This window comes from Fistularia commersonii, chromosome 8, assembly GCF_037954325.1.
Source record: "Fistularia commersonii isolate RoL2024-O1a breed Wild chromosome 8, RoL_Fcom_v1.0, whole genome shotgun sequence".
NCBI lineage: Eukaryota > Metazoa > Chordata > Actinopteri > Syngnathiformes > Fistulariidae > Fistularia > Fistularia commersonii.
In genome coordinates, this window is record NC_141291.1 from 1,857,605 (window position 1) to 2,145,962 (window position 288,358).

At 41.2% G+C, this 288,358-nt stretch overlaps 1 protein-coding gene across 1 annotated transcript; it reads left to right on the forward strand.

The window, feature by feature from the left end:
• The first annotated feature begins 26,129 nt into the window (after nucleotides 1–26,129).
• On the forward strand, nucleotides 26,130–207,381 carry LOC147231582 (cadherin-18). The gene is made up of 12 exons (XM_086150469.1): nucleotides 26,130–26,252; nucleotides 65,749–66,244; nucleotides 88,161–88,455; nucleotides 103,036–103,155; nucleotides 136,007–136,174; nucleotides 137,450–137,637; nucleotides 142,726–142,979; nucleotides 156,356–156,492; nucleotides 168,138–168,259; nucleotides 175,908–176,025; nucleotides 196,191–196,442; nucleotides 206,542–207,381. The coding sequence occupies exons 2-12, from the start codon at nucleotides 66,014–66,016 to the stop codon at nucleotides 207,045–207,047; spliced, it is 2,391 nt and encodes a 796-aa protein (XP_086006595.1). The 5' UTR covers nucleotides 26,130–26,252; nucleotides 65,749–66,013; the 3' UTR covers nucleotides 207,048–207,381.
• The last annotated feature ends 80,977 nt before the right edge of the window (nucleotides 207,382–288,358 follow it).

A 288,358-nucleotide genomic window follows, 5' to 3' on the forward strand; every position in this document is an offset into this window, starting at 1 on the left:
AAGAACACTGGGCTTTGCCAAAGCAAAAGAGGCCGTATTAAGATGGTTATAAAAAAAAAAAGATCATAAGATGATGAAAATATGACCAATCAGACCCAAAGAACTGAAGTATGTGTTGAAAATCCTCTATATAAAGGGAATCTCTTCTTATGTCTGTATTGCTTAAGTCCTAACGTGGGGATTATCCAGGTATTACCAGACGGCCTCGGTGGAAGAAACCCACGTGGTCTCACACACACACACACACACACACACACACACATTCACCCTGCGTGTTGCTTTTCACACAACAATCCCGCCGCTCCCCATGAGGGAATTTAACCAGGAGAGCCACCGGCGGCAGCGTTAAACCCCGGAAACCATCTCCGTGCAGGACTTTTCTTGCGCACTATCAGACATCGTCGCCTCTCACGAGGCCGAAGGCGGCGAATTCAAAAGGCCGACGGGAGATTCCCATCCGGATTGTTCTGAAGAACGACCCGATAGAGGTGCCGGTTTCTTCTCCGCGGGCCTCGGAATGTGAATTTTGGTTTCGGCGGCAGGATTTACTGCAGGGTTTGGCGGTCCTTTGCACAGGACGAGTGAATGGATGAATGAATACTATTCGTCGGGCTCACATGCATATCAGGAGGAAAGGCGGCCGGTATGCTCATGAAATCTCCCGAAGGCAAACTTGGCAGATTTGCAGCTCGGGTGGCACCGGATCAAGATGTAGAAGGCATTTCGGAAGTTATTTCTTCCCTTGCTGAATCTCCTTCTCAGGTGCAAAAGTCTGACAATCTCTGAAAATGTCCGTTTTTCTTTATTTTTTTTTAGCCCGTCCAGTTTACAAGACCGAGATTTATTGGAATTGCTGTTTGAAGAGATATTCCCCCAAAAGGTCAGGGTTCGACCTCGTAAACCCCCCGCATCGATCGGACGGTATTAAATGTTCACGGCCCTCTCGGGGGAATCGTTACGCTTTGATTTATCACATATCGGAGCGGAAATGTAAATGTTTGGAGCGGTAAACCCATAAATACGCGTCTGGTCAAGAGGCTCATCCCGACAGGACTTTTGCCACGATTCCTCGGCGTGCCAGCTGGAGGCCAAATTTAGGAGCAGACGCCGGCATGCTTGACCTCTGCCGGGAAGACACACAAGTTGGATTACCTGACGACGGGCTCCTGATTCGGTAATCCCAAATCTGTCCCACAAAGATTAGCGAGGAGTAAATCGACCACACGCTAGGCTGAGAAGTGACACGCCTAAACTGCCGCCTGCTGTCGCGCTGTCAACTCCCAAACACCTAACACGGGCCTTTAAGTGCTTCCTTTTTATCTGGGGCTGGAGAGCAAATGGCTCTTAGTAAATAGAAACTGGAGCCAATGGCTATGAAATATTAATCAAGCTATTTCCAGCTCCCCAAAGCATTGCTCTCATTAGATAATACATTTATCTATTTATTCATTTCCCCCTAAAAGCAGGGGAGGGAAGAACTTGTTTGTTGAGGTTCGTCAAAATAAAACCGCCGCAGACAAAATGTCCAGATCTCAGGTTCTGCCGGTTCATCGGTTCGATCTAAGATTTGCCGGCAAGCCCGGCGTTCAGGGCTCATTCCTGCTCATATTTGAAGAGGAAAATGAAAGAGAGACAAGTGTAGAACAGGTCACTATTGTAGACCACAAAGTAGCAGAGATTAGTAAAAGTGAAGTGAGGAAGGCATTGGAGAGGATGAAGAGGGGAAAGGCAGTTGGTCCTGATGATATACCTGTGGAGGTGTGGAAGTGTCTGACTAGTTTATTCAACAGGATCTTAGAGAGTGAGAAGATCCCTGAGGAACGGAGCTGAAGGTGTGATGGTGCCCATTTTTAAGAATAAAGGGGATGTGCAGAATTGTGGCAACTCTAGAGGGATAAAGTTAAAGAGACATACAATGAAGTTGTGGCAAATAGTAGTGGAAACTAGAGTGAGAGCAGAAGTCAGCATTTGTGAACAGCAGTACGGCTTCATGCCTAGAAAGAGTACCACGGATGCAGTTTTGGCTTTGAGAATGCTAATAGAAAAGTACAGAGAAGGCCAGAGGGAGCTGCATTGGGTTTTTGTAGACCTAGAAAAAGCATATGACAGGGTGCCAAGAGAGGAGCTCTGGTATTATATGAGGAAGTCTGGAGTGGCAAAGAAGTATGTTAGACTGGTGCAGGACATGTATGCTCGCTGTGAGACAGTGGTACGGTGTGCTAGAGGGGTAACAGAGAAGTTCAAGGTGGAGGTGGGACTCCATCAGGGATCAGCTCTGAGCCCCTTCTTGTTTGCAGTGGTGATGAACAGGCTGACAGATGAGGTTAGACAGGAATCCCAATGGACCATGATGTTTGCGGATGACATCGTGATCTGTAGTGAGAGCAGAGAACACCTAGAGCAAAATCTAGAGAGGTGGAGGTATGCTCTGGAAAGGACACTTGATGCTTTGCAGACTCTTTCGACAAGAACTCCATACAATCGCTCAGTCTCATCAGTTACTGCACTGCTTCACTTTGACACTTTTCTTATTATTTATTCTTGTATAGTAGTAAAGGTTATGCTTTACAGTATGCTTTTACACATCAGACGTTATTTATTTTATTTATTTTTTACTTGTGTTTTTAGCTCGCTTGTCACTGTCCTGTCCTTGTATATCTTGCTGCTGCAGCCAAACAGTTTCCGAAAAAAGGGATCATTTAAGTACATCTCTTACATCTGAATTACAATTCAGATGTAATTGTAGTTCTTTTTTTTATCTATATATATAAATGTATATTCAAAAGACATGCATTAATTATTGACGCTTAAGCAATTGTTTCTTTATCATTTTTTATGTAGTAAAGGAAAACAATCTAAGCCCGGAGTTATGCTTGCTTGGAAAAAAAGAGAGTTATTATATTATCTGATTTTGTGTTTTTTTAGCAGTTAGTCAGAAATTCCAGCTGCATAATTATGAAAAAAAGAAAAAAAAAAAAAATACAGAGATACCAGAATAAGGAAAATAAGCCAGGATAGAAAATGAATAAGGGACGCCGATATCCGCTTAAAACGATAATGAAATTAAGTGATTTTAGTAAGAGACTGAAACAAACACGCTATCGTTACGCATCTATTTATTTGTCGTCTTCTTCCCACATACGACCGGCCGAACAGGGGGTCAAACGACAGCTTGGGATTGTACATGTATTTGGCCGAGTGCACGTCGGCGCTAAAGTACATAATGAGTTGGCCTTCTGAGGAACACACTGTGTGTGAGATGAGAAGGCGGAGAAAGGACCGGCATACACAACAAGGCGCCTGGAACGCTCGCAAACAATCTTGCTTCGCGGTGGGAGTGCACGCTGTTGTTTCCAAGATTACCGGGTCTTGCGCTCGGAGGGAAAGATAGCGCCACAGCTAAGATAGCTCGCTATGATGCTACAAGTAGCGTCGCTTTCCAAAGGACCCTCTGTTTTTTCTGTGTTGGTAGAACTTAACGTGGACATGGACCAGTGGTTGCTACCTGGAGTCTCCAGGTGGAGTCTTCAGGTTCTCCCAGTGTCTACGTTGGGTTCCTCAGGGTTCTCCGGGTTCCTCCTGCAGTCCAAACCCATGCAGGAGGTTCACATACATGTGAATGAGAGGGCGAATGGCTTTGTGTCTCCACATGACTTGTGAATATTTATATGTCTCTGTGATTGACAGGTCCAGGGTTGAACCCCCGCCTCTCGGCCAATGACAAAATCTCGCATAAGTGACATATACATTTTGAATTAAATTAAATCAATATTCAAAAAATTTCACTTCCTTCAGCCTCAACAGAGATGATCAATATTATTAATATCATCATTATTATTGTTGATGAGATGAGATGATGAGAACAACTTTATTTATCCCGAAGGAAACTGTTGTGCCAGAGTTTCAAGTAAAAACATAATAGATAATAGTAGAAAGGACTTTTACGCCTGTTTTACTTGTTTTACTGTTATTATTATTATTATTATTATTATTATTATTATTATTATTATTATTATTATTATTATTATATTGTTATTCTTTTTATGGTCGTTACTATTATTATTATTATTATTATTATTATTATTATTATTATTATTATTATTATTGTTGTTTTACCATTATTATTAGTATATTATCACTATCATTATTATTAACATTTTTTACAATTATTAATCAATGAATAAAAAATTTAAATGCATGACCTCACACTATATTCTACTTTTTTCCAGCTTCAACAACAACAATCAATATTCTTATTATTATCATCATTATTATTGTTGTTTTACCATTCTTTCTATATTATTATTATTGTTGTTGTTTATCAATCTCAATCTTAATTGACACTTCAATGTAAATATTGCAATATTTCCCATTGAATAATCAGGAAGCTGCTTCTATAATACTAGTCTTAAATTGTTTGCTCAGATATTTTAAAGTTTCCCGTCCGTCCTGCGTCCCCTGCTGGTCTCGGGTCGTTTTCAACGTGTCGTTCCCGCCGTCTCCGACAATCAAAGCGCCGCCGGCTGCTTCTGCAGAGCCGCGCTTTGCACGTGAACGACATTCGACAGTATTGATTTCCACGGAATAGCTTTGTCCGGACCCTCGGCTGCTCTCAACCTCAGATATCTTCATTCGTCAGGAAAGGAGACCAAACTCAGCCTTCGCCTCTTGTTTTGTACCCGAACGTCTTTTGATCGTCCGATTCCGAAACCGACTCGGCTCTTCATCGAATTCCGAGTAAAAATTCGTTTTTTCCAACGAGGCAAAGCGAGGCAGGCGCTGCCGAACCGCGACATCTGCAATAAAAGCTGTTGTTTTTTTTCTAATTGGTCCCCTGAACGTTTCGCTCTTCATGCACAATTGAAGACGCCCCCCGCCCCCTGCAAAACTGCTAAAAGCATCGGAGCACTTATTTATCCAGGGAATATGTTTTTTTTCTTTTGTAAGAGCATCCATTTTTGTAGCAGTTTTAGAGAAAAATATATGCTTTTTGACTCTTTTAACAACACACTCTTTTTTTTTTTTTTTGCATTGTTTTTTATATCATAGCTTCCCCCCTCGTGTCAAAATAACGATTTGTGTAGCATCGCATCTGGACACTCGCTGCCGGAAAGCCAAACCTTTTGACCCGTGACTTTAACAATGATCGCCTATAAATCGTTGTTTTTTTTTTTTTTTTTTATGAGCGCTGGAAGTTTCAGAGATATAAGGCGACGTTTATGGGGTCGTAGACGCCGCCGCGTAAAACAGGGCTGTCGCGCAATGTGTGTTTCAATCTGGAAACTTCAATTGGAATCGACGCGCGTTTTGTAAACAATTGGTATTATTACCCTCTAATAAAACCGAAGCTTCACGCGATACCGCATTATTGCCGCAATTACGACGGACGATTGGAAACACGGAAAATAGCAAATGGAAAACATGAGGGACTGATAAGAAATGTACTCGTTTGAAATCATAAACAGCCGCAGGTGCTTCTGTTAATGAACTCATAGAGATGTGATTAAGAGTCAAAGTGCTTAGATTGAGGGGGAAATAGTGGCGTTTAAATGTTTAATTTATGAACGTTCGCCGATATCCGCGTCAAAAACAACCCGGACGACGGAAGAATGGTGAAAAATTGCAAACTCGAGGCCTCGTTATAAAACTTCACCCGCGTTAACTTTGCTTATGACATTTGGGATGATTTGACGAATGACGTTCTCATGAAGAAAATAAGATTTTTAGTGAATTTGAAACAGGAAGATGCATCTATATTCACAACTATCGCACTTATTATATTGACTGAATGTAAATTTGTTGAATTACAGTCGATTTTTCATATTCAGTGAGTTATAAGTCATAATAGTCTTTGTATATGTTTGTCCAAATCTGTTCCATTGTACACAAACTCGCACAGGATTGAATTATTGCCTGGTTTCTTCTTGATTTATGAGTTGGATTGTCGTTTCACTGATTTAATTCACTTCACGGACGTGCAAAGCTTCTGGAAGAGCTCTTTTTTTTTTTTTTTTTTTTTCCGAGAAAACAAGCGAACGACGATGGCGGCCCGTTTTCTTCCCCGATCCGCTCGGCAAGGTGGAGCCGTCCGTCACCGCAGCCGATCGCCGGCGGGTTGATTGATCACGTCACTTTGTTTAAGCGCATAAATTGAGTTTTAATCCATCAGCTTGACATTTATTATCTTTTTTTTTTTTTTTTTAATCTGATCATATATATTTTTTTTCTTGCAAAATCATCAAGTGCCACTGCAAATCTGAGCCGGATTGCATGTTGATTTCTTTATCTATTTTTTTTTTGTTCCTATTTTGTATGTTTTACGGTTTGACGAAATAGCCCTTTTAAAGGAAACCCACCTGGAAGGACAAATAGGCATAAATATACATACAAATAAATACATAAAGAATTTTTATTTCTTTAAAAAGCAACTTATAAAAAAAAAAATTACCCAGAATTTCCTCTTTGACCCGTCTAATGCGGCTCCCTGTGGCCTTTGAAAATAATTAAGCGAGTATTTAATTAAAATGCATTTTATTTTAGTTTGTTCATTTTTAAAATGGCATTTTACATTCAAATACTAAGCCAATCTTGTAACATCTAAATAAAACTTGTTAAAATATTTTTGTCGCTCTTAATAAGAGACTAGACAACTAAAATAATGTTTTTTAGGAAGTCCTAAAACGCCTTTTTCAGAGCTCAAAATGTTTAGTTGCTTGCAGAAATGACATTTTGTTTTCTCTCCAGTTGTTCAATGACTTAAAAAAATTATTTTATTTGTACATATTTTGTTTTTTAAAGCGAAAAAAAAAAAAAAGTTTTATGCATGGTAATTCATCTTTTTTTTAAATTTTATTTATTTATTTTTTTATTCACGTTTTCTTTCTTCTGGGAGAAATTTTCCTGTGGTAAAGGTTACCGACCCCTGTAGCAGCCGATGTAGGTTGATTGCAAATGGAGGTTGCTTATGTTAACTTTAGCTTTGCGCTAGCATTTGGCTCAGTATGGTATATAAACGCTAAAGATGCTGCTGTTTGGTGCAGTTTCCAGTCCAAAGGAAACAAAGTGACTGATGCTAGGCTACAAGGCTTTCAAAGTGACAACAAGAGAAAGAAGGAGTAGAAAATCGCTTTTGGACGTACACAACTTTCTGAGGCTCCGCGATCGCGTTCTCGCCGGATGCGTTTGACGCATTTAGTCGAGCTAAGCTGCTGAAAGAGCTCACAGCGCTGCTAGTTTTCAACGGACACTGAAGCCGAACACAGCGCCAACACTTTTCTTTCACAAGCGGACAAAAGGTCATCGGGACGCGAGTGAAGATACGCCACTGGACGTTCTCCTGCGAGGATGTCGGCCGCTGCAGAAGGAGCGTCTGCTGACCAAAGGAGTCGCCGGGTCAGTCGGCACCGCGGTCAATAAGCTACCGTGAAAAGGCGATGACAGAAAGTGGAGCTACCGAGAACAGACGCGCTCGCTGTTAGCGTAGCACCGCAGCAACGTCATCTCTTCATATCTTCGCTTGCTTTGGTTCTGAAGCTCATTTGGACGTCTGTCTTCAGCGCTCTCCTCCTCGCTCTCGTCTCAAACCGGAATTATTGCACGGGTGAAATGTTTTGGTACCGAATGGGAGCGATCCAAAGGTCGACCTTGTGACATCACCACCCGGACGACGTCGCGACGTAAACAACAATGGCGGCCTACGTGATATACAAACAAAGATATGTTAACACTTTTATAGCCGGTGCAAATATTGATCAGACAAGACAACAAGGTCTCGGCAGCCGAGGATTCCGCCAATATTTATGCATCATCATTCGTTCAATATCCACGCCTCTTCCCCTTCCAAGGGCAAATCCCGCAATTGTGCCTCAACCCATCAGGCACATAACGCTTATATTGTTCATTCATTCACCAACTTTTGTCCCAGCTGTGCTCCCCCTGGACCGCTCACAGATCCATCACAGGGTCACATACAGAGACAAAAATTCTGGCATAAAATTAATTTACATGTCACAAACCACGCTAGCTGGATGCTACATCGTATATTATATTCCAATCACAGGGTGAAATAAAACAAAGGTACATTCAGGAAAATGCCGGGTCTTTAGTTTCTGCCGGAGTCCTTGGAGACTCCGGCAGTGTCCCAGATCTTTCTGGGTTGTACAAAGAGTGAGCTTCTTGGCTCACAGAGTGGGGAAATGTTCAGAGGGCGCTGCTGCCGGACAAAGGCGTCTCAATCGACATTGTGAACCCGCCAAGCTCTGCTCGTTTTCCTCTGCGCCTGGCGCTCCCTTCCAACCGGCGTTCGAGTCAAAGAACGATCGGTAAATGCGGAAGAGCCCGATCGTCCCGACGGATTGCTGAGAATGTTGCGAGGCTTTTACGAGATCCCGAACCCCGAGCCGTTCCGGGAGGCGTGGTTTGCGCCTTGCACGGTACATTGTGCGCGAGTGTCCTTGTGGAACTACACTGCGAGAGGAAAAATGCCAACGGTTTACCCCTAGCTGCGTCCCGTGTTCACCAATCGGAGGCTCTGTCACTTCGATCGCTGGCTTCGACAGCTGTATTTGGTCTATAACCATCACTTAGGTGTCCTGGAACGACGAAAGGGAAGACGCACCGATCCGCAGGGGCGAATCAATCCGACAACGCCGGAACGCAATTAAGCTACTTCATCATGAGATAAAAAACTTTTCAGCAACACCTCAAAAAAACATCATTTCCCTGGATCGGAAACAAATGTAGATTCCGGTAAAATGTCCGGAGGGCTGGCGATCAGGTGAGTCACCGCCTTCGTCGTAATCATCGACTCGGAGGTGTAGTTCAGTCCAGACTCTGCGGTAGGAACTCTCCTTGACTGGTGCCATCAAATATTTACGCGGGCCTATCGGCCGTGCAGATGGCAACTCCTGCGCACATGGAGTGAAGCACTAATATGTGTTTCCTGGATGACTGTCCAGCTGCCGGCGCTCCGAAGCACCATCTCCCCTTGGCAACTGGACTTTGACAGCAGCCCCTTCCACAAAAGGACTTTTTTGCAGTTCCTAGATCCTTTTCAGGGATATGGGTGTTTTGTTGTGCATTCAGACAGCAGAAGAAGCGAAGGGACCTTCAGCTCCTGGGACCATTGTGGCTCCTACTCCGAAGCAGGGTCTTTTTTGTGGTTCCATAGGAACTCCCGTAATTTCCGGACTATTGAGGGCATCTAAATATAAGCCGCATTGGTGAGCCAAACGCTATCTCGGGCTTCCTCCTGCGCACTAAAACCGTTAAAGTCGTCTTCTTCGTCATTGGAGTTGAACGGACTCAGAATTTCCGTGTCATTTCATCGGTCCGATGTGACGAGGATGAATGTTTTAGCGGCACGAAGCTTGTAAGCCCCCCCCCAAAAAAAAAGTAAAATCAATTTAAATCCAAGTGAAAAAAGTTTCGGGTTATCGTCCGGAAATTACGATGTATGCCAAAGGTGCTAGGTGGCACTCCAAAGCAATCACAAGATACTTCTTGTGGACTACTTGTGTACTTCTTGTGGACTACTTGTGGACTTCCTGTGGACTACTTGTGGACTACTTGTGGACTACTTATGGACTACTTGTGGACTTCTTGTGTACTACTTGTGGACTACTTGTGGACTTCTTGTGGACTACTTATGGACTACTTGTGGACTTCTTGTGTACTACTTGTGGACTACTTGTGGACTTCTTGTGGACTACTTGTGGACTTCTTGTGGACTATTTGTGGACTACTTGTGGACTACTTGTGAACTACTTGTGGACTACTTGTGGACTACTCATGGACTACTTGTGGACTTCTTGTGGACTACTTGTGGACTTCTTGTGAACTACTTGTGGACTACTTGTGGACTACTTATGGACTACTTGTGGACTTCTTGTGGACTACTTGTGGACTACTTGTGAACTACTTGTGAACTACTTGTGGACTACTTGTGGACTACTTGTGGACTTCTCTTGGGACAAAATGGACAGAAGCAGCAAGAACTGGAGCAACAAAGAGGTCCAAAATCTTCTGTCCTACTGCGCCTTTGAGGGGTTTCCAGGGCTCGCAGAGGAGCATCCACATTACGTCCAGAATATGTGCAGAGTTAGCTAACGGCTAACGGGGCTCTTGTGTCTAAAAACACTCCAAGTCTTACAGTCCATGGTTATTTTTCCCGCTATGCAGAACATGAACGCTGTGGAAGCTTCACTTTTCATGTCGTCCACATTATCTTCATCCTCTTCTTCTTCATAGAGGTTTGTTTTTGTTGCTTTTGCACGAGAAGAGTTGCTACCATGGTCCCCTACCACCAGTGAGAAGGGAAGACTTCAGGTTTTCTCAGATCAGGGTACCTCCTGGAGTGAAACTGCAGCTGGACGGTTTTCAGAAAAGTCCGTCTGAAAGCAACAAATGATCCAACCCGCCGTTTTTAGGCCTTACTTGGACAGACATACATTCGTCAGTGCATTTTTGCTGAATCTCCGCCAACCTGGAAGCGGTGTCGGATGTTCGCTGCTTATTACATCAGATGTGACCATTATCGCCTGCCAGTCTCGCACCTTCCCGGCTATTCTTTTGGATGATTCAGAGCCTTGCAGTCCGTGTGCCTGGATTGATATTAAAGTTCTGACAAGAATTTAATCTGGAGCCGCAGAACTTCGGTAAGCCGGTATCGATCACATCAATGATTCAACGGGAAAATTACTCACACAAGCGGCCATCTACTGAGACCCATAAACAAACTTATTGTTATTTGAATTTAGGGAGCTAACTGATCTTTATTAGGAGCTGCAGTCGGTAAAAACAACAATTACTTTGACCAAGTTGTGGATTCGATAAGCTGAGAGAAACCGATGATTAGGGGGGAAACTTGTGTTCTGTACTTTTTGAGAGGTTGCGGGTAAAAGGTTCAACCCTATTCACTGTGCAAGGTAATGTGAGTTTTCTGTTTTTTTTTTTTAATTCATCAAAAAATAAAGTTTTAAGATAATCCAATTAACTTGAATATGGAAAAAGGATCTTACAAAGGCAGTTTTTAGATTACCATTAATATGATTATCCTGTGATTAGCTTCTGTTGCTCTGACAAGAACATCGCTACCGTTGGACGGCGGGTTTATAACAAATGTCCTCCCAAAGGTGCCAGAAAGAAGCTCCGTGGAGGTTCGCAAGAAAGAACCCTTATTCTTTATCATCCAAACATCCCTCGACGTCAAAAAAGATACAAAGATGAATATCTGCAGGTCCGGGTGGCCTCGTACTGCTTATCTTTCTGCGCCATGTGGGCCGGATGTGCATCAAGACGGTGGCACAAAGTCACTGAACGGAGCAAAACAAGATCAGAAAATCGTCCCAAAGGAGAAAACGGGGTGAAAGCGGCACGACTGGAACATACGATGTTCTCGGGTCGAAGGTACTCGTAAAAACGGCAGATAAAAAAAACACAGTTACCGTAAAGTCGAGCGTATAAAGTGGTGCTTTTTTTCACGCGCTTTTGCGGCTTTTACGACGATGCGGATAATTTATGGATCTTTATCGGGTGATTACGGTAGCTTCCTTCCGTCGACGCCGTCGCAGCGGACAAAAGAAACCGTTTCGGCGCTCGCATTTTACGATCATCCATCGGCCGATTTGCATTTTTGCTTTTTCCGACACGACCACATCGTGAAAAAGACGCTCGAAAATGCATTTGATATGGATTTCGAGTCAAAAGCGATCGGTCTGGTTGTCCAAGAAGGAACGTTTGCTTTTTTTATCCGGCTCCTCAAACTGCTTTCTTTGAATATTTGAGCATTTTATACAACATAATATAATATTAAGTATTTCATATCAATTTTGAATTTATAAACTCCTTACTTTTTTCCTTTTGTTGAATTTTGCACGGATGATCAGCCGCAGGGAATCTTCAAATCTTTGCACTCAAGACCTTGAAACATTTTATAGCCTTGACTTTGACACTTTATAGTTTTATTTGTATTTCTTACCCCCCCCCCTTTTTTTTTTACTGTTTATACAATTCCCGACTATTATTTATTATTGTTATGTTCTACTTGAAACTCTGGCACAACAATTTCCTTCAGGATAAATAAAGTTGTTCTTATTCTTATACAAAATAATGTCGATACATTTATATGATCATTAATGATTTAAAAGTTGAAATAAAATGGCAAAAAATGTATATATCGAAATTGCAGTGTTCATTTTTGTTCAATTTACATGAGTTGGCCCGTGCATGAAAATTAAATAAGAAATGGCCCGCAAGACAAAATAATTGCCCACCCCTGCGCTAGAGGAAGACCAAAGAGAAGATTGATGGATATCACTGTCATTTATTGAGTTAAGTTTTCCAAAAAATCCTTTCCTGAAACATCAATATCTCATGTTTCCACAGGGACACCTGCGGCTTATAGACAAGTGCGGCTTATTTATACACATTTTCTTTTTTCTTTCAAAAATAAGTAGGTGCGGCCGCTATAGAAGTGCGCTCTTTAGTAAAGAATTAACGGTAAATCAACACATTCTGCAGAGACCCCTCTCAGGATTGGGCCCCGGACACAGGAAGGGAAGCAAGGCACGGGGGCAGAACTTGTACTCTTTTGCTGTAGGAGCTCCTGTCAATGTCATCGGGGAGCATCAATTAGCCTCTTGTTTCTGCTCCATTGTGTGCTTGAATATTATTTGTATAAGTGAATAAGTAAGGATAAATCACGATCACTAAAGCGATATCACCAGGATAATTGAGAATCATTACTGTCCATTTCCTGAAATGATGAATCAGCCCCAATTTTTTTTTTTTTTTTTTTTCTTTCATGATCCTACACAAGCGGCCGCACGACTCAAATTTCACCAAACATTATTAGGCAGAGGTGACGAATGAGACGGCGGCATACTTTCGCAGTCATTTTCCAGTGTTGGCAGAAGCGGCTTGGCTGCCTTGCCAGTCAGATCATCGGACCAATAAAGCTGATGAGTCACGGTGGCGGGCCGGGTGAAAAAAAAAAAAGGATTTTGTGATATATGAGTCGGGAAACGAGCAGAGCGGCGATATGAAAAATCAAACAATGCTCGGTCGCAACTTATTGAAGTTAGGCTACCTGCCTGGACACCGTGAGTTGCTATTGGCTGTGGAGGCCCCTGAAGGGCACAGGGTACAGAGATGATCCTACAAGGTCTCTGGTTGGTGGAATAGAAAACCACCGCTACTACTACTACTACTACTACTACTACTACTACTACTACTACTACTACTACTTCTTCTTCTTCTTCTTCTTCTCCTTTGGGCTTTTCCCTTCAGGGGTCTCCACCGCCAATCAACCTTCTCCATCTAACCCTATTCTCTGGATCCTCCTTTCTCACTATGTCCATAAATCTTCTCTTTGCACTTCCTCTAGACCTCCAATTCCAGTTTCCATCTAACAGTATAGTCCCTCTCCCTCCTCTATCCATGATCGAACCATCTCAGTCTGGCTTCTCTGACCTTTTCTCCAAAATGTCTAACATGTGCCGTCCCTCTGATGGACTCGTTCCTGATCGTATCCATCCTGGTCACTCCCAAAGAGAACCTCAACATGTTCATCTCTGATCCCTCCAGCTTCCTGTCTTCTCCTCAATGCCACCGTCTCCAAACCATACAGCATCTCTGGTCTCACCACCTTCTCCTTCACCTTGCATTTCATTCTAGCTGATGTTCTTCTATCTCTTCATACCCCTGACACTTTTCTCCAACCATTCCAACCTGCTTGGACCCGTCTCTTCACCTCTTCTCCACACTCTCCTACGCTCTGGACTGTCGACCCCAAGCACCTGAAATCCTCCAGCTTCTTGATCTCCACTCCCTGTAGCCTCACTGTTCCCCCCCGAGTTCCTCTCATTCACACACATATATTCTGTCTTGCTGCAACTAACTTTCATTCCTCTCCTTTCCAGAGCATACCTCCACCTCTCTAGATTTTCCTCTACTTGTTGTCTGCTCTCACTACAGATCACGATGTCATCCGCAAACATCATGGTCCATGGAGATTCCCGTCTAACCTCATCTGTCAGCCTGTCCATCACCCCTGCAAACAAGAAGGAGCTCAGAGCTGATCCCTGATGGAGTCCCACCTCCACCTCGCACTTCTCTGTTACCCCTCCAGCACACCATACCACTGTCTAACAGCTAGCATACATGTCCTGCACCAGTCTAACATCCTTCTCCGAGTTCCTCTCTTGGCACCCTGTCATATGCTTTTTCCAATTTTCTAAAGTGCAGCTCCCTCTTACCTTCTCTGAACTCTGATAATCGGCATTGTCAAAGCAAATACTCCACCTGCAGTACTCTAAAAAACGCTGCCGGCCTTCTGACAATCGTCACTGACATCCTGGGCACACAGCACAGATGTTTTCTTGAATGCATGAATGGATATATTCGAACCAGATTTTTCACATTCATTCATCATTCAAATTCATCATTTGTACAGCGTATCCTGCACGCTGGACTCATCTCCAGCAGGTCACAGAGCTGCATCTCCAGGTCTAGATATTAAATACGCCAACATTCATGGTCTCACTCGCAAGTTGTCGATTAACAGACGATGATTTACTCACTCTGTCAGATTTCTGCGATGTAGGGCAAGGGTGGGCAATAAATTTGGCTGGCAGGTCAAATTTCTTATATAATTTTTATGCGCGGGCCAACTAGGCATCACGTATATCGAACAAAATGAAAACTGCAATTTGAATATTTACATTTTTTTGGGGCATTTTATTTCAACTTTTAAATCCTTCATGGTCATATGAATATACCGACATCATTTTGTAAGGATTCAATTATACAAAATTAAACAAAAGGAAAAAATAAGGAGTTTCTAAAGTCAATATTTATTGAAAATACTTGAAATTACTGAAATGCCGTAAAATGCCCAGGTCTGATGTTGGGTCTCCATCGAACCTCCTGGATTTTTTTTGGAACATGGGAAGAACCCCGAAGAACCCGACTTCTCGTCATCTTCCGACGCACTTGGCGCTCCCTGGTTCAGCAAAACATGACGAGAAAGGGATTTTTGACGCAAAGGAACGAACATGTCTGGAGTCTCTGCGACGGCCGCACAACATTATATTGCGACAAAAAAAAAGCATACAAGTCACCGTGGAGGCCAGAGCCGAGCACAGCAGTGCACCGGCTTTAACCCGGACTGGTCGGAAGTCAATCACTGGGCCGCCCGCTGAGACGTGCAGCCATTCACCCCCGGCCTTCGCAACTGAGGACAATTTACAGTCTTCAACCCACCTACCCCGTGTTGTTTGTCAGAGGGAGGAGGTCGGAGAACCTGATGAGATCCCACACGGGAGGCGGGGAAGAGGCTGGGATGAGATCCAGCACCCCTGAGTTCAGCACCAGGGGGAAGATCATGAAAGAATGAATGCTGATATTGTGATTCCCCTTCAGAAACAGGGAATGGGCTAGTGCTTTTTTTTTGTTTTTTGTTTTTTTTTTGTCCATACCTGCCAAAGTCTATCAGACAAAATTATCCTTGGGGATCCAAAAAAAAAAAAAAAAAAAGATGAATTGATTCAAGTTGAAATTGACTTCAATTAACTCTGATCCCAAAATTTGATTTAACAACAATAATAACAATAATAATCATCATCATGATCATACAAATAATATGATGATGCAGATAAATAACATGAATACGATGATAAATGATGAAAATAATGGTAATAATAATAATAATAATAATGTGATGATGATGATGATGATGATTAATGATTAATACTACAACTACTACTACTACTACTAATAATAATAATAATAATAATTATAATTGTTATTATTATTATTTAAATATGGTGATGAATTATTAATACCATTAATAATAATAATAATAATAGGGTTAGGGTTAGGATTAGGGCACAGGGTTAAGGTTAGGGTTAGGGTTAGGGTTCATAAATAGTAATAATAATAAAAATAATATGATGACGATGATGATGATGATGATGATGAATGACAAATAATAATAATAATAATAATGATGATAATAATAATAATAATAATATGATGATGATGATGATAATAACAATAATAATAATAATAAATTACAGAATTTATATTATTGGATATTTTCATATTTTCTTTTCACAAAGCCAAGTGCTGCCCCCCCTCCCTTTCCTCCTGGCACTCAAAAGATGGACTTTTTGTTTTGTTATCTGTTATCACTGCTTCCACCTCCTGAGATTTCCATTTATACAATGTTTTATGTCACTCTGACCCTCGCAAACCTCTCATCTTGTGTCTGAGTCGGATGTAAATAAGCAGCGAATGTAAACCTCTCCTCGTGCAACGTGGATTCGCTCCAGACGTCTCCTCCTCCCTCTGCGCCAAGCCTTTGTTCGCCTCGTGAATTTACCTTTAACGACAGCATCCAAAGTGGAACGGAGTGATTTCCTTCCCGTCACTTTTAAGACGAAAACATGCCGAATTATATACATGGAAAAAAAAAGCTTTTCTTTTTAGCAATAGCTGTGTTCTTTTTAAAAGAAATTATGCTCAAATCGCACCATCTGCGCCGCTTTCACGAGGAACGGCAGCCGCCATTGTGCAAGGAGGTACAATTGTTAGAATATTGCTTCATGATTGTAATGCACTACGTTTACATGCATTCATTGTATTTACTGTTTATTTTGATTTTAGATGCTCACGTCGGGCCAGAACTTCTTTGTCTACACATTCGACTGGACGCGTCTCAGCTGATATCTGGAGAAACTGAAAGATCTTCATGGGGTGACATTCATTCTGGCCCGGGATATTTTGTAAGCGAATTCTCCTGACTTTTAAATAAACCATTCCTGGCATTTGTGACGTTTTTACATGAATGATAATCTGAACACACCGGGACAACAAAGTCCAGTCCCCACAAAAACAGACACAATATCAGCCTTCGCCAGCAGGACGTTTGATGCATTTTAACTAAGAAACAATGCCTTTTCAGAATCGACCGCGAAAATCAACAATCGTTTTCCTCGGCGGCGGCGGTTTTTGTTCGGCCGGATGACGCCATTCGGAGCTTTGTGGATTTTGAATGCGAGGAAGCCGTGTGACCTTGATGCTCGTCTGCATGAGTTGCTGAGGGCGACTAAAAAGCTCCCGCCATATTTGTAGTTTTTAAAACCATCCGTGTTGTGATGTCACGGCCTCCCGCCGTGAGAAACAGAGCCGTCATTGGAAATCGTCAAACAGGTTTACGACCTGTGTTACTGTTCGTTGGCCTTTTTCCCGCTGCGTTACCTTTTTTTTTTTTTCCCCTCCCGAGGCTTTACCGTAACTCGTCCAAGGCCGTCTGCTTTTAATTTGAAACCATTTCTGCATCAGGTTCACCTACTGGATTTTTTTTTTTTTTTTAACAGTTTCCCTCCGAACTTCTCCCCCTGTGATGTGGACCTGCACTTATGAGCAGAATTAAATATATTTAATTCATATATTTCTTTTAATTACATTTAAGGGGGGAAAAAAAAACAAAAAACTCTCAAGCTTAAGTTAATGAGCTCACAACGTGAATGCATGAAAATAGTAACTGCAACCTGGGTGTATCTTAACCCGTAAGGCACATCAAGCGTCCTTGGTTATGATATCATTCATTCATCCACTCATTACTGCTCTCAGGATTATATGTCGGCTTTTGTTAAGAGACATATACTGGTTTGCACGACCACAAAGTGTACATATAAAAAGGCGCAGTCTCAGTTATGTGTCCCATTACTGTATTTAACACACATATAAGGCGCGCCTGATTATAAGGCGCAGGTTTTATATACAATCCACGCCCACACTTCCCCCTTTAACATTCTCATGGTGTCCTCTACTACGTCCGCCTTACATCAACAACACACACGTCGTTCATTTTCAGCTTGTATTTGGTTTCGTGCACAAGAACGTTCACACGTCCGGGCTGCGTTGGCCCCGTCCGACCCGGCCGGGTCTCCGTTTCAAAGCAGAGTTGAGGGAATAAAATGGAAGTGAGAAGGAAACGCATTTGTAAGCCGAGCAGCGTCCAACCGAAGGCGAAAGGAAAATCTACTCCTATGAATAAAAGATTTCAATGTATGTTTTTGCACGATTATTTGTTTGTTTTTTTTTAAGATCCGGCCGCGCATGAGGGTTTGTGATGTGTGAGAAAAATCGCCAAACGGGACGACTATCGGTTTTTACAATCCACAAAAAAAAAAAAAAAAAAAAAACCTGCCTCGGTGCCACGCCGGTCTCTGAGCGGCCATGAATTCCAACCGTCGCGTCCCACGCTGGTGTTTTACATCCCTCTTCAATATACAGAGAACATCCAGCGTGCTGTTTTGTTTTTTTTTGAAGCGGTCTGCCAGAGTCGGCAGGAAGAAGAACCAGACCCGGATGATGGATGGAGTGAGGAGAGGGAGGGATGTAGGGATGGAGGACGGGGAGGGAGGATGCTGAGGAGTCGCTGACGTCTGGTTCCCTGCCTCCCCATGTTGCTTCCCTGACGTCGCTCACCTCCACGTCTGCAACTCATCTGTCTCGTAAGCAGGCGTACTTTAGTTTATAGACCCCCCCCTCCATCCCTCCATCCTCCATCCTTCCATCCCCCCATCCATGACGCATCACCAGTCTCCCTCTTGACGTCTCCTCTGCAGCCTAATTGATGGGTGAACACTAACAAGTTGCCCTCCCCACATCTCCTCAGTTTGGTTCCTGAAGGGCTTCTCCACCCCGCCTCCTTCTCCCTCTCCCTCTCTCATGCCGCCCATCTCTTCATCCTGAGCCTTTTGCCACTCTCTTCATTATTCATTGGGTTTCCCTTTGGATCCAGAGAGAGCTGGAGTGTGGTCGGCCCTGCAGGAGGACCTGACGGCCGGGCCCTTTGGCTAACGGGGCTAACGGGGCTAACGGGGCTAACGGGGCTAACGAAGATAGCGGGCATAATAAAAGAGAGAGAAAGAAGTGCGGAATAATCAAAATACAAAACCATCCTGATTCGAAATAAGGGCATCCCCTTATTTATCCTGTTTTCTAATGTCACATGGGCTATTTAAAGTTTAGAGTGAACGCCTCTGTTTCACGCTAACGAACCGTGCGAAATTACGACGATTTCAAAGCGGCGAAACATCAGCAATGTGACCCGAAGCGGGGCTGGCCTGGAGATGCTAAAGCGGCTAAAGCGTTTTGTTTTTAGCATTCTCTGTGCTGTTGTTGGTTTTGGGCACGTGAACGTTCTCTGCGGGGGTTTGAGGGACATGGGAATTATCCTGGGCAGCCGTTTCTGCGAAATACAACGAATCCGACAAGACCGGCGCAAACCTACTGTGTATGGATGCATGTATGCTTTTACTTATTTCTTTATTTATGTGTATTTATTTTTTTCACTTTTTTTTTTTTAATTTAACGTACTTATTCATTCACATATTCTTTACCCATTTGAAATAATTTACTTATTCATCTATTCATTTATCCATTTATTTTTGTATTTATATATCTTTTTTTTATCCATTTATTTACTCCTTTTCTTTAATTTTTTATCAATTTTAATCCAACTATTCATCTATCCATTTATTTATTTCTTTGTTTATTTATATAGTCATTAATTCATTCATTTTAATCTAATCTATTAATTCAATCATTTATTTTTTTAACTATTTCAATCTCATTAACGTATTTATTTACCTGATTATTTATTTATTTATTTATTTATTTATTTTTGATTTAATAATAATTATTTTATAAATATGCAGTTAAGGTGCAGATTTTTTACATACTACCATTTTTTTTTTTTTTTTCTCAGCCCAACTTAAAATGATTTTAATGTTTCAAAAAGGCAAAACAAAAATCACTTTGCTTTTCCTACTCTTCCTAAATGAACCTCCCCCCTCTCAACATTATCTAATATCATGTGCATCCCAGGGCTAAAGTCAAAAGGCACATTTAGTTTTCCCTCCTTTTCCACTGTGAAAGATATGGGCATATTTTTTTTTTTTTTTTTTTTCCGGAAAGTAATATATATCTTCCAGCCTGCAGTGAAAGTGAGGTTAAGGCATGAGATGGTGTAACTTGTCCCCGCTATTGTCGCTATCATCCCTGGTTGGATTATATCCGGACCCCAAACATTATGGAAGAACCCCCGGGGGCCCAAATATAAACGCCAGCCTGCCGGTGTCACCTCGCGCGACGGTATTCGAGAGGGGGAGGCGTTTTATAGGCCCGTATATGCTTGTAAACGCGGCTTTATTATTATTATTTATTTTTTTCCGGAGGACATCCAGCAACCTTTCAAAGTACCGTCTTTTGCGGGACACTTTGGTGCATTGCTCGTGCACGACAAGGCCACAGCCGGCGGATGATGCGCGGCGTTTTTTTCTGCAGATAGCGGTCAGGCGGCTGTGGGTTTTGTACAGTTTGGGGTTTTATTTTATCATCCCAAGGTTTTCTTTTTCTTTAGGTTTTAAGGTATTTGTCAATTTCGTTTTCATGTAAAGTTGCGCCACATACTCCTGTCGGGTGATAAGAAAGATAATATTCGCCCGGTATTCATTCATTCATGCAGTCATTCATTATGCTGCTTATTTTTATCCTGGTTGTCATTCTCTTATCTGTTTCTATCCTTGTTATTGTCGTCGTCCTTTTAAAAGACTCTTCTATTTATATTCACATTCATATTTATTGATATTGATATTGGTATTGTTGCGCTGCTCTGATGATTTTCCCCAAAGGGGATCAATAAAGTGTTATCTATCTTATCTTATTTTATCTTAACTTAACTTATGCTACCCTACTTATCTCATCTCATATTTTCTTATCTTATCTTATCTCATCTTATCTTATCTTATCTTACCTTATCTTAACTCATCTTATGTTATCTTAATTTATGCTGTCTTACCTTATCTTAACTTACATTATGTTATGTTATGTTATGTTATGTGAACTTATCTTAACTTATGCTATCTTATCTTATCTTAACTTATGTTATGTTATGTTATGTTATCTTAACTTATGTTATGTTATGATACCTTAACTTATATTATGTTATGTTACGTTATGCCATGTTATGCTATGTTATCTTATCTTATCTTATCTTATCTTATCTTATCTTATCTTATCTTATCTTTATTTATGTTATCTTATCTTTCTTTATCTTAACTCATCTTATCTTATCTTCTCTTATCTTATCTTAACTTATGTCATGTTATGTTATGTTATGTTATGTTATGTTATGCTAGGCTAAGCTAGGCTAGGCTATGCTATCTTATCTTATCTTATCTTATCTTATCTTATCTATACCAGTTATCCTGCATGTGTTTTGGGACAATCACTATCACATCAAGTAAAGACATGCAGCCATTCACCCTCTCACACACACACATGTTCACTCTGTCATTGACAAATAAATGTCAGTGAAACCAGACAAGTGAAAACCTGATCTAATTAAGAAAAAGTGGTTTTGAGAGAACATACATTTTTCTCCACCTTCCGACTTTTTTTTTGGAATGTAGACATCTTCTATTCTTAACTCATTATTTCCTGAAATGGTGTTTAAAAAAAAAAAAAAAAAAGTTGCATGGAATTGATCGTTCCTTTAAAATGAGCCCTCGGCCGTGGGCCCCGTGCTGCCAACAATTTGAGAATTGGCGCATAATTGCTAGGTGGTGGCATATAATGGAAATGAAAAAAGAAAAGAAAAATCGATGAGGATCATTTTCATGTCAGGCAGGAATAAAAGGGAGCGATCTGGACATTGTCAAGCAATGGTCACCATTCACTGTTGCCATGACGATTGAGGAGGCGGGTGTGGGTTCAAACTTAGCGGCGGGGACAAAACTCACGATGGTTCCTGGACGTTTGGGTACTAGACCAGTTAACTAGGTAGTCGGCAGCACTCATTTCACAGCAGGGGCCCGTCGAGGCTCCTGGTTGCTAACTCAGTTAGCCTAAATTAGCATTTTAGTGGACGATGTCGGTCTTGTCTGGGAATCGAATGCACATCGGATCGGCCTTATTTCAGTCTCAGACGTTGCCGTCTCTCGCTAATATTTTTGAAGTTCAATCCAGACAGATTTATTCAAGAGCACAGCGAAGACCCTGTTGTTTTTCGCTTGTTTTTTGCTCCTGGCCTCACCACCTGAGGTGAGGCCAGGAGAGGTAGGGTGGATGCGGTGGAGCAGCGGAGATGTCCACTAGTTCTTTTGTAGCTAAGCTTGATTTTATGAAATATATATGTATGCAAAACAATGAAAAGGAGAGACAGTGCTCGTCAGAGAGCAAGGCAGTGGTCAGGGAAAAGTTCGGTACAAAATGTGACTTCATAAAAATGTTCCCCTCCTTACTCCATATAAGCAGTATGTCTTCTTCTAGCTGTGTCTAAGCTTGCGCTCTTCTGGACGGAGACCTCAGATGTTCTCCCAGGTTGGGGATCTCCTCCAGGTGACCTACTGCAAATGGGGCCACTTTTGCCTTCACTCCTCTCACCTTCTCCTGACTCTTCCTTGAGGCCCTGGAGCGACTTAAGCTTCTCATGATCTTTCTCTCTAATATGTTGTTTGGGATCACCACATCCAACATCTCGGCTGTCTTCTGCTGCTCGTCCACCACCACTGGTGCAAACACCAGTTTGTCCGTCAGGGACTTGAAGTCCCGCAGGATGTCAACTCAGTCCTTCTGGATCACCTTTGGATCCTTAGACCTCCAGACCATACAGTGCACAGATGTTCCTGTGCACAATGCTAGGTTACTTAGTTAGGCTACCCTGCTTTCCCTGGGCTATTCACTCAGCAGCTCATCATTGGCATCATCTTGATGTTCTCCCAAAGAGTGTTTCCACCCGAATAGTGGCTCGGACACTCACTAGCACAGCAGAGTACCGCCTCAAAGTGCTGGACTTGGGGTGAAACCCGTCCATGCCTTGTGAGGAGCTTCCCAGTCTTGATGTCGATGGCTTCCATTCTTCTAGTGGTCAGAATGTGATGCCAGCGGGTTATCCGATCACTACCAGGGGTGGGTCGCCATTAAGCTAACTTTCCAGTACCTGCCTCACTCTGTGACAGTATCTGACTGAGACCGTGGACCTCTGTGGTGCCTCCTCACGGTTACCAGATTGTTGTACCTGCCCTGAACATGTGCTTTGTTCCCCTCAGTAGTGATCGTCTTCCGTCTTCTGCTCACCAATGACATCCAGATGCCATGGCTGAATATCCTAGTGAGGTGATCCAGCAGGCTAATGCTACATTCAGTCTTGGCATACAACTTGAGGTCTTCAACTTAGAGAAGGTGGTTTACTGGTGTTCATATATGTGTATGAATGGTCTTCAGTAAGTCAGAGGCAGCTTTGGTGATTCCTAGTCTTGATTTATGTGATCTTGACTACAAAACAAGACTTAATTATCTGTAGGTGTAAATGAGGGAGTCTCTGCTTATAAGGACCGAACTATGAAAGCTCCAAGGTGTTTCCCGGACCCTTCTCAAAATCACAGCTTTCCTTGAGCTCCGACAAAAGCATTTTCTTTTCCTTTAGGCTGCTCCGTCCTGGGCTCACCACAGCAGGTCAACCTCTTCCCTCACATCAACTAGCTTCACGGCCTCTTTCACAACATCCATAAATGTTCTCCTTGGTCTTCCTCCGAACCTCCTGTCTGGCAGCTCCAAACCCAGCATCCTCCTACCGATGTATTCACAGTCCGTCTCTGACCTTCTCTCCCTCCGATGGACTCCCCGATTGTCACATCAGTGAGAACCTCAACATCATCTCTGCTTCCTCCAGCTCTCCTTCCTGTCTCTCACTTCATTGAGCTCCGACTCAATCACCGTCTTGTATGCAGGATAAACGACAGACTTAGCTTACTTCCAAATAGTGACTGATGACTTCTTCTTCTTCTTCTTCTTCTTCTTCTTCTTCTTCTTCTTCTTCTTCTTCTTCTTCTTCTTCTTCTTCTTTTCCCTTCAGGGGTCACCACAGCGACTCAACCTCCTCCATCTAACCCTATTCTCTGTATCTCACGCCAACTCCCCTCATATCCTCTCTCACTACGTCCCTCGATCTTCTCTTTGGTCCTCTAGACCTCCAACTCCAGCATCTGTCCACTATCCCTCTTCTGTCCATGACCCAAACATCCCAGTCCGGCTTCTCTGATCTGACTTTCTCTCCAAAACATCTACCACGTGCCGTCCCTCTGATGGACTCATTCCTGATCCTATCCGTCCTGGTCACTCCCAAAGAGAACCTCAACATCTTCATCTCTGTGACCTCCAGCTCTGCTTCCTGTCTTCTCTTCGTGGCCACGGTCTCCAAACCAACAGCCTGGTTGGTCTAAACACTGTCTCCTCCACCTTTCCTTTCAGTCTTCTGTCTTTTTGAACCCCTGTCACTTTTCTCCACGTACTCCAACCTGCTTAACCTTGTTTCTTACCTCTTTTCCAGACTCTACCACCCTCCAGACTCTTGAAGTATTTAGGTACCCTGAGGTACCCTTAGGTCCCATTTGCCTATTTGGTTTCGGCACAAGTTTTCCGTCGGATGCCCTTCCTGACGCAACTCTCTGCATGCATCCGACAGCAAGCGATTAATGACGATACAACGTTTTCCCAACAAACAAAACAATAACTGTTCCACAGATAATTGCGAGCCGAAGGCGTTCCCAGAGGTTCTATCAAGGTATTATCAGCGGTCATCCTCCAGGAGGCGCTGTGTGTCTCCATCTGAGGGGACGATCGGGCGGTGGAGTCGGGGTTACTGGCAGTCGTGTTCAAGGGGCGACTCGAGCAGAAGACGAGGTGCTACCCTCCAATCTGAAAGCTCGATTCCCGGCTTCTACGGTAGGCATACCGAAGCCTCCTCGGACAAGAACCCTAAGTTGCCCCGATGGCGTGGCTGCGAGGGTGAACGCTGGGCGCAAGTAGAGACGTTTCACCGTTCGATGGCCGAAACGGGATTTAATTTGTGGTTGTAAAGTGGTGACAGGGTGAGGGATCTTAGGAGACGCCTTCATCCGTTCACGGCGTTATTAAAGACACAAAATACACCTGAAGGCCGTTTTCCCGACGCGGGACCTTTTAACTTTAAGCTACACGTTTCCTCCCTCTTAGCGGAGGCCAGGTGGGTAAATTAAACTATAAATCTTCACACTGTGCCTCCCGAACGTCGCCGCCGACCTCCCCGGCCGTTTTTTTTTTTTTTTTTTTCCCGCGTCGACGGTACGATTAATATTCCTCGGAACAGCCCGACTCTTCCCTGCGAATTCCAACCGCGGCGCGGAAGGATAATTAATGTCATCAGGCACATGAAGAAAACCGGCGTATTTCAATATATTCATATCAATATTTTATGAATCCGATAGCCATTCCGCGCACACGTTAACCCGAACCTCCATAACATCGGTGAGATAATTGCACCGGCGGTGACGGCGTACCTGCAAACACAAGTCTGCGAACCGTCAAGACGGTAAATAACGTTAATTATTATAATTCCTCGCCGCGCGTTCCCATGTGGACGTCCCGACGGCGCCACGGCGGATAAGTTTAAATCGTATCGGATAATTAAACGCCGCAATTTTTTTTTTTTTTTGAAGCTCGGGCAAACAAGCTTTTATTTTCTTCCGCTTCTTGCGGTCGACCGAGGCCTCCTGGGACGGTCGTGGAAAGTGTGTGTGAGTGTGTGTGAGTGTGTGTGTGAGAGAAAATTAGAAAGGGATAACGTATCGTTTCCCGATCACTATCTTATATAATCACGTGTTAACAGAGAAAGAGATGAGCAGATGAGGAGAAGCAGATAAAGGAGAGAGAGGTAAAGGGATTCACTGGGGGGGGCGGGAGAAGCGTTTGATTGACGTGCGAACCGACCAATCGGCGCGCTTCTCCCGTCCTGAGCCGCCACAGTAGCCGGGCAGGATTGGAGGATACTCCCCGGCTGGGTAGACGCGCACATGCACGCGCACATGCACGGACTCCCCGATCTTGCACACACACACACACGCACGGAAAGAGAGAGAGGAGAGAGAGCGAGTGAGAGGGAGCGCGTCGGCCATCCGCAAGCCGCCGCAGACGCGCTCCGTCCGGGAGAGGATGACAGCGGCTGCGGGCTGGAGGAGGGGACGGCGGTGGAGGCGGAGGAGGGGGGGGACGGCCGGCCGGACAGCGGGGGGGAAGGAGCCGGTGAACGCAGGAAGGATCCAAGTTGGAGTCGTGCTTCTTCTTCTTCAAAAAAAAAAAAAAGAAAAAAAAGCAGCAAGAAAAAATATATAGTGATTATAAAATCACCCGCCGGCGGAGAGGTAAGGATGGGGTGGTGGGGAAGGGGGGGGGGGGGGGGGGTGCATAAGTTTTTATTTTTATTTTTTTTATGCATGTCTCCCTGCGTGTTTACGCCGCGCAAGTTTTCACGCATGCGTTCATCACTGGGGAATAACTGTTATTGAAGAATTAGCAAGAAAAAAAAAAAGAAAAAAAAAGAGAGAGCGTGAGAGAAATCCCGATGCGTTGGAGTGTGTGTGTGTGTGTGTGTGTGTTGGAGTGTGCGCATTTTTTGTGCAAAAAAAAATCCCCCCCCCCCCCCCCCCCCCCCACACACACACCTCCACCTCTCCTCCGTCGTTAAATCGTGCACGATTTGCAAGCGCGCACACTTTCTGTCAATTCTTCATCATTTTTAGTGCGCAGTTGCATCCAGACCCCTCCGTCCTCCCGGGATGTTGTTGCACGGAAAAAAAAATAAAATAAAATAAAAGACACGGCGAGAGTTGTGGTTTTCCCCCCACGCCACGCCACGCCACGCAACGCCACGCCACGCCACGCCAGTGTGGCCGCTGAAATTTACGCGCACTGCAGGAGACGGGAGTCCACTCATGCACTCACCGCAGCCTCTCCACAGGTCGAGGCTCGTCCCCCTACATCCCAAAAACCCCCTTTGAAAAAAAATAAAAATAAAAATGACATATATATGCGCGAATGGATGCCCGGTGGTGTGCGTGTGTGTGTGCGTGTTCGTGTGCGCGCCGAGCCAAGCGTCAGATGCTCAGCTGTCGCTGTTAATGTTGCATTGATTGGCTTTGAGTGTGGAGCGGGGAGGCTCTTCGGGACGAGTTGCATCCACGCAAAGGACCCGCAAAATATCCAAGGGAGCGGGAAACACCTGCTTTCATATGCGTGAACCATTTCTATTAATATTAAAAAAAAAAAAAAAAAAAAAAAAAAAAAAAAGTACATGTTGGGATTGATTGATTGAGTGTTCTGGAGCCACTCTGGTAGGGATGCAGTGAAACCCGTATTGTGTGTGTGTGTGTGTGTGTGTGTGTGTGTGATGGATAGCAGGAAATAGTGATATATATATTTTTTTGAACCGAATGCATTTTTAAAAGACGCATCTGCATCTCGGTTCTGGAGCCGGTGCGGCTCCGGGGCCTCGGCCTCCCATCTCAAGTTGAAAGATGGCGTGTCACCTCTTCATCGGGATGCAGGGAAATTTTCTGGAATCTTTTCTGATTCTGGCAATTTTTGTTGTTGTTTTTTTTTTTTTTTTTTTTTTTTTTTTCCCCTCTGTTTGGTTTGATTGCAACACAAGTAAAACCATAAATAACATTTTCCTGAAAACAATCCGGCTCTCCTCATATATCTACAAACATTGCGTCCTGCAATAATCAATTCCGGAACCAGAGGTTGCTTTCGGCATCGCATGCAATATTAAGATGTGTTTCTCGCTGATGCGATATGGAAACGCGTCGCAGGTCACGCGGAAAACGCCGGAGAAATTTACTGCCGAGCGGCTGCGAAACAGCAGATTCTCTCAGGAAAAGGGGGGAAGATCAGGAAGAACCCTAATCCCATCAGATCAGAGAATCCACAATGTAACTGCACACCGTCATTCGACGAACGTGACCTCCGAGAGAAGGGATGCTAACGCTAGCAGGCCGCCCCCCCCTTGCGTTTACTTTGCCTTATTGATCGTAGTCCGACCGCTGGGTGATTTCCAGCCATACATTATCCTTCATTTGATCGCTGAAATAGACAAGGTGTTGCTGACCGCATGCAATTATGGCTCGTATTGGTCGGGAGTATTTATTTCCGTGTGCCGCGAACTGTTCGGATGCTAATTGTCGGAAATGTTGCGTGGCTAGCGTTCCCGTTCAGGGCTGGATCCCACGGTGGCCCGCGTGCTAACGATGCTATCCCGCTGCGCTCGCTGTCGGTCTAAAAGGATCCGGTGCGATTCATCGATCGAATCGACGGCTGATTTATCGCGCCTGCGGAGCTAATTCACGCTAACAAACCACGGGAACTACCAAGACGGCAAAATGCACGCGAATACCCTGGAATTCCTGCTTTGGCGACACGTGAGAAAAATAAAAACCCCGTGCCGTGTCACGGGAAGTGAAGTGTCATCAGTTATGTCGTCATCAATCACTCCCGACCCCCCCCTTCGCTTGCAGCACGGGAACCATTTTAAACATGATGCTTCCCTCGGAAGGACGGCACGTCGCGCTAACATCGGCAAACACAGACGGATTTCCGGGCCGGACGTTCGTAAAAAAAACAGGAAGTTAATCTTATAAAAGCCAAACGCATGCGGCGGTCTTATTTGATTAGAACCCGTTGAAGTAGCAACGCGCAGCAATTTTAGCCCGAATCAACAAGCTACAGCTAATTAGCGGGAGGTTAAGAGAGAGAAAGGGATGGATGGGCGGAAGTCGGGAGGAGAAAACAAATGTGTGACCTTTACCCGCGGGGGTAACGCAAGACGCAAGCGTGTGTTCGGATGCCGATGGTCGCCGAGATAACATTAGCACGCCGCGTCAGGAGGATGTAGCGCCGCGACCCTTTCGCTGTCAGACGGAGAGCTCAGGGTGTACATGTATCATTACCTGCGGTTGCAGCTCGGCAAACAACACAATGATGCCTTAAGGTCAGCGGGTGTGAAGCGACAGTTATACCGTAGATGGATCGCAGTTTGTTGGGTGACGGATAATGAGGTGGCGGTTATTTGTGTATTTGCTGCACGCCCCTCCCCTCCAGACATACGGGTCAGCGATAACATGTATAAAAAGTCAAGAATGAGAAGCTAATGTATGTTATCTGGTCTTGAATAATCTCCGCGCATGTTTTTTTCCCGCATCAGTGGACATTTCACGTTCTTGTGAAAGTCAGAGAACGCCGATGCATTTTGGTTAAATGCATCGCGACGTGTTATCACAGAGTATGTTGTCAGATGTCGTCCTATTCGATGGCGATGCAGAAATGGGCGTAAGCCGCGGAAACCGGATTTACGAGACAGAAAAAAAAAAAAGGGTCTGCCACTATATTAATAAATACAGCCAGCAGCCGTCACGTAATGACCGCCGAGGGGTGAAGTGATTAACGTTTATGTTCTTGTTACAAAGGCCCTGTCAATCGGTGAGATATGTTGTGAGGAACTCAGCATTTGTCCTTGCTTTGAAAGGAAGACGAGATAATATAAGAGATGTGACTAACTGACAGAGGGGAAGCTGTAATGTCTTGTCAGCTGGTATCGAGCTCCTTCCAAGCAAGAGGCTCTTGCGGTGTGTCTGCGATGGTCAGCAGCTACCAAAGGTAGCCTAACAGTGCTGTTTGCTCAATACTACAGAAGTGCAGTAGCTCAAATTACTTAAGCAAAATAACGCTAGCTCCAGCAAAGAAGGTTTTGGTTCGCAAAGTATTATGGTCTGAGTCAGGCGAGCGTCAGAACCGGATCAACGGGGCAATAGAAGAAGGTAGCCTGGTCCGATGGATAGGGATCACCTTGTGAACGGCGGTGTGCTACTCGGGGGTGCGATTGTTTGGGCGATGTTCTACGAGGTGACCTTTGGACGGACCGCCTGCCGAGGCGTTCGACGAGCGCCCCGGTCCATCGAAACGTCGCCGTTGATTGTCTGGGTCTTTTTCCAGGGGACTGCAAAGTGTGAAGGAACTTCGAGGCGTCGGCTCGACCGACAAACCTGGCACCGCAATCCGATTGAGCTTGTTTGGAAAGTGCCGAACAAACAAGTCCAATCCACGGAAATCTCACCTCGCAACTTACAGGATTTAAAGGATCAGCTTGTAACTTCTGGAAGCGCCGTGTCGGAGGTTGAGTGGACTGCGTGGCTCGGTCAAGTAGTACAAATAGTATCGGGCGTGGTCAGCGCTTCTGGCCCTCAGCAAGAAGGTATCCGGTTCGAATCCAACAGGAGTCTTTTCCGTGTGGAGTTTGCATGTTGGCAACGTGTCCCTGTGAGTTTCCTCCATTCCCGGGTTCGTTCACTGGAGACTCAGGACACGTTCATCCCTACATGCGGCCCTGTGATCGGTGAACCCGGCCTCCCGGCCAATGACGGCTGAGATAGGCTCGGCGAGCTCAGTTACCCGCTGTGCGCTATAATCGGTAGGGATAGTGGATGAATGAGTATTTGAAATCCTCTGCAAAGTGTATCGCTGAACCCTCTTGAGAACGAGCTCAAACATCTCCCATCGACCCGACCTCGGGAACTCACAACTTCGGCGCAATACCGCTTCTTTAAACATTTCTCACAAGTAAACTTTGCGATCGCGAGGGGAAGTCAGTCCACATCAGATGTTCTCGCCACCAGTACCTGACGAGGAACTTCGACCTGCCCTACCAAGATGGCAGGAAGTGTCTGGGAGGCTTTGGCCCTGAGCGCCATGGGCACAACATCCAGATCTCCAAGCTGTCGGGAGGTCAGAAGGCCGGAGTCCTTGGCTCCTAGCATGTATCGTTTTTTTCCGGAATGACCTCATAGCCAGTATTAAAAAGGTCAGCAATGCAATCGATGACCAAAAGGCTCTCAGCTGCATCTACCTGCAACATATAGAGCAGGAAAACAGTGCCAAAGAAGAAAGCAAACACAACGACCCCTCGGGACGTAGCAATATAAATACGGTATCTTCTTCTTCTTCTTCTTCTTCTTCTTCTTCTTTCGGCTTTTCCCTTCAGGGGTCGCCACAGCGAATCAACTTTCTCCATCTAAGACCTGCTGCCTGGCAGCTCCACCTTCCTCAACCCTCTACCCAGATCTTCACCATGGTTTGGATATGAGCAGAAGAGTCCAAATCATCTCAGTCATCACTTTGTCTCAGTCATACATGTCCTGCACCCCTGTGACAAATTCTTCCTTAGCTTTTGGCTTTTCCCTTCAGGGGTCTCCACAGCGAATCAACTTTCTCCATCTAACCCTATTCTCCATATCCTCCTCTCTCACACCAACGACCTTCATATCCTCTCTCACTACGTCCATAAATCTTCTCTTCGGTCTTCCTCGAGACCTCTTGCCTGGCAGCTCCAATTCCAGCATCCGTCTACCAATAGATAGAAATACGGTATAAACGTGCAAAAACTAGCAGCGAACAACGGCAATACTTGAGGTAGCAGCCGACTCGGAGTGAGTCGATGTGAGGGAGGGGGAAACGAACCCTCGGGATGGAACACCGTCTCCGACCAAGTCGGGTCCCTGGAGGACTCCGGATCCTATTCCTTGCGAACTAGACAGCGAAACATACCGGAGGTTCCCGTTCCAGCGGTCATCCAGCAGAGTTGATTCGCGCTTTTATGCAAACCTCGGAAAAGCGAATGCAGAAATTACTTTTAAATAACGCAAGTGTCAGTCGTGCCATTTGAATCCGTTCGATTAATCTCCGGTGCCGGGAGGGAAAGCAATCCTCCCCGGCCTTTAACGCCGCGCAACGACGGCGTGCAACGGAGAGATAAATGATGCGTGAAAATTCGTCATCAGATGTCTTATCAGCCAGACAGGTCTGATGGGAGAGTATTTCTACACACAAGGAGGGTGATTAAATGTGCCGGAATGATTGTTGTGAAAATCCAGGGCTGATTTGGGGAAATTAATTGTCAGCTGATCAGAATAACACATTATTAACAGAGAGGTCTCTCCGGAGGCTTCCGTCGGCGGAGACGTTAATCAGGCGGCATCGGGAGCGACCGGGATTTGTCGATCATTTATATTTTTACCCCCGGACTGAGGGATTACTCCAATTATGCCTGACCGGGACGTAATCCGAGCACTCCGAAATGCGAGTAATAGGACGCGGGGATCTATACGTGGAGTCGGAGGCTTCGCCGATATCCATCTCGGCGGGTCGACCCTCGGAAGCTCACCCGGACCCGAAGGACACGGGATACTCTTCGGAGGACCGGGACACACACACACACACTTATCGGACAGACGGATTGAGCGAGGGGTTCGGGAGGTATTTAAGTCAATGAGGAAAAAGCAGTTTGTCAGAAGCCGAGTCGGCTGACAACTCCACTTATCAGACACTTACAACGCCGCCGTTTTTGGCGGGCGGGTGAAGACCCGGACTAATTGGGCCCTCGTGACTGTCACTGTTAGCACATCTAGCTAGGAAGGACTCGTGACCTCAGTGCCCCTGAAGATGTAAATAACTCCGCAGGTGTGAAATGCCGGGGACTTAAAATCCCCCATTACAAACAAATCTGTGAGATTGTTTGAAAGAAAAGCTCCATTGGTCTTAAAAAGACAGTAAAGGCAGAGGAGATACAACGCTGACGTTCCTTCTTCCACTCCAGACGACGAGCGAATTAATCTGCCCTCGAAACTCACTTTTCTGTTCGTCTAGACGGTATTAGATACAGGAGGAAGTTTCGGAGCTCGAGCAGAAAGGCTGCCTTCATAAAGTTTTAGAAACCACACAGATGGATCGGTAGATAGAACACAAGACAGTAGAAGTTCTCAAAACCTCAAGCATTCAAATGTGTATTGACTGAACCGAAATTGGAAATGTCCACATTTGTGCATTCATGTAGTTTCCGCACCGACTGTCCTGCTGCCGGGGGGTTTCCTAGCTGTCATTGGACCAGAAGCAGGGCGTACGAGCATCCGCCTTCTCATCCGCGCGTCCGGATGTGTTGAATTAACCCGCCGCATGTTTTTGGATCGGTGGAGGAAACTGGCAAAAGGTTCGACTCCACACACTCACTGTTGGAATCAAACCAGGGAACTTCTTGCTTCGAGGCGGTACGGTGTTGTATCATTGTATTCTTGTGGATGTGGACGTTGATTGATGAATACAGTGTTAAGGGTCATGTATGCTAAGGTACCGTTCCAAACGTACCACCTATGCATGCTTGATGTTACCATGAGTGCAAAACAAGGAGTCCACTAGAGGGCAGAAGAGAGTGTAGGGTCTATTTTGGAGTTCCCTGCCAGGCAATTACAAACATGGCGACGGTGAAGGAGGCGGTGAATTCTCCTCCCTGGTTATGCCAATGCCACGTTATCGTCTTCTTCTTCTTCTTGTCTGGTTCTTGGAGCATACTGTGCAGCACTGCCTGCCCGTGACCTCCACTGGTACTGCTAAAATTTGTTGCATTAGGCTACGTGTCTGCAAGCTCCCCAAAAAATCGTACAGAACTACCCAGGAAAGGACAAATAGAAGGCTCCGTCCATAAGTGGCGTTAACGTTGAGCATACATGAGCCTTTATTTGTCCAAAGCGTCTTCACCCACGTTCATTTCCAAAGGCTCGATTCTGCTCAGCCAGAGCTGGGAAAGAACGACCTTCTAGAGTTTGAACATCGGAACTGCTCTTGACCCAACCTACAAATATACCGACGTAACGGTCACGTACGCACTCGAACTCGGCGCCGGTTTCTAAAAATGATCGTTCTCCCATCACCTTGGACGGAAACGCATCCAAAGTAACCCACAGACAGAACGTAAGGACCGCCCACCCCTTCCCTTCCCTTCTTGCCGTCCACTTTGCTGCTTCATTGAAGTCGCTCTGAAGTTAATTGAAGAAGATTAATGAAAAGGCAGCAGCGTCGCTCCAAATTAGACGTACATCAACTGCTGTGGCAGAGGGTTTGATTCCAGGGTTTAAAAGTCTCCTCCAGGGTAACGGCACGGTACTGTTTGCCTCTGGAGACCAAAAACTCTGATCAATCAATATTATTGACAAAGAATTTGATCTACTACCCAAATCTAGGGAATATATATGCAGAGAATACGCTGTGCAGAGAGTGAGCGGGTGGATGAATGCATGGTTGAAGGGAAAAAGAAACATTGTGCCTATCTATGTTTAACATAAGTGTCAAAAAAAGGTTAAACACACTCCTGTATTCCAAGGTTTTTAAAAATATCTGCTCTTTTTTCGCTCCCGCATCAGGGACCTGGCAGCTCCGCAACTTTTAAAACAGTCTTGTATCTAGTTAACCTCAATCCAGAACAAAAGAGGAAGCTCCTTTTTACCTCATTGTTTCGGGTACATTAAGTACATCGTGAGAAAATGTTCTTCGCCGCTGCTGCCGGGATTTTGTTATTCATTCAATAATAAAATTGTCGAGCTGATACTATCGCCGGACGAGAATGACATTTCCTTTGTTGGACGGGTCGACCGGGAGTCATTTATTTACTCAGACGGTCCTTGAACATCGGTATTCCGGCCGAGAGAAGGGCACTCCGCTATTCAGTTGCAGGGAGAAGATAGCCGGACTGCAAATTAACATACAAACAAACCCCCTTCCCCTTCCAAAAAAAAAAAAAAATAGGAAGTGGATGATTTGGTCATCATGCTTCTGTCAAAGGTTCCTCAGTAGATCTTGTTATCTGGAATATAAATAACTCGCTTCATGACTCGTGTGATGAGGAGCGCAGCCACTCATCTAGTCATCTCTTGTTTGGGCTACCGCAACTCCCTCCTTGTCGGTACCCCAGCGGTGACCATCAGGCTTCTGGAGCTTATCCAGAAAGCGGCAGCTCGCCTGGTGTTCGATCGTCCCAAATTCTCCAACACAACTCCCCTTCTTATGTCCCTACACCGGCTCCTGACAGCCGCCAGCATCAAGTTCAAGACCCTGGTGTTCGCCTACCGGCGGTGAACGGGACAGTCCCGTCTCGGTCGAGCTACATGTCCAAACCCGTCCCCTCCGATACGCCACCTTTTGGTGACCGTCCATCCCATCACGCCGAGCCCCAGGTTGCCGATCCAACCGGTCTCGGCTCTTCTTGGTCTCGGCTCCTCGGTGGAGGAACGAACCCCCGAAAAAGGTCGGAACGGCGGGGTCACTGCCCATCTTTCGCCGTGAGCTGAAAACATACCTCTTCACCAAGCACTACCCTACTAATGGCACTTAGCCTCCAACCCCCCAAAAAACACTAAATGACATGAATGTATGTATGTACATGGTTCTGAGATGGATATTTGGTAGATTGGTCACTTCTGACTTCCGACTACAGTGATCCCTCGCTATAACGCGGTTTACTTTTCACGGTTTCGCTACTTCACGGATTTTCATTGTGCATTGTGTTCTGCATTCTGATTGGCTAAAAAGTCACTCCGCTTCTTCTCTACCTGTGCGTCAATAACGTTGCAGTTTAATATGTACACGTACGTAAAACAGCTTGCCGAATTTACATGTCGTACGTGCAAATTCTCTCGCGATTTCGAGTTTCTCTAAAACCCATAATGTTGACAAAACGCTCTGGAGCGACAAAAGGGCCCAAAAGGCAGCGGAAGATGCTATCTATGGCAGATAAAGTTAAACTTCTGGACATGCTAAGGGAAGCTAAAAGCTATGCGGCTGTAGGTCGGCATTACGGAATGAATGAATCTCCCGTTCGTTCCATAAAGAAGGAAGAAAAAACATAAGGACGACAGCAGCGATGTATAATAGAGTATTTAATTGCATAATGATTTTGAAAAGAAATATTTTTGCCTATCATGGGTTCTTTTTGGAACGTAACCCCCGCCAAAAACAAGGGTTTACTGGACTGGTATTTCGGATCTTCGGTGAATGAATTGCACTTTTTGTAAGTCGCTTTGGATAAAAGCGACTTACAAATGATTGTAATGTAATATAATGTAATGTAGAAGAAGGTTCGTGCTGGGAGAGATTCTGCCGTGGCGTCATTCAGCCATTTATTTATTCATTTATCATTTATTCATCCTTTCATTTTCCGCTGATCGTTCGGAAACATTCGACCTCTCGTTCATGTCATGAAGACGTTCAACAATTCACCCTCTCATTTGTATGACAATGTAGAGACAAATAGAGACATAAAATAAACTTTCTTGATCCCCATTCTTTTGTCCCAGCAGTGTAACAGTTATACGCCAATAAATATGACTATAAATATAAGAATGATAAGAATAAGAACAACTTTATTTATCCCGAAGGAAATTGCTGTGCCAGAGTTTCAAGTAAAACATGGCAATAATAATAGTAGGAAATTGTATAAACAGTAAAAAAAAAAGGGGGGGAGAGTGTCAAGTCAAGGCTATATATATATGTATTATGAGATGAGAACAACTTTATTTATCCAAATTCAATTAACTTAATAGTTAACTTAATAGTTACTTAATAGTTACTAAAGCAAATAGAGAGACAATTAGAAGACAAAGCAAAATACATCCACGTATAAATAGACAGCAGAGAAAAACAAGAGTGAATCGAATGGGGGAAAAAAAAAAAAAAATGACAGTGAGGGTGAAAATAGACAAACGAAATAAACGACAACACGGACAGAGCGACGATAGCAATGACAAGAATAAAATAGATAAACGTGACACGTGAACGGGTGCGGTAGCGAGTATGCAGGTGTGTGAATCCAAGGATTCACTCGTCCTTTGTGGAGATAAACGCCGTTTACCTTCTCATTCACGCATCTGGACAATGTTTGGCCTCCGACGGACCTCCTGCATGTGTTTGCACGGCGGGAGGAACCCGGAAAAAACGCCGCGCAAAAAGACCTCTCGTCGGTATCCGACCGTCTCGCTGTTGTTAGCCTGATGCTAGCTCCCCTAGCATGCAGCGCCCGGAATTGGATCTTGTCGCGATCTGGTTATTTCTGGTTCTTCTTCTAAACGGCGTCCGCTCAGGCGGCGCTTTCACACCGTGCGGTTCCAGAGCGCGTTCCACTCCATCGCGTTCACCCATCCAAACACACACACACACACACACACACACACAGAGTCCGACGCTGCCGTGTAAGGCGCTAGCAGCATTTTATTTTCCTAGCGTCATTAATAATATCACCTATATGTTTGTTGATTTTCAAACAAAGGGACAAGATGGCGTCTTGTTTTCTTTCGTCAGCGCTCTCCCTTTCTTTTATTTCTTCAGCTCCTCCACATCTGCGCAGATCATTAACCCTGTGATAAATCATGTTTCAGACTCCCGCTGTAAAATTAGACTCAACGTGTCAGACGGACGTTCCTGCACAGGTCAACGCCGCCGCTCATTAGGTGTTTATAGTTCCAACAAAAAAAAAATACTTCCGATTGCTTTGTTTTCTTTTCTGTTATTTCCGGCTCCTATCAAAGCGCGAAAACGCGCCACTTGTTCATCCTAAAGACACGTTTTTAAAAATGATGTTAAAGATACACAACCATTCGCTCGGGTGGGGAAAACAAAACTCCCGCCAATCCAAAACAAAACAGGATTTTTTTTTTTTTTAAGCACTAATAAAACTAAGCATCGCAAAAATAATATTCCGCATCGATCGCGTGGACACGGATATGCGGCGCTCTCATATTCGTAGAAATAGATAAGGGCTCTATTTTTATGCTTGGAGAGCAGATCTATGTGCAGCGCTGAGACTCGGCTCTCCGTCTCCCTCAGCCGGATTCGATAATCGTGTGGGAACCTCCGAGTACAGTGTTCTCTCGCTCTCCCGCTTTCCCCTTTGATGGCGAGACGTCTCTATTTCGGCGCCATTATTGCGCACTTTTCATCGCGGCCCGAGATAATGGCTTGCTTTGAGAAAACTCAAATCGTATACGGCGTTTTTTTTTTTTTTTTTTTTTATAGTGCGGTGCACTATAGCCTTATAGTACGGTGCGCCTTATGGTCGTGAAAATACAGTAGTTCTGTTTTACATGTGAATCCATATTGTACGTATTTGTTTCTTTTTTTGCTCGACATTATTACCGTAATTTCCCGACTACTCAAAATATGAGCTAACGTCTGGAACAAATTCATGTCTAAAGGGAGCATCAACTGGTGACCGTCGTGTGATTTCTTTCTTCATAATTTGATCCCTTCATACTACCGTAATTTCCGGACGATAAGCCGCGACTTTTTTCAGTATATGGACTTTTTTGGGTGGGGGACGCTAACGAGCTTCACGCCGTGAAACATGAGCATACATGTCCCAAAGAGAACAGCGTAATTTCCGGACTATTGAGCGCACCTCAATATTAGCCGCACCGGCTAGCCGGTCGCTATCTCGGGCCTCCTCCTGCGCACTAAAACCGTCAAAGTCGTCTTCCTCGGTGTCGGAGTTGAACGGACTCAGAATTTACTACTACTGCGCTACCTGCTTTTGCATCTCTTCCTTAGTATGTACATTATCAATAACCTTTCAGCCGTTGCAATGTTAGTTATCATCTGAAAACTAGCAGACGCATTGCTTGACAACTACTGCAACCTAAATCATGCATGTTTGACAACCTTTGAAACAGACATAACCGCTTACGTATGAAACATGAGCATACATGTCCCAAAGAGAACAGCGCAACCCCTCCCGCAGAGTTGTATCTAAGCAGTACCGTAATTTCCGGACTATTGAGCGCACCTCAATATAAGCCACTATCTCGGGTTTCCTCCTGCGCATTAAAACCGTCAAAGTCGTCTTCTTCAGTGTCGGAGTTGAACGGACTCAGAATTTCCCGGTCATTTCATCGATCCGATGTGACGAGGATAAACGTTTTAGCGGCGTGAAGCTCGTTAGCGTCCACCACCCAAAAAAGTCCATATACTGAAAAAAGTCGCGGCTTATCGTCCGGAAATTACGGTAGTATGAAGGGATCAAAATATGAAGAAAGAAATCACACGACGGTCACCAGTTGATGCTCCCTTTAGACATGAATTTGTTCCAGACGTTAGTTCATATTTTGAGTTTTCCACATCGAATTAATTTCACACACATATATTCTGTCTTTTTGCGACAAAACTTCACTCCCCTCCTTTCCAGATCACAAAAAAAAAAAAAAAATGCTCAAATCGTATACGGCGTTTTTTTTTTTTTTTGTTTGTTTGTTTTTTGATCAGTGTTTAAGATGTCGGTCTTAAACGTCAACGAGAACGTCGTGGTTTTTTGGCAGATGTCGGAAGGTTTTCAAAAAAAAAAAACGCGATCTTTAACATTTGGCTCATACAAACACTTGTTTTGTTTTTTTGTGTCTTCGACACAAACATCCAAAAACAAATACACGCCTCGGTGTTTAATGTAGATGGAAATACACCTCGAGGACGACGCTACCGCAAAACATTAACAAATAAAGAGGGAACCATTTGATAGCCAATAGCCTGCATGCATTTTTAATGCACAATTAGGAAGGGCTTGGATTGCTATCGCACATTAGCCGCTGTCTGCTCGGAGGCGCTCTGTTGAGCCGCATTTTGTAATAACAGTACATTTTGTAATAAACGTCCAAAATGTAATAACTTTTTCATTTCATTTTGTAATAAAGCCGCATTTGGTAATAAACTGCCCCAACGCATTCTGTAATAAAGTTTGCCGCATTATGTAATAAGTTATTACATATTGAGAAGATTATTACAAAATGCACTTGCAACTTTTTTTATTTTCTAGGAAATGTAATAACATGGTGCATTATGTAATAACAATTCTAAAGCATAAGTTTGTTAATTGTATTTTATTTTACTTAAAAGTATTTGTAAAAGCTAGGCCTATTATTAGTATCACTGTATTAGCCTAGTAGCAGTACTTAGCAATTACTATCAGTACACTATTCAAAGGTTGCATTAACAGAGAATATTCTATAAATTCCATGTTATTACATTTCCTAGAGAATAAAAAACTTGCAAGTGCATTTTGTAATACTCTTCTCAAAATGTAATAACTTATTACATAATGTGGCAAAATTCATTACAAAATGCGTTGGGGCGGTTTATTACAAAATGCGGCTTTATTACCAAAATGAAATGAAAAAGTTATTACATTTTGGACGTTTATTACAAAATGCACCGTTATCACAAAATGCGGCTCAACTCGTTCTCTTATTCAAATAGCTCCTAAGGACGAGCTGTCATTATGTAATCCCCCAAACGTCTTCGCTTTGAGGGTTTCCCATCGCGTGTCCCCCCCACTTCAAGCCATCGGAGGGGGGGCCACATTCACGCCTCTCCAAGTCGAGTTGTATTTCTTTTCCACCTGGGCGCCACCCTCCATTTAAATGTTAACTCTCAGCTGGAGGCGTGCTAATACCACTTCCATCTCCATAATTCATGGGGGAAAAAAAAAAAAAAAAAAGAATCGTTAGCGACGTAGCATCTTGCAGGATGACCAGACGAAAAAAAAAAAAAAAAAAACGGGACGCTATTGTGATTAAGAAGTTTCTGGAGCAGCCATCATTATATGATATCCAGCCTTGAATAGATATTGAAGCCCCACTTCCTCCCCCCGCTACATATTTAATTCTCCAAAGTCTAAAAGAGAATCCTCAGCAAATTCATCCCGTCTGTAATTCGGTGGAATGTAATGGTTTTCTGTGGAAGCGCTGAGAGACATTACATGTACCGCCTCCCAAGAAGCCATTTACTCTCCAAAAAAGGGGGGTTGGTGGGCTTGAGTGGACTGAAGATGTAGTTTTTTTGTTTTTTTTTTCCACTGAAAGCCTCCACTGACGTTCTTCGTGAAGAACAAATATCTCAGTGAGGTTGGAGTTAAAATAGAAGCAATTATCTTTTTAGCGTCATTTGCTACATTTTGATTAATATAGTACTCATGTCCATGGTGCATATTTTATACATACTTTCTTTTGATTTAAATTGTTATCTTACTTTGTAGCTAATGGTTGTCTATCATTGGAATATTGTTATCATTATTATTACAACAAATTTAATTTTGTTTTATTGCAATTATTGCAATTATTATTATTATTAGTAGTCGTAGTAGTAGGAGTAGTAGTCATAGCAGAAATATTAGTACTAGTATATTCTGATTTCTCTTTTTTATAATTATTGCAATTATTATCAATATAATTATTAATGTTAACACATTATTTATATTATATAAATGGAGTTATTGAAATTATTGTAGTGATAATTCTTGCTATTATTGTCATTATTTTATTATTATTATTGCTGTTGCAAATATAATCATCACAGAAATTATAATTATTATTATTATCGCAACTCTCATAACATTATTGTTAATGTTATTATATCATTGATATTATTTAATTGTAGTTATTGAAATAATTATAGTTATAATTATTGCTATTACTATTATTCTTTTATTATTATCATTGCTAATATAATCATCACAAAAATTATAATAATAATTATGATTGCAACTCTTATCAATATTATTGATAATGTTATTATATTATTAATATTATTTACATGTATTTATTGAAATTATTATAGTTATAATTCTTGCTATTACTATTATTATTATAACAACAATTATTATTGTGATTATTATTATTATTTATTATTATCATCACCATATGCACTGGAAGATCAATACTTAAATGTTTAAGGGGGAATGAAAAGCCAAAGATGATACAATAAACAAAGATAATTAACAAACCGGGTTCTCTGGTTTCCAAAAGCCTTCAGTCGGTTTGCTAAATCGTCCAGAAGTGTGAATGAGTTGCAGAAAAGTGTTTTCTGCATGTCGGTGACCCGCCACCTCTCGCCCAATGACATGAAAAGCAGTAAAGATAATAAATAAATGAAGGAATCCCTAAATAATGTGCGACGCTCGCAGGTCCACCCATTTATAATCGGCGGCGCCGAAATTGAAATGAAACTCGTGACGACAGATTGTTTCCCAGTTTCGAGGCCTTGTTTGCCTCCGGTTTAAAAACATCTCTTTGTCATATTTTTTTTGTAATAGAATCTTTGTGTCGTCACGGAAAAGAGACGATCAAAACACTGCTTTCTGCTGAAAAGAAAAGGTTTCCGTCCGCCGTTTGAGAGCCCGAGAGCCTAAATTTCTTTTCCTGCTGCAAAATAATTCTTTAGTTCTTCAGCGTTTCATTTCTAAAGAATAAGGAAGATCTTTTTCAGCATGAAAAACCCTGGACCTGCAGTCAGTAGAGGCATACAAACAATTCCCTTCTCATTCAGAATAAGAAGACTTATTTTTTTAGTTTAAAGCAGCACAGAATAAAGTGGAGAAGACTCAGAATATATCTAAAAATAAAGAATAAAATAATGAAAAATAAAAATGGTAAAGATAAAAAAAATAAAAATAAAAAGTAAATAAATAAAAGGTAAAAAATTTTAAAAAAATATATGTAACGTATATTCCTGTGTATTTATAAGTACATTTATATTATTACATGTAATATTTATGTGTTTAAAATAAGATTCCCATGTCACAGCCGTAAAGAGATAATAGAGAAAATTGTAGGAGCTGCTGTAAGAGACTGTTGAGAAAAAAATAAAATAAAATAAATGAAATAAAATAAAAAAGAAAAAAAAAATATACAAATACTTTATTTAACATGACGCACGTCTGTTCCTTCCAATTAAAAAGACCATGTGATGTTCAGGAATTTCTCCGAAAATTAGAATATTGTGATAAAGTTCTTTATCTTCTGTAATGCAATTACAGAAAAAAAAAAAAAAAAAAAAAAAAAAAAAAAAAGTCCTACATTCTGGATTCATTACAAATCAATTGAAATATTGCAAGCCTTTTATTATTTTAATATTGCTGATTATGGCTTACATCTTAAGAAAACTCAAAAATCCTATCTCAAAGTATTAGAATATCATGAAAAAAGTAATTTTTGTTTTTATCACAATATTCTAATTGCAATTAAAAAAAACAAGAAAATGACTTTTTTCATGATATTCTAATATTTTGAGATAGGATTTTTGAGTTTTCTTAAGATGTAAGCCATTATCAGCAATATTAAAATAATAAAAGGCTTGCAATATTTCAGTTGATTTGTAATGAATCCAGAATGTATGACATTATTGTTTTTGTAATTGCATTACAGAAGATAAAGAACTTTATCACAATATTCTAATTTTCTAAGACAGTCCTGTAATTCCATCATGGCCATTAAGTCGGTTGTTGTCATGATGGAGGAAAACATAAATAAATGTTTTAAATGTCTGAAAGTAAAGCAGAAGAGCAATAAACCCTACATGTCACTTTCACACCAGGTTGTTTTCCTTCATCATGAATGTTTATGTTTAGTCTCTCGATGGTGGAGAAGTTTGTTTTCCTTCCCGACTGGAAAGGAACATCTTGTATCTCCACCTGGAGATGCCGCCTCTGGTTCTAGCGTGCGTTGATTGCGACTTAACCGCCTCAGGATGTTTGTATTTGTGATGTCTGGATTGCAATTTAGAAGCTTGAACACAATTTTGCGTAATAAAACAAACAAAAAAAAATCGAATGCATAAATAACAAATGAAGAGGAAATCCCTTTGGATCCCTTTCATTGTTATTGTCATTGTTGAAGGGCCGAACCAATGATAACTTATAATTATTTCCGATCAAGATTAATTATGAAATACATCAAGGGGGCCGTCCTATTAACGACCAAAATAAGAAATTTCCCATTTTTCATGGAAAACCCTACTCTTTTTTTTTTTTTTAATAATCAGACAATATAGGATCTGTATTTTTATTTTTTTTTAAAAAGTAGTTCATGATTTATATATATATATATATATATATATATATATATATATATATATATATATATATATATATTTTTTTTTTTTTTTTTTTTTTCAAATAGTAGATTTATTCAACGGGCTAGATTGGACCACCTGGTGGGCTGATAACGGCCCGCGGGACGTACGTTTGACATTCTCATCTCACTTCACAAACACTAAACAGGTGATTAGCAATATGCTAAAGATATGAAATAGAGCACTATTTATTAGTGTTATACCCATCTTACTGCTGCAGAGTTCAACAAACACCCTTTCATAAACTGTCCGTCCCAGAACCCCTTACTTTTTCTGCTGATTTTTATGGGATTTGGCGAAAGTTGCCTTGAAAGCTACATTTCTAGGAGTGCAAAGCTTTAGCAGAACACACTTGCTAGTTTTGCGATTTTGCTACCAAAAGTCTAGTGATCACCTAGTGATGATCCTTGCCCATAAAAAACTTCCTTTTTTGGGCATGAGCTAACATGTGGAGGAGCAAACTGGCTAGCATCAATCATCTCAGCTCATGCAGCTACGTCGTAGATGTAAATGCCTCTTTATCTAAAGAAAAAAAACAACAACGCCACTGTTTTCTAAATTAAAGCAACACTTGCATGACATGAACGGGATACATGTTTTGCCCTCACGCTGGCCGGGGAAGGACGCCGTAACTACATTCATGACTACATTTTCCGAAAGAAAAAACGCGCGCATCCTTCCCGCCGTATGCTTGTTAGCTTTAGCGCGCCCGTGGCCTGTAGCCCAAAACGTCAGACGGCGTGCCAGAGTGACAAACAGCTCCCCGGTGCGTCAAAATGAATCTCTCCGCGGCTCAGAGAGTCAAAAAGAGGCCACGCCGGGAACCAAATTTTACGCTTGGCATCCGTCGGATTCTCGAAACCGCTGTTTTCTTCGAGTTCATCAGTCAAAAGCTGAGACGCGGACGCCGTTTGGCGAACACCTCCACGCGAGCCGGCGCTTTACATCACGGCGACATGCCAGCTAACTATTCTTAAATCGGCGATTGGTTGGATTGAAAGTGTTAGCATGCTACGTTTGTATTCATTATCTTTGGATTGGTGATTTTTTTACCTTTTTTTTTTGAGATTCTCTCCGTCCGTCATGCGTCGGGTGAAAGATTCCTAAACAGGAACTTCCAATCGCCGCTTCCAGTCAACGTTCCGAGTCGTCCAGGAGTCGTTTTACGGTTGTATTTGTCGCATTGACAAACATTTCGTGCAGTTTGACGCTCTCGGCGACACAAAAGCCGCTCTCACGCCCGACAAACTTTTTTGTTGAGCCTTTCCGGTAGCGAGGCTGTTTTTTGTTGTGCATTCAGACGGCGTGACACATTTTGGCTCCGTCTCTTTTCACATTTCCATAGCAATTTCTTTTCTTTTAGAAAAAAAAAAAAAAAAAAGGTGAAAGAAGGTCCATCAGACCTGAACACCAGACAAGGGTTAGAAGTCCAGAGTACAATTTAATGGACCGTATCGGTCACCATCTTCAGGTTGTGTCTTGGCAAAGCACATCAGAATCAGAAAAAAAAAAAAAAAAAAGATTTGTCCCAGAGAGGCAATTGGGGGAATCATTTTGGGAAATAATCTTCCTTTCCTTTGGGCTTTTCCCTTCAGGGGTCTCCACAGCGAATTACGCCTTCTCCATCTGACCCTGTTCTCTGGTCCAGATGACCTTCTAACTGCTGACAGCAGCCGGAAGCTCTAGTTTCACCCATGATGGGTCAAATGCTGGAAAAGATTTTCCCCTCGAGGGATTAATTCTTCTCTTTTTCCTTTGCGCTTTTACCTTCTCCATCTAATCCGAGTCTCTGGGTCCATCAATCTTCTCTTTGGTCTTCCTCTAGACCTCCAATTCCAGCTTCCGCCCACCAATATATTCATTGTCCGTCCTCCTTACATAAGCTGACCCTCTCTGACCTTCTCTCCAGAACATCTACCATGTGCCGTCCCTCTGATGGACTCATTCCTCCCAAAGAGAACCTCAACATCTTCATCTCCGGGACCTCCAGCTCTGCTTCCTGTGTTTTGGTCTTTGTCACTGTTTGTAGGCCACACAGCATCATCTTGGCAAACCACGTCCATCCCTGAAACTGTTGGTTTCCTGGTGTCCCACTGATGGTCCCATCTCTAGTGTAGCTGCATCCAGGTATGATTAGATGCTTTCAAGCAGCAGGAGCTTCTCTGCAGATCCTAGAACCTTGGACCTCAACTCCTGGAGCTACTCCTACTCTGAGGCAGGGTCTTCTTACGGCTCCATAGGAACGCCCATGACATCGGTGCTCGCTGGAACTCACAAGCCTTACTAGAACCTTCTTGCGGAGAGCGGAGCGCCATTTTTAAAAAGATCTTGGGACAAAATGATCAGAAGAAGCGAGAAATGACCAAGAGATCCGAGTTCTTCTTCCCTGCTACGTCTCAGAGGGGCTTCCAGAGGAACATCAGCATTAGCTTACGGGGTTTCTTCACACGGATGCTGTGGTAGCTTCCACCTCTATGTGGTCTTCTTCTTCTTCTTCTTCTTTTTCTTCTTCTTCTTCTTCTTCTTCTTCTTCTTCTTCTTCTTCCTCTTCTTCTTCTTCTTCTTCCTCTTCTTCTTCTTCTTCTTCTTCTTCTTCTTCTTCTTCTTCTTCTTCTTCTTCTTCTTCTTCTTCTTCTTCTTCTTCTACTCCTTCTTCTTCTTCTTCTTCCTCTTCTTCTTCTTCTTCTTCTTCCTCTTCTATTTCTTCTTCTTCTTCTTCTTCTTCTTCTTCTTCTTCTTCTTCTTCTTCCTCTTCTTCTTCTTCTTCCTCTTCTGTTTCTTTATCCTCTTCTTCTTCTTCTTCTTCTTCTTCTTCTTCTTCCTCTTCTTCTTCTTCTTCTTCTTCTTCTTCTTCTTCCTCTTCTTCTTCTTCTTCTTCCTCTTCTGTTTCTTTATCCTCTTCTTCTTCTTCTTCTTCTTCTTCTTCTTCTATTTCTTCTTCTTCTTCTTCTTCTTCATCTTCTTCCTCTTCTATTTCTTCTATTTCTTCTTCTATTTCTTCTTCTTCTTCTTCTTCTTCTTCTTCTTCTTCTTCTTCTTCTTCCTCTTCTATTTCTTTTCCTCTTCTATTTCTTCTTCTTCTATGTCTTCTTCTTCTTCCTCCTCCTCTTCTTCTTCTTCTTCTTCTCCAGGTGCAGGTGTTCACCACACCGCTCCCTGTCCGAAGCTCCAGAAACTGTATCTGGATCCTTCTTGAAACCGTTTTAGTCCCAAAGCAGGCTAACATGGCCTCCGCATGCTAACAACAGTGGTAGCAGAAAGTAGCCAAAAGTTCATTACTGTCAGTTTCAAAACAACTTGTCATTCTATATCCCAGCCCGACGTGACAAACTACATTATCCACGGCCGACATACGGACAGATATTTTCCCCCCAAAATCAATTTCTCGATGCACCGCGGTGCAATAATCAGCCTCGGCGGAGCTACGATAATTAGCATATAACGAGTCAAAATCAAAAGAAACCCCGGCGGTGATGGTGAGAAATGAATTATTGAAAAATAATCATTTCCATTCAGAGTGGGTAAAGTTGTGGTTGTATTTACCTTTTTTTTTTTTTTTTTTTTTTTTAATAATAGATTCATTTATATTCATGGTCCTGATAATGGAATATAATGATAATAAAAAAAGAACAATAATATTAAAAAAAAAAAAAGGGACAAAGCTGACCGTTGCAAATGTACTCTCAGCTCTCAGCAGCCGGAACAAATCACAGGGGTGACCTTCACCCACGCCGAAATTGCCTCCAAAACACTCGCGATGCGGGAGGCGGCGCGGCGAGCGGCCGAAATAACCCTTAAATCCCCAGAACTTCATCCTCCCGTCGGGGACGCGACGGCAGGCGGAAATGCTAATGCGAATAGCCTCGGACGGCGAGCACAGAGGCCTCGCTCTGCTCGCGGAAACCACCTGCTCGGCGTGTTTTAGCACGTGCGAAGCGGCGACGCCTGCCAAAGCCTGAATTCAGCCTTTCTGACTCAGACACAGAGGGAGCTCAGTGCTGCAGGCGATATGAATATATTTGCGTGCAGGAGGCGCCGCTGTGGCTTCTCCCCTGCAACTTCAACAACTTCAAACATCAAGTAGCGACGCACTCCGGAGGAGGAAAGCTTGCGGTCCATCGCTGGATTGATCGATTTGATTATTATTTGTTTTTTTGTTTTTTTTTTTTGCGCCGTCGGAAGACGCGCTCTGCTTTTTTTTTTGGCAGGTCCTGATCCGACAAAGGCCGAGCCGAGAGCGATATTGCGATGAGTTTAACACGATGTCCGCTTGGGATAATTAAGATAAACTTTATTGATACCCTGAGGATCAAAGCAGCGCAACGTAAAATAAAATAAGGTTGTGTTCAAATTTCAAGACATGCTTTACGATCGGGTAAGCGACTTCGTACGATGATGTGAGGATCGGTTTGTCGAATTCGGCAAACGTCTCCGTGCAGCTTCGGAAAGACGTCCCTTAGTTTCGCCGGTGCTCGACTAGAATTGCTCAACTTTGGCATTGCAAATCACGCAATTAAAGCGCACATAGAAGTCTTAGATTTTCTTTAAATCTGCGGCGCCCTACAGTGCAGTGCACCTTGTGTGTGTTGTTGTTGTAAGGCGGACGTAGTAGAGAACGCCATGTGAATGTTAAAGGGGGAAGTGTAGGAGTTGATTGTATGTAAAGGACGAGTTTGTGCATTATGGAGAACATTGTTGTTTTAAAAACCCTGAAAACATCGCCGAAAAGCACATTCAGCCCTGCCACATCACTAACATGGTCGAGGTGCCGCTCACTTTCGACATGCCGGTGAGTCACACTGTGGATACGCACAACGGGGTACGAAAAGTCTTCTTGGAGACCACGGTTTCACTAAGAGTGGAAGGCAGCGCCGGGCGAGTTACTCCACAATTTGCGAATGGATTGTAGATGCTCGGGCTAACTTGTCTGCTAGCACTGTTGTTCCAGCTTTCGCAAAAGACGGCATCATTTCAAAGTGACTCTGACAGTGAAGAAAGTGAACCTGGCATGTTTGATGGAGATTTAGCGCAGCTGTTAAAATCAGAAACAGAGGATGAGGACTTCCATGGGTTCGATTGATGATGATTACCGGTAAAAAAATGTGAATACCAAACTCACTTTAGCTCCAGCTCTATTTTGAAATAAGCAAACTTGTATGCTTGTGTGTGTGTTGTTGTTGTAAGGCGGACGTAGTAGAGGACATTAAAGGGGGAAGTGTGGGTGAGGATTGTATACAAAACCCGCGCCTTATAATCAGGCGCGCCTTATATGAGTGTTAAATACAGAAATGGCACACACAACTGAGACTGCGCCTTTTAGTACGGTGCGCCTTCTGGTCGTGAAAATACAGTAGTTCTGTTTTACATGTGAATCCATATTGTACGTATTTGTTTCTTTTTTTGCTCGACATAATTACTGTAAATTCCAGGCTATTGAGCGCACCTCAATATCAGCCGCACCGGCTAGCCGGTCGCTATCTCGGTCTTCCTCCTGCGCACTAAAACCGTCAAAGTCGTCTTCCTCGGTGTCGGAGTTGAACGGACTCAGTATTTCCCGCTCATTTCATCGGTCCGATGTGACGAGGATAAACGTTTTAGCGGCGTGAAGCTCGTTAGCGTCCCCCACCCAAAAAAGTCCATATACTGAAAAAAGAGCTTCAAAATCCCTGCAGAATTCCGAACCCTTGATACTGACTCACCGAACCCCTGGGGTTCAATCGAACTTCTGCTCCACACCTTCTTCCAACCTCAGCGTCCTTCTACCCAGATCTTCACCAACCATCCAAACCCTCTCATTCTGACTCTTACTTGCAGAACATCTAACACGAGCCCTCCTTCTGATCTTCTCCATCCTCCTCACTCCCAAAGAGAAGCCTCCACATCTTCACCTCTGGTTCTCTAAACATCTGAGCTTATTTTAAAATTTAAAAAAAGAAGAAAAAGGCAAATTGGACCAATCTAAAATGCAGAGAAATCACACTTGAAATTGGGTCTCTTTCACACACACATATACAGGACCCAAACAACTGTAACAAGATACGAACCCAAAAATAAAGAGTAAACTAATAACACATCAGATGACAGGAGCGTGACGGCAGGCGGGGAGCTGATTGGACGGACGCCCGGGGAACATGGAGTGCAGAAAGGGAATAATAACTGAAAGTATAACAAGCTGAAAGCCTAACGGGGGAGGAGAATCTCCAAAAGAAAGCAGGACGGGGACTCCAAAACACTCACACTGCTAAAAAAATGAAAATAAAAAATAATGGCAAACCAGGAGAAGGTCGACAATAAACGAAACACGGTGCTGGAGTTCTCGAAAATCGAAAACAAAACAAACCGATATAAAAAAAAAAAAAAAGTTTTAGGGAAAAGACATGAATGGTCCAAACCTGTCAACATGATGGCATTTTTATATTTATTCATTTTATTACACCAGTAAAACTTATATATATATATATATATATATATATATATTTGCTGCTTCTCCGGTACTCAAAGTATTAAAACATATTTAAAAATATTTGTAACAATGTGAATTCATAATTAATATAGATATATATATTTGCTGCTTCTCCGGCACTCAGGGTATTAAAAAATATTTAAAAATATTTGTAACAATGTGAATTCATAATTAATTTATATTAAATAAACACAAATTAATCATTGAAATTAAAATAAATAATATTGATACGAATAAATGAAGGAAACCATTGTGGCCAGTGCTCCCTTTATATATGAATTTGTTCCAGACGTTGGTTCATATTTTGAGTTTTCCACATCGAATTAATTTCACACACATATATTCTGTCTTTCTGCGACAAACCTTCACTCCCCTCCTTTCCAGATCACACCTCCACCTTTCTAGATGTTCCTCAATCTATTCCCCGCTCTCACTTTACATCACAATGTCATCTGCAAACAATCTTCACTGATTTAATCCAAACCCTGCTATCAACATGATGCAACCGTATACTTTCCCTCCGGCAGCTCGGTCGGTAAACAAGTGACTCTACTCATTTCCGGCAGACAAACCTCGCGCTGAAAGCGATTCCCGGAGCTGCAGCCGTTGATCGCAGCGTCTCACCGCCGTCGCTGGCGTCGCGCCGATGCTATCCGGACGCGGGGATAGCATCGCCGGAGGACGGCGATGACGATGATGATAATGCTAGTTGAAAAAAAAATAAATAAAGAAAAAAAAACACCCTCCGCCCTCCCGCGGTGGCCGGCAGATGGGCGCTGTCTGCTCCATCCAGGCTCGCCCGCCGCACGCCGAGCGCTCAAGAATTCACCCATTAAACACGCAGCAGATGGGGGCATTTTCCGTCTTCCACCCGGCACTCATTAGGCAGCCAAACAACATATAGCCGAGCTGACAAGCGCAGGCGTGTTTTTTCCTAATTTGACACCCAGACAGAAAAAAAAAAAAAAAGTCCTCCTTCACGGACCTCGTTAAGGTGGTTTTTTTACTCGAAATGTAAACACGGTGTGACAAAAGCGGCGTTGGTTCCCCCGCCGTCGTCCCGGCGACCTTTGACCCGCAGAGTTAGGCGAGGAGGAGGGTGAGATTTGTGTTTGCGGTGATCAAGGAGGACAGATGGCGTCGGGAGGGTGGCGCGCTGGAACGACGGGTTCCCATTGGCCGACGACCCTCCGGACGGTACCGCCGCGACCCTTGTTAGCTTCAAGACCGATCAGCGTTTAGCAGCGTGCTGTGCCTTGATATGAATGACTGGTAACTGCGGGGCGGGTTGAGCTTTTTTTCGGTATATTATTTGGACTTTTTAGCAAAGGACAGAAAACAGACTTGTTTTTTAATATATTAATATCTGTAGGTTTGTTTGTAGCTTCGGTCATGTTCAAGGATTCCATGATCCGGTTCGAGCCATAAAAAGAAAAGCAAAGAGTGAAAAAAATAAGCAAAATGCGAACTTGGAAAAGAGTAGGAGTGATGATTTAGTAAGTTAGCCTTAGCTGGAGTTAGCCTTGTTAGCATGAATGTATGTCTGCATATATTACCGTCATATCCGGACTATTGAGCACACATGAATATCAGCCACACCGGCTAAAATTAGCTAAATGAATATATGTACATATATAGGCCACATATTATTAGGAGATTTTAGCAAAGGCCAGAAAACAGATCTTTTTTTTAATATATTAATATCTGTAGATTTGTTTGTAGCTTTGGTCATGGTCAAGGATTTCATGTTCCGGTTCGAGCCATAAAAAGGAAAGCAAAGAGCAAGTGAAAAATAAGCATAATACAAACTTGGAAACGAGTAGGAGTGATGATTTAGTAAGTTAGCCTTAGCTGGAGTTAGCCTTGTTAGCATGAATGTCTGTTTGCATGTATTACCGTCATTTACGGACTATTGAGCACACATGAATATCAGCCACACCGGCTAAAATTAGCTAAATGAATATATGTACATATATAGGCCACATATTATTAGGAGATTTTAGCAAAGGACAGAAAACTGACCTTTTCTTATTTAATAATAATATCTGCCAGCTTGTTTGTAGTTTCGGTCATGTTCAAGGAACTTTTTCTGTCACACCAGCGCACCTCACCGTATGTAGTACCAGATGTGTACCCAGATCAAGCCATAAAAAGAAAAATTAGCATAGGACTGTCTCAGAAAATTAGAATATTGTGATAAAGTTCTTTATCTTCTGTAATGCATTACAAAAACAAAAATGTCATGCATTCTGGATTCATTACAAATCAACTGAAATATTGCTAGCCTTTTATTATTTTAATATCTTAAGAAAACTCCAAAATCCTATCTCAAAATATTAGAATATCATGAAAAAGTATTTTTTTTTTTTTTTTTAATTGCATTACAGAAGATAAAGAACTTTATTACAATAGTCTAATTTTCTGAGACAGTCCTATAGAAGAGCAAAATGTGAATATGTAAACAAGAGCAACAATTTAGTGAGGCTGAAGTTAGCCCTGTTAGCATGAAAGTATGTCTGCATATAGAACTGTTAATTTCCAGACTATTGGGCGCACCTGAATATAAGCCGCACCGGCTAAAAACAACTAAATAAACATTTGTACAAATATAGGTCACAGTTTAAAATCCGCAGGCGTCCACATGAGATATTTACACAGAAATATTTTATCTGGGCTCAAAGGCGAGGAAGGCTTTAAGGGGTGACGCTTTTTTTCAGTATATTATTAGGACTTTTCATGTACAATCAAAGCCATGCAAAGTAAAACAAACAAAAGAGCAAAAGAAAAGAAAAACAAGCTAAATGTGTTCATGTAAACAAGTAAGAGCGTTAATCTAGCAGGGCTAAAGTTTGCATTAAATGTATATGTAAAGCAAGGAGGTAGTTTGTATTATTGTTGCACCTATGATAGTGAGATATTCTGGATTTCTCCACATTTTGACGCAATTTTTCATCTCCGTTTCGAAGAAAGAAGCTAAGAGAGTTGATTCTCAGTCCTGAGTGTTGGGTTACCTGGAGAGCCAGGCACTGGTCCATAGATGATGGCCATCCTGTGGTCGCGTTTGGCTACCTCGGCCGGCGTGATCTTCTCAGTTGGTTTCCGCTGGTCCCGAAATGTCATCCTGGACAAATGGAATCACCTGGAAATGACGAGAGGGTGAACATACGTCAATGTATCTTCATCTACGAGCAACATCTCCGTCATCCGCCTCCAAAATGGACATAAATGAGTAAAGTGCACAAATGTAGGTCAGAGTTGTTCTTCACGCCGAACTGGTCTGGAATTGCCTCAGCTGGTGGAAGCCTCCAGCTAATCTGACTCTCAGAATGTTCTCGACTCGTTCTGATGGATGCCTTCTTGATCACCAGAAGAGCAGATTAGTACTTTGACCCTTTACCAATGAGTCTTCTCCTCCTTGGGGCTGCCGCCTTCAGGGAGCCAATCATCTTCCTCCATCTAACCCCATTCACAGCGTCCTCTTCTCTCGCACCATCTGACCTCCTGTCCTCTTTCCCCTCCCTTTCCTTTCCGCAAGACCTCCTCCAAACTCTGCATCCATCACCCCAGATCTTCACCATCCCTTCTCTGTCCATGTCCAAACCATCTTCATCTCTGCTACCTCCAGCCACTCTCTCCAAACATGGACTTCTTCACCTCCTCTCCACCTTCTCCGTAGCTGTGGAACATTGTCCCAACTTAGAGTCCTTCACCTTCTTCTTCTCTGGTCCCTGTAGCCTCAGACCCTTACAGATAACGGTCTATTGTTGATCATCTTCATTCAGGTCGGCATCAGTTAATCCCGGCGTGTGTGTGTGTGTGTGTGTGTGTGTGTGTGTGTGTGGGATGACAGGAGATAAAAATCAGTCTGAATCACCGGCACCTTCTTTCAACCTTCTCTGATTTGGATGAACCTCAAGGGTCCACCTAAAATTCGGAGGATTGTCCCACCTGTGAGGCCGATCAGGCTAATCTGCTCGAGTTCGAATCATCACAAAGACGTTTTTGTTGGTTTTATTTTTCTCTCTCCGAGCTGATACGGATCAATCGAATCTGTAATTGTCTGTGTCACAAACACTAAGTCTACTGTTCGACGGGAGTTGAAGGCTTCATGTTTCATCAAATGTAGCTCTGGGGTTCGCAGTAGAAATCGACATTGGGCTCTCATTAGCTGCCATCGTACTCTAGGAACGTTTTGTAGCTCCGAGAACCTTTTGAGGAACCCCGGAGAAACCAGGGGCTGTGGACCTCAGTTCCTAGAACCATTTTAGTGCCTTTTCCAAGGTGGGGTCTATTTACGGTTCCATAGGAACTCATGAGATGAAGTCGGTTGTTGGAAGCCACGTCCACTACCAGACACTTCCTGTGACTGTGAAGCACCGCTTTTGGAACCCACTGTCGTCACTGGTCAGATGTTTTCGTGGACAGAAGCTCAGAGGAATTTCAGGGGCTCGGAGAGGACAGCAACCATGAGGGGGAACCATTTTTGCTTCTGCTCCATGGTAGGGTTTCTTTCCGGTTCCATAGGAACTCGGTAGGTGATCGGTAGAAACAAGCTACTTCTTGCGGTACGCCAGTTTTAAGGACTCCCATGGTTAGTGATCAGCTGTTTGTTTGGTGACAAATTGAACAGAACCAGCGAGAAAGAGTAGATGAAGAGGTCAAAGCTCTTCTGTCTTGCTAGGCCTCTTGCTGCACCTCCTCCTTCTTCTTTTCCTCTTTTTGGGCTTTTCCCTTCAGGGGTCGCCAAACCAAATCAACCTTCTCCAAATAACCCTATTCTCTGTATTCTCCTCTCTCACACAAACTACCTTCATATCCTCTCTCACTACGTCCATCAATCTTCTCTTTGGTCTTCCTCTAGACCTCCTGCCTGGCATCTCCACCTTCCTCAACCCTCTACCCAGATCTTCACCATGGTTTGGATATGAGCAGAAGAGTCCAAATCATCTCAGTCATCACTGTGTCTTAGTCATACATGTCCTGCACCCCTGTGACAAATTCTTCCTTAGTTTTTGGCTTTTCTCTTCAGGGGTCTCCACAGCAAATCCACTTTCTCCATCAAACCCTGTTCTCTGTATCCTCCTCTCTCACGACATCCATAAATCTTTTCTTTGGTCCTCCTCTAGAGCTCCAATTCCAGCATCTGTCTACCAATATACTCACTATCCCTCCTCTGTCCATGACCCAACCATCTCAGTCTGGCTTCTCTGACCCTTTCTCTAAAACCTCCAACATGTGCCGTCCCTCTGATGGACTCATTCCTGATCCTGGTCGCAACATCTGCATCTCTGCGACCTCCAACTCTGCTCACTGTGTTTTGGTCATTGTCACTGTTTCTAGACCATCGTTTTGTCAAACCACATCTATTCCTGAAATTGTTTGTCAGACATCCCTGATCTCCTACTGATGGCTTCCTTTCTTGTTTAGCTTGCATCCTGGTGGGATTAGCCACTTTCACACTGCAGCAGCTTCTCTGCCGATCCTGGACCCTTTTCTGGAATTAGGCCTGTTGTTTTTTTGTGCATTCAGAGGAGCTATGGGCCCTGGACCTCAACTCCTGGAGCTTTTTTAGTTCCTACACCGTAGCAGGATCTTCTTACGGCTCCATGATGTGGATGAGGGGTGGAACTCATAAGCTACATTCCTTACTAGATACCTCTTGGATATGGAGTGCCATTAAAAAAAAAAAAAACAAACAAACAACCTGGTCACTGGTCAGATGTTCTTTTGGGACAAAATGAACAGAAGAAGTGAAAAATGGAGCGACCAAGAGGTCCGAGCTCTTCTTCCCTGCTACGTCTCAGAGGGGTTTCAAGGACTCGCAGAGGGACATCTAATATTTTTGCCCAAATAAGTACGGAGTTAGCTGACAACTAATAACTGTGATTATCCATGAACCCTGTATCAGCTTCCACCTCCACGTTCATGCCTCTGCTTCATCTTGGGTGGTCACTGCCTGAAGGGATGCCAAACTAAAAGGTCCTGGCGGAGGCTACTTCCTGAAGCCAAATTCGAGCCGTACGGGTCACTTTCTGTCCGAAAAAGCCTTTTTTCACCGCTGCTCTGAATCCATATGATATGAATACAACAGTCACATGGTGAGTTCAGTCCAGTTCCCGTCTCGGTTGACTGACCCTGACTCCGATCACATCCGAGGGGCTGGATTAGCCTACGATACGGCGCTAGCATTTCCGATCAGTCGGTACAGCGGGCTCTGAATGTAGCCCGTACGTCTGCTTGTTTCTGTTCCCGCCTCTGCGGCGAGGTGAAAAGTCAAGCGTCTTTCGGCGGCGGCCTCGGTTGACGTGCCCCGACCCGTCCGCCGTCTCCGCTATCTGTTGTTCTACATCGATTCGAAGCCGACGCTGTGAAAATTGAACGCGGAGGGCGAGCGCTCGGCGAGGGGGGGGGGCCGAGAACATCAACCATCAGAAACAAATGGCGGGGAGCCCGTTCTGCCTCCCCGCGGGAACGAATTAAGGTATATCTCGGTTGCATTCTCGCTATCTCGGACACTCGCCGTCTTCATTTTGGTTTATCTCGCCGGCTCTTAAGTGCCTCACCTCCCGCCATGTCGTCCGCCGGATGCACTCGGGCTTATTTAATTTGAGTTGGTTATATGACCAGTTGATTCCACGCCGATTTAATTTCCAGGTTTCCATGAATAAAACAGGAGATGGAGAATCGAGGCGCGTTACCTCCGGCCGCCGCGGCCACATCGATAAGAATAGATATAGTCAATCATTTGTTTATCATCTGTACCGCTTTTCCCAGCTGTCATTGGGCGAGAAGCAGGTTCACCTCGCCAGCCAATCACATACAAGCTTTCATTCACAAGTCATATTAAGACAAAACAGATATTTTTCTATCGTTGCGTGAATTTATGTCTGCAGATATTACTGTAATTTCTGGATGATTGAGCGCACCTGAATGTACAGGACTGTTCCAGAAAATTAGAATATTGCGATAAAGTTCATTATCTTCTGTAATGCAATTACAAAAACAATAATGTCCTACGTTCTGGATTCATTACAAATCCACTGAAATATTGCAAGTCTTTTATTACTTTAATATTGCTGATTATGGCTTACATCTTAGGAAAACTCAAAAGTCCTATCTCAAAATATTAGAATATCGTGAAAAAGTAATTTTGTTTTTTTCATTGCATTACGGAAGATAAGGAACTTTATTACAATATTCTAATTTTCTGAGACAGTCCTGTAGAAAAGCAAAAAAAAAAGAGAAGAAAAAAAAAAGCAAAATGTGAACATGTGAACAAGAGCGACAATTTAGTAAGGCTGAAGTTAGCCTGTTAGCATGAAAGTATGTCTGCATATATAACTGTTAATTTCCCGACTATTGGGCGCACCTGAATATAAGGCTTCTTCTGTAATGCAATTAGAAAAACAAAAATACTTTTCATGATATTCTAATATTTTGAGATATAATTTTGGAGTTTTCTTAAGATGTAAGCCCTAAAAAATGTGTCAAAATGTGGAGAAATCCAGAATATCTCACTATCATAGGTGCAACAATAATACAAACTACCTCCTTGCTTTAAATATAAATTTAATGCAAACTGCAGCCCTGCTAGATTAACGCTCTTACTTGTTTACATGAACACATTTTGCTTGTTTTTCTTTTCTTTTGCTCTTTTGTTTGTTTCACTTTGCATGGGTTTGATTGTACATGAAAAGTCCTAATAATATACTGAAAAAGGGCTTCACCCCTTAAAGCCTTCCTCCCCTTTGAGCCCAGATAAAATATTTCTGTGTAAATATCTCATGTGGACGCCTGCGGCTTATAAACTGTGACCTATATTTGTACAAATATTGATTTTGTTATTTTTAGCCAGTGCGGCTTATATTCAGGTGCGCCCAATAGTCTGGAAATTAACAGTTATATATGCAGACATACTTTCATGCTAACAGGGCTAACTACAGCCTTACTAAAGTGTCGCTGTTGTTTACATGTTTATATTTTACTCTTGTTTTTCTTGTTTTGTTTTTGTTTTTGCTCTTCTATAGGACTGTCTCAGAAAATTAGAATATTGTGAAAAAAACAAAAATTACTTTTTCATGATATTCTAATATTTTGAGATAGGATTTTTGAGTTTTCTTAAGATGTAAGCCATAATAAGCAATATTAAAATAATAAAAGGCTTGCAATATTTCAGTTGATTTGTAATGAATCCAGAATGTAGGACATTTTTGTTTCTGTAATTGCATTACAGAAGATAAAGAACTTTATCACAATATTCTAACTCAGGGGCCAGGAACCTTTTTGACTGGGAGAGCCAAATATTTCTTAATATATTTCATTGAGAGCCATATAGTGTTTTTAATGTATAATAAATTAAATATGTATTACTTTTAATGCGACTTCGGGTCCTGCATGGATTTGTTCGAAGTGTCGCTTTATATTTGACCGTTTCATCCATGCAATTTTTCCACTGCATACCGCAGATCCAAATTTAAATTCCTTTGTCCACAAAGCCTGGAATGTACGCTAATCACTTTTTTTTTCCTTTTCACCATATTTTCTGTTACAAGGATAAACTAGTTGGCTACCTGATGAAATTGATTTCTTCACCTTTACAATGACCCGGTCAAGCTCGGAAGCCATTGGTTCCCGACCCGACTGACGGGTGACCGATGAAATTTAAATCTGATTTGTGTTTACTTTAAAATGATAGTATATATCACAAGTACTTTAAAATCAGTTCCAAATTGTTTTTGTTTTCAACTCAAAATTACAGGAAGAGCCATATATGGCTCGCGAGCCATGGGTTCCTGACCGCTGATCTAACTAGACATACAAGTGTTGCCCCTCTTATTCACATGTTATTTAGGCACATTCAGTCATTCACTGCTCATACAGACATACAAACCACCCTGCCATTCACTCATCTGTGCATTTTAGGGTCTCCAATTGACCTCCTGCATGTTTTTGGGAGGAAACCCAGGGACCCTCTTGCTGTGATGCTGCAGAGCTAACTCCTGTGCCGCATAAATATGAAGAGATAAAGCAAAGCTATTGAGGGTGCCATCATAGAGCTAATTAGGAGCACGCTGCTGCAGAGCAATAAAGCTCAAATCTCAAAAAGTGGATTTTAATGGAAGCTGCCGAGCTGGCGGAGAGTTTGGATGATCCTGTTTCGGTTGCGACTTTGGGACCAACCAGGCAAAAAGGTCACAGATGGATCCAACCGAGTTCCAGACGGTTAAATGGAGAACCTGAGACAGCGGTGCATCTCATTATTTTGAGCTATAAACTCGTGAAATATATCAACATATTTGACATTTTTCTTAGTTTGTTTATATTTTAGTGTCTCTTGATGAGCGACTGGTGCCCGGATTTGTGTCTAGATTTTAGATAAAAAAAAAAACATATCCTAATCCGCGACGTAGGGTCGTCTGGGTTGGAGCTTCCCATCAACCGATCAAGGTTCGACGATCTGTTCACTCACCCACATCTGAACAATCACGTTCTCTCCCAACTCCCCGAAATTTGCAAAAATATGAAAATGAGTATCTTCAATTTTGCCGTTTTAAGGAGTCACTGATTCACAAAAAACATATTTTCAAATGTGACGGGGGCAAACATCGTCCTCAACATTTTCTTGTCTAAATTGTCTTGTCCTGGCAACTGGACTTGATTTTGATGACATTTCACCCCCTCATCTGAGAGGCTTCTTCAGATCTAATGGGGCGTTTCCAAATATACCTGGTAGGGTTTAGCATTAGCATTAGCATAACAAGCACCCTTACACCTATTTTCGGCAGATCAACTCCTCCATTTACACAACAAGCCAGCTGAAGCTCAACCTGCCCAAAACCCAAGCAGTTACCCCGGCAGTTACCAGACCAAAAAAGAAGATCGATATAAGGATATGAGGTCAGTTGGTGCGAGAGAGGAGGAAAGGGTGATGGAGAGGGTTGATGGTGATCCCTGAAGGGAAGAGCCGAAAGGAAAAGAAAACGACACTACGGTAGTTCCAAGTTGCGTCCAAAGTTGCTGGAGCAGCCTTGTATAACACAAACGTTATGATTTACTGTTTCTGGATAGCCTCTGCAGTAAGCATACCGTCAAAACCCTCGGAGCCACTCATGGGCACCACATTCAGAAACGGACGGCACGAGTTAAGTACCTTCATCATCGTCGAGAGGCGGGGAGGGTTCAACGCACAGAGTCAGACACCAATGAGTTCACCGCTTCCCGACGTACCGATCCGTTATTTTGAATCCTCGTAATTCGACCGATTTGCTGATTATCACGGACACAAAATGACTCAATGTGCTTCGAGCAAACAGAAACCGCGGCTTCCTCAGATCACCGTTTGAGAGAAGTTGTGCAGGGGAGGGGATACGAGCGTAGTGCTACCTAGGCAGATGAGAATCTCGTCCCAGATTACACATGTTCAGCATGCGGCGGGGTATTTATCCGCCGCCGCGTTAATCCGAGTTGACGTGGAACAGACTCTGCCCTGCCTCCGCCGGTGGAGCTGGCAGTCGGTATTACCCGTTACAACCACAGCGCTTAGTTAACATCGCCAACTCGGGTTCAGCTTCTGTTCTGTAGCGACACGTGAACCGCGAGGAGGATTATCTCCCGCTCCCGAGCTCCATCTTAATCCCCCCCCCTCCCCGCACGGAATAAAATATTTACGTTTGTGGAAAAATAATTCCGCGATTATCCGTCAAAAAGTACGGCGGCGGTCACGAGTTGCGTTAATGCTCCGTTTCACTTTTATTACGGCGTCACACGGATAGTTAGATCCGGAGCGCGGCAACCTTTGAAGTCTCTCAACTCATATATCCTATTAAATATCAAATACATGTTTGTCCCTTTTCATAAACCCGAAGCTGCTATTCTTTTATGACGCCTTATTTGACTGCATTCAGCGCCGCTTTGCAGGGGCCGGGGTGTCAAGGGTGTGGAAGCTTGATAAACCTGAGTGCGCTTTTTTTGGAATTGACACACTTCCCGTACGCGTCTTACATCGTCTCGCGCCAGGTTATAAATATTTGTTCCGTTATTGTGAAGGAAACGGAGGCGACGCTTTGTCTTTTTTTTTTTTTCCACCCCCAACAAACTGGAAAGTCTTGTTGTTTCGAGCGGAAAAAAAAAAACAAAAAAAAAAACAAACATGAACCCAAGCAGTTTCAGGAACTTCCAAGACCTTTTCTACCCTGAGACAGCAGCCTCTCGCACACTTTCTGCAGTACCTTAACCTTTTCAGGAACTAGGATTTTTTTTTTTTATTTTTTTTTTATGTGTGTGTGTGTGTGTGTGTGTGTGTGTGTGTGTGTTGGACAGCAAACATCAGGTGGAACCATTTTACCTCCTTCTCCGAGGTCTTTTTACGGCTCCACAGGAACTCATGATGTACATGATTGGTAGAACTCATCAGTCCCGTCCATTACTTGTTACTTCCTGCAATCGGTCAATTTCAAAAACTACTTTTCACTGATTGGTTGTCTGGATTGACCAGAAGCAGCTAGAAATGGTCGACAAAGAGGTTCATGTTCTTCTGGTCTGCGTGTCAGAGAAGCTTCCAGGGCTTGCAGAGGAACATCTACATTTCCCCCAAAAGAAGCTTGTCGTTAGCTCGTGGCTAACGGGGAGGAGATAAAAACACTCCAACCATCTGATAATCCATGGTTATTATTCCACGCATGCTCTGGTAGCTTCCACCTCCAAGTTTTCCATGTCTTCCTTCTTCTTCTTCTTCTTCTTCTTCTTCTTCTTCTTCTTCTTCTTCTTCTTCTTCTTCTTCTTCTTCTTCTTCTTCTTCTTCTTCTTCTTCTTCTTCTTCTTCTTCTTCTTCTTCTTTGGTTTGTTTTGGGTGCGGAGCTGAAGGTGCCGGACTAAAAGGCTCCCCCTGGAGGAAGCTACTTCCTGGAACCTAATTCCAGCTAGTGGACTTTTCCGTCTAAAAAGCAGCTAATTATACAAATCTGCAAGCTAGAAAGGCGAGGTAGCCGCTGGTGGGAAATCCAGAAAACAACAAAGTCCAAAGATGGATGAGGTTTACCAAGAAACAAACCAAGTTGCCAAATTTCTAACAGTTGTTGGGTGAATAGTCGGGTTTGAAACAAAACAGGTTCTCAAACTACCTACAAAAAGTTGAGTCAGAGTCACGATTTTTTTTTTTTTTCGTTTTTTGTTATTCCAGTTGGCGTCGCAGAAAAGCCCCTTTCATGCAAAAATGATTTTTGGCAGTGATGACGGAACGCATACTAAGTGTGTTCGTCTGTGTTCAAACAGGTATAATTGCTGAGAATTATCCCTTCGGTGATTCCGATCGCTAATATTTACTCGCGAGCTGATAAAACAGCGTCACCGAACCACGCCGAACCTCGCGACGATGACCAAACGATGGTGGTATAATCAAATGTATTCACAAGACGCTGTCGCGGGTCGATGCAGTTTTAGTCGGATGTTGTTTGTTTGCATTTAAAATCAGGAGAAGAAAATGAAAAAAATGTCGATAAAGATATTCAACTTGTTATGCAACAGGACGACCAGGGCTGGAAGCTGATTGGACGAAAAAAAAGCGGGACTCTTAATTATAAGAAACAGGGGACGGTGATAAAAAAATGAGGTAAAAAAAAAAAAAAAAAAAAGAGTGGAAAGCGAGAATCTGCGATGACCAGGAATAGAAAACTTTTGAAACCAACCGCACAGAACAAAGTAAAGCATGTTAAAAATAAAAAAAAAGTACTTCCCAGAAGAATCCGAGGCCAACCGGCGTTATTAAACCGAGCATTAAATTGATGAGCTCCGCCGCCGCCGACCTCTTTGCCGGGTATGAAAGGGAAAGTGACGAACGGTAATTGCTAATTCGGTGCGGCATCAAAAGGCATGGCTAACACAATGGAAGACGGGGATATTCGAGCCCAAAACAAAAATGAAAAAAAAAAAAAAAATTTAATAAGTGCAGAAAATAGTAAAAAAAAAAAAAAAATTCTTTACATTCTAACTTTTAATTTTTATATGTTTTAATAAAAAAAAAATAGAAATAAAAAAATGAAATAACCCTTATCACATGAACGTGACTGCACAGTCAGTGATCCACCAATAAACAGCCACCTAAATATTTGGATTTTTATCAGCTTCAAAACAGCCTGCCAGTTTAAGCTATCCTTTTATTTTAAAATGCAAATGATGGTTGTCAGCTGGAAGCTTTAGTCATTTCAGCGACGTCAGTCAACCAACAAAGACCGTGAGGTCCGTCCCTCTCCTCGAACGTCACGCCGACATGTTTTTAAACAGCCGCGTTTGTTGATCTAAGCTAACATGGCACGAAATCATGTAATGTAACAAAACATAATGTAGCGTAGCTTAGCTTATCACAGCATTACATTCCAAACACGACAGCTGTTGGAGCGGCAGTGAACACACACCTCTTATCCGAGTTGAATTTGCCGTCCAGAAACATGAAGGCAGCCCGTGTGAGACGCTTCATCGTCCAGACCCGAACGGTTGTGCAACTGTATTTGACGTCGAAATGAACAAGCGAATCGCCGCGTGTCGCTATTTGACATGTGCAAGAAGGAGTGAATGGTTGTTAGTTTTTATATGTTACAAGAATAAAAGAGTGAATGGTTATTTATATATGTAAATGAATGACAGTGAATGTTTACACTGCGTGCAAATGAATGAGTGAATTGTTGTTTAGCGCTAAATGATGTACGAACGAAGGAGCTAATGGTTGCTAATGGTGTCTAAACATTGCATAGGAATAACACAGTGATCTAGATTGCATGTAAATGAATGAGTGAATTGTGCAAAAGATTGTGTACATATGAATGACAAAGTGAATGATTGTGTATTTATACGACACGTAAATGAATGAGTGAATTGTCATTTATCGCTGTATGACGTAGGAATGAATGGTTGCATGTCTAAACATGAACGAGGCAACGAATGTTAGCATTCGGTTTGCAAATGAACGAGTGAATTGTTGCATGAGAGGATGAATTGTTGGTTTCTTTACGTGAAGAAACCGCCCCTCGTCCAATCACGGCCGGGATGGACTCCGGCAGCACCCCAATCTCAAAACAAGTGGTGTAGATAATGAATGAATGAATGAATGAATGAATGAATGAATGAATGAAAGTTCAAATATAACCCGTTCAACTTTTAATGAAGGCAGGCGCCATGATAAAATAAATATCAGCCGTCGCGCTGCAGAGTTCACATCCTTTGATTATCAAACTTGCATGAACGCAGTTATTTTTCCGTACGTTTCAGGCCCGCCCACCTGCCTGATTGATGATGTTTTACAGCTTATGTAAGCCGCTAGCTTTGGGGTCACGGCTTCGTGCTTCGGCGGTACTTAAATAATACATATAAATACATATATATATGGATTTTGTTTAAAATGCATGAGAATCAGCTGTTATCTAAAATAATAAAAAGCCTCTTTAATGACGGTTGCGCATTGGAAAGACGCGGCGCGTTTTCTCCCCTGAGGGGAAAAGCCGAAACTTCGTTTAACATTCTCCCGACACAACGGTGTTTACATTTCATGGAAACTGCCTTCAATTCACTCTTTTGATTATGGAAGTAAAGAAAAAAAAAAAAAAAAAAAAAAAAAAGCAAGGAAAAAAAGCGTTACCTTCTGTTTTTTTCTAACCTCATAATTTCCAGAGGAAAAGCTAAAAGTTAGCGCAGCCGTCTGTCCTTAGCCGTAGGATTATATACAGCTGCAAAAAAATAAAGGGAACACTTAAACAACACATTTTAACTCAATCACACTTGCGTGAAATCAAACTGTCCACTTAGGAAGAAACGCTGATTCATTTGGACTTGTTTTAAGGAGTTGGATCAGCCTGTCGTGTGTTTTTCCACTTTAATTTTAGATTAGATGAGATTCAACTTTATCGTCATGACACCCGTGAGGATACAGAATAACGAAATGCATAAGCAGAAGCAGAAACGCATATGAATGTGCCGTATTTACACATAAATGCAGTATTAAAGAATAAATACATTTTTTTATTTTATTTTTATTTTATTTTATTTTTTTTTAACGGCCAGGGCAAGTAGAGTTGGATAAGATATGAGCAGATTATTTACAGCTAGTGGAACTAAAGTGGATAATTCTGAGTGCGACTCCAAAAGGGTTAACAAATTGGATTTCCATTGATCATCATTTTAGTGTGATTTTATTGTCAACACATTCAACTACGTCAAGAGCAAAGTATTTAATAAGAATATTTCATTCATTCAGACGTAGGATATGTTATTTAAATGTTCCCTTTATTTCTTGGAGCAGTGTATCGGATTCAAAAAGCTCAAATTCTGTTTTTTTTTAATCAAGCGGACTCGTCTTTGGATTCACGGAGACGGATCACGATGCCGACCTCACCGGCTCGCGTCGGGAAAAAACCAAAAAAAAAGGTCCGCGACCTTACAGGCGCCGAGGACGTTTCCGGCGACGCCACACGGACGGGCGGCGTTTCCGTTTGTTTTATCGCGGTTTTGCAGTTTGAAGTGCGCGTCCTCATCTGCGAGGATTTGCCAGACACAATTTAATTGGAGGGAATTAGCGGACATTTAGCTTCTAATATCCATCAAATTAATCTGCTACTCTGTGTCTCTGTTTCCTCCCCGACTCTCCCTAGGAAATGCAGAATGGCTTCCAGGATTAACCTCTAGTTCTTAGAAGAGCTACCCGGAAGTTCACGTCCATCTCACGGCTTGCATAATGTAAATGTATCTTCCTCCTTTTTGAATTAAACCTCTGGCTCCAGCCATGAACCTTAGAGGATTTACCAGGACCGCTGTTATTTAGCTCGGATAAGGATTCCCGGGATTTTCTTTTTTTTCGGAGCTGCGGGAGGACCTCGCCGCCACCTTGGAGCCGGAGGATATCTAACAGACGCCACCATGAGGATACCTACCACCTCCTGTCTTTGTCCCTTTCTGGTTTGCCTCTGCTTCATCCAGAGGTGCTACGGGGCCGGACATCACCTCCCGGCGAAGACGCCGGCCAAAAACCAGACCAAACTCGCCAACGGGGAGACGGAGGTGCACCATAGACCTAAGCGGGGCTGGATCTGGAACCAATTCTTTGTTTTAGAAGAACACATGGGACCAGAAGCTCAGTATGTGGGGAAGGTAAGACTCGTTTCCCAAAAAAAAAAAAAAAAAAAAAAAAAAAACGGAAATCCTACAAGGTTTTGGTTGATTGGTAGAAGACGTTAGCGTCGTCGGACGACCGTATCGCTGACGTCGAGCGCTTCTTATTCTTCTTTTTATTCATTTAAATCTTCCATGGGTTGTTTTGTGAAGGTGTGCTTCTTTTTTACGTGACGTCTGAAGTGAACGCTTCCATGTCCGAAGAAGGAGGTTCGATTCTCTGCGATGAATGAAGATAACGGATAATTTGCCGATAACGGATTAAATCCGAGCGGCGGCTCGAACTGAAATATTCGATTTTTGGGGGCCTCTTTGGGTCCGGATTTGATCTCTTTGCAAAAGAAGACGATCGGCGGCGCCTTTTTTTTTTTAGATTTTGAAAGCGCCGACGATGACGACGGCCCTCGCGGTTTGCAAACGCGGCGGTGGGTGTTGTCCTTGCGCGCTCGCCGAGGGTACGCCGCGGCGTGATTGCGGCGGCTCAGCGAGGACTTCTGCTCGCTTCCACAATAAGCCACGGGGAGCTGGTTAAGTCCTCTGCTTGCAGATTGCCCGCCCTTATCTCTTGAAATGTGAAAATGTGTTTCTCCGCCGCAATGATCATTATTCTAGGCACTCAGGCACAGACTAATCCCTTCAACTGCACTTTTGAGAGAAGGCAGAACGCTCTTCTGACTGCACATATGTCTGTATTTCAACAATAGTATGTTTTGAAGCGGGGGGGGGGGGGGTTGATATGCTCGGTGACGGGGAAGAAAAAAAAAAGCTAATATTTTCACTCGAAACCTCCTTTCGCCGGATAGAAAACGCCTCGATCGGAACTGTCCTTGCCAGACCCGAACAGCAGGAAAGCGGGAAAAAAAACGCGATTTGCCGAATGTGTCTTGTGAATATAATATGAGTCGGATATCATGCAGTGCTAACCAGAGCCGGCGCTAAACACTGTGGAGCCCCGGGGCCAGATTTTTTACACATACGGCAAAATGGAATAGCTTTTTTTTTTTTTTTTTTTTTTTTTGGCTTTGCCTTCAATTTATAAATCGTCACCTAAATCAGATAAAAAAAAAAATAAATGCAAATAATAGCCTAAATAAAATGGAGGGGGGTTATTTGGTATCATCATTTGTCGAAATGTTATTTGGGCTTTGCTTTACTTGTTCATTTTAAAATTAATAGGAGTTTTTTTTATGTTGGAATTCTGTTCCTACGGCGCAACGGTTTTCGCCGTAAGCTGGGGACTCGCATTTAGTGCAGACGTCACTTATCCTCGTATTGCGTATCGTGACAACATTTTTAGCTCGCTAGCTTATCCCCGTCCAAATTTCCCTACGACAGAAAGATGGAATAAGACGTTTTTAAAAACTTAAAACGACGTAAACCACCAAGACGTCGTAAACAGAGGACTTGCTTTGTCTATAATGCAACTGAATTTATTTCCCGATTTTGCGGCGCCCCCGTCGAGGCCGCGACGCCCTTAGCATTAGCCCACGTAGCCTAAAGAGCCAGCAGGCATGGATGCTAACTAACACAAACTTACGTTGCGTCCTCAATATTTAACAATATTTCATATTTACCGCTAGTTAATGTGCCCATAGCATCAAGTTACAACCTCAACCGCACATTCATCGGCGGCAGATGTGAAGTCTGCCTCCTGTTTAGCTGATTGCTAAAACTTCAAGGGTGTTGGCGTTCAGTGTGTGTGTGTGTGTGTGTGTGTGTGTGTGTGATTTATTATTTTCTTTCTCTGCGGTGAGTACCGCTGATTAGAGCGAAGCAACACAAACGGCTAATCCTGAGTGATAATGAAGCACCCGGCAAAAAAAAAAAAAAAAAAAAAAAAAAAAAAACATTATTAAGGGATCAATTTGACATACGTGTCGTGGAGGGACGAGGTCTCCAGATGGCGAGTCGAATTAATAGATAAATAAATAAATAAATAAAAATTAATTATGTGGGTCGAGACTGGCGCTCAGTGTCCCTAATGTGGCCGCGAGACGAAATGACCCTTAATTAGACAAAGACAGGAGAGGAGGCAGAGGAAGATTAATGAATTTAGCAGATACTGCAGCAGACCCTCCTCCGCCCTCCCTATCCGTTGCTTAATTATAAAATCCGGTCGTTAGCGAGCGGAAAATAAACATTTCTTGACGCCGCTTTCCTTGCCGTAAAAAACAAAAAAAAAAAAGGAAAATAAATAAATCGAAATAGGAGGCGGATTTCCGGTGTGAGCGGGTGAATTCGGAAAAAAAAATATATATATATTTAAAGCGGCGTATAAATCGAGCGCGCGGTGGATGTGAATTCTGCGAAAAAAAAAGTGAAAAAAAAATAAACGTTCAAGGTCGAGCTCAACGTAAACACTTGCGCGGTCTTTACCAATACCTTCACATAATAGGGCCGCCGGGGCGAAAAAAAAAATAAAAATCAAACAGCCGAACTGTCAAGAACATTTTTAATCCCCGCGGGGCATCCCATAATCCCCAGTGACACCTTTCAGGGGGGGCCTGACGCATTCTGGAAATGACAGCTCCGTGCGTGACTGAGACATGGATGCCTGGTCGGGGGATTCGGCTTGTCCAGATACGGGTCCCGGAGACAAGCCGGCGCCGCGGGCCGGGGACGCCGTCGTCTCGGTGTCAGCTGGGCGTGACGCCTCGGAGAGCGACGGCCGGCGGCGCTAGAACTTTTGAGTTGTTCGGAATTGCAAATGAACGCTTTAGCGGGACGTGAGAGGAGGTAGAGGGTTGAGGAGGGAAGGAAGCCGTTGAATTGTACGCTAAGGGATTAGCATAGCGGAATTCATGCTTTCATTCATACATTCGTCGGTTGCTCTGTCTTTCCGTTTGTTCGTGCAAACGTTAATTCATTCGTCCGACCGCCCACCCATTCATTCATTCATTCATTCATTCATTCATTCATTCAACCACCAACACCTTCATACATTTGACTATTCAACCATCCACCCATTCATTCATCTATTCTTCCAACCACCCACTCATTCATGCATTTGACCATTCATTCATTCATCCATTCATTCATTCATCCATTCTCCAACCAACCATTCATTCAACCAACCATTCATTCATGCATTTCACCATTCACTCATTAATTCATTAATTCATTCATTCATCCAACTACACACACATTCATACATTTGACTATTCAACCATCCATCCAAACACTTATTCGTGCATTCAACCATCCGCTCATTTATTCATTCAACCATTCATTCACTAGTCTGCTCATCCAACCATTCATTTACCCATTCATTCATTTGTCAACCCACCCATTCATCCATGTGGTTGACCATTCATTCATTCATTCATTCATTCATTCATTCATCCATCCATCATCCATCCATCTAAACACTCATTCGTGCATTTGACCATCCAGTCATTTATTCATTCAACCATTAATTGACTCATCCGTCCATCCAGCTATTCATTCATTCATTCATTCATTCATTCAACCACCAACACATTCTTACATTTGACTAATCAACCAGTCATCCATCCATCCATCCATCCATCCATCCATCCATCCATCCATCCATCCATCCAAACACTCATTTGTGCATTCGACCATCCATTCATTCAACCGTTCATTCATCCATTCTTTCATTTTTCCATCCACCCCCTCATCCATGCATTTGATCATATCATCCATCCATCCATCCATCCATTCATTCATTCATTCATTCATTCATTCATTCATTCATTCATCCAACCACCAACACATAATTACATTTGACTATTTGACCATCCAACCATTCATTCATGATTTCGTCCATCCACTCATTTATTCACTCACTCATCCACCCATCCGTTCATTCATTCATTCGTCCAACCACCCACACATTCTTACATTTGAATATCTATCCATCCATCCATCCATCCATCCATCCACTTATTCCATAATTCATCCATTTGCCATTTTGTCCATCTGTTCTTTTGTTCATCCATCCACCCTCCTCGCACCCAAACACTCACCGATGCATCCGTCCATTCATTCACTCATTCACTCATTCATTCGTTCATTATTCATACAGCTTATTGGAGGTTTGCCCTGAAACCAACCACATTTAGAGTCGTCCAACCCTTCACCCTCTCATCCCAACATCCGCGCCATCTGGAAATGTTGTCGACGTCCTCCGTGTTTCCGTGCTGGCGGAGGAACCCCGAGGAACCCCGAGGAACCCCGAGGAACCCCACACAGACTCCACACGGAAAGGCCTCCTACGGGAATCCGAGCGCCGCCGCGCCGCCGCCGCCCACGTCGCAGAAATGACGGAAATAGGGTTCCTTCGGTGCGGACGGGGAAGAACACACATTGTCTCAGAACACAATGTGTTCATTTGCGGAGCAAAGACGAGCCTCGTACGAAGGAGCGGCATGTTTTATTCATGCTGCTAAAAAAAGCTCGATGCTGTGACAGAATTGGGGGAGTGTCTTGTTGTCTGAACACTAATAGCTCAAGTGCGAAAGGGGAACATGTGCTTTCTATGGGCTTCTCACAAGACTGGAAAGATCGGACGCCTTTTTACGATGTTCGTAAAAAGGCGAATCCGCGCTTCTCCCCACCGTATGACTGAATGAATATTTGCAGAGATCCTGTAGTTGCATTTGAATGGAGTCCAAGCTTGGGGATTTTATATGTATTGATAAAAAAAAAAAAAAAAAAAAAGTTAAATATTGAATAGATTTTGTTTGGATTCAGTCAAATTATAGATTTCTCTTAAATGAGGAGGTTCTCGGTCATGAATTCTTGTCCAAAATCTCCTGGGACTTGTTTTTTTTTTTTTACTTGTCGACTTGCAAATAACCTGTGGGTAGTTTCCCAAAATAACTTCCTGGTTTTTGGGCGAGTCTAGGTTATCATGGCTTGTTGTGTAAATGGAAGATAAAAGATAAAGATAAAATTTATTGACCCCCGATTCTGTTGGGTGAAATTCTTCTGTCACTGTAGCTGTTATAAGTGTCAATTAAATATGAATATAAATATAAATTAAGGACATTCACAAATAAATAAACAGCAGAGAGAAAAGAGCAGCAACAACATCAAGGATAACAGAATACGAAAAAAAAAAGGGACAGTGAAAGTAGACAAACTAAACTAAACGAGAATATAAACAATGACAAGAGCAATGACAAAAATAAAATCAACTAAAAAAATATGCAAAAAGTTGCGTGCCGTCCAAACTGCTGTGTCTAAATAAGGGGTCCACAAACTTTTTCCTGTGAAGGCAAAATAATTTTTCCCTTCTCTGACGGGAGGCCGGGCCAGTTTGGAACAAAAAGTGTGCCGATCGCAGAGGTGTCTAAACATTTATTGTTTTCCAGAAAGCCACGCATGACCAAAAATTAACCCTTTCTGGGATCTTGACAGGAAAAAAAAAAAAAATCAGAAAAAATCAGAAAATAAATAGTAAGATTTAACACCATTCATGAAATAGATAAATAAAAAAAAAAATTATAATCCTTTTTGGGTTTTTCACAGGAAAAAGACCAAAAAAAAAAAAAAAAAAAAATCAGAATATTAATAATAAGATTTAACACCATTTATGAAATAAAAAAAAATAAAAAAATAAAAAATAATAATCCTTTTCGGGTTTTTCACAGAAAAAAAGACCCCCCAAAAAATCTGAAAAAAAAACAGAAAATTAATAATAAGATTTAACACCATTTATGAAATAAATATTAACCAAGTAACCCTTTTCTGTTTTTTTTTTTTAATAGAAAAAAAGACCAAAAAAAAAAAGAGAAAAAAACAGAAAATAAATAATAAGATTTAACACTATTTATGAAATAAATAATAACCTAATAACCCTTAACTGGTTTTTCACAGAAAAAAAAGACCAAAAAAATTAGAAAAAAAATCAGAAAATAAATAATAAAATTAGACACCATTTATGAAATAAACAATAACCAAATAACCCTTTTACTGGTTTTTCAAAGAAAAAAAAAAGACCAAAGAATATTAATTTTCTTGTAGACACAACTGTTTGCAGCTCTCTCATAAATAATTCACTGTGAAAACTAGAAAGCAAGCAGGCTATGAAACCAAACTGATACCAACACGACACATTTCACTACCCGTACGGTTATAGAACGGATTTTATCCCAGTAGATTTCATTATGATTATATTTGTATTATTATTTGCATTATGATTATAAAACCATAATGCAAATAATAATAGACCGCTGGTCTAAAGTGTTCAAAGAGGTGATCTGCAGAAGCTTGTTCTTTGTTGAGCTTTAGCTTTTCACATTCCAATTCAGGAAATCCCGCATAATTGCTCTTTTGTTCCAACGAGTAACATCCTTATCGGCACAACAACCCTCCTCACAACCAGCCTCTGCAAATCAACTCTTCCATTGACACAACAATCCACCATAACCTCGACCCGCCCACAACCGCGGCAGGTATATTGGAAAATTCCCAACAGGTCATTAGAAGTGAAGAAATCCCTCTGTTCATATTATATTTATTATATAAATGCAGAGCAATTTGTTACAGACAATTAGCAGTATGGTGCAGAATTTTGTAATTTTTTTTTTTTTGAAAAATATTTTTTTACATTTTTTTTTTCTTTTTTCTTTTTTTTTTCAGTTGTTATTATTTATTTATTCTTATTTATTTTCTTAATTTATATTTATCTTTTAACTTTAGTCTTGACGTTCACAAGTTTCCAACCTTGACGCTGCTCCCCCATGTGACCCTCAATTGCCCCTCGGGGGATAAAATAAAGTTTTTCTGATTCTCATCTTGATGCCGAGGCGCTAAAACGCCTTCGAGTGAATAAATTTTAAGTCCGGTTGCCAAGACGGCCACATGGCGCCCTCCGTGGCGGACGTGTTTTCTCGCTCCGCAGCAACATAATGGCTGTTTTTCAATTTCTTGCACCTGTAAAGTCGACTTCCCACTTAAACCGCACTCATTCTCGCACCTGCATCTTTTGAGTTTCACACCAAACTGCACTCAAATGTCTTTTTAAACTGCCGCTGTACATATTCATATTTATAATAATGTTTAAAGTCTTTTTATCGATGCGTATCCAAATGCACTGCGGACAGAAAACCAGGAATTCCCTGCGCAAGGAAACGTGTTTTTATTCCGCACATTTGACAATAAACGGTTTGATTTCGACAAGAATTCCTCTTTAATGACCCCGCAGTGGAAAATGGTACATTCCGCTTTTCTGGGATCCTTTTTTTTAATGTTGTTGGAGGGGGGACGAAGGGATGGTTCGGCCCGGCTTGGATAACCGAGCTCTCGAATCAACTGAACTTTGTTTATTTTATCTCTTTAAATGATTCTGATGTATTTTTCGGCGCATCGCGGAGCCGAAAGAGCCGATACAACGGCGGCCAGAGCCGGTTCAGATAACGACCCGTGACTCAAACATATTCCAAAAATGCCGTCTGACATTTTCTATCCGAAATTGCCCCATAGGTTTTCAGACGAGTTGAAAATCAGGTGACTGTAAAGGTCATAGCATTTAAGTCCCATCGTTTTCCTTCTCATCAAACCATCCGGTGACCTCTACGTTCAAACAGAACATCGCTATTTTTGCTTTTTTTCTTTCCTTTATTTATAATTTCGCTCAAACGTTAAGCAGACATGGACGAATTGCCCATTTTTACCAGATGACACAAAGCTAATTCTTTGAGCTAATTCTTTTCCGGATGACAAGCTGCTACTTTTTTCACGTAAACAACGATGCGGCTAATATATGGACTTTTTTGGGTGGGGGACGCTAACGAGCTTTACGCCGCTAAAACATTTATCCTCGTCACATCGGGCCCATGAAATGACTGGAAAATTCTGGGTCCGTTCAACTCCGACACCGAAGAAGACGACTTTGACGGTTTTGTTGCGCAGGAGGAACCCCGAGATAGCGACCGGCTAGCTCAGGGGTCGGCAACTCGCCGCTCTTTCATCTTTACACTGCGGCTCCGAGTGTCTTGGGAAAATAAATGATAAATATTTAATTGAAGTGTATTTAATTCCTTTTTTTAACTTTTAGTTCTAAGTCGGAAGATTATTGTGATCTTGAAATATTAAATGAAATTATATTCATTATTTTTCCTCGCTCAAAATAACGTCATACTCGCGGAAGCCGGAAGTCCTGATTTGTAGATCTTGCGCGCAGAAGTTCAGGAGCAGAAGTCCCACAAACCAGGTAAAATAAATATTTATGAAGATATTTTGCAAATATTTATTTTTTTACTGTTTACTGACACAGTGATTTTTTTTCCCGATTTATTTCTAAAATTCAGGTCAAGGCTCCACTAAACCCTCTGAAAGCTCAAAATGAGTTCATTACATAAATAAAATTTAATTTTCTCCGTAATACTTTGTGAATTTCAGAAGCAACACACTTGTTTATACAAAGTGTAAAGGTAATAAAAAGCAATATATACAGTGGTACCTTTATTTTAGACGTCAAAAAGTAATTGCGGCTCCCAGTGTTTTCTTTCCCGAGGAAACCGGGTCCAAATGGCCGACCCCTGAACTAGCCGGTGCGGCTTATATTGAGGTGCGCCCAATAGTCCAGAAATGACGGTAGTTATTATTTTCCAGGATGTACTGATGAAAAGAAACAAAAAAAAAAAAAAAAAAAAAACAACTATTGTGTCCAGACTCGTGTCGGTCGCTCTGGAAATGCATCACTTCCAAAGTTGCGTTCCTCCGTTCGCGCAAACGTCGTTCCCGAGCGTTTCGTCCATTCAAATCTCCCGACTTTTCTTCCGGAGGCTCTTAATCATCTAATTTCTGTACATCGAGGCATCGTCCGTCCCGCCGGGAGGACGATGATTCATCCCCGTTTCTCTCGGCAGATGTCGAGATAGAGGGCAACCGCTCGGGCCCGGCTGATTGATTCGTATCTCCGGCTGTGTCTTCCGCAAAGCCGTCTCCGCTCCGTCTTGACGGATGATCGCTATTGCCGAGCTTCATCACCGGGGTTTACGGTGACCGAAACAAATCAATCCGAGAGAACGGAGGGGGGTCGAGGTGCAGTTGATTGGGAGGGAACGGGCCAAAATGCGGTGATAATCAAACAATCAAGCACGCCCACGTAAAAAGTGATTAAGTCCTCTCGAGTGGAGTGCTAGAAGCGGATTTAATCAAAAATGAATCCACTCCCTTCGCTAATTACGAAACACCGAGTCGAGGCGCTAATCACCAGCTAGCCTCCTCATCCCTCCCCTCCTCGTCCACGCATCAGCAAGGGGTCGATGCAATAACCCTTCCACTCTCGCCGCCGCAGGTGTTTGTTGTTTTTTTTTTTTTTTTTTTCCATTGAATAATTCTTGAAATGTCAACGTGCGGGAGCTTTTACGTCGACGGATGTCACAAATAATAGATGTTCAAATAAAAGTACACAACACAGATAAGCGGGGGTTGGAGATAGAACGCATGTCGCCCGGCGCTGTTTTTAAAAGATAGTGGGGTTTATAAGCTGCATGTGGACGCGTAGCCTAATTTATGATCCTTCCTCGTCCTCGGATTTAATCCATGGATTGCATTTTGACATTTGAATCAAACGTGCAGATCAAGTTTAGTAAATAAATGGACATAAATGCAAATCAACCGTAGGAAAACACACAACCTGCCTAATCTTTTGTGTCACATGAAGGCTTTCACGAAGAACACTTCGAGAAATTCAGTTCTAAGAACGGTCCTGCTCGAATTTGGATCCAGGAAGTAGCCTAGCCCAACTTTCTTGTCTTGGCAACTGGACTTGAATTTCTACACTTGAATATGTTTCAGCCTCTCATCCCCAACTCCCAGGGACTTGGGCGGCTCTAGGTTATGGTGGCTTGTGCTAATGGAAGACTTGATCGGCAGAATGCTATGCTAACATGCTAAGTATGCTAACCCTAACCCAACGCAATACCAAGACGCATTTGCAAAGACAGACCGGATCCATCTGGACGCTCCCAATAATCACAAAAGACCCACCGCCAGGAGCAGCCCCCGCTAACGTCATGCTAATAAGGTGTCGTAGTTGGAACAAAGGAGCAACTTAATGGGATGACCTGGATTGGAATGTGAAAAGGTAAAGCTAAACAAAAGAGCGAAACCTGTTGGATCACAAGAGCTTAAACTCATGTGGACGCGGGTCTTTCCTGGTTGTTTGGAGGGTGCAGAAGATCCTGGTCCGCGTGTGCAAATCCATCTTGGTATTGCTTTATATGTCGTACTTAGCATAGCAACCACCCCTGGACCTAGTTTCTGCCGATCAACTGGGGCGAGGGGCCGAAATGTATTCAAGTGAAGAAATTCAAGACCGAGAAGGTCCGCAGACCTTTTTAGGTTTTAAATTGTGACAGGCAGAGAGGGACCTCGGTCGGGGCCGGTGTTAGCCGTGAACTCCAGGCTAGTTTTTATCTTCTCCCTGCTCTGCTTGTGAAAAAGCCCAACTCCGCACTTTTTCTTGCCCAAAAAGTGGACATTGAACTCTGGGAGCCCCCTTTGAGATGTAGCAGTCTAGAAGAGCCCGTAAAAGTATCTGGACTAAGCAAGTCACATGAGTTCCGACAGAACCGTAAAAATAAAAATGCTCAATAAGACGCGCAGATGAGCGAGTGAAGCGAAACCGTTCGGTTTCGACGGTCTTCGAGTGACACGATCGCAATCGTTTTCCATCCATTGATTCATTTGCGGCGCGTAATGAGCCCCTAATCAGGGGGAAAGAATTAATTCAAATCAATTCAGTTCGGATTATTTCACATTTGACGATTACCTGTCCCCTCCCCTCCCCCCTCATCCCAGAACTGGTGATTAATGGCTTTTCACTTCTCGTTAGCGCCGGCAGACGCGCCGGGCGACCGGAGGGTGGGAATGGAAACCGACATCTCCCATTGGCTACGTCCGAGTGCCGTTGCGTCGGTGGAAGCGTCGGACGCACGACTTCACACGACGCCGGGTGAAAAAATGTGGACGGTTTCCTTCGGTTCTTCAGGAACGACGTTGAGAGCGACTCTTTGCCACGGGATGTTAATTAAACCAACAAATACACCTAAGCTGGTCGTGACTTTTAAAGACCAAACACGTGGGATGTTGATAAGAGAACGTCTCCCAGGTGTTCCTGCGGGGAAAACATCGAATTATACGTTTTTTTTTCCTAGAGATTGGAGTGTTTTCATCAGTGATTTCAGAACCCGAGGCGCGGCTGATCTCTTTAAAGCCCTCAGAAATGCTTTGCCGGCTGCCGTTCCCGCCGCGGCGCGCCAGTCATCTATTCCTCTGGACTTTATTAAAGCCAGCTAGAGACGGCCAGATAAACACAATCCCTTGTTTTGATGCCCCCGCGAAAGAAACGGATATGCCGGGAGCCTCTGCACCGAGCTCACAAAACAACAAGGCCACGCCGGGGTCGTGGTTTCACATTCCCCGTGACGTTTTCACCCGAGGTATCGGTGTTCTGGGCGCGACTCTGCTGCACGAAGTACACAGAGTAGCGCTAGCTCGCGTTCGGATGTCACGATTTGTGTAAAATACAGTGGAACCTTGATTTACACGGGCGCCTACGTTTTTAGTTTTCCGAGAAACGAGCCGTCGCCCGGTGGATTTTATCGCTTTGTTATTGGAGCCCGGATCTGAATCAGGAGCGGGAAGAAGGTTTCGGCAACGCCGCGAGGTGTGTGCGTCGTGAACTCGTCCGGGAAGAGACGGAGAAGTTGTTGTCGGAAAGATACGGCAGTGACGTGCAGTCTGGGGAGGCGGGAGAGGACCTGCCTGCCTCACTTGCCAGTAAATGGTGCGATTTGCATTATAAAAACATATTTAATTTACCTTTACTAGTTTTAAACTATTTTTATTCAAAATCCCTGGATTTTCAAATTTACCGTTCGAATACTGAGAAGAGACGTGCGGTGAGGCAGTGGACTGTCGAGCCTCAACGCAGATCGCGCAATGATGGCTGACTGCTTGCATGCTGTGCACTAACACCGTATTGCTATCACTGTACGTCGCTAATAAAACCTTTAAACACAATTACTCTATAAACTAAAATTCCAATTTCAACAACTGTATGTGCGTTGATGTTTTTTTTTTTAGCTCTAAGAGATCATAAACTACCTGCCAAGAGCCACCAAGTGAGGCACGCAGTTCTGCTGCCTCATGCTAGGGGGCGCTTGTGATTCTTCTTGCGACTCCTCGGCTGCAGAATAGAGTGACGGTAAAGATCAGGGGTGCCCGCACTTTTTCACCCTGTGAGCTACTTTTCAAATGACCACGTAGAAATGATCTACCTCCACTGAAAATGCTGAATATATGTTTATTGATATATCTACTGAGTATACTTAACACAATACATGTTTGTGGATCTTGCATACCTGCATGAAGCCTTATGGCACACGACAACAGGGTACTTTTTTGGTAAATACCTTATTGTGATTGTGTTAGCAGCATAGTTGAAGTTAGCGGTGAGAAAAATGACTGCTGGGATTTTAGTTCCTTCACCTTTCTCCTTGTCGGCTTACTTTTGGGACGGAAGTCAGTGCTGTGGTTTTTATGAACAATCCGAAAATGCCGCTTCACATTTCCCCTTTAGATGAACGCACAAAAAAAGTCCACCTCCCATTCCTTACAGAAGTGATAAGTTTTAGCCCTTTTACTCGGTCCAGCTCCCGCACTCATTTTTATACCCATAATTTAGAAGACATAAATTGGAGGCTAACTCGCTAGCTTGCTAGAACGCGCCGTTATGTGCACATGTGCAGTGACGCCCGCGTCAGAGAAGGTCAGATTGGACCGACCGACTGCAAGTCAAGTGGTAAATTTCAGCGTGATGATAAGAGAGTCTTTGAAAGACGATCTGCGACGGTTTTGATGGTTTTAAAAAGAGGAGCCGCTTCACTCCGTCGCTAAATGAAGTTTAGCATTAAGGTGTAGCCAAGTGTGCAGGTTACGTATAGCAGCATAGCGTAGCATAAGTGTGTCACCAGTAAATTAAGCGATAGAGCGCCAAATGAAAAAATGAAAAACCCCAACCTCCTCCGCCGGCATCATCTTTAATCCATCTTAAAGGTTAGAATTAATAAAACTAATGTATTTCTTTGCATTCTTTTATTTTGTACTATTATATATATATATATATATATTTAGATAAATGATTTGCTTTTCAGTGCATTTTTCTTACTTAAAGACATGTAAGAAAGCCGGGGGTCCAGAACAGATTAAAAACGTTTAAATTCCTTTTACTGTGGAAATCGAGTCATGAGGTCAATTCAACTCCTGTATTATATATTTATATATTATGTTTTTGAAGAAGTGAAACCGTCTTTCGCTGGTCCTTCAAACCACCCGCATAGATTTACAGGTCATGAATTCTCATCAGGAGGTTTCTGGAAATACCGTACGTTTGTTGAGATTAACCAAAGGGACAAACTGTAGCCGAAACATTCGTCTATTTCGTTATTCTAAGGTGAGATATTACGTTAATATTCCACTTGACCTAAATGGCTTGGTTCCCGGTGAAAGCAAGAACTTGAAAAAAAGTGAAAGGAGAATCTCTCCACGAGGGGAAGGTCATCAGACGTAGAATCCACACGAGACAGAACTTGAGGCAAAGTAAATAATATCTAAATTGAAAGAAAAGGAGCGCCGGCGAGCGTCGGGGGAATCACTAATCAAAGATTTTCTACAAGCAAGACGCCGGGGTGTTCTCCAGTGTCTCGGAAGGGCTTCTCCGGGTTCTCCGGATTCCTCCCCCTGTCAGAAGAACTCTATACTTGTATGCTCCTGTATGACCTGAGCGGGAGGGTGTTATGGTTGTACGCGTCTGGAAACAAAAGGAAAACGGAATCGAGAGCAAACTCTTGGAGGACCAGGATAATCTGGATTGTCCACAGCCTCCCGGACTGGACGACGCGCCTCTTGGATGTTCTGCTGCGTCATCTGCTCGGCGTCCGATGCTAATTTCCCGATGGTTGGTTGGAAAGCAAAGCACAATGACGGAAACATAGATAACCCTCGCTTTCCTTTCGTCCCAGCGGGATTATTGCTAAAAACTCGGGTTCAGTATTATCTAATCCCGATGAAACCCTTTGTTTTGCGATGAACACTACTGTTGCACTTTGTCCAAATCGTTAACCTGAGCGAAGGCAAGGTCATATTAATGAGCTGGAGCCGAAGCGGCGTTTCCTGGAGTTGTGAAAAACAAGCGGAGGAGCTGCTCTGACTCCTGGCCGGGCCTGGGTGGCGTCCGGTGGAGTCCCATCCCTGGACCTGCTTCAGACGCCGACTTTAACACGAGTACCATCTAGAAGTTGATTAAGAAGCTGATTCAGGAGGTTCTTTGGCTCCTTATCTAATTACAAGCTTAGTGCAGAAAGGCCAGCGGGGATGGAAGGGGGGTCGGACACACAATCAACACCTGCCTCCTAATTAGTCCCGTATTTGCCGGATCAGGATTTGATTAGAGGTGACCTGTGACCGACGCTGTTCGACTTGATGAGCAAGACGTGTTGGTGACTTGACTCAAGTCTAACTTTCATGATTTTGATGTGGAAATCTTCCTGTCTTGGTAGCTGGACTTGTATGTCTTCACTTGAAGGTGTTTCAGCCTTCAGCCCAGAGTATTCTTCAGTTCTTACGACCTGTGGGGAGTTTCAAAATATAACTACCAGGGTTTTGGTCGGGTCTGGGTTACGGTGGCTCGTAAATGATGGATGGGCAGAAACTCGGTTGTTATGCAAATGTGAGTGTCGTTGGTTGGAACAAAAGAGTAACTTAGTGGGATGGCCTGGATTGGAATGTGAAAAGGTAAAGCTATGGAGTGAAATCTGTTGGATCACATGAACTGGGGCTCATGTGGACTTTACCGGGGGCGGCTTCTGGTGTTGGATCTTTCCTGGTTGTTCAGAGGGTGCAGAAGGTCCTGGTCCATCCTGGTATTGATCCATGTAGATCCATGTAGATGGGCCTCGTCCATGTGTGCAAATCCGTCTTAGACATAGTTTCTGCCGATCATCTCTTCCATTTACAGAACAGGTCACCTAGACCCGCCCAAAAACCCCTGACGGGAAACTCCCCATAGGTCATTAGAACTGATGAAGCCTCTTGTATGAGGGGCTGAAACGTCTTCAAGTGAAGAAATACAAGTCCAGTTTCCAAGAAAAGAAGATTTCGACAAGGATTCGATGACGGAGAACCTCCACTGACATAGAGGCGTGCATGTTTCACTCAGAATCAGAAAAAAAAAAAAAAAAAAAAACAACTTCATTTGTCCCTAAGGGACAATTGGGGGGCGACTGCATTAACTCGGGTGGCTGACAAAGTCTTTGTTTTGGTTACCATATTGTAAGCCCATCGGAGAAGAACTTGTACTGCTACGGGAGGAGAAGATTTCAGCAATAATTCACCATGACCTGGATGACTGAGAACCTCCACAAACAAAACAGATCCATTCATTCATTCACTCCTTCATTTTGCTGCTTGTTCCGGACCCCAACATCACACATCACATAGACTCTTCACCCTCTCATTCGCACATCTGGGCAAGTTGGGGTCTCCAGTGACGACCCCAGCATGGAGGAATCTGGAGACACTGGAGAAGAGACCCGGGAAGAACATGGAGACTCCACATTGAAAGTCACCCCGGGGGAACTTCACCACCTTCTTGCAGAAGCTGAGCATGCTAAGGGGGAATGCAATCCGGCGCAAAGTGCTTTGAAACCGCGAAATGATGCAAGAGCTGTACAAGTCCATTCAGCCTTAGCCTCAAACAAAAAGATAAACACTATTCACCACATGGGTGTTTATCTGTTTATCTTTCCGTCTCCGAAGAACTGAGTACGCCTTGTTTTTGATTAAACGGAGATGTGATTCCTGCCTCTCACGAACCGAGGTGAATCCGCACACGAGCATACAAGTCAGCGCCACCCGAGAAGACACGGGAACGCGTCGCTCTGTGATCTCGAGCTGTGATATTTCACGCTGGGGGGAAAAAATGAATAAAGAAATAAATACATTTAAAGAGAAAACAAAAATCTCTAGTTTATGTATTAGCAAAATGACTGCAGAGGCGCTATTGTTAAATCTATTTATTAAAAAAAAAAGATATAAAAAAACTTCCAGGCTGGCTGTTCAACTGCCATGAAAGTCTTAATCCTCTTGGTATCAATTACGGCTGAACGAGTGACTCGGTTTCCGCCCTCGCTCCCGACTCCGACTCCCAGTGAGAAATAGGCAGCCATTTTATTCCATCGCTAACAATCTTGTTAGGGTCCCCCCCCCCCAAAAAAAAAAAAAAAAAAAAAAAAATGTAATCTCTGCGGATACGTGTATTCAGCTATGCTCAGTTAAGAGTGGAGTCTGAGAGTGGGTACATTGAGCGGGGTGATATCTGTGTTGGACGTCCGCCGGGGATCCGCCGGCCGCCGACCACCGCCGCTCCTCACTATCTTTGTCACCGAGACGTGTCTCTCAAGTCCAAATTTTCCCTTCGCGTTGAATAATATGTACGGGTTTTAACCTCCAGCGGGTCTCCGTTCGGAACTCTCTTTTTTCCAGGGAGGTACTGGGATGGGTAATTAGGAGGCACACTGTGCCAAGACTATGTAGGCTCAGTAATTATTTAAGCGGGCAGCACGGCGGCGCAGCTGGTTAGCGCTTCCACTTCGCTGCTAGAAGTCTGATTCTGATGGTTGGAGGCGGGGTTCCTAGTGGAGGAGCGTGTTCTCCTCTAGGTTCTCCTGGTTCCTCCTGGTTCTCCGGGTTCCTCCCACAACATGTCCAGATGTGTGAATGAATGAGCCAGAAGGGAGGATGAGGGCGAGTGGTTGTTTGGATCAGTGGGATCTTTGAATGACACCTCAGAGTGACCTCTGACACACATTCACAACCTTAGAAGACATGATGAGGAATGAATGGATGGATGGATGGATGGATGGATGGATGGATGGATGGATGGATGGATGGATGAATGGATGGATGGATGGATGGATGGATGGATGGATGGATGAGTGAATGAGCGAATGAATGAAGGTAAAACAAATCAATTAATTGATGGATGATTGAATTAAAATGGATGGATGGATGAATGGATGAATGAATAGATGGACGGATGGATGAATCCATGAATGGATGAGGATGGATGGATGGATGATGGATTGGATACTAAATAATAGAATGAAGGGTAGATGATAGATGGATGGATGAATGGATGATGGATGGATGAATGGATGGATGGATAAACGAAGGAATAAATGCATGAATGGGTGGATGAATTCAATAATTAACTGAGGAATTCATAAGCAATAATTTGTTTATTGATTGATGGATAGCTGAATGGATGGATGGATGGATGGATGAATGAATGAATGAATGAATGAATGAATGGATGAATAACTGTGAAAGAAAGGATGGATGATGAATTAATGAATGGGTAGATAAATGTATGCATATATGGATGGATGAATAGATGAACAGATGGATGGTTGAATCCATGAATGGATGAGGATGGATTGGAGAATAAATAATAGAATTAAGGATAGATGATGGATGGATGGATGGATGGATGGATGGATGGATGGATGGATGGATGGATGGATGGATAATGGATCGAAGAATAAATAATAGAATTAAGGGTCGATGGATGATGGATGAATGAATGGATGGATGGATGAATAAATGAATCTAGGAGTGAACAAACAGCTACTATTGTACTTATTGATGTATAGCTGAATAAATGAATGAATGGATGGATGAATGAATGATAAACTGTGAAAGAAAGGATGGATGGATGAAAGGATGAACAGATGGACAGTTGAATCCATGAATGGATGAGGATGGATTGGAGAATAAATGATAGAATTAAGGATAGATGATGGATGGATGGATGGATGGATGGATGGATGGATGGATCAGTGAATTAATGAATCTAGGAATGAACAAACAACTATTAATGTACTTATTGATGTAAAGCTAAATGAATGAATGAATAACAGTGAAAGAAAGGATGGATGGACGAATGAATGAATGAGTAGATAAATGTATGAATACATGGATGGATGAATAGATGAAAAGATGGATTGTCAATCCATGAATGGATGTGGACGGATAGATGGATGGATGAATGTTTGGATGGATGGATGATGCATTGGACACTAAATAATAGAATTAAGGGTAGATGATAGATGGATAAATGAATGGATGGATGGATCAACGAAGGAATAAATCCATGAATGGGTGGATTAAATAAATAATTAACTGAGAAATGAATAAGCAATAATTTGTTTATTGATCGATGGATAGCTGAATGAATGGATGGATGGATGGATGGATGAATGGATGAATCTAGGAATGAACAAACAGCTATTATAGCACTTATTGATGTATAGCTGAATGAATGAATGAATGAATGAATGAATGAATGAATGAATAACTGTGAAAGAAAGGATGGATGGATGAATTAATGAATGGGTAGATGAATGTATGCATATATGGATGGATAAATGGATGAACGGATGGATGGTTGAATCCATGAATGGATGAGGATGGATAGATGGATAGATAGATGGATGGATGGATGGATGATGGGTTGGAGAATAAATGATAGAATTAAGGGTAGATGATGGATGGATGGATGGATGGATGGATGGAATGGTGGATAAACAAAGGAGAAAATGCATGGATTGGTGGATGAATTCATTAATTAACTAAGGAATTAATAAACAATAGTTTGTTCATTGATTGATGGGTAGCTGAATGAATGAATGAATGAATGAATGAATGAATGAATGAATGAATGGATGGATAAACAATGGAAAAATGCATAGATGGGTGGATGAATTAAATAATTAACTGAGGAATTAATCAAGAAAAATTTGTTTATTGATGGATAGATGGATGAATGCGTGAATTCATGGACGGGTGGATGAATGGATGGATAGACAGATGGATGGATAGATTAATGAACCAATGTTTATTCATTGACAAATAGCTGAATGAATGGGTGTGTGAATGAATGAATGAATGAATGAATGAATGAATGAATGAATGAATGAATGATGTTCAATGGATGATTGCTTTTTTTCGAACGGATCAACGAATGAAATATCGGACGGATGGATGGATTAAAAGCTGAACCGAAGAACGAATGAATGAATGACGGACGGACGGATCGGGCGGTCGATAGATGAACGGTTTGTCGGATGGATAAATGAATGAATGAACAAACGGACGGCGGCTTATATAATCTTCCACCGCTCATCCTGAAGGCAAAGGAAAGAGACGGAGGAGCCGCTGGAGTGGGACGGTGGAACGAAGGGAATAAAAACGGCGAAGGCGAGGCGGCGGAAGCGGCGGTGGGGGAAATGAAAAAGCGAAGAGGAGGAGGAGTGATGAAAGAAACCCAAAGTCAGGACGGCGGGAGTCCCTGCAAGGGAGATTCGTGGATGAGGAAAGAGTTGAACACATGAATTACCCGGCGAGTAAGAGCAAGATATCTCAGGCAGGCGCTAAATGGTTAATGTTCGGGGTCGGGCGGCCGTCAATCAAAGTTGGATACCCGTCCGTTTCGGCTACCGTTGGTCGGTTCGCGGAATTCCCGACGCCTGACCGCCGAATCCTGAGCGGTTCTTAACCGGTGGCCGGTGGAAGGCAGGTGCTCGGGCGGAAGGAGGCGGGGAAATTATCACCCGCCAGGGTAAAAGTGCGAGCCTCGGAAGTACCGCGGCGTGATTATAAAGTAATACAATTCATTTAGAACGTCGGGAGTGGGGCGACCTTGAGGAATCGGCGGGTCGGGACGCGTCTCGGGCGCGAGATGTAACAGACGACTCGCTAATGGAGGAGCTCCGGAATTGGAATCATTTAGCACATGATGGTTTTGACAAGAGAATAGATACTAATACAGGGGGAGCATACATCATTCCTCTGACGGCCCATCTGCGATTTTGAGAATGTACCGGGAAGGGAACTTTCAGGGAGTGATCATTATCCAGTCTGGCTGAAGATAAGTATTTCTAAAACCGCGGCGAGGAAATGGATTTTTTGAAAAGGCAAAGTGTGAGAAATTACCGGACGGAAGGGACAGATGTCTAATTACTGAAAATGGCCCGACAATACGATGGTGGGGCGGCGATCCACGATATCCAAAAGCAAATGGTAAGACAAGCGGTGCCATGTCACAAAAAAAACGGGATAAGAATTGACGCAAAATGTGAACCGTCCATTTAAACCGGCATTAAAAACTTCGTCGGTTTGAACATTCGGCTCAATTCGAGCTAGCGCTGGCGCTACTTAGGCGGCCGGGATACAGAAGGTGTACCGTGATGCAACTGGACACGGCGCTTGGGTAAGAGAGGGGGGAGTGATGAAGAGAATGGGAGGAGACAGGGGACAATGGAGCGATCCGCCGCTGAGTAATGGATAAAAGAACACCTTTACAAATAAAGGGAAAAAAAAAAAAAGGGGATGAATTAATGGGAAGGTCCGCAGGGGAAATAATTTACCCGGAGCAGGAAGGGGGAATAAGACACAAGTAAGAGGACTTGGAGATACCGGAGGGGAAAGGGATTGTCTGATGGAGTTGGATGTTTCTTTTGCCGCGGGAAGGCGGGGAAATACTCGGAGGCTGAAAGGTTTTTGGGGGGGGGGGGGGGTTCTTTGAGCGGCGTGAGTAGGACACGGCTCGGTGAAGCTCCAAGATGGTGGGAACAAAAGCATACCCGTAGGGACGAGCCGGATACCTCTTTGCAGAACCGGAGCATCGGGTGAGATCGGGACATGGAAGTGGTGGTGAAGCGGATCCGAGGACGGTAAACCCTGCGGCACCTCAGCGGAGATGAAGATCATAGAAGGAGCAGTTCAGATCAGAAAGGGAACATCTGACCCCCTCGAGAAGTACTTGGTTCGCATCAAAACGGTATTCTGAGTAAACTCGGTACGGCTTCTTCAGTTCTGAAAAAGCCTCTCGTATGAGCGGCTGAAACATCTTCGAGTAAAGAATTCAAGTCCAGTTGCGAGATTTCGACAAGAATTCCACATGACTTGTATGCCCGAGAACCTCCACGGATATGTTGTTGCACAATTTGGGATGACCGATAGGCCTCACCCCTTTGTTTAGCTCTACCTTTGCACCACATTGCTCTTTTATTCCAATGAACAACACCCTCATTAGCATAGCAACCCCCCTTTCACCTAGCTTCTGCAGATCAACTCCATTTACACCACAAGCCACAATAACCTCGACCCGCCCGAAACACCTGGCGGTTGTATTCGGAAACTCCCAATTGGTTACTAGAACTGAAGAAGCCTCTCGGATGAGGAGCTGAAACGTCTTCAAGTGAAGAAATTTAAGTCCGGTTGCCAAGTTAAGAACATTTTGACAAGAATTCTCCACGACCTGGATGACCGAGAACCTCCACAGACAAGTAGGGGATCATTCGACCAAATGTGGACATTCAGCATTTCTGATCGGACGATGACATTAGACGAAATTACGATGACGTGACGGCTCAGCGGTTAGACCTTCTGCTTCACAGCGAGAAGGTCTTTGGTTGGCGTCTCCATGGTTTCTCCTACAGTCCAAAAGCATACAGGAAGTTCACTGGAGACACTGAATTGTCCAGGAGTGAATGATTGTACGCCTCTACAGAGTGATGCTGGATCAATGAATATCAGAATGAAGGTTTTTGCAATCAACCGATATCGACTAAGAAACAAACAAAAAAAAATAGTATAAAAATGTATTTTCTGATACCTACTTTGTTGATTTCTAAATTATCCGAGCTTTCTCCTTATCAGCAGTAAAACCGGAACTGAAGCGTCGTGATTATGAACCATATTTGTATTTTTTTTCCCGGTAAATATGTCGGAAAACATTGAATTTCAGCGACCGTCCGTTCGCCGTTTCACCCCCTTCCGCCTTCTCTTGCAGCTTCACTCCAACTCGGACAAAGGCGACGGCTCCGTCAGGTACATTCTGAGCGGGGAAGGAGCCGGGACCATATTTCTCATCGACGAGGTGACGGGAGACATTCACGCCACCAAGAGCCTGGACCGCGAGAGGAAAACGCATTACGTCCTGCACGCACAAGCCTTGGACCGAAACACCGAGGAGGCCCTGGAACCAAAGTCAGAATTCATCATCAAAGTGCAAGACATCAATGACAACGCGCCCAAATTTCCAGATGGACCCTTTGTAGCGTCGGTGCCTGAAATGTCTGAAGTGGGTGAGTAAACCTGCAAAATGACCCGGATCCTCAAAGGATCGCTTTCTACCTTCTGCAGCCGCCGAAGCCGGGGAGATCTGATCGTTCTGTTGCTTTTAGAAAATAACAAGAGTACATTCAGTACTCGTTTTTACCGGTCATCCCGCGCTCGGGGTGGCGGAGGTGGACGGTCGACCGCCGCGCCACGTAAAAAAAAAAACAAAAACCACCGTCTTGTAAAGAAACATCTGAACATTCACACGTCCTACAGAGACGTACCGTAAATTCCCGACCGTAAGCCGTTACTGTTTGATATGAAGTGATGCGATAGATGATGCATGAATAAAATAAAACAAAATAAAATAATAAATAAATAAATAAATAAATAAATAAATACATCAAATAAAATAAAATAAAATAAAATAAAATAAAATAAAATAAAATAAAATAATAAATACATAAATACATACATACATAAATACATAAAATACAATAAAATAAAGTAAAAATAAATAAAATAAAATAAAAATAAAATAAAATAAAATAAAATAAAATAAAATAAAATAAAAATAAAATAAAATAAAATAAAATAAAATAAAATAAAATAAAATAAAATAATTAATTCCAATAATACTGTCATTTCCAGACTATAAGCCGCTACTTTTTGATATGACGTGATGTGAATCATAGAGTGAATTGTTGGGCTTCTCTATATGTAGCCTCTTGTTCAACAAGGAACTGGTCCAGGGGTGCAGATGATGAATGGATGAATAAAATAAATTCAAATAAAATCACATTACATTGCAGTTATACCAAAATGTCCAGAATATAAGTCACTACTTTTTGATATAATGTGATGTGAATGATTGAGTGAATTGTTGAGCATCTTTATATGTGGCCTTTTTTTTAAGAGGAACTGGTCCAGGGGTACAGATGATGCATGAATAAAATAAAATAAAATAAAATAAAATAAAATAAAATAAAATTAAATAAATAAATAAATAAATAAATAAATAAATAAATAAAATAAAATAAAATAAAATAAAATAAAATAAAATTAAATTAAATAATTTCTTTCAATAATACTGTAATTTTCAGACTATAAGCCGCTACTTTTTGATGTGACGTGATGTGAATGATAGAGTGAGTGGTTTGGTATCTCCATATGTGGCCTTTTGTCCAACGAGGAACTGGTCAAGGGTTATAGATGATGAAGATAAGAATAAAATAAAAACAAAATTGAATTCCAATAATACCGTCATTTCACGAGTAGAAGCCGATACTTTTTTCACACGCTTTGAACTCTGCGGCTTAAACAACAATGCGGCTACTTTATGGATATTTTTGGCTTAATGAGCTCCACAACGTCAAAACATTTAATCTCGTCACATCGGACCGATAAAATGATCGTGAAATTCTGAGGCCGTTCAATTCCGATACCGAAGAAGACGACTTTAACGGTTTTATCACGCATGAGGAAAACGAGATAGCGATCAGCTGGAGGACGATAAAGCTGGGATAGAAAATGGATGGATGGACTTTACTTATTGTTATTTATGTTAAAAAAAAAAAAAAAAAAGCATTTCCAGTACGTATTTGTGGATGTTACCGATTTATATTTAAAAAAAAAAAAAAAGTGAATGTGAAAATATCTCATGTTCCAAGGTGGACACCTGCAGCTTAGAGACAAGCGCAGCATTTTTATGCACACATATATTTATTTTGTTATATTTAGCCGGTGCAGCTAATAATCAGGCGCGCTCAATAGTCTGGAATTTACTGTAGTTCATTTTCTCAGTCACATGACCTTTCACTGGCTCCTGTGCTCGCCCGGGCGATTTAAGGTTTGCAATTAACCCGTGAATTTGATTTGAGACTTGGCGCGGAAAGGCCAGCCGACCTTCTCGCCGTGAGTCAGAAGGTCCGACCGCGGCGCCGCCTTCCTCGCCGCCTCGCATGTGATCGTTAGCGGACGCAGCGCGTCTTTTGTTTTCTCCTGGAGGTGAGGGTTTCCCAGCCGGCCGGGACTTTGTAAAGCAACAACACTCGCCGCTATCAAGGCTACGGAATCCTCCACATCACCGAGGAATGAAAGAAACATCAATTCGGAGGCAGTTGCTCCTCATATGCCTAGCGATGAATTTTTAATTTTTTTTTTTTTTTTTTTGTATTTTACTATTCTGTTTTTAGCTCCCGTGAACAAACGCTACCCTTCTTGTGTTCTGGTGGGTTCTGCCTCGCAGCGCCGCAGCTCAAAAGCAAAGATCTCAGATGTTGAACCGCGGTTCTTTTAAAGCATGTGCTGAAACGCAGGTCAACCGTCTGCAAAGCAGCGTTCACAGCTGTATGTTCTTCAATAGGTAGAAGTACTTCTTTTTATTTTTCTGAAGGCAGGGAAAACTCGAAGGGGAGACCTACGGCGTCAGCGGTTTCTTGGAACAATGACGGTATTTTTTGGACCATAAGTCGCAAGAGCCAAAAATGTCCAATGAAGAAGAAAAACACTTATATAAGTCACACAGGACTATAAGTTGCATTTTTGTTTTGATAAATTCAGAAACCAACAGCAGATACTTCACTTTGAAAGACAAGTTGCGGTGTAATGGGCCCAACGATGGCGAGTCGCTGTTTAAACCTTTTTTTTTTTAGAATAATTAGAACGATGAAGTGACAGCGGCTTCACTTCACCTTCTCCGTCTCCGTGCTAGCTCATCCCAAAAGTAGGAAATCACTAAAACTCCTATATTTCCTCTAAACAAATACAGCAGAGTCGCTACCATAGTAACTGAGAAGACTGAGGTGGTTTGGCATCTGCAGCTCCTCAAGACCTTCTACCAGTCGATGGTAGCCAGTTGATGGCAGCCAGTCAATGGTAGCCAGTCGATGGTAGCTAGTTGATGGCAGCCAGTCGATGGTAGCCACTCGATGGTAGCCAGTCGATGGTAGCTAGTTGATGGCAGCCAGTCGATTATGGCCAGTTGATGGTAGCCACTTGATGGTAGCCAGTTGATGGTAGCCAGTCGATGGTAGCCACTTGATGGTAGCCAGTCGATGGTAGCCAGTTGATGGTAGCCACTTGATGGTAGCCAGTCGATGGTAGCCAGTCGATGGTAGCCAGTCGATGGTAGCCAGTTGATGGCAGCCAGTCGATGGTAGCCACTTGATGGTAGCCAGTTGATGGTAGCCACTTGATGGTAGCCAGTTGATGGTAGCCACTTGATGGTAGCCAGTTGATGGCAGCCAGTCAATTGTAGCCACTTGATGGTAGCCAGTCGATGGTAGCCTCATGCGCCAGTGAGGTCAACAGGAACACCAGATAGTGAGGAAAGCCTGCTCGGTGTTGCGACTCAACCTGGACCATCTTGAATCGGTCGTGGTCGGGAAGGTGAAGGACAAACGGAAAGCTACCCCGGACAATCCTTCCCGCCCCCTGCACCACGAGCTGCAGCCGATGGGCGGCTCCTTCGGCCGGCGCTTCATCGAAACCCGAAGTTTCAGACGCTTTTTTATTGTGTCCGCGGCCGTCAGACTGTAGAACAGCTCACACTCTGACCTGCCTGAGGTGCATCTGTGCTGCTTCCACAATCTCACCACCTCTCCCATCCACATGCCGTGCACTAACTCTGCTGTCTTTCTTATCCTTGTTGGTCCCGGCCGGCACACATCCTGCCTATTTGTGTTTATTTAATTTATTCATTGCTATTCTCACTCTATTTATATTCTCGTTTAGTTCTGGTTGTGTATTTTTCACCCCCACTGTTCCTTTATGTTGTCCATTATTATCCCCGATGCTGTTGTTATTGATGCTGTCTATTTATTCGTGGACGTCTTGCTATCTTCTTGTTTCTACAGGACTGTGTCTGAAAATTAGAATATTGTGATAAAGTTCTTTATCTTCTGTAATGCAATTACAAAAACAAAAATGTCATGCATTCTGGATTCATTACAAATCAACTGAAATATTGCAAGCCTTTTATTATTTTAATATTGCTGATTATGGCTTACATCTTAAGAAAACTCAAAAATCCTATCTCAAAATATTAGACTATTTTCCCACATTTTTTGGGACTGCCCTAAACTGATGAAATTCTGGGAAGAGGTAAAAAAAACAAATAAGTGAGGTTCTAAAATTAAACAGACCAATTGATCCACAGCAATTTATTATGGGTACAGCATCAACAAGCGATTTAAGGAAAAAACAGGTGTTTTCGCTTAGAGTTCTTCTATTAATTGCACATAAAATTATCAAGTAAACTGGCTCAAACCCCACCCACCCACCTACTGGACCAGTGGCGTCAGAGGCTTAAGGATGGAAACTGCATGGAACGCATAACAGCAAACTTACGACTTCAGACAGACCTATATCTTGACAAATGGGTACCCATTAAAAAATATTTTGAGAGTTGAAGATATTATCTATTTGACTGAGTTAGATGTTTTTTTTTTTTTTTTTTTTTTTAATTTTATTTTTCACGTGCTAGTGAGGAAATAAGTGACCTATAAAGAATATAGTATAATGTGTATCTTGTTATGAGATTTTGTAAGAATGTGTGTGACTCTGTTAAGGAACCTGTTCTAATAAATGTTCAAAAAAAAAATTAGAATATCATGAAAAAGTTTTTTTTTTTTTTTATTACATTACAGAAGTTGAATAACTTTATCACAATATTCTAATTTTCTTTTATATTTAAATTCATATATTTTTTTACTTTTTTTAATTTATTTTTTTTATTTTTTTGACATTATAACTGCTATAACTGCTGTGACAAAGGAATTTCCCCTATAGGGATGAATAAAATTTGTCTTATCTTATCTTATCTTATCTTATCTTATCTTATCTTATCTTATCTTATCTTATCTTAATAGAATAGAGAAGAACAGGCTGAGTAGGTGTCTTGCATGTTCATATATAACATATTAAACGTTATTTAGATAACTAGCATAAACAACATAGCATAAGAAGTTTACCACACTTTCAATTTCACTCCAAATCACTAAATCCATTGAATTCTTCATCCTCAGAGTCTCTTCTGAGCAACTCCACCATCTCTGAAGGTACAAGGCTGTTTTTTGGGACACGGTTGTCGGTGCTCTGATAGAGATGGTCGCGTTGCATGAAGAGGTAACTCCAGGAAGGTCCTCCCGTAAAGTCATTTCCATTCATCGCCTTGGCAACCGCCTGGGCGTGGAGACGTGACTGCACCGTTGACAAGCCTCTTCCAGCAGCCTCTTGTGCAGGAACACATTTGTGAACTTCCTCTAGCTGTGGCCAGCTAGCTTTTAGCTCGGGATTAGCATTTTTTGGGTTCTGCATTGCAATTGGAGTCCCTCACCAGTTTCCTTCCTTCTTCTTTAAAAGTTGATGTTTAAATGTTTGGCGATACAGGAGTAATCGGAGTTACAGATACTGGCACACGAACCTAGAGTGCACTCTCCTATAACAAACTCATATATTTTAATATAAAAATTGCAGGATTGGCCGAACCGTGAAAAAAAGTGCGACGTTTATTCCGAAAATTATGCATAAATCCCAAATTTAATATCCAAATCCCGATGGATCTGTGGACGCTCCTAAAACAGACGCTTCCGGTTGATATCCCGGTGTGATTCGTCGGGTCGGATAAGCGCCTCTGCGATGTCGGGATGCAATAAGTAAGTCATAAAAGCGTTCAAAGTAAATCAATTATTCACCATCAGTAACTGCAATCTGGCGGACGCAGAAGGGGAAGAACAAATGGTGGCGACACCAATCCATGCTGAGCTCCGCCCGTCTCAACATCTCTGACACCGAGGTCCTGCATGACACGGATCACAGATGGCGTCTTCGCCACCTTTTAACAGCAGAATTCCCAAAAGTCACCATGAAAGAAAAAAAAAAAAGTTTGGCTGCAACGTCAGTAATAAGTGAGATCTTGCTCGGTTAACATCGGGATATCTACCGTATTTTCACGACCATAAGGCACACGTATAAAAAGGCGCAGTCTCAGTTCTGTGTCCCATTACTGTATTTAACACACATATAAGGCGCGCCTGATTATAAGGCGCACCTGATTATAAGGCGCAGGTTTTATATACAATCCACGCCCACATTTACCCCTTTAACGTTCTCATGGTGTCCTCTTCTACGTCCGCCTTACAACAACACACACACACAAGCATACAAGTGTATTTAAAAACAGAGCGGGAGCAAAACTGAGTTTGGTATTCACATTTTTTTACCGGTAATAGTCATCAATTGAACCCATGGAAGTCCTCATCCTCTGTTACTGATTTGAACAGAAATGATGCCGGCTTTTGCGAAAGCTTGAACAACAGTGCTAGCGGACACGTTAGCCCGAGCATCTACAATCCATTTGCAAATTGTGGCGTAAGTCGCCCGGCGCTGCCTTCCACTCTTAGTTAAACTCTGGTCTCCAAGAAGACTTTTCGCACCCCGTTGTGCGTATCGCTACCGTGCTGGTCCTCTTCTTCTCCACAGTGACTCACCGGGATGTCGAAAGTGAGCGGCACCTCGTTCATGTTGGTGACGTGGCTGGGCCGGATGTGTTTGTTCGAGATGTTTTCAGGGTTGTTAAAATGTTCTGCATAACGCACATACCCGTTCTTTTACATACAATCAACTTCCACACTCCCCCCTATAACGTTCTCATGGTGTTCTTTACTACACATACAGGGCACACTGCACATTTTGAAGGAAATCTAAGACTTTTATGTGCGTCTTACAGTCGTGAAAATAAGATACATGGAGTTGAAGTCGTTACCATGAAGTTTGGACAGTCCAGGCCGGGCTAAGTCCTTCTAACTAGTTAAACATTGATAACCACAATGCATTTTAATGAGTCTCCTTCATGCACGTCCATGCTTTACTCATTCATACTTCGTTTTGTTTGTAGCCAAAGTAGAAACTATGCCTGTCTCTGCAACAGTACCAAAACAATGCAACCTTTCATGACTTTTGTTATTTTTTGTTTGTTATTGTTATTTATGTATTTTATAAATTGTGTTACCTACTTTGATAACAACAACAACAATAATAATGATAATAATAATAATAATGGTAATAATGATAAAATGTAATTATTATCATTTATAATGTAGAATATCTATATCTATATAATATGCAATATATGATACAATATAATAAAATAATATACAATACATTTTATAATAATAAACTTATATAATAATTATAATACAAATAATACTGCTACTTTTATTCGTACTACTACTACTAATAATAATAATAATAATAATTATTATTATCACTATTAGTATTATTATTATGACAACAATGATGATGATTATTATATTGTTATTATTAGCCTGATTATTGTGATTATAATTATTATTATTATGGTTATTATTAGTAGCGTCATTACCATTATTTTTTATTATTGCCATTATTTCCTGGTGATGTGTTTTTGTTTTTTTTGTTTTTTTTTTCCACTTCATAGCAGAAAGATCCTTGGTAATGTTTGGTGTTTCTGTTCTGTGTGGAGTCTCCATGTTTTCTGCACTGGGTTCCTCCAGGGTCTCCAGGTTCCTCCAACAGTCCAGAAACATGCAGGAGTTTCATAGGAGACGCTTTATTTGCCAGACGTGTGAATAAGAGGGTGAATATTTGGATATTCTGAATGGCAAGTCAATATTCCTGTGTAGACCTTAAAACACTTTACAGCCTTGACTTTGACACTTTATAGTTTTATTTTTATTTCTCATTCTTCCCCCCTTTTTTTTTTACTGTTTATACAATTTCCTACAATTATTTATTATTGTTATGTTTTACTCAAAACTCTGGCACAACAATTTCCTTCGGGATAAATAAAGTTATTCTTATTCTTATTCTTATTCTTATTCTTATTCTTATTCTTATTCTTATTGATTGGGATTCTCGGTTTTGTAACTTCTTACTCCAAGCTCAGAAAGCAGAAAATCTTTGGAGGTCTAAGAGAATTTTATTTTTTTTGTTTTAATTTTGGTTGCTGATCTCAGAAATGGCATTGAATAAACGATCAGTGCCATTTTTTGGGATGATATTGCATACAGGGCCATGCGGGTTCACACCTGCACACCCAAGGACGCCGTTCACAACGTGCTAACCGGGCCATCAAAAACAACAAGGGGTTTGGAACTGAACCCCAAAACATCCACCCCGAAGTCAAACCGATATTCTGTTTATGTAATCCGACGGAAAACACAGTGCCGTTTGCGAGTCTATTTGTTGCATTCAGCGTCATATTGGAAAAGCACTGCTTTTAATAAGCAACACGTCCCGGCTCGGTGGATGAGTACTGGTTATTTCCCCGCCAAAAAAAAAAAAAAAATTAATCTGTACTCAGTCGGTTAGTCATCATGCGAGATGGCAATCCGGCCGCCGTGGACTCATCTGTATGTTGACATTGTTAATTAGTTGGAACAATACCGTTCATTTTTTAAAAGTTTGGCCCGCAAACTCCGTCCCTGATTGCACAAGGGCAATCAATCGGCGCTGATGACCCGAGGGAGGAAATTAAGGGACCGCGGGGGGGAGAAATAATTAGCCCCTTTCCTCGGCCTCTCGTACGTGCGCGTCCATTAAAGTAATTCCTCTTCGGTTTTGGCATCCGCAGGGTCAAATCGCCTGTAACAATCAACTGTCCTCACACTCGGCAGCGCTAATCCCCCAGCGTTTGTCAATACTGGTGCTCCCAAGCGCAGGAAGGAGGCTTTCTGGGAGTGTGGCAACTAATTGGTGGTGAAGTTCTTCTATTTTATTTTTTATTTTTTTGTCATCTATATTGATTTCCCGGGTACAAGACTGGTAGTTCTGGATTTTTTTTTTTTTTATTTTTTTCATACTGGGTCGTGGTCGTCATTTATAAATCATAGTGCTGAAGCGCCGAAAAAAAAAAAAAAATTGCAGTTTATTTGTAATTTTTTTTTTTTGCCATCTATATTGATTTCCCAGGTACAAGACTGGTAGTTCTGGATTTTTTTTTTCTTTTTTTTTTTTTTTTTTTCATACCGGGTCGTGGTCGTCACTTATAAATCATAGTGCTGAAGCGCCGAAAAAAAAAAAAAAAAAAATGCAGTTTATTTGTAATTATTTTTTTGCCATCTATATTGATTTCCCGGGTACAAGACTGGTAGTTCTGGATTTTTTTAAATTTTTTTGATTTTTTTTTTTTCATACCGGGTCGTGGTCGTCACTTATAAATCATAGTGCTGAAGCGCCGAAAAAAAAATAAAAAATTGCAGTTTATTTGTTTGTTTTTTTGTTTTTGTTTTTTTACATCCGGCTAAGCTAGCCTTTCCGGCTAGGAGTAGGACACGTTTCGGTCCGTTTCCAGTGCCGTAACGTATGAGCGAGCCTTGCCGGCCTATCAGCCGCAGAGCTACATGAAGATATCAGTCGCAGTTGACGGAGCCGTAAATACATCTCTGACCACATGTCACTTCCAGGAAGTGCAGAGAAAGATAACGACAAGCTGTTGATATTCGAATAAGGAACATTTGTAATTTTACACCATTCAATCTGTTTTCCCTTGTAATATTCTGTTTCAGCAAGTGTCGTTCTCCCGTGCAGAGCGGAGATGTTGAGGAGGATCAGGAATGATGTTCGATGGGACAGCTAGATGTTTCGGAGATACGGCCAGACTGAGATGATGAAGATCTGGGTTGAAGGATGTTGATGTTGGAAGCGCCAGATGGGGTTAGGAAGTGGATGGACAGAAAGTGGCTTGTTTTGAGAGAGAAGGATACAAAAGGAGTTAAGATAAGATTTTTTTGATCACCGTAGGGGGAAATTCCTTTGTCACAGCAGCGTAACAAAAATAAAAACGTAAAATAAATATGAATATAAATAGACGGCATTAATGACAACGCCAGCAACATCAGGGATTATAATGGACAACATAAAGGAACAGTAAAGGGTGAAAAATACACAACCGGAATGAAACGACAATATAAATAGAGTGAAAATAGCAATGAAGGAAATAAATAGACAAAAATAGGGAGGGTGTGTGCGGGCTGGGACCGACAAGGATAAGAAAAGAAGCAGTTTTTGGGTAAGATGTGAATGGGTGAGGTTGTGGAAGCACCTCGGGTTGCTGTTCAGTCCGATGGCCGCGGACACGAAAGACGGTTCGATGGAAGAAACGATTGGCCGAGGTGATCTTTGAACGGGAGCCGCCCCAAACGAAAAGGTGAAGATTCGTATTTTACTATTTCATCCAGTGGTGCTGAGGTGAAACGACTATTACATTACAATCCAGACATTTGGCAGACGCTTTTATCCAAAGCGACTTACAAAAAATGCAGTTCAGTCGCCGAAGATCCGATGTACCGATAGTCGGAAGTCAGAAGTGACAACGCAACCAAATAACCGTCACTGAATCGTATACATCCATGCATTCTGTTCATTTTTTTTTTTTTTTTTTGGGCAAGATGGCTGGCGGGAGGACGCTGGCGCGTTTGGCTGCCGCTTCCCGCTATCCAACCAATCAACCAAACCAAAGACAAAGGCTCACCTGGACAATCTCCAGCAAGCTACCAAACTAGCTTGCCGACCTGAGCAGGCTGGCTGGCTAGCTAGCCGGCCAGCCTCTCAAAACTCCGTATCCCGATGGCGCCTAGCAAGACGGCATTTCCATCGGCCAAAATCTTCTCGCTCCTCCTGCTCCACCATCTCTCCCTCCACCAAAAATCCATCTCCGACATCCGACACTTGCCTCCTCACAGCAGCACGACACTCAGCTGCACACCGGCGAAGCTCCTCCAGCTCGTCCCTGGACTGGCGCTCATCGCCACACTCTGCAATTATGGACTTCTTCCCAATAATTCTGTGTATGTTCTGTTCCTTCTGTTTTTTACTTGTGTAGCGTCTTTGAGTGTCATGAAAAGCGCTGTACAAATCCCATGTATTAATATTATTATTATTATATTATTATCGTTAGTGTTTTTTTTTTTGTTTGTCCAGGGGGGTTGGAGGCTAAGTGCGATTAGCAGGGTAGTGCTAATGTAGGTAGTATGTAGAATGGTACCCTGCAAGGTAGTGAAAGTGGACTTTCACCTCAAGGTGACTCCGCCGTTCTGACCTTTTTTGGGAGTTCGTTCCACCACCGATGAGCCGAGACCGAGAAGAGCCGAGACCGGTTGGATCGGCGACCGGGGGCTCGGAGTGATGGGATGGACGGTCGCCAAAAGGTGGCGTATCGGAGGGGACGGGAAGGGACATGTAGCTTGACCATACCCTGGAGACAAGACGGGACTGTCCAGTTCACCGCCCGGTAGGCGAACACCGGGGTCTTGATCTTGATGTTTGGCGGCTACCGGGAGCCAGTGAAGGGACATAAGAAGAGGAGTTGTGTGGGAGAATTTGGGACTTTCTGAAGAAGCTCCAGAGGCCTGATGGTCACCGCTGGGACACCGGCAAGGAGGGAGTTGCGGTAGTTCTCCGGGTTCTTCTTACGGTCCAAACACATAGAGGGGGTTCGTTGGAGACCTTGGATTGTCCGGAGGTGTGAATGAGAGACTGACCCTGTGAACCTCGCCTCTCGTCCAAGCAATAAAGATAATGAATGAATGAATGAATGATTCACCCGAGCTGAGAGCTTCGTCGCTCTCCATAAGTCTGATCCTGTGCGTCCTCGGAGAGCCTTTACTTCCCGCATTTAATGGACTCAGACGGTGGAATAATCACGAGCCCGCCGGTTGGAATCCACTTTCATTGGCCAACCTTGGACTCTCTTAAGGCGGCATTATGTTTTGTGGTCACGGCGAAGACTCCGCCGAGGTCGCTAAAGATCGACAGATTTAAGACGGAGCGGATCGATCAAACGGAAGAGAGCAGAGCGGCCGTTTCACAAAGAAACAGCGGCGGTGTAGTTTGTCGTTCCTCCTTTGGTTGCGCCGTAAAAGTTACCGGCCGTGAGAAATCGGGACGTGAATGGATTTTTTTTACCAGCGGACGCAGGGAGGGCGAGCAGTCGAGACGACGTGGAACTGCCGTGCAGCGCGACGAAACCGAACCGAAAAGCGCGGATCGATTAAGGTCGGCGTGCCGTCGATGCGAAAGGCGGCTGCTCTTGGGAAGCATCCGAAATCTGAAAACTGGAAGACGGTTAGCCGACCCTTTCCCGGTTCTGGGTCACTGCTCTTGCGGTGGGAGGCCGACTAGAGAGTTAGCATTTACATTTTTTTTTCCATGTTTTTAGCCTACATTTTCTGGATTTTCTTTTTTTTTTTTTTAAATACAGTGATCCCTCGCTATAACGCGGTTTACTTTTCACGGTTTCGCTACTTCACGGATTTGCATGGTGCATTGTGTTCTGCATTCTGATTGGCTAAAAAAGTCACTCCGCTTCTTCTCTACCTGTGCGTCAATAACGTCGCAGTTTAATATGTACACGTACGTAAAACAGCTTGCCGAATTTACATGACGTACGTGCAAATTCTCTTGCAAATTTCCAGTTTCTCTAAAACCCATCATGTTGACAAAACGCTCTGGAGCGACAAAAGGGCCCAAAAGGCAGCGGAAGATGCTATCCATGGCAGATAAAGTTAAACTTCTGGACATGCTAAGGGAAGCTAAAAGCTATGCGGCTGTAGGTCGGCATTACGGAATAAATGAATCTTCCGTTAGTTCCATAAAGAAGGAAGAAAAAAACATATGGACGACAGCGGCGATGTATAATAGAGTATTTAATTGCATAATAATTTTTAAAAGAAATAAAGGTTTCTACTTCACGGATTTTGCCTATCAGGGGTTCTTTTTGGAACGTAACCCCCGCCAAAACAAGGGTTTACTGAACACCCTCCTTTACCTCATCTTCTCCTCATCTTGGGCGTCTCCCCTTCCACCTCTCTGTGGACGTTCTTCTTCGACATGCTAACAAAAGGCAAACCAAAACAAAAACTTTATCAACGCAGCCCCCCCGATTGCCCCTCTGATTCTAACTGGATGTGTGAGTGAAACATGTATGTCTCTACGTATGCGGAATTCTTGGCAAAATCTTCTTGTCGTGGCAACTGGACTTCACTTGAAGATGTTTCACTCGTCCCTGAGGTTTCTTCAGTTCTTATGACCTGTGAGGAGTTTCCCAATAGAACTGCCAGGGTTTTGGGTGAGTTAAGGTTATGGCGGCTCGTTGCGTCAGTGGAAGAGTTGATCCGCAGAAGCTAGGTGTTATGACGCTAACAGAGTTATCGTTTATTGGAACGAAAGAGCGACTTAGCGGGGTGACCTGGATCGCAATGTGCAGAAGATAAAACTAAACAAAAGAGTGAAAGCGGTTGGATCCCATGAAATGAGGCTCATGTGGACGTTAGCGGAGGCTGGTTCTGGTGGTGGATCTTTCCTGGTAGTTTGGAGGGTGCAGAAGGTCCTGGTCCGTCTCGATATTGATCATAGTACGGCGTTTTATGTTCGTGAGGTTGTGTCTGAGGTCCCTCGTCTGTTTAGAAAAGGTCTTTCTGTTTCGACAGGTCCAGCATATCTGAACCAAATGATAAGACCTTATGTTCCCGGCAGAGAGCTGCGTTCCTCTAATACAAACCTACTAGCAGTACCTTTTGCTCGCTCTAAGCGATCTCAGGCCAAACTGTTCTCAGTTCTACTACCTCAGTGGTGGAACAAACTTCCGGAAGCAACAAGACGTGCATCATCTCGCTCAACCTTCAAGAAACAGGGAAAAACTTTTATCTTTCAGGACTTTTTACTGCGCTGATGCCCCAGATCAGGTTAGGCGGCAAGTTAGGCTATGCAGTGTGTGTGTGTGTGTGTGTACGTTTGTGTACGTCTTTGTCAAAAAAAAAAAAAACAACTCACTAACCCAAGCTTACTGTTCTGTATATTTCCTGTGCATCTTGTATTTGCAAGTGTTATTTGCAGTCCTTATGTTCTCTATTGTAAGTCGCTTTGGATAAAAGCATCTGCCAAATGTAATGTAATGTAATGTAATAACATGTAATGTAATGTAATGTAATGACAAAGATCGTTTCCTCGAACCGTCAGTCGTCTCTGGCCAGAATACAAACATCGCTGTTTTCAAACCTCAGTTTATGTGATCCAACAGGTTTCGCTCCTCTGTTTAGCTTTAGACAATCCCGCTAAGTTGCTCTTTCGTTCCAACGAACGACACCTCATTAGCATTGCAACCCCCTTAAATCGTCTGCAGATCAACTCTTCCGTTTACAAAACAAGTTAGCATAAAAACCTAGCAGTTCTGTTGGGGAAACTCCTCCCAGGTCATCAGGAAAGGACTGGCTGAAACGTCTTCATGTCAAAGCCGGTCGCCACAACGAGAAGATTTCGCCAAGAATACGCGTCTCTATCGCACATGTGAATGAGCGAGTGAACGGCGAACCGGGACGTTCACCCAATCACAGTTCAGACAGACTCCAGAATAAACGGTGCAGAAAAAAAATGGACAAATGAATTGAATCCGTTTCTTTTCGCACTCCGATATGAAACGGCCTGCAGCGCTTTGCAATTGTAAATGTCACCGTTGAACCCCCGCGGCTGTAGATGTACAGTAATTATCCCGTATGAGGCTTATTTTTTTTTGAAAAGTGACGTTTTTTTTTTCCCCCGGAAGTCATTTTAATGCGTTCCTTTCGCAGGGACGTCCGTGTTGCAAGTCACGGCCACGGACGCCGACGATCCCACCTACGGAAACAGCGCGAGGATCGTCTACAGCATCCTCCAAGGACAGCCATACTTCTCTGTTGACCCCAAAACAGGTAAGGATGAACGACACATCGACTTCTTCTTTTCGGTCCCGCTCTGTTATCGCGGCACGTCTGACGTCGTAAAAGAAAAAGGGGAAGCGAAGCAGCCGCGGAGGAGTTATGGACGCTTCCGATGTGCGGCGTGTTGTTTAGCACGCAACCCCCGGCTTTTTGCGAGCCATAACTAACTCCTCTGGGGTCACGTTAGAAGGCATACGTCCTAAAAAAGACAATAGTTTCTGGCAACCTGAAAGGGTGGGGAAGCCACAAAAGGCCTTGTTTCCATATCCATCTTTTTTTTTTTTTGTTCTGAGAGGCTTCTACTGAAAACTATAAAATGTTAATGAGGCCTCCGCAGTGCAAGACATATAACTTTTATATGATGTGAAAAATGTATCGTTGCGAGTGGGTGCTCATCTGTTTGTTCCCCCGTCTCACAAAGTGAACTTCTAAGTGTCTGGATGTGTACATGTTTGCATCTGAAGTTCTCGGCGCGCTTGTCTTCTCGCAGCTGCCGCTGTCAGATAACGCAAACAACAAACCGTTTGTATGAATTGATTCATCGCCGTCTCCAACAACCGCCGGCCCCTCCGAGACTCGCCGCCCGTGTAAAAACACGGCTTCTTTGCTGAATGAGCAAATGAATTCGCTGAATATTTCGGAGTTTTCCCTCCTCCTCCCTTTTTTTCCCCCGACCTCCGGGGGGGGAAGGGTGGTGGAACGCGGCGGCGGCGGCGGCAGCGGCGGCGGGGATTGATGGGGCAATTTCACAGCGGCGCACCGAGTCGCAGGCGATGGAGACATCCGAAAGAAAAGCGGGGACGTCTCCGCTAAGCTACGTCGCGTGTTTATTTCTTTACTTTTGAATTCAAACGGTCGCGATTGCATATTTAAACCCGCGTCATTCACTCGTCCCGCGGAGCTGACTCCGCATCCTGTCCGCGTTGTAATTCGGTGAATTGAAGGTCCGGCTTGCAGAGCGCCATCGCAGACACGCATATTAATCCATCAGAGCCGGTTGTCTTTGGCCACCGGCGATCCGCCGCTGAAACGAGGGCGCGCGACTCCAGCGGTCAGAGGAAACCACGGGCGGTCGTTTTTTTCGGCATCCCAGATGCACCGAAAAAAACCGACGCCTTCAAACCCCAGAGGCAGGGATTTCGCAGAGGGAAGCTCAAAGCATACCGCGTCGCAAATTCACCTGACGCGCCATATTCGCGCCATTCAGGACACTGTTTATACCCTAACAAGACAAGAGCACATTTTATTTACTGCTAGTATGTGTTTTAGCTTCTTTATAACTTTTATTGTGTATTTTTTGCATCTTGTGTGACTGTTAAGTTGACTGTAATCTTTACTTAAGTTGGTACAGCTGTTGTTGTTTGTTTGGCAATCAGCGAGGCCACACCCTATAGCAGGGGTGGGCAAACTTTTTGGCTCGGGGGCCGCATTGACTTTTAAAAATTGTCAGACGGGCCGGGTCACCACAAGATACGGTATATATTAAAAAAAAAAAAAAAAAAAAAAACACATTTGTTTATAGTACATATCACACTTGTCTGACATTTGCTTTGAAAATAAAACCAGCTTGGTTTTGAAGGCTCTGATATTTTCATGCACAAACTGTTTTCTCCCTTGTAGCTTCACTAGCTCATTCATGTATGTCAGTAAAGGCTAAATCACAAAGCCAATCTGTGTCATTCAGCTCAGGAAAATTCCTAAGTGTTCTCAAGTAGCTCAGAAAATGAAATAACCTCCTGTTTGAGCTCCCACATTCATTGATCCAATCATTCAATCGTTCACATCAAGGATAAATTCTTTACCAATCTTTGGCGGGCCGGATTAAAAAGACCAACGGCCCGGATTTGGCCCGCGGGCCGTAGTTTGCCCACCACTGCCCGATAGCCTTGTCCAACTTTCCGATATAAAGAAGTCTTAACAGCGTCAGCTCGTGTTTGACTTCCTCGTGTAAAGACGGACGAATGTACCTGTGCAACTCCACCGAAGCAACTACTTCGATAAGGCACATACTTGTTTTACTTCTGACCTACGCTAACAATGTGTTTCCAGAAAATACATGTAATCTACAAGAGGCGCAGGCCTTATTGCTGCAACTACCAATGCAGAAACATATCTAACCTCCGGTCACTGCAACCTCACACCACTGTGAACTGCTATTCTAAAGCCATTTTCTAGCTTAAGAAGAAAAAAAAAAACGTTGATGGAACTGGATATTTAAGGATTGATCAACTTGTTTTGCATGTAGCGTACCCTCGCTACTTCGCGGTTCGGCTTTCGTGCCCTCGCTACTTCGCAGATTTTTTTTTTTTTTTTGTCATTTGATTCTTGTGATTTATTGGTCTTTAATGTTTTTTTTTTTGTGATGAAATAGCCATATTCTAGCCTAAGAAGAAAAAAAAAATGTCGAGGGAACTGGATATTTAAGGATTGATCAACTTGTTTTACATGCAGTGTAACCTCTCGCTACTTCGCGGTTTGGCTCTCACGCCCTCGCTACTTCGATTTTTATTTATTTTTGTAAATTGATTCTTGTGATTTATTGGTCTTTAATATTTTGGGGTTTTTTTTCCAGTATTTGATGCTTTTTTTTATGATAAAATAGACATATTCTACCCTAAGAAGAAAAAAAATGTAAAAAAAAAAAAATAGTAAAATTAAAGAAAAATTAATTTCATAAAATAGATAAAATATAAGATCTTCTTTGTGACACACCCAGCATCGCAAATTCTCGCTCCACACATTGTAACCATGCGAGATCTCGTATAAACGGAATAACAACACGCCCTACGATGCCTCCCAAACGCCCAGCATCGAACCAAGAGTCTGGTAGAGACCTCAAGCGTAGCATGAAGTCTCAACTACTGCCGAAAAGATAAAACCTCTCGATATGTTACTTCATCACGCGTGACGCGTTGGGAACGTCGCGCAGAAGATCCGTGTTGAGGCGTCAAAGAAGTTGTTATCAATCGGGAGTCTTTTTTTTCTGCAAAGCGAAGCTCATCGGACTCGTCTCTGCTCGGTTCCAACGATTGACGGAGGTCGATCTCCGCGGCGTCTGACTGCGACAGGAAAAAAATGAAGCGTGCATACCGAATGGATTTGTGGAAACTCTCCGTCTCAAAAGAATTGCATCAGTTTATTTGTGCAAAATTCCTTAAAAGTGAAGATAAGATGAAAGAAAAACAACAATTCCAGAAGATTCGGCCTTCGGTTTGGAAACAAAAGGAGCTCAAATACAAAGCTTCTCCGGAAGTCCGTCTCCCGGTATGTTTTTTTTTTTTTTTTTCTTCTTCCACGTTCGGCTCGTGTTTCTGCTTCGCCTCCAGTTATTTTGCAAATGTTACAAGCAGCTCCGTCGCCATCTGTCTCGATGAAATAAAGCCAGGGTTTGGACCAATTATGGCACCATTTTACAAGCTCCCAGTCACAGCTATGAACAACAGCTATTGATACAAGTGATTAGTAACTGGAACCTGAAGGGAGCCGGTATCTGGCTTTTGCTAACAATGATGTAGTTTCTCCCCTTAGGATTTGGATCACGCCACCAAATTGTACACTTTCTGTGTTTCGAGTCAACGTTTCGTTGTGTTTTTCTTCGGCGTGCATCTAAACTCACTAGAGAAGGTAAGATCGGACCTCTCTGAGGGCACTTTAGGGGCAGGCGAGGTGGACAAAGCTGCTTCCACTTCATTAACTCAACGTCTTGAGGGTTCTGATGGGAACGCACAAATCCCACCAACCGGAATCCCCAAGGATTTGCGCGTTGGTTGAGGGCAACAATCAGATCGTGGCCTTAAAATTTGTCCGCGAAGATGCGGGGCGGAATCACAAACATTCGACGCGTCGATGCTATTTAGCCGTTTGCGTCTGGTTGACCTACTGGTTTGACACAAAGTTGGAGCAGGAGAACCATAAGGAAAAAATGGATTCCTATATCAGTTGAGAGACAAACCCAACAGCATTTTTTTGCTAACTTGTTTAGAAATGCCGCGGAAGAACACGCCTTTGACCGTTGCGTCCTTTTGGGTGCTTTGTTTACGTCCGACCTCTCACTTTTGTGTTTGTCACAAAGCTCCAAAACACAAGGCGAACTCATCAGATGTTGGCGCGAAGAAAAGTAAGGAAACTATGGCATTCATAGTGAAATTAGATGTTATCAAAAAGGCAAAAAAGGAGAAATGTCTATTTTGTACAGTTTTATATTTGTATTGTCTTTCCAGGACTACAGATGGAAATTAGCTAAGAGCTACAATCTGGTACAAACATCTCTGCCTCTGTGCTTAATGTAATTGTACACTGTCCTAATAAACTTCTAAACAAACAAACAAACAAATGTAGCAAACATCGGCTGCGCGTTGAACTTAAATCGTACCACGGTTGCGACTTTTACCAAGAGTAAAGTTCACATCCTTGAACGCCTGAAAGGATCAGCGCCCAGGAAATCAACTGAAGTATCTAAAGCTAGCCAAGGTTGGCTTATGTGCTTACGGCTCGGAACAGTAAACAGAACGTTAAGGTACAAGGTGAAACTACTAGCAGGGATTTTGGGATCATTTCTTTTTGCACTATAATGATGATCTTCCTTTCATTTTCTTACGGCCTTGTCTAGTTCTGTGACGAATATGTGCTCCTTTAGGGTGAACTAGGGGATGGAAGTTGAGATTCACCTTCGTCGTAACTCCAGGACCCCTTTGTTTATCCCATTTTAAAGAACGAGGAGCTGTAGGTGTCAGGGTTGGCCCGCGGCAGGTTTGCGCTCGGCAGGTGCTGGCGTACATCGACAAGAGAAGAAACCTGATCGGGAACAGTCGGAGGAACGCTGAAGAGGAACTCTAGGTGGGTAAAGGAAGCCCCGTCGGGGGCCGGCGGCTAGGCGGAAGGCGCTAACACAAGATCCCCAGGTTACAACGAATGTTTCCACCAAGGCAGTCGTCATTTTACTTCATTTTTTTCCCCTCCTAAACTCTCGAGTTTTGCAAAAACAGGGAGCGCCCGGCTTGTCCTGGCTCTCGGCAATCAGTGAGGGCTTAAAAGCATCTCACGCTAGCGCCTTCCAGCTAGCCGCCAGCCCAAACCGGGCTTCCCTTTTCCCACCTAGAGTTCCTCTGACTCTTCGCGACCAGGTTTCTTCCCTCATCGGTGTACGCCGGCGCCTCTTGCCTACCCGCCTATCGGTGTATGCTAGTTCCTTTTGCCCAGCCTCCGAACTCCAACCAGGCTTCTCCCCTGTTGATGTATGCTAGCGCTTGCCAGCTAGCTCCTTGCCCTGCGTCCCCCTATCCGGTCTGCAAGCATCTGTTCACCCGGCCAAAGTAAACTTGTTGTTCGAACCTTGTCCATTTTGGTGCAGAGTCCTGAGTCTTCATACGGGTCTTCTTCTTCTTCTTCTTCTTCTTCTTCTTCTTCTTCTTCTTCTTCTTCTTCTTCTTCTTCTTCTTCTTCTTCTTCTTCTTCTTCTTTCGGCTTTTCCCGTCAGGTGTCGCCACAGCGAGTCAACTTTCTCCATCTAACCTTATTCTCTGTATCCTCCCCTCTCACACCAACTACCTTCATATCCTTGAGTCTACATACGGGTACTTCCTCCAAATCCGAAACAGTAAGACTGATCTCTAGCTGAAGACCAGACGGTATTTCTTAGACCGGTACAACTATTTAAATGTTTGTTTTTTTTGATTCTCGCCAAATCTAGTAACACGTATGCTTTTCCGAAACTCGCCCTTTCAACATTTCAGCTTAGCTGCATCCTGCCCCATTTCCACTCTTGTCGAGATTTTCCAACAATAGCCGCGGATCCTTGTCCTTTCAGGAAGACCTTGAACCTCTTACCGGCTGCAGGTGTTGTAACTAATACCCTGCCGTCCTTGTGCAGCTGCTTTCCTATTTGGCCAAAAAAATCCCCCCAGACTTGGGAACGAGAGACCGGCGTAACCTCGGTGGGCGTCCCTGAATGCAAATCACAAAAAGAGTGAACGTTATCATGACACCTGAGGAAACCCCGGGTTTATGGCGGGGAGTTGTCAAGGGCTCTAAAACAATCCAAGAAAAAAAAAAAAAAAAATCTGCTGTTGTTCTGCTGCCACCAATGCTAAATCAATGATATTTGCATTTTAATGTTTCCAGATTTTTTTTGCAAATATTCACTATTGCGCAAGGCGGACTTCATTTCATGGTTTGCAAATCTCAAAAGTGCAAGCCGGCAGTTTTACTCCCTGGAAAAAAAAAAAAAAAAAGTATCTCAGCAAAGGAACGTCTTCGATGGCGGCTTCATTTATCCTTTTTATGGGAGGGTCATAACTCCCGTCCATCACGATATGCATTTTTTTACTAATACCTGCAGGAAGATCAAGGTTGCTCCTCTGTAGATGAGCAACCTTCCCCCAACACACACACACACACACACACACACACACTTCCTGAGATGCCTCGATCACACCTCTAATCTTTACTTGCAAAGGCTCTAAATAGGCTAATGTCTCTGCTGATCTGGGATTTCAGAGTTTATTGAAGGCGCTGACACAGATCAGAGCTGTTCCCGGATCAGGTTTTGGTCCGAAACCGGATCGGTCGTGACGCCGGACCGGGTTCTTAATCGGGGTTCTCGTCTGTCAAAAGAACAAAACAAAAAAGCTGCACGGCTCCTGAACAGATAACAAATCCCGATTTATTCCCTTTTATAGATCGCTTTTGACACTTTTCAGCTACTTATAATATTTATTGACTTTTTTTTTTTTTTTTTTCCCAATACGAGCAACCGGAGGAGGCTTCCCAGGCCTCTCGCTCGACAGCTGCAGAATAAGGAAGTGATGTTTACGTGGCTGTGAGTGATGCGGTCTGTCAGGGGGGTTAAGCTGAGTTATGGAGAAAACTATTGCAGCATCCGGAGTCTGGCTAATGCCTTCACGCCGTCTCTTTATCATTTCCATCTGAAAGCGATTGCAGGGGTATCGTATAGATACGTTTTTTTTTTTTTTTTTCTTCACCTCGTCTTTGCCGGTTACCGGGGTGATGAGTTTTTTCAGTCAACCATAAAGCGGGTGCGGATTTAAAGTTCAGATTTCAGAACTCAAGAGTTGAGGAGGGAAAAAAAAAAAAAAAAAGAAATAAAATGACGGATGCCTCGGTGGAAATATGGTGATGTGGGAGGAAGGAAGGTGAGAGGAATCAGTCGGACGTCTCTGAATGAAATATTAAGGAGGATAAGGATAAAGGGTATAGATTTTGAATAATAACAATAATAACATTAATAAAAATATGACAATTATTATTATTATTAGTAGTAGTGGTAGTAGTAGTAGTAGAAGTAGTCGTAGTAGTATTATTATTATTAGTAATATTAATAGTATTATAAAGGTTATGATTATTAAGTTATGAAAAATAATATTTCGATTATTATTATTATTATCATTATCATTATTATCAATACTGTTATTATTGTTGTTATTGTTACCATCATCATCATCATTAACATCATCACCATCATCATCCTACCAATAATAATAATAATAATAATAATAATAATAATGATAACACTTACAAAAGGCATGTGGCCGCAGTCTCTGTCATAAAATTATAAAAGCTATTTTATATTTTATCACAAGATTTAACTAAAGTTGGCAGCGAGGGCCGTTGGACAAGTGGAAATTGGAGTCTTTTTTCACCGAAATACAAAACAATATGCCAGGAGACTGTTTCAAGGCATTTCAAGTCATTTAGAATTTCATTTAGAACATTTAATGAATAACATTTAGTGAAATATATGTAATGTTTCAAATGAATGTGGATATTATGAATCTGATTTTTTTTTTTTTTTTTTTTCCAGACAGAGTTTATTTAGGTGGTATTCAAATTTGAAAGTTGGTAATGCAGCCTCAGGTTGGAAATCTGGAAATGGCAGAGAAGTATGCAAACTGGAGCAGGACATGTATGCCCGTTGTGAGACACTGGTACGGTGTGCTGTAGCTGTAATAGAGAAGTTCAAGGTGGAGGTGGGACTCCATCGGGGATCAACTCTGAGCCCCTTCTTGTTCGCAATGGTGATGGACAGGGTGACAAATGAGGTTAGACATGGAATCCCCATGGACCATGATGTTTGCAGATGACATTGTCATCTGCAGTGAGAGCAGAGGAAACAGGTTGAGGAAAATTTAGAGAGGTGGAGATATGTGCTGGAAAGGAAAGGAAAGAAAGTTAGTCGCAGCAAGACAGAATATATGTGTGTGAATGAGAAGGACCCAGGTGGAACGGTGAGGCTACAGGGAGTGGAGATCAAGAAGATGGAGGATTTCTGGTACTTAGGGTCAACGGTCCAGAGCAACGGAGTGTGGAAAAGAGGTGAAGAGACGGGTCCAAGCTGGTTGGAATGGTTGGAGAACAGTTTCAGGGGTACGGAGAGATAGAAGAACATCAGCCAGAATGAAAGGAAAGGTGTACAAGACAGTGGTGAGACCAGCGATGATGTTTGGACTAGAAACTGTTCCAATGACCAAAAGACAGCAGGCAGAACTAGAGGTTGCAGAGATGAAGATGTTGAGGTTCTCTTTGGGAGTGACCAGGATGGAGAGGATCAGGAATGAGTCTATCAGAGGAACAGCACATGTTAGATGTTTTGGAGAGAAGGTCAGAGAAGCCAGACTGAGATGGTTGGGTCATGGACAGAGGAGGGATAGAGAATATATTGGTAGACGGATGCTGGAATTGGAGCTGCCAGGCAAGAGGTCTGGAGGAAGACCAAAGAGAAGATTCATGGACGTAGTGAGAGAAGATATGAAGGTAGATGGTGTGAGAGAGGAGGATACAGAGAATAGGGTTAGATGGAGAAAGTTGACTTGCTGTGGTGACCCCTGAAGGGAAAAGCCCAAAGGAGAAGAAGAATCTGTCACAGGGGTGCAGGACATGTATGACCGAGACAAAGGGATGATTGAGATGTTTTGGACATGAACAAAGGAGCGTTCGTGTCCAAACCATGGTGAAGATCTGGGTAGAAGGTTGCTGAAGGTGAAGCTGCCAGGCAAGAGGTCTCGAGGAAGACCAAAGAGAAGATTTATGGACGTAGTGAGAGAAGATATGAAGGTAGTTGGTGTGAGAGAGGAGGATACAGAGAATAGGGTTGGATGGAGAAAGTTGACTTGCTGTGGCGACTCCTGAAGGGAAAAGCCGAAAAGGAGAAGAAGAATTCGATTTTAAAAGATGGAGTGATTTTTGTAAAAACTCTAGATTTATGTTCCGTGTTAAGACACAAAAACTATAACATTCGAAATGAAAATGTCATGAAATAGTTCATTTGCATTTTTTCGTTAATGGTTCAAATTTCACCTCAACAAATATGTCCCACTGATGTAAAACAATAAAAATAATGATAATAATAACAATAACAGCATCATCATCAACAACATCAACATGAGCAAAAATAATAACAATAATAAGTAGTACTTGAATTCAGGGAGTGATGCTCAAAAATTTATATAGAAATAAATAAACAAACAAAGTAAACAGCAAAGCCAACAGCAAAGTCTCTTTCTAGAAAAAAAAAAAAAAGAAAAAAAAAAGCATGACCTACTTATTCAAGATTATTCAGTCAGCATATTTTCTTTTCTCCCACATGAAAGTTTCCTCATGATACCGCTGGTGACAAACACCACAGCAAACCGTCCGCCTTATTTTTATCCTCAACATTTCAGCAAGTCTCTATAAATATATATATTTATCAATATTTGAGACCGCGCTGGTGCATCGGAGATCTCACATTAACCCGTTTGCCGCCGTAGAAAAGTCGAAATACACCGGCGCTGTTTAACATCGTTCATATTTCTGAGGCCGAAAATAAAAATAAAAAAAAAAAAAAGGTTTTCTCGAAACGGGAGATTCAAGAGCGCTTTGGTAATCGTCTCTAATCCCTTGTGTCCACCCAGGAGATTGTCCTCCTTTAGAAGTTTCCAGCCAGACAAAGAGGTAAAGACTGCGATGCTATCGAGTCTAATAGACCGAGGAGGGCGAGGGAAGAGACTCGCGGTGTCAAATCGCCCCTGATTCAGGGAAGTCGGCTCTTTCTCAATTATTTTCTAAATTAACTCCCGGCTCCTGGAGAGATTTACGGAGTTGCTCCTCAGGGAGGCGAGTTCAGGGGTGAGATCTTCGTGTCGTGCCGTTCCGCAAGGGAATCCAAGAGCGAGTCTTTTGGGATCGCAACTGCGATGCCGGAATACATTCAAAATTTCATTTTAAATCATATTGCGGCTGGATGTTGAATTTAAGTGCCCTTACAACTTAAGAGGGTAATAAGAAACTGTAAAAAAATCTTTCTTGCTGGTGTTGCAATGGGAAATGTGGCCACTGGCCAAGGTCTGTGTTTCAAGAACACTTGGCAAAGTGTTGCAAAGACTACAGGTATAATAGCAGAGCGCCGGTGGAGTTTGCTGAGGCTGGATAAATACAGCAAAGCCAGGGAAATGAAAAACACCCATTTGAAGTTCCGGTAACTTGAATGCGACGTGACAGGACTTAAATTAACTGAATGCATTTATGTCGTAATTTGATTGTAAATATTTTATTTTTATATTTTTTTTTTTTCATTTTTGAATAGATTTGTACTTCATACATTGTACTTATTTTCCTATATTTCTTTTTTTTTTTTCTGATTTATGCCATTTTATTTTATTCATTTATAATGTGATTTCTCCTAGTCCCGATAGCTTTTTTTTTTTTTTTTTTTTTTTTTTTTCTTGTAAAGAATAACTACAAATCCCTAATAATTACATCCCATCCACTCCATTGCGTCTCTTGTAACCACCGAGGTGCCTGACAATCTGTCAAGCTGTTGAAAACTCTATTCCTGAATAAATGTGACTGGCAGTGAGATCATTTCACAGATGTGAGGTAGAATTGCTTTAACTCGAGGGATTTTGCTTTGACTTCCTGAAACAAAGTGTCTCTTCATATCCATATCTTTATGTCGTGGACTCTTCCGTTCCAAACCCTTGAGTTTCTTTCCATAAAACCCTTCTTTGGAAAGATAAGATAAGATAAGATAAGCTAAGCTAAAATAAGATAAGATAAGATAAGATAAGATAAGATAAGACAAGACAAGACAAGACAAGACAAGACAAGACAAGCTAAGCTAAGCTAAGCTAAGATAAGATAAGATAAGATAAGACAAGCTAAGATAAGATAAGATAAGATAAGATAAGATAAGACAAGACAAGACAAGACAAGACAAGACAAGCTAAGCTAAGCTAAGCTAAGCTAAGATAAGATAAGATAAGACAAGCTAAGCTAAGATAAGATAAGATAAGATAAGATAAGATAAGCTAAGATAAGATAAGATAAGATAAGACAAGACAAGACAAGACAAGACAAGACAAGACAAGCTAAGCTAAGCTAAGCTAAGATAAGATAAGACAAGCTAAGCTAAGCTAAGATAAGATAAGATAAGATAAGATAAGATAAACTAAGATAAGATAAGATAACATAAGCTAAGCTAAGATAAGATAAGATAAGATAAGATAAGAACAACTTTATTTATCCCGAAGGAAATTGTTGTGCCAGAGTTTCAAGCAAAAACATAACAATAATAGATAATAGTAGTAAGGAGGGAGAATAAGAAATACAATAAAATATAAATTGTCAAGGTTAAGGCTATCAAGTGTTTTAAGGTCTTAAGTACAAAGAATTGAAACGTGGCTGTTTTTGGATTCCTTGGATGGATTCCTTGTTATGTTCCGGCCGTCATCACTTCTAAGACTCGCACTTTGCGGATCCGTCATCGGTTCCAAGCTGTTCCGGACAAAGCGGATCCGGCTACGATACTGGAGCTACCGCCGTGTTTCACAGATGGGAAATATTGTGCGTGTTACCAAACATACCACGAAACATGAGGCCCTCGGGCTCACTCACATCACCCGAGGCTAATTGTAGATCGGCGGCCGTGTCGCCGTTGCGGAGCGGCGTCCTGCCGGCTAATGTCGCTCCCTGATGGTTATTACAGCAAAGGTGGACAATTAAAAAAGACCAGCGGGGGTGAGGAATAGATCGTGAAAACGGTATGGAAGTGCGTTGTGATGAGCCAATGCTTACGGCGGCGCAGAAGAAGCAGAGTCACACCTTCGGTGTCAAACCAAGGCTGGAGACGAGATTTCGGCACGTTTACAAACGCGCATATGGACGCCGGCACACAGCGAGGAGGAGGTTTCACAGGGTGTAAATGACAAGGTCGGCTTCTGGTTTATAGATTAAGTACACCGGAGAAGACACGGGATACTAAAATCCATCGGGAATACCGCTGGATCACCAGATATCTTCAATCACTTATCTTAAATAGATGAAAAGGAGCAATAGCATCACATCCCTCTAAAAAAAAAAGCTTTTAAATGACACACTCTTCCTCAACCTCTTCCCCCCGAGACATCTTGTGTGGTTTACTGCATGTGACAAATGGGGTTTCTAACACAACAAGAAACCAAATCACGAGGCTTCCACGAGTCTTTTGTTACATCGTGTCGTGGTGACTGGACTTGACTTCCTCGAGGAAGTCTTCATCAAACATCAACCTGTTGGATCTCAGTCATCCCGGACATTTCTGCACCCGTTTGTGCAACCAGGTCAACCGGTAGCTCTACAACACAGCATGGAAGACTGACAGAGCGCACGCAAACGTGGAGTTAAACGTGATTCTGCTAGTTTGTTTGACTGATGGCACCGGTGCCAGAATAGAAGTCGCCACGGGGAAGAAAGTACTGTCCTCCAATGTTGTATGCTTGCTGAGTGGACCTAGCGACCTTCATACCCACTAGACAAGGGGTGGAAAACTTACGGTAGCTAGCATACGATAAAGAACCAAGCAACAAAAGGACTCCCGCGCCTCCATTGAAATAGTGACTTGTATGTCTATAGAGGTTCACAGTCATGCTTACTGAGTGGGTCTAGCGACCTTCATACCGACAAGACCAGTGGTGGCCAACTTATAGTAGTTACTATACGATAAAGAACCACGCAACAAAAGGACTCCCGCGCCTCCATTGAAATAGTGACTTGTATGTCTGTAGAGGTTCCCAGTCATGCTTACTGAGTGGGTCTAGCGACCTTCATACCGACAAGACCAGTGGTGGCCAACTTATAGTAGTTACTATACGATAAAGAACCACGCAACAAAAGGACTCCCGCGCCTCCATTGAAATAGTAACTTGTATGTCTGCAGAGGTTCACAGTTCTTCAGGTTCTTGTCCAAATCTTCTTGTCTTGTTGTTTTCCCCAATTGCCCTTCGGGCACAAATAAAGTTTTTTTTCTGACTCTGATTTTGATTTGTCTTGGCCATGAGGGCAACTGGACTTGAATTTCTTAACTTGATGATCTTTCACCCCTCATCCAAGAGGCTTCTTCAGCCTCTTGTATGATTCTTCGGTAACTTGTTTGCTTTCAAGCCAACAGAGAGACACTTTGATTTCACTTGTTCCATGCTACGGGATATGATGCCAATGTGACCTTCTCAAAATACTTTATCTGTTCCTTTGAGTTATACCTCAACAGGTTCTTGCTCCTTGTGCTTCCATCTGGGAAACTCCTTGTTGATATTAGCATGAAGCTGAAATTACGGTCCTGATTTGAACTTTTGAAATGTGAAATTGCTCAAAATGTGAGATTCCCATTTTGGTGTACAAATACATACAACCCCTTTTATTCGGAAAAGAAGGCCCCATTCCCTTATTCTTCTTCGTGCATCGCTTTAGATACTCTTCCATTGTAGTCCTGGCTGGCAACTAGCTTAATGCTATGGTCCACATGTTTCAGCAGTGAACGCCCGCTTAAGTCGTCAAGATTTCTGCTTCAAAAAGTCCAAACAACTTCACCGCTGCCGATGGAACTGGGTATTTAAGGATTGATCAACTTGTTTTACATGCAGTGTACCCAGGCTACTTCGCGGTTCGGCTTTCGCGCCCTCGCTACTTTGCAGATTTTTTTTTTTTGTAATTTGATCCTTGTGATTTATTGTTCTTTAGTGTTTTTTTTTTTTTTTTTTAGTATTTGAAATATTTGATATATTTGAAGTATTTGATATATTTTAAAACTATATATAGTAAAATCGAAAACGCCCAGCATCGAACCAAAAGTCTGGTATAGACCTCAAGCGTAGCATGAAATCTCAACTATTGCCGAAAAGATAAAACTTCTCGATATTTTAAAGGAAGGGTTGTTGAAGTCGGCCGCCATTACAGCATTAACCAATCAGTTCATTACGTGATGAAAGATGAAGCTAACGTTGGGAAGACAGGGACCTTAAGCTTCAGTAAAACATCAAAAAGGGTGATGAAGAGATAAAATGCATTCATTGTAAAAATGGATTGAATTGTATTTCAATGTTTATTGTACGTTACAATTATCCCAAAGTGTTTCGTGTACGGTATAAGAGTGCGGGAAGCGATGGTGGGTTGATAACAGTTTGCGGGAGGTTAATAAAGGGCTGAGTGAGGTTGGTTGAGGGTTAAACTATCTTTAAAACAATCAAAATAATTACTTCATGGAAATTCATCTTTCGTGGGGGGTCTTGGAACGTAATTCCCACGAAAAACGAAAGTTACATTACATTTCCATCACAATCATTTTGTTGATGATTTTATCCAAAGCGACCTACAAAAAGTGAACCATATATTGGTTATATATATATATATATGTATTTATAAAACCATATATTGATTTACTCCATACTGCATCTACATGTTTTTTTCTCAAATGTTAATTCATTAAAATTTAAAACCTCTGAAGGCGAGTGGATCATTATAGTGGTGCCGCACGAGGCATAGGCTACCAGGGTGATTAAACTGTCTGATTTTATTTTTGGAGCTGGAAATTAAGATGTTGAATACATTTAGGGACTAAAGCTGTCCTTTTTCAACATGCATGGTTTCGGGAGCAGCCAATACTTTTCCGCAAAAAAATAAACGACGGTCATTTTGACGTGGCGAGGCTGCACCTCCGTGACCATGCGGCCGGCGAGGACGGAAACATGTTCGGCGGTGTTGCCTGTCTGGAGTACGCATGGGTTTCACTTTGTTAGCTTTGTCATGACAGAGGTACTGGAGATGAAGGCATTTCCAGCCGTCTGACAGCCCATCACACATCTCCTCTCCTGCCCTGTCAGAGACTGACTTCTCCGGTGAAGCCTGCGTCTGGATCTTTGTCTCATTTAACCTGCACCTCGTCGTCACTGTCTTCATCTGGTACACTAGCTCGATCATAACCCGTTTCCTCCTAGCGCAAGCTGAACTCCCTCTTTTTTTTTTTTTTTTTTTTTTTTTTACAACATATCCGTGTGTTTCATGCAATGTGATATATACCCGTTTTATACTTTGCTGTTTATACCTGTGTTTTACATCAATTCAAGTGATTGGTCACAAATCCAGTGCTGTTTTGGCAGCGGCAATACGCGCTCACGTACTCTAGTCCGCAGTAAAAAGCACAGTGCTGTACATCACGCGAGTATTTATCACCATGGCAGCAGATTTAATGACCGTTCTTGCAAAAGGGCTTCGCTCATTGGCAGGCGGAGGTGAAGCTCGGTAAACTGCGGCCTTCCTTCAGGTCAGGCCGGTTGTTTTTCGCGCCTCCTCCGATGGAGGATCTCCAACGATTTTCCCTTTGTCTTCCAAGAGCAGTGTCTCAGCTGGGGTGTAACTAGATTATCTCGGGTTATTCCCATCTGGCGTTACTCATTTAGCTACTCTGACCGTGTCAGGCGGCGCTGGAGGAAATGATCGGGGTGAAGTTACCGTATTTTCACGACCATAAGGCGCACTGTACTATAAGGCACTATAAGGCGAAGTCTCAGTGATGTGTGCAATTACTGTATTTAATGCACATATAAGGCCCGCCTGATTATAAGGCGCGCCTGATTATAAGGTTTTATATACAATCCACGCCCACACTTTCCCCTTTAACGTCCTCATGGTGTCCTCTACTACGTCCGCCTTACAACAACAACACACACACAAGCATACAAGTGTGCGTATTTAAAAATAGAGCAGGAGCTAAACTGAGTTTGGTATTCACATTTTTTGACCGGTAATCGTCATCAATCAAACCCATCGAAGTCCTCATCCTCTGTTTCTGATTTAAACATCCATCAAACATGCCAGGTTCACTTTCTTCACTGTCAGAGTCCCTTTCCGTGCCCTGAGGCTCCTCGGAAGCCGCTTTTGCGAAAGCTGGAACAACAATGCAAGCAGACAAGTTAGCCCGAGCATCTACAATCCATTCGCAAATTGTGGTGTAACTCGCCCGGCGCTGCCTTCCACTCTTAGTGAAACCGTGGTCTCCAGGAAGACTTTTCGTACCCCGTTGTAAGTCTCGCTACCGTGCTGGTCCTCTTCTTCTCCACAGTGACTCACCGGGATGTCGAAAGTGAGCGGCACCTCATCCATGTTGGTGACGTGGCCCCGTTCTTTAAATACAATCAACGCCCACACTTCCCCCTTTAACGTTCTCATGGTTTTCTCTACTATGTCCGCCTTACAACAACAACACACACAGGGCGCACTGCACTGTTGGGCGCGCCGCCCATTTTGAAGAAAATCTAAGACTTCTATGTGCGCTTTATGGTCGTGAAGATACGGTAGTCTGGTCTCTCTGGGTTTGCAGCCTATTAGCAACGGGTGTTTCTCGATGTCCACTGTGGACAGCAGGAGTACAGTTAAGATACCAATCGCTTTGTGTACGAATTTTTTAAGATACAAAGCGTAATTCGTAAGCGTAATTATCCTTGAAATACCCCAAAAAATTCATAAAAATACGAAAGCGAGAACATTTTCGGAATTTGTGCGTTATGCCCCAAGCGAGTTCCTGCAACTCCAATATGGTTCGTGACGCTGCATCATCTTCTGAATTGGCGCTGCTGTCACCTTGTGGAAGATCGCTTGGTACAATAAGCGTATCTCTTGTGTGGCATCATTTTGTATCTTTGTGCTCAATTTGTGTATTTTTTTTTAAATAATCATCATGGGTCCTCAGAAAGTAAATGGTGAACCCAGAAAGATGGACATTAAGCACAAAATAATAGCGAAGCACGAAGGTGGTGTATGTGACATAGATATTGCACGTCGATATAATTGCAACGCATCCATGACATGTACCATCCTAAAGCAGAAGGAATCTATAAACACTCTGATTTTTCTTTTTCATGTCCCTTACATTATAAATATCCTCCCTTTTCAGGGTTTTTCTATATTAATATCCTTGGTTTTTTTTTTTTTTGTTTTTTTTGGGGGGGGTAATCAATTTGTTTCCTATTGTTTTTAAATGGGAAAATTAATTTAATATACAAAAAAAAAATCAACATACGAACCCACTTCTGGAACGAATTAAATTAGTATCTTAAGGGAACGCTGTCCCTGGTGACGTACGAGTCATGCATAACAGTGCATTGGGCCTTGACAAATGTAGTTTTCAGGTTTTCTACTTCAATCATCTTTGACGGTTGCCATCAACATATGTTTACAAAACAGCGTGACTCCGTCTGGCCCATCCCCGTATGAAAGATGTATGTTTTGAGAACTGTTTTTTCATTGCTCGGGGCCCAAATGAGCTTCAGTTGTAAGAATGTTGGGTTTGTGTGATTGCCAAACAGCCTTGATAGCAGTGACATGGGGTGAGGTTGGCGGCTGGTGAGGTACTGACTTCATCACAATCAGATTTACAAACATATGAACGCTAATTCCAGCTTGCAGCCGAGGGGTCGCAGGAAGAATCCCTGGAATCACGAGTGCCCCCTACCGTGAGGCAGGGGAACTGCCTGCCTCACCTAGTGGCTCTCGGTAGCTGTTTAATTATTGCTCAGCACAAGAAACTGGCAATACACATACATTTGTTGACCTTGGAAATGTAGTTCATATAGTGTTTGAACATTTTAATGGCGACATACAGAGAGACAGCAATACGGAGTTAGTGCAGAGCATGCCAGCCGTCAGCCATCATAGCGCAGTATTTCTCTCAGTATTTGAACAGTAAATGTGAAAATCCAGCCATTTTCAAGAAAAAAAAACAGCCGAAAAATAGTGACATTAAATGGAAAATACCGTTATAGTGCAAATCACTGGTAAATATAACCATTTAATGATTTTTCTGATTGACATTTTTTTTTCTTTCCAAGATCGGCAAGTGAGGCACGGCCTCTCCTGCCTCCCCCCGACCGCAACTCACAGCTTGATAGATTTCATGAAGTACCCGGTCCGACTCCTCGGGTTTGCCTATCGACATCGATTCTCTCCCTTTGCTTTAAACTATTATAGTAGCTGCTGACCGTTGTCACATCTCCTGATGGAGTCCTGTGGCACTTCTCTGGAAAACCCAGTCATGCGTTATACTTGTCTGAGTAATTTTGCTATAGCCGGGAGCTATCAGTGGACGCTGCAAGGGCAGGTTGAGGGTGTGTTCACAGCACTTAACTGGAAGGAGAAGAAGCAGGCAGACTCTGCACTAAGAGCCTCCTCTCCTGCATTGTCTGGGACTGTGGTATCAATAATAATCATACGTTTACTTCCTACATTAAGACAGCGTTCTTCTGCGACTCTCGTGCAAAAAGCAGGTTTTTGATGATGAAAGACGACCCATAACAGTCAAACATCCACGAAATTCCCGTCTTTTTGCTCCACGTCCACATCGCCGTTGAGCCATAGTCCTACTAGAGGACGATGCACTTCAGAGTTCCATCTCTAATAATCACAAACATCGAGCTTTGGAGGATTTAGTGATAATGTACATTACATTTGTGCCATCATTAACCTGAGGCAGCATGTGGATGGGGAATCTTATTTATACCAAGCGCCGTTTTCGCCGGTTGAACTTGAGCATACGGCGCAACAACGACCCCCACAACATCTGGCGGAAGTCCGCGAGTAAGGAACGCAAAGTTACCCATTCAGTTTTGCAAACAAATGTTTTTTTTTTACTTTAATTTTGTAACGAAGTGGTTCTTAACCTTGTTGGACCTGAACTCCACCGGTTTTATACGCGTATTCACCCAGCCCTTCTTGGAAAATAAAATAGTTTTTTTTTTTCAAATTCAAGACATGTTTTGTGATCAGGCAAGCGACTTCGCACGATGTTGTGAGGATGGGTTTGTTGATGGGTACAAAGCAGAGAGCAGGCAGAGTAGCCTTTTCATTGAATCTGGATCTCTTCACCTTGAATTAACCGAGCGTTGTGTTCTTGTATTCATCGTCTCCAAGCAGCTTAGGGAAGAGTTTCCTTAGTTTTGCTAGTGCTCGACTAGAATTACTCGATTTTGGCATTGCAAATCATGCAGTTATGCGTGTACCACTCTCTTTTTTTGCATGAAATAATTAGTATGAAGGGACTTGTAGTCACAAGTTGACTACTGGCGCACCAAAATCCAGATAAGCTATGTAGCCAAGAATGTCATCACAAATTCTACAAGTTGGCTGCGTCTCTTGACCTCCGCCGAACCCCTGGGGTTCAGTCGAACCCAAGTTAAGAACCACTGTTTTAACTCCTGGATTGTCCTGAATGTACTTTTAAATCCATTAATACACAGGACAAGGTGTCGCCGTCCCTTGTGCCCAATCCAGGCTGTAGGGAAGCTATCTAAAACAAACAACAAGCCAGCTACTAGCAGGCTACTTTAGCCGACAACAGCCTGAAGCTTATCATCTGGGTTTTCAGGTGAGCACCTTCAAGCCCAAGACACCTCAAGAAGGTTTGATACTGAAATCCAGCCTCCTGGAAACACCCCCCTGTCCTCCATGCTGCAAAGCTAATCCAAAAGCTAACTGTCGCTCTTTAGCGACCTCCCTGGCTACTATGCTTCCTCCTCAGCCACGACTTCACTTGCTTGTTCTGCAGCCCGAGACATGTTATCGACTGCAACTTCCAGGTTCCGTCTGCGACGCTGGATTCAGTCGGTAACGACAGCCCTCCGTTACAAGCCTCATGTTTTATATACCGTAATTTCCGGACGATAAGCCGCCACTTTTTTCAAGTAAACAACGATGGGGCTAATATTTGGACTTTTTGGGTGGGGGACGCTAACTAGCTTCACGTAGCTAAAATATTTATCCTCGTCACATCAGACCGATGAAATGACCGGGAAATTCTGAGTCCGTTCAACTCTGACACCGAAGAAGACGACTTTGACAGTTTTCGCGCGCAAGAGGAAGCCCGAGATAGCGATCGGCTAGCCGGTGCGGCTTATATAAGATAAGATAAGATAAGAACAACTTTATTTATCCCGAAGGAAATTGTTGTGCCAGAGTTTCAAGCAAAACATAACAATGATAGATAATAGTAGGAAGGAGGGAGAATAAGAAATACAATAAAATATAAAGTGTCAAAGTTAAAGCTGTCAAGTGTTTTAAGGTCTTAAAAAGTACAAAGATTTGAATATTCCCTTCGGCTGAAGGAATTAAAAAGTCTGTTAGCCTCAGGTAGGAAAAACCTCCTGTGGCGTTCAGTGGAGCTCCTTGGTGTTATCAATCTACGACTGAAAATATATTGAGTTGCGCTCAATAGTCCGGAAATTACGGTACATGAAAATATTTTTATTTCTTAAAAATCGACCTGAACCAATCATCTTAAGTCTTAGATAACCCCAACATGCATTAGTGAGGTTCTACTTTCTTCTACATTTAGAAGACCTCTTTTCAAAAACAGAGCGGACGCACTCTGTGGGTTTACTTGGATCAATAAAAAGCAGGAATGGCCGAGAGTTGATAAATCGAGCGAGCTGGACATCAGTGATACGTTTCATAAATGGTCATCCGAGCCTCGAAGATTAATGCGAGGACTTGTGTCACGCGAGGACTTTTAAAAGCTCTTTTTTAATTTTTTTTCCCCCCCATCTTCTTATGGAGAGAATACGCAGGCCATCATCCGCGAGAGAAATTTGAACGGAGTAATTCAATAGGTTAGAGTTTATTTATAGTGCTGGGGAAATGGGGCGAGCTTGCCAGGTTTAATTTGAATAGCGGGCGTGATGCAATGAGGCTGCCGTCTTCCATACAGATCAAATAATAGCAAGTGTTTCACGGTAAAGATACGTGTTAAAATGTGATCTCTCGAGCCGGGAGCGAAGGATTCGGACCGATTTTTAAAATCTCGCTGAAGGAATCGTCAGTTTCGGCTAATTTTAAATGGATCTCAACTTGTTGAGGTTCTCTTTGGAAGAGTGAGAAGATCAGGAACTTGGTAAGATGTTTTGCAGGTTTGGATATCGAAAGTGCAGGGATGTTCAAGTTCTAAGTAGAAAGATACATCTTGGTGTTCAGTGTCTCGCTTAGGAATCAAACTACCAGCCTTCTGATAGCGGGAATAATAATAATGTAGATGTAGATGTAAACATCTCCTGTCAAGGTGAAGGTTGCACGGAGCCGATCTGCTTCTCGTTGCGGCCGATCGAACCGGGACCCTTCAGGGAGGCGACGAACAGCGGCGATCTTTTAAAATTAGGCTTATCTTTATTAGCGTTGTAAGAATGAATGGGTGCTTTATTTTTTTGTGCACATAGATGTACATTTGCATCCTTCCATTCGTCACGGTTTAGAGCCGAGGAGCTGCTTAAGAATGCAAAAGGAATTACTGTACGTAATAATAATTTGCATCTGGAGCGCCACGTCCGTGGACGAAAAGGCAGTTAAATCCGACAAATATGCGCTATTTCTAGCGGTTAATGTTGGATTGGTAACGGCCGAGGAGCCGCCTGACCAGCGGCGGCAACCAACCAGCTGTAAGCAGGGATAATTTGACACATATTTCCATTTGTAAGTAACCATAAGTTATTCAGGAGGTTTCATTCACTTAGTCGTGTTAATTATTCATGTAAAGGTAATGCAACCATTCACCCGTTCATCCATCATTACCAAAGGGCCTGAGCTTCCTCCATAAGTGGTCACTGCAAATGCAGAGCACCAGGGGAAGCGTGGGTTGACTAGTAAACTAGAAATCACATCCTCGTGTGATAATCTGCGCTTGGATTTCCATTGATATGACCGAAAGAACAAATAGATTCATTTATTTAGCCATCTGTATCTCAGAGTGTGTGTTCTAGACCAGGGATCTGCAACCTTTACCACCCAAAGCGCCATTCGGAGCCGTTTCCCCAAAGGAAAGAAAACTCCAGGGGCCAAGCAACCCTTTTGAAATATAAAATGAATTAACATGGCATATAATGTTTTTTTTTTTTTTTGGCTTGATGCTATGTATGAACTGAATGTGTCGCATTTATTTAAATCGATAAACAACCGCAGAGAAAATCAAATGACATTTCTGCGTGCGGGTAAGAAAAAAAAGGCATTGGGTTGGAGGTTGTTTTTAAGTAAAATACTCGATACTTCTTGTATTTATCAAAAAAAAAAAAAAAAAAAAAAGTCAAAAATTAAATTATCCACTGGCAGCAAACCAAAAATTCCGTTCTCTCTCGGTATCCTGTTATCCTTTAATCGGCGCGTGCAGTTGCTTATTAAGAGCGACAAAAATATTTTAACACATTTTGTTTAGATTTTACAACATCTGTTTTATACACATAATTACTACATGTAATCATATACATGAACTTGAAAATACACGCATATATACGTTATTTTTACATACCTAACTATTTTTCTCTCTTTCAATCCGCACTGTTTTTATTTTTTATTTTTTTTATTTTTATCATTTGCTATTTTATTCTATATTTTTTTATGTAGTTCTATTGAATTCGTCCCCACGTGACTGTATAGCAGGAGCTGCTTTCAACAAAAAAAAACAATTTCCTCCCCAGGAGGATCAATAAGGAATTCTGATTACATGATTACCATAATTTTCAAATTTCAAATTACATTTTAAAAATGAACAAAATAAACTAAACTAAAATAAAATTAAAAAAAATAAAATAAAATAAAATATAATAAATCTTAACATTGTGTTTACTCCCCTTGTCCTACGGGTCAAAAATGACCCATAAGACAATCTTAGTACCCTAGTGGTGTTCAGCCCACATGGAAACATAAACAAAAAAGAAGTATCACCTTTTCTAATTATGGGGTCTCTTTAGGAAAAGTCATAAAATTTCAAGTTGGAAAAAATAGGTTATGGTGTTTTTTTTTCTCTACAGCTAAACATGGTAGTGGGTCACTTTTGACCCGCAAGACAAAACAAGGGTTGAGAAACATTTTAATTAAATACTCAATACTCTTAAAACAGTTTGTTTTTTTTTTTTGTTTGTTTTTTTCCCTGGAGACTTAGTTTCTTTTGACATCTGCAGAATCTTGCTGCAGATGTTCCATCACACGGAGGTGTCCAGCATCGACGTTGTCGTGTTGCTGACCAGTAGGTTGAAGCTAACTGATGCTAACAGTTAGCATCTGGATCAGCTCTTCAGGAAGGCTGGTTCCTTCATGGAAGTGGAGCTGGAGTTGTCAGTGGAGGTCAAACTATCTATCTCCCTTCCCTTTCTGCAGGAAGGAAACCACAGACATGTCTGTGGAGGTTCTCAGTCGCCCACGTCTTGGTGAATTCTTATCCAGATCGTCATATCGAGGTTCAAATTTCTTCCCTTGAAGACATTTAAGGCCTCATCCCAGAGCCTTCTTCGGTTCTGACGACCCGTGGGGAGTTTCTCCAATATATCTGCCGGGGTTTCGGGCGGGTCTACGTTATGCTAGCTTGCTGATGGGCAGAAACTCGGTCTAAGCCGGTCGCTATGCTAACGGGGTGTCGCTCGTTGGAACAAAAAAAGCAACTTTCGTGGGATTGCAATGTGAAAAGGTAAAGCTAAACAAAAGAGGGAAACCTGTTGGATCACGTGGACTGAGGCTCATTTGGACGTTACCAGGAGATGGTTCTGGTGGTGGATCCTCCGGTTCTTTGGAGGGTCCAAAAATCCGTCTTGGTATTGATCCCAGTACGCCGTTATACATATGTGAAAGGTTGTGCCCGGAAGTGACTGTCAAAACAATTTATAACCTCTATTCTATTCTTCATTCCCTGCACTGTGATTGGACAAGAGGCGGGTTTCACCCTCCGACTGTTGATAACGGCGCCACATGTAGACAACGGTACGATCATTCCCATTCAGGTATCTGCCGAGTTTTTGGAGACCTATGCAGACGCAGGGAGAACATGCAAACTCCAACCTTCTTGCTCAGGTCACGTCAGAATTCAGAATCAGTTTCGACACGACAAGGAATTTGGCGTGAAGGTGAAAGACGACAAGATGGTGCGGGTGATTCGTGGCGAGTGTGTTCATGATGGTGATGTTGAAAAGTTTAGAGGGCAACAATGAAGAAAAAGATGGAAAAGCACAGCTGGAGGCAGTTGAAAGTCATAAAAGTTGAAATAAAATGCCAAAAACATTTAAATGTCAATGTTTATGTTGTTCGGTTTACATGATACCTAGTCGGCCCGCACAATAAAACTTAAATAAGAATTGTTACCCACCCCTGGTTTAGATGGAGGAAGATGATTGGCTCTGGCGAAGGGAGCAGCCGAGGACGAGCAAGAAGTTAAGTAACATCCAAAAATGAGCAGAGCGGTCGGTGAGCTAAATAATAAATGTTAATGTCGATTTCTGTTATAAACGTGATTGTGTCCATGGCGGTTTGCGTCGCACAAACCGGCTGGATGTCAGCAATAAACCTCATGGTTCTTCTTTTCCGAGAGAGAACCACTCCACAGCGCAAACTGACACTGGTGGTTTATCACAAAATCATTTTAGATATCTAGCGGCCTGTAACAACTGCCACAGATTTCGAGCGCTCCGAGCAACAAATACAGGATAGACCCTAAAAAAAAAATAGAAGAAATCACAGAAACCAACCAATCACAGAAGGAAGTGGGTGAAGAAAAAAAAAAAAACAGCCGGCCCGGTGTTCCACTTACAGCAGGACTTGTATGCTCCTGTTCATCGCGAGAGTAAATCAACTGTTCGGGTCGTTCAATCCACTTCAGCCGCAGTAATCTCCAGATTACAAAATTGCCTCTGGGATTGCCCGGCGTCACACCGGCCGTCTTTGGTCTTCGGCAGCTATTGACCGGCCCTCGGCTTTTAGAACGGGTTTATGAAATAATTGGTTGTGACTGGCTCGGCTCGGGTGGGAGTGTGGCTAGATGGACTCGCAGATTGAAAGGGAACCCTGAATGTCAGCGTTGTTCTGTTGCCGGGCAAAGCGCCGGCAGGTTTGGGGCAAATAACACCCACGCATGTCAAAGAAAGATTAAAAGAGGTGTCGTACCCATTACAATAAATTTATGTATCTTAAAAGAAAAAGGGGGTTGTTTAAAGCAAAAAAAAAAAAGGTGCACAGAATTAGGTTTTGTCCGATCAACCGACATTTCTAATGGCATCCGTGGAGGTTCTGAGTCACCCAGACCAGGGTTACTTGTTGTCAAATCATGTTGTGGATGCAGGACTTGTTGCACGTCTAATCTGAGAGGCTTTTTCAGTTTTGAGAGAAGTTTTGGACAAATACCATAATTTCTGGACTATTGAGGCCACCTGATTATTGCATATATAGGCCTGGGCAGCACGGTGGCGCAGCGGTTAACGGTTAAGCGTTGAGCTCTGGTCCAACTTAAGAGGGTTTGGTCGATAATAAGTGTGTTGTTTTGCAGCGACTAGTAAACTAGAGAAGGGCGTTTGAGACTTAGTGCTGAAATTCGTCTTCAGACAGATCCGCAATCCAAAGCGACAAAAGCCGAAAGATCAATACTCATTTCATGAGTCTCATGCGATCCACGCATTAGCAATGCAATTAGCTTCTCAGATTCCAACCCAGGTGAGTCCCTGGAATTTGTACTTTGGTTCCCCGGACGAAACAAATGCTAACAAAACAACCCCAGCTCTACCTAGATGCTGCAAAACAACAACTCCGACAAACCTTATGATCGGGAAACTCCCCGTGGTCTCCTAGAACTGGAGAAGTCTCTTGGACAAGAGGGAGCGAAAGAGTCCAGGTGCCATGAAGAGTCTTTACAGTGACTCTGTTTTGTCTTCTTGTCGTGGCAACTGGACTGGCAGAACACCAGAAGAGGCCATCAAACTATACAACTCCCTTCCCTTTCTGCAGGAAGGACACCAAAGACATTTCCGCGGAGGTTCTCAGTCGTCCACGTCTTGGTGAATTCTTGTCCAGATCTTCTTGTCTTGGCAAGTGGACTTGAATGTCTTCACCTGAAGATGTTTCAGCCTTCGTACCAGAGGCTTCTCCGGTTCGAATGACCTGTGGGGAGTTTTCCAAACTGCCAGGGTTTTGTGCAGGTCTAGGTTATCCTGGCTTGTTGTACACATGGAAGAGCTGAACTTCAGACATTAAGTGTAAGTGGGTCGTTATGCTAATGGTGGTGTCGTTCCTTGGGGACAAAAGAGTGAAAAAGTAAAGCTAAACAAAGCAGAGAAACCTGTTGGATCACATGGACTGAGGCTCAAGTGCACGTTACCGGGAGCTGCTTCTGGTGGTGGGTCTTTCCTGGTTGTTTGGAGGGCGCAGAAGGTCCTGGTCTGCCTGGTATTGATCCCAGTCCGGCGTTGTATGTTTCTGGAAGCTTGTGTCTCAGACCCTTTGCCTTTTCAGAGATGTTTTTTTTTTGGTTTTGACAAAGACGGCTTCTTTGACTCGTCTCTCCGACCATCTGTCCACCTCTGGCTAGAATAAGGCAGTCTTTTAGAAGAATGCCCCTTGTCCTTCAGGTGTAGGAGAACCATGGAGTCCTGTCAGTGCCTGGCAGAACTAAAGAAGCCTCAGGGATGAGGGTCTGGAACGTCTTCAAGTGAAGAAATTGAAGTCCAGTTCCCACGACAAGAAGATTTTAACAAGAATCCACAGTTGACCTGGATGATTGAGAACCTCCACAGATGTTCCTCTCTATTAGAACTTTGGAATATGTGCTTGCAACATACGTTTGGCATTAATATGTTGAAACATTTTGTGCGCCCTTGCGAGCCAACATGGACCCCATCACTTCGAACCGGTATCGGTTCTTCTTGGTCTCGGCTCCTCAATGGTGGAACAAACTCCCGAAATAGGTCAGATCAGCAGGGTCGCTGCCTATCTGTCGCCGTGACCTCTTCACCAAGCACTACCCTAATAATCGCACCTAGCCTCCAGATGAACATGAACGATGAACTCAATGTATGTATGTACCGTAATTTCTGGACTATTGGGCGCACCTCAATATAAGTCACACCGGCTAGCCGACCGCTATCTCCGGCTTCCTCCTGCGCACTAAAACCGTCAATGTCGTCTTCTTCGGTGTCGGAGTAAAACGGACTCAGAAGCTCGGTACCGTCCCCCATCCAAAAAAGTCCCCATTTATTAGCCGCATCGTTGTTTACGTGAAAAAAGTAGCGGCTTATCGTCCGGAAATTACGGTTCATGGTTCTGAGACGGCTAATTGGTTGCGTGGTCACTTCGGACTTCTGACAACTGCTACTTCGGATCTTCAGTGACTGAATTTCACTTCTTGCAAGTCGCTTTGGGTAAAAGCATCTGCCAAATGACTGTAATATAATGTCCTGTAACGGACGCCACTGTTGTACCACGTTGTGCCAAGGTAGCCTAGCTTCTGTCCCTCAAAAAAATAAAATAAAAATTGCTAATAATCTACAGGAGGATTTTCAACACTAGCAAGAGCTCAACCATCGAAGAACCAAAGAAGAGTTCGTTCAGGTTGCCATGGTAATGGACACATCCAACCGTTCACACGTCTGAGACCAGAGACCTTCTTGCAGTGAAACCTAACCTCTGCCTAAATATATATATATCTTTTTTTACCGGGCTAATTTTCCTCCGTGTTCATTAACGGCTGATGAATGTGAGCGACTCCGTCCTCGGCTCGACTTGACAGACGAAATGTGACCCGAGATTCCCTGGATCTTAATGCCGCACGCCGCCGTGCTCCTTGACCCACTTTTAATGATTATTCTGCAGGAAGCGAGTGGATTAGTTACTAAATCCCGGGAAAGAAGAGAGAAAAAAAAAAAAAAAAAAAAGGGAGAAAATGTCCCATTGAATAAAACTGCATTCATTTAATCCGGAGTGACTTTGTGTGAAATTCAGCTCATTAAGTTTTAATTCTGAAACTGAGGAGCAGATAAAATGATGTAAAGGATTGTTAACTTCATTAGTCATGTGAGTAAGTGATTATAGATCTCTTTCAGATGCACTGTCGACTTGCCAAAAAAAAAAAAAAAAAAAAGAAAATCAAAGAACAGTGTAGGAGATTGTAAATTAGATCTTGTCTGCTGGTCGAAAATTGCCCTAAAAGTCCACTATCACGGGAAAAGGACTCAGACTTGCAGTCTTAGACAGCGTTCCCTTAAGATATTAATTTAATTCGTTCCAGAAGTTGGTTCCCGTGTTGATTTTTTTTTGTATCTTAAACAAAATTTCCCCATTTAAAATAATTAAATATATTATATATTACATATTAAATATAAATTCATCCCAATCCCCCCCCCCAAAAAAAAAAAAAAAACTCTCAAAATAAGTATTAATATAGAAAAACCCTGAAAAAGAAGGATATTGATAATGTAAGGGACATTAAAAATAATATCAGAGTGTTTAGAAATTCCTTTTGCTTTAGGATGCGACATAACGCGATTATATTCACGTGCCATGTCGGTCAAACGTGCACCGTCTTCGTGCTTCGTTGTTATTTCCTGCTTAATTTTAATCGAAATCATGTTCTTTCTGGGTTCACAACTTCCTTTTCAGGGACAGTGATGATTATTAAAAAAAATAAAAATGCACAAAATAACGACAAAGATATAAAATGCGCTTAAAATACGGCGACGTCATGAGTTGTGTGTTTTCAAATTTGGATTTTCTGACTTCGGTATCCATATGGTGATTTTTTTTTCTTTTTTTTTTTTTTTTTTGCATTTCAATGATAAAATTTGCTCGAATCTCGATTCGTATCGTAAAAAATTCACATATAAAATAATCGTGCCGCTAGAGGTCATTTATTCAGTAAAGCCTTGACATGCTGTCAGTTCATCATTGAATTAAAAATTGGGTTTTCATTCAGCGCTTCAAGAAACGATACCTATCGGTGGAGGACGTCGAGAAATAGGCTAGAATAATCGCGCGCGGTTTTAAAACCAATGAAAAGCAAAATTTAAATTACAATTCATCTTAATATTAATTCATTATCATATAAGCAACCTCTCATTCATCCACATCTTTTTTTTTTATTCCTCATACAGAGACTTTTAAAAGTTAATTTTCTCTTTTTTTTAATCTCTGGACACTATTTGGTTCGTGGGAGGAAACCAGAGAACCTGGAGGAATCCCACGCGTACACGATATTATTATTTTTATTTTCAAAATAAAATCAATATCAGCGTTGGTAGGGTAACTTTAGAAAAAAATAAAAAAAATAAAAAGAAAATGAAATAGAAATATAAAATCCGGAATGTCTCCTTTCGGGCGGCCACGAATGGGATGATTTAATCTGAGTTATTGATTTATTCATTGATTACTGTTTTGACCTTTGCATTTATCATTTCAAAAGAAACATCTTGTTCTCGCGTTTAAATAACCGTCTCTCCAGTTTACGACTTTGCAAAACTTCCTTTTTTCCAACAGCGAAAGTGAATCAACAATAAATCGGCAGGCGAAATTGTGTTTTCTATTTCCATCGACGCGTTTTCCTCCCAGACCTCACCACTCTTTGCCAACGACGTCGTTTATTACAACGGGGTTCGAAAGTTCACCGGAACATCTGACCACGGTTGCCGGGGGCAACCGCTGGGTTTTAATGCTGGCAACCGTCCGAGCCGCGCGCTCATATCGAATCAGGCTCCATGTCTTGATGGGGTTTCAGGACCGGAGATGGCGAGTTAAACCCCCGGACAGGAAGCCGAAATAGAGCCGTTATGGAGGTTGTAGACACACACACACATACACACACACACACACACACACACACATGAGCATGTGTGGGTACGAGTGTGTAGTACTATGTAGTTGGATTTTAGTGTAAATGCACAATTAAGACATACACATTTGTATATTTATTTTGTATGGATATCTATATATATATATGTGTGTGTGTGTGTGTGTGTGTGTGTGTGTGTGTGTGTCCGTAGCGGCTATTTTTTTATTTTGTGCAAGAAATTAAATTCACCGTCTCGAATCACATCTGGAAATACTTATAGATGTACTTATGATATTATGTAGATATGTGTCAATGTGTGTGTGTGCGTGTGTGTGTGTGTGTGTGTGTGTGTGTGTGTGTGTGTGTGTGTGTGTGTGTGTGTGTGTGTGTGTGTGCTCGACTTTGTCAGTGTAAGTTAGGCTTTCACAGAAATACATCTGTATTCATGTGTGTCTGTGATTATGTGTGTGTATGTATGTTGAACTCTGTGAGTGTAAGTTAGGCATTCACAAGCGCACATCACTATGTATATTTATATATGTGTGTGTGTGTGTGTGTGTGTGTGTGTGTGTGTGTGTGTGTGTGTGTGTGTGTGTGCTCAACCATGTCTGTGTAAGTTAGGCCTTCACAAACACACATCACTATGTATATGTATACAGGACTGTCTCAGAAAATTAAATTATTGTGATAAAGTTATTTATCTTCCGTAATGCAATTAAAAAAAAGTCATATATTCTGGATTTGTTACAAATCAACGAAATATTGCAAGCCTTTTATTATTCTAATATTGCTGTTTATGGCTTAGATCTTCAGGAAACTCAAAAATCCTGTCTCAAAATATTAGAATATCATGAAAAAGTGTTTTTTTTTTTTTTTTTATATTGTTTTTTAATTGCATTACAGAAGATAAAGAACTTCATCACAATATTCTAATTTTCTGAGACAGTCCTGTATGTGTGTGTGTGTGTGTGTGTGTGTGTGTGTGTGTGTGTGTGTGTGTGTGCTTGATTATGTCAGTGCAAGTTAGGCATTCATAAACGCACATCACTATGTATGTGTGTGTGTGTGTGTGTGTGTGTGTCTGTGTGTGTCTGTGTGTGTTTGCTCGATTATGTCAGTGCAAGTTAGACATTCACAGACAGACTCACTATGTGTTTGTGTGTGTGTGTGTGTGTGTGTGTGTGTGTGTGTCTGTGTGTGTGTGTGTGCTCGACTACACTAGCTTAAGTTAGGCATTCTCAGACACCCATCACCATGTATATATGTGTGTGTGTGTGTGTATGTGTGTGCTCGAATATATCAGTGCAAGTTAAGGATTCACAAACACACATCACTATGTAGGTATGTGTGTGTATGTGTGTGTATGTGTGTATGTGTGTGTATGTGTTTGGCTACATAAGTGTAAGTTCAGCATTAACAGACACCCATCACTATGTATGTGTGTGTCTGTGTGTGTGTGTGTATGTGTGTGTGTGTGCTCGAATATATCAGTGCAAGTTAGGCATTCACAAACACACATCACTATGTAGGTATGTGTGTGTGTGTGTGTGTGTGTGTGCTCGAATATGTCAGTGCAAGTTAGGCCATCACAGACACCCATCTCTATGTATATATGTGTGTGTGTGTGTGTGTGTGTGTGTGTGTGTGTGTCTACATACTTTCACGCTGGGCGTGTTCATGCACCATCCCTGATACCAGAAACATCGGCACACACATACATACATGCATACTCTAAATATATGTGTGTGTGTGTGTGTGTGTTTGCATGTCTGTTTGATTTAACAAGTCAGCAACCGCGTCGCAGACCGTCATTCGTGCACGTGCTGTGTTAGATTTGGTTTCCCGCTCGAGTGTGTCGTGCACAGCGTGTCTCCGGCGGGCCGCAGTCATATATCAGTGTGTGAGATCTGTGAAAGTTCACGGCTGCTGTTGCTCCGCTATTGTAGTCGTAAAAAGTGACTGATCGGCCGTTTTCGGAAGCTTTTTTTATTTTTATTTTTGCCTTTTTTTTTTTTTTTTTTTACCGTCCCAAGGTTACACACTCATTTTAGATATAATGGAAATCTGAGGAGTGTGTGACCTCGTCGATGAAAGACCGAGAGGATGAAACAGGAAGGAGGCAAACGCGTCCCAAGTGAATGTGAATTTATTTTAACGTGTGGAAGTGTGATATATTTTATTTTTTATATCCGCTCAAACAAACAAACAATATATATAAATACACACATGAATCATTTTATGCATGTATTTATTTATTCATGCACTTTTTTTTCATATTTTCAAGTGATGTATTTACTTATCTATTCATATTATTATTATTATTATCTTATTTATTCTTATTTATTCATTATTTATTATTTTTATACATTTCACACAAAGCCATGGTTTAAGTTTCTATGATATATTTCTGTGTTTATTTATTTCCTGATCTGTTTTATTTTATTTTATGCATCGATGTTTTTATTATTATCTATTATTTATTATTAGAATTATATTATTAATTCTGGAAATCAGTGTTAGTCTGAAAAAAAAAACAAAAAACAAAAAAAAAATACATCTATTTTATTCCTTGATATGTATGTATGTCGATACGTATTCATGTATTCATTTATTTATTGATGCATTTATTGATATATTTACCTGCTGATGTGTAAACTTATTTATTCATCCCATTTTTGTGATATTTTCTCTCAAAGCCACGGGTTTAACTTTCAATGATATATTTACAGCATTATCCATTTATTTATTTAAACAATCGTGAGATATTCATCTTCAAACCGAATACAAAATGCGATGTTTGCGAACCCCTGCTTTTTATTCCCATCTCAACCATCCGTGACTAACATTTCAAACGGAATCGGCTCCTCGTATCCGCGGAGCGTCGACAGCGGCCGCTTCGACGAAAAAAAAAAAAAAAAGAGCGGACGCTTTAAAAGGCGACGAATAATCGATTTTCGAATCTTCGCTCACGTCGAGTTTTTTGTTTTCCAGGAATCATCCGGACTGCCTTAGCCAACATGGACCGCGAAGCCAGGGAGCACTACACCGTGGTTATCCAAGCCAAAGACATGGCAGGCCAGGTTGGAGGACTCTCCGGCTCCACCACCATCAACATCACGCTGACGGACGTCAACGACAACCCTCCCAAGTTCCCTCAAAGTAGGTACCGACGGCGCATGAGGCGCCGTGCACGGGCTCGGGAGTGGTTCCGAGGCAGCGATTGGGAACGTTCCAGCGTCCCGGGGGGAGTTTACCATCATAGGGTTGTTTTCTATACCCACATATAAAATGATTAAGTTGAGATGTTCTGACATATTTTATGTGAAGATGCATTTTCCACTTTTTTTTTTTTTTTTTTTTAATTTACTTCTTCTTGCTTTAGTAACAATTCATCTCAAAATATTTGTACTTAAGACCTTAAAGACCTTAAAGACCTTAAGACCTTTATAGCCTTGACTTTGACACTTTATAGTTTTATTTGTATTTCTTATTCTCCCCCCCCTTTTTTTTAACTGTTTATACATTTTTTCTACTATTATCAATTATTGTTATGGTTTACTTGAAACTCTGGCACAACAATTTCCTTTGGGATAAATAAAGTTATTCTTATACTTATTCCAATTGATGTGCTTCAATAAAAAAAAAAAAAATACATAGATGTATCTTTTTTGTTGAATATATATACATATATATAAGATTGAATCACATTATCTATGTATATCAATATAAAATAGTTAAAACAAATGGTAAGATTGAAGCACATCAATTTGACATCAACATATAAATATGAAAGATATATATACATATCAATCTATATCATCACTATATGTATTCACTTTTATATATGCACATTAATTTTTTATATATTTTACTATTTTTGATATTTGTTTTAGAGTTTGACATTTTGCATTTTTTTGAAATAAACATGCAAATTATGATTGTATATGAGTTGAAACAAACATATATATATATATAAATGCATATGTATATACATTAATATATGATTTTATTTATAATTAATGTGTCCATATGTTTGTTTTGCAGTCCAATATTTCGCACATGCAAAAATTTAAATACATATAAATATTTGTTTTATTTTAATTTTTATAAATTTATTTAAATATTTGTATATATATATATATATATATATATATATACACACAACAACAGAATCAAACAAAATATACAAATTAATATAACACAAATTGAATTAAAACATATATATTATAATTGATAGAATTTATTTTTCATTTTATTTTATTTTATTTATTTATGTGTTTTTGCAGTCTTCAATTCAGCCAATTGCATTTCTCTTCCTTGTATTTGTCTGATCCGCTCAGTGTTTCCACTTAACACTCAGTATTTTAACGACACCCCCGACCCCCAGCGCAAACGAGACCGAGTTAAATAGCTTTCACACACACCGATCCGCAGAAAATTACCAGCTGTACGTCCCCGAGTCGGCCCAGGTCGGCAAACCGGTGGGGAAGATCAAGGCGAACGACGAAGACCTCGGCGCCAACGCCGACATCAAGTACAGCATCATTAACTCGGAGGGGGCCAACATGTTCTCCATCTCCACGGACAGAGACACCAGGGAGGGAATCATTAGCCTCAGAAAGGTAAGCTCGGCGCTCTGTTCAATGCAAACGTAATATTTTCAGAGACTTAAAACCAACAGAAAACCTAATTAGCCGACGTATAAATAATTTGTAAGGGAATTAAAGATGGAGTTTTATCACCTGAGCTTTAGCACCCCTCTAGTAATGTGAGACTACGGCGGCATTAGGAATACATCACTCCGACGCCGCGCCGAGTGCTAACAGGAAGCGGTAAGGCTAATATTGATTAAACTAAATGTGTTCTGGGGCGGCGCGGCGGCGCAGAGGTTTGAGCTTCTGCCTCAAAGCGAGGAGGTCCCTGCTTGGAAGCCCACGGGGGGCCTTTCGGTGCAGAGACGCCGTGTTCTTCCACCGTCTGCAGGAACATGCAGGAGCTTCGGCGGAGAACCCGAATTATCCGGACGGGTGAATGAAAGGCCGAACGGTTGGATGTTGTTTTTTTTTTTTTTTTTTTTCTTTTAACCTTCCTCTCGTGTTCGGGTCGCCACCAACCCGTTTTAGTTTTTAAATGCATAAAATAATCCTTTTTTTTTTTTTTTTTATTGCATCATTTTATCGCATTATTGCATCTTGACTTTGTCAGGAACCTTGATTTCAACAAAAATCAACAAAAACATTTTTTTTTTTTCACCGCATTATTAAATGATCTAGTTGAAATAATGTCCTTTGTAATGTTAGGGTTGGTTTCGACACGGTTATAAATATAAGATTACAAAGCAATAAGGTTTCAATGTGTTTATCTTTAAGTTTTATTGCTGACATTTTTTTGTTGTTTTTTTTTTTTTCTTGAAGAAAAAATATATATGGGTCGAAAATGACCCATAACACCATAGATGTTACAATAGTTATTAGTTTAAAATGAAAAAAATAAATCAACAAATTCATTTCAGAGATGTGTTCTATACCCCTTACCAATATTCTGGTAACACAACATCCTTTAATTTATTTATATTATTCTCTTGAGGTTAATTTTTCTTTTTTTTTTTTTTTTATTGAAATTGAGAGGTATACTAATAACAATAAAAAGGCCCAGAGAACCACAACAAAATTTTTTAACCCCATATTTTCATGGATAAGGAAGTCTAACAAGGTAACCAAGAGATGAGAGAAAAAAATTGAAATTTAAGTTTTTATTTTTACTGTATTTTAAAGCTGAATTAAGACACGGCTCGAAACCGAAAGTTAAAATACACTAAAAATAAAAACTTAAATTCCTTATCCATGAAAATTTTGGATTTTTTTCTTTTTCGACCCATGTATAGTTTCTTCAAGAAAATGTAAACAAAAGAAAAAATGTCAGAAATAGAACTTTAAGATAAAACCATTAAAACCTTATTGCTTTGTCATCTTACTTTTTATAACCAGGTCGAAATCAACCCTAACATTACAAAGGACATTATCTCAACTAGATCATTTTATAATGCAGTGAAAAAAAAATGTTTTTGTTGTTTTTTGTTGAAATCAAGGTTCCTGACAAAGTCAAGAAGCCTTGATGCAATAAAAAAAAAAAAAAGTTATTATTTTATGCATTTAAAAACTAAACTTAATATGACGAATGAATGGATGCTTTTGTAAGACGTGTGAATGACAGAGTGAATCCTTATTTATCGCTTTATAATGAGTAAAAGAACGCGCTCGCGTCTCTTTATGAAGTGAATGAGAGGGTGAATGATCGCACTTCCCTGGACGTGAATGGTTTTCTGTTTATTTGAATGGTTGTGTCTTGACATGACGCATGAAAGGGTGAATAGTTGGATGTTTTTATAAGATGTATGAATGAAAGTGTCTTCATATGATGTGAAAATAGGAGTGAATGTCAGTCAGTACATTTAAAGAGTGAGTGAAAGAGTGAGTAAGCGGTTCGGTTGTTTTTCTTGGTGAGATGAATGAATGACAGGGTGAATGGTTGTGTCCGGCTGAATAAATGTATTTGTAAAAAAAAAAAAAAAAAAAAAATTGATTGATTAATTAATTGAATTAATTAATTTTTGGAGTAAATTAATTTTCAATGGAATAAATCGATGCCATTAATTGACAAAGTAATTCCAAATTCCCAATAAAAAAACTGTCGCTCCCACCGTCTCCATAATATTTAATATATACAGGACTGTCTCAGAAAATTAGAATGATGCGATAAAGTTCTTAATCTTCTGTAATGCAATTACAAAAAACAAAAAAAAAAATGTCATACATTCTGAATTCATTACCCATCAACTGAAATATTGCAAGCCTTTTTATTATTTTAATATTGCTGATTATGTCTTACATCTTAAGAAAACTCAAAAATCCTATCTAAAAATATTAGAATATCATAAAAAAGTCATTTCTGTTTTTAATTGCATTCGATTGAGTGTGACTCCAAATCCAGGTCTCCATTGGTTCATATATTCAATTTCCACTAATCATTTTTATGTGATTTTGTTGTCTACACATTCAACTATGTAAAGAACAAAGTATGTGATAAGTATATTTCATTCATTCAGATCCAGGATGGGTTATTTTAATGCTCCCTTTCTTTTTTGGAGCGGTGTACATATTTTTTGAACCGGTAAGGTGTTAGTAATGCGGCGAGGTGTCGGCTCTGACCTCCTCTGAGGGTTGTGGTGTTAGCGAGGCCGCCGGAGGGACACAAAATAGCCACTTTCTCAACTGGATGTTTTTCTAGATAAAATCAAATGGAAGGTCTGTGAACTAATCCCGGTTCTGTTCATTGGCAAAGGAAGCCTTGTTTAGGGGGCGAATTTTCAACTTGTAGGAAAATAAACAAATAAATAGTCTAACAATCAAATAGCAACTGAAGTGATTTTTGGGGACTCAGAGGAGGTTCTTTTCTTTGGTTTGGATGCAAATTTCTGTGTACACCGAACCCTCGCTTTTACCGGGAGTTACGTTCCAAGAACCCCCGCGAAAAGTGAATTTCCGCAAAGTCGAGACGTGAAAATATTGATGGTATTATTATATATTAACCCTCGACGAACCTCACTCGATCCTTTACCAACCTCCCGCAAACTGTTATCAACCCACCATCGACTGTTTTTCACTTCCCACACTCTGCAAAACCTTTAAGGTATCGGGAAGTTTCATCTTTTCAGCAATAGTCAGCATCTTCCTGCTACGCTTGGGGTCTATACCAGATTTTTGGGTGGATGCTGGGCAATTAGGAGGCATCATAGAGCATGGGGTTTGGCAAAAAGACACTTTCACAAACTAAATAGCACAAAGTAGACAGTAGTCACGCTTAGACCAATGGCAGAGAAGTGGAGCACGACATGTATGCTCGGCACAAACTATGAGGAGATCAGCTGGTTTTCTTCATGAACCAATCAACAAGAGGAACGGAACAACATGCTCAATCAGCCAATAGCAAAGTACGGATCTACTTGGCCGGTGTTATTCCGTATGAGATCTGGCGTGGGAGCAAAAGTAGGAGTAAAAGTGTGCGATGCTGGGGGTCTTCGTTTGGCAAAGGAGATCTTCTATTTTATAAAATCAATTTTATTTCAATTTCAACACATTTTTTTTTTCTTCTTAGGCTGGAAAACAGCTGTTTCATCACGAAAAATATGTTCAAATCCACCAAGTAGCGAGGGGCCGCTGTATTTGCAGGCGAACGTCAATATTTACAGCACAATGTACGCGACCGGCCACTAAGGGGGAAGCATGTCATTTAAAACGAAAGCCACAATCTTTACTATTCTGTTAGATTTCACAAGGCTTCAGGCATTGGAAATCTCCCGGTGACTCATTCCTACTTGGATATTTGCCATTTGGAAGAGAAAGCTGTGAACTATGAGAGTTTGCGCGACCTCGGGGCGGGAACATAACTACGTGGATGAATGAATAAAAAATAGATTACAAATAAAATATGCTCAAAACGCAGGGCGGGGGCGTCCGCAACTTGTTATCTACAGTCAGGGCAGCGGGGGAGGGTGGCTTGGGGGCGGAGCTTATCCCAGCCGCCGTCGGACGCCGTTCGATCACAAAGCCACATGTAGAGACAACCACCCCGGACCTTTTTGGCGCCAATAATAGCTATCAAACTATTATCGCAACAATATCTACCCGTCGTGATGCAGAACCAGCGGGAGTTTCCCTGCAACTAAACCAGGGGTCGGCAGCCCGTAACACCCAAAGAGCCATTTGGACCCGGTTTCCTCGGAAAAGAAAATACTGGGAGCCGCAATTACTTTTTGACGTCTAAAATAAAGGTACCACTGTATATATTGATTTTCATTACCTTGACATTTTGTATAAACAAGTGTGAAGTGTGTTGCTTCTGAAATTCACAAAGTATTACGGAGAAAATTAAATTTTATTTATGTAATGAACTCATTTTGAGCTTTCAGAGGGTTTAGTGGAGCCTTGACCTGAATTTTAAAAATAAATCGGGAAAAAAAACCACAGTGTCAGTAAACAATAAAAATTAAATATTTGCAAAATATCTTCATAAATATTTATTTTACCTGGACTTCTGCTCCTGAACTTCTGTGTACAACATCTGCAAATCGGGACTTTACCGGCTTCCGCGAGTGTGACGTTATTTTGAGCGGGGAAAAATAATAAATATAATTTTATGTAATATTTCAAGATCACAATAATCTTCCAGCTTAGAACTAAAAGTCAAATGTAATACACTTCAATTAAATATTCGTAATTTTGATTCCCAAGCCACTCGGAGCCGCAGTGTAAAGATGAAAGAGCCGCATGGGTTGCGGACCCCTGACCTAGAGGAAAATAATTAATAAAATAAATTAATTTAATGAATTAATAAATTTAAATTTTATATAAAATATTATATTAAAAATTTATATTGAATTTATATTATATTTATATATTTATATTATTTTGAATATATGTATTTTTTTTTATATTTTCACATATTTTTGTTAGTTTTTAAGAGACTTTATAGTCTGACAGAGTCTTGCTAACCTCTACACTGCCTTGCATCTCTATTTGTATTATATTAAGCCAAGGAAGGATACCTTTCCAGTATTTTTCAAATATAAATTCAGTTAAGGCGTCAAAGTAAAGCGTGTAAATGCCCTCGACTCCGAGAAAAAGTTCCTCAGTCTTTCACTTTCATTTCAGCTGCTGAACTTCGAGAGAAAGAAGACGTACACTCTGAATATCGAGGGGATGAACACGCACGTGGATCCTCGCTTTTCCTACCTGGGTTCGTTCAAAGACACGACCAACCTGAAAATCACGGTCGGGGACGTGGACGAAGCCCCCGTCTTCTCCATGGATTACTATATCATGGACGTGTACGAGAACGCGCCGGGCGGCACGGAGGTCGGCGCTGTGACGGCTCGAGATCCGGACAGCAGTAACAGTCCAGTGAGGTAAAACTGCAACTCAGATATGGACTCACGTATAAATGTTGGCTGTTGGTTCCTGTATTTATTTCATGCATTTTTAATTTTATGTATTTCCTATACCATGTTACTCAACAAATTTATTTTTATTATTATTATTATTATTATTAATATTATAATTATTATTGATGTTGCTGTTGTAATCATTGTACCAACAATAATAATGATGACAGTATTAATACCCAATAATAATAAATAAAATAATAGAATAACAATATCAATACTAATTAGATATCAGGGGATAAGTGATCAATTATTATAATTATTATAAGAGGAATCTTTATTATTGTTGTGGTTGTTGTTTTTTGTAAACATAGGTAATACCAATAATAATGATGCCAACATTAATGCATAATAATAATAATAATAATAATAATAATAATAATAAATCAGATGTTTGAGGATAAATGATCAATTGTTCTTCTTATTATTATTCATATTTTTTTTCTTATTCTTATTATTAATATTACTGTTATTGTTGTTGTTGTTGTATATACTGGTAATACCAATAATAATGAAAATACCAATATAAATACATAAGAATAATAATAATAATAATAATAATAATAATAATAGTAGTAATGATAAATCATTAATTCTATTTTTTTTTTTCTATTGGAAGACGGGATCATTTCTTGGGATTGGCTAAGGAGGACGTTACTTCTTAACCTTGGCGCTACTTTAGCAATAAAAGCTAAATTTATGTTGCCTCTTTGCCCCTGACTTGTTACCAGAGTCCATTTCTCAGAGGAGAAATGAGAGCCTCATCTCAGAGCGCCACTTTCAACGGCCGTTTTTAGAAATACAAGGACAAATGTAGCTTTTAACCGATTTCTAACTGAAATACCACAGACACCGTATTGTTTATGAATGTGCTTTTGTAGTGTTGTTGTTTTTCAAATGGCAGCACAAAGATGGGATGAGATGGGCTTCATCATTATTTGGTAGAAAGCGCTTTTTGTGTTTGTCCTTTAAAGTATACAATTTTACGATTTTAAGTTTTTCTGATGGATGAGGGAACGGAGCTTGTGGTCGATCACCATGCTGGCTATTCTGTTATTATTATTATTTCAATTATTAGCAATTACCAGTATTTACAACAACAACAACAACAATAACAATAACAACAATAATAATGATAATAATGATACTAATAGTAGTAATAATAATAATATTTATGGCTTCATTTACATCATAACAACCATCACCATATTATTATTATTATTATTATTATTATTATTGATGTTGTTGTTGGTGTTGTAAATACTGGCAATAACAATAATAATAAGAATACTAAAAATATATCAGTTATTGCAGGATCAGTGATCAATCTTTATTATTATAATTGTTGTTGTTGTTGTTAATACTAATAATACTAATATTAAAACTCATATTAATGGAATTATTATATAATTGTGAATAATAATAATATTAATAATAACAATATAACATGTCAGAAATATGATATAGCAGCTGACAATAACAAATGGTTCCTCAAACTACATAAATAATGAAAATATTTGTCTCAGCTCAGTGCACGTGCACGGATTCTCCCATGAATGTAGCATTGGGCTGCGTACCACGTGCGCGGAGTGAAGACATCTGAGCTCATATTTAACCAACTAAGTCACGGCTCAGAAAACGTCCAGTTGCCCTTGAAAGGAATGACTTCATGGTATCATATTAACAAATTATCTAGTTTGTTCCCGATTCAAGACGTGTCCTCACCGCTCGATATCTTCTTCCACAGCGTCACGATGCATGTTGAACTCATTTCATTTTGTTTCTTTTTTTTCTTTTTCAGTTTTCGGGGGGGGGACTCATTAGAAAAGCTTGCAGTAAACTTGCAAAGCACCCCGAGGCCATACAACTGCTTAGCACATTTGTATTCATCCTAAACACAAGTTTATGTCCAAAAAAAAAAAAAAAGATTCACGTTAGCCTGAGGCGTTGAACTAATCCTTGGTTTGGTTTTGCACAGGTACCTCATTTCATGACATTAGGCTCAAACAAGTCTGCAGCGGCTGTTTGAATTACCCATAGTGCCCAAACATCCAGTCGCAGAATTAATGCAAACATTAAACTGGTAAAAGAAAAAAAAGTGTAATGCATGTTTTAAAAGTACTCTTCTGAAGTTAAAAAAAAAAGTGGAAGTCTCTCTGATCTTTTCCACAGATTGGTAATAATTTAAAATACGTGAGAAACGAGTCGTAAAACGGCTTTAGCAGAATGCGGATCCTGTGACCTTTGGCGTCTCCACGGATCTACATCTTGAACATCCAACTCCCGTCACTGTCCTGCAACTCTAAACAACCAAAATACAAAAGATGGAAAAAAAAAAAGGTGGTATAACGTTATGTAACAGTTACGTCATCTTCATATAAAATAGATTCCCACTCCGACCAAGAAGGAGGCGCTAGAAAGTCTTCCAGTGACACCGACGTGAACCCGGATACAAAAGCCGGCGCCGCCGTGAACATGTGGCATCTGTCGGTCTTTGATTAAATAAACATTTGACTTTAAAAATATTCTCAGCTGTCGGTTGGAGACCGACATCTGAGAGTCGCGAAGGCTGGAAACCTCTGGTTTTGTTTTTGCGACGCTAACACAAAAAAACACCTGAAATACGTTTGCTTTCTGAAGCCTCTTCCACCCCAAGGAGTTTTATTGTAATGATTTATGAAGACCATTTAGTCTCTGTAGCTACATGAACCCAACGCTCAAAAATATTGAAATAAATGCTTTTTTTTTTTTCTTTTTTTTGAGGGGGGGGGTCCTTATAGTAAAGAAAATACCGGGAGCAAACAACCCTTTTGAAATTTAAAATGAATTAATGCGGTATATAACATTTTATTATTATTATTATTATTATTATTATTATTATTATTATTATTATTATTGTTATTATTATTATTATTATTATCATTATTATTATTATCATTATTATTATTATTATTATTATTGTTGTTGTTGTTGTTGTTGTTGTTTTATACACTGGTAATACCAATAATAATAATAATAATAATAATAATAATAATAATAATATAACAACAATATCAATACATGACAACAACAACAACAACAACAACAACAACAACAACAATAATAATAATAATAATAATAATAAAGCAGATATCGGAAGATAAGTAATCTGTTACTTTTATTCTTATTCTTATTATTATTGTTGTTGTTGTTTTATACACTGGTAATACCAATAATAATAATAATAATAATAATAATAATGATAATGATAATAATACATAACAACAACAACAACAACAACAACAACAACAACAACAACAACAATAATAATAAGAATAATAATAAATCAGATATTGGAAGATAAGTCATCTATTATTTTTTATTCTTATTCTTATTATTAATATTATTGTTGTTGTTGTTGTTGTTGTTGTTGTTGTATACACTGGTAATAATAATAATGCCAATATTAATACATAATAATAATTATAGCAACAAAAATAAAAATAAATCAGATATCAGAGGATTAGTGATCAATTATTAGTTTTATTGTTATTATTATTTCCATCATTTTTATTATCATTGTTGCCGTTGTTATTGTTAATACTGGGGTTCAAGGTCTCTTTCCCAACAACACTTTGACAGGCGAGGAGGAATTTGGAAAATGAACCAGTGCATTTTGGTTCAGCTACAACAGCCTGAGCTCAGCCAACTCTCGGGAAAATCGTAAATCCTGCAGCAACTGGCGCATCAAACAAACGGTACCAGCTTCCCACGGAAAGATGTTGCAACCGAACCCGGGAAATGGATTGAGCGGCATCCCTATCACTTTGTAGCGCGGTGGCATTGATGTATAATCCATCATTGCTCCACATTATCGTTGTAAAACATGTTTTTTATGCAGCATTATAATGAAAAACATAACGGCAAATTCAGTTAATTAAAAGTTAAGCAGGCGGCGCTGGGGCGGTGCAGCGGTTTGCACTCTCGCCTCACAACAAGAAGGTTTGAACGCCGTAGCTAAAGGGAGGTCTTGTTTGTGCGGAATATCTGAAATGCGTTTCTTTTTTTCCGCTTTCTCCGGAAAGCAGAGGAAAGAGAAAAAGATTATAAAAGGCGCATGTCCGTGTTCTCTGTAATGGACAAATGACAAACGGCCCGGGATCGTAATCCGCTTCTGCACCGCCGCCACGCAACGTGCATGAATCCATATACGTGGACACGTGTGGTTTCTATATATTATCACGGTTGGCACCGCGACAATACAGATGGGTCTCGGAAAATGAAAATACCGCTCAGGCTTTACCGACCAGCCCGTAATGCAGGTTTCCTCGCGCTGCCCGGCTCTCTTGGCCAAACAAATCCTGCGCCAAAGGAGGAGTTGGGAGGAATGAAATCCCCTCATATTGGTGGGCTATCTCTGTACACAAAGCACAACGGCTGAAAATTGGGATTCTTCTTTTTTGTTTTCTTTTTTTTTTTTGTTTTTTTAGGGCATTTCTCTCCAGACAGTCCATCAACATCAAAGTGGACGCGGAAGTTCGGTTTTAAAAGACTTTTGCCTCCAGAGAAAGAAGTCTGCAGACTCTGTCAAACTTTGGTTAGCGGCAGAAAACAAAGATTCATCATTGGATTAAAGACTTGCCATCGGATTAGATTCCCGGTTATTGTCATTACATGTGTACAAGGCTGGCGTAATGGGAATATATTATCGAGTAGGCTGCAAACATGATTTATGTATGGATGTGCTATAGAAATCAATTACCTCGATCAACTTGAGGAGAAATAAATAATTTGGTTCTGTGTTGGGAAGAGAAAGCCTTGGATACAAATACCGTAGAACTTTAAAACACAACATTTATGTGGTGTTTAGATCAAATCAAAGGGAAATGAACGATCAAGAAGAAGAAACCAAAAAAATGTGATCTTAAAAAGCGAGTTGGCGCATTGTTGTGGTGTGTGTGTTTTGGATTGTTTTCTTTTGCGCCAGTGTTTTCCTCTCTATATGATGCAGGTGGGCGGCGCAGTGGCGCTAATGGTTAGCATTTAGGTCTCAATGCATGAAGGATTCCAGCTTTTATGTTCTCGGTTTCAGGATACAAGCAGGATATTTGGAAAAAATTGGAAAAATTGCCCCGAATGAATGAGTGACTGAATGATTGTTTGTATATATATATAAATGGCCTTATATGGTCTGAGTGCAGGATAAGCGGCGGAAGATTAATGAATGGATTTTGCAGGTACAGTAAACCCTTGTTTTTCAGGGGGTTACATTCCAAAAAGAACCCGTGATAGGCAAAATCTGTTTTTTTTTTACAATTATTATACAATTAAATACTCTATTATACATTGCTGCTGTCGTCCTTATGTTTTTTTCTTTCTTCTTTATGGAACGAACGGGAGATTCAACGAACTACAGCCTCATAGCTTTTAGCTTCCCTTAGCATGTCCAGAAGTTTAACTTTATCTGCCATAGATAGCATCTTCCGCTGTCTTTTGGGCCCTTTTGTTGCTCCAGAGCGTTTTGTCAACATTATGGGTTTTAGAGAAACTCGAAATTGCGAGAGAATTTGCACGTACGTCATGTAAATTCGGCAAGCTGTTTTACGTACGTGTACATATTAAACTGCAACGTTATTGGCGCACAGGTAGAGAAGAAGCGGAGTGACTTTTCAGCCAATCAGAATGCAGAACACAATGCACCATGCAAATCTGTGAAGTAGCGAAACCGTGAAAAGTAAACCGCGTTATAGTGAGGGATTATTGCAGTTCCAAGCAGCTGAGAGTGTTTTTGGTAATTGGTTGCAATCCCCTATTGGTCCCTTTAATACTGGCCGTGACGTCATTCCGTTAAAAAAAGATACACTCCAGGAGCCAAGGTCACTTTTTACTGTTGTACTTGCACTTAATAAATGCACTATATATTTCCGTAAGTCGTATCTGCATACTTTCGTTCGAGGACAAAAAACTGTAAGGCATAAACTTAAGTGCCAGCTTTGCCAATGTGGAAGCAAACACCAAAACCGCATGAATTCTGGTCCCTGCTTTCCTTCCCGTAACTAAGAAAAACCTCAAAAATCTTCGAAGTGTACCAATTGAAAGTGTGCGCTGCTTCAGTAAACCCACGAACAAACGTGTTGGGTCTGAAAGGAAGCACAGACGGCATCGCAAAAACATAGAAACAAGAAAAAGCGAGGCCCCAAATTTTTTTAGCTCCCTGTCTAGAGCTGTGAGACCAAACCAAAGGTTTGGAACGAAAGCATGCAGACATGAGTTACGGAAGTGCAAAAACAACAAGTCTTTGGCTCCTACATTGTATCTCCCACCAGATCCCTGGCGATTACCAGATTAACGCCGTCACGGCCAGTATTTACAGGTCAGCACCCTGGCTGGGACCAATGGGGGACGGCAACCAACTACCAAAAAAAACGGGAAACAATGCCACTGAAGAAAACACAAAGAGAAGGGACGTAAGAGTGTACTTTTTGGAACAAGCTGACACGACGTAGTTGGTGACATGATGTGATTCCGTGACAGCCAAGATCTAAGTAGAATAACCATCTTTGCTGCAAGGAACTGTCACGGGTGCGCGGGTGCAGACTCGGGCAGGGAACCATACCTCGAGGCAGGAATCAAGGTTGAAGCGCTTTATTCGGGTAGACAGGCAGGTAGGGTGTCGCTGGCAATTCCCTGGCCCAGAGACAGTCGCACAGGGCTGGGTCTCACCAGGACGGGCCCCAGGCAGGGACAAGGCAGGGTCTCGGACAGGGTCAAGGCAGGATCTCGGGCTGGGTCATGGCAGGGTAGGGGTCCGGTCATGGCAAGGTAGGGGTCCGGTCATGGCAGGGATCCGCAGTGGTCAGGGACAATCCCCCGGCGCCAGGCAGAGGGCGCCGCTGCCCTTTATAGGGCTCTTGATTAGCGGCCGCTGCTGCAGCTGGCGCCGATTACGAGTCGAATCCAGCCGTGTCTCCTCTCGGCTGCCGAGAGGAGATCCTGACAGGAACAGCAAGAGCACCACTACTTCTTCGCACATTCCTGCAGAGTGCCAACCTTCTCGCCGTGAAGTGCTAATCTCTGCGCCGCAGCACCTCCCATCCTCCATACAGTGCAAGGCATAGAAACTCCCCAAATGGCCTTAAAATCTTAGATCTGCAAGTCCAAAGGACTCCAAAGACTCAGCCCAGCTTTTTGACAGCTACAGTATGCTTCTTTACTAAAACTTTGGTACAGTTCCATTTTTATTTCCTAATATGGGTAGATAAATAATTGATAACATAATAAATAAGGGTCCCCAGGCGTCAGTGACAAAGAGCCACTGTGTTCCGACATCAAAACTCACAAGTACTTACAGTGAGTGAATGTAGTTACATAATTAGAGAACCGTACTTGCAATCTATATTTCATTTTCTGGTGGCAGTGGCGCAGTGTGACGAGCTTCCTCTCCCTTTCCTTTTTTTTTTTTTTTTTTCCATTGTACTGTGGAGAGGACAACACAATTGCTGCAACTGCTCATTTTTTACTTTTTTTTTGCTTTGGACTTTTAATTGTTTGCACGGGGACCTCGTCCCCAGTCGCTTGTTTACATCGCCAATTAGCTGCTAGCATTAGTAACACCTCCCCGCCGTCTGACAACATGCCCATTATCCCCCGGTTGGCTGAAGGGAAGGAGATGGGAGTTGCCGCAGAGGTATTCTCTATTGTCTTGAGCGGTGTAATATCCCTTTCCAAATAAAATGGATTAGTTAATGCTGTCACCTAGCACAAATAAGAATATCAACCGTGCGGTCTCTCGGCGCTTTAGCCGGAGGCTCGGCTGAAAGCGGTACCTCAGGGACGGGGATGAGCTACTATGCCAGTAGCACAGGGGTCAACGGTGAGAGATGAAGACGACTGCAGCTTTAGTTGGCTGTTAGTATGAAGACTTGCTACTTGCTAAGATTTATACTATGTCTGTGCTGCTGTGATACAAGGCAGTGTATGCTTCCCATCTACTAACAGCAAGTAAAATGGCGGAGATACTTCCTGCTAACTACTAATCAGTCTTCCCTTCGTCTTGGATCTCTATCTCACCAATTCCACAACCCTTCAGGTGTCCCTGGACACCGGTGAGACTTAAAGTACCGTAATTTCCGGACGATAAGCCGCGTCCTTTTTCACGTAAACAATGATGCAGCTAATATATGAACTTTTTTGGGTGGGGGACGCTAACGAGCTTCACGCCGCTAAAACTTTTATCCTCGTCACATCGGACCGATGAAGTGATCGGGAAATTTCTGAGTCCGTGCAACTCCGACACCGAAAAAATGACTTTGACGGTTTTAGTGCACAGGAGGAAACCCAAGATAGCGGTCAGCTAGCCAATGCGGCTTATATTGTGGTGCGCTCAATAGTCCGGAAGTTACGGTACTACTTAGATACAACTCTGCGGGAGGGGTTGCGCTGTTCTCTTTGGGACATGTATGCTCATGTTACGAACGTAAACGGTTATGTCTGTTTCGAAGGTTGTCAAACATGCATGATTTAGGTTGCAGTAGTTGTCAAGCAATGCGTCTGCTAGTTTTCAGATGATAACAAACATTGCGACGGCTGAAAGGTTGTTGATGATGTACATACTAAGGAAGAGATGCAAAAGCAGGTAGCGCAGTAGTCCACGTTTGTGTTGGACATTTCTTCTACCTCTTTAACTTGAAGTCATGTTGCCCCCATCCTCTGCAGCACTACCTCCCATGACATCCAGTAGCACTGCACTGTTTACTCCCCGATAGCGGCCCGAGTGCATACAGAATTACGCAGGAAGTGAATATAGTGGACGGACAGAAGGCTCTAGCCGTATGCTTGTTTAAGGTTTAGCGCAAAGGAGCCTTTCGACACATCGGAAGGACTGCAGCAACTTCTATTTGAAAAGTGGAACACCCCCAAGGACTGTTTTTTTTTTTTTTCCTTCTTTTTTTTGTGGACCTCGTCCCGGATTTTTTTTTTGCATTACCTCACTTTCAGTGATATGCAAGGGACTGAGTGTCCAACATAACCATCCAAAGCACAAGGGAACAGTTCTGGTTCTGCTACCCCCGTTACCTTCTACAACTCTGATGTCCAATCACAGGCAAGGTACGAAAGTTATCTGATGGGGACGGACGTGGTGAACAATGGTGAAAATATAGCGTTGCAATTTTTCGGCGTTTACCTGAAGAAAAGGCTGGACTGGACGGACCCCGACAATGAACTCTTCAGAGAAATCGGGGAATTCAAATGATTTAATCTTTGCTGTTATTGCTTTTGTTCGGACGCAAACACACCCTCAGGGAAGCAAGGTTAGAGATATTTTGCCGCAGTTTGTTCGGAGTTCTACAAGATTTTTTTTTTTTTTTTTTCCTCCACCTGCAATCATGAAAATGAAGTGTGCTTGAGTGGCCACATGCGGTCTTGCAAGACCTCTTAATAGAGTTCAGCTGAGCTACGACAGGAAAATCAACCACCCCCGCGCATAAGGACTTCATGATAGCGTTGGCAGTAACTGGGTTTTAGTAATAGTTGGATGCAGATAAGTGTGTTTAGCGACCGCCCATCGCATCGAACCGAGCCCGCGGATCGATCTCGTACGGAGGTGGGATTCAGGTGCATGCGGTTACGGCTTATCTAAAAACCGTACGGCTCCTTTGAAATGCATTTTTAATTAGTCTGGAGATGAATCACGGATGCACTGTTGGGGTTTATAACTAACTAGCCGTATATCAAGAGGTTGCTCCTCACATGCTGATTAAGAGAGCAGCTGGTGTCACAGGGCCATATCAACATGTTATTTTAGTACCGTGAACGTTCATGTCCTGAGAATATCACCCCCAACTTGACATCTGCGGGGTTGTCGGCGGCAATTACTGTTTTTAAATATGCCTATGTGGCAAAGTCAATTAAAAAAAAAAAAAAAAAAGAAATTGAAATGCCAGCACGTCAAAGCTCACAGTATCTGGATGTGTTTTGCTCTTTTAGCTTCATCTCAAACCTTGATACCACTTACAATTTATTTTCTTTATTCTTGACAATAGTAATATTCTATTATGTTTGTTAATGTATTTATTTCAATCTCATTTTGTCTATTTTTTGACTCTACAGTGTAACTGAAATTTGAAGGCAGACCACTTCGTCTTTTGCTATATACATAAATATGTATATATTAGTATATAATATAATCATATATTATATTATACATGTTATTATTTTTTATTTTTTCACACATTACGACAAATTGTGGAAGGAGCCGGTCATGATAATAAATAATGACTTAAAAAAATAAATATATATAATAATAATGAATAAATGACATACAAATTGTGAGAAGTTAAACAAATGACACCTTCCGATATTGAACGTAACCTCTGTTTCAGTTATTTAACAAGAAGTTAATGAAGTTGTGTCCGTTGCTTTCAGCTATTCGATTAATCCCTAAAGCAGGACAGAGCCGCAAAATCCATATTGCAAATTAACCCCGATGGTCAGGAATCATCCGAGACATTAGGTTCCATTGTGGAGGATTATCGCTAGCTGTTATATGCTATCTTCCAAAAAAAAAACGCCTTGCAAGTTAAAATAAAAGTATTCACTTGCTACAAAAGCCTTTAGGTAGACATCCATTCATTCATTTATTCATTCTCAACACCACTGATCCTGCACTCTGAGCGATGGATTTCATCTGTCACCAGTCATTCACCGTCTCAGTCATCCTGCCTCATGACTTCCATGAGGCAGAGGAACTGCGTGCCTCACTTAGTGGCTCTTTGCAGCTGTTTTATGATCGCTCAGCACGAGAAACTAGTAACACACATGCAGTTGTTGACATCGGAAATTGTAGTTCATATAGCAAAAGTGTTTAAACATTTTAATAATGGCATACAGAGAGAGAGCAATACGGTCTTGCAACTTGCCAGTAATCCTAGTTGAGGCACAACAGTCCCCAGCCTCACCGCACGTCTCTTCTCAGTATTTAAAAGACTCAGATTCATGTTTCCCTGTACAGTGAAATTCCTACTTTACTGTCAGCAGTGGATTTGGATATATGCTGATAGGAAGAGTGTAAACATTATTTTAAATATGATTATAGCTATGAACAGTGCAATAGAACATTGTCAGCGAAATAAGACATTTAAAAAAAAGAACAGTAAATGTGAAAATCCCGGGTTTTTAAATAAAAAATCTAACACTAATGAAGTGAAAAGAAAAAAATACTTTTATAGTGCAAATATTATTTTTTCATTTGACATTTTTTTTTCTTTCCAAAGTTGGCAAGTGAGGCACAACCCTCTCCTGCCTCCCCTGACTGCACCTCGATGATAAAACAGGCGTACACCCATTCACCATCTCATTCACACGTGATATGGAGACACACAACATCTGCTGCCTCATACACTTGTAGACATTTCGGTGTCTCCAACGAACCAGGAGGAAAGCGGAGAACCCAAGGAACACATGGAGACTAGACCAACCAGGGACCTTCTAGCTGTGACGCACCGCAGGCTGTGCCGCTTCCAGCCAGGCATTTCATCATATCACATATATATTCAATATAATTGGAGTTGAAATTTTCCCATCTCTCCCAAACAGTTATATTTTCTCACTGCGTTTTGGCGTGTGTGTGTGTGTGTGTGTGTGTGTCCGTCAGGAGAGTTCATTAAACTCAGGGCAGATCCACGTATTAAAAAAAAAAAAAAACAGAACGAATAAATGAAAAGAAGAGCATCACCCTTAGCAGAGGTCTGCACTCTCCAGCATGCCCGTTGAGTTAATGATTTGTTGTGACTTTTATTGCGGCGCTACAATAACCTTATCATATTGTTGTGTGTGCGCACTGTTGTCTGACTAGCTCGCCATACCATCTCACACATCACATTTATCTTTGTGGCTGATCTGAGACCCGGAATAGTTCCTCTGAGGATTATGTTTATGGTCAGCCATCCTCAATGTCAACAGTGTTCTGAGTGGCTCAGCCAATTATAGAGCTATAGTTAAACATTATGGCATCTGGCAGAAAGAACAGCTCCTATCGACCACACATAATTTACCATCGCTCTCTGTAACAGTGTTGCTTCCTCTCGTTTTGCTGTTACATCCCCCAGCCCCCAAAATAATACTGAAACAGCAGCTACATTAAGGACGTTATAATAATAAAAATACAAATATCGATACAAATAATTATAATCATAATGATTGTAATAATAACAGTTATACTAATAATCATAATAATAATAACGACAGTGATGGTAACGACAACAACAACAAGAACAACAATGATGATAATAATAATAATAATAATAATAATTGTAATAATAATAATGATTGTAATAATAATAATGATTGTAGCAATAATAATGACAGTGATGATAACAACAACAACAACAATAATGATAATAGTAATAGTAATAGTAATAATAACAGCAATATAAAATATAATAGTAATTATGATAATAATAATAATTTTCTCCTAACTTCATATCCTCTCTCATTACATCCATAAATCTTATCTTTGGTCTTCCTCTAGACCTCCAATTCCTGCATCTGTCTATCAATATATTCACTATAAAATATATTCACTATTCAATATATTCACTATAATACTAAAACTACTACTACTACTACGTATAATGATAATAATAAATAATAATAATAATAATAATAATAATAGCACTGGGGAAGCACCAGGACACGCTGGAGTGACCATGTCTGTCAGCTGAATGGATGGACTGGTGAATGGATGATAGTAACAAATCAAAAATGACAAAAACAACAACTATCTTATAATAATAATACTGCTAATAACACTACTAATAATAAGTGTAACAACAGCAATGAATAACAATGTGTAGTATCTATTATTATTTGTATTTATTATCACTATTATTGTCATTAATCCTGCTGTAATGTCAAGTCAGTTATAACTAGAAAATTAGAAAAAAATGAATAGAAAAGTAAAAAAAAAAAAATAATAATTCAATTATTTAATTGATAAAGCTAAAATGAGCAACATGTTTTTTTTCAGGTTTTATTTCTTCTTCCTTCTGTTTGTTTGTTGTATTTTATTTTATATAATAAAATTGCCATTTGCAAAGTGCGACGATCTCCTCATGCGGTTTTTGGTGTTTTTTTTTTGTTTGTTTTGTTTTTTGTTTTGTTTTTTTGTTTTTTTTATGGGAGAATGCACATTTAGGTTACAATGTTCTCACTGTAATCGCTGGCTTAAGTAAATTTTCTGTCTGATCATCTGCAAAGTCCACGTATCAATGCCACTGTTTAGCATCCGCCCTGTGTCACAACAAACATCCACCTGTGTTTCACTTATATTTCTGATTTGTTTCCACTTTATTCCCAAACAGGTATTTCTTGGACGGAAACGAGGAGGCGCAGCAACACTTCAGAATTGACGAAAGCAGCGGCGTCATCAGGACGAACCGGCCTCTGGACAGAGAGGACACCTCGTGGTACAACATCACTGTGATGGCCTCGGAGGTTGGTAGGTACCCTGCTTCCAGTAACTACCAAGATTAACTAGTTTTTGATTTCGCGTTGCAGGTTCTACTTTTCCAAAGCGGCGGTTCTACCGTGCACTGCTACGCTCACAATGCTATTAGACGTTATTCATAATACGGTCGTCCAAATATTTTATATAACACCGTGTGCACGGCTTTTTGTGCCTGCTATGACAGATATTTCTCCAATTGTCCTTTTATAACCATTGGACAGCTTTTACATAAATGATATTGAAACGCAACGCCGCTCTGCGCGGCGATTTTCAGGATTTTACAAAAGCATTAATTGTATTGGAAATGGAAAAAAAAAAAAAAAAAAAAGGTACAGATATAGTCCAATCCGCCGTTTTATTCTCTTGTCCCTACGAGATAGCTGGACGACCCGAGGGAGTCGTATAGTCTGATAGCAGCCCCGGCTCAAAATCATAGAGTGTAAAATTGGAGTTAAAATCAATATCAACAAAAGAAATGCCCCATAAAGAAAGAAATAATCTCCAGTGCACTCCCCTTAACTACAGAATAAAATTTGCACACATCCCTCGCTTCCTCCTGCTGGGATTGACCTCCCTCGAGTGGCCGCAGGACACGTGCAACGTTCTGCGGCGTCTCGGAAACAAAAGACGTTTTCCGAGCGATTATCTCCTGGCCTTCGGGTCATGATTGTCTGCGGCAGGTTCGTTCTGTTGTAAGAGGAGTCGAGGAGGCTATCAGTGACCGACCGGAGGAGCGTCATCTCCACAGAGAATCTTCCTGACATCAGTTACCCTCACCTTCAATCTTCTTACTCCCTCTCCAGAGGATGTAGAATCATTTTTGGAAAGTATCCGTCTGAATTTCTAAAAGTCCTTTCGACGAGTGGCGAAATCTTTCAGTGGTAAAAACGCCGTCGCCCGAAGTCGCCTACGGTTGTATCCTCGGATTAAAACAGCCAAGATGTCAACTTGTCAGGTATGCTAACTGTTACATCAGCCAAAGGATCGTCTTGGTCCCAAGAGATCGACGATGTAACGTCAATATACTACATAATATGGCCAAAAGTATTCCCTCACCTGCCTTGACTCACATATGAACTTAAGTGACATCCCATTCCCAATGCATCGGGTTTAATGTGATCTGGATCCACCTTTTGCTGCTAGAACAGTTCCTCTTCTGGGAAATCTGACCACAAGGTTCAGGAGTGTCTTTAAGGGAATCTTGACCCGCATTTGTGATGTTGGACGAGAAGCCCCGGCTCTCAGTCTCCACTCGATTCATCCTCAAGGTGTCCTCTGGGCTTGAGGTCCGGACTCTGTGCAGGACAGTCATGCTGGAAAAGGAAGGGTCCAACTGTTCCCACAAATTTGGGAGGACGGACTTGTCCAAAATGTCTTGGTATGCTTTCAGAGTTCCTTTCACTGGAAGTAAGAGGCCCAAAACAACCCCACACCATCTTCCCCCCTCCCACCAAACGTCACACTTGGCACAATCCAGTCAGACAAGTAGCGTTCTCCCGCCGACCGCCAATCCCAGACTCGTCCATCGGGTTGCCAGATGGAGAAGCGTGATTTGTCACTCCAGAGAAAGTGTCACTACTGCTCCAGAGTCCAGTGTTGGCGTGCTTTACACCGCTACATCCATCCAAAGTCGGCGACCTCTGCATTCGCTGACACCGCTTCGTCAGTCTACGTGGCCTAACACTTCCTGGCTGAGTTGCTGTTGTTCCCAAACACTCGCCTGTTATGTAATACATCTGTCAGCTGACTGGAATGTTTAGGAGCGAGGAAACGCTGGAATTCACTGAGTTCCTGAGAGCAACAAATCCTTTCACAAATGTTTGTAAAAACAACCTGCATGCGTAGGTGCTTGATTTTAACCCTCATATTATGTTAAGGGTCAATTTGACCCTTAACATAATATGAGGGTTAAACACCTGTGGCCGTGGAAGTGATTTGGAACACCAGATTCCCATTATTTGGACGGGTGAGCGAATACTTTTGGCCATGTAGTGTCCGTGGACCCCCTCGGACTCCAGATACCCTTCGACTTGCCTCCAGCAGGCTGGATCTGAAGAAGCCGATGGGTTGCGATGGGAAGCATATGCAAGTGGCTGGGGCTAAATGCCATTCTGACTGGATTAATGAGATATGGACGGATGGACAGTGGGGTAAAGGGCGACGAGAAGGTTTATTTCAAGGGAAGAGGAGGAGCGGAGATGATGGGGTAGTAGATCAAGCGGAGGAAAGGCAAGGATGATTTGAGCAGGTTGGCTCAGGGGACATGGAGGCTAAAATAAGTGAGCATACCGATGGCAGACGGGTGGAAAGCAAAGGGCAGCCGGCTTGCTGAGGCATGGAAACACAAGGGTATAATATAAAGGTGGTGAGGAAGTGATTAAAAAAAGTATGTCAAGTAAAAATCAGTCAGATGATTTATAATGTTGAGTGGCTAATTTTACTAGCGGGCCGTCCCTGGAAAGATGATGTGTCTCGGATCAGTTGTCGAACGGTGAAGGGTTCTCCGATGGCGAACACGAAACACGGTCAAAACTGCTGTAAAGGGCATCACGTTCCAGAACAAATATGATTTAAACGCGAGGAAGTTTTGTTTCTATAATATTATGGAGAACTCTGGTTGATCTCCAAGCATTCACCTAAAGTGAATCTTAACCTTGCATCATGATGTGGTTGATCATGATTTGTTAAAACCATATTTAGTTTGTTGGTGACACCTTTGTTTTAATTAATTTTAATTTTTTGCTTCTACAATCCAAGTTTGGTGTAAACAGTCCTATTCTTGATGGTAATGGCTTTAAATGGAATACAAACATTCATTCAGACATGATCTACACAGCTTATCCTGCACTGAAGGTTGCAGAGGTACTGGAACAATATCTTTGAAAATAAACAAATACGTGAATTAATTTACTAAATTAAATGCATAAATAATGTAACAAAAAATGAATAGATAAGTGGGTAAAAAAAATATATAAGTAAATCGTGTTGAGTATGGGACGGGTCGTGATTATGATCGAATCTAACATGTAGGATTCGACGTGAAGGATCTCAGTCATCAACAAGATCTGACAACAGTGAGGGGTGTTGTAACACACACTCTAAAATGGATTAAAAATGAATTGGACATAAAATCAATGGAAATTAAAAAAAAAAAAAAAACATTAATAAATATCTTATATACATAATGAGTCAAATTACCTCTCTCTACACTCACACATAAACAAATATATATATATACATAAACAGGAGACGGGGAAATCCAGAAGGCGTGAGGAAAAGTCTGCCAAAACAAGGGGCGCCTTCTCTTCTCGGCGGGTGAACTCAGGCCACGTAGCGTCTGCAGCCCGAAGCCGGCCATGTAATCATTTCTCCACGGTTGCCTCATCTTTGATCTTGCATCTTTTGCAAACTGATCAAAAGTTACTGGAATGTGCCTCATAAAGACGAGCCGGCTTCCCCCCCCCGACAACCCCAGGTGCTGTTGATATTTTTGCAAGGAAGGATGGAACCCGGGATAAAAAAATAAAAATAATGAAAAAAAAAAATCAAAACTTGCTGTATAATACCTTATAATAATAATAATAATAATAATAATAAAGCCAATAAAAATACAAGTAACACTACTACTAACACTACTAATGTTAATAAAAAGATTAATAACAGCACTAAAAAATAATACAGATATTACCACTAATAATAATCATCATGATCATAATAATAATAATAATAATAATAATAATAATAAATATTGCATTATTTTTTGGAGTTAGCACCACTTACACAGTTAGTTTAATCTCTTTTTGGATAATAAGAATTGTAATAATGAAAATGAAAATGACAATAACAAAACCAATAAAAAATATAAACTGAACCTATCGTTTGTAAATAATAATAATAATCATAATTATAGTAATGAATTTTGCATTACTTTTTGTAGTTTGCACCACTTACACAATTAGTTTAATCTTTTTTAGATAATGATAATAATAATAATAATAATAATAATAATAATAATAATAATAATAATGAAAATACAAAATGCTACTAATACTACTAATACTACTACTAATAATAAAAAGATTAATAATACCAATAAAAATAATACCGATATCACTACCACTTCTAATAATGACAATAATATCAGCAATAAAAAGTTATACTACTACTACTACTACTACTACTACTAATAATAATAATAATAATGATAATATAATGAATATGTTTTTTGTTTTTTTGAGTTAGCGCCACTTACACAATTAGTTTAATCTTTCTCATCTTTTTTTGGATAATAATAATAATAATGATAATAATAATAATAAAAATACAAAATGCTATTAATACTACTAATACTACTACTATTAATAAAAAGATTAATAATACCAATAAAAATAATACTGATATTACTACTACTACTAATAATGACAATAATAACACCAATAAAAGTTATACTACTACTTCTAATAATAGTAATAATAATATAATGAATATTGCATTATTTTTTGGAGTTAGCGCGACTTACACAATTAGTTTAATCTTTCTTTTAAATAATAATAATAATAATAATAACAAAAAAATATAAACTGATCCTATCGGTAGTAACTATTAATAACAATAATAATAATGAATATTGCAATAAAAAATTTAGAGGCTAGAGACAGTTGCACAAATAGCTCCATCTTTTTTTTCTTAATTATCTTATTACGTACATTTTTCTGTGAACATTTTTATGTCTTAAAAATGTAGACCTGAGAACGAGCCCTCTGTGGCATTTTTTCCTCAGTATGGCATTAAAATGAAACGTTATGTTTTTTTAATGTCTCGTACAATGCGTTGGTTAAAATTGCAATCGACGGTTGTTTACCAGAAGTGCACACTTGAGGCACCCGCCCATGTCTGAGCAAACTCTGTTTAGATTTGGCAAAGTCTTGTAAAACAACACATCTAAAAAAAAAAAGAAAGTACTTCACAGTATAGATGAGTAATGGCCCAAATGTACTTTTGAGAGCAACTGCAGACTTTCTGCATTGGAAAGAATGGGATATTCTTCAATTGCTGAGTCAATCCCCTGATCTCGGCCCCATAGATCTTGATGTTCCATTCTGTTACTAAAGACAAAACTGAAAGCGGTAAGACTACAAACAAGCAGCAACTTAAGACGGCCGTATTAAAGGTCTGAAAAAGTAGCTCAATGGAAGAAACTCAGCATTTGGCGAGAGCTTCGGGTTCAAGACGGCGGACGAGTACCGACTGCAAAGCGCTCCCCTCCGAAAGCTTAAAAAAATAAAGAAAAAAAAAGCTTTTTTTCTTCTCTTTTAATCCGGATTGGGAAAGTCAAGATAAAGAAAATAACAATTGAAAAAATGCATGAATTTACTCATTTTTACTCCGCGTAGAAAAGGTCACCGGAGGAACCGAAGCAGGGATCTACTCGCCGTGAGACAGGAGCGCTAACCGCTAGCTATGCTAATCACGCCGCAGCCACCAGATCGTCTGCGTACGAACTCTTGTTTATTCAAGAATAGCAACATTTTTCATCGACGTAACAACGGCCTGTGGTGATTTAAGGGACTTTTGGTAGAAATGGCGGGTTCTTTTAGAGCAGGGCGTCTCATTTCTAAAAAGAAATTTACTGAGGTATCAATAACGGTATCAGTATAACTGTTACTAAATGGAATGTCAAATAATTTGTAATAAATAACTCTGAATTTATTGCTCATTCAATTCCAAAATGATACATTTGCATTGGCATAGATATAAAAAAAATGTTACAACATAAATCCTTTTATATTGTCACGTTAAGAAACCCATATAACTCTAGTAATCAGTGATCAAACTAAGTGAATAAAAAAAATACATATATCATCCAACACTAATTATGGCATTACCTTTGTTCAAAACTATCAACTTTTCTCTTTCTGGACATTTAAGGATCATTTTTATTGACTGATATTGTAATAGTCGCGCTGCTGTCATAAAAGGATTTCCCCGATGCGGATCAATAAAGTTTATCTTATTTGTATTTCTCAATTCAGTAACACGATAGATAGATAGATAGATAGATAGATAGATAGATAGATAGATAGATAGATAGATAGATAGACTTTATTGATCCCTATGGGAGAAACTCTTGTTACAGCAGCGTAACAATTATAGTATCAATAGATAAGAATAAACATATTAATATATAGACACTTAAAAGTCAATTAAAATGTATTAAAAGACATGAATGGTGAGAAATGTAATTTATGTTAATTGTTTTAACAAAGTCAGACCTTTTAAGATATGAAATGATGTGGCGGGCCACATTTGGCCCACGGGCCTTGAGTTTGACACATGTGCACAAAATAATTGATTGAGAATGCGTAAAGATGCCAAACTTCTATTATTTAATCGATATAAGTGGCGAAAAAAAAAAAAAAGAAAAAAGCGGGCACCATCCTGTTGGTCAGACCTCCCACCAAATAAATGACTGAATAAATAAAGTAAATAAAAAAAAATAAAAAAATAAAAAAATAAATAAAAAAATGCAAAAATAAATGTATTCATTAATGGGATAAATTAAATATAAAAAAAAGAAAAAAAAAAAAAAACTGGATGAATACATTGAATAAATTAATACAATAATTAAAATATGTAAACGGGGTTATGAAGGTCCAACAGGTAACGTCGTCTCCAAATAAGGACCCCCAAATACTTGCAGCGTTTTCGCGTCAATAACAGCAAATATAGTGAAGCCACACGGATGATTTAGAAGAAAGTTCTTGAGAAAACATGGCGTTTGACCTGATGATTAAAATGCAGTCAAATATATTAGGGTTTGTATTTCCCTTATAATTAACTGCATCAAATTAATCCCGGCTGTTTCAGTGTCCCTTCTTAAATTGACAGATAATTAAATCAGCGCCGGCCCAGCTAAGTTTAAGACCGGCTAGGCGCTAACGCCGCTAATTTGTATTCACAATTAGGCAAATCTCTTGCCGGCTAGCAGAGGTGCTGCATGCTAATGCTTTATTATCTCTCCTGTCTCTCATTAGCATTCAAGGATACAGTTATATGCCGTCAAATAGCGGGATGGTATTTTTATTTATTTTTATTTATTCATTTACAACCGTTCTAAATGCTCAAGGACACGCGTTGTCACCGGCTAGAGCGCCCTGCGGTTCAAAGTAAAGCTAAAGGACGCGGTGAAGAAGACAGATGACTAATTTTTTAATAAATCAGGATGAATCGGTGGGGATTTTTTAATTTTTATTATTTTTTTAACTGTATTGTGTCTCGACGGTCAGGGGCGTCACGTTTGAAAAGCGCAAAGAAAAAATGAATGACTCGCACAACAGATGCGGTGTTCGGACCATTAGCGTACGGCGGCCATTTAAAATGAAAAAGCGTACACGTGTAAATAAAGCGTCGGGGGGATTGAAAGTACAACAAAAAGAAGAGGATCCGCGGAGGATCATTAGGATTTATAAGATTAAAAGGAATCACAAGAAAAGCAATTTGTTTGTTGTCGCACATTTAATGTATGAGCTTACATTTAAATGGCCTTCATTACAAAGCTCTTGTGTGTCCAAGTTGTTTTATGTGCGACTCATTATGTTCTTTTTGAACCATCTGCCGCCTCGGATGAACTCAGTTTCAGAAAGAGAATTAATGTTTGCCTGTTTCTTTATGTGTGTTTTTATAGCGAACTAATATAATGTCAGCAGGAAATACGACTTTTTTTTTTTTTTTTAATATATTCAGTCATTATCTATACAGCCTATCCTGTACTCAGTGTACTGCAGCACAAATTAACAACTATTGTATTCAAATGTATTTTATTTCAGTTGATTCATTCTTTAAAATGTCATTTTAATGTAAATATGATGGTGTTCGTGTAACATCTATGTGTTAAAATATTTTTTTCATTTTTTATTTTATTGTTTTTATTTATTTTTATTAATACAAGAAGGACTCAAATAGACATTGAGTATTTTGCTTAAACCCAACCTTCAACCTGCATCTTTTTTTCTCAACATGTTTTGTTGAATGCAGGTTTTCTCTGCAGTTGTTCATTTATTAAAAAAAAAAACAAAAAAAAAAAAACACATTTTGTGTAAACATAGCACAAAGGCGAGATAAAAATAATAACGTTATATCATACGGAGACATGCAATCATGCACTCAGTCATTTGTGCTTCATTTGTGCGACACAAACAACTGTTCCCTTTCTCAGTCACTCAAATTATTAGATGTTCCAACATTCACCTCCGATAGAGAGACAATTATTCATTCTTTCATCCACTCATATTAAGTGAAATGCAACCTTTCACTTTGTCATCTGCACTTTATAGACATACAATCATTCACTCGTTCACATCTCATATAGAGACAAAAATTCAGTCACACTCTCATCTATACGTCATATTGACACAAACCATACAGGTGAAGAATACAAGGATACAAAGAGATAGAAGACTATCAGAATGAAAGGAAAGTGACAATGACCAAACACTGGAGGCAGAGCTGGAGGTCGCAGAGATGAAGATGTTGAGGTTTTCTTTGGACCAGGATGGATAGAATCAGGAATGAGTCCATCCGAGGGACGGCACATGTTAGATGTTTTGGAGAGAAGGTCAGAGATGGCTGGGTCATGGACAGAGGAGGGATACTGAATATATTAGTAGACGGATGCTGGAATTGGAGCTGCCAGGCAAGAGGTCTCGAGGAAGACCAAAGAGAAGATTGATGGACGTCATGAGAGAAGATATGAAGGTAGTCAGTGTGAGAGAGGAAGATACAGAGAATAGGGTTAGATGGAGAAAGTTGACTCGCTGTGGCGACCCCTGACGGGAAAAGCCGGAAGAAGAAGTAGAATCTGTCACAGGGGTGCAGGACATGTATGACCGAGACAAAGTGATGATTGAGATGTTTTGGACATGAACAAAGGAGTGTTTGTGTCCAAACCATGGTGAAGATCTGGGTAGAAGGTTGCTGAAGGTGAAGCTGCCAGGCATGAGGTCTCGAGGAAGACCAAAGAGAAGATATATGGACGTAGTGAGAGAAGAAATGAAGGTAGTTGGTGTGAGAGAGGAGGATCCAAAGAATCATGTTTGATGGAAAAGGTGGACTCGCTGTGGCGACCCCTGAAGGGAAAAGCACAAAGGACAAGAGGTGTTTGTCACAGGGGTGCAGGACATGTATGACTGAGACAAAGTGATGACTAAGATGTTTTGGACTCCTCTGTTCGTGTCCAAACCATGATGAAGATCTTGGTAGAAGGTTGCTGAAGGTGGAGCTGCCAGACAGGAGGTCTAAAGGAAGACTAAAGAGAGGATTTATGGACAATGATAGAGAGGATATGACGTTTGTCGGTGTGAGCGAGGAGGATACAGAGGATGGGGTTATATGGAGAGGGTGGATTTCGTCCTGGTGACCCATAAAGGAAAAAGCTCAAAGGAAAAGAATAAGAATGAAGAAGATGTGTATGTTTCTCCTTCCTTTCTTTCAGACAAAAGTAAATTGGTTAAATGAAACGAACAAACAGTGAAATATGGACGTTCAATTTTTTTTTTTTCGTGTGAAAATAATTGACCATTTGAGAAGTTGTTTGCTAAGTGATTCGTTGGAAGTTATTATCATTATTCTTATTATGTTTTAATCTTATTTGTTTGCTACAAATCTCACCGTGGTACTTATGCCTCACAGTTCTTCAGTCCCTGGTTTGATTTCTTTTCAGCAAAAATATAGTTTGTGGATGTGAGAGAGGAGGATACAGAGAACAGAGTTAGATGGAGAAGGTTGAACCCCGGAAGGTAAAGGAGAAGAAGAAGAAGATAGAGTGGTACCCACTTTCACTCATCATATTGAGACATTTGCTCTCTCGTTCACATGTTTTATAGCGAAATGCTACCATTCACTGTCATTCACGCGCTCAGCTGACCTTCCGTATGTGTTTGGACTGTTGGAGGAACCCGAAGAACCCGTAGGAACCCCTTGTAGACTCGGGAAGAACATGGAGGCTCCACCAACCGGGCTCATCAAGGCGCTAACCACTGCGCCGGCATGCTAACCCAGTAGCATACTAATTTAGCCCGAAAATAAAAATATTCAGGATTCAGAGAGCTGCTTCTGATCAACTGAATGCAAAAAAAAAAAAAAAACTCAATGTTACTAATGATGAGTCAGTCCTGTCTATGATTGGACGAGAGGCTGGGTTGCCCTCGACAGGTCGCTACAAGTTTACGGAGCCACGTAAAGACATACAACCGCTCACCGTCTCATTCATTTGTGCAATTTAAAGGTCTGCAATGAACCTCCTGCATGTTTTCAGACCATAAGCCGTTACTTTTCACATGTTTTGAACACTGTGGATTAAACAATGATATGGCTTATTTATGTTTTCATGGGATGCTAACTAGCTTCATGGTGCCAAATCATTCAGCCTGGTCACATCGGAGTAATACAATTGGACAACAAATGCAGAAAGCAGTTTCTTTCCTGCCTTCGTTGTGGAAGGTTAAGAGCCTCTGATTCCTGAAGCTACCAGCTAGCCACATGTTCACCTCGAGTGGAACGACTGACTTTTGTCAATATTGATTATTATGGATGATTGTGTGATGCTTTTACAGATTCAGGGAAAGTGATTAGCATAATTTCTTGACTTTAAGCCGCTATGTTTTCCACACGCTTTGAACGCTGCGGTTTAAACAACGATGCAGCTAATTTATGGATTTTCGGGGGCTAACAGGCTTCATGCCGCCGAAACATTTAGCCTGGTCACATCGGATGGATCAAATTGGTCATCAGATGCGGCAAAAGGTTATTTTGGTCACATCGGAGCGATGAAATGACGGTGAAATTCAGAGGCTGTTCAATTCCGACGCAGAAGAAGACGACGTCAACAGTTTTAGTGCGCAGGAAGAAGACCGAGATAGTGATCAGCTGGACTTTTTCTTGTCTTATTTAATAGTCATCTTTTTATTCAGCCATGATACAGGCATTGTTTGGAAAAAAAAAAAAAAAAAAAATTCCAATACATATTTGTAGATGTCACTGGTATGTATTGAATTAAAGTAAAAAAAAAAAATGTTTCTGTTTGAATATCTTATGTTACAACGTGGAGACCTGCGGCTTATATACAAGTGTGGTGTATAAATGTATAAAAATATTTATTTAGTTTTTTTTTTAGCCGGCGCAGCTTGTATTCAGGTGATCTCAATAATCTGTAAACAATGCTAGCATAGCATCGACATGCTTTAACATTGAATATTGCTCATTGAAGGTCATTGGAGAAGTGTTTTCTTGATATTTGGCCAGTTCCATTCAAATAATCATATCTGGCCTGTTTTTTTTTGTTTTGTTTTGTTTCAAAACCCGCTCTATTTTTGTCTATTTAGAGACAGGACTTTAACAGAAAAATAGACATAAAATAAAAAGAAAGAGCTCGACCGAGGGATGTCGGATCAGGGAAAATTAATTTCCCATCCTGGCATGCCCCCGTCGCATTCACAATGGTACGACCCAGAAGACAAAGCAAAGGACTGAGTGTCCCAGTTTAGAATTAAACCGCTGTTACCGCCTTTCCTTATTAAGGCTTACGTTTGACTTTCACTCTCTTTTTTTTCCTCTTGTTCTGCTTTCTTTTTTTTTCCCAGACAACCCCGGCCTCCTCAGTCACATCCCCGTCACAGTCCAGGTCTTGGACGTGAACGACAATCCACCGGAAATACCCGCGGACGAAGAGGTCATCGTGTGCGAGAGTTTAAGGCCGGGACAGGTAAAAATTTACATACCGGATATTTTTATCGCAGCTTTCGAGTCCATATCTATCCTCCTGACACAACCGTCCGTCCCGACATTTGCGGGGATTGTTTCTCCTCGCAGTTTTCGGGGTTTCTCATGAGAAGCCGAGCAGCACGAAGCTTTAACCGGGAGAGTGGAGGGCGGAGGGGAGGGAGCGGCGCTTAATCATCCCTCATTTAGAATGAATATTTCAGCAGCAAACCATGACAGCTCCAAATTGAAGCTCATTTCCAATTTGCTATTAGTGGTTCTCGATTTATTCGAATTTCAGAAGTTTTATATGATTTTATTTTGGGAGATACAGAGCGGGGAATGGCTGAAAGAGCGGGGAAGTCCATTTTGAATAGATCCATCCATATACACTGCTCAAAAAAATAAAGGGAACACTTAAAAAACACATCCTGGATCTAAATGAATGAAATATTCTTATGAAATACTTTGCTCTTTGCACAGTTGAATGTGCTGACAACAAAATCACACAAAAATGATCAATGGAAATCAATTGTATCAACCCATGGAGGTCTGGATTAGGAATCACACTCCAAATTAAAGTATAAAAACAAACTCCAGGCTGATCCAACTTTGATGTAATGTCCTTAAAACAAGTCAAAATGAATCTGTGTTGCTTCCTGAGTGGACACTATGATTTCACACAAGTGGGATTGACTTGGAGTTACATTGTGTTGTTCAAGTGTTCTCTTTATTTTTTTGAGCAGTGTGTATATATATATATATATATGGATATATACTGCTCAAAAAATACAGGGGAAACTTGAATAACACTGGATGAATCTCATTAAATACTTTTGTGTTTACATAGTTGAATGTGCTGACAACAAAATCACACAAAAGTGATGAATGGAAATCAAATGTATGAAACCGTGGAGGTCTGGATTTGGAGTTAACACTCAAAATGAAAGTGGAAAAACACACGACAGGCTGATTTAATGTCCTTAAAACAAGTTCAAATGAATCAGTGTTGATTTCTTAGTGAACACTTTCAAACAAGTGTGATTGACTTGGAGTTACATTGTGTTACTAAAGTGTTCACTCTTTTTCTTTTTTGAGCAGTATATACAGGACTGTCTCAGAAAATTTGAATATTGTGATAATTTATCTTCTGTAATGCAACTACAAAAACAAAAATGTCATACATTCTGGATTCATTACAAATCAAGTGAAATATTACAAGCCTTTTATTATTTTAATATTGCTCATTACGGCTTACATCTTACGAAAACTCAAAAACCCTATCTCAAAATATTAGAATATCATGAAAAAGTCATTTTTGTTTTTGTAATTGCATTACAGAAGTATAATTACAGAACTTTATCACAATAGTCTAATTTTCTGAGACAGTCCTGTATGTATCAGTGAAGTGCAATGAGGCACGCCTACCATGAGGCAGGAGAACTGCGTGCCTCACTTAGCGGCTCTTCGCAGCCGTTTCATGCTAATTCAAAAGAAATTAGTGACACACATTTAATTTTTGACATTGGAATTATAGTTCAAAAAGCAAGTGTTTAAACATTTTAGAGAGACAGAAATACGGTCCAGCAATCTGGCGTCATTGCGTAATGTACGTTGAGGCAAAGCGGTCCGCAGCCTCACCGCACATCTATTCTCAGTATTTGAACAATAAATGTGAAAATCCAGGGATTTTGAATTTAAAAAGCAATCTAAAACTGGTGAAGTTCAATGAAAAATACTTTTATAGTGCAAATAACTGATAAATATAGCCATTTAATTTTCTTTTGAATTTTATTCTACATTTTTCTCTGTCTGAGATTGGCAAGTGAGGCACAGCATCTCCTGCCTCCCCTGACTGCAATTCACTGAAATATATATACATATGTACATAGATATAGGGATGGAGAAAACTGTGTTACGACCAGCAATGATGTCTGAAATCACAAATAAAGCAGTCTCAGTCCAGACAAGGTTTTAAGTACTCCAAAATTTCCACAGTGCAAAAGTGGCAAGGGAGTAAAGATAACTCCCCAAACACTACAAACCACAAACACTGCAAAGGAGCTGCTTCACTCCCCACTCCTTGATTTATCATAGTTACTTTTTGCTTTTCCTTTGCTAGTATTTATCACTTGCTGAAATTATTACTGTTGTGTGTGGTCGCGGAGTCCAGCGTTATTTTCAGCGATGGACTCCGTTGCTATCGGGAGAATTTCATTGTCTGAATCGACGCATTCTTGCAACATACGTGGTGATAAAAATCTTGACTCCAGGAGGTGGAGAAGGAACGCTGTATCTGCCAGATTGAAAGGAAAAAATGTAGAAGACGGAGATGAGAGCAGATATGGGGTCTGGTTTGGAGACGAGAGGCGGAGCTGGAGGAAGAAGAGATGAAGATGTGGATGTTCTCTTTGGAAATGAGGACAGAGTCCGTCAGCACATGTTGGATGCTCTGGAGATAAAATCAGACTGCGATGGTTTGGACAAGGATGCTGAGGTTGGAGCTGCCAGGCAGGAGGTTTGGAGGAACATTTATGAACAGCCATCCAGGGGAAGGTGAATTCTTGTCAAAATTGTCTCGTTTTGGCAACTGGACTTCTTCACTTGAAGAAGTTTCGGCCCTCATCTGAGAGGCTTCTTCGGTTCTACTGACCTGTGGGGAGTTTCTCAAGAGAATTGCCAGGGTTTATGGCTTGTTGTGGTAGAAGCTAGGTCTAAGGGTTTTTTATGCTAGTAGGGGTGTCGTTTGTTGGAACAAAAAAAGCATCAAACGGATGCTGGAATTGGAGCTGCCAGGCAAGAGGCCTCCAGGAAGACCAAAGAGAAGATTTATGGATGTAGTGAGAGAAGATATGAAGGTAGTTGGTGTGAGAGAGGAAGATACAGAGAATAGGGTTAGATGGAGAAAGTTGACTGGCTGTGGCGACACCTGAAGGGAAAAGACGAAAGAAGAAGAAGAAGAAGAAGAAGAAGAAGAGGAAGAGGAAGAGGAAGAAGAAGAGGAAGAGGAAGAGGAAGAGGAAGAGGAAGAGGAAGAAGAAGAAGAGGGTGAAGAAGAAAAAGAAATAGAAGAGGAAGAAGATGAAGAAGAAGAAGGTGAAGAAGCAAAAGAAATAGCAGAGGAAGAAGATATAGATGAAGAAGAAGAAGAAGAAATAGAAGAAGAAATAGAAGAGGAAGCAGAAGAAGAAGAAGAGGAAGAGGAAGAGGAAGATGAAGAGGAAGAAGAAGAAGAAGAAGAAGAGGAAGAAGAAGAAGACGACATAGAAGAAGAACAAATAGAAGAGGAAGCAGAAGAAGAAGAGGAAGAGGAAGAGGAAGAAGAAGAAGAAGAAGAGGAAGAAGAAGAAGAAGACATAGAAGAGGAAGCAGAAGAAGAAGAAGAAGAAGAAAAAGAAATAGAAGAGGAAGAAGATATAGATGAAGAAGAAGAAGAAGAAATAGAAGAAGAAATAGAAGAGGAAGCAGAAGAAGAAGAAGAGGAAGAGGAAGAGGAAGAGGAAGAAGAAGAAGAAGAAGAAGAAGAAGAAGAAGAAGAAGAAGAAGACATAGAAGAAGAACAAATAGAAGAGGAAGCAGAAGAAGAAGAACAGGAAGAGGAAGAGGAAGAAGAAGAAGAAGAAGAGGAAGAAGAAGAAGAAGACATAGAAGAAGAACAAATAGAAGAGGAAGCAGAAGAAGAAGAAGAAGAAGAAGAAGAAGAAGAAGAAGAAGAAGAAGAAGAACAAGAACAAGAACAAGAACAAGAATAAGAAGAAATAGAAGAAGAAATAGAAGAGGAAGCAGAAGAAGAGGAAGAGGAAGAAGAAGAAGAAGAAGAAGAAGAAGAAGAACAAGAACAAGAACAAGAAGAAGAAGTGGTATGACCTGGATTGGAATCCAGGTTTGAAAAGGTAAAGCTAAACAAAGTGAAGTGAGGCTCATGTGGACGTTCCTGGGCTTCTAATCGTGGTTCATTCCTGTTCGGAGGGTTCAGAAGGTCCTGGTCCATCTTGGTATTGACTCTGCTACGACTTTGTATGTTTGTGAAAGGTTGTGTCTGAAGCCCCTCCTCTGTTTAGAGGTGTTTTCTACTGTTTTGACAAAGATTTCTTCGACTTCTTCTCGAATCCATCCGTCCTCTCTGGCCAGAATACGAACGTTGTTGTCTTCAAACAAATGGCCCCATTAGCCACAAGAAGGAGATTCCAACAAGATCGCTCTTTTGTTCCAACAAACGACACCCCCGTTAGCATAACAACCCCCACTGGACCCGGTTTCTGCAGATCAACTTCCATTTACTCAACAAGCCACCGAAAAACGAGACCCGCGCAAAAACCCTGGCAGTCGTATTTGGGAAACTCCCCTCAGGACACTAAAACCGAAGACGCCTCTCGGACTGAAACATCTCGAGGTGAAGAAATTCAAGTCCGGTCGCCAAGAAAAGGCGTTTTCGACATTTATGCGCACGGTGATGGAGGACTCGACGGTAGCCGGTTTGCAAGGGGAAAATGCAGAGAAACGAGGAAAACGTCAGCAGACGATTGACGCCCGGAAGGGATACGTAGACAAGGCTCATTTCAGTCCCGGCCGCATCGACGGGTAAAACAATTTACTGCTTCTATTTTCTTTGTATCGCCCGGGCCGGGAAAGTTATGCCTGGTTGCAAAATAATGGAGAATGTAGGTCAGCCATTGTAAAGGTATGCTTACTTGCAAAACAGTGGAGAATGACTCAGGGCTGCTGTGTGATCCTGCCGTTCCTAAAGCTACACAAGTGAAAATTTAAAATGTATGCATGCAGGCACCACCCCGAGGCTCCGGGACAGAAAAGCATAAAAAAGCTTTAAGTTCCTGACTGCTATGACTCAGCTTACTGAGGTACCATAAATAGCAAGATGTTCAAGTCGGTTTTATTTTAATGAATGGATTTACGGGATATAACGTCGGACTTACAAAGACCAGCAGATCCAAAGGGTCAAGAGTTTGAGACGTATGTTTCGGATTTGTGGATTTAAAGTGATGATTATAAAAACAAAAAGAACTTGTTGAATGAAGTCCAATCTCCAATAAACCTCAGACCTGCAACGACCCAGTTTAAGATCCGGGGTCGCGGCTGCAGATGAAATATCCTTTTGTCAACCTTTTCCGGAGGTGTTTTTTTCACAAAAAATAGTGAATCATCTCAACTGTACGATTATTCCCCGCTTATTCCACTCACGGCTGTAGACGTCGGGGATGGAGCTCATCGGTGGGCTTCACCCTGGACTTCCTGTGGAGACGTACAACAACCATTCAACCTCTCTTTTACACGCCTGGATAATGAAGCTCCTGATGGTTTTCGGCCTGAGATGAGCAGGAGAAACTGCTCCAAACCAGAAATCGAACCAGAGACCTTCTCGCTGTGAGGCGTAAACACCACCGAGATTTGTAGCAAACAAATAAAATAAAAAAAAATATATATAACTACTATATACCCATCAAGGGAACTCAAATGGTCAATTTCTTTCACATTAAAAAAGTCAATATTTTACTGTAAATTTAAATTATTATTATTATTATTTTTTTTTCAAAAGGGGTCAATGCAATTTCATAAAACACATGAATAAAATATGGGTAAAAAAAGACAGAATTAGCCAAAGAGGCTATTTTTTCATCTGTTGTCCCCCAGCCATGATGCCAAAAATAGCAATAAAATGGACAAAGACATACACAGTTGGACACAACAGCAACACACATATAACAAATAAAATATACTATTTACAAAACATACTTGTTTGTTTCATTTAACCAACTTAATTTCCTCTAAAACAAAGGAAGGAGAAACTCGCTCATCAATCTTCTCTTTGGTCTTCTTCCTCTAGACCTCCAATTCCAACATCCGTCAACCAATATATTCACGATCCCTCACCTGTACATTCGATTCGAGGATTTTAAGGATACACGTCTAATCTTGTCGTTCCACGGAAATTCGAGGTAGCAGCTCTCAGGTTCAGTGGAATCAGAACAGACAAAAAAAAAAAAAAAAAAAAAAAAAAAAAAAAAACAGCCTTAAAAAGCAGGACAACAATACAACGATAGCGGGATCTCTGGGTTTCACATACAAGACGGAAAAAATAGATCGGCGGTATGAACAAAAATAGAAATAAATATATAAATAAATAAATATAAATATGATATCATAAATCCAAATAAAAATGTAAATAACAAGTAGAAGAATAAATAGGTAGAAATCTTGAAAGAAAAAAGTGAAAAATGGAAAAAAAAGGGGGTTCTGCACAGCACTTTACAGGACTGTCTCAGAAAATTAGAATATTATGATAAAGTTATTTATCTTCTGTGATGCAATTACAAAAACAAAAATGTCATGCATACATTTTGTTACAAAATCAACTGAAATATTGCAAGCCTTTTATTATTTTAATTTTGCTGATTATGGCTTACATCTTAAGAAAACTCAAAAATCCTATCTCAAAATATGAGAATATCATGAAAAAGCTATTTTTATTTTTTTTAATTGCATTACAGAAGATAAAGAACTTTATCACAATAATTAAATTTTCTGAGACAGTCCTATAGATGTGTACGACAGGAGGAATGGTTGCATGTTTCTAAATAAATGTATCAATAAATTAATAAATACATACACACACGCACATGCACACACACACATTTTTTTACATCATAAATCGTAAATTGCATTGTTTATTTGGGGGCTGAGATAGATTTTTGTTTTTTTCGGATCATCTTGAATTTTGATAAGAGCAATATTCCTTAAAAAAAAAAAAAAAAATTTTTTTGAGGGATTTTGTTCAATATATTTTATCATTTTTCATTTGAATTTTTTTTTTTCATGACTTTTTCTCAGTCATACAAGTCTTGCACCCCTGTGACAAACTCCTCCTTTCTTTTTGGCGTTTCCCTTCAGGTGTCGCCACAGTGAATCAACCTTCTCTATGTAACCCTCTTCTCTATATCCTCCTCTCTTACACCATCTACCTTCATATCCTCTCACGACGTCCATAAATCTTCTCTTTTGTCTTCCTCTGGACCTCCAATTCCAGCATCCGTCCACCGATATACTCACTTTACTTCCTCTGTACATGACCCAACCATCTCTGACCTTCTCTCCAAAACATCTCCCATGTGCCGTCCCTCTGAGGGACTCCTTCCTGATCCTCTCCATCCTGGTCGCTCCCAAAGAGAACCTCAACATCTTCATCTCTGCGACCTCCAGCTGTCTTTTCATCATCCTCAGTGTTTGTAGATCATCTCCACCACCGTCTCCTCCACCTTTCCTTTCATTCTGGCTGATGTTCTTCTATCTCTTCGCACCCCTGACGCTTTTCTCCACCCATTCCAACCTTCTTGAACCCATTGAACACATGCACAACTAAAAATCACCAGAATACCAGAAAAGTAACGGGCTAGTATCACTCCACCGAGTTTTTCCTACAGGTGGCCTCCAAAGGATCTCGGTTCGGCTCTCAGACTGAACAGGAAACCCTACGAGCAGACCGGATCACAAATCAAAAGCTTATGCTCGGCGTTCGGCGCCTCGCCATCATTCAGACCGAGAGCCGGCGGGATCCACGCATCATTAAAAGCTGCAGCTAACGTCCTTATAAAGTGATTTATCCATCTTTTTTTTTTTTTTTTATTCCCCGTCGGTAGGTGATCCAAACCGTTACGGCGGTGGACAAAGACGACTTTGCCAACGGACAGCGGTTTTCCTTCGCCTTGCCGAGCCAGCCGGCGGTCAACCCCAACTTCACGTTGAAGGACAACGAAGGTGAGTGAGGCAATCGATAACTTTGTGTTTCTTTTGCTTTATGCTGCTCTCAAGCCCTGAGAAGGACCTTCTTGTTTGGACTCTTGGGTCCTTCTGACTTCACTTGGACCTGCTTGCTCAGGTCAACATGAATCACGCCAGTCATTTAGATTTGTTTGCACACGGTGTTGTCGAAGGAAATGTAAGCTCTGTGCTCTCGCTTCCCGGCTTCTTTTTTTTTTTTTTTCCGCCGCAGAGCCGTGCCTCCCGTTGCCTTGGTAATCGTCTCCATCTCAGGTGAATCTCCAGTCGATCGTGGGCTTTTAGAGCATCTCAGCCAGGCGATCTGTTAGTTGTCCACTGAGAGGAGGAGTTCACAGGGCCGAGGATGAATCTCTGAACCTTCGAGATACCAAAAACCCCCAGCACACTACTCAAGAAGGCTAGCGCTTCCATTGGACTTGTCATACGAGTAGTTATTATTTAATAGAGTAATTATTAAAATCAAACATTTGATGCCGGTATCCGATTCATGCGTAGTCACTAAGGAGACGTACTGCAACGTAAATGAGACGTCATAATTTTTATGCGGTAGCTCACAGACACCGTGGAGAACGAACCTTGCATACTTGAGGAAACGCCGCCGCCGCCGCCACCGCACTCCCTTTTTGTAATTCAGGGCAACCGGAGACACCCTTGGGGGCCGGTGGGGGGCTTGAAGGGGGAGGGGGGTCTCTTCTGTAACCATACCGACCTTGTGCTCACAGCGAGAGCCTCTTTGGTATTAGGAAGTTGTGGGGATAATTATCAGATTGCCTTCACCTGCAGCAGAATCGCTTTTCATCTCGCTGCTCTCGCTAAAGCTCTTATATTCTACGCCGCTGGAACCCTTACATGTCCGAAAAATCCCTCATAATATGTAATAAATCCTTATAATCCTGAAAATATCAGTGACTCTCTCCAATGTGAGAGCGTTATCGACTCTAAACAAGAGTGCAGGAGAGATGAAAACAATGTATCTCGTATTAGGACAGAAGTCTTCTTTGCCCTTCTTCCAGATTTTCAGAATCAGAAAAACTTTATTTGTCCCCAAGGGAAAATTGAGGGGCACATGGAGTAGCAGGACAAAATTTGGGAACTTAAAAAATTATGGATTACAGAAATATATATATATATATATATATATATTTCCTTCAGAAATACAGGAATATATATATATATATATATATATATATATATATATATATTTCCTTCAGAAATATATATATATATATATATATATATATATATATATATATTCCTGTAATTGCTCTCTATTTATTCTGCTTTTTTTATTTTTTATTTTTTCATCAAAAAAGGGAAAAAATAGTATATATCTATCTATATATATATATATATATATATAAAATCTCTTTTTTCTGTTATTTCTTTTTTAATTCTCTCTCTCTCTCTCTCTCTCTCTCTATATATATATATATATATATATATATACATATATATAATGTCAAAAAAATAAACATGAAAAAAAGCTGAATAAATAGAGAGCAATTACAGAAATATATATGTATATATATATATGTCTTTTTCTTTTATTTCTTTTTTTAATTATCTATATATATATATCTATATATTCTCCTTTTTTTCTTTTTTAATCATACATATATATATATATATTTCTGTAATCGGTCTCTATTTTTTCTGCTTTTTTTCATTTTTATTTTTTTTGACATTATAACTGTTACACTGCTGCGACAGAGGAATTTCTCCTATGGGGATCTATAACGTTTGTCTTATCTTAAAAACACAGTGCAAATTGTTCACTCTGCATTTATATGATAAATATATCCCGATTCACCTGTTAATATTTCTTAAATAAGGAAAGCCCTACAATTGAACTGAAAGGAAAAAAAAAAATAGAATAGAACCAGCAAAGGAAACTCCAGGAAATGAAATGTTGCCGACCCGTCCCTTCTGTTTGCGGTGAGTACGACTGCGTCTTATTTGCTTCTGAAGCCAAACATATCGCACATATCGTTCTGTCACAAGCAGCAGCATTGGTTATGAAATATGCACATCATCTCATCATCTACCAGGGAGGTGTTGCTGCTACAACCACACAGGTGACTTTAAGATTGCAGTTTGGTCAGTGATATCACTGTCTGGATCACAGATTTGGAGAAAGAAGCATTTGAGGGCGTCTTTTCAAACGGAAGGTCGGCGGTTCGAAGGGTTCGACGAGAACCCCGAGTGTCCTGGTTAGCGCCGTGCATTTTACAACAACCCGGTAACTTGGACCGATGAATGCATCGCCTGACAGCCGCTCCTCCACCAATGCAGATTTTGTCCGAAAGTCGGGACTCGCGCTTCCAAGAGAGGATTCCTACTCGGAAAAAACCCATTTAAATTACATTACATTGCATTCGGCAGACGCTTTTATCCAAAGCGACTTACAATAGAGGACATAAGGACTGCAAATAACACTTGCAAATACAAGATGCACAGGAAATATACAGAACAGTAAGCTGGGGTTAGTTTTTTTTTTTTCTTGGACAAAGACATACACAAACGTACACACACACACACACACACACTGCATAGCCTAACTTGGTGCCTAACCTGAACTGGGGCAGCTCAAGCATCAGCGCAGTAAATAGTCCTGAGAGAACTTGAATGTAGCACGATCATATATGTTATTTCGTTTTAACGGCGCAAACACTTACGTCGGAATATTAGAACCAGACTTGCTTCATTCATTTATGGGAGTTAGCAACCTAGCCATAGCTCAAGGACTGACTGCACTGTATTCCCTGCAAATCTACCTATCAGTAAGAAACTGCATAAAAATAACAATAGACCACCGATCGTTTCATCTTCAACTGATTACAGAAAACAATTAAACTGAATTAGACAGAATTTAAAAAAAGGGATGAAGAAACACACAGAAATAAAATGAAATAAAACCCTAAGGTTAGGGAGATAGCTTTGCCGTGGGTAAGTCATGATATGTTACTCATCACTTAATTTTAAAATGAACTGGAAAAAAAAAAAAAAAAAAAAAAATCAACATGTTTTATATGCAAATGGAGGCGGGGATCAAACATGAAGTTTCTTGCAAAATCCTCTCTCTGATCCGCCGCCGTCACCAACCACCACCTGCCTTCACCGTCAGAATTTTGACACGCTTATGTTAAATGAACTGCGCCCGGATAGCGGTAGCCGCATCTCAAAGACACTTCAATACAATCTCCGCAGAGCGCAGGGGGAGGGGAGGGTCGAACTGATTAGTAGTCAGCCACTCCACCCGCTGAGTCATGCCATCCCTCAGCACAACATGTACATCATCTGATTTACTCCACTTCTCTGGTCATAATTACTGCGGTAACCAGAGGGCATCTGTCACCCGGACCACGGCGGGGTAGAGTCGGGTCTTACTACCTCAAAACGATGCCCCCAATTACTAGCGATAAAGGCTGTTTAATGGGCTGATGCTGTTCCGATCTGATGACCCTCGGGGACTCACTTTGACTCCTTTTAGGGGGAATTAATCTCTCCGGTGTGTGAGTTATGAAGCAAATACTATTGAAGATGTGAAACAAGGAAGAGTCACCTGAACGTTCAGAGTTGTTGTTTTCCGGAGATCCCGGTGTATCACTTGCAAGATCTCGGGCTTCCTTGCGAGCATACAAGTTCTGGGAACCGGACAGCTCCCGGAGGCGCTACTTGTAAGTCGGGCCGACCGCCGGGGCAAACGCCCGATCTCACAAAAGAGAAACGGCGATCAAGCGGAGCTTCAAACGTTTCACCTTCGACCGGGAAAAAAAAAATCTCCAATCCAGCCTCGATCAAGGAAGCCTTTTAGGCAACGATGCTCTTAAGATTAGCGCAGCTACAGAAACATACTGGTGTTTTTCTTCCAGCGCGATGCACTTTCTTTTCCTTTGAAAAGAAAGCGACTGAGCCCGGCCGCCCTCGGTCGCCAAAACCCTCGGTTCAAGCAATCATCTCCCACCAAGAGCACGTTCGCGCTTGCATTTCCAGCCCGAGTGATATAGGCGTCTGGCGGCGCCGTGGATTAGACGTTATTCGCTGTGTTCACAATATCTGGGCGAGAGGGAGGCACAATGCACCGAACTGTTGACTACTGTGTCTGATAATTAAAGTAAGCTCCTCACACTTCAAGCGTCTTCTTTCATTTATGTGGTTGCGGTCCAAGAGTCGGTGGCTGCTCAGTGCCAGGGTCTAATACCACCCCTCTGTTGTTGTGCAACCCAAGAAAATCCCTCTCAGTCATTCACACCGCTAACTCTCTCATGACCTCCTTTCCCACTCAGGAATAGTTTGTTCTCCATGAATCTTTATGAAACTTTTTTTTTTTTTTCCTCATTATAGTTTTTTTTTTTTTTTTATGTATTATGTATTTACTTATTTTACCCATATTTTTTATTCAAATGTATCATTATCATATATTTTATGTGCTTATTTTAGTTTCATTTTATTCTATTTCATTTATTTCATTTTATGTTTTTATTAATAATATGTAATTATATTGTATAGTATATATATGTTATATTATTCTATTATATTTGATTTAATATTATTTCATTTGATTTTTAAGTCCAGCTTTGATTAAATTGGATTGTTAGACGTTTAGGATTCTTCATTAATTTTGTTTAATTCAGTCGCGTCAGTGAGTGCAGGAAAAGGGCTGGAGAGTGAATAAATGAATGAATGAGTGAATGAATGAACGAATGAACGAACAAATGAATAAATGAATGAATGAATGAATGAATGACATTATCCTCAGTTGAAAAAAAAAGTTAATAATGAATACAAATTATTTATCATCCTGGTAGTTCGATGTTTGTGAGCTAAATGTTGATGACTTGCAGCAGTGGTGGCCAAACTACGGCCCGTGGGCCATATATGGCACATTAAGCATTTGAATCCGGCCCGCTGAACTTCAAATTTTATCAAATTAAATCTAATTTAGTTTACCTCCTGCCATGACCCGCCCCTGCTGAATTTTGATTGGTTGCCGTGTGTGTGTGTGTGACGATCACTGATATATTAAAAACACGCACCCAGACACAGACACACACACATCAGAGCAAGAGAGCTCAATAATTTCACACATAAGTCGCTCCAGAGTATAAGTCGCACCCCCGGCCAAACTATGAAAAAAAACTGCGACTTATAGTCCGAAGAATAGAACGAATTTCAACCCGTGGAGAGATTAAATGTTTACCGTATAAATCCAGGCTGTGGAATCGAAATATTTGCGAATAACGACGGCGGCATCAGAACGGAGATGACGCCGTAAAATGCTACAAAACGCTTTCGGTGACGGACGCGGCAGGAAAAGGAGAGGACAGGTGTAGCATGTTTCCTGACGAACTTGTCCGATTCGAGTATACGTTCTTTAAAAAGTCCGAGATCCGACGGCCGCTTTGTTCTCGTTATCCGTCGCGTTATCTCGAAGAATTAAAAAAAAAACAAAAAAAAAACGGTCTTTAAATAACCCATATACTTAAATAAGTCATCTGATTTGCAAAGGGTTCTTTTTTCGTCCCGCGCATACATAAAACCTTACACGACTACAATTAATCTGCCGTCATGAAAGCGCTGCTGTCAAGCCATCGGTACAACAGACATTTAATTAGCTTTCACGCCATTCAAACTTCACTCGCAGCGAGTTTGGACGCACAAACACCAATTATCGACCGTGGCGGCGGCGGCGGCGGCATCCAGAGGCCGCGGCGACTTGTCGTCCTGACATGACACAAGATACGCCGCTATTTTTTTTTTTTTTTTTTTTTTTTTTTTTTTTAGGCGAACATTTTGTGACGATCTCACATTTGACTAACTTTCCAATTATTCAAACAATGCCGTGAAAAGATATTTCCCCAAAGTTAAATGCGTTGTCGGCGCCCCGATCGCTACCTGCTATCTGCTGTCACTGCTGGGCATGTTTTGTTAAGCTAAGCCACGTATGAGTCAGACTAATCCCTATTTAATGCAAGGCCTTAAAGCTGGGTTTTAAAGTTTGTTTCTGGATTTTTTTTTTTTTTTTTCTCTGAGTGAAACACCTTTTTTTTTTATCTGAAGCTCAGATGGTGGTTTCTATCAATTATCTATCTATCAAAAGTCATAGCTCACAGTTCAAAGATATCAGACTTGTTGTCGTGATAGAATAAACCGGCATTTATTCGGCACCAGAGTAACAAGAATATGTTAGATATTTAAATTTATACACCAAATCCGGAAAGTCCCGTGTATTTCTACATCATTACTTGATTGTAAACGTTTTATGAAATAAATGAGTGGATAAGTAAGTAAGTAAATTAGGGTGGGACTTGATAAAAAAAAGAAAAATCAAATTAATGGGACGTTTTGTCATTATTCATTCATACATCCATTCATTACCTACTGCTCATCCCGCTCTCAGATAATTATTCCACAATGCAGACTTGTTGTGAGGCAAAAGTGATAAATTAATCATAATTAATCGCACCTTAATCAATCCAATATTGGACACATGAAAAAATACATTCAAGTTTGTTTGCTAAATTAATCAATACACGTCAGCTAACACGTCCGAATCTGGTCTAGTTTCCTATCAGACCAACAGATGACTGCAGGAAATACATCAGTGTCCGTCCATCTTGACCTATGTTACTTCCCCTCCATCCTCAGACAGCTGCTGGGTTTGTTTTGACATTTTATTTCCTGGATGGCAGTTTGCGATTCTCATCAGCCGAATCAAACCGCGGCACCTCTCGTAACCCCTGATCTTTGAACGCGGAGAGGAAGGCGGTCCGCCGTCCGCAGGGATCCGTCCCGCCGGGCGGATTTTTCTGACCTGGACATTTTGTTTTTGGATTTGAACCCTGACACGTGCTGGACACGCTATATTAGCGATGCTGTTATCTTCCACTGCAAAGTTTACATTTGACCTGCTTGCTAGCTCGGAAGTGTTTAGCCTTGAGGTGCTAACGGAAGGTGGGGTTGCACGGACCTTCCGGCTTTAAGAGAAACGACCACCGTGTTTATATTTGAATGAATGAATGAATGAATGAATGAATGGATAATTTATTGATCCCAAAGGGGAATTCGTGTTTTGCAGTTGCAAGTTGAGCTGCTGCAACAGGCTGCCGTCTTCCAGCGCCATCTTAGACGAAAGAAAAGAAAACAAGGGGAAATGAGTTGGGGGGGAAAAAAGAAACTACCAAACTAGGCTCATGTAGGGGGCTGCAGTTTTGTAGTTTATTATCTTAAAATGTCCCAGTTCATCATGGTATCACACCGTGCGTCGGTTTTAATCTGCTTCCGCCGTGCAAATTAAAGTGCGATTAAAATCAATTTTTTTTTTTCTGGAATTGACTAATTAATCTAAAAGAGATAAGAGGAAAGCAGATGGGGGGGAACTACCAAACTAGGCTCATGTAGGTGGCAACAGTTTGACTTCTATTAGGAGTTTGTTATCTTAAAATGTCCCTTTATTTATCATGGCATCAAACCGTGCGTCGGTTCTAATCTGCTTCCGCCGTGGTGATTAAACTACGATTAAAATCAATGATTTTTTTTTCTGGAATTAACTAATTAATCTGATAGAGAACAAGAGGAAAGGAGATTGGGGGGAAAGCAACTACAAAACTAGGGTCATGTAGGGGGCGCAGTTTGACTTCTATTAGGAGTTTATTATCTTCAAATGTCCCAGTGTCTCATGGTATCACACCGTGCATCACTTTTAATCTGCTCCCGTCGAGGTGATTAAACTATGATTAAAATCAATGATTTTTTTTTTTTTTTTTCTAGAATGAACTAATTAATCTAATAGAGAGCAAAGGGAAAGCAGATGGTGGGACAAAAGCAACTACCAAACTAGGCTCATGTAGGGGGCAACAGTTTGACTTCTATTAGGAGTTTATTATCTTAAAATTTAATCACGGTATCACACCGTGCATCGGTTTTAATCGTGCAAATTAAAGTGCAATTTTTTTTAATTCATTAATTAATCAAAAATAAACAAATTAATGAATTTAAAAATAAAAATTACAACAAAGAAATGTTTTTGTTATTATTTTTTAAGGCAATATCTGACATATAATTTCACTCGATGGTCAGTAAATACAGCGAGGAGGATGAAGATGAGGAGGAGTAGCACCTTTTGGCATATGACTTCACTCCTAGGAGGGTTGTTGAGTCTGCAGACACGACGAAAAGAACAATAAATAAATAAAGTCAAAAAAAAAAAAAGATATCATCTGGAGTCGGTATAAACATTTTATACCAAAACAGCACACACACACCGAGTTGTTCAGTATACAGCACGCGGTTGTATAAGATACTCAAGTGTGTGGTGTCTGCAGAACCGCAAAGATAACTTTCAAACGTCTTGCGCTCGGAGGTGAAAGCTAGAAAACAGGCCCGCGGTGAATCCTTTTGTGTGCACCTCCGCACACCCACGGCGCTCACAAGAAGCCCGGCTAAGTGCATGTGTAGGCAAGTGTGACGTTTAAAGGGCTGTGGTTGCGTTGGGTGTCTGTTGCCCGTATATTGTTAGTCATTGTTTGGCTGCAGTGTGTGTGTGTGTGTGTGTGTGTGTGTGTTTGACAGGACAGCGCTGACACTAGTGATCACACAGGAAGGTTTTACGTGATAAAAATGTGCAGCGGTTGGCATTTCCACCTCGCGGAGAGGAGGTTTCTGATTGGATGCCGACAGGCGGACCTTTCTGTGAGGAGTTTTCTCCGAGCTTCTCGGTGCCAAAATATCAAAATACTTTCACGACTTTAAATTACGTTAAGATGTATAAATGCATGACTGGATGAATGCATGAATAAATGTAACTGTAACATCTAACCGGCCTGGTCCCTGTATGTATTGATCGGTTTTCCTCAATGCCGACATATGAAAAAATATTTTAAAAAACGGTTACATGACTGGATAAATGAATGAATGGATGAATGAATGTATGTTTATGAATGAAAAAATGAATGGTTGGATGTCTAATTTACACGTAAATGAGAGTGAACGCGTTTATATCGCTTCGATGAATGAATTAATGAGTGAGTGAATGAAAGGTCGAAACTATATGTCATGTTAATTGGGTAGTAAATGATCGTATACCTCTTGATTTTTATTAAGGGAATGAATACTTGTAGAATTTAAATTAGGTTTGGATGAATGAATGAATGAATGAATGATACTATAACATCTAACTGGTTTTATTCCTGTATGTATTGATTGGTTTTTCCTCAGTGCCAACATAAGAAAATATGTTAAAATGTTTGCATGACTGTATTGTATGTGAAGATGAATGAACACATTAATTAATGCACGAGTTTATAAATGAATGACTGGATGAATGGATGATTCTATAATGTTTGAATGGAAAATTGAATGAAGGGTGTCTCCAAGTCACCTGTAAATGAGAGAGTGAATGTGTGTGTTTCTCACTGAATGAATGAATGACTGTGTGAATGAATGGTTGAATGGAGAGTGAATAATTACATGCTTCTCTATGATGTTCGAATAAGGGACAATATTGTACAATTTAACTGAGGTGTGGATGAATGCATGAATGAATGTAACTGCAACATCTAACCAGCTTTATTCCTGTATGTCATGGATTTTGTTTTCCTCAGTGCCAACATGAGAAAAAATATTTAAAAAAAAATACATGACTTCATGTGATGTGATGTGAAGATGAATGAATGCTTGACTTGATAAATGAATGAATGGATGAATGAATGAATGAATGAATAGATGTCTTAATGACTGTATGACATGCAAAAGAAAAAGAGAAAGGCCAGATGTCTCAATAAGATGTTTGAATGAGGGAGTCAGTATTTATGTAGTTTCAATAAGGTGTGGATGAATGGATGAATAAATGAATAAATGACTGTTACTGTAACATCTAACTGGCTTCTGTATGTATTGATCAGGTTTTCCTCAGAACCAACATTTGGAAAAATATTAACACCATGCGAAGATGAATTAATACATGAATGAATTCATGACTTGACAAATGAATAAATAAATGGATGAATGCATGAATTAATGCTTGACTGGATAAATGAATGGATGAATGAATGCATGGATGGATGAATGAATGAATAATTTAATGAATGATTGGATGGATGCATGAATGAATGAATGAATGAATTGATGGATGATTGGATGAATGAATGAATTAATTAATGATAGGATGAATGTATGGCTTAATGCATGACTGTATAATTTAATGAATGGTTGGATGAATGGATTAATGAATGCATAACTTGATGAATGAAGGAATAATTGGATGAATGAATGAATCATTGGATTAATGAATGACTGAATAAATGAAGCGATGAATGAATGCATGGATGGATAAATGAATGAGTGAATGAATGAATAGATGATATAGTTTTATCACTGCTTACTAAGACACTTTATAGTTTCACTGAAACACTTTATAGTTTATAGTTTATTTTTATTTCTAATTCTGCCTTTCCTTTATTATTTATTACTGTTATATTTTCTGTAACTCTGGCACTGCAATTTCCTTCGGGATTAATAAAGTTGTTCTTATTCTTATTCTTATGAATAATTTAATTAATGATTGGATGGATGCATGAATGAATGAATGAATGAACACATGACTTGATGAATGAATGAATAATTTGATGACTAAATGGATGAATGAACACAATGGATGGATGGCTGCATGTGTCGGTACGCAAAAGAAAAAGAGAATAGTTGGACGTCTCTATAAGATGTTTGAAAAAGGGAGTAAATATTTGTATAACATAAAATGAGGTGTGGATGAATGAATATCACTGTAACATCTAACTGGGTTTATACTTGTATGTATTTATCAGAAAAAAAAACTAACATTTCAATGAATCCGTGAATGACTGGATGAATGAGTTACCGCAACATCTACCAAGCTTGATTTCCGGCTCTCTTATTTCAACCAAAGAAACAAGAGAATGCCTGTAAGAAGATGGGATTACATCAGCACTTCCCATTGATAATTGATGTGCGTAGGAGAAGATCCTCCCCGTCCTTCCCCTCCTGGCCTTCGCTCGGCAGCCTCGCTCCATCAGCCCGAGCGGTTCATCCGTCTCTTTCTGTCTCCTTTGACTACATTGAACATGTAACAGCTCACGGAGCAGCTGCTTCCCGTCCGATCAATGGGAGGACGCGATCGCCGAGCGTTGTGTTGCACAGGAGTTGCGAACATCTGCTGTCTAGACGGGTGACTTGTCTCGTTCTCCGCTCGGGGAGCGCGGAAGGCCGGCTCTGGACTTGATGGAGGTTGGATACTTCCAAATCCTTGTTTGTTTTTGTGGAAACAAACAAACACCTATCCAAAAGTGGTGTTCGATATCAGAAACCGCCCTTCGAGACGACCGATTTCTGCACATTTTGGCGCATTTTGTATTCAAATAAGCAAATACGCACGATATGGGGAGGCTCTCGCGCATCCAAGCTGACGGGAAACTATTCAATCTTTCATTCGCACTGCAGAAAGATGCAACTTTTCACTCTCTCATTCGTTTGTGGACATAAAGACGCAGCCATTCATTCACTCATGCATACATACATATGGATAAATAAGAATACGAATAAGGACAGCTTTATTTATCCCGAAGGAAATTGTTGTGCCAGAGTTTCAAGTAAAACATAACAATAATAGATAATAGTAGGAAGGAGGAGAATAAGAAATGCAATAAAATATAATATACATACATAATATACATACAATATACATACATACATACATACATACATACAGGAGGCCACCGTTTTTGCTATTTATATGTTAGTGAGATGCTGTGACGTCATAATCCCTACATGGTAGCTTATCCACTTTTTGAAAGCACTTAATGGCTTTCTTCCCCTACCGTGAGGCAGGAGAGCTGCGTGCCTCATTTAGGGGCTCTTCGCAGTCGTTTTATGATCGCACATGAAACTAGTAACACACTTACAGTTGTGTTGACACTGGAGTTGTATGTAGTTTGTGTAGAAAAAGTGTTTAAATGTTTAAATAGAGACATCATTACGGTGTTAGTGCGGAGCATGCCTGCAGTTAGCCAGCACTGCGTAATCTACATTGAGGCTCAACAGTCGGCAGCCTCACCGCTCATCTTAGTATTTAAATGGTAAATGTGACAATCCAGCTATTTTCAATTAAAAAAAAGGAAAAATCTAAAACAGGTGAAATTCAATGAAAAATATCTTTTATAGTAGAAATATTTGTTGAATAGAGCCATTTAATTATTTTTTTCCATTTGATTTTTTTATTCGTTCCAAGGTTGTCAAGTGAGGCACAGCTTGTCCTGCCTCCCCTGACTGCACCTCACCGCCGTAGGAAAATGTTTGGATTTTTTTTTTTCTTTTTAAATCTTATAAATTACCTACAACTCCTAAAATTCAAAATCCTCAAATATAAATTAACTAAATAAGAGACTCTGGAATTTTTCCAAGAGGAGTATATGTGGAAAAAAACATAAATACATGCTCAGTAAATAATGACTCATTTACTCACAGTCAAGAGCAGAAAATAGCATTTTTGGGTCACGTGACCAACCTCGCTTGTCTTTAGTTCGGTGCAAGCACAAGAGTACCGTCAACAGCGAAGGGTTAAGAAGACCTAGAAAACCATCATCTCACACCTGCTTACATCTAAAGACAAGTTTTAAGTCTCAGACTGAGATTTTACAAAGACTTAATCTTACAAGGTCACAATTTACAAGACAACAATTCTTGTTGAAATCTTCTTGTTGCACATGGAGCACGACATCAGTGAAATTTGAACACAGCATCTGCATGAGGAGAAGCAAGCTAAGGAACAGCACCAGCAGCGAGGGGTTCGGTGTCGACTTCGACATGCGAGAAGGAACCGAAAACCGAAATGTTTAGTTCTGAGCATGACCGCGTTAACCTCCTGCGCCAAACTAACCCCTGGTTATGGTGGGTGATGTTTCAGCCCTCATCTCAGAGGGTTCTTCACTTCGAATGTAAGAGTTGAGATGTAACATTGGCATAACAAGTCACCAAAACCTAGAACCGCCCAAAACCCTGGCGGTTTTATCGGGAAACTCCCTGCAGGTCATTGGAACTGAAGAAACCTCTGGGCTGAAACGTCATCAAGTGAAGAAATTCAAGTCCGGTTTCCGCGACAAGAAAATTTGGACATGAGTCAACAAGACTCCCATGCGATGTTTTCCTTGGGTATCTGCAGAGCCTCTACGTTTTCAATCCATCTCTTCTCCTTCTCCACTCGGTGGTGAAAGGAGGTCCGAGTCGGGTTTTTCCGCCCACAGCTCCGCTCCCGTCCAGCCATACCGCCGACAAATACCGTCTCTGCCTCCAGTAACACTCTGGGGATTGTTTGTCCACCAGGTTTCCTGTTCCCGGTTTTATCGGAGCTCATCTATTGGTTGTTGGGTATGTTTTGTCACTGTTAAAAGTGACTTGTATGCCTCCTAACACCAGTAAGCCTCCTAAAACATCTCCAATGAGAGAGATGAGACGAGAACAACTGTATTTATCCCGAAGGAAATTGTTTTTCCAGAGTTTCAAGCAAAAACATAACAGTAATAGATAATAGTAGGAAGGAGGGAGAATAAGAATATCTTGAGAAGGTCTTAAGTACAATGACCTCCAGCTTGGTGCGAGTGTCCCGTTACGACGCAGACCAACCACGGCGTCGGCCCTCTCGAGCTCGCCGTCAGCGACCAATCACGACGCTCGATTGAACGGGAAACCAAAGTGGCGTTTGGAAGCAACCTGGCCTCGCGAAAGGGCCGAACCCAGCTGCCACGTAAACACAGGAAGGGTGTACTCTGCGCTTTAGCCTTGCATTTATTATTCGTCCTCGGGCGCGGAGTAAACATAAGCACACACACACACACACACACACTTCATTCATTCAACCCACTTGCTTCTCCTCTCATCTATCAACTCCCCATCTCTCTCTCACTTGTTATTTGCATCTCACATTTCACTCTATCACCCCCCCAACCCATCTGCTTGCTGATACGGTGCTACTGTGAGTCTGACTTAATAAAGCTTGAAGTGCACGTTGTCATTCTAACTGTCCATCATCATAATTATTCCTAGACGGCGCCGACGCCGACGCCGCGCTGGGAGCAGCGATGGGATGGTGTTAGATAGAGGAGGTGTTTTTTTTTTTTTTTTGGGGGTGGGAAAAAAAAAAAACTGCTTTATTCAGCATTTTTTTAGACAAGGCGTTGATATATTCAGCATCCGGTGTGGATTCTGCAGGTTCTGCAGGTTAATCCCGGGCTCGGAAGGAGGATCGGGGAACTTCTGCTTTGTTGCACGGTGGGATCGCAATCTGACGGTCACGTGAACATTTTAATAAACCTTTATTTATTTGATAAACCTTTGTTGGGAAATAAGAGAAATTCTCGTACTTTTTTCATATGCTTCGGATGGGTTTTTTCATTTTTCTAAAAGCCCCTCGGTGGCGTCCGTCGGGTCTATTCAGGCCGTCAAGGCCAGACCTGAGCGGGAAGTGATGACCCCACGTGTTCGATTTTTTTTATTTTACACGCAAAGCAAATTTAAGCAATAGGATAAAAACCAAAGGAGACTGCTGAGTGTGAACTTTTGTTTTTTTTGTTTTTTTTTTTGTGATAATAATTCATTTATTCAGTCATTCATCATATAATCTGCTTATCCTGCATTCTGGGTCATGGGCGGACTGGAGCCGATCCATCGCTACCACCAGTACTAATAATACTAATAATATAATGCTAAAACTACTAATAACAATGATAATAAATACACCACTTATATACTACTACTACTAATAAACTACTACAACTAATAATAATATTAACAACAACAACAACAATAATGCTAATAATAATAAAAATAATAATAAGAAGAAGAATGACAATAATAATAGTAATAAAATAATAATGATGATGATGGTAATAGAAATAGTAACAATAATAATAACAACAACAACATCAACAATAAATAAATAACTAAAAATACCACAACTACTTTTACCACAACAATGACTAATAATAATAATAGTGATACAAATTGTAGTATGATGATAATGATAATAATAATAATGACAATAATTGGTGTCAGTTGGAGTCATCATGTGCATAATTTCTCTGTATGTGCAATATTTTCATTGTCTTCTGGGCAATAAATGATTTACTCTACAACATCCTCTACTTATACACAAAATTATTACATGTAATCATATGTATGCATTTGTAAATACACATAAATGTCACAATTATTTTAAATACCTTTAATGTCATTTTTATCGCTTTCATTAGATCTATAGTGCTTATTTTTATTATTTGATATACATTTCTATTTTGATTCTTCCACACTCTGTAGCAGGAGCTGTTTTTTAACAAAAAGCAATTTCCCCCCTTGGGTGATCAATAAAGTATTCTGATTCTGAATAATGCTAATAATAATAACACATTTAACAATACAAACGATACCATTACTAGGAAGGCTATCTTCTCTGAGGGGTTCCCAGTTATGAGCCCAGCTGCAGAGCTGCAGAGGAGCTGGAGAAACTACAGTCTTTGTGAATTATGGAGGAGATCTTCAGTTTTATGAAGGTGGAAGAGCGGAAAAGGTTTTTATTGTGAAGTTGTTAATGGTCTGTTGTTTTTAAGCTCCAAACAAATGTCTAAAATTAATGAACAAAGCAAGGGCTTTGAGATTTGTACCTCTCCAATTAGCAAAACAATGCACCCTTGCAGGAAGTGCCCTGATCAATATGCAATACGCAGCGTTTCTAACCCAGCGTACAGAGGAAGGAGGACCTTCCAGGAGCTCCTTTTCACACCTCGCATCTGCAGTTTATCAATTATTGTGAGAATCTGAGAACTCACACACACACACACACACACACACACACACAAGCAGACAACTATATTTAATTTCATTACCATTTGGCTTTTTGTTTGTTTGTTTGTTTAACACCTTTATTATCATGGTTATTATTATTGTTATTATATTCTATGTATGTAAGGTGTTTTTAATTTATTTGTGTACATTTATATTTATTTTCCTTTTTTACAATTTATCATATTTTTTTTCATATCATTTTTCTTATTTTCTCTAAATAGATTTGTAATTTCAGGCTTGTGCTCATTGCAGACTCAGAAATTCCCCAGGCTTAAGAAAAAAAAAAAAAAAAAAAGCCTTAACCTTCGTTAAATCACCACTGTCTACACATATTTATTTACCTTTTTTTAATTATTTATCATATTTTTTTCCAGATCATTTTTCTATTTTCTCTAAATAGATTTGTGATTTCAGGATGCACTCATTGCAGACTCCAAAATTCCCCAGGCTTAAAAAAAAAGACCAAAAGCCTTAACCTTCATTAAATTACCACTGTCTTCACAAATTTATTTACCTTTTTTTTTTTTTTCTTTATTATTTATCATATTTTTTTCATATCATTTTTCTATTTTCTTTAAATAGAATTATAATTTCAGGCTTGCACTCATTGCAGACTCCAAAATTCCCCAGGCTTAAAAAAAAAAAGAAAAAAAAAATCCTTTACCTTCATGAAATTACTGCTGTTGTTACATATTTATTTACCTTTCTTTATTCGTATTTATCATATTTTTTTCATATAATTTTTTTTTTTTTAAATTTTCGCTAAATAGATTTGAAATTTCAGGCTTGCACTCATTGTAGCCTCCAATATTACCCAGTCTTAAAAAAAAATGCCTTAACCATCATCAAATTACTGCTGTCTTCACATAATCATTTAACTTTTTTTATTATTTATCATATTTTTTCCATATCATTTTTCTATTTTCTCTATATAGATTTATAATTTCAGGCTTGCACTCATTGCAGACTCCAAAATTCCTCAGGCTTAAAAAAAAAATAAAAAAATTCCTTAACCTTCATCAAATTACCGCTGTCTTCACATATTTATTTACAATTTTTTATTCGTATTCATTATATTTTTTTCATATCATTTTTTTTTTAATTTTCTCTAAATAGATTTGTTATTTCAGGCTTGCACTCATTGCAACCTCCAATATTCCCCAGCCTTAAAAAAAAAAAAAAAAAAGTTTTAACCTTCATTAAATTACCGCTGTCTTGACCGTGGCGCTGCTGTGAATTGCATAATTATTCTCAGCCAACCGCCGGCACATATACAGCGGTCCGACATCAGGGGTCGCGAAGAGAAAGAGCGGCTTGCGCTCTTTCCATCGGATCTTAATTAATCAGGCCCACAACGGCTGCAGAGATCATTTGCTTGCTTAAAATCCCACAGTTCATCGGTTTTATCACAGCCGGGTTAAAGAGCGGCGCCGTCCCACGGACAGGCGGGCGATCGGCTTCGGCGGAAGCCTCCTCGGCGACGTCCAGTTGTTAAAAAATAAAAGGGTAAAAAAAATAAATAAAAAAAAACGGTGAGAGCTCGGCCGACTCGGCCGCCATGGAAACGCTAAGAACTTCTCCCCGATGATGTCTGTGACACAGCGACCGCGGAAACGACAATGAATGTGCTGCACAAATGCTTTACTCCACAGTTGCAATTTCTTTAGCGCCAGGCCTCTAATGAAAGCTGCCACACACACACACACACACACACACACATACACAGGTCTTCCATTTCTTTTCTCCTGCACATATCTCTTAATCTACTGGAAATAAAGGTGTGACAAGTCAAAATAGATGAGGTAGAAGTGAACAGCGCTGTAAGAGCTGCACCAGAAACGTCGCCGCGCGAATTCCGGACGTTTCTATGAGGTGTTCGACGTGCAGGCAGCGCTTCGGAAATGCAGCCGCAATAACTCGATTCATCGGCGGCGCTTCGCTGCAGATATTTGGATTTAAACAAACAGCAGAGAAAGGAGCCGAACTCTTGACGTTCTATTGAATGCAACGGTTTGGACTCGGCCATAAAAATCATCATCGTGCAAATAATTCTCTGCAAAGACCCTTAATTTATTTACAACACGAGTCCTGGGAACGAAAGCTAGCGGCGTTTGAAGCTGCGTGATGATAAAAAATCGCCTTTAAGACTTTTAAAAATGCATTACAATGCAAAGCAATGCATTATTCTCCATATGTGCAATAATGGTTTTACTGTACAACAATCCCTACTTATACATTATACATTATAACATTATTACATGTAATCAACTCCATGTATTTGTCCATGTTTGACACATATATTTTATATCCCTTTAATTCATTTAATTTGTTTTTAATTCTTTATTTCAATCTTTACTGTTCTTTTCATTTTTTTTATTCTTATTATTTATTTTTATGTAGATCTATTTTGATTCTTTCACACTCGACTTTTTCAGCGAAAAGCGATTTCCCGCCTTGGGATCAGTAAAGTTTTTTTCATTCTGACTCAATTATTTGTACTACATTTATGTGTACATTTATATCATATCTAATCCTTCAAAGGGAATATTTTTATATTCATTTATTTTATTCATTCATGCTGTCATGTTTTCATTTTTTTTCAATTTTATTTTAATTTTAATTTGTTACATTGATGTGGCTCCGTGAAAATGATTTTATGATTTAATGCAAAGCCCTACATTTTTATCATCATTATTTTTTTAATTTCCAACTTTCCCCACCCAGAAAAATCTTTTTTTTTAATGCAATATTTGTAATATTGTACGTCTATTTTATTACTGTTGTGCAATTATTTTATTTTATTACATGTAAATTATATACTGGAATTTCATACTGGATCACATTGACTTCATGAATGAGCAGCTTTCAAGAATTATTATTATTATTATTATTATTATTATCATTTTTTTTTCTTTCAAACTTTCCGACTTTCCCAATTCACATACACTACTATGTGCAATTTTATTTTTTTTTTGTATTTTTATTATTATTATTCTATTATTACTTTATTATTTTATCATCATCATTATTTTTTGCTCTCCACCTTTCCCCCACTCAGATGAACTAGTTTGCGCAATATTTGCAATATTGTATGATTATTTTATTACCGCTTTACTTATATTTTATTACATGTAAATTAAATGCTGGATTTCACTGACTTCATGAATGAGCAGTTTTTAAATATTATTATTATCATCATCATTATTTTTTACTTTCAAACTTTCCCCACCCAGAAAAAAACTTTTTTATGCAAAATTTGTAATATTGTACGGTTATTTTGACTTCATGAATGAGCAATTTTTAGGCATTATTATTATTATTATTTTCTTTTAACTTTCCGACTTCCCCCACTAACTTACACTACTTTGTGCAATATTTGTTCTATTGTATTTTTATTATTATTATTGTCCTATTACCTTTTTATTTTATCATCATCATTATTTTTCGCTTTCCAACTCTTCCCACTCATAAGAACTAGCTTGTGCAGTATTTGCAAATATTGTACGATTATTTTATTACCGTTGCACTATTATTTTATTTTATTACATGTAAATTAAATGCTGGATTACACTGACTTCATGAATGAGCAGTTTTTAAACGTTATTATTATCATCATCATTATTTTTTACTTTCCAACTTTCCCAACCCAGTAAAACTTTTTTATGCAATATTTGTAATATTGTACAGTTATTTTGACTTCATGAATGAGCAGTTTTTAAGCATTATTATTATTATCATTATTATTTATTTTTTCTTTCACACTTTCCGACTTTCCCAATTCACATACACTTCTATGCGCAATTTTAATTTTTTTGTATTTTTATTATTATTATTGCACCATTACTTTATTATTTTATCATCATCATTACTTTTTGCTTTCCAACTCTCCCCCACTCATATGCACTAGCTTGTGCAATATTTGCAATACTGTATGATTATCTTATTACTGTTGCATTATTATTTTATTTTATTACATGTAACTTATATGCTGGATTACATTGACTTCATGAATGAGCAGTTTTTAAATATTATTATTATTAATATTTATTTGTCACTTCCGAACTTTTCCCACCACTCATTGTTATACTGCTGTATTTTTTATATTTTTTTATTATCGTGCTATTATTTTTATTACTGTTCTATGTAAATTACATGGGTAAAACTTTGTAAATAGTGTTTGTCCTCCACTGTTCCTTTCACTGATGCAACACCAGCGTCCCCCCAAGTGCTGGACCAATAAAATCACCTCCTAACATCTTATGTTATTTTAATTACAGACAGCACCGCCAATATCATCGCCAGACGGCGGCGCTTCAACCACCTGACCCAGGAGCTGTACGAGCTGCCCATCGTGGTTTGGGACAGCGGGGAGCCGTCGCTGAGCGGAACCAGCACCTTGACCCTTCGGGTTTGTCCATGCCAGCGTCACGGCAGGACACGGATCTGCCAGGGCGAGGCCTTCCTGTCATCGGCGGGTCTCAGCACAGGAGCTCTGATCGCCATCCTGGTCTGCATCATCATCCTGCTGGGTGAGGATCCCGACGGGAAGATGCCGGAAGGCGTCGGTAAAGGAGATAGACGGGAGTAGAAAGGTTTGCGAGGGTTTGACGAGTGCAGGGGGGATGAAAAAGGTACACAAGGACGCGGAGAGAATTCAAAATGAGTGCGGAGAGAGTGGGAGAGGGCAAAGGTCGGAGGGATAAAAAAGATAGAAAAGGCATTGGAAAAAGGAGGACGGTGTGTGACTATGAGAGGTGACTAAAAAGGAGAGGGTGAGGACAAAGACAGCGGAGAAGAGAGGGAACTAGAGATTGCAAGGTCAGTGTGAGTCAGAGAGGAGGTAGAACCGACTGGTAGTGAGAAGAATTCGACGGAGTTAGCGAAGATGGTCTGAAAGCGACGGCGCAGATGGCGCAGATCCGAAAATCCGATCGGACCAAAGCGGTCAGAAAACCAATTCCGTTTTTTTTAAGCTAACGTTTCCCGTCAGGTTTGCAAGCTTTGGTAGCGCGCAGGCGGACGCCGTTTCGCATCGAGCATACAAGTCACCATCGCCCCCCTCCAACGGCGAGATGCTACCCTGCTGTTTGTCTGTCTCTCGGCAGCGATCGTCCTTCGACGTTGTCGGATGAAGGTTATGCGTACTCGCAACCCGGCAGGGACGGTGCCTTCGGGCTGAGATGAACAAAAGACCATCAACTGTTTGGGTTCTGAAGTGAGAGACGAGGGTTGAATCTAATCAGGATGACGAGGCAGGAAGCTCAGGCGAAGAGAAAGGGTTGGGGGTCTTGGGGAATATATTTTATGTTTGTTTAAACAGTAACAAGCGTTTAGACGAGGGCCAGAGTTACATTTTTTAGCTGCCATTTTCAGCAAATCTGGTCGCACTCCAAATATATTTCGGATTCCGGTCCGGCCCTCGCCCGGGCAGCATCCGTCAGCAGGCTTTGAGTTTGCCGGCGCCTCCATAACGGCGGCTTTTCCATTTGGAGAGCAGCCCATCCACCAGATGTCCCAAGTTCATCTTCTCTTTCTGTCTGTGCCTACCGGCTAACTGTCAGTCAGTGATTAGCCAACAGTGCTGCTGCTCATGTTACTACACTGTTCACGACATGCGAACGGAGAACCTTCGGAATCTCATTCTTTATCATCAATCTTTGTCTACACTGAAGCCAAAATACGTATAACACGGTTTAAAAACAAGCAGCAGTCATTTCAGGATCCATAGCATGGATTAGCATCACAGCAACTGGCATGATTCCGAGCTGAGGCTTTTCTGTATGGAGCCTCTCTATTGTTTGCCCAGAATGTAGGGTGCAATACTTGTATGTCCGTAAATGCGGCCCTGTGATGAACAGGGCCGCATGGAGGTGGCTCCCAAAGAGAACCTCGACAGTGTGTCCAACATGCGTTTGACATTGTGTTGAAACGTTCGCTGTGCTCTTGCGAGCCAATATTGACGCCACTGGTGTACCATGAGTGCCAAGAGGGTCTAACTGCTCTCAAAAAATTAAAAAAAAAGGCTTTTGCTAATCATTTACAGGATGATATTCAACACTATTCAGAAGTTTACCATCATACGACAGTTGGATGAGCTTCTGCATCCCGTGAGCTCCTCAGACATTCATCTGCATTTCATCACAACATGTCACCATTGAAAAAACTTCCTACTGCGCTTTTAATTCAGTTTCCCTCCTCAGTCTGGCTTTTCTGACCTTCTCTCCAAAACATCGAACATGTTTCGTCCCTCTGATGGACTCCTTCATGATCCTATCCATCCTGGTCGCTCCCAAAAACAAACTCAACATCTTCATCTTCACGACATCCAGCTTTTCACGGCTTAATATTTTGAAATGGGGTGCGTAAAAGGTCGACAAAGTCCCGCCTTATTCGCATTTTTCAACCTGCTCCATCTAACCCTTTGATCTGTATCCTCCTCTCTCATGACGTCCAACAATCTTCTCTTTGGTCTTCCTCTAGACCTCCTGCCTGGCAGCTCCACCTTCCACAACTTTCTACCCAGATCTTAATCATGATTTGGACATGAGTCGTCACTTTGCTCAGGCATACATGTCCTGCACCCCAGTGACAAATTCCTCCTTTCCTTTTGGTTTTTCCCTTCAGGGGCTGCCACAGCGAATCAACCTGCTCTCCATCTAACCCGATTCTCTGTATTCTCCTCTCTTACACCAACCAACTCCTCAATGTCCATCAATCTTCTCTTTGGTCTTCCTCTAGAACAGTGTTTCCCAACCTTTTTTGAGCCACGACACATATTTTACATTAGAAAAATCACACGGCACACCACCAAGTAAATATGTCCAAAACATTATTTTAACGAATTAGAATGAAACCGCAGTCTCAATTTACTTAGTGTGAAATCTAATATATCTAATATCTGTAGATTCGTCAAGTTGCAATGCAAATTTCCCACTGATGTGCAACTTTTCCAGAACACTTTTTTCAATGTCTGAAGACATGTCATCAATATGTCTGAAAATGGTATTATTTGAGAGAACTGGCTATTTCTTTATCAACGCCAGAGCCGAGCATTTCTTCTCCAATGATTTTGCCGGCAGGTAGTATTAATGTTTTGCTGTTTGGATTTAGAGACGAGTTCAGCAACTTTATAGCTTTCACTGCTTTCTCACTCATCTTGGTAGTTTTCAACAATGCTGCCTGTTTGTTTACACAGATACAAGTACCGTCATTTCCGGACGATGAGCCGGGACTTTTTTCACATAAACAACGATGCGGCTAATATATGGACTTTTTTGGGTGGGGGACGCTAACAAGCTTCACGCCGCTAAAACGTTTATCCTCGTCACATCGGACCGATGAAATGACCGGGAAACTCTGAGTCCGTTCAACTCCGACACCGAAGAAGGCGACTTTGACAGTTTTAGTGTGCAGGAGGAAGTCCGAGATAGCGACCGGCTAGCGGGTGCGGCTCATACTGAGGTGCGCCCAATAGTCCGGAAATTACTGTACTCTTTATTTCAAAAATGTAGCACGCAAAGCGTCGCTAATCACTCTGATACACAGATGCACAGGTTAATTCACTACCCGTCGCCATGGAATGGACACGCTGCCCACATAGACATAGGAAGACACAATATTTGCGTTGGATAAATCATTTTCGGACCAATCAGGTGAAAGTGGACATTTTTCCACAGCACACCTGATGATCTCTCACGGCACTAATGTGCTGCGGCACAGTGGTTTGGAAACACTGATCTAGAACTCCAATTCCAGCATCCGTCTACAAATATATTCATTTTTTTTTTTTCAATCTTTATTTTTTCCCCTGCAAACCATTCAGAAAACTTTTTAAACTTCCCACTTCGAAGGACTCGCAGATGATGAGTAATGTCTGTAATGTCCGGTACATGATCCAACCATCTTAGACACATGCGACATCTTGATGAATCAACCTTCTCTCTCAAACCCTATTCTCTCTATCCTCCACTCTCATGGCGCCCAACAATCTTCTCATTGGTCTTCCTCTAGAGGTTCTGCCCGGCAGCTCCACCTTCCAAAACTCTACCTGCATCTTCTTCAGGGTTTTGACATGAGCAGAGGAGTCCAAATCATCTCAGTCGTCACTTTTTCTCAGTCATACAAGTCTTGCACCTCCGTGACAAACTCCTCCTTTCTTTTTGGCGTTCCCCTTCAGAGGTTGCCACAGTGAATCAACCTTCTCTATCTAACCCTCTTCTCTGGATCCTCCTCTCTCACACCATCTACCGTCATATCCTCTCTCACTACGTCTTCTCTTTGGTCTTCCTCCAATTCCAGCATCTGTCCACTGATATATTGACTTTCCTTCCACTGTACATGACCCAACTATCTCTGACCTTCTCTCCAAAACTTCTCACATGTGCCGTCCCTCTGATGGACTCCTTCCTGATCCTCTCCATCCTGGTCGCTCCCAAGGAGAACCTTCAACATCTTCATCTCTGCGACCTCCAGCTCCGCCTCCCGTCTTTTGGCCACTGTCACAGTTTGTAGATCATACAGGGTTAGTTCAGGGTCGGATCATTGGTCGAGAAGTGGGGTTCAACCTATAAACGCAAGCCTCACATTCACACATCTGGGTACTTTGGGGTCTCCGATGAACCTCCTGTGTTTGGACTGTGGGAGGAACCTGGAGAACCTGGAGGAAGCCCACACAGAAAGGCCCTCCTGGAGGAAACCAACCAGGGACCTCCTTGCTGTGAAGTGCTAATCACTACACCACATACTTTGATTAAATGAATTGATATCGATTTTAATTACATTTTATTTGATTTTAAAGCATGTGAGAAGATGGATAGATGGCTGTTTTTTTTTCTTTTATTTTAAATTACACATTAATCGCTCCAATCTATCACTCTTGCAAATAGGGGTGTCGGTCTCAGCGCTTAATCTTCTCAAACAGCTATTAGGTTAAACGCCCGCAGAAAGTAGGACTTCTCCGATAGCTTGCACTAGAGGTGAAGTATTTGCAGACGGGGTAAAATTCTTCCGTGCAATACATTGTGTCTCGAACAACAGCTTTCCTCTCAACTGCCCTCTTGTCGGACGAAGGAACGGCCTCGGAGGACCGTTCCAGGGCCAAGAATGCGGCGGGCGAATGACATTATTCCGTGGAACGTGAACGCAGGCAGGAAGTGAAGTGTTCAATGCGACGTACCGCGGCGGCGGCGGGCAGATTGGCGACTCCACGTTTGTGCAGAATATGTTGAAACAACGGGGAAAGCGGGTCGCCGGTTCGATCCCGACACAGCAGTTTGCATTTTTGCCCAAAAACATAAGATATACTTTATTGATCCTCCATCGGGGAAATTCTTTTGTCACAGCACCAGAACTATGACAATATTAATAACAAGAAATATGAATGTAAATGTAAATATATGACATAAAAAAGGAAAAGGATATTATTTGTTTGTTTTTTTTTTTGTTTTTTTATACCATTTTGTTGTCCTTTCTTATCCTTGTTGTTGTTATTCTCTCTGCTATCTATTTATTTGTGGATGTATTTTAAGAATAAGAATAAGAACAACTTTATTTATCCCGAAGGAAATTGCTGTGCCAGAGTTTCAAGTAAAACATAACAATAATAAATAATAGTAAGAAATTGTATAAACAGTATAAAAAAAAGGGATGAGAATAAGAAATACAAATAAAACTATAAAGTGTCTAAGTAACAAGTCAAGGCTATAAGGTGTCTTAAAGTCTCAATATTTTGTCTTCTAACTTTCTCTCTATTTACATTTATATTCACATTTATTGATACTATAACTGTACAACCGAATAGACATCATGTATTTTGCTATTTTTGAATTGTCTTATTTATATTTATACTCACATGAATGGTTAAGATAAGATATACCGCATAAAGGAAATTATTTTGTCACAGCAGTTTAACACTTATTGATATCATCATAGTTGTGTTGATGAGAAAAAAAAAAATTCCCTGATGGGGATCAATAAAGTTTATCTTATCTTATCCATAAAAAATAGACAACAAAATAAACAACAACAACAAGGATAAAAATAAGCAACAGAATGTAGAGAAGGAAAAAAAAACAAAAAAAAGGGTGAAAGGGTAAGAACAGACATCTATGTATTTTGTCATCTATTAATCATCTTTTATTTATATTCATATTCGTATTTATTGCTATTGATGTCGTCATATTTGTGCTGCTGTGACAAAAGAATTTCCCCGCTGGGGATCAATTAGGTTATTATCATATCTTTTCCAAGCAAAAAAAAAAAAAAAAAAAAATCCCAACCAAAATAAAAAACAAGAATAAAAATATACAGAATGGGGAGGGAAAAAACAGCAAGAAAATAAAAATAAACCAAAAATGAAACAACCAAAATAAATAAATAACCAAATTGTAGATATCCATGTCTTTTGCTATCTTTGAATTGTGTTTTATTTATATTTACTCATATTGATATTTATATCCATAGTCATTTACTGTTATTGGTATTGTCTTAGTTTCACTGCTGTGAATAAATAATTTCCCCGATGGGGATCCATAAAGTATGTCTTATATTATCTTTTCCACAAAAAATAGACGGCAAAATAAACAACAAAAAGGATAAAAATATACAAACTTGAGAAAAAAAAAACGGAAAAAAAAACAAAAAAAAGCAAGTGTGAAAATAAACAAGCAAACAAACAATAGACATCCATGTGTTTTGCAATCTTTGCTATCTCTATATTCATACTCATATTTATTCTCATATTTATTGTTATTGATATTGTTATGGTTGCACTGCTCTGACATGTGAATTTACCCGATGGGGATCAATAAATTATATCTTATCTATTTTATCAAATCCACAAAAAAATAGACAGCAAAATAAACAACCACAAGGATAAAAACAGACAAGAGAATGGACAGAAAAAAATAAACAACAAAAAAAAATGCAAGGGTGAAAATGGACATCTAGGTTTTGTGCTATTTTTTAATAATCTTTTATTTATCTTCATACTCACATTTATTTTTATTGGTATTGTCACAGTTGCGGCACTTTACAATTAAATTTTCCCGATGGAGACCAATAAAGTATATCTCATCTTATCAACAACAAGGATACAGACAGACAAGAGAGTTAGAAAATGATTCGTGTGATTGGGTGAGGTCATAGAGGTCACGAGGTCATGGAGGTCATGAGGTCACGGAGGTCGCGGAGGTCATGAGGTCATGGTCACTTAGATTGCGTCCAGACTGCTGTTGTCAGTCTGATAAGCAAAAAAGAACGTCGGAAAGTTAAATGAAGATTGGTCGCCCAGTCCTGGTCACCCAGGATCTGCCAATCACAGGCGGGCCCTGGACTCTCTCGTCCAATCACAGTGAAGATTGGCTCTAGCAAGCCCAGGTTGGGCGCTTTAGATAACGAATGAATGTTTTAAAAGATAGAGATTCGGACAAAAACTGTGTGCGAGGAGATGCAATGTAAGTTAATTAAAAAAAAAAAAAAAAAATCGCCCGGAGTCAGTGTTTTATATTTAATGACGCTCAGGTTGTTTACACAAACCTCTGTGAGGTTTTACACTGGCGGCAAATTACAGCTGCTCAGAGCTGGCAAGTAAATAAACTTCATCTCCAATTCTCAGTTGTGCTTTCTTTTCTGTTTTTTTTTTTTTTTTTTAATCAAGTGGATTTTGAAGGACGTCTTATAAATTTAGGAAACTGTGTTAAAAAATCCAATATGTTCCTTATTTACTTTTAATTTCCTGTTCAAGAGGAAACATTAAATGACTAGAAGGAAACTATTGTTTATATCAAACTTCAGCTCTGGCTATCCAAGCGGTTGACAACACGTCCGTCACAGTGGAATTCTCTGTCGGCCGAAGATCCATTATCTTTTTTTTGGCTAATATGAAATAATGACCCTCCTATTTTTAAGAGGCGCTGCTTTAAAAATGTAACAACCGGCGCAATTTGAAAGAGCTACGAGTTACCGTCTTTATCGTGAATCAAGGAGTCGGTTGGACGATGTTGCACGTCATCGTTCGAAAATTCCCAAATTGAAGAAAATAAAATACTCTCATAAATACATAAACAGAGTCATGACACATCCCAGACAATGACGTGTCAACCCTTTCCCGTTACTTTTTCTCACAAGGCGCTAACAGATAATTGCACAAGATATTCCACTCCATATGCCGGTTCAGCTTTCTTTCCGACGATCCCTTTTTTTTTTAATTTCTTTTTTTTTTTTTTTTTTTTACTTGACATCGGGGTAAATTCGCTCCGCGGATGATGCTGATGATAATGCGCCTGTTGTGATAAACCCAACAGCTTGCATTTAAGGCGTCATCGCTGCCGAGCTAATGCCGGCTGAAGCGTGTTATTGATTTACAGCTCCTCAACGCTCGGCTAGTTTTACAGTCCTGATAGAAAATCAGATAAATATGCACATAAAATCAGTGTTTGTTTACGACGCACAACATGTTTGTCTGTCAGAAGCGATGAATTAACAAATAACAAAAGGCGCGCGAGGATTGGAATTAGCATAAAAAACATGGCTGAGCATTGTTACCACAATGAGCCGTACTGATGTTTTTCTATGGTTTGTTAATTCGATTGCGTGAAAGGCTTTTTTTTTTTTTTTTTTGTTTTTGTTTTCCGACAGTATTCATCTTTCTCCTCATTTGAAGTGGAATCGCTGTGTTCTAACGCTCGTACTTTTTGGTTGGCTGCTTGTCTTTTTTTCTTTTTGTTATTGTCTTTACGGGCGTCACGGCGAAACATCGGTTAAAGCCGTCGCCTCGCGGCAGGAAGGGCTCGGCTCGGATTCCTTTCTTTGCGAAGCCTCCACGTTCTGCTCAGGTCCCTCCTGAAGACCAAAACCATGCAGGGCGTTCATTGGAAAACCTACAATTGTTAATTTTGGGATGTCTCTGTATGACATGTGAAATACGGAGTGAATGAATGAGATGATAACGTGTGAACGAGTGAATATTTGGGTGTCTCTATATGACAGAGTGTGTGTGTGTGTGTGTGTGTGTGTGTGTGAGACTATGACGATGACTAAAGGGAGTGGATGCTTGCATGGTTCCACATCGTGTGTCAATGAATGAATGAATCAATCAATTTGTGACATGAATGAGAGAAGTGGTTTGGACGTCTCGATGTGACGTGTGAATGAATGAATGAATGAATAAATGAATGAATGAATGAATGAACCTCTATGTGGGAGTGAGGAAGTGAAGTGTCCATCTACATCACCAAGCCATGAGAGAAAACATGCGTATAACTATGAATGAATGAATGAACGAGTAAAAGGTGAATAAACCTGTATGACGTGCTAATGAGAGATGCATCTTTGCGACTTAGCAATGAGCGAGTGAACGCGAGCATGACTATGAATGAATGAATGAATGAGGGAGTGGATCTTTGCATGACTACAAAACGCGTGAATAAATTGATTTCTTTGACGTGGGAACAAGGCAGTTAATATGTTTATGACTGACATATGAATGAATGAATGAATGAATGGTTGTTCGTCTATGTGACGTGTGAATGAGAGGGTGAATGTTTTATAGTTCCATCCGCTATGTAGCTTTGCGATTGGTTGGCAAAAATAAGGGAGTGAACGTGAGTGAATGAATACACGAGGGAGTGCATTTTTGCATGACTACATGTTTTGTGAATGAATGAATGAATCTCTATGATGTAGAAATGAGGGGGTGAATGGTTTTATGATTCTATACGCTATATATAGCTTTGCGATTGGTTGGCAAATCCCAACTCTCGCCCCCCCACTCAGTGAATGAATGCATAGATGAATGAATGAATCCATCTGTGCAAATAAGACTGAACGGATAGGAGTCTCCATATGAGGTGAATGAGAGAGTGAAGGTTTGGACGTGTCTGCGTGACGTGTGAATATGGTTTCCATGACTACATCATGAGTAAATGGATGAGTGAATCCCTATGACGCGCAAATGAGGGAGTGAATGGTTTCATGTTTTCATGTGACATGGTGATGAATGAATGAGTGGATTTTTGCATGACTACATGTTGTGTGAATAAATGAATGAATGAATGAATGAATCAATGAATCAATCAATCGATGAGGTGGGAATGAGGGAGTGGAAGATGAGTGAACCTGTGGACGCCTGAATATTTCTGTGTACAAACAGTGTACAAATACATTAAGCCCAGAGGCAGAGATGTTTGTACCAGATTGTAGCTCATAGCTAATTTCCATCTGAAGTCCTGTACAATACAAATATAAAACTGTATAAAATAGACAATATATATAAAATATTCAGATAGGATACAATATATAAACAGGCAATAAAATATGTCTTTTGGAAATTGAAAGTGCTATTGTTGTGATATTGTTGTGATATTGTCATCTGGGGGCAAAATACCTGTCTGGCATTGTTAGCGTTAGCATGTTTGGTGCTCCAGAATCCAATTTTTTAACGGCCCGTGTAAAGGTGTGAAAATCAGTTATGTTCTTAAGATTGTCGTGTGACACGTGAATGAAAGGGTGAATGGTTTTATGATTCTGCACGCTACGTAGCTTTGTGATAGCACAACCCCTTCCTCAATGAATGAATGAACGCTATTGTTCACGCGGCAGATCGCTAACTTTTTTTTTCCCCCCCGGCAGCCATCGTGGTTCTCTTCATCACTCTGAGACGAAGCAAGAAGGAGCCGCTCATCATCTCCGAGGAGGACGTACGCGAGAACGTGGTCACCTACGACGACGAGGGCGGAGGCGAGGAGGACACGGAGGCCTTCGACATCATCGCCCTGCGTAACCCCGCCGCCGCCGAGGAGCTCAAGTTCCGCCGGGACGTCCGTCCGGAGGCGAGGCGGCTGTGCCGACCCGCCCGCAACCACCGCAGCCCGTCGGTAGAACTGGACGACGTGGACGTGCACGAGTTCATCAAGCAGAGACTGGCGGAGGCCGACATGGACACCAGCGTGCCGCCGTACGACTCCCTGCAGACCTACGCCTACGAGGGCCAGAGCTCGCCCACGGGGACCATCAGCCCGTTGGACTCTATGGGGACGCATTCGGAGCAGGATTACAACTACCTGGACGACTGGGGGCCCCAGTTCCAGAAACTGGCAGAACTCTACGCAGAGGCAGACTCCAATGTAACGACTTAGTGTTTGTCTTGTTTAAAAACCAAATCCGATTGAATTTTTTTTTTTTTTTTTTTTTTTTTTTTCCCGTGAATATAAACATTGAAAAAGCGCTGCGACGTTTCAAACTCTCACCGTCGAACTTAAAAAAGCGACAGCTTTCTTTTCTTTTCCATTTTATTTTATTTTTTTTTTTATCACTTTGGATCACAGGCCGTTTGTCGGGACGAAATTAAATCCGATTTTGAGATGGAAGTACGAGACGAAAGGGGGGAAAAAAAAAAAAAAAAAATTGAAAGTGATATTTTCCTTGTGTATATTTTTTATTGCTCAATAAAGTGAAGATATCCATACGACTGGATGTTACGTGAGAACGTGGCCTTCTTCCCTCAGAGCCGATGCGAAACATGCGTCGGCCGAGGCGGCGAGCGTTATTCAAGGGTACTCGTGTCCAATCTCGTCACGGCGAGTGGACCCCGGATGGTTTCCGGAGACGTTCCGCCTCTCGCCTTGGAGGCTCTTCGCTTCAGATCGACCGATCCGGGCGGAATGGGACGCCTACATGACCTGAGGACGGCCGACAACCATGACGGACACGGTTCGAGGTACCGGCGATCGTCCAAACAACGGATGCCGCGATAATACCGCGAGACCAACTCGTCTATCATTTATCCCATAACATAACTGTTATGTAAGCCGCTGGAGGTAATGCTATTTTTAAAATATCTTATTTATTAACTTCACTTTTTAGCGTCGTTTTAATTACGAGTGCAGCCCCCAATGGCTCAATGGCTATGTGAAGCCGTTTCTTGGCTAGTTTTCCTGAGTTGAAGAGGTGTGGATGTTTAAAAGTCATTGAAATGTGAAGAATTAATTCACAGAAAGGAGACGGATATTAGCCGTGTTAATAAGCGGAACTATAAAATTACGAATATGAGATTGTTTCTGCCGTCCCTCTCAATCCTCTACCTCAGACTGCATCACGCTGACACTTTCTCGATCTCTGTTTTTATACCCCGGCCGGTCGAGGCAGAAGGTCAGGTTTCAGGACCAGGTTTCTGCAGCTTTAACCTCCCCATTGTAGCCAACGGCTAGCTAGATTATCTCCTGGTCCAGTTTTTGGCCCAATCAGTAACTTCTGTGGACAAAAAAAACAAACCTCCGGTCCATAACGGTTTCTATTATGCAAATACTACAAATGATGTCACAAAATGTAGATTTAATTGATTTTTTCCACACAAACCCTTTGATATCACCAAATTACTAGTAGCCTTTCTGTTTTCTCTTTACTTGTATGTTCATCTTTCTACACTCCAAAAAAAACTAGACTGGTACCAACGCACAGCCAAGTACGATATTATTATTGCAGTTGAAAACCAAATACCTACATTTCAGGCCATCTTCTGCTACGTACTTAATATATTGATATCTGGAACACACTTTCTGTGGAACGCCCATCATTTTGGCAACAGAAATGATCTTTTGGAGGCTCTCGGGAAGCTCCGGCCGGCCCGTGAACGGCAGGGTTTCCATCACACGCCTGTCACACGGATGTAATCAACCCTTCACCATCACACTCGACCCCACAGGCAGTTTTTTTGGGGGGGTCAGGAACTCAAAGTGCTGTTGATGGACATGTAGAAGGTGCAGAGTGAAAATAACTGGTCGCTAAAAGGTTTAAATGCAGAGTTGGTTGAAGTTACTCGTATGCTCTTGCTTCACCAGCGGAAGTCCACTGTTCTCTGGAATGTCACCGCGGACACAAATGAACCAGAACCGTTGGGTTCTCCGACTGTTTTACATCCGTTTAAAACCCGCCGCCGTCGCATTTTAATGCCAGTCGGTGAATTTCAAATAAAATTGACTCTTGATCCCATGTGCGTGAATGAGAAGAACGGGGAAGGGGAGTGCAATGGAGAAAGTGAAGCTAAAGGAAACTAAAGAGGCTAAAGATGTTTCTGAAGAAGAAGAAGCTGTGTGAGATCAGAAGGACTCCAGCTAAAGAACGTCTGAAAGATCATGTCTTCAGTCCACGATGTTGAGCCGCATTTTGAAATAACGGTGCATTTTGTAATAAACGTCCAAAATGTAATAACTTTTTCATTTCATTTTGTAATAAAGCCGCATTTTGTAATAAATTTTGCCGCATTATGTAATAAGTTATTACATTTTGAGAAGATTATTACAAAATGCACTTGCAAATTTTTTATTCTCTAGGAAATGTCATAACATGTTATTACATTTTGGATGTTTATTACAAAATGCACTGTTATTACAAAATGCGTCTCAACATGGTGTTGCAGCGAGAGAGTAGTGTGTCCTTGTTGAGCTGCATTTTGTAATAAACGTCCAAAATGTAATGACTTTTTCATTTTGTAATAAAGCCGCATTTTGTAATAAATTTTGCCATGTTATGTAATAAGTTATTACATATTAAGATTATTACAAAATGCACTCGCAACTTGTTTATTCTCTAGGAAATGTAATAACATGGTGCATTATGTAATAACGATTCTAAAGCATAGTTTATTTATTTGTTAACTGTATTTTATTTTACTTTAAAGTATTTGTAAAAGCTAGGCCTATTATTAGTATCAGTGTATTAGCCTAGTAGCAGTACTTAGCAATAACTATCAGTACACTATTCAAAGGTTGCATCAAGGGAGAATATTCTATAATTTCCATGTTATTACATTTCCTAGAGAATAAAAAAGTTGCAAGTGCATTTTGTAATAATCTTCTCAAAATGTAATAACTTATTACATAATGCAGCAAAATGTATTACAAAATGCGTTGGGGCAGTTTATCACAAAATGTGGCTGTTTATCACAAAATGAAGCTTTATTACAAAATGAAATGAAAAAGTTATTACATTTTGGACGTTTATTACAAAATGCACCGTTATTACAAAATGCGGCTCAACAAGGACGCACTATTCTCTTGCTGCAACACCATGTTGAGCCGCATTTTGTAATAAACGTCCAAAATGTAATAATAGAGAATATTCTATAAATTCCATGTTATTACATTTCCAAGGGAATAAAAAAGTTGCAAGCGCACTTTGTAATAATCTTCTCAAAATGTAGTAACTTATTACATAATGCGGCAAAATTTATGACAAAATGCGTTGGGGCAGTTTATTACAAAATGATATAAAAAAGTTATTTCAGATCTTATGTAGAACCTTCAACTCCACATCGAAACGCAGCTCAAAACAGTAGCGTCTCCAAAGTGCAGACCCAGAAGGTTCCGGAAAGGACCATCCTGACCCCGACACGACGTCTCCGCTCGTTCCTCAACGTTCTTCAACGTTCTTCAACGTTCTTCAACGTTCTTCTCCAGCGCGCCTGAAGCTTCGCTTCCTCTCGGAAACGCTGACGATGTTCTTAAGGACGACAGGAACGACAACGGAGGGAAAAAACCATGAATATTTTAGACCCTCCACAACCGACATCCTGTTTTTCTCGAGCCTCGTTCCTCGCTCATTATTTCCTCCTTCCGAGAGAACGTCTCTCCTATTTTTTTATTCATTTTTTTTTTTTTTTTTTAGCCTTTTCACAATTGAGTTGAAATATTAAGATGAATGTTGCAGAAAGCGGCGAGCAGCTCGCGGGCCGGCCGGACGGCAGCGGAGGTCAGGTAAGGTACGGAAAGGCAAGAAAAGCAAACTGAGTTTTAGAATTTCCCCGTGTTTATGTGGAATCTACGCGTTTTCTAACAACGCTGTTTTCATATTTAAACGACTATCAAGGACCGTCAACATCTACGACCCTCAGATCGGTGCTCTGCTGGTCTTCATGCGTCGTCAAATGGTCCTCCTTGTGAACTTATGATCCAAGCTCATTGGTTCGCTTCTGCATCCCGTCGGAAAACATCCGAGACCTTAGTTTTAAGAACCGTCCTGCTCAAATTCCATGAAGTAAACTCCTCGAGGGGAACCTTCTAGTTCTGCTTTCCCACATGCACCTTCGGCTCCTCACTCCAAAACAAACCGCTGAAGAAGAAGAGGAAGAAGAAGAGGAAGAAGAAGAAGACCACATGGACGCCGTGGAAGTGGAAGCCGCCACAACTTTCAGGACCCTGTTAGCCATTAGCTAACATCGCACTTATATTAGCAAAAAATGTAAATGTTCCTCAGGCCAGAAGAGGTTGGACCTCCGCTTCTGTCCATTTTGTCACAAGAGAACATCCGAGCAAGGACCAAAATATTTAAAAAAACGGCACAAGCAGTATCCGCTAATGGACGTAGCTAATGATTCGACCAATCACCAAGCGCTTACATGACTTCCTGTGGAAATGTAAACAGACATCGCCGCGGAGAAGGAGCATGAACGGATCTCGGAGCTGAGGTCCACGTTAGTTCCTGGACCTGGAGTTTCCAAATGTGCAGAAAGAAATAGCTTGGTTGCTGAAAAAGGTACCAAAATGCGCAATAAGCGTCTCACGCTAGCTCTGCGTGACAACATTCGCTTCTTGAAGAACCATCAAGACCGACAGCTGTGTTATCAGACACCTTGACAAGCTTAATTACCAAGTCCTTTAAAATCCCCCGGAGACTTCAATCAAGATTGTCTCTAGACTGGGAAGTGGCGCTCTGAGGCTTAGCACTCGGCGTTAGGCAAGATTAGCATTTCAGACGAGATCCCGCTCGTCGCGACGCGTTCGCGCGCGGTCTTACCTGATAGTTTCCTGCAGAAAGGACATCCCGGTCGCTCCGGCCCCCCGGAGATGGTCGAACAATATCGAAGGAGTAGCTAGGAAACAAAGCAAAGGGAGTTTTTCGTTTTTTCCGGTGTGTGAAATCACCTTTTTCTTCGCATTCAGTGCAGAACGGCTACAATTGAAATGTCTTTGTAGGAAAGCTGTTCCTTGAATCGCCGCACATGGTGACAGCTAGCATGTTAGCGCTCTCGCCGGTCCGTCCATTAGTCACGCTTTCGGGCGCAGCTTTCCTGTCGCGCCGCGCGTGAACGACGAAGCGCAACCGAAATTATTCACGTCGCGCAAACACGACCTCGCGAATTGAAAACCCATCGGCGTCTGGCAGAACGTGCGGCCTGTTGCTAAAGATAAGAAACTTATTTCAACGGGTAGATGAGTGTTCTCTTAATATTAGCGCTCATATGACAAATATTCAAGGGTATTTTCTAATTGTAGACTGAGGCTAACTCACCTTGGTTATATGTGAGTCGGATTTTTGTGTTGTGGTAGAATTCTTGCCTCCTGCAGCACCTGCGGACAAAAAAAAAAAAAAAAAAAAAAAAAGGGACTATATTATTGATTGGCTTTTTTTCTTTTTTTTTTTTTTAAGTGAATGAATTTTTCCCTGGATGTTACATAAACTTAAATTCATCCTTGTAGAGAAAAAAGTGCCGTTCCATCTCTTTTGTACCGGAGAGAAGAAATTAACCAAATGCATTTAAAGTCACATTTGGCCGGAAGCGCGGCATTAAAAATAATGTTGGAACGCCGGGTTCTCCTGATGGGCAAATGAAAAACTCCAGTAGAAAAAAAAAAAAACAAGGTGTTCCAGGTAGCAGTTGTCCAGGGGAATAATATCATTTATTTATAATTAAAGTCACAGGGGACGGTGTTGTTACACAAGACGGCGTTAAATTAAGAGGTGATTCCAATATTGTGGTTCTCCTGTGTGTGCGCGAAGGTCCGGCCACAATCTTGGAAATACTCATCACCGTTTCGCTGTTAGCTAGCTTAGTGCCGCGGCGCCGGAACGAAACCAGAATAAACTAAAAAGAAAATGTGGAAATAGCATTACATTTAATTATTCTGGAGTCACAAAAAACCGAGAGGGAGCCGAACAAATTTGTCTGAATTTGGCTTCTCTGGGTTCATCCTGGAGGTCAAAAACAAGGAGGGGGTTAATTGGAGACCCTGAAATGGGGGTGGTGGGGTGTCTCCATATGAGTGGACAAGGCGGTGGTGAGACCAGCTGTGGTGTATGATCTACAAACATTTGACAACCAGCAAAAAACAGGAGGCACAGCTGGAGTTCGCAGAGATGAAGATGTTTAGGTTGTCTTTGGGAGAGACCAGGATGGATAGGATCAGAGGGACGGTACATGGGAGATGTTTTAGAGAGAAGGTGAAAAGGCTATGGTTGGGTCATAGTGAATATATTGGTGAACAAATGATGGGATTGGAGGTCCAGAGGAAGACCAAAGAGAAGATTTATGGATGTCGTGAGAGAGGATATGAAGGTGGATTTGCTGTGTGAGAGAGTGTTAGATGGAGAAGGTGGATTCGCTGTGGCTTTCCCTGAAGGGAAATGCCAAAAGGAAAGGAGGAATTTGTCACAGGGGTACAAGACATGTATGACTGAGAAAAAGTGACAACTGAGATGATTGGGACTCCTCTGCTCATGTTCAAACCCTGAAGATGTGGGTAGAGAGTTGGGAAAGGTGGAGCTGCTAGACAGGAGGTCTGGAGGAAGAGACAAAAGAAAAGATTTATGGACATTGTGAGAGAGGATATGAAGGTAGCTGGTGTGAGAGAGTGTTAGATGGAGAAGGTGGATTCGCTGTGGCTTCCCCTGAAGGGAAATGCCAAAAGGAAAGGAGGAATTTGTCACAGGGGTGCAAGACATGTATGACTGAGAAAAAGTGACGACTGAGATGATTGGGACTCCTCTGCTCATGTCCAAACCCTGAAGAAGATGTGGGTAGAGAGTTGGGAAAGGTGGAGCTGCTAGACAGGAGGTCTAGAAGAAGACAAAAGAGAAGATTGATAGACGTCATGAGAGAGGAGAATGCAGAGAATAGGGTCGGATGGAACATGAATGAGGCAGGACTTTGTCGGCCTTCCACGCACGCCGTTTTCACCATAACCGCCGTAAAGCGGTAAAAAAGAATTGGTTTGAGAAAAAAAAAAGAAGCAACACTTAACTTCTTTTTTTATTTTTTATCCTTGTCGTTCTCAGCCCATTCACATCCTGCTTGTTTTTGTTTATTTTTGTCATTGTAATTGTCACTGTTGTTTTGGGTGTCTATTTCCCCCCTTGCTGTTTCCATTCTGTTGTCCATTCTTATCCTCGATGTTGTTCTTTCTGCTGTCTCTTTATTTGTGGATGTCTTTTTCAATCCTCTAATTGTCTTTTGATTGTCTCTATTTATATTTATATTCATATTTATTGACGCTGTAACTGTTATCATGCTGTGGCAAAAGAATTTTCCTCTATAGGGATCAATAAGGTTTATCTTAATTCATCCTCCCGCTCAAAGATGGAATCTCAAGTTGCAGAAAGTCCTTATAAAAAAAAGAAAAAGCAGAAAACTTTCGGGTACAACAACTTTAATGATCGCGAGCTTGAATTTGAATTGATTTTCCTTTTTTTTTTTTTTTTTCCTCCCTCTCTCTCCCACTCTTTGATCTTCTATTTCCAAAATCACCTTCGCATACTCCAGAGTCATGAAGATGCAAATATGCAAAACCCTCCTCCGTTAAATCATGCTCTGTGCGTTTGCATCAAAATTTCTCCCGACGCCTCTGACCTCAAACGGTACGAAGAGGAGCTCCTTTCTGGCTCTGCAGGCCCCGAGGTCTAAGCTAGCAGAGCCTGCTAAAAAAAAAAAAAAAAAACACATGTATGCATTCACACACACACACACACACACACCTCCACTCCCAGTACAAACAGACAAACACACATCTATTCCTTGACCTAATATGCAAAATGTAATTAGCGCTGTTTTGGTATGCTAACGTGTCCTGTAAACAAACACGCGAACGCGCTAACCCTTCAAGTGGGCCGCGATGAGAGCGATCGCGGCTAACAACCGATCCGTAATCTGGTTTAATCTGGTTTTCCAGCCGGCGGGAGGAAGTTTGGTGTCTTTTCACTTAAAATTCTTCCCCGACATCGGTTTTCCTTGAAGGACGCTGATGGACGGCGGGTTTGTTTGGAAGAAACCCATACAGGGGAGGGAAAGGGTTTTATCTTCTTCGCTGTCAGACGTTTGTCTCTGCATTGATTTTCTGGACAAAATGCAATATCCGCGCTTGTCCGGAAATGTTACACATCTTTTTTTTTTTTTGTTTTGTTTTGATTTTGCAAATGAATACAGTGGACCCTCGCTATTTCACGCCTTCGCTACTTTATGGATTTTTTTTTTCTTATTCGGTTCTTGCGATTTGTGACTTTTTCTTTAGCGTTATTGTTTGCGGTACTTAAATATTATTTTTCGTGATGAAATAATCATGTTCTAGCCCAGGGGTCGGTAAGTTTTAGTGCTGAAAGTGCCATTTGGAGCAGTAAAGAAAACACCGGGAGCCACACAAGACCTTTGAAATTTAAAATCAACTAAAAGGCACACAACGTACTTTTCTGCCTTCATGCTATGTATAAACAAAATATGTGTTGCATTTTTTAAAATCGATGTGCAAATGCCGAGAAAATGAAATAACATTTCTGCATGCAACAAAACATTTTGAAAAAAATGAGGCGTTGGGTTGAAGGTCACTTATAAGCAAAATACTCAATGTTTATTTGAGTCCTTCTTGTATTTTAAAAAGAAAAAAAGTTAAATAATTCACCATCAGCAAACCAAAAATACGGTCCTTTTACTGCCGCGTGCAGTTGCTTATTGAGAGCGAAAAAAATATTTTAACACATTTTATTTAGATGTTACAAGATTGCAATAATCCTCAAATTTAAATTTACATTTTTAAAATGGACAAAAATAAAATTAGATAATAGATAAACACATAATAATAAAATAATAATAATAAAATAAATAAAATAAAAATAAAATAAATAGTAATAATAAAAATAAATAAATAAATAATATAAATACATAAGTAATACAAATAAACAAACAAACAAACAAACAAACAAATAAATACATAAAAACTATTATTATTATTGTTATAATTAATGATTTAATCATTGTATAATTATTTTCAATAGCCATAAGAAGCCGCATCAGACCGATCCAAGAGCCTGGGTTACCGACCGTTTTTCTAGCTTAAGAAGAAAATTAAATAAACAGTCGATGGTGAGTTGGTAACAGTTTGCGGGAGGTCGGTAAAGAGTTGAGTGAGGTTCGTTTAAGGTCAATATATCTGGAAATACCAGCAAAATAATCGTGCAAATTCTTTGGACGTAACTTTCCGCTGTATTTCGGTTCATTTCTTAGCAAAAACGCGTCCCGAAAATGCAACGCCTTTTTAAATGAGCCAACAAGGATCCAGGAGATTTCAGGCCCCGCCGCGAATAAATCAGCGCTCTTCTTCTTCGTCTCCTCGATTTATCTCGCGGAGAAATCGCGTGTCGAAGAGACGCCAGGTTTCCGAGTTCACGCTCTTCATCAGCCGAGGAGGTGAGGACGGGGAATTAACGCCGCCTGCAAATCAGAGCGTTCGTTCATTCAGTCACTCGGCCGCTGCTGCGAGCAGGATTTCCATTTTTGCTACAAGGGTTTTTATATTTTATGATATTATGGATAATGTTTATGTAAAAAACCCGCTGCCTTCCCTGCCCTGTCCATTTCCTTCTGCAGGGAGTGAATTTTTTTACCGTCATTTCTGGAATACGCGTTGAATGTTGCGGCTTAAACAACGATGCGGTAATTTATGGATTTTTGTGGGAGCTGAAGAGCTTCATAATCGCCATTTATATCAACATTTAGCCTCGTCACAAAAATGAAAATTGCTATTTTAATTTTCAATTTAGAAAATTCAATGACACAGAATGGTGTCATTGCCTCCATCATAAAGTTAATAAGACTACCAAATAATCACAATTATAATTATAATAAGAAGAAACTATGGCAATGCTAACAGTTACAATGACTAATAGCTGTGCTACTAAATTAACTTTAAACAATGATGCGGCTAATTTATGGATTTTTGGGGGGCTGATGAGCTTCAAATAATTTTTTGAATGTCCTTTAAAAATATAAAATAAAAACAAACAAACAAAACAAGGGAAACGATGACGTGATCATTCCGTTCTCTTTAAAAATGGCGCCACAATAACATATTTGTTAACACGTATTTCCGGTAAGTATCTGAGGAAGAGCCTATTTTTTGCTCGAAATGTCATGTATGCAAGAATAAATGTTTTGTGTTATAAGTTTTATATTGTTTATATCGTTTATATCGTTGTGTTATATCGTTCTTTTTTTCTTTTAGGAGCACATTTTAGGTATGCAGATTTTTTTTCTAAACTCTACTAAGTTGATTTTTTTTATTTCCAGCACCCATCCTGAACTGGGCAGCGGATATCCATGTGTTTTTCTTTTCTAACCTTCTTCTAGAGTGCAAAAAAAAAACAGCTCGGTATCTCCGGGTTGGAGATATAAGACAGAAAAAAATAGGAGACCAATTTAAGATCTGCAATGAACCCCCTCCTGGTTTTTGACCTCCGACCTCCTGTTGGACTTGACCTTTGACCTCACTTCTATTAAATCCGTCCAAATTCAGGCAAATTTGTTCTGATCCCTCTCGCTTTTGTGACTCCAGAATAATTAGATAAAATGATATTTCCACATTTTCTTTTTAGTTTAATCTGGTTTCATTCAGTGCAACCTAACAAATGCTAATGCTTTGTTTTCCAAAACAGATGCCGAACTTCCGTGCAGCAGCCGGATTTCCTTCTCGGACAGCCGGACCGGCCGCGCCAAATGCATTTCACCAAATGTGTGTGTGCAAAAACTGCTGGTCTGAAGAATGATGGTAAATGCGAGTGGTTTTCTTTTGCAGAAATGGTTCCTGATCTTCTCCGTCCTGGTCGCTCCCAAAGAAAACCTCAACATCTTGCCTCCCGTCTTTTAGTCATTGTTATTGTTTGTAGATCATGACTGGCCTCAACACTGTCTGAAACGCTATTATCATAAAAAAGTAGTTTTTAAATAACAGATAATGTTTTGAAGGAGAAGATTGGGGTAGTTTTTCATTGGCTGCTCCATCTGGTTGCACACTTGATGCTACGATGTGTTGCTCAATACAGGACTGTCTCAGAAAATTAGAATATTGTGATAAAGTTCTTTATCTTCTGTAATGCAATTACACAAACGAAAATGTCATACATTCTGGATTTGTTACAAATCAACTGAAATATTGCAAACCTTCTATTATTTTAATATTGCTGATTATGGCTTACATCTTAAGAAAACTCAAAAATCCTATCTCAAAATATTAGAATATCATGAAAAAGTAATTTTTGTTTTTTTAATTTTTAATCCTATGTTCATAACTGCAATATTTCATTTTATAACAGCTACACGTACAATATATTTTCATATGCTTGTACACTCTCATCTTTCACTTGTTACTTAAGACACCTTATAGTTTATTTTTATTTCGTATTCTGCCTTTTCTCTTATTTTTTTTTGACTGTTTATACAATTTACTACTATTATTTATTATTGCTATATTTTTCTTGTAACTCTGGCACGATAATTTCCTTCGGGATAATTAAAATTATTCTTATTCTTACAGAAAATAAAGAACTTTATCACAATATTCAAATTTTCTGAGTAAATTTCCTGTCATTTTCCTGTAAATATTGGCTTCTCTTTCTATCTAAACTTCATCTACGGATGGATTGAAGCCGCTCCACCTTTTTAAAACCATCAAACTGTCCACGAGTTTGAACAACCATTCCGACGCCTCGTCCGTCCACGATCCCGCCGTCCAAACCCCCGTAAACATCTCCGTGACCGTATCTCACCCACAACAACTTCTCCGTCTCGTCATGGACGAGTCCACGCCGTGCACAGCTCGCTCGGGTGATGTTCTCTGGGTCACCTAGCGACGCGTAGCTCGACGCTCGTCGCGCTCCTAACTCAGATATAAGCTCCAATAATGAAGCGAACAAATCCACCAAGTGTCCGTAAGTGTCCTCGGAAGGCAAGTCTCCACTGTACTTTCACCGTGATTTCATTTTCTCAAGTTAAAGCAGCAACGGAGGGCAGCGCGCTAGGTTTGTTAGCATTAGCATGCTGTGGTCATCCCCAAATGAGATGAGATGAGAACAACTTTATTAATCCCGAAGGATATTGTTGTGCCAGAGTTTCAAGTAAAAACATAACAGTAATAGATAATAGTGGAAAGGAGGAAGAATAAGAAATATAATGAAATATAAATGGTCTTAGCTGTTAGCAGTAACTACAAATATGTAACTACAAAAATGTCCTGAGAGCATCCAAAATGGCGACTCGGATCGCCGTCGAGCCGACGTCACCGGACGAATAAAAAGCCGCGTCGGGAAATCGAAACCGCTTCCGTGAATACGAGATGACGCCACGCGCCGCTCGATGCTAACGGAACGAGCCGCCGATGTTTTCCGCCACATGATCCGCCGTAAGTTGTGTTTTCCTCCCGGAGCTGGACGGCGACCTGAACTGAGAAAGGAATGAGATCGTCTTTTTCCCCCCGCTGGAGAATTTATTGACAACAGATGTGAGTTAATTTCCCCGCATAATCACCGGTATTAGATATAATCAGTAATGTCTGAACGATTCTCCGACGCGTTCCAAACCCCGACTCCGTTGTTAAACACAAGTCGTGTGTGTGTGAGTTTGCTTTCGGGAGAGTTTTCAATGAAAACATGGTGGACAGAGGAGGAGCGTTTTTTTTTTTTTTTTTTTGCTTTTTTTTTTGACTTGGATGAATTTGCAAAGCTGGTGAAGAAGCGAAGAACTCGGGTGAATTTGCATGCACACCCGGCTTGAACCGCAATCTGGCTACTCCTGTAGTGCCAGATGGGCAGTTGCACCTTTTTTTTTTTTTTTTTTTTTTTTTTATGCGAATAGGACGCCATCGCCAATTATGTTTGGAGGAAATGTGACCCGCTGCCCTTCAACCACTTGATGTTGAAACAGACCATCTGACCGGGGGATCACGTGGCTCCTCCGAAATGGTCTGGAGTCCAAAAATGCTCCAAAAAGAAAAATGATTTATTTGACGTATAACAGAAAAAAAAAAAAAAAACGTGTTCTCGCACAATGTTTCCAGAAAATGTAGGATTTTACCGGAGATGTGTGTTTACAAACCATTTTTAAAGATGATCATATGATTCATCCCCACCTTTTTTTTTTTTTTTTTTTTTTGCATGCCTCTTGTTAGATATATCATGTCATTTTCTTCTTCCTCTCCTTCTCCACAGCCAGTCCGACTTCTCCATCTAACCTCATTTTCTGGATCCTCCTCTCTCACGCATAACCTTCATATCCTCTCTCATTACGTACATCAATCTTCTCTTCGGTCTTCCTCTAGAGGTTCTGCCTTGCAGCTCCACCTTCCACAACTTTCTATCCAGATCTTCTTCAGGGTTTGGACATGAGCAGAGGAGTCTAAATCATCTCAGTCGTCACTTTTTCTCAGTCATACATGTCTTGCACCCCTGTGACAAATTCCTCCTTTCCTTTTGGCATTTCCCTTCAGGGGAAGCCACAGCGAATCCACCTTCTCCATCTAACCCTCTCTCACACCAACGAACTTCATATCCTCTCTCACGATGTCCATAAATCTTCTTTTTTGTCTTCCTCCAAACCTCCTGTCTCGCAGCTCCACCTTTCCCAGCTCTGTACCCACATCTTCAGGGTTTGAACATGAGCAGAGGAGTCCCAATCATCTCAGTCGTCACTTTTTCTCAGTCATACATGTCTTGCACCCCTGTGACAAATTCCTCCTTTCCTTTTGGCATTTCCCTTCAGGGGGAGCCACAGCAAATCCACCTTCATCTCCTCTCTCACGACAACCATAAATTTTCTCTTTGGTCTTCCTCTGGACCTCCAATCCCATCATCTGTCCACCAATATAGTCACTATGACCCAACCATAGCCTTTTCACCTTCTCTCCAAAACATCTCACATGTACCGTCCCTCTGAGCCTATCCATCCTGGTCTCTCCCAAACAGGAGTCCAAATCATCTCTGTCGTCACTTTTTCTAAGTCATACAAGTCTTGCACCCCTATGACAAACTTCTCTTTTCCCTTTTGCATTTCCCTTCAGGGGTCGCCACAGTGAATCAACCTTCTCTATCTAACCCACTTCTCTGTATCCTCCTCTCTCACACCAACTACCTTCATATCCTCTCTCACGACGTCCATAAATCTTCTCTTTGGTCTTCCTCTGGACCTCCAGTTCCAGCATCCGTCCACCATTATATTCACTTTCCTTCCTCTGTACATGACCCAACCATCTCTGACCTTCTCTCCAAAACATCTACCATGCGCCGTCCCTCTGATAGACTCATTCCTGATCCTCTCCATCCTGGTCGCTCCCAAGGAGAACCTCAACATCTTCATCTTTGTGACCTGCAGCTCTGCCTTCTGTAATTTTGATCTTTGTCACTGTTTGTAGATCATCTCACCACTGTCTCGTCCACCTGTCATTTCATTTCGGATGATCTAGAAAGATCAAGAAACGGCGCCATCAACATGTTTGTGAAGGCACATCTCTGGTAAAAGACTAGGATTGCTCAAAGCGTTATGCGAGATTTTTTTTTGTTTTCTATGTAAAATAAATCTCTTTTTTTGGAGCACCTTTGGTGTGCAGATTTTTTCCAACTTTAGACCATTTCGGAGGAGCCATTTTATCCCCCAGTCAGATGGTCTGTTTCAACATCAAGTGGTTGAAAGGCAGGGGGGTCACATTTCCTCCAAACATAATTGGCCGTGGCGTCCTATTCTTGATCTAAACACCATCCGTCTAAAACAGGAGTTGCTCTGGATATAAACGTCGGGCACGCGAACCCAACAAGGATTAAATAAAGAATTTGACGTTGATATGTTTTCTTTCTATCTGTATTAGTTTTCTTTGTTGTTTTAATACAGGGGTGGGCAAAACTTTTGGCCGAGGGGGCGGTTTGACTTTTAAAATTTGACAAACGGGAAAAAAATAAACACATTTGCATATCAGACTCATTTGATATTTGCTTTGAAAATAAAACCAGTTTGGTTTTGAAGGTTCTGACGTTTGCTTACATTTCACGCACAAACCGATTTTTCCCTTGTAGCTTCACGTCCAGCTCATTCATGTGTGTCAGTGTGTCCACAGTAAAGACTAAATTACAAAACCAATCCGCAATGTCAATCAGCTCAGGAAAATTCTCAAGTAGCTCCAAAAATGAAATAATCTCCTGATTATGGTATGGATAGGATCAGGAATGAGTCCACCAGAGGGACGGCTCATGTTGGATGTTTTGGAGAGAAGGTCAAAGATATTTGGGTCTTGGACAGGAGGGAGAGCGAATATGTTGGTAGACGGATGCTGGATTTGAAGGACTAAAGAAAAGATTTATGAACGTCATGAGAGAGGACATGAAGGTAGTTGGTGTCAGAGAGGAGGATCCAGAGAATAGGGTGGATTCGCTGTGGAGACCCCTGAAGGGAAACGCTATAAGGAAAGGAAGAATTTGTACCAGGGGTGCAAGACATGTATGACTGAGAAACGGGTCTCAAAAAATGAAGATAATGTTGCAATGTTAAAATGACACGATATATCTAACAAGAGGCGTGCATGAGGAGGTAATCAATCACATGATCATTTTTAAAAATGACACCACGGTAACACGTTTCTTAAAACACATGTCTGGTAAAAGTCTACGTTTTCTCAAAACGTCATACGCTATAACGTTTCTTTGTTTAAATGTAATATCAATCCCCTTTCTTTTTGGAGCACTTTCAGTGTGTGGATTTTTTCAAACTCTACTCGGTTGACTTTTTTGATCCAACACCCATCCCTAACTTGGCAGCGGATGCGCATGTGTTGTTCCTTTCTTTTTTTAGCCCTCTGAAACCGTCCTCATTCACCTTTAGTAGTTAATGAATTCAGTCATTCGGTAATTAGTGAAACACCTTCAGTAACCTCCAGTGATCAAAACGTTTTTTATTTATCCAATATTCTCTTTTTTTTCTTTCTTTTTTTCATTATTACAGCAAATAATCAGCTGACCGGTGAACACAGTAGGTTTTAAAAACTGCGCTCCACAGTCAGCAACTAGTGATGGGCTCAGATTATGAGTTCCACCAATCACAGAGCACCTGGCCAGATCCAATGGCAAAAAAAAAAAAAAAACTGCCTTGCAGGTCGTCGTTCCTAGATTAGATAAACAAAGAAATGTTCCTGAAAGGTACCGGGAATTACAATGACGCCAAAGCAGCTCCTTCCAGCTCTGCTAGTTCTTCACTTCTTGAACGTTGTCCAAATAATTTTCTAAAACACTGCTCTAATGCTTCGCGGTCCACCAAAGAAGTTCCAGAAAAGGTTTGAGGAGCAGGAAAAAGTTCCTGGAGTGGGAAATCAGCCGACCAGGGAAGGCCTAAGGATTCCTCTGCGAGAGATGGACCAAGTGGCCGAGAAGAAAGAAGGTTCCAGCCGCCGAGACACAACGCTGGACAAGCAACAGAAAATAGATGGATCGAGGGATGGATAGCATCAGTGCTAATTTTCTGATTTGAGCAACTCAGGTTGCGATTTTTGACATTCCGGTCATACATGTCTTGCTCCTTGGCACCTGCACTACAACGCAGGAAAAAAAAAAAAAAGGGAGCCATGATTGGCACAAAGTCTATAATAAGGACGGTGTCTTGGTATGATAACCATATCGCTGTGAGATGTTCGGGGATGGATGCGACAAAAACAAACTTTTATTCCTTCTTCAGGGCGGATTCATTTCAAGATGTTTCTATGTCTTTATCTACATAGATTTCATTAAATCTATGTAGCATTACATGTTGGTTATGAGTTGGCTTTTTTTTTTTTTTTTTCAATTGCTTGAACACAATCTTGCAATCTTGGCTGTTTTTTATCAAAATACTCGAACCCAAAATGTAAAAAGAAGCTACATTCACCGAGACACAACAATGGATAGGCAGCAGAAAATAGATGGATGGAGGGCTGGATAGCATCAGTGCTAGTTTTCTGATTTGAGCATCTCAGGGTGCGATTTTTGACATTCCGGTCATACATGTCTTGCTCTTTGGCACCAGGACTACAACGCAAGGATAAAAAAAAAAAAAATGGAGTCATGATTGGCACAAAGTCTATAATAAGGACGGTTGTTTTTCATCAGTCCTCTCTTTTAGTTCTGCTAATTAGTCGTATATATTTAGAGTCCACATAATGTCCTTGTCGACCACAGAAAACAAACAAACAAACATTAACATCCATCTCTCTAATTACCACCTCTTCGGTTCGCCTCGATAGCTGAACTCCAAACTTTATTTTGGCGAAAGCGTCCCCCGAGCTTAGCCGGTTGTACCGGTTTTAGCTCCGCCTCTAAACTCTCCACATGCTTCCTTTTTTTTTTTTCCCATCGGATGTGTGTTTATATCAATTCTCCTCTCAGAGAATAAACACATATTTATTCCAGAGGGGGAACGAGGCGGCGCAGCACAATGGCGAGGCGGCTCCATCGTGAGCGTCGATCCCCCTCCCCCTCCGGTTTGTGAAAACGCAAACATCGCCACGCTTGATTACGTCCCAGGATTAGGACGGAATTCGCTAATTGGTCCCTAATGTGTATGTCTCCTCGCCGCGGCTCTTTGATTGAAAGTTCAATCTTTAATTCACCCGCGCAAATAATCTTTCATTCCAGCGGTGAAGGTTTTTTTTTTTTTTTTTTGTATTTGTCATTGAAAGCATGAATGTGATATGTTTTGTTTTAATTGGCCTGTTTTTGTTTGTTTCGGGACCTGGATAGCGAGGAAATCACCCGTTATTTCGATAAACAACCCGCCCGTTGTTCATTTTCCGCGACGCTTTTGATTGGATATTCTGTTGAAGCGCCTACAATCTGAGCCCCGACGCCCTTAGATGACAAGAGCTCGTCTTTCTTTTTAAAAAAAAAAATATTTTTAAGTACGTGTACTTCTATTAAATCGGCAATGGCGGCTCCACACGATTTTCATCTCCACTAATAGGATGCTGTTGCGGTAATGGCTTCCTTCCCCATCGTCAATAGGCCCCATTAACAAAACAAATTATTGCTGCGGAAGACGCTACGAATATTAGCAATTAATCTAAATGCTGCGGTTCCTCCTGCAGTTCTGACAGGCAGGGATTCCCGGCGGGGTAAACAATAAAGTAAGAAGCCGACAACACGGGCGGCGCACGTGGAAACATTAATACTCCGAGGCCGAATCCTCGGCGCTCGGGAGGTGGACTCACGCTTTACTGCACTCGTGCTCAAAAAGAGTGCACCTTTAATATAATATCAACCCCTCACACACACACGCACACACACACAAACACATACGTGGGTGTCTTCTGGTGCTGCTGCACCGTCGGCACATTACGAACGAGCGGAGATCCGATCGGCGCTCCCGGTTTCTATTAAACACCCCCCGCGTCCAAAAGCACGCCATTTAAAACCCCTTATCACAACAGATAGAATATTCAGACAGACCCGATGAATGAGGCGTCGCTCGAGCTAAATCGACGGGTGAGTAATCTATTACATCATCTCTCTCCGAATGGAGTCGGTCACTTTTTAATTCATTTTGAGGGGTTGGACTACAAACATGGCTGCCGGCACGCTCAATACTAGCATTTTTTTCCTTTCTCTTTCAGAACTTTTTACTGTGCTGATGCCCCAGATCAGGTGAGGCAGCAAGTTAGGCTATGCAGTGTGTGTGTGTGTGTATGTTTGTGTATGTCTTTGTCAAAAAAAAAAAAAAATACTCACTAACCTAAGCTTACTGTTCTCTATATTTCCTGTGCATCGTGTATTTGCAAGTGTCTTTGCAGTCCTTATGTCCTCTATTGTAAGTCGCTTTGGATAAAAGCATCTGCCAAATGTAATGTAATGTAATGCAATGTAATTTTTGTAGCCTTTTGGGCATCCCTGCCCGGCCGGAACATGAACGTAAAAAAAAAAAAATATATATTCCATTGATTCCAACGCAAGTGTGTTGGTTTAATTTAAAAAAAAAACAGTTTTTCTTTGTAGCGTGAATCACAGCGGTCTGGATGGCAAATAATCTGCATTTTTGCTATAAAAGCTGAGAGTTCCTCACCCATTCATTCACATGTCATCCCTTCACTCTGTTTTATTCAGCAAGTCTAAATATATTCTCATGTATATATATCTTATATGTAGTCTCAGCCCGCTTGCATCCTGCCTAAATTTTTTTTTGTTTAATTTATTCTTGTCATTGCTATTTTCACCCTATTGCACTGCTATTAAATGTTGTCGTTTAGTTTTGGTTGTCTTTTTTCACCCTTTCTCTCTCATTTTATTTTATTTATTTTTTTTATTCTTCATTCTGTCCAGTCTCATCCTTGATGTTGCCGTTCTCTCTGTTGTCTATTTATGGGTGGATATCTTTTAGTTTTTCTAATTGTCTCTATGTATATTTACTTTTATATTGAAACTTTTAACCGTTACGATGTTTGATGCTAGCCAGGTAAATGTCAGCTCGAAATGTCAGCTTCTGCTAAAAAAAAAAGAAGTTAATGTCGAATGTCGCGGCTTCAACAAGACATGGACCGCTAAATATTTACAGAGGATTTGACAATTTGACAATTTGACCTTACATGGAGGAGGATTGCAAAGACTTTCAGATATTTTGCTAGCAAAACCGCAAAACCAACGAGGTGTTTTTCTAAAGCTTCGCGCACTAAGAAATGCAGTTTACGCCGTATCCCATAAAAATCGCTAGAAAAGTACGTCTTTTTGGGACAGACAGGGTTGTTTGTTGAACTCTGCAGCAGTAACATGCTTGCATATAAGGCTTAAAAATACACTTTGCATAAAGTCGATCAATTTCACATCTTTAGCATACTTTAGCATACTGCTAAACATTAACATGTTTAGCAGTATGCTAAACTGCTAATGATTGATTCATCAGGATGAGATATACTTCATTGACAGCAGTGCAACAATGCTAATATCAATGAATATGAGTATAGAGAGACAATTAGAAGATAGTAAAAGACATCCATAATTAATAGACAGCAAAGTGGGGAAAAAAAAGCAAATACAACAACAAGGATATCAACGGAGTGACAATTATGACAAAAATAAACATGATGTGAGTGAAGTGACACCAAGAAGGATAACTATAGACCACGGAGTTAGGGCTTGACATGTCAGGATATGTCATTTACTAGCTTTTATCTTGAGATGTATTTAATTTTAAGCAGAAATAAGTTTCATGGGTTCGGAGTAAGAAACGCAAATGAGAAAATTAAATACGCAATATTTCACATAGACATGGGGGACAAATTAAATTTGTTTCCACTCCGCACAAATGATAGCCTTTGAATCTTGTAAAAAAAAAAAAAATGTATCTTTTTTTTTTTTTCTGCACCCCAACTCTTGTCGGCGCCCTGACTTTATTTCCGAAGCGCCCCGTCGAGATCGTCCGCTCCGCTCGCGTGTCTTGCTGATTTTTTTTTTTTTTCCACCATTGTCGAAGCGATGATGCGGGGAACTCCAGTTCCCCTGTCGAAAAAGCGCTTGGCGACGAGGCCACCTCCCTGTTTTCTCGACGGTTTATCTCCTCGGCGATGTTTGCGGGAGGAGCCGAGCTGTGACTATCACCCGGCGTCTTGCTATGATACTCATGTCGGTGTGAGATGTTTGGGGATGGATGCGACAAAAACAAACTTTTATTCCTTCTTCAGGGCGGATTCAGTTCAAGATGTTTCTATGTCTTTATCTACATAGATTTCATTAAATCTATGTTGCATTACATGTTGGTAATGAGTTTGGCCTTTTTTTTTTTACCAATAGCTTGAACACAATCTTGCGATCTGGGCTGGTTTTTATCAAAATACTCGAACTCAAACTGTAAAAAGAAGCTACATACAGGTGGATAGGCAGCAGAAAATAGATGGATGTAGGGATGGATAGCATCAGTGCTAGTTTTCTGATTTGAGCAACTCAGGTTGCGATTTTTGACATTACGGGCATACATGTCTTGCTCTTTGGCACCCGGACTACAATGCAAGGAAAAAAAAAAATGGAGTAATGATTGATACAAAGTCCATAATAGGGACGGTTGTTTTTCATCAGTCCTGTCTTTTAGTTCTGGTAATTAGTTGTTTATATTTAGAGTCCACATAGTTTTTTTTTTTTGTTTTTTTGTTTTTTTTTTTCCAATTGCTTGAACGCATTCTTGCAATCTGGGCTGTTTTTTTTTTTTTGTTTGTTTTGTTTTTTAATCAAAATACACAAACCCAAACTACAAAATGAAGCTACATAGAACATTATCAAAATCTAAGAAACAGCACTCCAGATTTTATCCGACCAGTCGTCATCTTGACTGTGTGTTAACATTATACTAAAATAGCAAAAATGGTTGATAATTTTTCAAATTTTTCACATAAACAGAATATAGTTGCATCATTCACGCATACTGTCGAAATATTTATTGATTTTCATTCTTCAAAAATATTGTCACATGATTGCCTTGGTCATTTATGGACAAAACATGTTTTTCATTGTTATACGTAAAAAGGTGCTCATCTATGGTTTTTTAGTATTTATGTCCTAATTGAAGTGTTAGCAGTCAACCATTGAGGTGTTCTATATTAGCCGATGAGCTCATGCTGTGACTTTGTCAGATTATTGAGAATCACGTTTAAAAAGTTGTTGTTTTTAAACGCAAAAACAGCGTAAAGCAGAAAAGGCTTTGCTGTCTACTTGTCAGTTCCAGTGTCTGTGGAACCCTCAGGTTTGTCAGGATGCTTTTTTTCTAGAACCGTAGAAATGAGAAGATTTTTTTAAAGATCACCGCCAGATTACCGGAGCATCCAAGGTGGTCGGTAAGCTAGAACTTGTGTGCGAAACTCAAATAAGGAGACGGCGATGTCCAGCATTTTGACCAGAGACGACAGCCGGTCTCAGAGAGAAAAGCCATCTTTGGCATCTTGGAGAGACCTGTGGTGAACAGAAGAGGTCCTCCCTGAAATGACCTTTCCAGACAGTGCTGATCAACACAAGCATACCTGAAGATCAGCTGCACCTTCCGACCCGGTCGGCGAGATCGACAACAACCCGGAAACTCCCATCGGAGCCTCAGCTCAAGTGAACCCATGTACTTCTTTTGCTCTCCTTATCAAAAACTTCTTGTCTTGGCAACTCCAATGTTTGTGCCCCCGTCCCAGAGGACCAGTGGGGGAGTTTCCAAATATAATTGCCAGAGTTTTGGGCGGATCTAGATTAGGGTGGCTTGTTGTGTAAATGGAAGAGTAGATCTGCAGAAGCTAGGTTTCAGGGGGTTGCTATGCTAACAGGGGTGTCGTTCATTGGAACAAAAGAGCAACTTTCATATGATTACCCAGATTGAATTATGAAAAAGTAAAGCTAAAGAAAGAAGTGAAACCTGTTGGATCACTTGAAAAGAGGCTCACGTGGACGTTTCCGGTGGTTCTGGTGGAGGATCTTTCCTGGTTGTTTGGATGGTGTTGAAGAAGATGCTGATCAGTGTTGGTTTTGATCCCTGTACAACGTTGTATATTTGTGCCAAACTCTGGTCAGAGTTTTCCTGTTTTGACAAAGACGGCTTCTGCGACTCCTCTGTCCAACGATCTGTCCTCTCTGGCCAGAATGAGGGCTTTGCTATCTTCAAACGAATGGCCCTGTTCCTTCAGGTGTAGGCGGGTCTTTTGTTCTCCACCATCTACACCTTAGCCCTGGAACTACCTGTTCAGGTTTCTGTCTCTGGTGAGTCCATGGAATTCTTAGCTTTTGTTCCCAAAACGACAGCTAGTCACTGCACAACCAATCAACTTCACGAACCCTCTCAACTTGGACCAACGTCCAACACCAGCAGTTCCACCCGTCCATCAAGTTGATCTCAGGATGACAACAAATGGAGACATGGGACCCTTTACCATCCCTTCGTACATCTGGGCAGTTTAGAGTCTCCAAACCAAACAAGGAACCTTCTCGATGTCCTGGAAACCCCTCACAGTCAGCCAGGGGAGAAGGAACATCTTCCCGGAGAGGAACCGGAGAAGTCCGGTACCCTCAAACGGATTTCGTAACGACTTTTAGGGACTTTACAAACTCCACAAAAAGGGTACAATTAAGTAGAGACGCGGAGATCTGGAGAAGCTGTAATGGAGTTTAACGCTTTGGGGAGCGATCGCGTTGTGCAGGTCATTGCAAAATCTATCCTGCCAGTAATAAAAGTGTGCATTAGTGTCTCCTCGCTGCCTTGAGAGTCATGGATGCCATCAGCCGATGTTCTCAAGAAGATAAAATCACACTTGATGAAGCTGCTAATGTGAGGTAAGAAAGGGTGTGAAGGTTTTTTTTTTTTTGTACCTACAACCAGAAACTTTAGAGAAGTGTTGGAAATGACAGCTGCGGCTACGCGTAGATAAAGGATAGAATTAATAAAGGAAAACAAACACAACCAAAAAACAAGGCAAATTAGAAAAATGTATCAAAAAAAAATAAAGTGCTCTAAATTACAAACACAATCATATTAACAGCAAGCTATTCAGGATTTTCACATAATAATATTAAAGTGATCCTGAGGAATTACACTGCACAAGCAGTAAATAAAATACAGCGGTCTCTTAAGATATATATTTAATTTGTTCCAAAAGTAGCTAATTTGTGGCTTAAATTTTGTATCTTAAATGAATTTCTCCCATTTAAATGAAAAGAAAAAAAATTCATTTGTTCATTTTCACTTATGGTTGTGAAAATGTATGGTTGTGACATTTTTCCATGTCGTCATGTATGGATGTCCGTTTTTTACGACATCATAGTAATAGCGATTAATTAATTGGTGATTAATTTCCATAGAAAACATCTTCTTTCTGGGTTCGCTCTCATATTAGTATCATAAATTTTGTTTTTCGTATTTCAAGGTTAAATTTGCTCGAATTGTCCTTTGAATCTTAAAAAAATCGCAGATAAAGTGATTCATATCTTAAGGGCCCACTATATTGTTTACAAAAAAAAATCAATGTTTATATTATCATAATAATAATAAGAAGAAGAAGAAGAAGATGATTATAATTCCAGTTCCAAAAGTTTGTGTTTCTCCATGCGGGGTTAGAAAGAGGAGTAAATCTATCTGTTATGTTATCGATCTTATCCTCGTTGTTTCATCTGTTTTTATCCTTGTTGTCGTCATTTGTTTCTTCTCTTTATTTTTATATTCATATTTATTGATATTGTTATTGTTGCACTGCTGTGACAAATGAATTTCCCGGATGGGGATCAATAAAGTACTAGCTTATCTTAAAGTACAGGCAAAATTGAAATCTTAACACCGAGACTATCTGCAAGAAAGGCGACTCTCCTGTCCCGGCAATAACATCAGATACAATGAGAATTAAACCATAATGTGATTATTTTACAAATCATACCATGACATGCTGGTATGCAAATTAGAAGGTCAAGGTCAAAGCAGCACTCGCCAAAAAACTCAAGGTCAGCGACAAAGTGGTCAGTGCCAAGCAAAGCAGCCTAACAGACCTGCACAATAGATGTGTCCAAAAAAAAGAGCAAAATGTATTTCATCAGCCAATGTATCTACAATATCTCTCTCTGTGTCCACTCAAATGTGGGAGCTCCGGAAGACATGGTGGTGTTTTTGGTTCCTTCACCCATCGAGTGCCCCTGTGGCCCGCCATCTTCTGCTTGTTGTCTTTTTTTGTCCAGCGGTAAGGCCAGACGTTGATGGTCGGAACGTGGAACTTGCGAGGGAAGCTCATACATAGAATTCTCGACTTAGGAAGAAGCTTGGTCAGGGACAGGCGGCTAGCATATACCGACATGGGAAGAAGCCCGCCGGGATGGGTGGCTATCATACACTGACATGGGAAAAAGCCTGGTTGGGATCGGCAGCTAGCATACACCGACATGGAAGGAAGTCTGGTGAGGGACGGGCAGCTAGCATACACCAACATGGAAGGAAACATGGTTGGGATGGGCGGCTAGCGTACACTGACATGGGAAAAAGCCCGGTCGTGATTTTCAGCCAGCCAACACCGACATCGAAGGAAGCCCTGTCGGGACGGGCAGCTAGCATACAACAACAGGGAAAGACGCCTGGTCAGGGACGGGCAGCTAGCATACACCAACATGGGAGGAAGCACAGTTGGGATGGGCGGCTAGCGTACACTGACATGGGAAAAAGCCTGGTCGTGATTTTCAGCTAGCCAACACCGACATGGAAGGAAGCCTGGTCAGAGATGGGCAGCTAGCATACAACAACAGGGAAGGAAGCCTGGTCAGAGACAGGCAGCTAGCATACAACGACATGGAAGGGAGCCTGGTCAGGGAAGGCCAGTTAGCATACACCAACATGGGAGGAAGCACAGTTGGGATGGGCAGCTAGCGTACACTGACATGGGAAAAAGCCTGGTTGTGATTTTCAGCTAGCCAACAACGACATGGAAGGAAGCCTGGTCAGAGATGGGCAGCTAGCATACACCAAGATGGAAAGAAGCACAGTTGGGATGGGCGGCTAGCGTAGACCTGATGGTCTGCAGATGTTCACTGCATCCCAGCAGGGCTGCTGATCAATCAGGCTCACTGGTGAAGAACAGAAGTGAAAGGAACTGCACAAAGGGTCTTCCTCCAAAGGGTGAGTGAGTGAGCGAAGTTGTATGTCTACATATCATGTGCGGATGAATCTGCGAATGCTAGCAGGTCTCCATATATGTGAATGATTGGATGTCCCCACATGTGGCTCTGTGATTGGTCCAGGGTGAACCCTTCCTCTCGTCCATCTACAGCTGGGATGGCGTCGGGGAAAATGAATGAACGAAAGATCCAAATTCTTCTCCAAAAGCTCCACAAATGCCACATGCTATATTTCAACCGGCCGCACAGTCAAGCTACCATCATTCCAGACTATAGAGTCTGGTTAACCCAGTGGTTCTTAACCTGGGGTTGGATCGAACCCCAGGGGTTCGGCGGGTCAGTCTCAGGGGTTCGGCGGAGGTCGAGACACACATTGGTGATGACATCACTGGCCGCAGGTGATCACGCCACATAGCTCGGCCCATCCGTGCTGCGGGGATTTTGGCGCGCTCAGTTGTAGTAACTTGTGACTGTCGTGATGGTACGTCATGTGATTTCTTTCTTAATATTTTAATCCCTTCATACTAATTATGTCGGGCAAAAAAAGAAAGCGGTCGGAAGAACACGTACAATACGGATTCACATGTATGACAGAACGTGATTGGAATCGATGTCCTAACTGCATGATTTGGAATGACAAGATGAGCAATTCTAGTCCAGCACCGGCAAAACTAAGGGAAGGCTTCCTTCAGCTGCATGGAGATGGGAACTACAAGAGCATAGCGCTTGCTGGATTCAAGGTGAAGGGAGCCAGATTCCATGAAAAGGCTACTCCGCCTGTTCTTTGTACCCATCGACGAAACGATCCTCGATCCAATAAAGAAGGGTTCGGTGAATGCGCATGTAAAACAGGTGGGGTTCAGTACCTCCAACAAGGTTAAGAACCACTGGGTTAACCATTTAAGTTTTCATCAATTGTTACCATTGCCATAGTCGCTCATTATTATTATTGTTATGGCGTCTGAGTATGTATGTGATGAAAGCGACGACAACAGCCATATTGTCAACAACCATATTGTCAGTGTTGTTGGAGTTGTTTATATAATCACTATACTCGTTCTATATTTTGTTTTTGTCATTACATTGTTAAATCATTATTCTGTTGTTTATGTCAAATTGTAGTTTACTGATCTTTTTAGCATCTCCTGCTACACCTCCGGCCTGCTGGACACCAATGAGTTCCAGAACATCAGAAGTGTAAAGAGGTATAATATATCAAAACCGGAATAAAGGGTAAAAACAAATGGCCGCTGCCATTGTGCAGTTTACAACAGGTCAGCGGCTCTCTTTATGTCCCACACGGTCCACTAGGCAGGTTCCAGCCTACAAGTCAGTCCTCAAAGGGCAATGGACTTAATGGATGGCTCAGCCCGAGTGCACAGGTTGGCTGTACATGCAGAGACCTGTTGATGTGATTCCCTGTGCTCTCCTGTGCCTCACTTCTCCGGGTGAGGAAAAGAACAGAAAAAAAAAAAAAAGAAAAAATCAGTAGCCGGTGAATGTTTGTGATTTAAAAAGGATCCTGGTTCGAATCCATGCTCCATGTTGTCCCCGGGTTCCCCAGGTTCCTCCCACAGTGGGGACTCAAAATCACCCAGTGTTCTGAATGGTTGTAAGCATCTTTGGTCAATTTGAAATTTCCAAATTTTAAATAAAATAATAATAATAATAATTTGTACTTGGATAATCCCTCATGAGAAAATTTGTTCTCTGCATTCAAAGAGATTCAAGATTAAAAGCGTTTATTGTCAGATGCACTAATTTGCATTTGGATATGTACTGATCGGAAGACTGTAAACATTATTTTAAATATGATTATAGATATGAATGTGAATAGTGCGAAAGAACAGTGGCAGTGCAATAAGACATTTAAGTGCAGCTTGGTGTTCAACTCACAAATTGCGGGTACAAGGATAAGTGCAATTTACGTTGGCAGTCGACTTTTCTTGTGCAAGAAGAATGAGTATCAGCTGTTTAAGAGTTTAACCCATCATGGATGAACCATAAGCCATAAGGCTGCCGTCCATCAGCGCCAGGTGAGCAGTTAGGGGGTCGGTATCTGGCTCAAGAACACTTCGACACACCAGAAGAAGCCAGGAATCCAACCATATATTGGTAAACGGATGCTGGAATTGGAGGTGTAGAGGAAGACCAAAGAGAAGATTTATGGACATTGTGAGAGAAGATATGAAGGTTGTTGGTTTGAGAGAGGAGGATCCAGAGATTAGGGTTAGATGGAGAAGGTGGGTTGGCTTTGGAGACCCCTGAAGGGAAATGCCAAAGGGAAAGACATAATTTGTCACAGGGGTACAAGACATGTATGACTGAGAAAAAGTGAAGTTTATCCAGTTCACCCTAAAGGGAAAAGCCCAAGAGAGAACATGTGCTGGGTATCGTAACTAACCAACCATCTTGGATCTTTGGTCTCCACTCATTTAGCCTCCAACCCTGGATCAACCCATTCACACCCCGCCGATGTCGGAATTGAAGAAAGTTTTGGCGGTTACCCCCGGAAAGGGAAGGCAGATGAAAATTCACACGAGCTTCTTGAAGCCTCCTCGGCCATATGGAGGAAAGTCTTAGAAGTCCTTCCAGCACTTTGTTTGATAAAGCCCGTAAAGAATAAGCAAAAAAAAAACTGAGCTTCAGGTTCGTCATATTTTATTCCGCCTAATATTGCACAGTGTGTGTGTGTGTGTTTGATTGTCAGCCCATTTATCTCCAGCTAGAGAAGCGAGGACGGCGCGGTCTCCCTTTTTCATCATTGACAGGTTTGTTTGGAATGCCAGGTGTGCTCATTTGTTTTATAAATAATTGGAAATTAAGGGGATAATGAGGTCTTTGGGGAGGCGGCGAAGAGTGTGGCTGACATTCGGCTGAATGAAAGACAGAATATAGAAAATGCTTTGATTTGCCTCCGCCGGGGACCCGACGACCGCCGATCCTCCCGTAACGGATACTTTTGAAAGGGGGGCATCGTCGTGCCGGTCTACTTTTGATCGTGATGGATGATAACAGATAAAAATGATACGGATTTATCGCCAGGTGATTTTCGGTTCAGCCGGGTTCGAGTTCCGATCGGATCGGGTTCTCGCCCGACAAACAAACCGAGAAGATAAACGATCTTTTTCTTTTTCAAGAAGTCGACACTCGCGATTCGACCAGTGTTGCGTTTCGTTGTGGTCTGAAGCCTTTATGATGTCACTTCCTGTCACGGAAGGCCGGGCGACCACAGGAAGGAGGTCGGGTTGCTACAACGGCGAAAAATAGATAAGATAAGATAAGAACAAATTTATTAATCCCAAAGGAAATTGTTGTGCCAGAGTTACAGAAAATATATCAGTAATAAATAATAAAAAGAAACGGCAGAATTAGAAATAAAAATAAACTATAAACTATAAAGTGTCTCAGTGAAACTATAAAGTGTCTTAGTAAACAAGAAAAACATAGAAAAACAGGCGTTTGAGTCGGACTCAAAGAATCATTTGTTGTGGTTTACACTGTGAAAAATCGAAAATACTTGGGATTGACAGGAAATGATTGCTAATAATTGGGAACATTATTGTGTCACAGCAGCTGCTGGGAGTCGAAAACAGCCTGAGCTCTAGCAACGCTCATCCAATATCAAAATATTCATGCTTTTGTTATCTATATCGCTTATCGCCGGGCGATGTAGCCTATCCCAGCCGTCACCGGGCGACGGATGGGTTCAACCTGGACCGATTCGACCAAAGTAACATACAAGACAAACATACGACCATTCACAGAAGAAGATAATATCCCTTTAATCGACGGTTTTCCCCTTCAGAGGCCTCGATGGTGAATCAACCATCCAACGTGGACAATGTAGTGGAGACCCTGCACTGTCCAGAAGATCCTAGACGGGCGCCAATGACTCAAGATTCATCCATTATGGGTTAAATGCAGAGAAGGAGTTTCCCCGTGAGGGATTAATTCGTCTTCTTTTCCTTTGGGGTTTTCCCTTTCAGGGTTCTCAACAGCAAATCAACCTTCTTCAACCTCTGGGTTCTCCTCTTTCACATCAACTACCTTCATATCCTCTCTCACGACATCCATCCATCTTCTCCTTACCAACTCCAGCATCCGTCTAACAATATATTTACTCTCCCTCATCTCTCCGAAACATCTACCACGTGCCGTCGTTCTGATGGAAGTCGACATCTTCATCTCTGCGACCTCCAGCTCTGCCTCCTGGAGAACAAACAGCATGGCTGGTCTCACCACTGTCTTGCCCACCTTGTTCCTTTTTATCGTCTCTTAATGGGGAAATTTATATTTCATTCACCCTCTCATTCACAGGCGATGCGGAGACTTACGACCGTTCACTCTGTCATTCGTGTCATAAAGACAAACAAACATTCCCCCTCTCATCCATACGGGCTCAAACATTCACCCATTCATGATGAGGAGACAAATGAGCATTCACTCATCCATCCTCTTATCCATCATCCATCCATCTTCATCCATGAATTCACTCATTCATCCTCTCATCCATCCATCCTCATCACGAACACAACCATTCATACTCCTAGCCATCATCTATCCAACCATTCATCTGTTCATCCATCCATCCTCTCATCCATGAATACAACCATTCATCCTCTCATCCATCATCCATTCATCCATCCATCTTCATCAATGAATAAACCCATTCATCCTCCCAGCCATCATCTATCCATCCATCCATCCTCATCATGAATATAACCATTCATACTCTTAGCCATCATCCATTCTTCATTCTCTCATCCATTCATCCATTCATCCTCTCGTCCATGAATACAACCATTCATCCTCTCATCCATCATCCATTCATCCATCCATCTTCATCAATGAATAAACCCATTCATCCTCCCAGCCATCATCTATCCATCCATCCATCCTCATCATGAATATAACCATTCATACTCTTAGCCATCATCCATTATTCATTCTCTCATCCATTCATCCATTCATCCTCTCGTCCATGAATACAACCATCCATCCTCCCAGCCATCATCCGTCCATTCATTCTCTCATCAATCCATCCATCCTCATTCATGGGTACCACCATTCGTCCTTTCATACAACTATTCATCCTCTCATTCATCATTCATCCATCCATCTTCATCCATGAATAAACCCATTCATCCTCCCAGCCATCATCCATCCACTCATTCTCTCATCCATCCATCCATCCATCCATCCATATTCATGAATACAACCAATCATCCTTTCCATTCCATCCATTCATCCTCTCTCTCATCTATCCATCTATCCATCCATCCATTCATCCATATTCATGAGTACAACCAATCATCCTTTCATACAACCATCCAGCCTCTCAGCCACAATCCATCCATCCATTCATCCTCATCCATTACATTACATTACAATCATTTGGCAGATGTTTTTATCAAAAGCGACTTACAAAAAGTGCAATTCATTCACAGAAGATCCAAGGTACCAGAAGTCAGAAGTGACCACTCAACCAAATAGCCATCACAGAACCATATGCATACATACATCATTTCATCCTTTTTTTTGGGGTGCGTTTGGTAGGGAAGTGCTTGGTGAAGAGGTACATTTTCGGAGCACGGCGAAAGATTGGCAGCGACCCCACCGTTCTGACCTTTTTCAGGAGTTCGCCCCCCCCCCCCGAGGAGCCGAGACCGAGAATCTGCAAATCTCCCTGATGTTGCATAAAAACCATTCATCCTCTCATCATTAGATAAAGGATTCATATATCCATCATTCATTATCTCATCCATACAAACAACCATTCATCTCCTCAGACACACAATTCATCCATTCATTCACCCTGTCATCCACAGATTTTATAGAAATCATGGAGGCAAACAATCACTCACCCACCAGAAACAGGGAAATTTCACATTTTATACAGAGACCTGCAACCCTTCGCCCTCTCATTGACCCCGAATGAACCCCCTGCATGTTTCTTGACTGCAGGAGGAACCCGGATGAACCTCCAAAAACCCATGAAGAACATGAAGAATCCAACCGCTGACCTTTTCGCTGTGATGCAGAAGCGCTGACCGCCAGGTTGAAATAAACGCTCCAAAAAAAAAAAAAAAAAAAAAAAAAAAGTCTGCCGCTGTGAAATGCACGAGGCAACACATCTCGATAACCACTATTTGCATTGCATCGCCGTTTGCAACTAATTATATTTATTTATGTATGTTTGTACCGCGACGCTGAGAGTGCAACAAGGACACGTGGAAATCAGCAAACCTGCGGAGAGGAACGACGGCGTGCCACAGGTCACGCCGCACACGCGTGTTCATCTCTATTTGCGATCTCATCAGGGTATATTTGTGTTGCACACACACACACACACACACACACACACAGAGGGGGGTCTTGTGATTATCCTGTATTTTGCCTGATGTGGAGATGGAGAGACCGCCTGAGAGACTCCGGGGACGTTTTCCCGTCGCTACCCTCCTTTGGGATTTGCATGTTTTTATTAACCGAGGCGAAGAACGGCGGTCTTGGACTTCATCTTGCTAAACGGGGAACCTCGCGAGATGAAAAGCACGGGAGATAAGGAGATTTAGGGAGGAACATCAAACAGGTAGGAATGGGCTGCCAATTGATGCCGAGCTTTGAGGAATTGTTTACAAAAGCGATTTGATGGATTTGATTTTTCATGGTCTTGCAAATGCTTTCAAACTGCAAGGCGCCAAAATACAAACAACAAAACAAAAAAAAAACAGACGCGGACACGGAATCACTTGTTTACAAATAATCTGCGTCACGAAATCGTTCTCATTGTTACGTCCATTGTCTGGAAAAACACGATCGTGTTTCCAGAATCCAATCAAAAGTCTCAGGGGATCTGCCGGCGTGCGCGGCGGGATCACGACGATCTCACGACGGAGAAGCTGCTAGCCTAGCCCGATCCGCGGCTGCGTGTTAGCATATTAGCAAGATATACTTTTTAATAGTTTGCCGGAGTTTATAGTTTGCATTATTCATTATTGTTTGCATAGAAAAAACAAACACAAAAGAAACACTTACTGTAGTCCTCTAATTTGAAATTAATTTATATTATTAAACAATTTGTAGTATTATTCGTATAAGTACTATTAATAGCATCGCTATTAGTTTTTGTAATAGTGATCATTGGCATAGTTATTGTCATTATTCTCATTATTATTAATTAGGGTGTAACGACAACCACATTTTTTGTCTCTGCTATTTCTATTTTGGTTTTTGCTATTATGATAATTGTTATTTTCATTGCCATCCTTATTATAATTGTTGTTTTTTTTTTTGTTTGTTATGATATTATTAAATTATTTTGTTGTTTATGTTATATTGTAGTTTACTACTACTATTTGTAATTGTAATTGTTATGAATATTGTTATCGTTCGTGTTGTCATTTTCTGTGTTTTAGTATCATTATGAGGACGGTGCCGATGACAATAATAATTACTGTTGTTACGTATTTGTAATTGTTTGTCATTCTTAATAGTATCTTTATTATTGTGAAATCTGTTGTTGAAATCTGTCGTGATTGTAATTTGTAATTGTAAAGGTTTTGAAATATTCTTTCTGTTATTTGTTATAGGTTGCTATCGTTATTATATTTGATTATGTTATTATATCATATATTATTTTTATTATATTAGAATTAGCACTGTTGCGATTGTTGCTATAGTAATTGTTATTATTAGTTGTAATAGTAGTAGTACCATCACAATTGGAATTTGTTATCAATACTATTGTAGTTTATAATTCTCATTGCCATAACTTGTATTTTCATTATCATAGTATTATGATGACAAAAACAATATACACATATGTATGTATATATATTTTTAGTTGTCAACATTTTCGTCACTGCTTTTAGTATTCTTTTTAAGGTCATTCTCATTGTGACAGCTGTTATTCTCATTAGCATCATCATTATTTCATTATTTTTGTTCTTATATTTAATGGTTATAATCATTAATGTTGTTGTTTCAAGCAACCTGAGAAGATGATCACCATCTATTTTATCAGCACGATTTTTATCATCAATATTTTTATATTACAGCAGTTGTTTCAGACACCCAGAGAGCTGGAAGGATCGACGGCGGCAGAGGGACCGAAAGCGATGAATGTTTTTGCGTTGCAGAAGCACAATCCCTTCTGCGGCGGCAATAAAAGCCTGTCCGATTCCCTCGGCGCTCTGGAAAACATCCTCCTCCTCTCAGATCCCTTTAAGCACCAGGTCTACCAGAAGATCCTTCATGAAAGAACGGGGATTGTTGACACCCTGCGTCGGTTTACCGGTTAAAAATTGTCGAGGATGAACTGGGAAGGACTCGCAACGTGCGGGTTTGCATTTATGCTTCGGTTTGATACGACATCCTGTCATGCTTATTATCAAAACCCAACTTCCCGATAAACGACATGAAACCGCCGGGCGTATTAACTTCCTATTTACCGCAGTCGCCGATGAATAATAAACACGGCTCTTGTTTTTTGATTACTTCATTAGGTTTTTCTGCCGTGGAACGACACCTGTAATGAAAGCCTCCCACTCGGGCTTTTCAGAGTTCTACATGTCTGGGAAAGATGATCTCTCATAAAACTTCGTCAAATGTACGTGCGGCGGCAAAGGATTGAGCGGTTACAGGTCGACGGCCCGTCCCATTTGAGGGAAAGGTTGATGTCTGGGAACACAGTTAAGCTAACTGTGTTGGCGGCGGGATGAGGCCAAAACAGAAATTTCACCGAAATGTTACTTTTTTTTTTTTTTTCTTTAACGTTCAATATTCAACACATGGGACTGAAGAAGTCGTTCCGATCCTGAACGACATTTGCTCTTTTTGCAAACTCAGCGCTGCAGTTGGACAACCGGCATCAAAACACCATAAGATAAGATAAGATAAACTTTAAGATTAACAATCAGCAGACGGCGCATGGATACCGTCTTCTGATTGGTCCGTCTCAGGGATGCGGTTTGTCTTCTACTCTGATCAAAATAGTGCATCGCCTAGCGGAAAATTCTTAAATTGCATTTAATCAAAAAAAATAAACCCTCTATTAATTGCACATAAAACGATCACAGTAAACTGGCTCAAACCCCACCCACCTACCCTGGACCAGTGGCGTCAGAGGCTTAAGGATGGAAACTGCATGGAACGCAAAACAGCAAACTTACGACTTCAGACAGACCTATATCTTGACAAATGGGCACCCATTAAAAAATATTTGGAGAGTTGAAGATATTATCTCTATTTTTTTTTTTCTGTTTTTTAGATTTATTTTATTTTTCACTTGCTATTGAGGAAATAAGTGACCTATAAAGATTATTGTATAATGTATATCCTGTAATGAGGTTTTGTAAGAATGTGTATGACTCTGTTAAGGAACCTGTTCTAATAAATGTTCAAAAATTTTTTTGCATTTTTGACTTTCAAATTATCCTGCGAGCCCGATCGAGCCTCCTTGCGGGCCGGTTCCGGACGTATGTTTGACACCCCTGATCTAAATAATGCTATTTACTGTAAAAAAAAAAAAGAAAAATATCAGATTTTGCAGCAGAACGACATCTTGCAAATATACCAAGCCGGATGTGTGAGGGCTGAGACCAACAAGGTTACAAAAAAGGATTTTACCTCCAGCTGATTAGCGATAGCAGGGGGACTTTTTTTTCGTTTTCGTTTGGATCCTCCATGTTCTCCATGATTGCATGGGGTTCCTCTGGTTTCCTCCAAAAGTCCAAGAGAAATAAACAAAACAATGCTGTCGATTCAGGTGTAAGTCTGAAATCGATGGTCCGGCGTGAACCCAACGTTTCGCTCAATGACAGATGGACCGACTGCATCAGCCACGCCAACGTGAATGCAGGAGAAGCCGTAGATTATGAATGAATAAATACATTTATTTCATCGCTTGTTAGTATATTTAATAGTTCTCTCTGTTTTAAACGCCTCGCGATCCAAGTGGGCGGCCGGTTTATCCCGTCCCGTGACTCCGATACGAAAGTTACGCTAATAAATGACCGAATGAAAAAAATAAACGAAAAAAAAATAGCTTTTGGTTCGGCTTTTGGTTCAAGGCGAATTCAAAAAAGTCAGAAGAAACTCCGATGTTCCTCCGGACGCAAGGACAGCGCTTTGGATTGGAGAATGTACATTATATAAATCATGTTCATGTGTAAATTACCACAAATGAACGATCTAGAAATCAACAAAGGGAGAATTGGCTCATTTATTACAGCCAACTTTTATTACCGGTCGCTTTGCACGTCTTGCCATCTGTGCCTTATGAATAACTTTCACATTTCACAGCAGGTGTTCGGAGGGAGTTTGCTTTACTGTATGGATTATTACATATGGATGCATCAGAAAAACAAACTAACAAACAAAATAGAAATAAAACAAAGAATACCGATTGCGATTTACTGTTGGTACAAATATTTATGATGAACCTCTTTATCCGACATGATGAGTTCATGCACGGAGCGGGTCGATTGTTTTCAGCTTCCTGTGTTTATTAAAAACCACAAAGAGTTCTATTTTGAGGATTTTAAATGCTCTTTCTAAAGCACACATTCAAATAATTTTTAATGTAATTAATTCAAGGTACTGCCAAATTAAGTAATAGTTTATTAAGGGAGCTTTTCCCGAGGGCTTTCCTCATCACATGTGGGAAAAATAATTAGAAATAAATACATTTCATTATAATTACTGAATATTCCATTGTCATCAAGTTAAAAGATAATTGTGCAATAGATAGTTGGTCATGGGTAAAATAATAATAATGATTATTGAAATCTAATTATACTTATTATTAAGTATTAAATCAAGATGATGCTTAACGATAATCGTATATAAATTATTATTATCATTATTCTTATTAATGGTATTTAAAATTATAATACAATATATAACACTACAAAAATACATCATTATTGTTATCATTATTATCACTACTATTACTAGCATGCTGTGAGGATTATTATGGTAGCAATGATTTTATTATAGTGATTATTAATTATCAATATTTTTAATATTTTTTTCAATTTAAATGCTTTTTTTTTTTCATATAAATCCATGTTCATTTACAGCTGCTTTTACGATGCCAATTTCCAATCAGATTCTGATCCAACAGTTTCCTCTTAAAAATATGACGGGGGTTTAAACATGATTTAATGTTAAGCCAGAAATTTCCTGCATGCGGTAAATTAAATCATAAATTCATACCCATGCACTTTGGAATATAATGAAAGAGTAGGTGCAATTAGAGGACTGTAGTGTATTTATCTGTTTATTTTCTAAAATTATTTAAGACACACTTGACACCATCAAAGAGACTTGTTTTAATGAGGGGTGTGAAAAACATGAGTGGATTTTTAAAATAAATAATTTTCTCTTTTAATAACTTTTTGTACATAACCGAAGGGAGTACATTAAGCGGTCTAAGGTAATTTTGGTAATAATGTGATTTAAGGCAGCGTCATGGAGCGACAAGCAGCATAGGTTCATAAAAAAAAAAATTCAAAAAATAAAACCAATAATGCCAAAAACATGCCATTCAAAAAGGATTTTTTCCGTCTTCATCACAACTTTAGCCGTCAACCGAAAGCCTTTTTACCCCGGCGTATAAAAACCAGACCCCGGGATTCCAATTACGGGCCGTGAATCCGCCGCAGTCCTCGCCTTGAACAGTTGTCAGACTGAGAAAGAAATATTGATCCGATAATCGCTATATAAAGAGCCGCTTTATTTACGTTGAATTCAAGCAAAAATGCCTCGGTATTAGCTTGAAGCAATCATCCGAAGGTGGAAAGTCCCCAAGAGCCATTGCGCGACAAGATTGAAGATATAAGCAGACGGTCCTCGGCTGCCGCTCGTGCATTAAGGGACCGATGGTCGATCTTTGTTAGACGAACCACGAGATGTTTGGTCACAATGAGGGGATCTGGCAGATGCGTAGGTTACGTAAGGGCGCAAAATTCACAACAAGGGGATTGCGGATCACAATGGACCAGAGGATTTTAGAGCACAAAGGCGTCTAGATGAGGACGATCGTAATATTTGGAATTTATCAAGATCATTTTTCTATGAAGAAACTTTGACTGTCTTTTGGTTTTTTGCGGGAGTAGGCATATTTTCTTTTCTTTTCTGAGTAGAAATAGAAGATAGGGAATCAAAGATGGCTTCCAGAGGCAGATGGCGAGGACAAAAACCCAACGGAGGAGCTCAGAGCTCGGGCTGCCGGGCGAGATAAAAACGCCGGGTGCGAGAGACAAAGGATCGAGCGGAGGATTTACGCTTAATCTTATCTTTGTGGCTAAATTGTTTAGCACGAAGGTTAAAAGGTATTAGTTTGCGTACAACTTGAGCAAAACTCATTACCGCGCCGCAAACAGGAAAATAATTTAGGCTTAACTCAAATGTGAACGCAACCCACTTCCCATGCCAGTCACTAATTAAACACTCTTTAACCAACCATTTCCCCGCTGTGGAGGTCGTTTGTTTTTTTTTTTTTTTTTTTTTTATTCAGAGTATTTTCGCGCTGCTAATGGAAAACATATGTGGAGTTAGCAGCATCGGTGTCTCTGGTGGACTCGCCGCAAAGCCGGCGGGTAAAATGATCCGACTCGTATCGCACGGATCCAAACATCTGCTGCCGGGGGAAAAGGCATTATTTACACAAGAGGCATCTTCAGCTGAAGAGACGGAGATATTTAATGGAATTCTGTTCGTGGGAGTTTGATGACGGAATGATCAAACAGAGTCGGGGAAAAGAGACTAAACGGTGGTCCGGTGATATCGGAACGGCACCACCCGTATCGAAATCACTGAAATGGTGCCGCCATGCGATCTGTGACCGCACTAAATAGGGTTAGCATGTCCGGGACATACTGTATTAGCCCCATGTCCTTTTCCGAGTCCCTGGGCTACCTCATTATGCAGGTTCTCAGGGGCCGTGGCTCGATGCTGCCAGGCATCCAGCATTGCAATTCCTTATCGGATCTTCTTTTTTTTTTTATTTTGGCCTTTTCCCTTTGGGGGTCTACACTGCAAATCAATTTTCTAACCCTATTCTCTGCATCCTCCCCTCTCACACCGACTCACTTCGTATCTTCTCTCATTACGTCCATCAATCTTCTCTTTGGGCTTCCTCTAGACCTCCTGCCTGGCAGTTCCACCTTCCGTAACGTTCTGCTCAGATCTTCAACACGGTCTGGACATGAACAGAGGAGTCCAAATCATCTTAGTCATCACTTTGTCTCAGTCATACATGTCCTGCACCCCTGAGACAAATTCTTCCTTTCCTTTTGGCTTTGCCCTTCAGGGGTCACCAAAGCAAATCGACCTTCTCCATCGGACCCTATTTTCTGTATCCTCCTCTCTTATACCAACTTACTTCATATCTCGTAGATACTCATCCAGGCTCTAGTCATCTCTTGTTTGGACTACCGCAACTCCCTCCTTGCAGGTGCCCCGGAGGTGACCATCAGGCCTCTGGAGCTTATTCAGAAAGCGGCAGCCTGCCTGGTGTTCGACCGTCCCAAATTCTCCCACACAACTCCCCTTCTTATGTCCCTTCACTGGGTCCCGGTAGCCGCCCGCATCAAGTGCAAGTCCCTGGTGCTCAACTACCGGGCGGTGAATGGGACAACCTTGTCTTATCACCACGGTATGGTCAAGCTACATCTCCCTTCCCGTCCCCTCCGATCCGCCACCTCTGGGCGACCGTCCACCCCATCACTCCGAGCCCCAGGTTGCCGATCCAACCGGTTTCAGCTCTTCTTGGTCTCGGCTCATCGGAGGTGGAACAAACTCCCAAAAAAGGTCAGAAACGCAGTGTTGCTGCCCATATTTTGCCGTGAGCTGAAAGCATATCTCTTCACCAAGTACTACCCTAGCCTAGCACCTAGCCTCCAAGCCCCCTGGACAAAAAAAAATAAAAAAAACATTAACAATGAAACAAATGTATGGTTCTGAGATGTCTATTTGGTAGAATGGTCACTTCTGATTTCCGACAACTGGTACATCAGATTTTCGGCAACTGAATTGCTCTTCTTGTAAGTCGCTTTGGATGAAAGCGTCTGCCAATTGACTGCAATGTGATGTAATTCCGTCCCTCTGATGGACTCATTCCGGATCCTATCCTAACCTCAACAGCTTCATCGGTATGACCTCCAGCTCTGCCTCCTGCCACTGCTTGCAGATGATCACTGGTCTCACCACTGTCTTGTCAACCTTTCCTTTCATTCTGGCTGATCATCTTCTATCTCACAGTAACCCTGACACTTTTCTCCACCCATTCCAACCACACTCTCTTGCTCTGGACCGTTGACCCGAAGTATTTAAAAACCTCCAACTTCGTGATCTCGACTTCCTGTAGCCTCTCCGTTCCACCCGGGTTCCTCTCATTCACACACATAAACTCTGTCTTGCTGCGACTACGAGTCCTCAACCCGTCCACAAACCCCTTTCCTTCTGTTTGGGAGAAAGGGCTTCACCCTGAAGAAGCTTGGAGCTGCAGCCTAGTTTGAGTTGCCTGCAGGTACCTTGCGGAAGAGCAACACTGGTGACTGGAAATATGTGCTAACAGAAGACTTGATATGATCACATTCGATGTGCTAGTCATTATCTTTTATTTATCCGTGACACTAAAGTAGTCATACAATTATACAATGCAGAGCTCTTCGGCGGAAGTGGTAAATGAGTAGCTGATTGCGGTAGCGCTACAAGTTTGCCACATCGTAAAACACCGGCAAATGCCAGCCAATTAAAATTAAATCATTACAATAACACATGTGAAGAACGGTAGTTTAAATAAATGCGAGTTATACAAAACACACTGCAGGCCATGCACACAGTAAAACCAGCAACAGATATGCAAAACACATTACCAACAATTTAATTACAGCCGCCGCTTCATGACTCACAGAATGTAACAGAGACAAAAACAAACAAAAAAAGGCATGCTACCGGTACACAACTGCACTGCAAACAAAAGGGCCAAGCCAGAGAAGTCTAATTTTGTTTTGTAAACTTACATAAACAAGTGCTATTAGCATAAAAGATGCAAAACCGTTGCACCGTTTCAGAGACATTAGGTCCATTCCTGCATCATCCAAGACAAAAAGACATCTACAGAAGCAGGATGGAGGGATTTTGGGGAATCTTCAGAGGTGGATCACCATTGGAAGAGCAGACCCAGGAGATTACCCTCACTTTGAATTTAAATGTCCAAAATTAGCGCCTGAGAGGTTAGCGTTTCCGCCTCACAGCAAGAGGGTCCCAGATTCGTTCCTGAAATGGAGGCCTTCCGGTGTGGAGTCTTCATGCTCTTCACATGCCTGAGTTGCCTACTCCAGTTCCTTCTCGCAGTCCAAAAACATGCTGGAGGGCGACTGGAGACCCAACATTTGGTGAATTGTCGGACATCTAGATGGTGTTTGCCAAAGAAAAATGAGGAGCTAGCCAAATTACAACCCCCCCTCCCATGCTTCATATACCCTGCTGAAGCTTGCATGGAATAGCTTTAGCTTCACGCACCCGCGGGAGGGTCAGCAGGTACATCGACAAACCTCTCAGACGGTTAGCATGCGCTGATCTCGCAGACGTCGCGCGGTAGTAAACAAGCACCGACGACAACCATCACTTCCCCGTTGTTATGTTTACCAAGGCGACATGAGAACCCCTTTTCAGCATCTGAATCCATTCTGCAGCACCTTCTGAGTGGAGCTCAAAGGCGTATGACGACGTTCCTTGCGCGAGTCGGCTAATGTGGATGGACAAACCCTGTCGTTATCCACTTCAGAGGGCGTGCGGCTGCACATGCGACATGAATGATTGGTTATGGATTCGTGTGCTGACACTCTGATGGATAAGTCCAAGGTTGAATTGCTGAATATTATAGCTGTGAACAACATACCGAACATACCTGTCAAAACACACAGTAGGTATTCATACCTACACATAAATATGTTATTTATTCCTTCCGCAGAGAAATTACCTCAGAATGACGTTCTCCCGCATTCTTGCCATTTCCATAATTGGACGTCAGCACGTGTCTTCACTGCCGATTGTCCCCGAGCTGCTTTCTTTTCAACTACATATTCAGACCACAACAAGGAACTCTAAGGTACAAGTCACTTCTCATGTACCTTCATTTTGACTACAAACCGCTACGTTTTGAACACTGCGGATTGAACAACGATGGGGCTGATTTATGTTTTTTGTCGGGCTAACTAGCTTCATGCCGGGAAAAAAATTCCTCCTCGTCACATCGGACCAATGAAATTGGTCAAACAGAATTCTGTTTTCTTTCCTGCCTTCGTTGTGGAGGGTATGGAGCCACTGATTCCTGAAACTACCTGCTAGCTACATGTTCACCTTTGCATTGGAATACAGCGGATCGAGTGAAGTGGTTGACATTTGTCAATATTGAACTTGTTTAATCCTTTTACATTTCATATAAGCTGCTACTTTTCTCACGTGGTTCAAACACTGCGGCTTAAACAACGGTGCGGCTAATTTATGGATTTTTAGGGTGGTGGCTAACAAGCTTAGCGGCGTCCAAACATTTAGCCTCGTCACAGCCGACCAATAAGATGACGGTGAAATTCTGAGTCCGCTCGATTCAGACATTGAAAAATTGACTAACGGTTTTAAAAGCGCAGGCGGAAGATCAAGAATAATAAATAAAACCTTGTTTTATTTATTATTCAACTTTTTCTACAGCCGTGTTACAAGCGCTCTTCAAAAATTTACACTATGTATTTGTGGATTTTACCGGTATGTATTTAATCAAAAGTAAAACCCAAAATATATTTCTGTGTGAATATCATATATTACAACGTGGACACCTGCAGCTTATAGACAAGTGCGGCCTATAAATGTTCACATAACTTTATTTGTTTATTTTTATATTATATTCAGATGCACTCAAAAGTCCAGAAATGACGATATGTGAAAATATGTTTCTTATTTGAGTCTGCGGGGTCGGTTACATTTAACGCTCACAAAAAACACCAGGAACCACAAAACCTTTCTGAAAATGAAGAGAAGAATGTGTCTACCTTTTTTTTTTTTTCCCTCTTTACACAACAAATAAGAATAATAAAAATAAAAAAAAACTATAGTGGAGACAAAAAAATAACACCTGCAACCATTCACTCTCTCACTGGTCATATAAAGAAATAGAGCTTTTCAATCTTTCATTTAACTCAGGGGTCGATTTGGACATTTGGACCCATTTCCTCACAGCAAAGGAGCCACATTTAAAATTAATTCACACGGCAAATAATATTATTATTAACCATTATTTTTTTTTTTTTTTACGGATTTATACGTAATGCTATATTTAACTTTTTTTTCTTTTTTTAAATCAGCAAACACCTGCAGAGAAATTTAAATGCCATATCTGCATGAAAAAAAAAAAAAAAAATCTAAGCAAAAGCAAAACAAGTTGGATTGAAAGTTACTTTTAAGCAAAATACTATTTCAGTCTATTTGAGTCCTTCTGGTATGTATGGAAAAAAAAAAAGATTCAAAATTGCCATAATTTTACTGGCGATTGCAATCGCTTATTAAAATCGACAAAAATATGAACACGTTTCTTTTAGATACTACAAGATCGCCATAATCTTCTAAGTAAAAATTACAATCAAATAACTACAAAAATTAAATAAAAAATTAAAATCAAAATTAATTAAATTAAAAAATACATTTTAAAAACAAACTAAAATAAAACAGATTTTAATGAAATACCCGTTCATTATTATTAAAAGCCACAGGGAGCAGCATCAGAGGGGGTCAAAGAACCTCGGTTTGCCGACCCTTGATTTAGACGTAAACAACAATTCACTCGTATTCACAACATTTAGGGAAACGGCGACCGTTCACTCTGTCATTCACTTGACATAAAGAGACGTGGCGTCATTCACCCTCTCATTTTGACGCCATATTAAGATGAGCTCAAATTTGGAAATTAGGCTACAGTTGGCGCCTTTTTTCCGTGAGGAGTAGTTTTGCTACTCGCCTGGAATTATCTGACTTCTCTCGAAAACTCGATGCGAACGAACCCGCTGCGAGTTCCCTGCCCTTCACCCGAACCGCCTGCCAAAAAACGCAGAGCCCCATTTGCAAGTCATGAAATTTTACCGCTCTTTTGTTGAAACATTCCCGAGGTGTCCCGCATCCAGTGTTGCACCCAAAGTAAGTAATAAAAGCGACCGTGTTCGGCGCTGTGTACGAGTCCCCGGGTCTTTATCTACCTGAGGTTCGGAGTTGTTTCCCTGTGTTCTGTTGTTGCAAACAGCTGATAGTAAAGTCTAATCTGTGTATCTGCTGATATTGAAAGGAACTTCTTCAATCTGGTTGGAAAACACCAAGCTCTGTCAGTGCTAATGAAGTTTTAGGGCATTTTCTATGACTGCTGCTTTTGTGGTGGGGTGGTGAAGCAGTAAGCGCTCCTGGATCTATTCTGACTGGCCTGTGGAGGCTTCAGGTTCTCAGCGTTCCGTTGGAGGTTCCTCTGGGTTCCTCCTACAGTCCAGAAAACATGCAGGAGCTTCAATGGAGACCCTGAATTGCCCAGATATGTCAATAAGTTGGTGAATGGCAATATATTTTGAAATAATGTGGATGAGTGAGTGAATGATTCCGTGTCTTTGAATTATAATTGTTAGATTGAATTGATATTTCAAAATAAAATGAATACAAAAAAGGAAAAAAGCATGTAACTATTCTGATATATATATATATATCATTTATATATATATGTATATGGGTAATATATATTTATATATATCTTTTTCTTCTGATAAATACATTTTTCTGATATCATATACACACACACATATGCAATATATATATACACTTTTTTTTGTTAAAAGCAGCTCTTGGGGAAGAATCAAAATAGAACTCTTTCTAAAAATAAAAAAAATCAAATCGGGAATGATAAAAATAAAATAAAAATAAAATAAAAAGTAAACAGTTAAAAAAAATAATTTTTTTGAAAATGTGTGTAACATTTTTACATGTAATACATTTTTTTTATTTTGTTTAAGGCGCCTTATGCAGCACTCAAGGAAACATATATAAATAAATTTGTATGAAAATATATTGAAACAATAATACACACACACAAACAAAAACATATATATATATATATATATATATATATATATATATAGATATGTATATATACACACATAAAATATACTGTAATTCATGAAATCAAAAATTATTTTGATGATAGAACCAAGAGGGTTTAGATATTCATCTATTTCTATCCAGTTTGTGACAGGCAGAACACTGCCAACAACATTTTTATCCACCTAAATGCTGGCCTTTCATTGATATGTAGGAAATTATTTCACCGTTATAAAACACATAATCGCCTTGTTTTACATTTCTGAAGCACAGATGGTCATTTCTGGCCGCGCTGCAGATAAAATGTCACCGAGCGAACGGAAAGGTTGCGTTGAGCAAAACCACTGTTCAGTGAGTTGTGCCTAAAACACTGCTGGAAGCCAGTCCACACACACACACACACACACACACACACACACACAGCAGTCAGGGCTGTTTACATTTGTCAATGTGTTTTTATAATTCCGTATGCCATGGTGTTATTTATATCCGAGGGCAGGGGTTTTCATGGTCCATTATTTTCAACAGGCTGTTCAATTTCTGCAGGACGTGCGTCCGCGGCTATCAGGTGGCCACATTGCATCATATTAATGTCTTAATGTAGAAACACGACGCCTCATTAGACCTTTAGTGCCCCTTTAGCGCCCCCGGCTCGCCATCCAAACGCGATGGCCCTTCTTATTCTATCCGCCCACCGCCCACCTGACCAGTCCGTCGAGGGCCGCTTGCAGTAACGTTCAAGCTGTTGAAGATCAGGAGCCGGCCGGGACCTTTTGTGAGCCGCGACATCTGCGGACCGACACCGTGAGATCCACCGAAAACCGACATTTTGCACACAGGATTTATACTGTCGATTCTGGACTATAAGGCGCGCCTATATATAAGCCGCACCCAGTCATTTTTAAAGAAATTCCACATAAATAAGCGACAGATGTCCGATGTGACAAGGCTAAATGTTTTAGCGGAATGAGGCTTGTTAGCCGCAAAACATCAATAATTTAGCCGCATTGTTGTTTAAGCCGCAGTGTTCAAATGGTATGGAAAAAAGTAATGGTTTATCGTCCGGAAATGACGGGAAATGGAAAAACACGGCTGCAGGTCATGCAAAGTGATGTCATTTTAGAGCCTGTTAGTTTTTTTTTTTTTCATTCATGAAGCTTTTTGCTGACACAATTATGCAGAACTTTTTTTTTTTGTTGCCATTCATTTATATAACTTTTATATATAGAATATAATATTTTATGATATAAGATGAACATTATTGATCCCTATTGGGATAATTCATTTGTCACAGCAGTTATGTCAAAAAAAAGGAAATAAGTATGATTATAAATATAAATAAAGGCAGAAGACAGGAGATTTAAAAAAACAACAAAAAAAAAAACAGTGTAAATAACTATTCGATCTATTTATTTTTATTTTTTTATAAAAACCTGTAAATGCTCCGCGCCGGAAGCTCTCATCGCAAAATATCACCGTGTCTGCACGATGTCTATTAAACATCTTGATTCTAGATTCCTACATTTAGCAGCTTTATTCCTTTCTTTGGACAGCCAGACCGATCGCTTTCGCCTCAAACGCCACATCGAATGCATTTCTGCGAGTCTTTTAACGATGGGGAAGTGCGCAAAAAGAACAAAACGGCTGACGAATCATCGTATATGCGAGTGGGTTTGCCCAAACGGTCACATTTGTCCACCGTGACGGTGTTGGCGGGAGGAAAGCGATACAGCGCAACAAATTCATGCTCAATCATTATCAACACACAATAATATTCATGAAGCCAAATGGCCAGAGCCATATTAAGTGCATTAAGAGCGCGTCTGCAGAGCAATATGTCCACAACCAAAACAATATTATGTGCAGCTCAGGATGGTGAAGTACAAATAAAATCATACTTGACCGCATTAGAGGGCCTCACGTAAAGAACATCATTGTAGAGAAATGGATAACAACTCCATAGATGATAAACAAACCAGTAGGAACTGAGGGTTCTTTGGAAAGAGGAGGCACGTTTCATTCTTTGTGTTATAAAAACAGCGGGTCGGACTTTGTGAACTGACACACTTTGTCGCTCGTCAGGGAAGAAGATCAGACCCAGAGCTCTGTATACTTGATTTGGACGACTGAATTAAATACCGATTGAAGCTTAAATATCTTCTCCTGTTCCTTCTTCAACCAGCACGCAGGATCCGCCCACGCAAAGTGTCGAGGTAGAACGAGACGGGATCTGACGCGCCGCCAACATTGATATTTATTGAAAAAAAAAATCTTCCTCCAGATATAACAATGAGCCTTTTCATATCGACCAAAAACGAGTTTTGCTTAAAATCTGAATATGGAACAAGCAAAGCTTAATGTTATGTAATATATAACTTTTTATTGCACACATGTAAAATCAAAATTAGACTTAGAAAAAAAAAAAACTATGGCTTTTATTTCTTTAATAAAAATTAAGTAAAAATGGTGTGTCTTCTGAATTAAATTTCACAGGCTAGAGATAAATGTAAAAATAAAACAATAATGAATAAAAAATAGCACTGAATTACATTGTTATTATTTTATTATTATATCTTATTATAATTATTTATTATCAGGGTTAGTAGAAGAAGTAGTAGTGGTAAAAAAAATAAAAAAAATAAAATAAACCAATTAACTTTTTAATTCCAATTAATCAATTAAATTTTTAATTAATTAAATTAAATAAAACCTTTTTAATTTAATTTAATGCAGACTTTTTCATTCCTCTTCCCTCAGCCGCAGGGAATCATCAAATATTTGTACTTAAGACCTTAAAACACTTGATAGCCTTTAACCTTGACAATTTATATTAACCTTGACAATTTATATTTTATTTTATTTCTTATTCTCCCTCCTTCCTACTATTATCTATTATTGTTATATTTTTGCTTGAAACTCTGGCACAACAATCATCTCATCTCATCTAATAATAATATCCTCTAACATGAAACCATTCAAGGGCATATTTTGGAATAGCAGGAAAAAGTGATTTAAGAAAACGTTCGCTAAACATTGACCTTCCACCTTCCTTCTCACCATTTTTCAGAGGGTTAGCGCGCTGCTAGTATTAGCACGACGTCGCTATGACGACTGTCAACAGAGTAGAAGGTGTTTATGGGTCGTGTCGGGATTTTTGCGCCAAAACACCGGCAGAGCATCCCGGGATTTGTAGTATTAGCGGTACCCGATAAAACCCGATAAAATACCCGATAAAAAATCCGATAAATTAGCCGCGTTGCTCTAATAGCCGCAAAGCAGGTGAAAAAAGTAGAGGCTTATATGTCGGAATTTAGAGTATAAAAAAACAATCCTCCGACCGCCGACTCCTCGGCCACCCGAATACAATCCCCGTGTTTGTTTTTTTTTTTTTTTTTTTTTCGCAGGCTCGTATTTTCACCGTTCTCCCGCCGTCCATCCTCGATTTTCCCTCCGCCCACGCAGGTGTTTCTCTCATCCTCCGTTAAGTATTTCATCCTGCCTTTCCCTCCTCCATCAGCGGCCCCGCAAAGCTAAAAATGTCTGGCTCCCCACCTGCACGCCGCCTCTTAAACTGCTGACTTAAGCCTTGTTCACACGCGCCGCCGCAAACCTATGAACTTGCTGAGATGTCACCCGAAGGAGAGATATGCTAGGATTTAAAAAAAAAAAAAAAATCCGAAGCTGACATTCAGCGGACTTTGTGCGACGTCCACGTGCGAACGGCGAAGGTCGTTTTCAGAGGAAATCCAGGTGTGTGATGATATTTGAATGATGGCAGGGAGGAAGAGAGTCTTCTTCTTCTTCTTCTTCTTCTTCTCCTCCTCCTCCCCCCTTCAGGAGTCGCCACAGCGAGTCAACTTTCTCCATCCAACCCTTTTCTCTGTATCCTCCTCTCTCACACCAACTACCTTCATATCTTCTCTCACTACGTCCATAAATCTTCTCTTTGGTCTTCCTCCAGACCTCTTGCCTGGCAGTTTCACCTTCAGCAACCTTCTACCCAGATCTTCACCATGGTTCACTCCTTTGCTCATGTCCAAAACATCTCAATTATCACTTTGTCTCAGTCATACATGTCCTGCACCCCTGTGACAGATTCTTCTTCTCCTTTGGGCTTTTCCCTTCAGGAGTCGCCACAGCAAATCAACTTTCTCCATCCAACCCTATTCTCTGGATCCTCCTCTCTCACACCAACTACCTTCATATCTTCTCTCACTACGTCCATAAATCTTCTCTTTGGTCTTCCTCCAGACCTCTTGCCTGGCAGCTCCAATTCCAGCATCCGTCTACCAATATATTCTCTATCCCTCCTCTGTCCATGACCCAACCATCTCAGTCTGGCTTCTCTGACCTTCTCTCCAAAACATCTAACATGTGTCTTTCCTCTGATAGACTCATTCCTGATCCTCTCCATCCTGGTCACCCCCAAAGAGAACCTCAACATCTTCATCTCTGCAACCTCTAGTTCTGCCTGCTGTCTTTTGGTCATTGGAACAGTTTCTAGTCCAAACATCATCGCTGGTCTCACCACTGTCTTGTACACCTTTCCTTTAATCTGGCCAATAATCTTCTATCCCTTCGTACCCCTGACACTTTTCTCCACCCATTCCAACCTGCTTGGACCCGTCTCTTCACCTCTTTTCCGTACTCTCCGTTGCTCTGGACTGTTGACCCTAAGCACCTGAAATCCTCCAGCTTCTTGATCTCCACTCCCTGTAGCCTCACCGTTCCACCTGAGTTCCTCTCATTCACACACATATATTCTGTCTTGCTGCCACTAACCTTCATTCCTCTCCTTTCCAGAGCATACCTCCACCTCTCTAGATGTTCCTCTACCTGTATCGCTCTCACTACAGATCACGATGTCATCCGCAAACATCATGGTCCATGGGGATTCCTGTCTAACCTCATCTGTCAGGTTTAAACGACAGTTCGGGTCAATAAATTTAACTTCTCATGACACATTTGGATCACCTTCCTCCGTCTCACCCCAGGTTCTCCATTCCCTGCCCAGACTTGATCTCCAGGAGATGTTACGTGGTGGCCTTCTGATGGTCTCACCGTTGTTTCCTCCTCCTTTCCTTTCATTCTGACACTCTTTTATCACCCCTGACATTTTCCTCCACCGCTTCCAACCTGCTTGGATACGTTTCCTCGCCTCGAATTTAAAATCCACCCTTCTTCTTTATCTGCACTCGGGTCCTTCACACACACACACACACACACACGGACAGACTGTGTGTTCAGTGTATTAACGCTTGAGATTCAGCCTCCACAGAGGGGCTTTTTTGGTGTTTATCTGAAGATATGAAAGAGCGGTTGGACCGCGTTGTTAAAACCCACCGGTCGGCGCGATTCTTTCGACGTCAGGATGGATCTGGTGTTTTCCCGGTGCTACGGGTTAGCGTGTTTTCTCCGCAGCTGGAGAAAACAGCGAGGGTCCTCATTAACCTCCTGCTGTTTATGCTAGCAGGATGGTTTTTACAGGCGTTATGAAATTCACTGCATGCAAACTGATGATTTGCAGTAAAAGTATGGAGTGTCCCGGTCTGAATAAAATATCAATAGGTATGAGCTCCAACAAAGGATTGAAGAATATTTGCATTTATATTTTATTTATAACGAGGTTTCCTCCGGCTGACCCAACGAAAAGACATGCTGTAAAGTGACGGTACATACAGGACTGTCTCAGAAAATTAAAATATTGTGATAAAGTTTTTTATCTTCTGTAATGCAATGACAAAATCAAAAACGTCATACATTCTGGATTCATTACAAATCAACTGAAATATTGCAAGCCTTTTATTTGTTTAATATTGCTGATTATGGCTTACAGCTTAAGAAAACTCAAAAATCCAATCTCAAAATATTAGAATACCATGAAAAAGTTATTTGCTTCCCGTAGTTGCAAGACCTCTTGTGGCGCAATATTGATCCATATATAAAGCGCACTGGATTATAAGGCGCACTGTCGGTTTTGAGAAGATTAAAAGCTTTCAGGTGCGCCTTATAGTGCGAAAAATACGGTACTGAATGAGACTTCGATGCCGGCCGTTGCCTGAGCTCAACTTATGGTACTCAGCTACATTTTGGTACACTTACGCTAGTGTACTCAGAGCGTATAAGGTGACGTCGCAACTTCAAGATATTTTCGTTCAATGAATATTGGTCAAAGTTGTAATGCCCTTCGAGTTTTTCTTTGAGCGTTTGGGGCCAAATAACCCCTGTGATCAGTGACTTGCGGTGAGGTTCATGGCTGGTGAAGCACACCTACCATGAGGCAAGAGAACTGCGTGCCTCACTTTGTGGCTCTTTGCAGCTGTTTTAAGACCGCTCAGCGCAAGAAACTAGTAACACATGTACTGTTGTTGACATTGGAAAGTCAGTTCATATTGCAAAAGTGTTGTAACATTTCAAAAGCGACATAAGAGTGACAGTATTAAAAAATTTAACAGCAATATGATGTTATTGCAGAGCATGCCAGGATCCAGCCGTCATTGTGCGATCTACTTCGAGGCTCAACAGTCCGCAGCCTCACCAGACGTCTCTTCTCAGTATATGAATAAATGGGCAAATTTTGAATTTAAAGAAAAAAAATGGTAAAGTTAAATAAAAAAATACAGTTATAGTGCAAATCACTGATAAATATAACCATTTCATTCTTTTTTTTTTAATTTGACATTTTTTCTTTACAAGATTGGCAAGTGAGGCACGGCCTCTCCTGCCTCCCCTGACCTGAAGATCCTGCTCAGAGGGAAAACTTTTACAAAGACCAACGGGGAAAAAAAAAAAAAAAGTGAATCTGAATACACACAGGCTGAAATATCGACACACTTGACACCTAATGTAAGGTCAACACATACTAGATGTAGAGGATAAATTGTCCGTGAAGAGAATGCAAGTGTCGGTGTGTTGAGGAAATGTATTTAATGCACAGTACTGTTGCCATGGAAATGGTAAGGGATGAAAGGGTGATCAAACTCTCTAGGAATTAATGGGCGTTTATATATTTTCCATTTATCTTTAACCACTGCAGATAACAGGTTTACTTGGGCGTGAATGAACATCTTTCATTCATACATTTGCGCCTGAACGCATGCATGCAGGATACATTCATGCTACGGCAGTTTCAAAGAACAAAAACACGGTCCATCCGAGAGTCCACAGTGCAGCGAGTTCTCCTCAGCTGGAACTACATTTAATTATTAAATGCATCCACTTGTATAGAAAGTGTTGGTCGGTATCCAGCCACACACACACACACACACACACACACATCAGAAGAGCTGCCATGCAGGGCGCTAACCATGCTAGCCAGAGGGATCAGCGACTTGCCCGAGAACATTTAAACATGCAAACAGCAGGAGCCGGGGAACGAACCGGCAACCATCCAATTGAAGGGACGCCAGAAACAAACAAACAAAAAAAAAAAAAAAAATCATTAAATGCGAACAACCAGAGCCTCACCATTTTTTCCTCCAACTTTTGCATCGTTACTGGGCTGTCAGGACCGAATCAAGGTACCTCGGCTAACGGCTAATGTTTCACCGCTCAGCTGCTCCAACCGCACACCTTATGTTTCCATTAAAAAAAAAAAAAAAGTAGTTTGCTCCAGGATAAATCACCTGAAATAGCAGACCACTGAAGCGCCGGATTAAATTAAGCCTGTTCGGGCCCGCACACGCTCCGCGAGATGTGAGAAATGCCTTCGTTTTCTCGAGGTGGCACGAACCAAAGTTCTGTCTGGCTCGTGACAGCTCATACTTTTGTGAGAAATTAAAGTGCGAAACTTGGGCCACGCAGCCCAGGGCGCTCAGCAATGTCGGAATCTCACGAAAATAATCACGATTTTTTGATTGTCATTGTGCAGGCGCAGTGAAATTTTGCGATGAGCTAACGTTTCCCAGCATATACGGGTTTTTATACGAATGAAAAGAAATAGACGAGATATTTACACAGTGCGTTGTTATGTAAAAGTTGTATAAAAGAATGGGACGGAAAAAAAACAAAACAGTTCTGCACAGATGTGTCAGGAAAAGCTAACAGAATTTAAAAAAGGCTGTAAAATGATGTCACTTTGCACGACGTGCAGCCGTATTTTTCCCATTTCCCGTCATTTCCGGAGACGCTACTTTTTCCAAACGCTTTGAACACTGTGGCTTAAACAGCGATGCGGATAAATGGTGGATTTTTTGGGAGCTAACAAGCTTAACGCCGCTAAAACATTTAGCCTCGTGTTTATTTGTTATTTGTTTCCTCGTGTTATTTATCATCTTTTTCATTGGCCGTGTTACAGCCACTGTTCGGGAAAAAAAATAAAAATAAATAATTGAAATTCCAGTGTGTATTTGTGGATGTTTCCGGCATTATTTAATTAAAAGCATTCATTTAATTTCTGGGTAAATATCTTACGTTGCAACATGGAGACCTGCAGCTTATATACAAATATGGCCTATACGTGTACATGTATATTAATTTACTTATTTTTAGCCAGTGCGGCTGATATGCAGGTGCGCTCAATTGTCTGGAAATTACAGTATTTGAAACTATGTTTTTTTTATTTTAGTCTGCAGGACTTCCCCCCCTTTATGCTACGAATAATTAAAAAAAAAACAACTATAGTGTGTTGCTGTTGTGAAAGAAATGAAATGGTACAGACAAAACAAAATTCTTGCCCACATGCACGTTAACATTTTCCACATAAACATTTCACGCATACATTTTCCACATGCAAATTATCATAAACATTTTGAACGCTGAAAAAAAAAAGGCTTTTGGTTGAAGGTGACGTTCAAATAAAAATATTTTAGTCCTCCTCTTATTTATGAAATAAGAGAAAATTAAATTATCCCCCTGAAGCGAAACAAAAATGCTGTCTCTGTTTGTTTGCCTTCAAAATAGAAAAAAATTACTATTGAGCGCTGCAAAATACATATTTTCTTTTAAAATATTCATGTTTTTGCTTCTGAACCTGAGCACATCAGGGCTCGAACAACAAGAAATTAAACACATTTTATTGTAATGTTATGAGATTACCATCATCTCAAAAAAATTAGAATTGCAATAAAAAAAAAAAAAAACATTAATTCATTAATTTAGAATTCAATATTTATTTATTTTCTAAAACTGCTGCAGAGCGAATAAAGAGCCACATATGTCGCAGGGATATCTTAAAAAAAAAAAAAAAAAAAAATCCATCCATTCATTTCCTTACAACATAATGCAACTATGATGGTCTGAAAATGTGTTGTTTTTATGTACAATTCTGAAAAGCTGGAAGCAAAGAAAATCAAAAACCCACCGCATGATGTTTTCAGGCTTAAACCAAATTAGCAAATTCTCAGAAAAGCCCTTCATGCAGAGGTTTTCTAATAAACCATCGAGATAAAGATATAAAAGGTGTATTTTGGACTCAAGTTCGGAGCCCAATGTTTTGATGACATTAAATCCAATCAGATAAATGTTTCAATAACACAGACAAGCCATATATTCAAATCTTCACACTAGTCATGCTTAATATAGTCAAAGGTCAAATCCTCATCTAAGTATTATGAAGTTGATTCGATCAAGGAAAAAAAATTAACAGATAAAAATCGACCATCATTTCCAGACTATTGAGCACAGCTTAAAATACGCCACGGCGCATAAAAATAACAAATATCTATGTACATATAAATACCGCACTTGTCCACGTTGTAACATGACATATTTAAACAGAAACTTTTTTTTTTTTAATTTTAAATTAAATAAATACCAGTCACATCCAGTAACATCCACAAAAACAAAGATGAATAATGAATAGCACCAAAACCGTTAAAGTCGTCTTCAGTAAATTAGCTGCATGGCTGTTTAAGCCGCAGTGTTAAAAGTGCGTGAAAAAAAAAGCAGCGGCTTATTTTATAAAATTACTATTATTATATTATTTACTGCAAACCAGGATTTCTCTGTCTAGTTTTAGACTGCACTTATTTCTGGTTACAGTAGTAACTGGGAATAAATGTTTTTTATTACTTGTCACAATTGCTAAACTTGTCTCACTTAGTTTTCATTACAATATGTTGTCTTGTCTTATCTTTATGTGCTCTATCGCTATCTGAAAAGTGAATTTTTGCAAAGTAAAGACGTGATAATTCTGATGATTTTTTTGATTTTTTTTTATTATAATTTATCCTTTAATAATCCCCATGGGGAAATTCATTCTCTGCAATGAACCCATCATGGGTGAACCATGAACGCCCGGCTGCCGTCCACCAGCGCCAGGGGACCAGTTAGGGGTTCAGTGTCTTGCTCAACAACACTAGGACACACTCGGAGGTTCGGTTCCAAAGACGATTGCTCTACCTCCTTTTATTTACAGATATATTAACCCTCAAGGAACCCTCATCCTTTTACGAACCTCCTGCAAACTGTTATAAACCCACCATCGACTGTATTATGCTTCTGACACTCTGCCAAACTCCTGCCTTCCTTTAACATATCGAGAAGTTTTATCTTTTCAGCAATAGTCAGCATCTTCCTGCGACACTTGGGGTCTATACCAGACTTTTGGGTCGATGCAGGGCGATTAGGAGGCATCGGAGAGCGTGGGGTATCGCAAAAAAAAAAATGAAAGAAGCTTTCACAAACTAAATAGCACAAAGCGGACAGTATTCACGCTTACGTCAACAGCAGCGAAGGGGACCAGGACATGTACGCTGGGCACAAGCTACAAGGAAATAATGCGCTTCTCTCCATGAACCAATCAACATAAAGAACGGAACAACATTCTAAATCAGCCAAAAACACCACAAGTACGGATCTACTGAGCCAATATTATTCCGTATGAGATCTGGCGTGGGTGCAATGGTTGGAGCGAGAGTTGGCAATGCTGGGTATCTTTGTTTAGCAAAGGAGATGTCATGTTTTATTAATTTCATAAAATTAATTTTAGTTTAATTCTATTGATTTTTATTCTTTTTTTGTTAGACCCTTTCTTTTTTTCTTAGACCTAGAAAAAGCATATGACAGGGTACCAGGAGAGGAGCTCTGGTATTGCATGAGGAAATCTGGAGTGGCAGAGAAGTATGTTACACTGGTGCAGGACATGTATGCCAGCTGTGATACAGTGATGCTGTGTGATGTAGGGGGAACAGAGAAGTTCAAGGTGGAGGTAGGACTCCATCAGGGATCAGCTCTGAGCCCCTTCTTGTTCAAAGTAGTGAAGGACAGGCTGACAGATGAGATTAGATAGGAATCGCCATGGACCATGATGTTTGCAGATGACATTGTGATCTGTGGTAAGAGCAGAGAACAGAGGAGGTAAGGAAACGGGTCCAAGCAGGTTGGAATGGGTGGAGAAAAGTGTCAGGGGTACAAAGAGATAGAAGACTATCGGCCAGAATGAAAGGAAAGGTGTACAAGACAGTGATGAGACCAGCGATGATGTATGGCCTAGAAACTGTTACAATGACGAAAAGACAGGAGGCAGAACTAGAGGTTGCAGAGATGAAGATGCCGAGGTTCTCTTTGGGAGTGACCAGGATGGAGAGGATCAGGAATGAGTCCATCAGAGAAAGGGCACATCGTAGATGTTTTGGAGAGAAGGTCTGAGATGGTTGGGTCATGGACAGAGGAAGGAGAGTGAATGTGCTGGTAAACAGATGCTGGAATTGGAGGTCTTGAGGAAGACCAAAGAGAAGATTTCTGGACGTCGTGAGAGAGGATATGAAGTAAGTTGGTGTGAGAGAGGAGGATCCAGAGAATAAGGTTAAATGGAGAAGGTGGATTCGCTGTGGCGACACCTGAAGGGAAAAGCCCAAAGAAGAATTTTTTTTTCTTCTTCTTCTTAAGCTAGAAAATGGCTATTTCATCACAATAAAAATTTAAATACTGCAAAATAAACACTAAAGAATGATAAATCACAAGAACTGAATTACAAAAAACATTCACGAAGTAGCAAGGGCGCAAAAGCCTAACCACGAAGTAGCAGCGGTTAAGGTTCAATAAAATATATGTATAAATAATACAAATATAGAGAGACAATTAGAAATAGCAAAAGATATCCTCAAATAAATAGACAGCAAGGAGAACAACAATAGCAACAACATCAGGGATAAGAATGGACAACAGAACGGGGGCAAAAAAAACCACCAAAACTAACGAAAACACAAATAGTGTGACAATAGCAGTTACAAGAATAAAATAAACAAAAAAAATAGGTAGGATAGTCCGGAAACCACGAGATACACAAACATATATATATTATTGCAAATATATATGATATACTGAATGCGTATCTACAGTAATGCTATGTAAAAAGCAGATTTGCAAATGACAAAGTAATTTTGCCCCCTCCTTTCCAACGGTGGAAGAGCAAGAAGACCAAGTTCAAGCTTGCATGATCCTTCTGTTCCTCACCACAGCAGCAGGCCCACGTCGAAATCAGAAAATCAGTAGTTATTGATTCCCGGGGGAAAATTTCATCAGCTCCGCAATCAGCTCCTTAATGGCCCTCCAGGTAATGTTGTTACAAGTTTGTACGGGATGCTTGTTATTTCCCAGATCTGAAACGACGGCGTCGCTGTATCAAATACTTCACTACGAATGTGTGTCGCCAAGCCGGGTTTTCTGCTCCGCTTGGGAAAAGACGGTACAATGACACTGTCGTCAATGATATCAATCGTGCTGAGTTTCATTGATTATTAACCCCATATAGACTCGACTGGAGCGTCATACATGTTAGCAAACAAAATATATTAGCAATGAACTCCTGCTCCGTACCTGAATGCTCTGATGATCATCACAATCAGATTTATAAACATTTGAACCCTACAGAGTCGCTTATTCACCATTTGATCGGTAGCAGTTAGCGGGTTGTGTTTAAATGTCACACATACAAATTGTAGCCCACAAAAAAAAAGCACATGAAAGGAAAGAGAGGTTATTATGAAAGTCATTAGAAAATTGTCTAAGTTTGGATATGTAATCCCCTATTTTGAAAATGAGGAGAATAAATGGATAGCCTTAGCTGACTTGCTAACTTTAGCTTGCGGTTGCTACTCCGCAGCAGAGAAGAATCCCTGGAATCGCAAACACCGCCAAGCATGAGGCAGGAGAACTGCGTGCCTCACCCACAGGCTCTTGGAAGCTGTTTTACAAGCACCCAGCAGGACAAACTAGTAACACACATACACTTGCTGACATTGGAAATGTAGTTGATCTAGCAAACATTTTAGAAGCGACATACAGAGAGCCAGCGATAAGGTGTTAGCGGAGAGCATGCCAGCAGTTAGCCATCACTACACGATCTACGCTGAGGCTCAACAGTCCGCTGCCTCACCGCACGTCTCTTCTCCGTAAATGTTCAAATCCAGCCATTTTGAATGAAAAACTGGGGAAGTTCAATGAAAAAAACCTTTATCATGCAAATGACTGATGAACATAACTATTTCATTCTTTTTTCCATTTGACACATTTCTTTCCAAGATTGGCATGTGAGGCAGGGCTTCTCCTGCCTCCCCTGACTGCACCTCACCGGTGGACGAAGGAGAAACCCTGCTCCTACCTGTGCAGGTACATCTGAACATCCAGAGCCTCAGTCAGAACTTGTAGGCCGCTGGAGCGAAGTTTTGTTCAGGTAGATTTCCACGCTGCATGATTTAAAAGGCCGCGCAACGGGCTGACATTAATGATGTAATTATGCCTTGGATGGATAATGGCTTATTTACAAATCCCGGTGATTGGTGGGGTCACGTTCATTTCAGATAAAGCAATTTGCTTTGATAGACCCTCAGGAGCCGCTCGCGCATACAAATGGCAACATTCATTAATATGTGATTGCTTTCTGCACGGAGCGGGGAAGCGATCACCAGACTCCAGGTTACATACCAGGGAGAAGAAAGTGAGATGGATAGACCTTCCTCTTCACACTGTCCGTGGTTGATGTTATTAATTTCGGGTCCTAGCCCGTGGGTGTGTTTTCCTAACAACCTCTCCGAATTGGTAATTGGCATGGACACCGAGAGTCGACAAGCTCTTCCGCCCAGACGGAGTTGTATGCTTGGCGCCGCGAGCGCAGACCATGCAGAAGGGAGCGGTAGGTGATGGAGCGCCGGAGGAAGAGCGAGCGGAGGCGCTTCAGACGAATGAATGAGTCATTAATCACGGAGCCGGGCCGCGAAGGGGGACGGCGGCCCGGCGGAGAGTACACATGCAGAATCAACGGTATAATGACCCGCCGTCCAAAGCATTTCCACTTTGGGCTCTAATTTAGCGGCTAAAGCACAATTTAGCTCACGTCCACAGGAGGGGATCGGCGGCGCCAGAGCGTCTCTTGCTAACTATTTGTTTCGACGAAGCCAAAGCAAAGAACGTGTCGTAAATATGGAAGGGGGGTTCGATGTCATCGGCATCACCGATGACCGAACTGAAACCTCGAAATGCTTTCCTGCAGACTCAGGCGGGGCGACCTGGACGGCGTTCGTTCATGCTTTTCGGTAGCCATTGAAAAATAACAGGATGATTATTATTATCGCATCGCTTTTGTATTTACCTCTTTGTTTTGCGAGCTCTCTCCCCTCGGAGCCGGACTGGTAAAACAAAACGTCATCATGTTTATGAGATATGGATTCTCTTATGATCAAATCGGAAGCAAGAAAACCCAGTATAATCCCGGTGTAAGGAAAAGGTCATTATTTGACTCTGGTGTTTAGTCATAGATAATTGCTAGATTGCTCCCACTTTGTACACGTGTGTGTGTGTGTGTGTGTGTGTGTGTGTGTGTGTGTGTGTGTGTGTGTATGTGTGTATTAATGGTTCAATGAGAATTACAATTGCTTGCTAACATGGGTGGTGCTAAAGTTAAGATAGTTGTGCTATATCTCTACAAGGTATAAATCTATCAATCAATTGATCATACATATATTCAGGCTTTTAATAGTATTGCTAAGTTAAATTTAGTACAATATATATATATATATATATATATATATATTGTACTAAATTTAACTGATATATATATAAATTTAAATCTAAATTTTAATCTAAATTTAACTTATATATATATATATATATATATATATACATGTCAGTGTCTTGCAGTTACGGGAGGCAGGAGAGGCTGTGCCTCACACGCCCATCCTGGACAGACAAAAAATGTAAAATGAAAAAAATAAAATTAAATTGTCATCTATCAGTGATTTGCACATTAATGGATTTTTTTTTTTTTTTTATCCAACTTCATCAGTGTTCACTTGATTTTTTTGTCAAAATGGCTGGATTTTCACATTTACTGTTCAAGAGAAGAGACGCGCGGTGAGGCTGCAGACTGTTGAGCCTCACCATAGATTATGCAATGATGGCCGACTGCTGGCGTGCTCTGCACTGCGACCATATTAGTGTCTCTCTGTATGTTACTTTTAAAATGTTCAAACACTTTTGCTATATGAACTACCAATTTCCATTGTCAACAATAGTTTGTGTGTTACTAGTTTCTTGTGCTGCGCGATCATAAAACGTCTGCCAAGTGAGGCATGCAGTTCTCCTGCCTCATGGAGGTCTGGTCCTCCCCAGCTATTAAATCTCACTGCATGTTACTGCCTTCCACAAATGAAGTTATCAGTGGCAAATAGCAGCTAATGTTAGTGCGGATTTAGGAAAACCTGCGCGCTACTTTCAATTTTTGTTTGACATCAGCAGCAACAATGCCATGTTAGGCGTCGTTAGACTCTTTGGGAAAGAGCAGTGTCTAGGAACTGGACTACCCATTTTGAATGTTGTTCGAGGGACCATCCTCCAGGGAGGCATTTTAGTTTTGTATCCCCAAAAGAGGTCAGGGACCAGGGTAGGGGTCTGTGTTAGGCAAGCATCGGCAACGTGCACCTTAAACTTCTGGATGAAAACCAAACCACCGAAGAACAAGAAGATTACGTGGACACCATGTTGGTGTAATAATCACCATGGAATATCAGATGGTGAGAGTGTCTTTAACTTCTCCCTGCACTGTGAAGAAACCTGTTAGCCGTTTGCTAACTCCACACTCATTTTGGCTAAAACATTGACATTCCTCTGCAAGCCCTTGAAACTTCTTGACCTCTTGGTAGCTCCATTCTGCTGGTTCTGTCCATTTCGGTGCAAAAAAAGCTGACCTAGTGACCACTGTAGGTTTTGAAAATGGGGTTCTGCAAGAAGTATCTGGTAAGGACTTCAGCTTATCAGTTATCAATCGGAAAGTACCTGAATTACACGAGTTATTATGGAACTGTCAAAACTCAGGCCTCCTTCCAGGAACCGAGATCCACAAAAACATACGAGTTCTTCAAAAGGAACAACCGGAAGTTCCCAGAGAGTGAAAGCAGCTAAAACGCTTTCAGTGGACTCAGCACAAAGTTCTGTTCCTTTGGTCGGGCCAATATGACTCCACATTGCCGGATAAGCAAAGGGCTCCCAGGAGTTCAAGCAGAGCCCTCGCATCGCTTTGTCGAGTGAACAGGATCACTTGGCTGGCGGTCGTACCATCAAGATGCGTCGCCCTCAGGAGGGACAGAATTCAGGGGGGAGGCTACTTTCCAGCTGCTGTCCGACAGATAGCGTTCCAGAAGAAAAGGAGCCCGATAAAGGGTCTTTGCTTTTGGATTGCAGGCTCCTCGGTTGCCGTAGGAGGCTGTAATTCACGACAAACAAAATGTCCTTCACCCTTTTCCAAGACAAGTCGGCGATTAAAGGTGGACTTTGAAGGGTCTTGAGGCTGAAGGGACATTCATCTACCCAAGGACTTCCAGTGAGCTATCAGAAAGTACAAATTGTATAACAAGTTTTCGCTCAAAGTATCGGTGCTATTTAACAAATGCGTTTTCGTTTCTCCAAATAATCACGGCTGCTTTTGGCCCCTCACACAGTCAGGGATGTTTGTCTGAAAATTAATTGTTTGGTAAATTCCTGGCACGTTGCAAAGTCAAGCAGTGCTCATTTAAGACAAAACTGCAAAAAAACCCATGATCTGTGTTTGAATGCTGCGCTGAGGCGCAAACAAAGGAGGGTCGCCACAATCTCCCAGCAGTTTCAAAGTCCTCTTTCTTTTATTTACTCCAGATCAAATGGAGAATATTTTGGCTCGCCCTTTTGGCAACAAGCAGCCGGACAGTCGTGTACTGTCGCGAATTAGCGACGGAACGAATGCTATGCGATTGAAGTCTATCAGCCAGAATGAAAGGAAATATGGACAAGACAGAAGTGACACCAGAGATGTTGTATGATCTGCAAAGACGAACCAAAAGACAGAGCTGGAGGTCGCAGAGATCAGGATGTTGAGGTTCTCTTTGGGAGTGACCAGGGTGGAAAGGATCAGGAAGGAGTCCATCAGAGGGACGGGACATGTTAGATGTTTTGGAGAGAAGGTCAGAGTGTTGTAAACCATCCTGTAGATGATTGGCTAAAGACTTTTTTTTCCTAGAGAAAGAGATGTTAGACCTCCTTGGCACCTATGGTACACCAGTGACACCCATGTCGGCTAGCAAGAGCAACATTTCAGATGTTGAAATGTATGTCGGACACGTTTTTGAGGTTCTCTTTGGGAGCGACGAGGACAAATAAGATCAGGACGGAGTCCATCAGATGGAAGAGACATGTTAGATGTTTTGGAGAGAAGGTCAGAGAAGCAGGACTGAGATGGTTCGGTCATGTACAAAGGTGGGATAGTGAATATATCGGGAGACGGATGTTAGGTCATTTACTTCTATATTTTTCTTTCTTTTTGCATACTTATCTATTCTTCTAGTTGTTGTTTATTTGCATTATTATTGGTCTTTTTTCCTTGTCTTATTTCTCTAATCAAGAGATGCTATCATTTTATTGTTGTGCTGATTTTTAAGGCTGTTTTTTTGTCTGCTCTGATTCCACTGAACCTGAGAGCTGCGACCTCTTGTCTTTGTTGCACTCTGTGTAATCACCAGAAAAGTTTTGTATCCTTGAAATCCTTGAATTGCTTAGACAGACAGTGAATATTGTAGCGTTTTAGTCAGGGAAACATCCAGGTGACGGTAAAACATTTGTTTAATGAGCAACAGCCACAGTAACGCCACACCAGCTGGCAATACAACTTACTGCTCCTGGGTAAAAAACACAGAACTCATTTCACCCCAAACCACATCATTCCCAGCAACCCCAAAATCACGCAGAAAACAAGCACCAATATAGACCCCAACATTCATAACTCGCTACAATATATTGGTAGACGGTTGATGGAATTGGAGGTCAAGAGGAAGACCAGAGAGAAGATTTATGGACGTAGTGAGAGAGGATATGAAGGTAGTTGGTGTGAGAGAAGAGGATACAGAGAACAGGGTTAGATGGAGAAGGTTGATTCGCTGTGGCGACCCTTGAAGGGAAATGCTAAAAGGAAAGAAAGAATTTGTCACAGGGGTGCAGGACATGTATGACTGAGACAAAAAGGAAGTTTACCCAGTTTCCCTGATGGTAAATGCCCAAAAGAGGACGTGTGCCTGCATATCTTAACTAACCAATCATCTTGTCTCTTTGGTTTCCACTTATAAAGCCTTCAACCCTAGATCGCATTTATCCATTCACACACCGATGTTGTCTGAATTGAAGAAAGTTTTGGCGGTTATCCTGGACAAGGCGTCAGACTTGGACAAGGAAGGCAGATGAAAATTCACAGCACATCTTGAGAGAGGATATGAAGGTAGTTGGTGTGAGAGAGGAGGATACAGAGAATAGGGTTAGATGGAGAAGGTTGATTTGTGGTGGTGACCCTGAAGGGAAATGCAAAAAGGAAAGGAAGAATTTGTCACAGGGGTGCAGGACATGTATGACTAAGACAAATGGAAGTATACCCAGTCTACCCTGAAGGGAAATACCCAAACGAGAATATGTGCCTGCGTATCGGATCAAGAGAATAGAGTTGGATGGAGAAGGTTGGTCGGCCGTTGAAGGGAAAAGCCCAAAGGACGAGAAGGAAGCAGAAGATGGACTGCAAGAGGATGTTACCAACTGTTTTCCATCGCGATACACTGGGGTCCACTGAGCGGTCCGTGCCCAAAACCCTCCAACGGTTTAACCTGCGGGAAACTCGGCGTGACGTCTAGTCATAGCACTCCACGCATGACTGACGCGTCATCGAGCCATCACGCTAATTGCCAAAATGAAGAGGTGGGCGGTCGGCGCAGGTGGAGGGGTGGCGGTCGGCGGCGAGCTTTCAAAGAATTCATGTGACTCGAGTTGTCAACACTAACTGGATGTTTCCAGCTTGGATCGTCAGCGCGGCCTGGATGTCACTTCTGGTCTGTGAAAGGGCCAAGTCACACACAAGCATACGTTGCTTTCACGTAATTGGGTACAAATTAGTGTTTTCACAAAATGGTGCCTCCCCCCCCCCCCATAAATACATATATCACAGTAAATGAAGCCCTGAAAGAAAGTGCTACTTCTCATGTCGTCAACTCCGTCAGGGCTGATCTTTGCGATTGTTACTTTTTAATGCAGCCTTTACGTCGCAGAATGTGTACGTTTCAGCCGTCCACTGCTGTCACAGTAACCATTAACAAAAAAGAACATTCTCGTTATGCATTTCCATGCAAAATAAAAACGAAAGGCTCAATCATAGCATTTTATCTTTTTCAGAAATCTGGTGATAATCGGAGGAATTTTTGTTTGTTTTGTTTTTTGGATCATTAATCCTAATTGCACCCTTTCCTTTAATATGTAAATATGATCTCCTAATTGTCTATTTATATTCATATTTATTGACAGTTGACTTCTTATCTTTAGCGTTGGCGCTAAAGTTAGCACGTCCGCCTCTTTGCAAGAAGGTTCCTGATTGGATTCCCTCACGGCGGTGAGCTTTTTGTGAGGAGCCTCCATGTTCTCACCGTGTCTGCGTGGGGTTCCTCAGGGTTCTCCGGGTTCCTCCTGCAGACCAAACACATGCGGGAGGTCCATTGGAGACCCCGGATCGTCCAGACGTGTGAATGAGAGGATGAATGCTACTGTGGGACGTCAAAGTCAGCTTCAATTTCAAATCAAGCAAATAATAAAACTGCAAATTCAACAGTAAGTCGACTGTTACATTAAACAGTCAAGAAACTAAAAAGTATGAATAATAGTTTTATGTCCCTGTTTCAGATGTGAATGGGAGGGTGAATGGTTGCATGCTACTATTTGAGATGTGAACGAGAGGGTGAATGGCATCTATGCTTGTCCCTGTGAGGGAGCGCTAACCATGAAATGCTCCAAACCCCCCTGAGTCCCACGCCTGCAGGATATGCCTTATAAATAATAAATACCTAAATGTTTCACATAAATTCCCCATCCCAATGAACCGAAACTAAAATTCCGGCCCGTCGACATCCCTGCTCACGGTACTCGAGGAAATCCCGCGCACTGAACATGCTCAGCCGGTTAACAAGCGGCTGAGAGCCGAGATTACGAATCAAGAATCCTGGTGGGCAATTAAAAAAACTAAAAAAAAAAAAAACAAAACATGCGTATGCAATGGATGCCGGCTGATGTCAGTGGGAAATGAAGCGAGCGGTAGAGCACGCACACACTGCCTTTTGTGTTATAAACAAAGTGATAATACCCCGGTTGTGCTTCACCTGCATTTAATGTCTGTGCAGGCAGCCAGATATGCTAATGTGACGTGTATGTGAGGAGTATGAACAATTGCTCAGCCAAGCCCTTTTCCCTTGGGGTGAGTGTGCTGCAGAGTGGCATTCCACTTGCTATTTTTTATCTTTTTTTCTTTTTTTTTTTTTTTTTTATCCCAGCTTGTCCTGCATCCAGGGTGCAGGGAGCATTACGAAGAAGCGGTTAATTAAATGCAAAAAAAAAAAAAAAAAAAAGGATTCAAGCTGACTATTTCGTTCTCTGTTTCCACGTGATGCAGACAAAATACGTGTGCTTCCTAAACCGATGTTTAAAAAGTTACTGGATGGCGATGCAGAGTAGATTATATATGATTAGAGCACACATGTTGTGCAAATTATTACCACCGACATTTTTTTTTTTTTTTCTCAATGCTTTCTTTGCGGTTTTATACAACCGCTTGTCATTCACCGTGCATTCAGACGGAAGGAAAATATAAAAAAAAAGGAGATAATGTCCGGTCACTCTGCATGCATTTCTACATTATCACAGCAAGAGTCAGGAGAGATTTTCCGCACGGACCTGCTGAAAAGCACTCCAAAACAATTTTTTTTTTTTTTTTTTTTGCTGTGGAGTGCAAGAACTAATGGTCAAACACTTTGATTGACCATTAAATGCTTTTTCTTAAAGAACGTCGATGAAAAAGCAAGACTCTTACATATTGCGTTTTTGGCCGGCAATTCCAGGGAGGTGATCAAGCCACATGCAAAGAGAACCTCTTAGTTTTTTTGAGTTTCTTTTTTAAAAAAAAAGGTAATTGATAGTTAGCAATTTTGAAATCTTGAGGTTTTCATATGCAAATAATGGGCGGAATTAAAAAGCGAGAAAAAAAAAAAAAAGAGAAAATCAACCTCACTTCTAAGAAGTCATGCAGGTTATCTGATTAGCCTTAGTTGCCACTTTTGGATTTGCTTAACGGTAAAATAAAATGTCGGAACAAAAGCCGATATAGTCCCTGAGTGCTTTCAAGATTTCTCAAGTACTCGAGTACTCAGAAATGGTAGATAATGCAAAATATTTTTCAAGTAGACCTGCGTTTCTGTCCTAAAAACTTAAATTTAGGCGGCGCGGCGGCGCAACAGTTAGCGCTGTTGCATCACAGCCACAAATATCCAGTCCTGCATGGATATATTTTTATATTATTTTTATCTTATTCTACTTTATAATACCTTGTAGGAAATTCCACTATGCATGTATATATATCTATATATATATATATATATATATTTTTTTTTTCTTCTTCCTTGAATGATATGCAGTTTTGACTGTCTGAATACAACAACAATTAAACCGTCTTTATCTGATGTGTGAAAATATTTAGCATAAATCATAACCCAAGGAAATATACCATAATTTCGAGACTATAAGCCGCTACTTTTTTTTTTTTTTTACATGCTTTGAATACTGCAGCTTAAACAGTGACAAACCATGGATTTATTTTTTTGTCCTAACGAGCTTCATGCCGCCAAAACATTTACCCTCGTCACACGGGAACGACAAAATTGGCGTGAAAATTCCGACACCAGAGAAAGACCAAGATCCGCCCAAAAATAAAAAAAAGAAAGAAATTATGTCATAACAAAGGCCGATATCGTCATATGATCGCTCTTGTCCAATCACAGCCGGGATCATCTCCAACCAGTAGAACCCCAATGGATAGTAAAATAAACGAATGACATCAGAGATCCAGCGATCCTGCGGTCTGTATCTCGCGATACCTGTCGGCCAATCACGGCGCGGCGCCATTGAGTCCATTAGCGGCGTTTGAGGGGTGCGGGGGGAAATATCGTCCGCAGAGGGGTGACAATAAAATGTAAATGAACGTCTGTCAGAGTGACGTGCGGCGGCGAGAGGGCCGGAGTCATCCAAGCATGTAATCACTAATCAAAACGGGCCGCGTGCAGGGCCTTTCCACGCCGCCGCCGCCGCTGCGGATGACGGCGCCGCAAATACGGAGCTTTAGGACGCTTTTCTTTGGGCTCCATCAAGTTCTGCGGCTCATTAAAACGGAAATCTTCAAACAGTACGGATGGATATTTTACCTTTTCCTGTGTTGATATTACCGTTTCACATATATTTTCTGAACATGTTGGATTATAAAGCACAGTGGCTTTCCCACACACACACACACACACACACACACACACACACACACACACACACGCACATATATATATATATATATATATATAAATCCACACAAGCATATATCTATGCACACACACACAAATACCCACACACTCATATATTTACAAACACACACACGTGCACATATTTACACACACACACACACACACACACACACACACATATCCACACACGCATTTTGTTACACACAAGCATATAATTACACACACATACATTTTTCAACACATGTATATATTTGCACAGACACACACAAATCTATTTACACACACATAGATTTACACACACACACACACATATATATATATATATATGCACAAATATATACATGCACGCACATAGACATACATATATATATACACACATAAATACATACACACACACATATATATACATATGTACAAACTTGCACACACACACACACAAGTATAAACATACACAAACACACAAACATACATATATAAGAACAGACACACACAGACACACACACAAACATATATGTCTAATAACACTCAGCTTTGACTTTAAATCCAACAAGACCAAAACCGTTGTCAGAATTGTGAAAATATTAAGCATAAATCATTTATCCAAAAAAATATCCTCGTTTCTGGACTATAAGCTGCTACTAGTTTCACACGCTTTGAACACTGCGGCTTAAACAACGAAGCGGCTAATTTATGGATTTCTTTGGCGATCTACCGAGCATCACACCGCCAAATATTTAGCCTTCATCTTGTTCATCAAATGTGTTACAAACACTTTTTGTAAAAAAAAAAAAAAAAAAAAAAAAACCCAAGTACATATTTGTAGTTACTAGTATGTATTTAATTAAAACTTTAAAAATATATATTTCTGTGTTAATATCTCACGTTACATACATGTTATTTCATAGCACCATCGGGCAAATCGGCAAAATCTAAGGGCGGCCGAGCCAACAGAGGGCGCCGATCTTATATTGTATTTTATATTAAAACTAGTCATCACTATTATTAACTCTTAAAATGGAAAACTTCACATTAATCAAAATGCCCAATTAATACGGCTGCCAATGATGATTCTATTTAACATTTCCATTCCTCCAGCTGGTCCGTACCTGGGGTACTGGAGGTTATCTATTTCAAATTTTGTTGTGTTTATTTTTGATAATTAATTCCTAATTAATTGACTGACATAAATTAGTTACTTTTCTAAAGCAACATTACTCAAGGAAGTTCAGTAAATAATCAATTAGGGTGCTACATCACATTGCCACTTTGATTATTATATTTTTTTAATCATTTATAATATTTTAGTATAATAATATTATTTTTAATTTATAATTTATCCCTGCATATTAGTAAATATAAAACTTTTTTATTTTTAAAGAGTATACTTTTACACTTCAGAGTTTATTATTATTTTTTTTTTTTTTGTGCATTTTTATCTAGCTTGTCACTGTCTTGCACGTCTTGCTGCTCCTGTAAAACAATTTCCAAAAAATGAGATTATTAAAGCGCCATAAATTCCGAACGATAAGCCGCAACTTTTTTTCGTACGCTTTGAACACTACGGCTTTGAAAACCACGCGGCTAATTTATACATTTTTTGGGGTGGTTAATGAACTTTACGCCGCTAAAACATTTATCCTCGTCACATCAGACCGATGAAATAACCGGGAAATTCTGCGTCCGTCCAACTCCGACACCGAAGAAGACGACTTTGACGGTTTTAGCGCGCAGGAGGAAGCCCGAGATAGCGATCCGCTAACCGGTGCGACGTAAAAGTCCAGAAACGATGCTACATCTCATCATCAAAACAATTTGATTTCTTTTTCAAGCGCTGTCAAAACGTTTTACACGGGATCTCGCGGTGCAAAGCGCTAACATGGCTATCAGGATCGAACCAGAATCCTCATTTTATTCGTCCTTCGAGACACATTATTACATTTCCTTCTCATTTCTCCGGCAAACATAAGCAAACCGCTATTTTTGGGTCAAGTTTAAAGCTTGTCAAAATCGTCGGACGAGACGGATGCGTCGTCTTTGGAAATCCATCCTCCGCGGTTTCATTTCCTGTGGCAGCCATATTGGATTACCGGTGTTTCACGCTATCGCCGTCTCGCCCGCCGTGATAGATTTGCGGTTCGGTGACATGTTATTGTTTCGGCGGCGAGCCGGGGGAAGGAGGGGTGAATAATCATGTGCACGTATGCGACACACGTAGTGCTGCTGTCGGCAGCTGAGCATATCTAGTATAATCAACAAAAACTGATTGTAAATGTACCGGGAACACAACGTCAACATCTGGGATTATGAATTAACTCCGAGTGGAGATTACGCCAGGATGTTTCCGTGGAGGAGATGAAGAAATACGAGTCTGCAAGTCGATGTAGAAAAGCGGTGACGGGTCTTCGAGATGACGATCCGATCGCCGCGGGACACGTATGAGAACATGTGTGGTTATTTTGTACCGATATGGTTAGAAAATGACTTTTTAACCCAGAAGGACGGCAGGAAGTGGATCCTGGAAGCAGGTTGAAGGGAGTCCAGAAGGTGTCGGACCTTCTGCAAGAATAGGTGACGTGTTGAGACCAGACCGGAGATGAAGATGTGGAGATATTAGCCAGACTGTGGAGATCCATGGATGGAGTGAAAGGCGATTATGGAGTTATTTGGTCAGGTGGGTCAAATGGAGGCGGATGATTGGTCGAAGTGACCCCTGGAGGGAAGAGCCCAAAAAGAAAGAAGAGCATCCGTCCTCCATTCAAAGTTCTGGAAGCCATGTTCCTGCTTGCTAACGGCTGGAAAAGCTCCTCTGCTAAATGCTTGTTAGCGCCGAGCTAAAAAAGCACAAGGAGTGATTAACCAGACGGCCATTTCTGCTGTGAAATGATCTCCGACAACAAGGATAAGTGAGCAGACTCACCCCATTGTCCTTCCAGCAAAACGCTCCGAAAAAGAGGTTTAGATAAGCTCTGCTCACACACCGCGATATTGAACCGCCTTTCAACCAAAGCATTAACGGTCTCGAGCGTCATTATCAGGCCCGGAACGTCTCGGTCGACGTTGGTAAACATCCCGTCGGCCGGGCGACGGCGTGATCGAGGTAGAAGGAAGGTAAAGCGGCGCGAATGTAGCAACGATGGTTCGAACCTCCTTCTACGAACCCGTGACCTCGAAGACGTGAAAGGCGGACAGAAAAGTCGGAACGAGATCCGTTTATTCCGATAACGGCGATCCGATCGGGGAGGGACGAGACGGGCGAGGACGCCATCGGCCGGGTCCTGGAGGGTTTACGGGTCGGGGTTCATCTCAGAGGACACTTAGACCCAAATAAATGCTCAAAAAAATTGAATAAATGATTCATTTTGACTTGTTTTAAGGACATTACATCAGAGTTGGACCTGCCCGTTGTGTGTTTTTCCACTTTAATTTTCAATGTGACACCAAATCCAGACCTCTATGGGTTCATTTATTCGATTCGCATTGATCATTTTTGTTTGATTTTACTGTCAGCACATTTAACTATGTAATGAAGATCGTATTTAGGAGGAATATGTTATTAATTCAGATCTAGGATGTGTAAGTTTAGTATTTAGTATACTCTTTCATTTGTCTCTTACTTGTAAAGCATCTTTGAGTTTCATGAAAAGCACAGTAGAAAACCTATGTGTTATTATTATTATCATTATTGTTATTCCCTTTATTTTTTTGAGCAGTGTATCTTTTTCATTCCTCATTTTTTAATATATATATTGCTTTTTTCAAAGTTGATTTTATTTGACTTGTCATTCACTACAACGAATACATACACTGCTCAAAAAAATAAAGGGAACACTTCAAAAAACACATCCTAGATCTAAATGAATGAAATATTCTTATGAAATACTTTGCTCTTTACACAGTTGAATGTGCTGACAACAAAATCACAAAAAAATGATCAATGGAAATCAATTGTATCAACCCATGGAGGTCTGGATTAGGAATCACACTCCAAATTAAAGTGTAAAAACAAACTCCAGGCTGATCCAACTTTGATGTAATGTCCTTAAAACAAGTCAAAATGAATCAGTGTTGCTTCCTGAGTGGACACTATGATTTCACACAAGTGGGATTGACTTGGAGTTACATTGTGTTGTTCAAGTGTTCTCTTTATTTTTTTGAGCAGTATATTTGATTCCCATTGATCATTTTTGTTTGATTTTACTGTCAGCGCATTTAACTATGTAATGAAGATCGTATTGAGGAGGAATATGTCATTAATTCAGATCTAGGATGTGTTAGTTTAGTATTTAGTATTTAGTATGCTGTTTCATTTGTCTCTTACTTGTAAAGCATCTTTGAGTATCATGAAAGGCACAATAGAAAAGCTATATATTATTATTATTATTATTATTATGTCCTTTATTTTTTTGAGCAGTGTATCTTTTTCAGTCCTCATTTTTTGATATATATATTGCTTTTTTCAAAGTTGATTTTATTTGACTTTTGTCATTCGCGACAATGAATATATATTTGCCATTCCACAGAACCATTGACCCTGTCAAATTCCTGGTTTCTGCAGATCAACTCTTCCATTAACAAAACAAGCCAAAATAACCTCGACCTGCATAAAACCCTGGCAGTTCAATCTGAAAACTCCTCACAGGTCACTAGAACTGAAGAAAACTGCGACGAAAGGTCTTCAAGTGAAGAAACTCGAGTCCGGTTGCCAAGACAAGAAGATTCCGACAAGAATTCACGGTGACGTGGACGACCGAGAACCTCCACCTACACTTAAATTTCGTTTAGAGAAACAAGCATTCACGTTTAGTCACTCGTCTCGCCAATTTAGCGCGTCTTGCTGTGAGACGCGAACCAGTCCATTACCAATGTTAATAAAAAACAGGAATATAAACGCATATCTTTATTTATGGATTTACTTTTAAAACAACCGACAGCACTAGACCTCATGCGGATACGTTTTTAAGAGAGGTTTGTGAAGTGCTGTGCAGACTCTGGGTCAGCTTGATTCAGTGAACGTAATAAAAGTTAACAACTTGAGCATCATTTCCTTTGTGTTGATTCAAATCATTCTTGCATTATGATATTATTACTTTATGTAAAATACATTTGGCGCGTGAGGGTTTAAATGCAAAACAAAGCTTTATTTACATCTGGAGCTATCCGAGGTCAGCTAGCTCACCCTTTGTTTGGGCGTCTGTTTGTATTCAGTGGAACAGAAAGGCGTTATTGGCATCGCAAAGTGCAGAACAAGTAGGTCTTGGTCTCAAACACCTCCCAGCAAGAGGGTCCGTGATTGGACCGCCAAGACGGGCCTCACCATGGTAGGCGGCCTCCCCTCATCCCACGCCTCCCTATTGGGTACCGGAGTTTCTAGATGATCCCTGGAACAAAGGATTTGAGCCCTTTTGGTCAACGCATGGTGGTTGAGTACATCTGCACTTGAATAAATAAATCAATAACTTGGCCATTGACAGGCGGGAGAGGTATAAGCGGTATAGACAATGAATGAAAAAAAAAAAAAAATGTAGATAAAAAAGGTGCAGGAAAATAACAGATTCCCATTTTTATGCAATATATGACACAGCAGACATGAAGATGCTGAGGTTCTCTTTGGGAGTGATGATCAGGGATGAGTCTCAGAGGAACAGCACATGTTAGATGTTTTGGAGAGAAGGTCAGAGATGGTTGGGTCAGGTACAGAGGAGGGTATTGTGAATATATTGGGAGATGGATGCTGGAAAGTGGGTTCTAGAGGAAGACCAAAGAGAAGATTTACGGACGTCGTGATAGAGGATATGAAGTTTGTTGGTGTGAGGGAGGAGGATACAGAGAATAGGGTTAGATGAAGAAGGTTGATGTGCCGTGGAAAAGAAGAAGGAAAAGAAGAATTTGCCATAGGGGGGCAGGACATGTATGACTGAGACAAAGTGATTACAGAGATTGTTTGGACTCCTCTATTCATGTCCAAACCATGGTGAAGATCTGAAGGTTGAAGAAGGTTGAGCTGCTAGGCAGGAGGTCTAGAGGGAGACCAAAAAGAAGATTTACGGACGAAGCGAGAGAGGATATGAGGTAGTTGGTGCGAGAGAGAAGCATACAGAGAATGGGTAAGAGGGAGAAGGTTGACTCGCTGTGACGACCCCTGAAGGGAAAAGACCAAAGGAGGAGAAGAAGATGCAGGATATGGCACGTACATTCAGCCGCAACCCCATCCCTCAGCCTTACTTTGATGCCTGAACCAAATTTAGCTGCAAAGCGTGACCTCGATCAGCCGTTGGACAACTTTGTCAAGTATGCGAAGACCTTTCCGGAGCTCCTCCGGCAGCATCATCCCCGATCTCATCGGCAATTATTCAAGACTTCTCGCGCGTGGTTGGTCTCGTGACTCCACCGTGAATCAGCAAACGACAATCCGAATCCCGCGGGCGGCGTTCGGCGTTCTCCCGGCGAGCGTCCGCTACACAACCGGCACTCCCCCGTAGGTGCAGTGAAACGAATAAATAAATAAAAACAAAAATATCAACAAAAGAAAACTTCAACAGGCCGACTCCAAGGTCAGCATAAAGCAGACGGAGTGCGGCTATCCGGAGGGCAGCGCCGCGGCGGCGTCTCCAATAAAAAGCTTGAATTAAAAAGCCATTCAGGCGGCCACAATTGCATCCTCCCACGTTATCAGCTGCCTGATGTGATGAGTGACCCTGCGGTCGTCACCCGGACCGCCGAGAACATCGATCCTCCTGTCGCGGCGGTCGGCAGAGGGAAGACGGCGCTTTGTTTTTTTTTTTTTTTTTTCCCACCTCGCCTCTGCTGTGTTTATTGCCTTTTGGATCCCTCAGAGGAGCGGTTTAATGAGCGATGAGGACAATATAACCACTGCACACACACAAACAGCCGCGAGCCGGGGTTGGTGATCGCGCCTTGTGAGTCACCGCGAAGGGGGAAGAAGAAATCCTCCGTCGTAACCGGGTAATGAAGCCGTGGCAGAGATCGAATCAAGAGGCGAGGAGGCTAACTGTAATTCTCCAGAGCCCGGCTAGCGGCCGGTTGAACTCCGTGTCGTCGAGGAGGAAGGTTTCGCCGCTCGGCGCTTCATCTCCCGCGGCTTAGGTGGAAAGAAAATTGCCACTCGTTTAAGCCTCCTTGGATTATCGGGTACATTATTACGAGGCCCGACAAGATTTATTCTTTTTTCTTTTACGGAGCTTTATTATCATGCTAGCTTATCGGTGACAACGACAAGCAGACAGGAAGTAGAGCTGGAGGTCGCAGGGTTGAAGATGTTGAGGTTCTCTTCGAGAGCGACCAGGGATATGAAGTTAGTTGGTCCAAGAGAGGAGGATACGGAGAAGAGCTTTAGATGGAGAAGGTTGATTGGCCGTGGCAACTCTTGAAGGGAAAAGCCAAAAGGAGAAGATTATCATGCTAATTTTTCAAGCGACTCAAATTTCCCCATTGGGGATCAATAAGTGTTATCTTTGTTAGTCAAGTAATTCTAGCATTTCAACAGCGTCATGATAAAAACTAAAAATCATGTTAGATGATATTTTTAATATTTTTCACCTGGTACTTATGACTTTAAGACACTTTATAGCCTTGACTTGTTACTTAGACACTTTATAGTTTTATTTGTATTTCTTATTCTCACCCCCCCCTTTTTTTTTTTTACTGTTTATACAATTTTCTATTATTATTTATTATGGTTATGTTTTACTTAAAACTCCGGAGCAACAATTTCCTTCCGGATAAATAAAGTTGTTATTCTTATATTTTATTAGATTTTATAAGATGTCTGTGTAGCTTTGGATGTTTACCTTACGGTGTGACAATATGATACTTCGACACAATAATTAATTCTGAGACAAACAACCATTTACTCAGGTGCTACGTCAAGACTTGCGGCCATTTTTTTCTCGGCTGTTCCCGATTTTTGGGGTAGGACTCAGATACAGACGGATGGGGTTCAAAAAACAAAAAAACAAAGTTTTCTCAGACCAATGAAGATAAGGTTCATGTAGACCAGGTAGGCTCTACCTGGTCGGGGCATGAAGGGCAGGAGCATACAAGGGGCGGAAGGTGCTAGCATATAGCAATGCGGGAGGGGCTAGCTCGGGGATGGGTGGCTAAGCAGAAGGGGCTAGCATGCACCAAACATGTAGGTGGCGGCTGCTGGAAGAAGAAGCGACTGAGGGAAGGAGGAAAATTGGTGAATGAACCGGCAACTAGTGAAGCTCGAAGCTCTGGCTTTCAAACTCGGGAACAAGGACCTACCCTGACAGTACCGTTCCCCTCGAGGGGCGGCTCCTGGGAGCCCAACCCTGAAATTCAGGGTGTCCACTGAACCTCCTGCATGCATTTGGACTTTTGAAGGAACATGAAGAACCAGGGAACCCACGTAGAGATGCCTCCAAAAAGGTCCCGTCGGGATCCAAACAGGAACCTTCTTGCGAAGGAGCAGAAGCGCTAACCCTTGCACAACTTGAAACCTTTCACCCAAGCACTTGTCATCATAACATATATTTTTTTTTGCCGATTTAACACAATTTCAAATTAAAATCCCATTTGGATCTTTGTTTTAATTCACGCCGCGGAGCCATCCATCCATCCACTTCGATAATGATCGCACCACATGAATACTAATTTTGTATGAAATACAAAAGAAACAATAATTCCGCAGACATGCCTCAAATGCCCCCATCATAACCATTAAAATAGAATCTCTGCCAGAGAAGAAATAATTCATTTCAGTGGTTTTATTGGATGATTATACGATTTAGTCCTAACTTTAATTTATTTCATGGTCAGTGTGAATAATATGAATTTAAAAATTGCGTCTTCAGGGACAGTGGCGGGCGGTATGGTGGCTCACCAGTGGGCGCTTCTGCTTCACAACAAAAAGAACCTCAAGGTTCCTCTGAGGAGGACATCATACCATCATGATAGATCAGGAGAAGCTGTGGAGCAGATACTTGAGTTTCATCTCTTGAAGATGTTTCATCCCAGAGGCTTCTATGGGGAGTTTCCAAATAGACCTGTCAGGGTTTTGGGCGGGTCGAGGTCATGGTAGCTTGTTGGTAAAGCTAATTTTTGGGAGCGCAGAACATTCCTGGTTGGACTCCCGGCTCCTCCTTGTGTGTCCAAGAGTTGTTAAGCAAAACACTGAACTCCTAACTGCTCATGGTTCATCCATAACGGGATAATTCCACAGAATGAATTTCCCAATGGGAATTGAGAAAGGATAATAAACAGTTATTATTAAACAAAGGAATGAAAACTGTTGGTTCACATCATGTGGATGTTCCACATGGACCAGGACCTTCTGGACCCTCAAAACAACCAGGAAAGACCCACCAGCAGAAGCAGCCCCCCGGCAACGTCCCAATGAGCCTCAGTTCATGTGAACCAACAGGTTTCACAGGTTCCTTTAGCTTCAGCTTTTCAGGTATTTCCACTAAGTTGCTCTTTTGTTCCAATAAACGACACCCCATTGGCACAACAACCCCCTTACACTTAGTTTCTGCCCATCAACTCTTTCATTTACACAACAAGCCACCATCACCTGGACCTAAACCAGGGGTCGGCTCTGAGTGGCTTGTGAAAATGAATTATAAATATTTAATTGAAGAATATTTCATTTGTGTTAATTCCTTTTTTTAACTTTTAGTTCTAAGTTGGAAGATTATTGTGATCTTGAAATATCAAATAAAATTATATTTATTATTTTTCGCCGCTCAAAATAACGTCACCCTCGCGGAAGCCGGTAAAGTCCCGATTTGCAGATGTTTTGCGGAGAAGTTCAGGAGTAGAAGTCCTATAAACCAGGTGAAATAAATATTTATGAAGATATTTTGCAAATATTTATTTTTTATTGTTTACTGACACAGTGATTTTTTTCCCGATTTATTTTTAAAATTCAGGTCAAGGCTCCGCTAAACGCTCTGAAAGCCCAAAGCTCAAAATGACTTCATTACATAAATAAAATTTAATTTCCTCTGCAATACTTTGTGAATTTCAGAAGCAACACACTACACACTTGTTTATACAAAGTGTAAAGGTAATAAAAAGCAATATATACCGTGGTACCTTTATTTTAGACGTCAAAAAGCAATTGCGGCTCCCAGTGTTTTCTTTTCCGAGGAAACCGGGTCTAAATGGCTCTTTGGGTGTTACGGGTTGCCGACCCCTGACCTAAACCCTGGTTGTACTATCGGGAAACTCCCCGCAGGTCATTGGAACTGAAGTAGCCTCTTGGATGAGGGGCTGAAAAGTGAAGAAACTCAAGGTCAGTTGCCAAGACAAGAAGACACCCGACCCTGACACCTCCCAAACTCCAAATCCATGCAGGACGTTCACTGGAGACCCAGAATTGTGAAGTTCCACGTCTTTATATGCGGATCTGTGACTGCCTGGTGTCTGGGGCGAACCTTGTATTTTTCCACAAATCGGAGCTTGGATAGCCTCCAGCACCCCTTTACCCTCGAGCGCAGGATCATCAGTCAAGATAACGAACGAATAAATTGGTCGTATTAGTTTTAAAACCCGTCAAACCCAGAGTTAGAATACATTGGATTCATAGAAAGAGTGAAGCTGCGTTCACAAACTCTCGCTGACTTCTTGAGAATGACAATTATTTCAGACGCGACCAGACTAACGCTGTTTGTTGCTCACGTTAATGCTCGTTTTGTTTTGTTTTTTGACATCCGCTCGCTCTGAAGAAACAAAAACTCAGATTGCGAGTGTGTGTGTGTGTGTGTGTGTGCGCGCAAACCCTTTTGTCTCGACTCCACTGCGAAAATATTTGTCTTCTTCGTTGTTGTCAAACCCTAAAAAGACCGACAGGAAGGCACTATCAGGCAGGTTGATAGGAAGGGACAAAACCAGCTGGTGTTGTCAGGGTATTAAAATAAAGTCTCCAGAATGTACCCAGATGACATTTGTGAGCATACTGGAAAATCTGACTGAACTAATTAACATTTTGTGTAGTTTTTTGCTTTATTTGATACTTACTTAGCTGCGCTGATCAAAGGTGTACCCCATTTTAGGTGACATACCAAGTAAACATGTCATTTTTGGATTGAAAAGAAAAAAAAAAAACAAAAATTGTCAGACCGTATGCATTAATGCCAGCACTTTGGACGGATCCGCGTGATTTGCAGCCGCCGCTGACAGTAATGAGCAGGCTGATTGAAACCACCCCAATTTGCTCTTGATGGATTTTCATTGTTAGCCCGGTAAACGGATGGACATCCGGTCCCGGTTTGATATCGCTTGACAGTTCTTTCAACCCGCCTCAATATCCACGGCCTCATTCCGCTGGGCCAATTACAGCTGGTTATCACATTAGCGTTGGGTTCTACATGGCCAACAGGCCGCTACCAAAACTACAGTTTGGGTACATGCTAAACCATAGCGGCATGATGCTATTAACCCTGCGAGAGCCTTCAGGACTTCTCATCGTCAGAAAAGACGACGGATTCGGAGTTTCGGGCTGAAAGAGGTTGCGGTGTTCTTTGGAACGTGTCCGTTGGACTTTCAGGCCGGTTATCCGAAGGCTGGAATACAAGTCCGGGGATCTTGAAGCCTCGCTCGAGGTCCAAGTCGGATGGGGGGACCGAGTCCAGGCTGGTCAGGCTCGACCACAAACCGATGGACTTTACATCGGGTCAGAAAAAAAGAGCCGTAAAGGAACTACGTCCGCAAACAATGACAGCGTACTTTTGTCCGCCGGAGCATTAAGCGGTAAATTCTAGACGGTTTCTGCAAGAAAGGGCTTCACCCTGCCAGGTGGAGTCACCTTGGAGCCCCAAAGATCCCCCGTCCCCGGAAATAAGGCGTCCAGCGAACCGTTATCCTTCCTGCAACTTCGAAAGCCGAGCGATCGGTGATCCTCTGCCATCTGCGGAACTCGGGCTTGTAGATCAGGACCGCCGAGAGGGGAGACACATGGTTTGTCTTTCCGCGGAACAGATTTCCGCCGCTTGCGGAGTCCAATGGGGTAACGCTTTACACCCCTCAATCAAACTCTCAGAACTCTGCTTTCCCATGGATTCACATAAAGTGATTTTTTTTGTATGTGCTAACGTTAACGGAAGCGGAAGTTTGCCGTCTCCTCTCGGATTTGCTCCCCCGGCACTTCGTGACCCCGCTTTGTGACTTTGCCGCCGTTTCACAACACTTACACTTTTCAATAATAGCACTTACAGCTAGCAGGGAATACTTCAGCTGAGACAACACTGGATTGGCTAATCCAACGACGGCGACAGGCGTGGCTGCGATCAGCTTTGCCGCGCAACAAGAAGCTACAAGGCTCAAAACCACGGATTAAATTGAAAATACCCAACTTTCCATTGGTGTAAATGCGAATCATCATGTGTATCTATAGTTGACCAAGAGATTGACGGTAACTTCAATTTATATTATGTAATCTGAGATTGACCCCCGCCCTCCGTGACCCTGCATCAACTTCATCTTCCGGCATCTTCCTCCATCAAGCCCTTTTCACAAAATAAATATGTGTACATATATAGGCCGCATTTGTCTATAAGCCGCAGGTGTCCACATTGTAGCATGAGATATTTACACAAACATTTTAACGTTTTTTTAACCTGCAAATACGAACTGGAATTTTTTTTTTTTTTTTTTTTTTTTTTACAAACAGCGTCTGTAACATGGCTGATGAAAAAGATGAATACTATATAAGAAAAGGAAAAGTCCATCCGTCCATCTATTTTCTCTTGTTCTTCCTCCTGCGCGGTAAAAAGGTTAAATTTGTTTTCTTCTGTGTCGAATTTAACGGCCTAAGAATTTCACCGTTATTTTATCGGTCTGATGTGACGAGGCTAAAATTTTGGCCGGCGTGAAGCTAATCACCCCCCCCCCCCAAAATAATCCATAAATTAGGCGCATCACTTTTTAAGCCGCAATGTTCGAAGCGAGTGAAAAGTCACAGTTTAAACAACGGAAACCAGCTTTTCCCAGGAGTTTTGTTCTAAGAAACCACACAAAAAGTAAATTTCCGAAAAGTCAAGACGTGATAGTTTTGATGGTATTTACAACTACAGGACTGTGTCAGAAAATTCAAATATTGTGATAAAGTTCTTTATCTTCTGTAATGCAATAAAAAAAAAAAAAAAAAAAATACTCTTCTATGATATTCTAATATTTTGAGAGAGGATTTTTGAGTTTTTCTTAAGTTATAAGCCATAATCAGCGATATTAAAATAATAAAAAAGGCTTGCAATATTTCAGTTGATTTGTAATGAATCCAGAATGTATGACATTTTTTTGTTTTTGTAATTGCATTACAGAAGATAAAGAACTTTATCACAATATTCTAATTTTCTGAGACAGTCCTGTATATTAACCCTCAACAAACCTCACTATGTTGGCCTGTGGTGTCCATGTTGTAACATGAGATATTTACAAACTTTTTTTTTAACTTTTATTCAAATACACACCCGTAACAGTGACTGTAACATGGATTTATGAAAAGATTAATAACAAATAGCAAGGAAAAGTCCATCCATCCATTTTCTGTCCCTGCTTTTTCCAACTCCAGCCAATCGCTACCTTGGTCTTCCTCCTGCGCACTAAAACCGTTAAAGTCGACTTCTTCGGTGTTAGAACTTAAAAGACCTCAGGATTAAGCCCCCAAAAAATCCATAAATTAGCCGCATCATTGTTTAAGCCGCAGTGTTTAGGACGTGTGAAAAAAGTAGCGTCTTATAGGCCGGAATTTACAGTAGCTTAAATTATATGTCAAAGATATACAAATGAAGTTTATCATTTACCCAGAAGTGCAAACAACACCAAGTATGTCCATGGTATATAACAATAATTCCCACGGGATTACAGATTTAAGCATAGCGTGCTAAAACAAGTACATGTCCAGCCCTGCATGGTGTGTAAAA

Bases quoted from the DNA above. Each gene is read 5' to 3' on its own strand.
- LOC147231582 (XM_086150469.1), top strand. From the start codon at position 66,014: ATGAGGATACCTACCACCTCCTGTCTTTGTCCCTTTCTGGTTTGCCTC. The intron at 137,638-142,725 runs GTAAGCTCGGCG...CTTTCATTTCAG, and splicing joins GAATCATTAGCCTCAGAAAG to CTGCTGAACTTCGAGAGAAA. The intron at 156,493-168,137 runs GTAGGTACCCTG...TTTTTTTCCCAG, and splicing joins TGTGATGGCCTCGGAGGTTG to ACAACCCCGGCCTCCTCAGT.